The sequence below is a fragment of the Rhipicephalus microplus genome, chromosome X (assembly GCF_043290135.1).
Source record: "Rhipicephalus microplus isolate Deutch F79 chromosome X, USDA_Rmic, whole genome shotgun sequence".
Taxonomy (NCBI): domain Eukaryota; kingdom Metazoa; phylum Arthropoda; class Arachnida; order Ixodida; family Ixodidae; genus Rhipicephalus; species Rhipicephalus microplus.
In genome coordinates, this window is record NC_134710.1 from 295,638,122 (window position 1) to 295,926,479 (window position 288,358).

A 288,358-nucleotide genomic window follows, 5' to 3' on the forward strand; every position below is an offset into this window, starting at 1 on the left:
GTCTGCGTACCTTACCTGCATCTGCGTTTTCCTGGAAATACATCCCTGTCACACCCTTCTAGTGAGGCCCCGCCGATCCAACATCGACGTGCGGCAGACTCGCAGGCTTCCACTTTACGCTTCGGCCTGCGACGCCTGAAAGGCCTCGAAGTGGCACATTTCGAATTTATTTGCGGGTTGGTCGACCCGTGCGGGGTTGCACGTGTGGTGATGTAGATAATGTCACGCACTTCGAGTGAGGCCCCGCCGATCCAACATCGACGTGCGGCAGACTCGCAGGCTTCCACTTTACGCTTCGGCCTGCGACGCCTGAAAGGCCTCGAAGTGGCACATTTCGAATTTATTTGCGGGTTGGTCGACCCGTGCGGGGTTGCACGTGTGGTGATGTGTGGGCCTGACCGACGCACTCATAGAGCAGACACGGAGTTCGATTACACATAAACAAGCATTTAATTGGAACACTGGCAAAGGCAGGAGTTAAGAAAAATAACAGAGAGGAGTAACACTGATACGCAAAGGAAAGAACAGCTATATAACAAAATATGCTAAAAAAAACACTACAAAAGATACAGACTAAAGACAAATATGCGGAACATTAATAAAATAACAACAAGATGGAAATCAAAGGAGAGAGACACTAGAAATTAATTACAGAATGATCATAGTGGCGCTTTAGAATTTAAACGTGCGACGCAGCGCACACTACAAATATTTAAAAAAAAGGCTGGTTAAAACAAGTTTACGGGGTAACAAAAAAGTCACAATAAAAAGTTCCATACGGACCAAACCAGCCCTTGGTGCACGTAGGGGAGTTGACGGGTGCCGCTGAAGGTCTCGCCGGCTTGGTAGACGACGAGGGTGCCCGGAATTGCAGCCGTCTCAATACGTTGCGCGGGTCACTCCGTGCTCGCCGCCTACGCGAGACTCGCGACACCGACGACCGCACTTGTTGCTGTCTGAACGTCAACTGCTCTTCCGATGCAGTTCAAACCGCCTCAGGGGCGTACACGTGTTCCCGTCTCATCTGGGAGTAATTTTGCTTGTTTCAACCGCTGGTGCCCCTTTGGGTACAGGTGCAGGGTAGACGAGCCGGCGCCACGCTGGGTCGTTAGTCGCCGGATGTCGTCCCCCAACACAAAAGCGCCCCTCCTTGAAGGTGGGGCCCGCGGATGCTCCGAAAATTGGAGTCGTTTGTGACATAGCCCCCTTCTTAAGAATATTACTGCGTAATATTCAGGAAAATCACAAACGCTCAATGTTCGAGAGCTTGCAGGGTTCCGGTTGTCCACCAATGCGTTTTCTTTTTCGCGCACCATTTAACTGACGTGGACGACATCGCAGAGAACACCTGACACACTACACTTCACGGTCACCATAAGATGAAAGTCATAACTCGCGCACAACGTCATGGCCGCACACATTCGAAAAGAAAATCACAAAAATACTGCACGATTTAAGGACAAGGCACGTAGGCATTCCTTTATGCCACATATTAAAACAATACACGCTTTAAGTGGTATTGAAAAGTCACTTATTGACACGCAGCTTTCAGAAAAGATGAATGAGTAACAAATCGCCATGATCATTTGTGCACAGTTCTTGAACATGCTCCACACTAAAGCGCTTCCTTTCAAAATAATAATAGAAAGAAAAGTCTTGAATAACATAGCGCCATGTTTGTGCACTCATGCGTACCGTAATTTACTTCAATTGTACGACCAAGCAGTACCTTAAATTAAAAGTCCAACTAAATAAAATAACAACGTCCCTAAAACAAAGCTTTCCAAGCTGAACGGGTAATAGGTTGAAACAACAGAACATCGTCTACACACACACAGACGACACAAGAAAACCAAAAGATTAACTAAGCTATTAGTCCCCCCTTCATGGAATGCTCCTAAATCGAAAAACATAAATGAACATTGTTTCAACCAACAAGTCATTTGCCTTTAGGGTTAGCTTTGAGTTCCTATGTACGTAACCTTTATCCGTGCTCGAGGTGGTCGCGCTCTTGGGGGAGCCGTTCGACGCAAGCAGGGCAGAGAAAAGAGTGTACGGCCGCCACACGGACGCCTGTTTCTCGTTAGTCTGCACCTCGGAGGCATGCCCTCGTCGTCACCGCATTCTACGGAAACGGGTCCCCGAACCACGGCGTGTCGTTCGGCCGAAAGGCGCTGCCTCGCAAGGCACCCCGCGCTTCGAGCAGGACAATGGAGCGAAGGAGGTCGGCTCTTCCGCGCTCCACGAACAAATGCCTGCCTCGCCCCTCTATCTGTCGGGCGGTTTGAAGCATAGGGACCCACTCGACTGGCAAATGCCACAAAACGCAAACGAAGCTTTCGTTGCGTTGATTGCCGTTTGGCAATTCGCGATTTTCCCGGTTGCTTTGCAGCCTTCGTTTTCCTTCTGCTTGTGCGGCGTCTTTTTCTTTTTGGACGTTGCCCAGTGCTCACTTTTGAGAAGTCCGCTTGCAACATTAGCAGAGCAGAACTTGTCCCGCTTGTCTCTTCGGCTATAATGCCTCTACAGTCGGGATTTTTCGTTAACTTGTGGACACCCTGACTTGCGGGAAGCTTGACTGACGGCTGAGCAATGCAAGCGTCTTCCTCGGGGCTGCGCCGCTCGCACCTGGAAGAACTACTTGCCCCAACATTGCCCAGCTCGCAGTGCGCGTCAGCACCCGACTGTGCCCCGCTCTCTGTACAGGGGTCCTCACCTACCGGGCCGGAGGTACTGCGAACTTCACATTTAGCTGCTATGGCGACGCACAAACAGGGTGGCTGTGCCAAGTCCATTACAGATGGCATTTCTGCATTAACAAGACTCTCCAGGCACAGCGCCTCGTCGCCATCACTGAGGCCTTCAGTGGCCTTTGTGGCCACAACGGGACTTTCAGCAGCTAACATTTTAGGTTCAGGAATGAACCTACTGTCCGCCTCCCAAGTACTACCGGCCTGCCCGGCCTTCGCCGGCTCTACACATTCGGGCTCTTTGCATCTTTTATGCATTACATCAAAAGCCTCAAACTCGCGCCGCCTGCTTTGAATCTTCAGGCGCAGTTTTTCAACGTACTCATGGTACGACTGTGCCAACTTGTTCGGGGCATGGACGGTCGCGCTATTAGAAATTTCAGAGCCTGAGCAGGGGTCCGCCTGCGTAGCACACAGTCTCAAGCGCTCTTTTTCCCTCTGAATTCTAAGTCTTGAATTTTCTCGCTCCTGTTCCATCAAAAATTCCAGATGTTGCCTGTACCTAATGCGTTCGGCATCGCGCTCCTCTTTAAGTCTATTTCGTTCTTTTTCAACGAAATTAAATAACTCCTTGCCTACAAAGCCAAAGGCTTTGCCCTGTTCAATAAGTCTGTCAAACACCGTGTCGTCCATTGCTATACACAGTTGTCAACCAACAAAGCAATAACAGACCGGCTACATACTGCACGCTCAGAGATACGTCAGTCTCCCAGACATCACCACGTGGTCGGCCAGTCCTGTCGCGCGGACGCCAGATAATGTCACGCACTTCGAGTGAGGCCCCGCCGATCCAACATCGACGTGCGGCAGACTCGCAGGCTTCCACTTTACGCTTCGGCCTGCGACGCCTGAAAGGCCTCGAAGTGGCACATTTCGAATTTATTTGCGGGTTGGTCGACCCGTGCGGGGTTGCACGTGTGGTGATGTGTGGGCCTGACCGACGCACTCATAGAGCAGACACGGAGTTCGATTACACATAAACAAGCATTTAATTGGAACACTGGCAAAGGCAGGAGTTAAGAAAAATAACAGAGAGGAGTAACACTGATACGCAAAGGAAAGAACAGCTATATAACAAAATATGCTAAAAAAAACACTACAAAAGATACAGACTAAAGACAAATATGCGGAACATTAATAAAATAACAACAAGATGGAAATCAAAGGAGAGAGACACTAGAAATTAATTACAGAATGATCATAGTGGCGCTTTAGAATTTAAACGTGCGACGCAGCGCACACTACAAATATTTAAAAAAAAGGCTGGTTAAAACAAGTTTACGGGGTAACAAAAAAGTCACAATAAAAAGTTCCATACGGACCAAACCAGCCCTTGGTGCACGTAGGGGAGTTGACGGGTGCCGCTGAAGGTCTCGCCGGCTTGGTAGACGACGAGGGTGCCCGGAATTGCAGCCGTCTCAATACGTTGCGCGGGTCACTCCGTGCTCGCCGCCTACGCGAGACTCGCGACACCGACGACCGCACTTGTTGCTGTCTGAACGTCAACTGCTCTCCGATGCAGTTCAAACCGCCTCAGGGGCGTACACGTGTTCCCGTCTCATCTGGGAGTAATTTTGCTTGTTTCAACCGCTGGTGCCCCTTTGGGTACAGGTGCAGGGTAGACGAGCCGGCGCCACGCTGGGTCGTTAGTCGCCGGATGTCGTCCCCCAACACAAAAGCGCCCCTCCTTGAAGGTGGGGCCCGCGGATGCTCCGAAAATTGGAGTCGTTTGTGACAATCCCCCTCCCCAAAAATTAATTATTACATCACTCAGCACATCACACGTGCGCCTACGCAACAGCAGCGAAAAAAAGCCACCCTGGATAGCTTGATCGCGTCAGCAGCTGTACTGAAGCTAACGCTCTCCCATCTGGATGAGCTGCCGTTAGTGCCGCCTTCGGACTCTGTAGCATGTAGTCTACGCATCTATGGAGGTGTGCCTGAATTCGATTTTCTTCTTCTTCATGAACTTGCAGTTCCTGCACGAGTCTGCTTGGTGGGATGCAGATGTTGACTCCGGGGTATTTCGTGGCATGTTACCATGCTTGTGGATTCCTTCATAAATAAGTATTCAAATATATACAATACGCATGGACAATATACGTGGGTAATTACGTATGTGGAATCAACATATGCAGTAACGCATAATAAAGAATACATGCAACAGCCAACAACTTGTAAGCCACAATAGAATCAGACATCTTCGAGGGGATGATTTTATGAAAATGTGTACGAATAAATACCCAATAGGTGAACTAAATGGAGGCAGTACACAAGAATTCGGTAGGGTTTATCTTCGATGACTATACAAGCTGAAAGATTAGCACACTGATCCACAAAACACTGATATCCCAACACTACAGAATCGATCCAAACTAACACAAAACTGATGTCCTAGCTGCTACACAACATAATAAAAGTTGATCGAGAATGATACCTTACTCACACGCAACAGCGAAACGTCAAAAGCACCCACGAACACAAGCTAAGTGCTTCTTCAGTTCCGATTCCTTCAAATAATAATTTTTCTCTAGCAATAAAAGGCCAGATTTCACCGAAACCAACTATAATGAATGAATCTTCGTTAAACAAGTTTGCGACTACGATTGAGAATGAGTGCTTTCTTCACAATCAGCCTCAGTGTCAGGGTAGAATCATTAATTATTTTTCATTGTAGAACTATTAAAGTCATTGTACAGACATCAAGCCTATTTAGCAGTTCGAAATGCACCGTTTTTCATTTTTATTGGTTTAAATGATATCTCCTTAGATGCAGTTACTGTAATTGAAATTAATGCCCTGGTGTATTGTTTTAATGGGAGTGTAAAGTGTCGATTTTTATGAAAGGGAACACGAGGACGCGTGGCTTGCACGCTACACCGGCTGCTGGCATCGCGTTCAAGTGGAAGCGAGAGCAACCACAGCCTCTTTTTACGTCATCTCACGGCAAGCAAAGCTAGCATTCATTGCTGATGAAACCAGCGGCAAGATACCACCCCATCCCCCCTTCAAGGTGATTGCTGGCCTCTTGTGTTATTCACCTTGATAGGGGGGGGCGGTATTTTGCCGCTGGTTTCATATCAACAATGAATGGTTGCTTTGCTCGCCACAAGATGACGCGAAAAGAGGCTTTGGTTGCTCTCGCTTCCACACGAACGCGATGCCAGCAGCCGCCAGAGCACGCAGGCCACGCGTTCGCGTGTCCCCTTTCATAAAAAGTGACACTGTACGTTATGTGTGTACGACTGCGTATAACGAATATGTGGGAACAAAACTTTCATGGGGCTTTTCTGCAGTAATAGGCGAGACACACAGCATTTGTAAAAAAATAACTTGTTAAATAAATAAATAAACAGAAAAGAAAACTTCAAATCTAATTTCCTTACTGAGCTTTTCTGTCAAATAGAAAAGTAGCACATACGGTACTGATTATTCAATTTCAAGGTTAAATATGATTAATACGAGATGAGTATAGCGTATGGCCGGGCTAATAGTGCCATTGGTCATAGAGTCGACACATCCAAGAACTTGGCTGCTTCTCATGTTTCCTCGACGGTGATGAGGTCGTCTCATCTCTTTCGAGGACAGCGTGAGAACTTTTGATGGTATAGTCCAAACAGCAATTTTAAAAAAATAAAAAACGAACAAACCCGGCAGTAGAATGCAAAATAATTTTTTAGCAGAAACAGTTGGGAAAAAATGGTGGCAAACTGAGCTTGTAGTATACACATGGCTAGTTCACACAGCGCAGAGACGGAACAAAGAATAAGGCCGCATAACACGGCTGTGTTGTGTGATTTATTCTGTATCATGTGTGCTGTTTGAAAAAAAATGGCAGCATATCCCCGGAGTGAATGATGTAGAGTGGGGTGAAGCATCCGTCCGTCCATGCGTGCGTCTGTGTGGCCGCTCGTGCGTCCATCCGCCCGTCCGTGTGTGCGTCTGTTCATGCGTCCGCACGTCCATCTGTGCGTCCGTCCCTGCGTTCATTCATGCATCCGCTCCTGCGTCCGTCCATGCGTCCATCCATCCGTGCAGTCATCCGTGCGTCCGTCCATACATCTGTCTGTGTGTCCGTTCATCCATCTATTCAACACTCCAAGTACCACCATCTCACATCTTTTCATCATATATTCCTCATATAGAAACACCGCCATCGAGCGGACATTCCAAGGACTGAACGAGAGGAGGCACACGCACACTTTCTTACGGCTTGCGCTTCGTGTCTACTTCCCACCTTCAACCACCTCGAGTTCATGGTATATGCTAGTTCACTGTATTCATGGCACTGTGGCCCAACGCTCGCTGAACCTTTCTAAAACCAAGGAGGTTACGCCCAGCGAGTATAACGTAGCAACCCTTTCTTGTCAGATAGTGCTCAGTGTACACGCCAGTGGCTGCTAAGGAGAAATGAGAGACAGGAGAATTTGGCTTTTAGTTAACGCGCACGCTGCAAATTTTTTATTGTTCAACAACACAGAGAAGAAATCTCCCACTGGCACCACCTTGGAGGTCAAAAGTTAAGACTGGTTACACACTACTACTACGACTACGAGGGACAAACGGGTGCCGCTATAAGGAGCTTCGTCCCTAAAAATTGGCAGATTCCACATACAGAGGGAATTTATGATATGCCAAGCACGAAAGAAGAAGGTTGATTGATTTATTTATATGTGGGATTTAACGTCCCAAAACCACCATATTATTAGGAGACGCCGTAGTGGAGGGCTCCGCAAATTTCGACCACGTGCACCCAAATCTGAGCACATGGGCCTACAACATTTCGCCTCCATCGGAAATGCAGCCGCCGCAGCCGGGATTCAATCCCACGACCTGCGCGTCACCAGACGAGTACCTTAGCCACTAGACCACCGCGGCGGGCCAATAAATGAGGAAGGTTCATATGTCACTGTAAAATCAGCACAGTTTTAGAGGTGGATGTTTATTGTACCGTACATGACTTTCATGTCATGATTATCATGTTTGGACGAGTAATTTACCTTCGTCGTCTATTCGCGTCACGTGATACCAAATTTGGTATATCTGTAGCAAGCAAACCAGCCGCGATCACCCTATGAGCGTAGCATGTAGTCGTGTTTTACATAGCATGCATGTCACGATTTTCATGTTTGCACGTGTAATTTACAATCGTCGTCCATTCACGCAACGTAATACAAAATTTGGTATATATGGAGCCAGCGAAATGACCTAGAGCACGCTATGAGCGTAGAATGTGGTCATGTTTTACCTGACACGCATATCATAATTATTATGTTTGTACGTGTCATTTACCTTGGTCGTCCATTCACGTAACGTACCGAATTTCGTATATGTGGAGCTAGCGACACGGCCGAGAGCATGCTATGAGCGTAGCATGTAGTCATGTTTTATATGGCACGCATGTCAGGATTATCACGTTTGAACGTGTCATTTGCCTTCGTCGTCTATTCAAGTCACGTGATACAAAATTTTGTATATGTGAAGCTAGCGAAATGACCAACGAGCGCAATATGAGCGTCAGTCTTGTTTTACATGTCCCGCATGTCATGATTATGTTTGGTTGTGTCATATACCTTCGTCATCCATTCACGTCCCATAATACTGAATTTGGTATAGGTGACGCTAGCGAAACGCCCGCGAGGGCATCATGAGCGCGGCATGTAGTCATGTTCTTACATGACACGCATCTCATGATTATCATGTTTGCACCAGTCATATTCGTTCACCATCCACTCATGCCCTGTAACACCAAATTTGGTATATGTGACGCTAGCGAAACGGCCGCGAGCGCATCAAGGGCGTGGCATGTAGTCATGTTCTTACAAGACACGCATCAATAATTATCTTGTTTGGTTGTGTCATATACCTTCGTCATCCATTCACGTCCCATAATACTGAATTTGGTATATGTGACGCTAGCGAAATGGCCGCGAGGGCATCATGAGCGTGGCATGTAGTGATGTTCTTACATGACACGCATCTCATGATTATCATGTTTGCACCAGTCATATAACTTCGTCATCCAATGACGTTACATAACACCCAATTTAGTATATTGTGAGGCTAGCGAAAGGACCGCGAGCGCACCATGAGCGTCGCGTGTAGTCATGACTTACATGACATGCACATTATTATTTCCACGTTAGGGTCTGTCCTTTATGTTCGCCATGAAGTCATGTCATATCATACCAGTTTTTGCAATACGTCATGTGAACGAAACCACATCAAGAGCAGCGAGACCGTGAAATGTAAATCATGACAATCGCGATTTTCATGTTATGACTAGTCACTTATGTTCGTCATACCGTCATGTTATTTCATGTAAATTTTGGTATGGATACCATTATCAAAACGGCCAGGAGATTTAAAAGTCGTAGGCGGCTAAAGATAGATAGATAGATAGATAGATAGATAGATAGATAGATAGATAGATAGATAGATAGATAGATAGATAGATAGATAGATAGATAGATAGATAGATAGATAGACAGACAGATAGATAGATAGATAGATAGATAGATAGATAGATAGATAGATAGATAGATAGATAGATAGATAGATAGATAGATAGATAGATAGATAGATAGATAGATAGATAGATAGATAGATAGATAGATAGATAGATAGATAGATAGATAGATAGATAGATAGATAGATAGATAGATAGATAGATAGATAGATAGATAGATAGATAGATAGATAGATAGATAGATAGATAGATAGATAGATAGATAGATAGATAGATAGATAGATAGATAGATAGATAGATAGATGGATGGATGGATGGATGGATGGATGGATGGATGGATGGATGGATGGATGGATGGATGGATGGATGGATGGATGGATGGATGGATGGATGGATGGATGGATGGATGGATAGATAGATAGATAGATAGATAGATAGATAGATAGATAGATAGATAGATAGATAGATAGATAGATAGATAGATAGATAGATAGATAGATAGATAGATAGATAGATAGATACGCTGAAAGTCTCTGAAGTTCGCTAACAAATGCTTCGCATTAAATTAACTACGCAATGCTCAAGCTAGGATAGTAGAAACGAGAGATAATGGCCGAGACTTTCGGGTTACATCCTCGGGCGGTGACTATCGCGCTCCACCCACTCTGTCACCAACGCGAATATGGAGAGTACTGATGGCCCAGACTCGAATCTTAGTTCACCGAGCTTCTCTCACATAGAAACGTGTTTAGCTCGCGCGCGCGTTTTTGAGCGTGTCCGTGCGCGTGCGCGGTGGATGGGGAGTGGTATATGTTGCTGGGGCCTCGTAGTAATAATAATATATTTGGCGTTTTACGTCCCAAAACTAGTACATGATTGTGACACACGATGTAATGGAGGGTTAGACCACCTGGTGTTCTTTAACGGGCGTGACATCACACAGTACAAGGGCCTCCACCAAAACGCGACCACCAAGGCCGGGATAGAACCCGAAGCCATCGGATCAGCAGCCGAGCACCGTAATTACTGATCCACCGAGGTGGACGCTTAGCGCTTGCGCAGGCCTCTATATGAGCTATATACGTAAATGAGCATGAATGTGTCCATGTTTACGTATGCGCGTATATGTTACTGCGTGTGTCTAAAATTTGAGCAGTGGTTGACGAAATAGACAATTCCTACCTTCGCATGCATTTGGACAGGATCTACAGAATCAGCCTTCCTGTACATAACTTCATCTTGGTAATGTTCACATTTCTTTTGCCACTCCCATAGTACTGAACCTCTTACCTTATCGCTAATTTATCCGAGCAGTTCCTAGCAACGCATCCTCGATTCCTGCGGCGTATCCGTGAATGCCTCGTTGAGTTCTCGCCCGCGATTATTGAAGCATGCGGCTCCGGCTGACAGCGTTTCTCACGCCGTGCGACAAGCGCTTTCGTCCGACCACTTTGACGCGTCTCATGCGAAGACACACGAAGAGGTTAAAAAATCGATATGGCCGTGGTTACGGTCACTGGAGTATATAAGATAGCTTTCAATGCATGCAACTTACTCTATCTCCTGGCACACGTCGTGGATTTAACCCATGGCCGTGTAACTGGAAAAAGTCATCGCTGAAGACAAATGGCCTGTTGTTGTCATGAAAGCTTCGCTTGCGCCGGTACCCACACTTAGTATACGACCCGACGTAATGCTTGATTTCTCGAAAAAAGATTGATCATGTACTTGCGCCGCTGAAATTTCACTATGTCAAGGACCACCATAATTTTGAATTGAGTGACTAAAAGCATGCACTGATTTCTAGGTAAGGTAAAATATGACGTAACGATATACCGTAGTACGTGCCATTGAGAGCCTATGGACCTCTTGTAATGGGCGTGAGCTCCGAGGATTTTAGAACAATATACCTTCGCGAGTTAGCGATGAGCGTTCAGAGAAAAAAAAAACACACAGCATATCGATGGAGTGAATGATGATGAGTGGGGCGAAGCGTTCGTCCGTTCATCCGTCCGTGTGTCCATCTGTTCTTGTATGCGTCCATGCGTCCAATCGCGTTGGAGAATGCAGACGGCGCCCGGGTAACACCGATGAGACGCGAGCCAAGGAAGCCGAGCGCAAGCGTCCTAAACGCGCCCTCCACTCTGCTCCGTTCATGCTCTACCAACGATCCGCCGCATACGACGACTATCCAGAAGACTGAGGGTCTGAGAGAGGCATCCAGAGAACACATACCAGTTTGAGGCACTTGTTAGCAAAGCGCGCGCAGCAGTCAATCGAAGCCAACCTGATTATCTCCGTCTCCCTCCTTTCTCTTTCGGCCTTTCGTTCTCTCTGTTTATCTCTCTCTCTCTCTTTCTATCATGCTATAGTTTACTCTCTTCTTTGCTCCTTACCCTCGCTAACGTTTCCAGTTTTTTTTTTTTTTCAATTAGACGCGAGGGCGACCACTGGAGAGTCGCTGTGACGTAGTAAATGACACCCAAGACAGCTTAATTACTCGCTGCTACAGCATGCTTTACTCCGAAAGGTTGGACGTATTAGAGTGAGCCCAGAATGAATGAGTCACTGCGACGCATCGAGGCTGCGAGATTCTTCACCATGCAGTAAAGCTGAAATCGGTAAAACAACCCAGCGTCCATATCATGCGTGTACACGCACTTCCACGAACAATTTGTGTACGTGTTTGAGGTAACATTTCGATTGAGTACGAAGTGGAACTTGCCGAGTCTGTATGCATGAGAACTTACGACCATTGTTTACGTGCTGCTATGTTACTAGCAGGCAAAGGAGGAGTACCTGTTCCGCCCTCGCCGTCATGGCTATATGAGCGGCGCTGAATAACACTGCCAGGTTTACATGCACTGATTTACGCGGTAAAGTGCAAGGGAAGACGACCACCGCCTTAGCTCAATTGGTAGAGCATCGAAAGCGTTACTTGAAGGTTGCAAGTTTTGTCCCTGCCCCCGGCAAGATGTCTTTTCGTCCAATTTAATTATTCACATTTTTATCATAATTACTAAAGAACCACGTCTCCTATTCTTTTCTTGGTTGAATTACCTAATAATTCTCATCATTATCACATGTAGCAAAGAGAAACGAGCCCTTTCACATGTGCTGGTATATACGTTAAGGTCACCGTCATCAAATACGCGAGAGGTGCGTGACGTCACGTAAATATACAATTGCCATGGCAAAGGGCATTTGTGCGAATTCTCACTGGGTGTAACATCGATGGCGATGGGTGGAGCGTGCGTTTTTTTCTTGGGTTGTGAAACGGCCAAATCCTTTTGAAAAATACTGCATCCGCCCCTATAGGTGCCAATGTATACCAAAGGACAGCCGGATCTCGCCAGACAAGCATTCATCGTGTCAGTGGCAGAAACGGTAGCGTCAGTGCCTCATCTGATTTCGGCTTCCAATGTGGCGGTTCCATCATTGCCTAGCGAGGTGCGACCCAGCTATACCAGCTTTTGGTTGCGCATTTCCGTGACCTCCAAACACCATCCTTCATGCTGCTCGCAAAGAGGAAGACGTGATCGGTGGCTGACGTTTAATAAACGAGAAGATGCTGCGGCGTTCTCTCAGCGCTGCCGACAACAAACCGTTCCAGCGCGAGGCTGGCGAAGCTGCCGCGATTCACCGAAAGAAGTGCCCAGAGTTGGCTCAGCCTGCAGCACGCAAGTGCTACCGTGAACCTTCAATTTCGCAGCACAATTGGACAGACGTGCGGTCGGGCCCGAACTTGAGTATACACATATGCCTGGTTAATCTGGAATCTTGACCTGCTGAAACAAACAAGCGTTTTGAAATGCCGCCAAGAATCAAAGCACCCTGCTCATTCTTTCTCGTAGTAATTGCTGCTATAGCGTCTCTGCGATAAACCTATAACACGCGGCTTTTGGAGAACTCGCTCCACATCGCAAGCGTTCTCGACTGTACATGTTTCGTAAAACACTTTACTTCGACCGTAGTTTAAGGATGGGTTTGTCCATAAGCCACCGTAAAAGTCATGTCACGTTGATCTTTTCTGTATAGTTGGTATACCTATTCGCCGTGCGAAAATTTGCTGAGATCCATTTACTCCTTGAACCTCGAAATACCGAAATAAACTCCCTCCTTCCATCACTCACATCATTCTAACCCCAATGGTTTCAATACAGTCTGCTTATACATATCTGCTTTTGCACTAACTCTCCGTCATGCATTCCGGCAATGGAGAGTGCTAAAAAAAAAGAAATGAAACATATACACCGAACATGTGCAAGGACACAATCAGGGGGAGGCGCTGTAATAGATACGATTGTACTTACGGTGAAGTTAATACTATTTTCGTTAGTCGCCAGCACCCGAACGGGTTTGCGTGTATTGTGTAAAATATCAAGAGGTACTAAAGAAAAAAAAATAAGCGTCGAATCTATAAGTGGTACACACAAAATATATTTGAACAGCATTCCATACTCATACAAACAAGAAATGACAATAAAGTACAACCTGGGCGATAAAGAAAGTAACTGCTTATTGTTACATCATACAAATATTATTTTTTAAATACCGAGAAAACGGAAGAGTCTATAGTAACGAACAAAAATATTTACGCCCTACAACATATCAATGATAACGAAAATTTTGATAGAGTGATGCACTTGTAGCATAAATTTACATGTGAGATACCGAATTCGCCGTAAAGAGGGCACACTATACAAATCTCGCAAACGATAGAAAAGCTTATATAAATAGTTAGAATGCCGTAGAATTAAAGTAAGAGAAAAGAGAGTGTGGTATTTATGAAAACGTAGGATATGAAACGTGAACGAATGGCTCTTCTGGAAGAAACAATAGTGAGGACAACTTCAATAAACGCGTTTCTTTTATTTTCTTTTTCTTTTTTCGTGATGACAGTACGTGTGCTATGACAGCCGATGGGAACTCGTTTTCCTGCACTGGTCCGAGTGAAGGGTCCTGCTATGTAGAGCGTGCAGCAGGGGGGTCGGCATGTGGTAAAAGCGGACCGCATCGGCACAGCATACGCCGGGACGGAACCTCTTTCGGCGATAGAAAGTTCGTCGCTGCGGTTACACTTTTCGTGTTCGTTAACTGCAATGGTGCACGAGGAGAGGTGAATCGGGAGAGGTGGACGCGCTGACCGAAACTGATTTATGGCATTGAGTGAGCGGCGCGTGAGGAACGCGCATTCCTTGTGTGTGTGTGTGTGTGTGTGTGTGTGTGTGTGTGTGTGTGTGTGTGTGTGTGTGTGTGTGTGTGTGTGTGTGCGTGTGTGTGTGCGTGTGCGTGTGCGTGTGCGCGCGTGCGTGCGTGCGTTTGTGTGTGTGTGTGCGCGCGTGTGTGTGTGTGTGTGTGTGTGTGTGTGACGTCATTTAGTAAGCAATTGTGCAAGCCCAAACTGAACAGACTTAGACTGCAAATTCTACTAATCATGCAAACAAGAGAAACCCAACGCTAAGGCGTAAAAAAAGATCGTAGTTTTCCTTAGCGCTCAATGAAATAGTAACAATCTGTAATGTTCTAACTTTTTTTGGATCTAACATCACGTAACAGTGGGTCAAACAGATTAAAGATGACATCAAATCCGTCTCCTCCACCATTACCACAGATTTTCCGGTTGAAAGAATGGATAGCTGGTTCGCTCATCTTCTTCAGGCAAAGCAAGCACTACTGAACCGTTGGAAGGGTCAGCGCCTGAACCGAAGACTGAGGAAGAAGATAGCTGAGGTAAACAGATCAGTCGAGAAACATTGTCGCGCACTATCGAGGCAGCAATGAACGAAATCTGCAACTCCGTCGATGGTCAGATGCGCAGTGGCAAGACATGGAATATGTTAAAGCATCTCCTCAACGAAAACACCACCAAAACAAATCAAAAGCATGTTATCGCTCGAATTTTCCATAAAGAGATAGGGTGCACTACAGAACAGCAAGTTGTGCAGCGGCTCGTGCATAAGTACCTCCCAATCGAAAGAGGATTGGCACCACCAAGTAGACAGTACCAGGACACGCCAAATCCAGGTCTTGAGGGTGACTTTAACATCGAGGAGATCAGAAGAGCCTTGCATGATCTCAACGGCAGGTCGGCCCCTGGCCCGGACGGTATATCAAACAAGGCCCTTCGTAACCTTGATGACGATTCAATTGAAACCCTGAAGGATATGATCAATTCAGCATGGAAAGAAGGCAGGGTGCCAGAGCAGTGGAAGCTGGCCAGCACGATCCTTATTCCTAAGCCAGAAAAGCCCCCTAACTTGGACAACATGAGGCCAATATCCTTGACATCATGTATCGGCAAGGTTGCAGAACATGCCATACTGCACAGAATAAACAAGTACTTGGAAGATAACGACATATATACACACAATATGGTTGGATTCAGGGCAGGGCTATCCACACAAGATGCATTGAAGCTTATCAAACACCAGGTCATCGACAATGAAACCAGAGACGTGAGAGCCATTCTGTGCTTAGATCTAGAAAAAGCGTTTGACAACATCCACCACTCATTCATACTCGAAGCAATTTCCAAGCTTGGTCTAGGGAAAGCCTTCTATGACTACGTATAGTCCTTTCTTACAGATCGGAAAGCCGTGATGAAGATTGCAGATATCGAGACCGCAGCAATCGAACTAGAAGCAAGGGGCACGCCGCAAGGGGCAGCGATTTCATCAATGCTGTTCAACATTGCCACGATTGGACTGTCAAAGAAATTATCGAGCATTGAAGGATTGAAGCACAGCATCTACGCAGATGACATTACCATCTGGTGCACAGGTGGAAGCGAGGGGCAGATTGAGAGCGCTCTGCAAGAGGCGATTGACACCGTAGAAGAGTACCTTCACCCTTCAGGGCTCAAGTGCTCCTCGAGTAAGCCAGAACTTTTGCTTTATCGGACTGCACGCCAGGGACCGAAGCCCAGGGGATGGAAGCCGTTAAACCAGATAGACATCCACCTCCATACAAAGCAAGGGGATGCCATCCAGAGGGTCGACTCCATCAAAGTCCTGGGCATGCTGATAGAGTGTACCGGCGCCAACAGCAAATCTATAGCCAAGTTAACTCGGAAAACAGACAGTGCGGTGCACCTCATACGCAGAGTGGCCAACAAAAGAAATGGGATCAAGGAAGACAACCTCACCAGGTTGATGCATGCGTTCGTTCTAAGCCACTTCACGTACGAGGCAGCAATGCACAACTGGTCAAGAGCAGAGTCCGAGACACTGAATGTGCTCCTCAGGAAAGTTATCAAGAAGGTCCTGGGCCTACCCATACATACCAGCACCGAGCGTCTGCTTGAGCTTGGCATACACAACACGCTCGAAGAAATAGCAGAAGCCCAAGAGAGAGCACAGTTTGCAAGGTTATCTACAACAAGGTCGGGGAGAATGATCCTGCAGGAGCTGGGCCAACACCCAATAGCAATCGGACGCAATTACAATGATATCTCTGACAACCTCAGGGAGACTATCACGGTATCTCCTATACCAAGAAACATGCATCCAGAACACAACGTCGGAAGAAGAGTAGCGAGGGCCAGGACTTTACTTCGTCAAGTCTCAAACGAGGAACGAGGGGTCGTATTTGTTGGTGCGGCTTCCTACGTCAATGGGAAAGCGTTTGTGGCAGTGGTGGTCGATGGGGCTGGCCATGTCGTCAACTCAGCGACGGTCAGGACGAAAGACTCAATCATTGCGGAACAGGTGGCCATCGCCTTAGCACTCAAGATGGATAACATTGAAGTGGTCTACAGTGATTCCATGGCAGCACTACGGGCGTTCGCCAAGGGGACGGTCTCTGAACAAACACTGAGAATACTGCAAGGCAAGAACATAACACATCATCTTCTGAGTTGGTTTCCAGCTCACCTTGGACAAATCAACGATTCCCCTCCCAATCTCAATAAAGCAGCACACGAGGCGGCACGAGAAGCCTCCAACCGCGCCTCCCCGGGGATGCGTTCTACCGGTGAAGGGGATAACTGGGAAATTCTTACAACATATAACGAGCTCACTAAACATTTCTACCTGTCTAGAAGGATTTTCTCTCCACCTCACAAAAATCTATAACCAGGCCCCAAGCACTTACATTAAGGCTTTTGCAAACGCGGATGTACCCTACTTTGAAAATGTTACACATCATGTACCCGGACCTATACCCAAGTAATTTTTGTCCACATTGTGGGGAAATAGCTTCATTAGAACACATGCTCTGGCAGTGCACCAAATTCGCTCATTTATTGAACATCACCTCTGCCAGATGGGAGGCGGCAATCCGCAGCTCGTCTTTGGCTGATCAGCTCTGGGCTGTCCGCCAAGCCCGCGAAGCGGCTGAGGAGCTTGGCATCTCAGTCCCCGCGTGGGAGCTGCCCGCAACACAGTGATCTGTGTTTTGGAGGACCAAATAAAAGTTTATCCAATCCAATCCAATCACGTAACTCTACAAAACCCTGGTGAAAGGGAATTCGGTCACTGCAGGTGGCCGCACCCTAATGATCAAAGTTCGCAGTTGCTTCTCGAGGAACGCAGCCCATCCCCATCCCCCTTTCTTCACGTCCCTTCATGCTCCTTATGAAATACGGGTGGGTTGTTTCTTGTATGCACGATAAGTACTTCACGGCAGGCATTGCAAGCGGGGTGATGTTTATCACTTATCACATGCGCCCTCCGTACGACTAAGGTGGCCTGCTCGTTTCAGCTCTGCTCCAGCCACGTTCGTCGCCATAGCGCTCGTGAACTTTCGCTTTTAGGTAGAACACGCGATGCGCCTGGTGCTGTCATCGATTTGGACTTAGTACGGAATATAACGGGGACGGCGACGAAAAAAAAACCTTCTAAAGTGTCCGTATAATTTTTATTGCATTGAACAAAAAAAATTAATTTTCGCGTCGTATATTGCACGCTTTTTTTTCTTTTTTTACTCATCATCTTAGCAGTCAGTTTTTATTGTTACCGTAAACTATACGATTCAAACTTGTGTAGCATACTGCAACGATGTTTCCAACATATTTATTTATTTATTTGAATAAAAAAGATGGATCTCGAAATACTATAGAAAAAAATAACAGCATATCCATGGAGTGAATGAGGATGGTGAGGCGAAGCTTCGGAGGGTTTATCGGTAAACCATGAATCGTCCGACCGTCCTTCCGTCCGTCTGTGAGCATCCATGCATCCGTCTGTCCATCCGTTCGTTTCGCACCAGCTGAGTGAGTCATGAAACTAGGCGGACATGTACCAAAAAAAGACACAAAGGATGAACAGACCCACGGCTTTATGCTTCGCCCCCCCCCCCCCCCCAAGAAAAAAAATGAAGGATGCTTGAGCTTCGCCTTCAAGAGTAGGTCGCTACAGCGTAATCAGGTCTCGTGCACATCGCCTACAGAACTGCTTCACCTGCTTTGATTTTCGGTGCATGCCTCGACCCCACCGTAGGAAAATTAACGACTGTGTGCGTAAGATTGGCAGCTTCGAAGTATCACAGAATGCCTATTGCAAGCACAGTTGTTAACTGAGTGCTCACAATATGCCACAATTATTTATTTCGCGTAGGGCCCACTAAGCAATTTCAGAGCAACGCACCAACTTACGCAGCTGTTCACTTTGTTGATGATTCTGCTGCTGATGATCAAGTATGGTTCAGCGCTTTGTAATGGGTGGACCTTTAAAACATTCACTCGTTGCTGAATTGGCATCTTTTGACGCCTGGCGCGATTTCACGCTTTTGACACGCAATATATGACGCGCTAAGTAGACTGCTTCCACTGCATGACATTTATATAGTGTTAATTTTTTTTACCAAAGCAGTGTAACCATATCTCGTTGCTCTGTCTGTGGAATAACACCTGCTTGCCATGCCGACGGCATGAATTCAATCCCCACGCGCACCCGAAAATTATTATTATTAATTATTTTATTTGCATAATTCTCGATTTTTCGGCCATGGACAAGACGATAATTTTTCGCTCACAGCCAACGGCACTAACGCCGATAACGACGCCGGAATTCTTGCGAATAGCTATCGAGTTAAAGCTACCAGTGAGGTAACTCAATTACTACAGTAACATGGCCACGAAACACATTTTTTATCACCAAGGGAGTTTATTTGGGAAAAAAAGGAAAGCACTTTAATCGAATTGAGTTAGCCAAACTCGGATAACGTCGCGATGCGGATGCATCTTTGCTGGCCGTACTCAGCGGACGCCCCTTTAAAAAGTCAACGCTTACGCCGTTCGTGACCGGGAAATGCTGGGACCATGGTGATAACGCAAGGAAAGGACGCAAAGGTAGATGACGATTATATTTGTGCGGCAGAATGCTCCCCAAATGCTCTACTTTTTCTTATAGAGTGCAGTTTATCGAGCGACACCAACGGTGCGGCTGCCGCATTTGCCTGCATGTTGTAAAGATGATAAGTACGCATACGTTGCAATATAGATTACAGAATTTGGACATATCGGTTGACTACACACCCGAAACGGGCGTCGATTAAAACTTGTATAGTTTGTCGAGTCGAATAACGCACTGTGCAAACCTTTCGATGGAAAAAAAACGCTTTTCTGTTATACTGTCGACGATGATTATTTTCAATTCAAGAGAATGCCCTAACGTTTTTAGAGGCTTGATTTGATAAATTATATTTACTTTAAAACGTACTTTTTTTCCTGTGGGTGTATATTTAATGTGATAGCGTCAATAGTATTATATGGCCTTTAACTTCTCAAAACAGTGATATGATTATGAAAGACGCCATAGTGGAGGTGTCCAAAAATTTTGACCATCCATTGTGTTAATTACCACGCACTGATATGTCACAGCACAGGGCTTCTACCACGCGCTCTACCTCCACCGAAAGGCGACTGCCGCAACCGGAATCTAACCTGTGACCTTCACCATCAGAAGCCGAGCACCATAGCCACATGCTCCATAGCGACGGACAATGCGATTCAATGAGCCCGTGGGATGGCGTTTTCGGCGTCGTTGTACGTGAGCGAAAAATCGACGTTGTCCTCGAGCACAAAATCGCCATTGATGAACGTAAAAACCATATCTATTACTTAAACTGGAGGTTCGAGCATGAATCGAATCAGGGCTGCTGCGCGGAAGAAAAGGATTCCGTCACAAAACCACGCCTGCGCTTGAAACTGCACTAAAAATAATAAGCAAATAAATGATAACTATACAGGCTACATGTAGTGTCAAGAGCCTATAGGTAAAAATAATAATAATAATGTTGCATGTCAGAAACGTTGAGTCGTACCAGGCGTACACACTATATGCATGTGGACAGCTCGACTAGTTGGTGGTTTAAGGGTAAACCCATCACAAAGCGCTGAAGCATAATTGATCACCGTTCTCAGCAACAGCAACAGTGCGCAGCTGCAGTAGGTGTTGCTTTGTAGACTGGGTACTTCGCCAATCCACAAAATGATCAAATACGACGTATAGGGAGCGCTTCACAACCGTACTTGCTAGAGTTACCGTTTATGCTACATTTAAGTAACATTTACTCCCGTACAAAGGTATGCTACCGTACAAAGTCACTGCATATGCTTCCATTTGGAGAAATCACATTTTGAGAGAAATAAGAGTAAAATAAGTTTTCCAAACATGCCCTTTTTGGTTTGAAGGCAGTTATGAAAAAAAGAAACATAACTATTCTGAAGTCTTGGAAGTCTTGGTTGCGACAGCGTTTAATTGAGGAAAGACCTCGCAAAACGAACGGGCAGAGCCAGTACACAGACGATGACGATGATGATGACCCAGAGTGGCAATGAGGACAAAGAGACAAGCGGATGATGGTGATTGTGATCATGCAGGGAGGAGGACGATGTAAGTAACAAATGCCCACACTAATTCCCCCCACTTGGAAGCGGACACCCTGGCCGCCGTAAGTCAAAGTGACGGGGAACGTCGCGTGAAAGGTTTCATGCGACAAACGTGGACAATCTCTGTGCTGCGGTAGCGGCGGTCTGTTGGGGCGACGAGTGGTGTCACACGATAATTAACCGGCGAAGTCTGTTCTAAAACAATGTATGGCCCGATGAAGCGTGGTTGGAATTTGTCACAGAAACCAGGAGTGCGAATAGGTGTCAAAAGCAGCACCTCGTCACCTAGTTGGAAAGACACAACGCGGTGGCATTCGTCATAGATGATCTTCCGCTCGTGCTGTCTCGCTTCAGTATTGATGCGAGCCTGATGGCGAGACTGGGCTAGGCGGGAAATGTATTCTTCGCTAGAAGACTGACATGAATTCCCATGGCTGCTAAAGAAGGAGACGTCGAGAAAGGTAGTCGGGGTGCGTCCGTACACGAGGTAAAACGGTGAGTAGCAAGTTGTTCGCTGAACGGCGGTGTTGTAAGCGAATGTCAGGAATGATAAAAGAGTATCCCAGTTTTTGTGGTCGGGTTGGTCGTAAACGGCTATCATGTCTGCAAGGGTTCGGTGAAATCTTTCTGTGAGACCATTTGTCTGAGGGTGGTAGCTTGAAGCTGTCTTGTGAGTAGTTCCAGAAGCGCGCAGTACTTCTCTTACCATTTGTGACAGGCACACTTTGCCTCGATCACTAAGCAGTACACGAGGAGCCCCATGGCGCAGGATTATGGCGTGAAGAATAAAGTCTGCAACTTCCACAGCTGAGCCTGTAATAATAGAGGAAGTCTCAGCGTAGCGTGTCAGGTGGTCAACGGCGGTCACTATCCATCGTTTGCCAGCAGATGTGACGGGGAGAGGCCCATAAAGATCAACACCTACAACCTCGAAAGGCATTGAAGGGTACGGAAGTGGCTGTAGAGGTCTGGCAGGTGCAGATGTGGGGAGTTTACGACGCTGGCATGGGTAGCAGGAACCGACGTACCGAGCTACACTAGAAGAAAGGCCAGGTCAGTAATAAGGACATCGAATGCGGTCAAGAGTTTTTTTTCAAAACCAAGATGACCACCAGTCAAGTCGTCGTGGAAGGCTTCGAGCACCTGAAGTCGAAGAAAGCGTGGCAGTACAGGAACCCAGCGCTGACCGTTAGGGTGGTAGACGTGGCGGTAGAGAACCCCATTGTCCAGTTTAGAGTGCAGGAGTTGACGACGGAGTCGCGCGTTTGGTGGATGGGAAACTCCCGCAAGGTGGTCCATCATGCGTCTGCAGTATGAATCAGAGCGCTGGCGGGAAATAAATGTTGGCTCGTCGTCTGAAAAGGGTTGCGTTATTGATACGAGCGTATGAACTTTGGTAGATGTGGCGGTTGAGTTCTCACCAACGCTCATATGGGTAGTTGGAAGCGGGCAACGAGATAAAGCATCGGCGTCTTGATGTTTTCTGCCTGACTTGTAAGTTATGTCAAAGTCGTACTACTGCAAGCGTAGTATCCACCGACCCAAGCGTCCGGACAAGTTCTTCAGTGTAGAAAGCCAGCATAAGGCATGGTGGTCCGTAACGATTGTGAAGTGACGGCCATGGAGATAGGGACGGAACTTCTGGACCGACCAAACCACAGCCAAACACTCTTGCTCAGTTATAGTGTAGTTCTTTTCAGCAGGGGTCAGTACGCGACTGGCATATGCAACAACTTTCTCTAGGGAAGACTTGTCGCGTTGTAGAAGAACGGCTCCTATACCAAGGCCGCTAGCGTCGGTATGAAAAATAGTCGGTGCGGCTTCGTCAAAGTGGCAGAGCAGAGGTTCAGACGTGAGTGCCCGCTTCAACAGCTCGAATGTCATTTGACATTCTTGAGAGCACAGAAAGGGGATGTTCGAAGCGAGTAGTTGGTGTAATGGAGCAGCAATAGAAGCGAAGTTCTGGATAAACCAGCGAGAATAGGAGGCGAGGCCAAGGAAACTGCGAAGCTCCTTTGGTTTTTCGGGACGCGGAAAGTAAAGGGCTGCAGAAATCTTGTCAGGGTCGGGCGGGATGCCATCTTTGCTAACGACATGTCCTAAGACCTTGATAGATTTGCTAGCGAAAGAGCATTTCTTAGTGTTTATTTGAAGCCCAGCGCCGGCAAGGCACGTCAGAACTTGATCCAGTCGTTCTAGGTGCTCAGGAAACGTTGACGAAAAGATAATAATGTCGTCCAGGTAGCAAAGGCAACTTTTCCATTTCAGGCCGCGCAGCACGGTATCTATCATGCGCTCAAAAGTCACAGGTACGTTGCAGAGCCCGAAAGGCATCACGTTGAATTCATATAGCCCGTCGGGGGTTGCAAACGCCGTTTTCTCCTTATCGTCTTCATGCATGGGGATCTGCCAGTACCCAAAACGCAAGTCGATGCTTGCGAAAAATTCCGCGCCTTGTAGGGAATCAAGGGCGTCGTCAATGCGTGGCATAGGGTACACGTCCTTGCGTGTGATCTTATTGAGCGCCCGGTAGTCCACGAAAAACGCACAGAGCCATCCTTTTTGCGGACCAAAACAATGGGAGACGACCAAGGGCTAGATGAGGGACGGATGATTTCCCGTTTAAGCATGTCCGCAACGTTTTCTTCTATAATTTTTCTTTCAGCTAGAGACACGCGGTAGGGTCGGCGGTATACGATAGATGTCCCAACAGTTTGAATTCGATGTGTTGTAGTATTAGTGCGCCCCAGCTTAGACGAGCAAAAACCGAAAGAATTTGCATGTTTCTGTAACAATGCAAGCAGCTGCTGCCTCTGTGAATATGTCAATTCGCTGCTGATAGCGGTGGTAAAGGCGGAGGAAGAAACATGCTCACCGAGCGAAGATTCTTTGGATGCGATGGCCTGAAGTGGCGTGACAAATACAGGCTCGAAGTCGGCAACACGGGCCACAGTAGTGCCCTGTGGCAGTAAGATCTTCTCCGGTGTAGAGTTGACAGCGGTGACAAGTGCAGAGCCATTGCAAAAACGAACGACACTGGACGGAAGGACTATACCTTTACGAACGCAAAGTGGTGACGGTGAGACCAATACATCACCGTGATAGATGTCATTGGACGTAATGCTGACAATTTGCTCTTGTAGTGGAGACAGTTCAATGTCTTTCGCAGCGACCAGACGAAGTGGCTTGTGATTATCGTCGTCAAGCATGTAGTCGGTGTCAGCGAGGTGAACGACGCGTTGTCCACAACAAATCGCCGTGGAAGCGGATGATAGAAAATCCCACCCTAAAATTAGTTGGTGAGAGCAGCGGGACAGGACAGCAAACTGGACATGATGGCGGATGCCGTTGATGAAACCACGCACAGTACAAAACGCGGAAGGGCGAATACCGTTCCCCTGGGCAGCAACTAACGTGGGGCCATAGTAAAGCGTCATTACTTTCCTTAAATGTTCGCACAAATCAGCACGTATCACAGACAATGTCGCACCCGTGTCCACCAAAGCATCGACTCGCACTCCTTCCACTTCCACCGAAAGCGTATTACACGGGCCTGATGGAGGAATTTCAGTTCTAATTCCGAATGCAGTTTTTCCTCCACAAACTGCATCACTTAGTTTCCCGAATGAATATCAGATGAGAATGAGGCGGGCCGAAGTGGAGAGGTGGAACGGCGGAAGGGCGAAGGCGAGCGGCGTCTCGTGTTTCGGCTGTTTCGTGGTGCAGTCGATGCCGGAGGAGATGGTGACCGATGCGGGGGAGACGAATAACGCCGACCTTGATAAGACGCCCCAGTGTACGAATCCCGTTCGCGCACGTCGTTGCGACGCTCATCTTGCTGGCGCTTTCGGCAGAAACGAGATATGTGGCCGCGATAGCCACAGTAGTAGCATACAGGGCGAGACAAGGGCCACTGTGGGGAATAGAAGGAATTCGGGGCACCTGAAGATAGCGCAGTCAGGTGGGCCGGAGGGTCAGGGAGCACAGAATGGTAGTTTACCGGGGGTAGTAGTGGTTAGAATGAAGAGGGAAAAGGCACCTAATTTCTGTCTGCCTACAGGCGACACGGCGCAGTGCCTTATAGGGGTGGGGGGAAGGAGGGATAAAAAGAATAGAAAGAAAATAGACGAAGAAGTAGACAGGCAAGCGACGGAAAAAAGAAGGAGATAGGAAAGTGGGGATCCGGTCGAAGCAGTCCAAGGGCGGGGCGCCACAATGCGATAGCTGCACGGCGTCAGGAGACCGCGGAGGGCGAACCAGTCGGCTGGAGCTACGCTGGCGTCGGAGATCGCGAGGGCACAACCGTGCAGCTTGAAATCCTGCGAGCGAATCCTTTACCGGGGTAGCGGCAGCAACTGATGCGTAGGATGGACGCAGCAATGTCGCGTGGGCGTCGCTGGGAGGCACGGCAGCAACTTCAGGGTACGTGGGTATGGGGCGTGAAGCAGGTGGCTGTACGGGTGCAACGCCGGTCAGCGATGTAAGTTCCTCCCGGACGATGTCACGCAAGGGCAATCCCGAAGACTGTATAGGACGTGGTGTAGGAGGTGTGAAGCCCATAAACCGCAATTCTTCACGTATAATGTCCCGGATGAGGTCACGCAGGTGGCCATGAGACGTAGAGTGGTGGTCTTCACTGTCCGGTTGGAGGCGAACAGAGTCCAGCGTATCAAGGCGCTGGCATGTCGTCACGACATCCGCGATGGTAGCTGGGTTTTGCACAGTAAGTGCATTAAAGGCAACAGGCCCAATGCCTTTCAATATGTGGTGCACTTTGTCCGATTCCGGCATGGATTGATTGACACGCCGGCACAGTGCGAGGACATCCTCGATGTCTACACTATTGACGGAAACCAGAGAGAGATGCAACTTTTTCTTCACCACAACTCCAATGTCTTTACTTTCTCAAATTATTAAAAATTTATATTTAAAAAAATCGTTTATTAAAAAAAGCTTTATATTAAAAAATGTGGCGATATGTTTCAGTTAGGTGCCTATTAAAAATCCAGAGGAGGAAATTTAATATGGGGTCCACTCCTATGGCTCACAACCATTCCGCGGTGTGAACATGTAAAATCCAATGGTTTGGAAGTTCGGTCACCCCTGATCGCCAACAATTCGTAACGCATTGCGCACACACACACACATACACGCACACACGCACACACACACACACACACACACACACACACACACACACACACACACACACACACTTCGCCACCATCTAATTGCGACCGTCGCCGCGGCCGGACCTTAGGCATGACGATAGTTATAGCGCGAGAACAAAACGACAGCGCTCGTGTCCTTCTTGTCTCTGTATCGTCGTTTTGTTCTCGCGCTATAACTATCGTGATTCCATACCAACTAGCCCAAGCTGCCACACGGACCTTAGGGTCAGCAGCCTAACCGCTACACTCCCGTGGCGGATAGCGAACAAATAAAATGGTCGCCGCAAATGTTATTTTCTGCGCAGTCTTTCCGAGCTTTCACTTTCCTTTCTTCAAGCAGGATTCGCGTACCCGTATTCAGAAGTTAGACCAGACTCTAGAAGTTTACAGTAAAAAACTAAATGAATCGGGAGCGTACATCCGAATGTTGTGAAGCATATTCTGTCATCGGCGTAATATTACTGAATATTGTTGGGGTTCATTCTTCTAAAACCGCCACGTGAATATGAGAGACGCCGTAATAGAGGGCTCCGGAAATTTCGACCGCCTGGGGTTCTTCAACATGCACCTAAATCTAAAAGCACACGGGCCTCAAGCATTTTCACCTCCATTGAAAACGCGGCCGGGATGTCAGCGGCGCCCGTCCAACTTCCAATCGCGCTCTGACACTTTCCAGGCCATTCAAACAAAACCGAGAGACACTCTACTGTTGCATGATAAGATAAGTATTTGGGAGAAACAGGGCTTTTGTGAAGGATACTTAAGAGGGCCCCCACAGTTATCAAGTCCAGTTGTCAAAGATACTTACAGATTGTTGCAACGGACATTGGCCAGAACGCTGCTCCACACGTTCAAACGCGTCCCCACTTTGACGGCTTCTAGCCGTTGTAATTATTATGACGGCTGGTAACGTAATGTATCATGATTTGAGCTGTGTTGCACGCGCTTCTTCTGAACCAACGCTGGGCGTTATCGTTCCGTGAGTATATATGTTGTATTTGGCCTTCTCTCTTCCACCTACCGAGTGATACTATACCCAAGCCAGACGCATTGTTCTTGCTAACTTCACTGATACAGCATGACATTGGGCTCTCGTCTTCGTGGCCTATACAAACGTGCTCTTGGCAGTGTGGCGCTGCACTGCTACACAACGTACGCATCTTTCGAAAATCGCGTCCTGGACACCGAAGTATAAAGACACTGTTATGAGCACTCGTTTGTAGAATCTAACAGTTAACACCAATCGTTCTTACGACGCGTCTGTATTCGTAGATGCTTCTTGACGTTAAAGCAATGTAATCGGTGGCCCAACATCAACAATAATTTCCGGGGTTTTATGTAGCAAATCACAACGTGAGGTACGCAGTAGCCACTGAAGTGGCTCCGGGTTGCAAAGAACGATATCAATTGAGGGGATGGTTGTTGATGCACTTCGATCTCATCTAAACGCGGCCGCAGTGGCCTGGGTGAGCAGAATTAGTTATAGAACTCTGATGAACGATACAAAAGACGTCTAGCATCGACGGGATAAAGTAGTTAGCAAGATCCACTTGGACCACGGATATATTCTTTGCTTCGCGCGAGCGGGCAGCACCACTTCATTTTAGCTGGACTGGGAAAAAACTTTTTATTGTTGCTTTGGTGGTGGGTCGGCAAGTAAACTAGTTTCGTAGAGCTCCAACGTGTGAAACCTATAAAACTGCTTGGTGTATAGGCATGCGCGCCTCTTTCACCCGTTCCAGCCGGGGAAAATCTCATGACTGAACTTTCCTTTCCTCACGATACGTACGCTGCAATAAATAGCCGTAAGTGAACTGGACATTCTGTCAGATCTGTACATTATTCTTATAAAAAAATAATTAATAGCACTCAACCACCCTGTCCTTCAGTCTTTCTCCTCCTAATAGTGTTGCTGGATCGACTGAAAAAATTGCGTTGGTAAAATATATTTCGCTCTATACGGAAATACACATATAAAGTGAGAAAAAAAAAAAAAAACCAAGACAGCGAATCGTCTCCCGCGGTGATACAGTGCATTATGGTACCCTTGGCTGCCACCCGAACGTTGCCGATTTGATTACGGCCGCGATGGTATCATCTAGGGAGAGGGAGTCGGCAGGATTTTGTCTTGGTCAATTCAAACTTACGTTACACCGCGCCTGCTGGGCGTGGGGGAGAGAGCTGGTATAGAGTTCTTTTCTGCGTAAAAGAGCGCCAGATGATTAAAATTTCTGGAGCATTCCACCACGACGTGCCTCTTATTATATCATGATTTTATTGTGCAAACCGCAGACATGATCGTTATATTAAAGTGAATATTTTGCTGCGTACAATACTGAACTTATGAATTGAAACAGAAAAATTTAAGATTAAGTAACGGACATATTTTCGTTTCCACCGTCTTCAGTTCGGGTCATATCGGTGTTATTTCGACCCGAACACCTAGATCAGCGCCAACATCTTTAGCGAACAGATTCGTTGCTACATAACGTGGTTACGTCAAGGAATTACACTATATAGCCGTTAAAAAAATTACGTCGCATTAGAATCCGCGACTACGGTAAGGGCCAAGCGAGATTATATCAAATCGAATATTATATCGCTTTGCAATAACTTTCATGATCGGCGATTCTTTTTTGCTGCTGATATTGGGTATCTTGCATATCTCAGCTGCTTAACAAGCAGAAACACGTTTTTAGAAGGCATACAGCAGTTTTATACGCGTTTTGATCTCGCTGAAAAAATGAATACACGTGGACGTGGTACACGTGGCTACATCTGGTGTCACTTTTTGCTCTCACTGACGAACAAATGGCGGCGCGTCCTTTCGCACAACTCATTTTCACAGAATGAATATTTCCAGCAGTACGATTACATCGTCCAGACCACCAATAGTGATAACGGCTGGGCAGTGAAAAGTGCACGCGCCCTGAAAGCATGTTTCTGTTTATCTGGCCCAGCGTGTTTCGGCTACGCTAACTGAACTGGTGTCTTCATACCAAATGTGTGGTGCGCGTAAGGATGCTCTGGCAAGGCGTCATTGGGATAACCGTGCTTTTAATAGCGACACAGGTTCGTGTACATCTTATACATTAATTCAAAGCAATCTGTTGAGCAGTGCCACCGAGATATATTAGTGTTCATTGTGTTTACGATTATTTCGTGCTCTTCTTGCCTAAGATCAGTTTATCTATGAAACGTCTAAGCGTGAATAGCAGAACTTGGGATTTTTAGTTGGGCTCGATGTGGCGTCATAAGGAGCGGTATTTTAATTTTGCACATATTATAGCTCAAACCTGCAAAGCGGCGATCGGTTATCAGACAGCGAGCGCGAGTGCAACCGCGTACGCGCGTCCATATGAAACTTCTGGCAAGTCTGGCCACATTGGCTGGCTAACTCGTCTTTCGTGATTCATCGACAGGTGCCGCTGGCGTGGGAGCCGGCGCTGGAAATGCTGTCACACGTGGGGAAGATCTTTACAACCGGCCTTCTACGAGGTGCGCCACCGAGATTGGGGTACAATTCAGCAACGATGGCTTTCTCAACAGTCGAGAGAGGTTGTCCCAACACCATGAGCTACCAGATGTACTTTCGTAAGTCATTACTCGCATGCGATTGCATCGTTTTATCCTTGGTGGGTATTTTACCTGTTTTGATAAAGCTCGCGTCTGGCAAGGCCGTGGGCGATTACTCCACTGTTGAACGTGGAAGTCCGAACTCCGCGAACTACAGCATGTATTTCCGTAAGTTACTACAATTGCATGCGGTCGCTGTTCTTCTACGTTCGTGGTGTCTGATGCTCGATCTCTGTGGCTGTGGCTGGTGATGTTTCTAGAGCTGCTTCGGCTTGGTTTCTCGTCCGGCATAGTTTGCGGCATGTTGCGTTGCGGCTAAGCAAGAGCGAAGCTAGTGGAGAGGAGGTGTGGTGATTAAGTTTCTGAGTTAATTATCATTGTGTATATGCCACATTTGAACTTGCAGATGGAAGGTTGGCGGAGACTGGATAATTATAAGCGAGTGAGACATTACGACTCGGCCATCGCACATTCACTTGTGACCCGAGTTGCTCTAAATTAGACAACAGGTACCGGCGATACCGGTTTGGTTTAAACCGAATCGCGTTATGCGCAATTTTCGCTCGCATTTGTTTGCCTCGCAATAGCTTTCCTGTTGCCTGCAGCACTGTTTTGATCTCTTGGCTGGTGTAGTTCTTGCATGAATTGCGTTTTGTGGCATGTTCTCGTCTTGTAGACATGTTTTGTCGTTGTCGTTGCGTTATTATTATTATTATTATTATTATTATTATTATTATTATTATTATTATTATCGTCGTCATTATTATCTCTCGAGTTCCGGGAGGCGCTGGAGTTCGAGCTGTGCAAGCAATCTGCAATGTGTAGCTCCTTATCGCATGCATCTTGGCATTATGTCGCGTTATCTGGCACGCCTTGAGTGTCTCGCTTTGTTTAAGATCAACCGATGGGACAGTCATCCTACCCCATAAAAGTGGTTTGACCTAAAGCGTCATCCGGTGAAGCGCGATATTACGTCAATGCTACATGGCACCTCCAAAGCTTTAGTGTAAAGAAAATAAATAAATAAGAACACTGTGCTATTCTTGTGCTAACACCGTTCCACGAAAAATCAATGACGCGGGGTCGAAGGATTTATTTCGGGACCTGTAGCGTAGCAACGGCTTTGCGTTATTGACAGTGATATTAGTCCCAGGGAAGTTGAGTTGTTGAGTATATTTAGCTGTAAAGCAATGCTTTACCAAAATAGAAAATAGCTGTGAAGCCATGCTTCAAAGCTTTGCCCGCTTAAGTGCACCTGATCATACACTGAATCCTGCAAATGTTCCTTTTTTTTATGAATGAGCGGTTAATAAACTTTTTTCTTTATTTGGTGGATCTTACTGATATGTGCCTAGCGTGAATTGTACGTACATTGCATGCATTCTACAGGTGGCAGGTTACTTAGCCCAGCTCAGTTTTTATCGCATCTAGTCCTCTCGTGCTTTTTGTCATTTGTTTTTCCCTATTTTGGTATGTTTGAACATTCTGTATCTCATTCTGTGGTTTCATCAGAACATACAGCTGTTGTCTGTCATGTGTTTCCTCAATGTACAGGTGCTGCCTGATCTGTGTGCCTGTTGCTTCTATATTGAAGGCAGTGAAATGGGCATCCTCTCTTTTGATAAGTATCGGGTGCCTGGTCGTAGTGGGATCAAGAAGTCTATGTTTGCCAAAATCTTCAATTAAGCATTATATATGTACTGAAAACCTGCATCATAGTTAGTTATTAGTAGTGTGGGAAAGCACAAGTGAAGAATTACAATGCAGAAACTCAGAAAAAAAAAAAGTTATTTCCTTTCGCTGAACAGTGGAAAGGATCTTCAAAACATCCAGCATTGAACATGAACTTTGAGACATCACAGGAAAAAGGCATTATCTTTGTATATGACCACACCTGTGGAATAACTGATGGGCCGGAAAGGATTCGTACGCGTGTGGTTAAAGTTGGCCTTACCTTTGTGCATAACTAATTGCCTGACTTATCACACATACCATATATTTAATAAGAGTCTCAAAGAACTCCAAATTATTGGTCTCAGTATATTTGTTCTTCTAACCATCATATAAGATTAGAAATAGTCTCCCCAATCATGTGTCGTGCTTGCCATGTCTGGTTTCTTTTCTGTGTGTGTAACTATAAAAGAATGCTGAATTTGTGTGCGTGTTTACAGTTGCTTGTATTTGTGCTACTCTATTAACTAAATTGAAGTCATATTTTCTATGAACTTTTTAACCCTTTATGACAGACATAATGATTGACTGTATATAGATGCGTGAAATTCACTTAATTTTATGCCAAGACTCTGGCTAAAATGTATTTTACAGTAATCAATATAAATTAGACTAATAAATAATTGCCTATTTATTGTACAATCAATCACGCAGTATTTCTTCATAAATGAAATTTAGTGACCCATTCAAATTGCTTGTGATAGTTGTCGCTTCGTAGTGGCCATTCCCAAAAAGGTAAATAGAAAATTTTAAAATTTCTGCTGAAATGCCCCACGTTCAATATCTCGTTAAAAGCGGTACTGCATTCACCAAAGCAATTGTGTGTTGCAAAATATTTGAAGTGATATAAAGAAACATTTGGTAGCTAAAGGTTTAATTTACCATTAAGTCAGTGTTTGTGCTCTTTCCCTTGCCAAGAGTGCACAGAAATAGCAAAAGTAACTCATGCCACGAAACTAAGATGCCATGTCGTAAAGAGTTATTAAGCAAAGGAGCATAAGGTTGTGCAAACAAAGTTAGGCAAGCGATGGGGCTGAGGAGGGCTTTCAATTTAACAGAGGAAGGTACTCCAAAATATTTTAGAACTAGTTGTTAGCACTGCAAAACATTTTTTCCTTGTTAACTTCAGAATAATTAAGGTGTTCTTATACTGAAATAGTTGAGCACCAAATGATGCAGGTTAGTGGGAGTCCTTTTTAAATAAAAAAATTTATATTTTCTGTAAATATGTCATCTTTCAGCCAACAAAATTCAGTTATGAGGCTGCGCGCATCCTGTGTTCTCATCTTGTGTTTGTCCATTTTTCTAGCTCTGCAAATAACATTTCATTTTAAGGTAACTATAATTTATGCTTGGATGCTTAGACATCTAATGGTGACTAATTATGTTACTGGATAGTTCAAACATTTTTTACTGAATTTTAAGCATACTACGTAGGTATTTTGTACGTGGGAGGCTGTAGCTGTCTTTTTTTTTTCTTTTTACGTTATTTGCTGCTGTTTTTACTCATCAAAGTTGTCATTGTTGCTATATTTGCTGCTTTCTTAAAAAATTTTGAGTAGATTTTACTGTATTAGTGGCTCGTACATGTATAGCGCTGTGTCAACAAATTTGTGTTCGGCCTTCTTTTTAGGAAAGGGCGACAAATACATCTCGCCTTTCCATGATATCCCCATGTTTGCGGATGAGGCCAACAACATTTACAACATGGTTGTCGAAGTGCCTCGCTGGACAAATGCGAAGATGGAGGTGTGTGTTTTAGCTGTAGTCTGAGTGTTCCTCGTTCTGGAAACTTCTGCCCTCAGTCGTAGCATGCTACGTACACTTGTAGTGGTAGCATCTGGACACTCCTCACTACTTGCTTATTTGAAATAACTGCCAAGTTAAATGTGCTCAACATGAGTGGTAGCACAGAAGCCAGTGTATAGGAATGGAACGAAAACCAAAAGTGAAAAGACTAAAAACCTATGCTTTTGACCGGACTGAAAACATAACTGAAACATTGTCTATTATTTTGTTCTGGAGTGAAACGGAAATATTTTTCATCATTTTTTGGCTCACATTAAAACTTGGCAATCTGAAACAATCCAGGTCATGGAACATAAGCAATAATACATATCTCAGAGAGCAGTAATAGCGCGTATTTCAGGCAGGAATTCTAGAGTAAAGATGTGTTGAAATTGTGCCAAAAATGAAAACTGGCAACCAGAGATCTTTGTATAACTCGAGTGGACTTCCGTGTGCCTGTGACACATGCCGTCATGGAGAAAGCATTCTTGGCTCGGCAGTTCGTTTTATATGAACAGCGGTCTGGCATATGAGAGGTACACTCAATGACAGGCAGCTTCTGAGAAAAGGGCTGCTCAGTCCCTTGACACAAGGCACTGAGCTTGCTGAGAAAATTCGTAATTCAGTTTTGGGGAGAATTTCTGCTATAACTTTCGAAGTGCACTGGTTTGTGCTGATTTGTAGGAATTTGTGGTTCCACTAGTAACAACGTGTTTTCCCCGGTCTCGTTTTTTTAAGAGGAGTGTCAGTGGACAGTTATAGTATACGGGAATTACTGTGATATCGGGATCGAAGTGCGCATGTGCAGATATGTAGGTTACTCGTACCGCTTACTGTGCGCGCACTATTTTTCAGGTTTAACGTTACCGTGTTAGCGTAGGTGTATGTAGTGCACGTAAAACATGGCAGCGGTCTCGGACGCCCACTTCAAAGTGATTTTGATGTAGTCATTGAAAGGTTCACTTTGTTCGCAGCAAACGACTGTTTAAAGCGACTTCGCTTGCTTTCAGTTTGCTTCGACGGCCGAGCTTACAGATAAATTGGCGTAGTTTTTGACATAGCTTCCCATTTTGAACGTGTTCTGGCCTAACTACAAGATTGATGTAAACAAATTGGCAGCATAAATTTTTTCGCGTTTGGTGCGTGGTTCATATTTGCTTACTTTCATTCTTACTAAAATAAACTTGTAACAATGCTTCGCACAGTGACACAGGCAGACATTCGCGTTTTCTTTTCCTTTTCACTGTTCTTACTTCTCAATGCTCCGATAGGTGGCGCCATCATCCCAGCTGGGGCACGTAAACGCTATCCCGCTAAGCTATAAGACGCTATCTGCAACGAATGTTTGCTGCATGGTAACGCCATTCCCTTAACCTACGCTATCACGCTATAGGGTAAACTATAACTGTCTATTAACTATATGACAAAACCTGTATTTTTACTGCTACTCTAACTTGAAATGTTTGTATACAATGAACATTTTTTTCTTTCATTTGAGAACAGAAACAGAACAGGAATTTTCGCAGTGGAATGAAACCAAAACTGAAACTAAGATCTGAAACTGAAACTAAGACTGGAGTGATACATCGCTGATGTAGGCTTTCACTGTGTAAGCAAAGCTGTGGAGACATTTGCAGACTACTGCATTGCACCAACTGCTGCAGCACTAAGGTCAATATTGAAATGGCTCGAAAGCATGAATGTGCCTTGTACGTCATGATTAGATTTCGTACCAAACCAGACAAAATTGCACTCATTAATTTAGAACCATTCAGACACCATTCTCTTGGCTTTATGTCATTATTCAAGTGCAAATTTAAATATCTAGCATGATTGGGGCGTTTTGTTGTACAGTGCTGGGAAATTCTAAAACAAGATTCTTCAAGTACTTATTCAGTGCATGATTTCAGTGTAGCTTAATTCAAACTTCAAACATAAACTCAGGAGTGCTTCATCTTTGCAAATGGGTCACTCAGTAGAGTGATTACGTGTTGCACTTCCACACATCATGATCACATCATGAAACTAGCATTCGTTGCTTTTAAGATTTCAGTTTACAATGACAACCTGCACATGCTATGTTTGCCAGTGTGGAAGGTGTGATAGCATTATTTTTATCTACCCTGCTCATGTCTCTGTCTGGAGCAGTTTTGACAAAGTTGTAGCAGTTCAGATGGACATGCACTGCATGAATGGTTATGTGTGACTTGCTTTAATTCCATTTTTCATGGGCCATTTCATTCTTTCAGATGAATACCAAGGAACCTCTGAACCCCATCAAGCAGGACATAAAGAAAGGAAAGCTACGCTATGTCCACAACTGCTTTCCTCATCACGGTTACATCTGGAATTATGGTGCCATCCCACAGGTACAGGGTAGTACAGTAAGCTAGCCTGATATAGAAGTTGCACAGTTCCTTTTTGAAGGAAGTTTCATAAATGAGTCTATGGATCATGAAGGTGACAATTTGGGCATTTTGGTAAGATATGATAAAAGAGCACAAAACTATGACAGAAGAGGACAACACATAGGCCTCAAGCCTCTTGTCTGTCCTCGTCTTGTGCCTTTCTAGTTTCTACTAACAGTCACACTTCTTTGAAACACATCCCACTGCTTTGGATAAGCAAATGTGGTGTGGAGAATATGCAGTCAGATTATTTTTTGCCAGATATTCTGACACTATACATGGCGTAACAGATTGAGCTCTTTACCAAAGGCATTATGTGTTCTTTGTGATACTTAGGTGGCTTCGGCTGCACTTTTGTGATGCACCAATAGTATTTTATATTGCTGAATGTTCATTTATTTCAGCACGAAGGTTGAATTTTCATAACCTAATAATGTATTCATTTCTCACTTTTGTCCTGGCAATGACAGCATTAAGTGTGAAAGTAAGATGCGCATTTGGCAAAGGATTTTGAGAAAGGGTGGTGATTAGACTGTATTGATCGGCCAATTCAAATAGTGTTTGATGCTTGAAATAGAGTTTAGCGGCTTGTTTTTACCTGTCTTGGGTCTTCATTTCTGTGACTCTTGTGTGCACTTTTATGCGCTGTATTCCAACCTAGATAACACTGCACTAAAGCTGAGTGTCTGCTACTTGATTATGGTCATTGTGTAAGAATAAGGTGGCAGCATCAGAAACATCCTGAAGGAAGCTCCTTATAGAAAGGTAAAAATCAACACAGTAAAGGATGAACAGGGCAGTGTTGTCAGCAACTTCATTGGCGATAGTGAAAGTGGCCGAAAACATAATCTGAACTGTACCGTACACTGATAAGTCATTCAACCTTGAGTGAAGTGAAAGTCAAACTGGACAAGAGAATTCCATCTGTCACTATCGATGAGGCATAACTAGAGGCTAGATTTTTAGGCACTGAAAAAGTGTGTTTCAGGCGCCAAAGACAGGCAGGTAAAATACCGTTTTAGGCCCTCAATATCATAATTATAGGCTCAATCAATTTTTACAAAAATATAAATATCCCAAAACAACGACGTCAGTGACTTGTATCTATGGCAAGAAGCAAAAAAAATAATGATACTGTTTAAGATAGCAGAAAGTTACTAACGATTGAACATTGGCATGCATTTCCCGCGTGATTCGCAGTATGTGGTTTTTCGTTTCATTGTCTAGCATTGTGTGTCAAGTGTCCACCATTCAATTACCACTCTCCTGGGTCCCTTTTGTTTCATTGTGGCTGAGAAGGGCAGAGCAGGAGCAAATAACCAGACCAATAATACCCCAGAAGAGAGGGTTGCTAGGTCAAATCGTGTAGGACCAATTTCTCTCCTATCGGTGAACACCTTATAGAGCCCCTCACTGGGTTTGGGCATTTCGAGCTGACAAGCGTAATGGTACACTGGGCACTCCGGACCATTCCTGTTAAGATTTGCAAAATTACATGTCACGGAAAAACGAGTCAATTTCTAATGAATACCACTTTCCCTTTTCGCGGGCATGCGCCCCAAGATCTAGGCAGTGACGTACAGCAAGGAATGGTCTTGCTTTTACGTCGCTCCTTTATGTTGTTGACATTGGTGGGCTGACGTCGCATACCGCACGCTGTTCATCAAAACTTCGTTAAATGCTAGCTATGTCTTGAAAAACAGGTGAGAAATGTCTCGTCTCCTGATTATATCCTGCATTTTAAACGGTACCTCATTAAGAGCATTGCATGTGACAATACTTGGCAGGTGCAATTTGTGTGTTCTGTTGAGTAGCATGAATGAGGAGCACTTTGGTTTGGGCTAGCTGCTTCATATCATTTTGAAATGGAAGCGCAGAGACCGGGGGAAAACAAAGACGGAGCTCTTTGTCTCTAGGTCTTTCTATTCCCTTTGTTTTACTACTGCCCTTTCAAATTTAGTATAATGAATGAAAACTGAGAAAAGTAATAAAACACGGAAGCATATTCTTAGCTTGTCATTATTTTTATTTTGTTTTTGAATAGCCTCGAGCTGCTATTCACTAATCGACCCTCGTTGCGCGTCCGCCTCGGTGGACCAGTCGCTTTAGGGTGCTGCGCTGCTGACCCGAATGCCGTGGGTTCGATTGTGGTTGCGGCAGTCACATCTAGATGGAGGTGAAAAAGTATATGCCCAGGTACTGCCCGATGTCAGTGCACGTTAAAGAACACCAAATGGTCAAAATTTGCGGATACCTCCACTACGGCACCCCTCATATTCATATCATGGTTTTTTTGCGTGAAACCACACATACTGCCACTGCTACTACTGCTATATACTACTACTATTCCGTTGCACCTGCATTCGTCTTCTCATTTATCATGCCTTCGCCAACCCTGACAACGCTTAGCTCCTGTATGGTGCGTGCGTGGTCTCTGAACGCAGTTTCAGCGGAGTGACGTGGTGTATTGCGGTCAGAATACGTGATCTTTGCCAGCCTCTCCTAAAGTACACGTACTTACTGATCCATCCCACAGAAACTGGTAATACACAACAGAGAACGCCGACACGACACAACATCGATGGCGTACGTGCACAAGTAGGCTGGGGCACATCATGTGCGTGTGACCTTGCTTACGCGTGTTGTTCTTGGTGCAAATGTTTCATGTGATTCTCCAGCCCCGATACCAAAGAGAACGGGGAAGGAATGAGGCTCTCGATGGCTACATGGGACGAGAGGCAAGGGATTCAAGCTTGCTATTTCACATCATGCTTTGGTGGCTCGTACCGAACCATTTTGAAAAATCACCGTGTTAGAACGCTTTTCATGGGCACGCAAGAACTTCTAGTGTCTAACCACATTTTATTATGTCACCTATAGAGGGATGTTTAAAAAGTAAATTAGAAACAAAACAAAACCCACGTTCACATTACATTTTTTACCCGAGGGCGCTGCAGCATATGGGTTAAAATGTTAAAGAAAACATGCCTTCATTGACACAACACAGTTTGTTCTCTTTATAAGCCATTTTATTCTGTCATGAAACTAACAAAAAATTGAATAGAAAAATTATATCTGATACGACATTCTAAAATCTACCATGGCGCGAGGAGGACTGTTTAGGTACATTCATTTTGGAATGCCAGTTTTACTATGAAATGCTTGACAGAGGAGCTTTAACTGCAGTTTAATTTGACGCGATGTTGGTAATTCCCATCCTAGTTCTTTCTTCACATCGTTACGGCTGTAATTTTTGAGTAATGGCTTAGGACAAACCTTGAAGCCCCATTTCATATTTTTTCATGTTTGTCACATATGACAAGGGATCTCTTACCGAACAAGCGTATTCAAGCATACGGCGAATGTATGCTAAATACACCATTGATTGTAAACATGCTGGCAGCTGTCTCAGGCTTTGCTGTATAAAGTACAACGATTTGGCGACCTTCGCCACCACTGAATGAACAAGACCATTCCATGAGTGGCCCTCCATGGTTTTTCATTCGTTCTCCAGCTACCTGCTGCTGCCCAGAAAAATCTGCTCTTCATTTCCCTCCGCAACACCCAAGTTTTCAGGGCGGTTCTTCAGTTCCTTCAGGGCACTGGATAGCTGTCTGTAGAAGGTGGTTGCCACTTCCTCGGCCATAAACGTCATTTTTATTTTCCTACCCCATCTTTAATTCTCTTTCCTCCTTCCTGTGCGGACGCTGAGACGTGCTTCCACTCAGGGCTGCAGAAATAGCGTCTTTAGCACTCCTCATGCTCATCCTCCAATCGCTAGCAGCATGTGATATTTGTCTTCATTGCACCTTGTAGTGTTTGAATATATTAATGTTGCCTTTTTACCTGAATAACGGTTTCACACCACCCTCGAAAATAAAATTTGGCCTTGAATAGTGCTCATATATGCGCTAATTTGGAAAATAGGCATTTATAGGCACAAGCATTTAGGCACGACCACACAAGCATTTAGGCATGAAGACCCAAAATAGCCATTTATAGGCACTATAAAAACGTCACAAAAGCCCTTTTTAACCTCTAATTCATGCTCACATATCAAAATGGCATGATAGGAACACAAGGAACAAAATAAGCATTTGCCTATAATCCAATCTCTAGTCATAACAAAAATGCCTCAACAAAAAGCTGTCAGAAGAGATGGTATAACAGTTAATGTGCTTAAAACTGCAGGGGACTTTATATTTGAGAAAGTTGTGTTAGTCTACACACTGTGTCTCAATATCAAGTATATAAGTGAGCTGGATAAATTCCTATGGTAAATTGATACACAAAATGGTAGGCATAAACACTTCAAGGATTATAGACACAACATCTTCATTTAAGTACTATGATACAAAATATTCACAGAGGCAACTCAAAATAAGATGAGTGACACTCTTGACTTCAACCAACCAAGAACGGAAGCTGGCTGCTGGAAAGGACATTCCGAAATTGGTCACAGCCATATGCTCAATAATAAAAAAATGAGAAATCTGCTGAGTACAATCAATTACATAGCTTTCATAGGCCATGTAGAGGCAGGAACAAACCTCCGAGACAACCCAAGAAGTAATACGGATAGATGCCTGTCCATGTCACCTGTATTTCTCTTGTTAACACTTTATTCCTTCCATAACGTGCACCAGCTAACCCAGAAACAAGTTCTGCTATGTAAAAGCATTCGACACATCAGAAATGTCGGAAGGCTTGGAAGCACTTCGTTGCCACGAAATACTTGAGCTTATTTAAATACCATAACCAGCATATATATGAGAACGTTACAGGTTCCTCACTTCTCCACTAGAAAAGCAAAAGAATTGCAATAAAGAAGACAAATCAGGCAAGGAGATACCATCTCTCCAATGTTGTTCACTGCATATGAAGAAGTATTCAGACTACCAGATTGGGAAGAAATATGAATAAAGATTACTGGAGAACGTTTTGGCAGCCTATGATTCGCAGATGACATTGCTCTCTTTTTAGCAATGATGGCAACAAATCGCAAAAAGGTTTAAACACCTAAACCAAAAAAAGTGTTCAAGTAAGGTAAAAATGAATAAGCGAAGGCAAAATTAATGGTCAATAGCTCAGCAAAAGAACCACAGCATGTGATCAGCAGCTATTTTTCATAATTTCGTGAAAAATTGTACAAGGACCCCTGAGCATGCATAAGAATAAGCTATGATAGGTGTAGCATAAACAGATTAGAAGACAGCAAAATTTGTCAGAAAATAAGTAGGGGAAGCCAATACTACTTCAGTTGAAATTTAGCAAAAAGATTAATGAGGTCATTATGCATTTGTCGAAGACGACTCAAAGGCAAAAGCGGTCTTCTTTTTCTTCTCAGTTGGTGTATTGATCCTCCCCCTCCACATCTGAAAGCTTTATGAAGCTAACTTAGTTTTGCCTGGAATGTAGGTGTTACAAGCTTTCTGGACCTAACGCAATTGATTACTGATATTTAATCAGGTGACGTCATCATGGCGTCACGATGACGTAAATATGATGTTGCGGATTCTAGTGATCTGTGACCTTCTGACAACATCACAACCCGACATCATATATAGTGTCATAAATACATTGAGGTCACTGGATCTTGGTGCACCTCTGTACGCACGCATTCATTATAGTAGTATCACGTCACTTTTGTCCGAATTTTATTACGTAGTTGTTTTTTGTATCATTTGTGTTGACACCAACAGTGGTCTTGCAAAATTTCAGCAGGTCTTGTGACGTATTGTCAGCTCTCGCCAAATCTTGAAGACGCTAACGGTTAGTTTTCGTGTCTGGTGAGGCATCTAAGGCTTCCGCAAAATGGACCCGAGCTGGCCATGAAAAGTGCAAGATAGACAACAGGTGGTCAGCGTGAAGGGCGGAAAGGATACTACTGGATAGAAAATACGAACAAGGTCAGCAGAAAGTTGGGTGAGGTGATGAAATCAAGAAGTTTATTGGCATAAAGTGTAATTGGCTTGATCGGGATGGGGTGAACCTTAGGTCATTTAGAGAAGCCTTTTTCCTGCAGTGAAAATAGAACGGGCTGACGATTATCATAGTAATTGTGCTTTCACCAATCAACAAAGTTATTGGTATGTGAGTGCTAAGATGATTTCCTGCCTTTGCACCATGCTTGCCCCACCCATTTTTTAACCCTAACCTTAGCATGATTTTCTGTGTTCCACTTGTATTTTATCATCTGCACATTCATTGCAGACTTGGGAGGACCCAAACCACGTAGATGACAAGACCAACTGCAAGGGAGACAACGACCCTATTGATATCTGTGAGATTGGCTATCGGGTGAGCTTGGGAAGCTTTTGTCTTTTACTCACTGATGGTTATATGTGCATATATGGGTGCTCAGCAACATTCATGGGGTGTTGCACAATTTTCCATTACATTTCAAAGGAATGTGTAGTTTTTATTCACTGCAGAAGATTTATGGAAAACATTCGAGCTAAAACTGAAATAGTATGACATCGAATAGCTGTTAGTACTTCAGCATTATACTTATAAAATTCATTGAAATTCATGCCTTGAAATAAGATATTTGTACAAAGTTAGCTTGAAAACATTTTATAATTATAATGTTTCATACATTATGCATATATTATCTTGATTACTGTATTATGTTGTCATAAGTCAAAAGCAGTAATACAACATAAATGCACCTTTATAACATGCTATACTTGTGCACATGACGGCTCTATATACTGGAGACGTTTGCATTGGGAGATCATTCAGTTACACTGAAACGTCAATATAACGAAGTCAGGTATCATAAAATATTGTTGCTTTAATCAATCATTTATTTTGCACAGAAATGCTAGTTACGATTGGGGATTATACAGATACAGAGAGAGGTACCAAAGTAAACAGACTGTACAGGTAACCTCCCATAAGGAATGAGTTACAAAAGTATGTACAACACAGCTAAGTATGAACACAAACTAATCATTGTAACACTAGAAGCATAACACTAGCATGATTTGGTTACAAAAAAGGGGCTAAAAAAAGTGGTGATGATAAAATGTTAAACTGAGTGCAAGATCGAAGGTTGAACTTGAAAGTGCAGAAATTCGAGACAGTCTTAATTTGGCATAGTAATGACCTCCACAGTTGTGTGGCTGGGAAGTTAGTAGGGAACTTACCATAATTAGTTCTAGGTTTTGGCAATAAATAGCTATTTCGGAAAGCGAAACGGGTAGACAAAGAGTGAGCATACTGGCCTTTGGGTGACTATGGGGAACGGAAGCTTTCCGTTGATGGATTTGTGCATCAGAATTGCGAGTGAGTATTTGGGAAGTTTTTCTACCGACAAAGTGCGTTAGAGATGAGCAATGGAGATGCTTCTGATGTGTAGATGCTATGTGTCACGATGCGAATACAGTCGCCGACCGATTTTTCGGACCTGGCGGGGACCGAAAAAAAGTACGAAAAATCGAACAGTCCGAAAAATTTGTTTTCGCCAAAAATCTGAAGTTTATTGCATCAGGCAGGTTTAAAAAAGTCCTTGATGCTGCCTTGCCTCAAACTACGCTTGGAGGCAATTTGGTTTGCCCGTATTTGCGCCAAGGTGACATCGTCGCCGTAAACGCTCGACAAAATTGTCACCGCGTTGGCGATCTCCGACGGCTGCGGGCGGTCGTCGTTGTCATCCGACAACGACGACCGCCATCCGGCGTCGACCGTCATCCAGCGATATCTAGCTGCGAACGTCCACTCTCTATTAGCTTGATTATGGCAGCTTTCTTCTCCATCGTCAGGGTCGTATACTTCCCACGCTTCTTCACACCACCTGGCTCCCGCGATGGCACAGATAGCGGAGCCATGGCACCGAGAACACAAAATTCGATGCCGCAGATAGCCGCTGCGAAGCACACAACGTCTCGACGCTACGCGACACAACACGTGCAGAATGGCGACTGAAAAAAGCTGCAACGACAATAAAAGAATCCTTCTTTCGCCTCCTCCCCGTGCGATGTGATGACGATAGTGCTGACCGAAGACGAAAAAACGGCGTCCATCACCGCGTCTTTTAAAAAGCAAACACGGCCTCCGAAACTTAAAACATGGCGTGCGCATTCTAATCTCGGAGGCAGGAAAGACATGTGAAGACTAAGCTTAGCCAAGCCGACAGAAAATCCAACATGGCGGCGTTCACAATGGCTTGGAGCGTGGCACAAAACAAGCGATTTAGTCCGAAAAATCAAACTTTCAGGGGCAAATTCGCCCGAAAAATCGGTCAAAACAATGCATTAGCTCTATGGAATCCCTGACGGTGCATTTATGAAGTCCGGAATATCCAACAAGTCCGAATTTTTGGAGTCCGGAAAATCGGTCGGCGACTGTAGCTTGATTTTGAGTGTGTTGCAAAGGCGATAAATAGACCGGATACGTGTTTGTCCATGATTATATGCAAAAATTATTATGCATTTGAATGAATGTGCAGTAAAGAGAGATTAGTGTTTCTATATTGATGGAATTACAATATTTAATTAATATTTCAATGCCATAAGCTGCCTTTTTGATAACGATAAAACGTGCTTATCATATTTCAAGTGTTTCTCTAATGCCTAATGTGACACCAACAAAAATGACATTATCAGTAGGATAGAGTGCGTTTGAAGCAAAGGTTAATGATGGAGATCTTGAAAAATGATTTTGCTTAGAGGAGAAAATGACAAACTTGGATTTAATAGCATTAATGTGTAGTTTCTTTTGTTGGCACTAACCAGATAACTGTTATTCGCATCGGGGTTAAGTTTACACAATAATGGATCAATGTGAGTAGCAACAAAGTAAATGAAAAATAGTCTTTCAATAGATATAGTGTTAAAAATAAACTTTTATAATGAAGTTGTGGGTATAACAAACCTATTTTCATGTAAGATGCACTTTTATTATAACGAGTTTTGAGTGTATAATGAACTATACTTTAATTCATTTTTATTTTTATTTAGTATTTACATCATTTCACTGCAGCGAGGGCACTCAAACTGCATCGGTTCGCCGTGGTGGTCTAGTGGCTAAGGTATTCGGCTGCTGACTCGCAGGTCGCGGGATCGAATCCCGGCTGCAGTGGCTGCATTTCCGATGGAGGTGGAAATTCTGTAAGCCCGTGTGCTCAAATTTGGGTGCACGTTTAAGAACCCCCAGGTGGTCAAAATTGCCAGAGCCCTGCACTACGGCGTCTCTCATAATCATATGGTGGTTTTGGGACGTTAAATCCCACAAATGAATCAATCAACTTAAGCTGCATCTTAGGCTTATCAAAATCACATGCTTCCTTTGGTGTGTTGCTTTCTGTAGCACACATATCTTTACATTTGTCATGGCGATGTATGTTCAGTGAGGTTTTCTTGTGCCCTTTTTTGCACAGGTGTGGCGTGTATTTTGTTGGTTCCATGCTACAACAAGCAATGCTACTTTAAATTCTGTAGGCACTGCACTCCTAAAGCAGTCCCACACATTTATGTGGCAGTGTATGCTGCCATGGCGTGTTTCAATGTTGCCTATATATATGCATGCAATATATATCCCAATGCACTACGCCACACTTCTACTAAGCTGATAAGTTGTATATTCTTATGAAGACAGGGTTCTTGGCAAAACTTGGTTGTTTGTAGGGGACCATCATCACACCTTCATGCATTTTCATTGGCATTGCAGTGAAGTCATGATCACAACATAACGTCATAGCTTGGTGTCAGCCACACTACAAATTGATGAACATAGTTAACTTTTACATATGAAGAAAGTAATAGCATAATGGCGCATTTCATTGCATTAGCTTGATGATCATTTTTGCCATTAGTCAGCTGCGTTTGCAAAGTGGTTTCCTGTGAAAGGTTGATTCTCTCAACCTATGTTGACAATCTTTATTTGTCATGGAGAGGACCATGTGTGTTCAGTAATACCTCGGTAACTCGAAGTTTTAAAGCCCTGGAAAAATTTTGAGTTAAGTTAAATTCGTAAAATTCATGGTCAGATCACTGAAAGAAGAACCAGCGCTACCAAAAAAAAAAAAGCTGCACTGTACTGGGAAGCTTTCGTAATGAAGGAGAACAAATTCTTAAGAAAACTCAATTTTTAATATAGTGAAAAGAACTGTATGATGCTTGCCTGTGACACGGTGGACAGAAAACGGCTGCAGGAATTTCATATTGCCACGTTCCATTTCCCAAGTTTTTGTTATCGTCCCAAAACACAACACGATTCTCAGCGCAAACACCGTGCCTGCAGTTTTCGAGAAGGTTCCGGACTGTAGTAGATCATTTCGATAAGATCAGGCCCACTGTGCGAACGGTACAGATTGTTCTAGAACCTACGCCACCGCCAGCGATAACGCTAGAACATTCGACGGCAAGAGTATAAATGCCGACGCGCTTCGCCGCTTGTCAGTTGTTGATCGAAGGCCGACGCTCCGTTCGCCGCTATCAGTCCGAGACTACTATCTGTGCGAGACTGCTGCTGTAATTGGACTTTCTGTTTACCGGGCACAGGTTCGCCCAAATAAACAGTTAAATCCCAACACGAAGTCTCCTGTCTTCGGCCACGACACGATCCCGTGACATCTGGTGGAGGTGCTGCTTCGTTCATGTACCGGACGCCCCCGTCAAGCCGTGAACCCAGCCCACGTCGCGGAGAAGACACCGATGCCAACCAGGAGCAGCGAATAAGCCGCCGACAGCAAGGGCTACCACCGGAGTACGGGCTTCTACAAAACAAGGCGCGGAAGACCAAGGCCATGACCGCGACTGCAGCGACAATGACAACCGCAGCGTCCCAGCCCACGATGGTCATGCATCAACCCAGGGAACCACCAATTTTTCATGGGTCATCGTTCGAAGACCCGGAGTCCTGGCTAGAAACATACGACCGTGTGGCCGCCCTCAACCACTGGGACCATGACAAAAAGCTGCGTCCTGTGTTCTTCTATTTGGAAGACACCGCAAGGACCTGGCTCGAAAATCGGGAGTCCACGCTCCGAACGTGGGATGTTTTCTGCGGCGCATTCCTGCAAACGTTCGCGAGCGTCGCTTGCAAAGAGAGGGCCGCTGCTTAATTAGAGACCCGGGTTCAGCTACCAAATGAAAATGTCGCCATTTTCACAGAAGAAATGACCCGACTATTCCGTCATGCTGATGCCTGAGGAGACATGCCTGAGGAGAAAAAAGTTCGTTTCCTCATGCGAGGGGTCAAACAGGAGCTCTTCGCGGGACTAATGAGAAACCCACCGAAAACCGTCCAAGAATTTGTAGCCGAAGCGACCACTATCGAAAAGACCCTGGACATGCGCACCAGACAGTATAATCGTCACCTGACTGCAGACTGCGCTGCTGCTCAAGCCAGTAACTCCGGAGACCTGCGTGAAACGATCCGAGTGATCGTGCGAGAAGAGCTGCGCAAGCAGTTGCCTTCGGCGCAGCCTCAAGTGGATTCAATCGCCGACATTGTGCGAGAAGAAGTTCGGCAATCGCTTCAAATTCCCCACGCACCACTGCCCAAGCCGGAAGCTATGAGCTACGCCGCTGCACTGCGCCACAACGCTCCTCCCCGTCCACGCCAAAACGCCGCCCCATCGCACTTCCGTCGACAGATATCACCACCCCCACCGACGTCATACCATTCGCCAGCGGCCCAGCGCAATGCACCGAGGAAGACTGACGTCTGGCGCACCCCTGACCATCGCCTGCTCTGCTACCACTGCGGCGAGGCTGGACACACATACCGCCATTGCCAGTACCGACAGATGGGACTGCGTGGCTTCGCCGTCAATGCACCGCGTCCACAGCCAGGAGAACGACCTCGTGACATCGCCGATTACCTGACAGGAACTCGGTGGACACCTCGAAGCCCTTCGCATTCGCTGTCGCCCAGCCGCCGCACGTCACCGCACCACCGGCAGTACTCTGGCCCAACGCGGGGCCGGTCTCCTAGCCCGTATCCGGGAAACTAAGGGCAGTAACCGGTGGAGGTGCGGTTGCTGTGCGACGAACTACCGAAGATCCTCCGACTACGACGCCGCCGCGACGGAGCTTTCCGAACACAACGCCAACCAGGCAAAGCCCTGACGGCGAAAGCTCGCTTACCGTAAGTGGCCTGACGACGCGACATGGAAGCAGCGAAACAAGCCGACGCAGCCGTGACCCGACGCCACGCCCTAACTGTAATACGAGACAGCGAACTAGCGACCTCGACGTTCTTATCGACGGCCACAGTGTGACCGCTCTCGTCGATACTGGAGCCGACTATTCTGTCATCAGTGGGTTGTTCGCCGGGAAGTTAAAGAAAGTTAGGACAGCTTGGAAAGGCCCTAAAATCTGCACAGCCGGAGGTCATCTCGTAACGCCTGCAGGAATCTGCACAGCGAGAGTCAGCATTAACGGCCGTATTTATCCTACAGACTTCGCAGTCCTACAGCGTTGCTCGAGAGATGTCATCCTTGACATGGACTTCTTATGCCTCCATGGTGCTGTCATCAACCTAAAAACAAAGTCGATAACGTTATCCACAGAAGAAGCACTACCGCCGCGCACGCCGTCAGGACACCATGCCTTGAATGTGCTGGAAGAACAAGTCACCATTCCGCCTCGCTCAAGCGTCATTATTTCAGTCGGCGCTCCTAAATCACCTGACTTGGAAGGCGTCGTTGAAGGTAGTCAGCATCTGTTGGTCACCCAAAATATTTGCGTCGCAAGAGGAATTGCAGAGCTGCGGGGAGGCAAAGCAACGGTTATGCTCACAAATTTCAGCAATGAGTACAAACATGTGAACAAAGGAACAACGGTCGTATACATCGAAGAAATTGTCGAAGCCACCAGTGCTTTCGCCCTCGCCGATTCTGCGGAACCTGCTCAGAGGAACCAAGTCCCTCCCATAGCTTTTGACGTCAATCCCAGACTTCCGAACGATAAGCAAGAACAGCTCAAGGCCCTGCTTCTGCAATACGAAGATTGCTTTTGGTCGTCATCGAAAATTCGGCAGACCCCAATCACGAAACATGGCATCATAACCGAAGAAAATGCCAGACCACTCTGTCAGAGTCCGTACAGGGTTTCAACGCGAGAATGTGAGGCCATGAAGAGACAAGTTGATGAAATGCTGTGGGATGACATTATCCAGCCGTCCAAGAGTCCATGGGCATCCCCCGTGGTGTTAGTGAAGAAAAAGGATGGGACCCTACGTTTCTGCGTCGGTTATCGCCGCCTGAACAAAATCACAAGAAAGGACGTGTATCCTCTCCCACGAATAGACGATGCACTTGATCAGCTCCATAACGCCAAGTACTTTTCGTCAATGGACCTCAAGACTGGCTATTGGCAAATCGAAGTCGACGAAAGAGACCGAGAGAAGATGGCGTTTATAACACCGGACGGCCTCTTCGAGTTTAAGGTGATGCCCTTCGGCCTTTTCTCAGCGCCTGCAACTTTTCAACGCGTTATGGATACAGTACTGGCAGGATTGAAGTGGCAGACTTGCCTTGTGTACATGGACGACGTCGTCATGTTTTCCTCGAGTTTTGATGAGCATCTTCGGCGCCTTGAAGCTGTACTTCAAGCCATCAAGACTTCGGGACTCACACTGAAGCCAGAAAAGTGCAGATTTGCGTATGAGGAGCTCTTGTTTCTGGGGCACGTTATCAGCAAGTCTGGAGTTCGTCCCGATCCACGGAAAACAGCCGCCATCGCCGACTTGCCGCCGCCCACTGACAAGAAAGTTGTACGCCGATTTCTGGGCCTGTGCGCCTATTATAGGCGGTTCGTGAAAAACTTCGCCCGCATCGCCAATCCGTCACTAACCTTACCAAGGCCGACGTGGAGTTCAAGTGGGAAACGCCACAGGAACACGCTTTCCAGGAGCTTAAACATCACCTCCATTACTTACCCATTTCGACGAATTCGCCGAGACAGAAATACATACTGACGCAAGCAGCGTAGGTCTTGGCGCCGTTCTTGTGCAGAGGGCTGACGGACTTGAGAGTTATTAGTCACGCCAGCCGATCGCTATCCAAAGCAGAAGCAAATTATTCCACAACAGAAAAGGAGTGCCTCGCCATCATCTGGGCTACGTCGAAATTTCACCCCTACCTCTACGGCAGGCCCTTCAAAGTTGTCAGCGACCACCACGCCTTGTGTTGGCTAGCCACCTTGAAGGACCCTTCAGGTCGCCTCGCACGATGGAGCCTGAGACTTCAAGAATATGACATTACTGTCATTTACAAGTCCGGCAAAAAACACTCCGATGCCGACTGTCTCTCTCGTGCGCCTGTCGACCAACCGCTACCCGACGACCCGGATGAGGACTACTTCTTGGGAACGATAAATACCGACGACTTCGCTGAACGACAGCGGGCCGACCCGGAACTTAAGGCCCTAATAGAATACCTTGAAGGCAGGACCGCCAAAGTCCCGAAGGTATTCAAGCGTGCACTTGCGTCGTTCTTTCTACGAAACGGTCTTCTACAAAAGAAAAACTTTTCACCGCTTCGAGCTAAGTACCTCCTTGTGGTGCCTTCAGCTCTGCGACCAGAACTCCTGCAGGCCCTGCACGACGATCCGACGGCAGGGCACCTCGGTGTTTCTCGCACGCTCGCGAGGATACAAGAAAGGTACTACTGGCCACGTCTTACCACCGATGTCACTCGTTATGTGAGGACATGCCGGGACTGTCAGTGACGCAAAACACCGCCGACAAGGCCAGCGGGACTTCTGCAGCCAATTGATCCACCTTGCCGACCTTTCCAGCAGATTGGTATGGACCTACTGGAGCCGTTCCCGACGTCGGCTTTTGGAAACAAGTGGATCGTGGTAGCTACCAACTACCTCACCCGCTACGCCGAGACAAAAGCCCTGCCAAAAGGCAGTGCATCCGAGATAGCTAAGTTCTTCGTCGAAAATATCGTCCTACGTCACGGCGCCCCGGAGGTCCTTATCACCGACAGAGGTACGGTATTCACTGCCGACTTAACTCAAGCGATCTTGGCATACAGCCAAACAAACCACCGCCGGACGACAGCGTACCACCCACAGACCAGCGGCCTCACCGAGCGGCTTAACAAGACGATCGCCGACATGCTGTCAATGTACGTCGATGTCGAACACAAGACGTGGGACGCCATTCTTCCGTATGTGACCTTCGCATACAACACGGCGGTGCAGGAGACGACGCAGATATCTCCATACAAATTGGTCTACGGAATCCCGGCAACGGCGTTCGATGCCATGTTACCCAACGTCACCGACGAAGAATACCTCGATGTGAGCGAGTACCTTCAACGTGCCGAAGAAGCCCGACAACTTGCGCGTCTCCGTATCAAGAATGAACAGACGACCGACAGCCACCGTTACAACCTTCGACGACGCTTCGTGGAATACCAGCCCAGTGAACGTGTTTGGGTGTGGACGCCGATACGCCGACGTGGACTAAGTGAAAAGCTTCTGCGACGCTACTTCGGACCGTACAGGGTGGTTCGACCTCTCGGCCCACTTGATTACGAGGTTGTCCCGGACGGCATCACGAACTCTCAACGACGCCGATCGCGACCTGAAGTCGTCCATGTAGCGCGCCTCAAGCCGTTTCATGCGCGTTAACAAACTGAAACAGTGTTTTTTTTTGTATTATTGTTGTACCGTAAGTTATTCATTGTACTTTCTTGCATTATTATTGTACCTTCATTTTTAGTTAAAGCATCGGGACGATGCCTTTTTTCAGAGGGGGGCAATGCCACGTTCCATTTCCCAAGTTTTTGTTATAGTCCCAAAACACCACACGATTCTCAGCGCAAACTGCGCCTGCAGTTTTCAAGAAGGTTCCGGACTGTAGTAGATCATTTCGATAAGATCACGCCCACTGTGCGAATGGTAGAGATTGTTCTAGAAGCTACGCCACCGCCAGCGATAACGCTAGAACATTCGACGGCAAGAGTATAAATGCCGACGCGCTTCGCCGCTTGTCAGTTGTTGATCGAAGGCCGACGCTCCGTTCGCCGCTATCAGTCCGAGACTGCTATCTGTGCGAGACTGTTGCTGTAATTGGACTTTCCGTTTACCGGGCACAGGTTCGCCCAAATAAACAGTTAAATCCCAACACGAAGTCTCCCGTCTTCGGCCACGTCACGACCCCGTGACAATATTCACCCTTCATGATTACGTTTTGCACATAATGAGAGCTAAGCGTTCACAGTGAGCTTATTCTCTACCAGCAGTGGATTTTGTCTGGCTCCCTCTTGGTCATGATTTCGAAGTACTGGTAAAGCTTGTCAATTGGGTATTACAAAACCACTAACTGTCATAATTAAATGAATGCTGAATTATTGCAAATATCAAGAAAATGAACCAATGTATGTAACTTAAACTTTTTTTTCTAGATGAATACCTAAATCCTGTACTTGATTTGCACGAGAACGTTAAAGCCGCAATTTTCATCATCCTGTCACTTTGTTTCCAATGTGACCCTAGCATATACTGCCATGTGTGATTAGCTCGAAACATGCCCTGCACTCCTTTATTACGCACCGCCACCACCACCATGTGTACGTTAAGATACCGTATTTACTCGCGTAATAGATGCACTCACATAATAAACGCAGGCCCAACTTCAGTCAAAATTAGGATTTTTTTCTTCTGCGTAATGAATGCACCCCCAACATTCATCCGCTTCAGTTCGGCCAACTGACACTTAGCACCTCCTTGCCCGTTAAATCTTTTATGTTTTTATTATGCTGACCCCCTTCGGCCTCTCTGCTCAGCTCGGACCGCTGTCTTTTTTTAATTATCCATGCGCCACAGCTGGGTTCACGAACAGTGCGAGTGTAAAGACATCGCAGCTAACAAGCACACACCGAGTGAAGGTAATGAAAGTGCCCACACCAAACAAGGGTCACTCTCTGCAAATACATTTTATGGCACAGCCACATGCATGCTATTTTTGAGCGACAACAGTGGAGCACATCCGAATGATCCAATTTTCTAAATTGACAAGCTTTTACTGTATTTGTAGTTCTCCCCAAAATAACATTTACAGGTGGGGAGAGGGCAGAAACAGTAGTATTAATTGAAGATGAGCGGACGCTGAGAAAATTTTTCACTTAACTGATACTTCGAGATATTCGAGTTTGAGTTAACAAAGGTTTACTGTATATGCAGTATGTGAGGATTTTAATAAATTGAATCGACTGTGGAACAATGGCTAACTTTATTGCCTGAAAAACCCCCATGAAAACATTAGTGAAAACTAGCGAATAAGAAGCCAAGGAAAGAATAATTGTACTGTTTTAAGGGGAGACACTGCTCATAAAAAAATTGTATATTTCTTAATTGATTTGCTTGAAACTTAGTCGCATTACGTGTGTTTGTATGCTGATTTCAAATATGTAATTTTTTATTGCGATAGCAATATATGGACACTTTCGGCTGGATTTTGCTGCCAGGGTCGACGTAGCCGTCATTCACCTTATATGTATACATATCTATATATATGAAAATGCAAGAACAAAAAATAATCCAGAAAAAGACTTTGGCGTGCGGAATCGAACGTCGAACCTCTGAATTGTGAGTGCGAGGCGTTAGCCATTGAGCCACAAAGGAGCACCTCCTTCAACTTTCAAACAGCAAGCTATTTATATTACCCCTGGTGATGGGTATCTCGCGAGGAAGTATCGTGTTTTCAGCATTATTAGTGAGATGGCTGAATGAGCGCGCGTCGCCACATCGTCACGACGCAGCGGCGTGCGCTCTCATCTCCCAAGCATACCTTGCCTTGCAAAAGGAGGCAGGATAGACACTCACACGTGCGCTTGCTTATGGCAGCGGGGACAATTGTACGCATTGGGCATACACCGGAACGATTCTATAGTAGTTACCGGGCGCGCAAAGGTCGCTGCAATCGTTCCATAGTCTCGGTTTGCGAAAAGGGCGCGCTTTTCAGACACAGCGAAGTAACAACTGAGACGCTTATTCGTGTTCATCTGTACCTGTGAGTACGTTTCGTGCGTCATTTGTGTGTGAGAAACACGGGGCATGTTTCGATCTGCTTGCCATTCTGCGCATGATCTTCGAATTTGTTGCTATCGTTTTCATTGCTTCGCCTTTGCTGCAAAGCAGTGAATTTGCTCAGAATAATTTGTTTTTGAAATAAAAAAACTTCTTTTGGTGAGCAAGATTTTTTTATACTGAGAGAGCTACCAAGCAAGTCAGCAGATGATAATAATCTGTAATCAGAACTGTGTGAAGTGCAATAAAAATTGATGTTCTGCACACATTTGAACAAAAGTTATGGTATGCTGAAATTATGTTATACATATTCTGGGTGTGTCAACTTCTATCTAAGATTTCATCACAAATATTCAATATACCAGAACTTTTTTTCTAATGGCTTTAGAACATCAATTTTCGTTGCATTCCATGCACTTCTGATTACAGGTGTATTGTGATATGCTGTTTTACTTTGTGACTCCACTAGTTTAGGGGGAAAAAAACTTGCTCCCCAAAAAGCACATGAAATATTTTGTATTTTAAAAAACTACATATTATACTAAAAAAATAATTGCAGATATGAAATCGGTGTACAAATCAAGGTTGGAACGGAACGAAAAATGAAAAAAAAAAAGATATTTTCGACCGGAATAAAAACGTAACCAGAACCTTATTTCGTTTTTACTCCTCAACGTAATAATAAATATTTTTTATTGTTTTTTAGTTCACGAGAACACTTGAAAAAAATTGAAAAACCAAGGTCATGCAACGTGAGCATCAAGGCATAACTCAAGGTACAGAATCGGTGCACATCTCGGACAGATATTCCAAAGTAAAGATGTTGAAATATTGCGGAGAGCTGAAAAAGTCGCAACCAGAGCTGTTTGTATAATTAAAAGTGCACTTTCGTGTGCCTCTCACACAGGCCGTTGTGGAGAAGGCATTACCGGCGCTGCAGTTTGCTTGATCAGAACACCAGTCGCGCATATCATATGCGGGCTCCTTCTGAGATCATGCTCGCACTCTTGACACAAAGCATTGAGCCTGCTTTACAAATGTTTAATTTGCTCTTGAAAAAATTAACCACTATAACCTGATAAAAAATATCGAGCGAGAATGCACCTGTGCAAAACCTGGAAGCGCATTACAGGTGTTCAGCAGAATCAGTCTAGAAGCTGCATTCCACAGAGCACCGCTGCGCCCACTTCAGAAGAACCAGAAGATGCCGTCGAGACGTTTTTTTCAAAAGGAAGAAAGCTGTAGTTGGCACTCAATCGCATTTGACAAGTGAGCCAGGATCAGCGGACATCGCACGCTGACTGGAAATGCTGGACAAGGAGCGGCGCATTCCAAGAATCCCGAATGTGTTGACATTTTTGGACGTGCGCAAGGAGCGGCAACCGCAGCTATACTTGTTAGTATCGGTGGCCCTTGGTGTGCCAGTCACACAAGTCAGGGTACAGAGGGCATTTTCGGCGTTGAAGTTTGTTTTGTCAGAGCAGCAGTCTCACTTATCGGGTAGTACACTCGATGACCTGCCGCTTCTAAAATTATGTGCACCCCATTCACGAAAATTTGGGATTGAATTTTCAAGAAAAATAAATATCAAGTTTTTTGTTGTAGCCTTGTTTCAAAACTTTTTGCAGCTTCCCTTGTAATCATATAGTGGCTTTCTGATGTAAAACCCAACTCTTATTAATACGTTTTTGTTTACGAACCGGTACGTAACGTTCTTTTTTTTTTTCCTGGAACAGAAACGAAACTTTTGTCTGTCGAACGAAACAAAAACCGGAACGAAAAACATTTCGTTCCGACATCCTGGTACAAATGTACAGAAACTCGCCAAGTTTCATCAAAATTAATAAGGAAATCGAAAAAAATGTGAAGTGCCATGTCCACCCTTAAGTGTATTGTAGTAATTGTGATATAGATGTAAAGAAAATAAAGTGGATGAAAAAACAGCTTGTCAGTGGCAGGGATGAACGTCTAACCCTATGAAAACATGTGGTTCAATGAATGTGAGATTGAGGAATGAGAATAGTTGGTTACACCATGGATTTTGGTAAACGGAGTTTGTTATGCCAAGGTCACTGTACTTCAATTCATTTGCGTCATGATAAGCCCCACTGCTACATGTGCTTAAATTCCAGGTGGCTAAGAGAGGCGAGGTGATACAAGTAAAGATCCTTGGCGTCGTGGCACTGGTTGACGAGGGGGAAACTGACTGGAAGCTGCTTGCTATTGATGTCAATGATCCTCTGGCAAAGGACCTAAACGGTATGTGAAAAGCATTTTGCATTTCTGTGCAGTAGAATAGAGCTGCTTACCTGGCTGTTAGCTGCTGTTACTAAAGTCTCAAGAGAATGATGCTAAATTAACTAGGTGTAAGTAAATGCCTTATGAATTCCTCTTGCTGACAGTTTTCTAATTTTGTACTACTAGCATACAAATATTCAATTCTCTATTATGGATATTGCATCCCAACTTTACGACTTGGTGCTGCACCTTACCAAATTCTTATTGCTGTGGGTCTGTGGCAGGGAAATGCACAGGGGTACACGCACACCTTATTATAACAAAATTGCATCTTACGTGAAATCAAGTTCATTATATAGAAAAATTTGTTATGAAGGTTTATTCCAAACACCACATCTATTGCAAGACTACTGTTAATCTACTTTGTTATAACCAATATTTTGTTATATCCAGCTTCGTTATATTGTGATTTCAGTGTACAGTGGAACCCCCAATATACGACTTTCAAGGGACCACACAAAACCTTCGTATGATCCGGGCATCGTATAATTGAAAGACTAAGAGTATAGCAATCACACTTAGCCTTGCCCAAAAAAATAGGTATAGACCGCTAGAATAAGCCAACGGCCAGACCTTGTGTCTCTGCTAGAAAGGTAGATTAAATTATTCTTGCCAGCGATAGCTAATGGCAGCGTAAGTTAATTGAAAAAGGTGTGAGTAAATCTTTATTTTCAAGCTTAAAAAGAATTGAATTTAACGTGCCTCTTTCTACCTATAAATAGAGTTCAAAAATTGCTTGCGCGTGATAACGAAACCGAAACCGCGTTGCCAATAACCTCCCATCAGAAGAGTCGAACACAGTGTCATTGCTATCACATAATGGCGACCGACCACGAGTGTGCGTAGAATGCCTTCGTGTGCGACTGAGCTATGCACATTGTAATTTGTGGCCTTGTGAAGTGCAACTAGTGATGTCCCGCTATTAGTATGAACGTCGTTGTCAAATGAAAGTAATCTTGCACTGTGAAAACAGCTGCGCCACGCCCTTATGTGTCCGCAAGCCTGTGACTGCGAGTGCGACAAGGGCAGGAGCTTAGCTGTATGTCGACCAAAAATGTTTCCATAGACCGAAAACGAGAAAATAACAGCTTTTTGGCCGGCTGGAGCTACTTTGTGTGAATAGAGCTTGCCTAGGTAACAACCCCAGATACGTATGTACACATGCGATTGCAGCGTGTGTAGAAGCGCATGAACTTCCAGGCGAATAAATTTTCTATTCTAAGAAGATATCTGTCTCGCTCTCTATTTTTCTAATCGTCAACCTAGGGGAACGCAAGTTTATATTTTGCACTCGTGAATATTTGGTCCACGTTTGATTCGAGTAAAGGCATTCTTTTTTCTTTTAGGCAAAATCTGAATGTCATCGTAAGATGCGGAGCCGGCATAAAACTGCATCGTATAACCAAGGTTTTTAATACATTATTCCTATGGGGATTTCGCCAAGACCTAACCAATTCGTTGTAAAATGCGGGTCGTCGTGAAACCGGGAGACGTATCATCGGAAGTTGCACTGTGATCACTGTGCGTTGTACACTCCGTACACTGTGCTGATTAATAACATGCTGTCAATGCCCTGTAGTAATCAGTGTAAACGAAGCTACCGGCTACGTTATTTCCACTGCAGCCTATCATCAAAATTTTGTATATTGCCTAAAGTAGTTTGACACCATTCTCCACTCAGTTTGAATGCACTGTCTTTTCTGTTGGTGTCCACTTTTTTTTTTATCGGTGAAACCATGTGCATGCATATGTCCAAAGAATTAATCAAGACACTGTATGGCATCCCAAATTTCGGTCTCAGCTATACGTTGGTTTAGCACAAATCTTGTAAGTGGGTTTTATTGCGAAACACACTTAACTTTATGTTGTTAGTAGCAGTCGGTTGGTAACTCCCATCATCCAAAAAAAAAAAAAAAACGTCAGGTACTTAGAAACATGGTGCAGAAGTGCAACCTGAGCAAAATATTTTGTTTGTGGTAAAGGTGCCTGTTGTGATTGCTATCATTAAGAATTTATCCTTTTCTTTAGCAAGTAAAGAATAGTCTTTTGGCTTTGAGACGGTGGAGTGCATACTCAATTATCAATAATAATTCTTAAGTTTTGACATCCTTTCTTTCTCTCTGATCAAGATCACTTGCAAGATAAGTGAGAGGTCGTGTTTAGTAGTGCCGTGTTTTACCTGCTCGAGCTTGTGATTTGCCACAGGGCAACAACAAAAGCACCTTATTGGGCACTGACACGAGGTGTGTGGTGTGTGGAATATGGACCTCCTCCTGCATATGGTGTGCTAAGGTACTCAAATACTCTTTTTTCTGGCTCTGGTGGCAAGGAGGAGGGCATTCAGGTGCACCCTTGCTCCCCCTGCTATTCTGAAAAAAAAAAAAAAAAAGATATATATTGCTCTGCTTTGGCGACTACTCTCCATCCAATAAAGCGCGATTTGAAATATATGTGTGCAAAAATAGCATGCAACAATAACTTTACTGGCATCAAGAACAGGCCCCGCCGCGGTGTAGTGGCTACGGTACTCTGATACTGACCCGCAGGTCGCGGGTTCAAATCCCGGCTGTGGCGGCTGCATTTCCGATGGAGGCGGAAATGTTGTAGGCCAGTGTGCTCAGATTTGGGTGCACGTTAAAGAACCCTAAATGGTCGAAATTTCCGGAGCCCTTCACTACGGCGTCTCTCATAACCATATGGTGGTTTTGGGACGTTAAACCCCACAAATCAATCAATCATCAAGAACAGGTATACGTAGTAGTTTCAACATATTGCCCTGGTTTTTCTTCTTGGTAGCAGTGAAATTTCGTTATACTATTTTTTATAGTATGAAGTAAAGTGTGAATTTAAGGGCTTGTTTTCCTTGTTAGGCACAATATTAATGCAAACTAACAGACAATAATGCTAGAAAAAGTATAGGGGTTGTTACTAGAATTAATTGTAATGTAAATGTCATAAAAGTATATATAGTGGACGAAAAGTTACTTGCCGCTGGCAGGATCTAAATTTGCGACCTTCGAGTAATGCGTCTGATGCTCTAATACTGAGCTGCGGTGACGGCTATCCTCCCATCGGCTTTATAAGGTACATATATGTGCATTTAAACGTGGGAGCGTCAGTCAGTGCCACCTGTTGCCATGGCAGCGAGTGTAAAACACTCTTCTTGCTTGTTTGGTTTTCGGTTGGTTTTAAAGTTATAAAAAGTGAAATACTTTCACTGTATAGGAAATTTTAATATGTTAAAACTTACTATATTAATATTTAACTGTATTAGATGTGAGTCTGTATTCAGTGTGCTGCTTCATGCTTTCAAAGCCCTTTAGCTATCGGTCCTCATTAGGCTGTGCATAAGTTCTTGTGTATAACTGTGGTGCATATTTTGTTTGCTTTCTAGATGTTGGAGATATTGAAAAGCACATGCCCGGTCTTCTCAAGGCAAGTAGTTTGCTACAAAGCTAGTGCACTGGTCATGAACATATTGTCTCTGTATTACAGTGTAGCCAGCAGGTTTAAAGTAAGAATGCACATCGTAGTAAAATTGCTTTTCATTCTTGTATAGCTTCCTCCATGTTTGTGACGTACATTCATTGTACCAAGTTGTAAAAAAGGGCTGTTTGTCAGAACAGCTATGGATTAAACTTGGTTCACTTACAAAGTAATCATGGAGGGTGGTCACGTACAGTAGACTTGGGATAATTCAAACTCTGATAATTCGTATTTTCAGTTAATTAGAACAAAATTCAATTTATTGTTTGGCCCTCTATTCTTTCAATGTACTTAAAAGCCTCTTAATTCAAGCTCTATCATTCAGTTAATTCGTATTTTTGCGGTTCCATACCAGAAAATATCTGCTGCTTTCCACCTACCATTTGAATATTTGCGTGCTTATATAATCCTAGCAGTCTAAAAATGAAAAATAAGCTCCTCAGGCCTTCAAGGAAGAAGGCTTTGCTAGTAAACAAATGTTTGAAACAAAGTACATGCATGGTAAACTGTGATGCTTCTGAACTGGTATAGAGAGCTTTGTGCTGAAGGAACATATAGCAAAGAAGCAGTTGGCAATTCACAATTTCTTTAAAAGGTCTGATCGGCAATTAATGGCCAATGAACTTGTGGACCTTAGACCTTTGCTTCCTGTTCATTGCATGCAGTTAAGGTTTAAAAACGCTTGCAAAAATTTTTTAGTGTGATAAAAATCAATGCCCAGTCATAATGTGTGGTGTCACCTCACTCAGGGTTATATATCTGAGAACCTCTAATAATTCAAACTTCTTGTCAATTCAAAGAAAATTAAGAGGTCCCTTAGAAATCGAATGAACAAAAGTTGACTGTAGTTCCAAGGGCACATAACAGAAACGAAACTGTACTGTTTGCTGCAGCTGCTACAGTTGAAGCCACAATCATTACTGACTTTCTTGTTGGGTGATGAAGTTGCACATTACATGCATGTGTGTAAGTGGCTTTAGGGGCCATCTTATCAAACATGATTTATCAGTCTCTGGCCCATGATTGTTTGTAAATGTACTTGTGCATAAATAGAAAATTCTTGCATAGTGCGGAAGCATCACAACTGGATCTTCTAGTGGGCTCTTTGGCCAACACTGACCTCTGCTCTTGAGTGTAGGGTCAAGAGAGAAATACGTATGCGAGTTTTCTGGCTCCTGGCAGAGTTAGATGTGATTAGGGGAAATGTGATTAAAAAAAAGGCTTTTTAATCTGTAGCCTAGAGCAGGGGTTCTCAAATGGGGGTCCACGGATCCCAGGGGGTCCACGGATCCCAGGGGGTCCACAAAGCCATTTCTATGATCCGCGAAACCCTCCCCCATTTTTTACATTTTTGGTAGCAATAAATTGCACCTGTTTCACGTTCTAGTTGCGTTAATTTACCTACATACCTCCCTACCCTCCACTGCAAGGGGTCCCCCATCACTTCCACTAGTCCAAAAGATGTCCCCGACACATCTATGGCTGAGAACCACTGACCTAGGGCAATGAAATTTTTGGTGTATATATAGACAGTTTCGCCAGAGCCCGCCTGTCTCTAGCAACATTGTGCGTTCATCAGAAAATCACCCCTGAAAACTTCCAGTTTAGCTTGTTCTTGCGTGGTTTTAGCATTTGTTGCTGGCCAAGGCTGCTTGTGTTCAAATGTTTTATGCACATAAAATTATTCCGGAATTAATTTTATATGCTAGTCAAAGCATTGTTTTCTGACAGATTACCACAGAAAGAGCGCCTGCATTGCAGCGATCACGTGAAAAAACTGGATTCCCGCTAAGAGCACATAGGTCTGTTCTGCCCACTTCATCAAAGGCAATGTAAAGCTCAGCGCAGACTAATGGCACAGAGGCGATGCTCAGACTAGCCGAAAGACCCTGGTTACCAGGAATGCACCGGTTGCTGTCCTCTTCCACCTGTGGCAAACAAGTGTACTGCTGCCTGAAAAACAAGTGTTTTGCTGCCTGAAATGGGCAGCAAAACGTGAAAGCTAACTCTGAAAAGTCATTGCAAAACTGTTCATTTTATAGTTTGAGCGATATCAATGATGTGTACTGTTCTGCACAACACCGGACACAATGTAGCCGTGCTTAACATGAATCGCCGTACAACATGTACGTCGTGGTTTCCACGTTTCGTTGTCGTTGCATTTAGTTTTTTTTAAGTGATGCTGTCATGTGAGCTCTCATCTGTGCGAGTAAATACTGTAATTACTCGAATCTAACGCGCACCTTTTTTCCGGTTAAGCGAGTTCGTAAATCGCATTCACGTTAGAATGGAGTACGAAAAAAAAAATTCATACGGTCATTCTATTGCCATCGGCATTTCCAAAATGGCCGCATCCTACGTGCGTCGGCATGGCACGTCGGCCATTTCTGCCTATGTGTTTCCCATGTGCGGCACTTGGTACGTGTGCTGAGGAGTTCCTAATCTTGTAGTGCATTAGCATCGACGGCATGGAAGGGCAGACTCCAAAAACTTGACGAGTGCACCACGATGCCGCTTTTAAAAGAAAAGTCATCGCGTGTGCCGAAACGGACGAAAATCGGGCCGCATCGCGGTCGTTCGGAGTTCCCGAAACGTGCGTGCGGGACTGGCGGAAACAAAAGCAGAATATTGTCGACAGCAAAGATTCATGCGAAGGCTTCAGTGGACCACAGCAGGGTCGGTTTCCGCAAATTGAAGAGCTGCTCGGCGAGTATGTGATTGAGCAGCAAGCGGCACATCGGTCCGTGACGACAGAAGTGCTGCAAGTGCAGGCTATTCAGTTAGCCTTAGAAAATGGGCTAATGGGGAGCCAGTTTAAAGCAAGCAGGTGCTGGCTAACTAACTTTATGAAGAGGAAAGGCTTTTTCCTCTGAAGGCGAATGGGCGTATATCAAAAGTTGCCGAAGGAGTACGAAGAAAAGCTTCACAGTTTCAGTGGTTCGTCCTAAACTTGCGGCTCAACAAAGGCTACTTGCTTGGGCAAATCAGGAATGGCGATCCTGATTTACTTCGACATGCCTGGCACCACAACCGTCGAGAAGAAGGGGGCGAAGCAAGTTCGCGTGCAGACATCGGGCCACGGTAAAACTACAGAGTGACGGCAATGCTCCGTTGCACGTCAGATAGGCACAAGCTTCCCCCGTACCTCATATATAAATGGAAGACGCTCCCGAAAGGAGTCGTTTCCCCCAGTGGTGTGATCGTGCGGGCCAACGAGAAAAATGGGTGCGCGTTGCAATCGATGTCTTACTTTTTTCTTTCATCGTGGAAACCAGGTGCGCGTTACAATTGAGAGCGCGGTAGAATCGAGTAAATACGGTATGACTCATTCTGTCTGTCGCTAATGAACATCGCCGCATTCAAGCTAATTTATATTTTGGGTACTAATATAGACTGCATGTTTAGATAGGTTCGACTTGAAAGTTTGATTCATGAATAGCTTACTCGCGAGTAAACCATAATTAATCGTGTGACCCTGCAGCCGCAGTTGACTTATCACATCAGTACAATTTATAATTTTTCAGTCACACGAACACGTCGGATTGCGAACGATTTTGATCGCCGCCGATCTCTTTGAAGGGCCACTCATCAGGTTTGTCAATTTTGAGCTAACAAGGGCAATGCGTAGACAAGGCGTTCATGATCACGTCTGCCAAAATTTGCAACGCTACGCGCCGCGAAAATGGGTCAAGTTTTAAGATGAACGCTGCTCCCCCTTCCCTCTGCTGGCGCAAGCCTAGAGAATGAGGGCATGACGTGCGCGTATGAATGGCCCTACATACACGGCAATGCAGTGACGTTGGTCCTCTACGTAGACGACTCTGCTCTGACGTTGCGGACAGTAGCACGTGATATGGCAAAAATTGTTTAACACGGCATGCGTAGTTTCTGTAATTTGTTGCTTGAAAAGATCAATAATGCTCTAGATAAATAATGAGACGCAATAAAGGAATGGGAGTGTCTTTTTTCTATTTTTTTCCCGCGAATTGCAACGAGATGCGGGGCTAATGTGTCGGCGTTTCGCATGTGTTCGTGTCCCCGCGGTCAGCGCATGGAGCAGGCAACCGCCGTGGAACGCTTCTACGCGTTCGCGCACTCATTGTGCTCATCTATTCTACCGCGTCTAAGCCAGCATTTCCAAACGATACCGCAGAAACAGGCAGAAGACCACAAAATAACGCTGGTCAACAAAGCAACGCCGCTCGCATGCTCGGGGGTTGAACTTGTTTGGGCACGTCACCTCTTGGTCAGGTGCTGGAGAGGGTGGGGAAGAGATTTGGCTTGCGAAAGCTATGCGGAGGAGCGGCAAGGGTTTCAAGCTCGCCTCCTGTCATCCTCGTTTCGTGCCGCTTCGCAAAAACCTGTTTTCTCCACTCGTGATGAAACGATTAAAAAATATTTGTGGCAAAATGTTCCTCATCGGACACTCCACAACTTTCACTGTCTAACTAAAATTTGGTATGGGGCTTGGTAAGTGGCCATTTAAAAAGTGGGGTGTGACACAGACGCAGAAGTAAGCGTTTTACAGATGCAGAAGTAAGCGTTTTTTTTTTCTAAGAAGTAAGCGTGCTCAGAGGAAAACAAAATTGTGTTCGGTGTTCAACAGGGGGAGGTTTAAAGTTCTAGTCGAAAAGCTGAATTTAACAAATTCAGTATGAATCGAGCAACTCTTCTCCTGCATGTCGGCGGTGTGGGTGTGCTTTGAAGACGCGGACAGGGAGAAGACAGGTGTGCGCTGTCAATTTCCGGTCTGCGACTTCGAAGCGCATCCACATCATCGCCATGCATGCAGAACCAACTGGCTCAATTAAGTTCGCTGACAAACATCTCCTACAATTTATTCATTTTCTGTTTGTATAGGCGCGACCACTCTCAGAGCAGGCCACGTGGAGAAGGGGGCCGTGCTCATCGGAACGCCACGACGTGTATTTTGCAAGGCACCCGTTGGCCACGCGAGCTGTGCGCTACGTCGCGCCTCTTAATGTAGCCGCCAGACATTGCTCCAAACACATCCTAAGAAATGCGCGAGAAATAATAGAGCAGAAAACTCGCACACCGCGAAAACACCACCAGGACCTTGAAAAGCATTGCCGGAAGCACCGCACTGGAAGTCTGCTAGGGTAGGCTGTTTGGTGAGAGCCCAGTTTGTTTACAAACACCAAAACCGTCTATAGGCTTTTATGCTGATTTCAAACATGTAATTAGTTTTATAGTAAGTTGCACAGTTTTCATTTGTGTCATGACAATGTGTAAAGTAAAGTTCGTTTTGGACAAACTTTTTATGCCACTAAGCTTTTATGATTCTAAAGTATAAATGTTTAGTGGCATGAACAAACTCAATATGCTCAAAATAACCATTACTCCCAAGCTCTTATGATGCAAGAAATTATTTTGAAAGGTGTGTCTTTGCCACCTAGATAAGGTTTCATTTATACATTTAAAATTCATTTTTCTGAAGATGCAATATTGGGCAACTTCTTGAGTTAGGACATCACGTTTTTGCTACTTCTGATGGCCAGTTTGGGATGAACTTTTTTCCACATATTCCTTAACATGTTACAGTGCAATTATCTCCTTTAAAACCTTATGTCACATGTATATTTATTAAAAGCTTAAAGTAAGCATTTAGTATGAGATGAGCAGCTAAGACATCTAACATTACAATTCTTTTTGGTAATTAAAATGCCTTATACACATTGTCTCATTAGTTGTTTACATTATACTGTTAATATGGAGCAATTTGAGTCAATAATGGCTCATAAGCATCTAAGTTTACGGGCAGAAAAAGTGTGCCCTAATAGAGCCATATATTTTTTTTTACACGTTCTCATGGTACAAAATGAAAACTACTCAACTGGCTATAAAACGGATAACATATTTGAAATTAGTGTAAAAACCTATGTGAACAGCAAAAGTTTCTTTGTTTTGGGCTTCAAAATAAACTGTTCAAATATCATTTCCCCTTAACATGTGTGCCGTTCACCAATACAGTCGAATCTCGATAATTCGAACTCAAAGGGGCCCGCAAATTTGTTTGAATTAAAAGAAGTTCGAATTAATAAAAGCTGAATAAACGGAAGGCTCTCCATGCAGTGGCGCATGTGCATTGAGCTAACACACGAGGGGGAAGTTTCAGAAGGCTTAAATTTATTCACAAATCACAGGACATCCGTTATTAATTGAAGTAATGGGTGATGCGCATCTGCACATGTTTGCCTTGCAGCGAGTCAATCAATTTCGCACACAGCTTGCAAAGCATTTCTACTTCAGCTTCAGCATTTTCCTGGCAAGAGATGTTGCGCGCGGAAATGTCCAGCACCGACACTTTCTAAAGACGATGACGACAACGACTGCGTGGCGGAGGCTACGCAGCCGCAGCATGTGACGAGAAAGGAGGAGCGTCTCCACGCGGAGAGAAGCAGATCGGCATCTGAGAAAAAACCAACCCTCCACGGCAGCTTTTTTTTTTTTTTTTTGCTCTTTTCACGCCCGTCGTTGAAAGGAGAAGGGTTACGTGGCAGGGACGGGAAGTGGGGAAGCGTGGCACCGGCTCGTGAGAAACACCCCTCCCCCCTCAAGGCGCAGAGCCGTGCTCCCGCAAGGGGCAAGGGCTGCATAAGGTAGTGCCTTTTTCCTTTCCTTCAATCACACATTCATTCAACCCAGCGACAGCTTTCTTTTTTTCCCTCTCTCTCTTCACGTGCGGCGTTGGAAGGAGAAGGGTCTTTACGTGGCAGGGACTTAGAAGTGTGGCAGCTTGGGCTAGTTGGTATGACATGACGATAGTTATAGCGTGAGAACAGAACGACGACACAGAGGTCCTTCATGTCCTTCTTGTCTTTGTGTCGTCGTTCTGTTCTCGCGCATTGAACTATCGTCATGGCAGGGACGGAAAAGGGAGAAGCGTGACACGGGCACGTCACAAATCGGCATTTGAGAGAGAGCACATTCCACCGCAGCCTTTTCTTTCCTTTTCATTTCCTTTGCGCGCAGCGTTGAGGTGTCGCAGGTGCCGCCGCGGGATAGGGCGGGGTGCTGAGAGCATTTTCGGAGCGCGGTATGTTCGAATTAACCGTCACAAGTGCTTGCGCATTCGAATTACCGGGCGTTTTCGCCCATTGGAATACACATAGCTATGACTGGACAGCATCGCGAGTTCAAATTAACTGGAAGTTTGGATTAAGCGTGTTCGAATTAATGAGATTTGACTGTATAGTTTGCAGCATTAAGACAAAAGCCATTCAAGTTTATGCATATTTAAAGCGTGGGTGCACTTTGTGATAAGTAGTATTCCTGTGTCTAGAACATGGTTGTGTGTTGCTGTAAAACTGTCTGATAAACTGGGATATTTCCTTTTGACACTGCATTATAGCTAAGGCTTCATGTTTCCCGAGTTTATATTTCTGCAGAAGATTTAGCATTTATCGAAGTTCATTTCTTGAAAATCTACAATTCTCCGAAATTCGATGTATAATGTTGAGTTATAAGTTGTTGCACTGTGTTCTTATTACCTTTATTTTGTGGGAATTGAGGCTAGCCTGCCGCCTTTGTGCGGGCACCGCCTTTTCTGCCTTTCTCACGTCCCAACATGTCTCCCCCCTTCCGCTGTCTGCCGCGCTGGGAGAGCGGAGTGACGTTTAACCCCCTCAACCGGTAGCGGATGTTGACCGTGGTGCCGCGCGCAGAGTCTCCCAAGAGCGCCCGCGGTGAACGCTTACCTTATGTCGCCCCCCTTCCGAACGCTAGGCCGAAGAGTGTGCGGGTTCCTAGTGCGTGGCCAGGCTACGTCGACCCGTATCTCTCCGAAGCCAACGTGAGCGCCTTTGCCCTCGCTCGAGCAACCGGGCCTTGGTCCCGGTGTCTCCGTTAATCACTTTTACCACGGAGACGTGCTCGTGGCACCCTGTGTGGTACTTTGCGCCTGTGACGTGGATAAGCCGATTTGCTTTCCCGCCGGGCCTTTGCAACGGGCTGTACTGCGTTTGATGTTGCCACAGACAATAAAGTGTTGCGACCTTGAGCAGTATCGTGTTCTCGCCATGGTGACGGTTAACGCGTGCCCTGTGGCTGGCATAAGACCGGACCCACGCTAGTGGCCGTGCTCCTTCGGGATACGTGTCACCACAATTTTTAATGAATATATTTTATATTGCTGCTGATAGTCTTATTTCTAAATCCTTTAATTTATTCTCACTTTCTGTTCATTTACGCGGTTGATAAAGCTACTTTTTGCACTGCTGTAAACTTGCCAAAGTGCACTTTTTTTTTGTAGTGGTAGTGGGGGCGGGCAAAAGCTAGTCATGCTGATTCTCAGCTTTTTCTCCCAGCTTGCCTCATCTTCCTGCAGAAAAAAAATAAAGGATTTATTATTATTACTATTTTCAATACCCTGATATCTGAACACCAGAACATGCGAACACACAAAGTGTATATTAGATGTCTGGAAGGTTTGAATGCACACTCATATACATATAAGCACAAATACTTGAATAAAGAACACCTATGATTGTTCGTATTAATAATGTTAAAGGTTATAAAGGACTTTAAAAGAGGAAAGAATACATTGAAGTTGCTGTCACTGATGGAGGTGTGCTCCTTTTCATTGGTGATTCCTTGTTATGAAAACGGACAAAGAACTTTATTGAGGTCCCGAGGAACACTACCTCAAGGAGGTAGAGCAGCGGGCCGCTCCCACGTCTGAACGGGTAGGCCGAGCCTCACCGTCGCGTCGTGGGCCCTCTGGACAGCCCAGAGTTGATGTGCAAGTCCTGAGCGCAAAGCTCCATTTCTCTTCGGTCATGTGCCAAGAATCGCGTGATGAGGGGCACTGCCAAAGCATGTGTTCTAACGTGGATACAGCGCCACAATCTGGGCATGTTGGATTAATGCTTTCAATAAAAATGCTCTTTTAAAATCAAAGTTGTAACAGATAAATCTGAATTGTCAAAATATTTATCGGTGAGTGTCCATAGGATTTTTCATATGAATATCTGAAAACATGGAGCCCTAATTATAGCCCACAAAAAAAAAAATCAAGAACCCGACATTATAGTCAATCTCATTTCAAGCAAACTTGTAACACTAAGATTAATGAATGTGCAAGTTGTTCAGTTACTTGAACGAATTGTGAAGTCTCTCCAGTTTTTCTTTGATCTCAGCATCTTATTGTTTTATTTGCTCTATCAATGCGCATCATGATGTATAGGTAATGAACGCACAAACTTTAATAGAAAAAAATAATTAACAGTGTTTAGCCTGCGAGAAATTCTGGAAACAAAAACACTTTAAAAATCTGACAGATATGTTTGCTGGTAGTTTGAAAAGTCTCTACAGATTTTAACTAACAAGGTAGACATATGTATTTTTAAAAGGCAGTAACCTACCTTACAGGTAACTGTTAAGATTTATATTGTTCTTTGGAAAACCTTGTAGCTGGGCGGAAGTGTCTTAACAGTGTTTGGGTGCTTGCTATACAGTCGTAGATCAACCTAATACCGATTTCATGAAATTTACTATGCAATGAGCTGTTTTCATTTCCCATTTTTATTGCTATTGAAAAACTTTTCTTTTTCCCTGATTGAAGACCTCACACACATCATCATTGTCATCCTATTTTAAATCAACTGCAGAATAATACCTAACAGCAATAATAATAATGATGATGATGATGGTGAGAGTAATAATAATTTTGCCTCGAGAAGTACGGGAGTAACCCCCGAATGCAGAGATTTTACTTGACTTGTACTTGACTCGTGTTTGACTCAAGATAGCCTTGCCGCTCGTCATAAATCATTCTCGAACTTGCGGACGACTTGAAGGCGACTTGGCTCGGTCGAAGTCGGGACAAGTTTCAAGTCAGCTGCGGGGTTGGCTTGAAAGCATGGAGGAAAGAGAAACTCCTTCCTCCATGCTTGAAAGCGACTTCACGCATTATTCCAACATGGCCACCTCTCAAATGGACGTGTCACAGAGGTTGGCTGCTTTTGAGTTCGCTTGCGACGCCATAAGTGTAGCATTTTCTGAGGCCTGCCAAAGATTCCTCGACCCGCTTTACGTGACTGAGGAAATCCGATGGAGTTGTACGACGAGGAACAATTCCACGCTCGATACATTCACGAAGGACGCTGTGAGGCAGCTGCTGGCTATGTTGCCACTCCGTGAAAGTGGGGACGACCAAGGACAGCCTGTGCCTCCCATGTTACAGCTACTGATGGCGCTGAGCTTTTACAGCGCTAGCACAGTCCAAACAGTCATCGGGAATCACGTCCGTATTCCGTTGTCAACAGTTTGCCGTGCAGTCAGAAAAGTTATGCTACTCATCGCTATGCACCTGTACGCGATGCTGGTGCGCTTTCCCTAGCCGGCGGCACTTCCTAAAGTTATGCGGGACTTCATACCTACCAACTCTTTCGATTTTCCTATAAAATATACGAATTTTGATTGCGCTTATGATTTTACGAATCTTACCTGAAATTTTGCTAAAAATATTTAGTTTCCGATGAAAAAAAAATAAAATTAGTATGATAGTGTGGCCTCCGCGATTGGCTACGGTGCATTGCCGTAGCCAAAGAACAATATGTATTATTGTTATCGTCACATATCTGCGAAGTCTCCCGCATTGTCCAGGAGACTCTTGGATTTTAACGGTTTCTTCCTATTGTACGGTTGCCATAAAAATCTCCCGTAAATCAGAATTTGTGCGCTAGATGTGGCCGCACTTTATGATAAACAAATTCGAGAGGCATTCATCTAAACATACAGTAGTCTTAGTGATGCGGAACCGTGGCCGATACGAATTCGTGAAATTCTTCAGCCTAATTCCTGTGTCTATTGGGCCAATAGTATCGAAACCGTCGAACGAAGGCTTATCAAGAGCAGTGTGCTTGAACTTCGGAAGTATGCGTATGACTAGCACATGCACTATCTTCTACAGTGCGTGTGGTTGCCGTTGCCACAACTGCTGTGGATGAACCGCGGTAGTTCGACACGATCATGTATGGCGACGATGTTACTGACAAAACTCTGAAAGTGTGCGCGCAGACAATGCTCGATCAGTCAAAGCAACACTGGTTTTTGCAAACTCTGTTTGACAAAACCACAGCAGTTGTGATCATAGGTAGCATAAAACTTTTTAGTTTTGAAGGCACGTTGATTGAAGGTAAAACTACCGCTTGTCGCAACCGTCGTGGCGATGCGATAGCGATCTATGAGCTCCGAGAACACGTGGCTGACGCAGCGGTAGATTAAAGGCAGTAAAGACGTAAAAAAGGCTAGAAGCGTTTTGGCACTCCTGACCTAAGAATCTAGCAGCAGGCAAAGCCAAAGCTTTGACCTACGCTTTCATGGCAGCCAGCTGCATCGACCCGTCCGTTCATGTGTGAAGACATACGCGACTTATTTTGACGGAATTGATTTTTTGGCTATAGTTATTTTGATTACGCGATATTTTGGAGACATTTGCGCTCCCCTTAGTGGAAAACCCTACCCTCGTGTTTTCGGCTACTGCAAGCCATTATGAGACCGCAACACCGATGTTTGCTCTTGCGCTTAAGACCTCCGCCCCCCCCCCCCCCCCCCCTGTTTTCGCGATGTTTTTTTTTAGTGGCAATAGTGAGGAAAAATAATTCAGCGCCGATATGACTTATGGCAGCAAAACATGATTATGTTTGTTGCTAAAGTCAAATCGATCACACCTACAAATAAAAAAAACGGTAACCCCTTTCCCCCCTTCCCCGCTCAGGGTTTTTACGAATTTCTCTGTTGGCAGGTTGGCAGGTATGGGACTTTTATGAAGTGACTGAGTTTCCTGACGTTACAGGATGTGTCGACTGCACATACACGCTTATTAATAAGCCCGGTGGTAACGCCGCCGTAGTATTCCGTAATCGCACAGGCTAGTCCTGTTTTTTTTAGAACATGACGACATTTTCTGTCATTTCCGTCTTTTTTGGTACAAGATTGACTCAGCGCTGCCTGTGTGCCTTGCCCCGCTGCGGTGGTCTAGTGGCTAAGGTACTCGGCTGCTGACTTGCAGGTCGCGGGATCGAATCGCGGCTGCATTTCCGATGGAGGCGGAAATGTTGTAGGCCCGTGTGCTCAGATTTGGGTGCACGTTTTAGAACCCCAGGTGGTCAAAATTGCCAGAGCCCTCCACTACGGCGTCTCTCATAATCATATGCTGGTTTTGGGACGTTAAACCCCACTTATCAATCAATGTCTGTGTGCCTCGGTCTATCTTTACGTCCCTTCTAGGGTGCTGTTTTTCGCTGAGACAGGTATCGTTTGCAGGACAATGCTACGAAAAATTCCACAAAAAAAGAGGTGCCCCCTGTCACGGGCTTCCTGACCATGTACCTCCCCCTCCCCCTTCACCATCATGCAGCGCTGCACCCCACGAGAAAAAAATTTCGTCGAGGAAAATGTCCTGACCCCCGCTTTTCTTCTTTTCAACAAAGTTCAACAAAAGGCTACGAATCACTTTTGTTCCCAGAACTTATTACTTTTTTATTTTTTCATATATAACTGCGACCTAGCCTGCTACAAGCACGTCCACAGGCGAATAGAAAGGCAAATACTTTGAAAATTGCATTACCTCGCGAGCCAGGTCACAAATACACTCCGTGGCGTTCGATTAAAAAAAAAAAACTATGAGAGAACCCAACGTGATGCTTGTTTCACCTCCAAACAAGCAAGCGTGGAGAAATGCGCTGCACTTGGGTGGTCACTAAAACAAGCTGGCAATGGACACTTTACAGAAGCAACACTGCGCATCGCTGCGGCGGTTGGCACCACGTGCCACTCGTTAGTCGTAAAATGGCAAAAATATGCTTGTCACTTTGTTCTTATAAGTATCTTAAAATGCACAATCTTTTTTTTTTTTTTTTGCTTGTAATACATGCCTTACGCGAACAACTTCATTATTAACTTCGTTACCAGGCAAGCAACGTGTTTTTGAATTGAAGCTCATTCTTGACTTGACTAAGCAAGACAGCCTGAGCATCTATGTAATGTGAAAGCCGACTTACTTAAGTCAAGTCAAAGGGGCGAGTCATGTGATGTGTCTGCATTCGGGAGTAAGGTAGAGAAAAAGCTGTCATAGACAGCTTGACAGAGTTGCAGCCTCTAAATGCAATGCGACATTGGAAGACAGTACTGAAGGAAATCATCACACATGTATGGCTTTGTGTTAAAAAAAAATGACGAAGGCTTTTCTTAGTGATCTTCAATTTACAGTGGTTTGCATAAGCTGATTTCATTGTATATTTTTGAATTTCTTTATGTAATGATCCTACCTTTCAATCAGCCACCCTCGGCTGCATTTCTTATCTCTTCTTATCCGTCCCATCATTATAGCACACCATCACTTATCTTTTCTTCTAAGAACTGCCCAGGTGAATCAATAAAATATCAGCTACTCCTGTACGTTTTCCAAATCATTCTGTTCTTTTTGTTATTCTCCTACTTTGTTCTCCAAAGTTAGAAGTAGTTAAATGCGATGGCTGTGTACTTTCTACTCTAGTGAAAGCAAGAAGTAGTTAAATGTGATGGCTGTGTACTTTCTACTCTAGTGAAAGCAGTAGTATGTCTTCCGTATGTGTTCTAGCCCATCTATATTCTTTGGCGAATTTGCCTTGCATGAGTTGCCAATTAAGTGCTCTCATTCTCTCAAGATGCTACCACCCATTATCCTTGTCTTCTGCATTTTTATCTTCAAACCTACTTTAATGCTTTCTCAGTTGAGGTCTTCAATCATCTTTTGCGACTTGTCAGCATCGTTGCTGAAGAACATAATGCCATCTGCAAATCCTGTCTTGCAGAAGTGCCCTATTTACTCGCATAATGAAATCACTCGCATAATGAACCCACCCCCACTTTGGTCCTAGGGAAAAATAAAGTCTGTTTTTTAATGTATCTGCATTTTATTTCGGTGTGATAGCCCGTTCCGTTGACCATTTGGGCATTAAACCACGCCATTATATAAAAAAATAAAGACTTAATAAAAGTCATGACATAGTTTAACAATCATGCTAAACAGTTGCGAGCAGTGCGAGCGCGGACGAGTTCGATAGAAATTCATAGTCTTGCATTTTGCGGCATAGCGCCATCTGTTGAACGCAGAAGAAACCTCCAGCTTATAGCGCCTCACAAGCTCAGCAGCACGAAAACAAAGCAAAAAACAAACAAACAAACAAAACGCAATTGCTTGCACCGTGCCGTGCACCCGCATTGTGCATGTGCGACATTTGATGCTGTGTTTTTGTTGACAATCGGCCGGTACGCTAGCAACATGGCCAGTTTTGAACTCTAAGTTGGTCGAGCATGTGCTGGAGCGTGGGAACTGAGTGGCTGGACGACCCTTTCAGCGTCGATCTATGCGATTGGCCTATACACGCCCTATCTGCACAGTCGCACCGCATGTGCCGGAACACGTCGGGCACTCGCCGCACGCAAGCGGGGGGGGGGGGGGTGAAATCGCACTCCGCTTGCAAAATGTATGTCGCACATTTTGCAGCCCAAAACGAGGACAGCTTTCTTTGTGGAGAGTGAAGTTCTCGAATAAAGGCTCTATATTTCAGCACTGAATTGAAAGCCAGCAGCAGATTGACAGGGAGTTTTTAATTATTCTCATGCTGTTAAAACTCATTGAAAACTTTGCTATTAAAACTCATTTGACTTTTTTTCCCACGTAATGAACCCTCCCCCTAATTGGCGTCAACTTTTCAGAAAAAGGTGGGTTAATTACGCGAGTAAATATAGTATTCACCATTACCCTTCTTGCCAATCTATGTGTTTCAGTACTTCTAAACATGCAGTGAACAACATTGGAAAGACTATCACCTTGCCCAACCACTTTCTTGATTTAGTTATTTTTTTCTGACAGGACAGATTTGGAATTTTTGTGAATGTTCACTGTGGTATTCACAAATGTCTCGACTTTTAAATACTCTTTGATGATGCAAGATTCCCAAAACGCTGGTATGTCTGAGGAATTTCTACCGAGGGGGGAGTCCTTATTGTGTCGGCCCTCATGGCAAGCAGCTGTGCTACTGTTTTTTCTCTGCTGTTTTTTCTCTTCGGCTTTGGTGTCTCTGTGTGTGTAATAATAAGATGCAGGACTACGTATGTACCTTGGCCTAATTATGTTGAGCTTCGACTGTGCTATGCATTTTTGGTAACTCAAATGAACAAGCACGTACTGCTGCTTTTCACTCGCATCCAGTGTAAAGCGCACTCTTCTTACGGTTCAGTGATGGATGGGTTAATAAGTCATATCAATGCATAACTTGTGTTTTTTTTATTACAGGCAACTACTGAATGGTTTCGCATATATAAGATTCCCGATGGCAAGCCAGAGAACCAGTTTGCATTTAATGGCGAAGCTAAGAACAAGGTATAGAGCTTGCTTCCTTCTGCCGTTTTAAATGGTCATGCTCGACACCTGTACTGTGACCTGTTGCTAGCAATACTTAAATATGGAGCTTTTTATGCAGTAGTGCTAGTTTTTGTATAAATAGCTTTCTCATTTCTCATAGCTCATATCACTTGCCTAATAAATATATCAAGGGCTACCAGCATGGCTTCTCTGAGAACCTCACGACTTTGTGACTAGAAGTGTCATTCTTGCTCTTCTTTCTTTTTTTTAAAACAATGTCCGCTTTCAATAACAGTACAACACTTTTCATTCACCTGCTGTTTTTGCCTTGCCACCTTGGCCCGTCCTTCAAACGTGCCGTGGCGAAGCATCAGGTTTTTCTGTAGTAGAATGCTTGTTGCGTGGGCAGTGTCCAGAGTATTTGGCAATTCTGTTGATGCGCTGCAGCATGACTGATGAACGTGTCATAAATAGGAAGGGCTCAACATCTGGCCAGTCTGCTTCATGAAACATATACATCTTCTTCAGTTATTAGACAAAATATTACCTCCCAGAATGAAATGACTGGCATAAACTTTATATTTAATGAAAAGCCATGTCTATTGTCAAATGTCTAGTACCAACATGAGTTTTGACAAAAATTTAGTTAAGCTGCACTCGTGCATGGTTACCAATGAAGGACAGCAAACAGGGAAGGTCGTGCTTGCATCAGCTGATGGCGCTGCTAACATCAGCATATTTTCTCTGCTGAATTATTGCGAGGAGAGGGTAAAGTTTGAAAAATTCTGTTATAATTGTGCATACCAATGGCTAATTTTCAAGTGCTGGGAGGTACAGCTTCGAAGTATTCTCTAGCAGTTTTTAATGCACAAGTTGTTCCCCAAACAAGTCCGAGCTCCTCCTCTACCAACCCACTAGGCGAGGGCCCAAGCCCAAAAACAGGCAGCCGATCTCGAAGAGTGATATCAAGCTCTACACCGGAGATGGCAACGCAATACCCAGAGTCGACTCCATTCGGGTCCTTGGCATGACTATCGAGTCCAATGGTTCAAACGGCAAGACTAAACTCAAGCTCGCCACCAAGGCGGATAATGCGGTTCGGCTGGTTCGGCGGGTTGCCAACCGCTACTAAGGCCTCAAGGAAGACAACCTAATCCGCCTGGTCAATGCCTTTGTGCTCTGCCACTTTTCATATGTCGCGGCTGTGCACAATTGGCAGCGTGCCGAGCGTGACAAGATCAACGTCTTGCTCAGAAAGATTACCAAGCGGGCCCTCGGTATCCCGATCAGGATGCGCACCGAGCGCCTGCTCCAGCTCGGAGTGCACAATACATTGGAGGGGATTGCCGAAGCGCAGGAGTGGGCCCAGCTCGCGTGCCTTTCGAGCTCTCAGACCGGCAGACATATACTCCAAGAGCTCGGTCACTCTCCGGCTGAAGTGGATGAGAAGATGAGACAGGTGCCTCGTGAGATTCACGACCTCATCACCGTGGTACCGATACCGAGGAATGTCCATCTTGAGCACAATCGTGGTAGGCGACGGGCTAGAGCTGCCACTCTTCTCAGGCAGATTCAAAGTGAGGAGCGCAGCGTCAGCTTTGTCGACGTGGCAGCGTACCGTGGGAGCCGCGCCTTCTCTGCAGTCGTCGACTCCAAACAGCAAATCACCAACTGCGCATCGGTTCACACTGACGATCCGACGATTGCCGAGCAAGTGGCCATCGCCCTGGCCATCCTGGTAGGTGAAAGGGAGGTCATCTATAGTGACTCTAGGTCAGCTATTCACGCTTTCGAGCGTGGTGTAATCTCCAAGAAAGCCCTGCGTGTGCTCCAGAGTGGTGGCGGCGACGGTATTAAGCACCACGTACTGATCTGGTTTCCTGCACATGTTGGACAGGTCCAAGGCGCTCCCCCCAACCCCAACGAGTCTGCCCACGAGGCCGCGTGCGCGCTAACCGATCGCACCGGTTCCGGGCAACGATTCGGGGCCAATGGGGTGGCGGGAAACAGGGACGCGTCTGCCACGTACAACGAAATAAGAAAGCATTTTTACCTCGCGCAAAGACTATATCCACTCCCTCATCCAAATCTTAATAGGCCACAGGACCTTATGCTCAGACTACTGCAGACCGACACGTACCCTAACCTGAGATCCCTTCACGCTATTTATCCTGACGTGTTCCCCAATGACGCTTGCCCCGCATGTGGGGATGTATCCATGCTGGCGCACATGCTCTGGGAGTGCAAGGCAATGTACACTAACCCCAACACTACATCGGTCAGGTGGGAGGCGGGCCTACGCAGCTCCCTCCTGGCCGACCAACTTTGGGCCGTCCAGCAGGCCCGCGGAGCGGCCGATAGGCTTGGCCTAACGGTTCGACGTGGGAGTCGCCCGCTGCGCGCTGACACGCGCCTTGCCGGACCACAATAAAGTTTCGCAACGAACCAAGTTACAAGGAGAGCATTCACACTAAAACAAAACATTACAACTCATCAAAATGCCATGTATATGTCTATCATGGTGCTGCAATAAACAGTTATTTCGGCACATGAATGATTATCAAATATATCTGTTGTCATAGCATAAAATTTGTCAATTGTGCAGGAGTTTGCAGAGAAAGTCATTGCAGAAACTCATGAGTTCTGGAAGGCGCTGGTGCAACGCTCTGATACTTCTCCATTGAACTGGTAAGTATGTGCTTGCTCTGGCCAGTCATGCTTGCAATAGCATTTTAAGATATGCCTGTAAAAAGGCTTTTGGGTAAATACGGGGGAGAAAAAAAAATGTTGTGACAAGTTAATTTCTGATTACGGTCCCTGCATTGGGTTTACTTTCAGACATCTCTCCAACCAGTAGGCCTCATCCTGTTCAAGTTTGCTTTAATAAAACACTAAAATGTTTGTGGGACTCTAACAAAATGCCATATTGGTATTTTGCAATAGTCAACAGGGTGGGCAGTGATTTAATCTAATCAGTGCCAGTATGCTCTGTAATCAAAAATTTTCATATGCCGATAGATGCTATATTTCACTATTATAGTAATTGGGTGAGGTTTATGCTTTGCCATGTGTGTTTTCCATGCGTCTGTGTAATTTATAGCTCCATACCTGTATATAATGCATACATTTAAAAGCTGTTCTGCACAATAAGAATTTGTATAGTAGTAATTTATGCAGCACGCTATTCTCATTTAGAGACATCAATAAACAGCTATAAATGTACATAAAAGTATCCAAATATGCTCACATCTGCTACGAGTTCGTTTCAAAGGGAAAGGAAGCTCGCATCATCATTACTGTGGTGAACTGCTGTCCAAATTCAAACTTTTGATTGGCTCATGCAAATCTCAAATTTTTCGTTGGCCTGTTATGCTCTCAATGTATTTAAAAGCCATTTATTTTGCCCCTGTGCACAAGTTTGGTTACTTCAAAGTTTTTGTTTGGCCATGCCAAGAAATACCTACTGCCTTTGTTGCTTCTAGCCAAACATTTACATTTTTATGCCACTAGTAGTTGCAAATAATACCGATTGGCTTATTGGCCGAACCCCACTTACCTATAATAGGGTGCTGATCAAGGAAGAAAAAACAACATTGTTGGGTCTTGATCTGATAAATGATGAACGCTTCCTAAGCTCACTTTCACTGCAGTGTGCTGGTTTCATGTGGGAAAGCGGTTTAGAAATGGGAAGGGGCTACCGGCTCTGGTGAGATTCAACACATTTCGTTCCCTAATTGCACTTGCATGCCCGTGTTGTATAACGAGTACCAGTGTGATGGGTGACGTCGAAGAGCTTTACTAGCCATCATGCACAGCTGTTTGTGATGCTGCGGCACTGAGAAGCTATAAACATCCCTAAGCCAGTTGGTATGTTACCCTCAGTCATATTCATGAGAGATTCCAATAATAATTCACACTTCTAATTTAAACAAAATTGTGAGATCCCTTCAAGTTTGAAATATTGAGTCTAGTGTAGTGCGATAATGTAGTTTTTTTTTAGATAGCACAACTTCAAGCAACATCCTGATACAGACTGCAGAAAAAAGCGGCTGAGTGACCAGTGTCAGCATAAGTCCACTGAACACTGGGTTTTTCTTTAGTGCCTGCGCCTGCTTTTAAAATTATGTTACGGAGTGTCTGAGTAGGAATTTTGCAGTAACTGGATGAGTACCTGGAAAATGCAGTTGAAGTCCTCAAATTTGCAGCAATATGCATTGCTGTAACGAATAGGACTATAGTTTTTGCACTGTGTAGCGTTTTTTGTGAACCTGTTAGCTAGTTAAAGCAGCAGCACATGTCACAATACATGTTAAAAAATTTCTGTGAACTTGTATGAGCATGAAATTTTTAGCCAAAGGTATGCTGTTAGCACTGGCTTGAATTTTTCAGTTTCAACATTCTATTGCTACTAAAGTTAAATCCTCATATATCCAAGTCACTATAAAATAGAACAAGTTTGATATATCGCATACTTATATGAAAAAAAAAAACCTAAATAATTCACTGTATTTTTAGTGTGCTAACTGTAGGCTTCATGGCCCTGCTTCACGATGATGCAAGAAAGGCGCACTTCAAAAGATTACTTGGGGATTGTATTTTTTTTTTCTAGTTATTATTTTTCTGTGAATTGTAGTTAAGGGTACGAGTTATGCACAAGGATGCATCATGTCTATGTAAACAGTGCTTAAATGCTCTCATATGCAACTCTGCATGCTTGTATCGTGCCAGAAGCCTCTAGAGCTTTTTGCCATGCTGTACGCAGCAGCGACATCAAACTTCTTTTGCCCACATTTGAGCACATTCATTATTGCCAAATTTGATGAAAACAGTAGGTTCTTCCGTTTCACGGCAGCTATTGTGTTAACAGGGGCAACAAAGAGTCATGAAGAAGCAAATGGCCCCTGCGCACCACTCGCCGATGTTCGCAATAAGAAATACTAATGGGAAGCACGTGATGGCAAGTGGTAGTTTTTACTTGCTCCGCACTGCACCTCTCTTAGTCTTACCGCTCACTCTCCCAAATGTGTGCAGAAATTTTTCCTTCCGGGAGGAAAAGCAATGTTCTTGAAGCATTTCGCGCTACCCTATATTTGATGTAATACAGCATTCTGGTTATTTTTGTTCTGTGTAGTTAAGCACTCTCTTCTGCATTGACACTAAAGCCCTGCCATGTTCAAAAGCTGGCAGTGGTGGGAAACATGCGGCACTTGCGCCAGCTGGAAATTACTGTGCCATACTGCTTGAAAAAAGTCTTTTTTGTATAATTTGCACCATTGCCACACCACAAGGTGGTTTTGGAACCGAAAGTAATGTTGACAGTACGCATCATCAATGGATATTATGTGACGGTCGCCATCTTGTACACTTGCGCTGCTGCAAAAGCACTGAATCAGTCGATCAATTTTTCCGACATCCACGCAGTTGTAGCTGTGCCTTTTTTCGTAATTATTGGCAAAGAACGAAGGTGATTTTGCTGAAACTGGGTGTTGAACAAGCAGGAGTTCACTCGGCGGACGAAAGATTTATTTAGTGCAAGGGCTAACTGAATGCAAGCCTGTGATCCCCGTGCGTCTTCTTCTTTCTCCACCCGAGTTCAGTGTCCACTGCTCTCGTTACAATCACCGCCGGGCGACGAGGGAGCCATCCTGGCGACCTAAGGACAGGTGTGCACAGAAGGGTCATGGTATAGCTTGAGCCGAGAGACGTGTACGATTTCTTGTCCCCGACGGTGCTTGTCCAGAGATGCGTCCAGCGGCTCGACAAGGTAGTTGACAGGGGATGTTTGGCGTACAACTCGATAGGGACCATGGTACCTGGACGAAAGCATGTGGGAGAGTCCTGGAGAAGTACAAGGAATCCATAGCCACACCAGTGAGTTAGGAGCAAAGCTCATAGGCATGGTTGACGCGTCATGGCGATGTTTCCGGCGCGTCTGGTCGTGTGACGTGAACGCACGGGCAAGCTTCTGACATTCTTCAGCATGTGCTGTTGCTCGTGAAACGGTTGTTAACTCTGAAGGGTCCAGTCGATAAGGAAGAATAATATCCATTGTTGATTGTCCATAAAAAAGGAAGAAAGGCGAAAATCCAGTGGTGCTTTGCGTTGCAGTGTTGTATGCATATGTCACAAAAGGCAGTATGCTATCCCAATTCGACTGGTCGGATGAAGCTACATGGCCAGCATATCTCCAAGTGTACGATTAAAACGCTTTGTCATCCCATTAGTTTGCGGGTGATAGGCTGTGGTAGTGCGGTGTATGATGCGACACTCGCTCAATAACACTTTGATGGCATTGGAGAGAAAAATGCGGCCACGGTCGCTTAGTAACTCCCGAGGTGCTCCATGCCTTAAAACCAGGTTTTGCAGTATAAAGCATGCAATGTCTTTTGCGGTAGCAGAAAGTAAAGCAGCTGTTTTAGTGTACCGCGTTAGGTGTTCGATAGCGACAATGACCCAGCGGTTGCTACTCAAAGTATAGGGAAGCGGACCGTAAAGGTCGATTCCGACACGATCGAAAGGTCGTTTTAGACATGGCAACGGCTGCAAGGGACCAGTGGTATGTTGAGCGGGCATCTTGCGTCGCTGGCACGTAAGGCAGGACCTTACGTAACGGCGAATGAAACGGTACATACCGCGCCAGTAGTACCGCAGCTGCAAGTGAGTGTATGTTTTTAACACACCGGCGTGGCCACATTGCGGATCATCGTGGAACGTGGCGATGATGTCAGAGCGGAGATGTCGGGGAATGACCAGCAACCACTTACTGCCGATCGAGCTGTAGTTTTGGTGGTAAAGCAGGTTATCCCGAATAGCAAAGTGTTTTGCTTGACGGCGAAGTGCCCTGGAAACTGGAGCGGGCGTCCGGTTTGAAAGAATGTCCAAAAGAGAAGAAATCCAAGTGTCTTTGCGTTGTTCAGAAGGCATGTCCGAAATGCTGATGGCCAAAGCAGCACCGGTGGACATAGGCGAGCAGACATGCTTTGAAGCCAACGGCGAGCGTGACAGGGCATCGGCGTCGGAATGCTTCCGGCCAAAACGGTAGATAACACAGATATCGAATTCCGGTAACTGCAATGCCCAACGAGCTAGCCGACCATTCGGATCTTTTAGTGAAGATAACCAGCTAAGCACATGGTGGTCTGTCACAATATCAAACGGACGTCCATATAACTATGGCCGAACTTTTCCGATTGACCAAATAATGGCGAGGCACTCCTTTACAGTGACACTGTAATTCTCTGCTTTCCTGAGGGTGCGGCTGGCATAGTCGACGACGTACTCGTCAAAGCCATCCTTGCTTTGGGCCAGTATGGCCCCTAGCCCGACACCACTAGCGTCCGTATGAAGCTCCGTTGGAGCAGATGGATCGAAATGTCGAAGTATGGGAGGCGTAGTGAGGTGCCGTCAGAGTTCCTGAAATGCATCATCACACGCCTTCGGCCACGCTGACAAATCAGAACTTCCGGCGAGAAGATTGGTTAAGGGGGCGATAATGAGGCGAAATTGCGGATGTAGCGCCGGAAGTACGAACATAGGCCGATGAAGCTTCGGAGCTCTTTTATAGTGGTTGGTTTTGGGAATGCCGCGACTGCATTAAGTTTTGTAGGGTCCAGAAGAATGCCGTCCTTAGAAACCACATGGCCGAGGATTACAAGCTTGCGAGCGCCGAGGTGGCATTTCTTCAAGTTAAGTTGAAATCCCGCACTGGAAAGGCACGTAAGAATTTGCTAGAGGTGGCTGAAGTGGGTCGCAAAGTCGCTTGAAAATAGCACAATATCGTCCAAATAACAGAGGCACGTTTTCCATTTCAGACCTTGCACGATGGTATCCATCATCCTTTCGAAAGTGGCAGGCGCATTGCAGAGGCCAAAGGGCATCACGATGAATTCATATAGTACATCCGGTGTTACAAAGGCTGTCTTCGGGCGGTCATCCTCTGCCATGGGCACCTGCCAGTAGCCGGAGCGTAAATCTAACGAAGAAAGGAACTCTGCTCCTTGTAGGCAGTCTAAAGCATCGTCGGTGCGAGGCAGGGGGTATACATCTTTGCACGTTATCTTGTTCAGTCGGCGGTAGTCAAATCAAAACCGGATGATCTTTTTTCTTGACGAGAACAACCGGGGAAGCCCAGGGACTGTTGGAGAGCTCGATGATGCCACGTTTCAACATTTCGTCCACTTGTTCGTCGATGGCACGGCGTTCAGCAGATGACACACGGTATGACGCTGTCTTAGCGGGGCTTGTTGACCGGTGTCAATGCGGTGAATGACCGCAGAGGTTCGGCCTAAGCCTGACTGGTCACGATCGAATGAAGAGCGAACACGGAGTAGAAGATTTATAATCTCTTGGCGCTGAGTTGGTGCGAGTTCAGAGTCGATGGCATTCGGGAAGACGTCCAGAACATCATTAGGCGCGTTGGTAGGAGTGACAGCACAAATTGGGAGTGAAACCGTAGAATCGGGTATAGTAGCTGGAAGAATGCACTCGTAAGGTTCGTAGATTCCCAGGCATTCTCCCTGTAGTAGGGATGAAGGGCTGTCCGAGAGATTGCACACAAAAATGGCAGCGTGGCCGTTGCGAAAAACGATGGCGACAAACGGAAGCATGAAATTTTGACGGCACGCAGATGTGACTGATGGCATTAACAACACAGGCGATTTCGGAGGAGAGGCACACGACACCAGGACAACAACTGCTGAGAAAGGCGCAATGTCAGCGTCAGAAGCAGCAAACACCCTACACGAAGCGCCATCGTCGGGGTCATAGCACGGCACAGATAACGCGAGCTCGGAACAAGCACAGTCGACCAAAGCAAAATTTGACGGAAGAAAGTTCTATCCAAGGATAACGTCATGAGAAGAACGGAATAAAACTACGAATGCGACGACGTACATCGCACTTTGAATGACGACTCGTGCAGTGCACAAAGCTGAAGGCTGAACATGGTGGGACGTAGCAGTCTGCAAAGATAGGTCGGTAAGTTTAGTGGTCACTTTCTTCAAGTTTCGGCACAGTTTCTCGCTGATTACAGATACGGAAGCTCCAGTGTCAACAAGTCCGTGCACCTCAATACCATCAATATAAAGTTCGATCTCATTCGGAGGACAGCAGCTAGGTCTTGAAATTTTCGCTGTCAACGCAGTTCTTGCCTCCGGAACTGCGCCCGTCAGTTTTCCCCTCACGATGGGCTGCTGCGACGTAACATTGGAGAAATAGATCTGCGACGAGGAGAAGGCGAACGGCTTGAGCCGGATGGGCGGCGACCGGGGCGTTACGCCTAGAGGTGGATCAGCAAGAACGGGATATCGCGGCTGAGTGGGCATGTAGTGTGAGGCCCCTGCAATGTCATGAGAAGGGAAGCTGCGACAGCGGCAGTGACGAGCTATGTGGCCTGGGATGCCACATGAAAAACATATTGGCTGATTATCCAGAGTTCGCCATTTGCTGAGGGTAGGAGCACTTATCGCTGAATAAGGTACCGGAAACGGTCGTGCAGGCAGCGGCGTCATATAAACGTTCCGAGTTGTTTCGTATATAGCCGGAGACGGGACAGTCAACGGGCGGGCAGGTGGCGTCGACGAATAAACGTGGTGAGTTGCTTCATAGATAGCCGGAGACGATGGAGCACAAGCCGAGCAACAGCGGCTGCATATGTTAGTGGTGCGGTAACAGATGGTGGAGCCTGAGCTGGCGGCAATGCTTCGGCAACTTGCTATTCAATGACCTGGCGAAGCGAAGGCGACAAGGGTGCCATCGGCTCGGTAGTTCTGGTGATTATAAATAGCTGCCGGGCGACCTCCTCGCGTATGAATTGCTTTATAAGTGGCATTAGCGCAGAGTGGCCGGCAGTGTCATGGCAATAGTCGAGGGATGAGAGGTCCGCTGTGTCTTGAGCAGCGCAACGTGTGGAAGCACGTTGCCTACGCTGCTCATCATAGCTTTGGTAGAGCTGAATCACCTCGGCGATTGTTTGGGGACTCTTCGCTGCAAACATTTGGAATGCACCGTCGTCGATTCCTTTCATGATGTTTTTTATCTTGCCTGCCTCATCCAGAGTCAAGTTGACGAGCTGGCAGAGGAAGAGCACATCTTCGATGTAGCTCGTAAAAGTCTCATCTGTTCTCTGTACTCTGCCACGCAAGCGCTGTTCAGCACGAAGGCGGTGGACAGCAGGACGGCCAAAGACTTCCGAGCGGGTTTTTGCGAATTCCGACCAGGTACTGAAATCACTTTGATGATTCCTGTACCATAGTTTCGCCACGTCGGTCAGGTAAAAACTCACATTCGTGAGCTTATCGACTGCGTTCCACTTATTGTACGCGCTCACCAGTTCATACTCGGCAATCCAGTTGTCCACATCTTGGTCTTCTGTGCTACCAAATATGGGGGGTTCGCGCTGCCAGAGAGCGCCAGTGCAGAAGACAGGTATGGGTGCGAGACCTGGAGTGGTGGCCTGAGACGGACCTGGATCACTCATTGCAGAAGGTGGTCGGAGTGTACGGCTGCGAAGTTCCAGGGTGAGGACCAGATGTACCCCGCACCTCCACCACTTGAAACCGGGTGTTGAACAAGCAGGAGTTCACTCGGTGAACAAAACATTTATTTAGCGCAAGGGCTAACTATATGCAAGCCTGTGATCCCCGTGCGTCTTTTTCTTTCTCTACCCGAGCTCTGTGTCCACTGCTCTCGTTACATTGCGACTACCAAAAAACGCACCAGTATGGCTTATCGCCAATAAAAAGTATATGTGTGTGGCGTAGCACGGCTTAAGCCTACTGCATGTTTTTAATAGCCAGTGACTACCTGACCCCGCAGGGGCGTCTGTGGAAGCAGGCATTTGGTGTGTAGCGACACCACGGACCCGAGATAACGGGGGAGTTCCGACTCCCTCCCACGCCTAACCATGCGTGACTCTGCCGTGTCCGGGAAAAATGGGATCCTGGGGGTTGAGCCAACGCCGGGTGATTGGACCTTTGAGGCCCCCTGGCAGAGGCAACACACCCCTTTGGCCCCAGCTTCACGTAGACGGCACCCCTGGGCTGACCCACCCAGGGGAAATCGGCAGTCGCCTTTTCCTATCTCTCTCTCCCTACATCTTCACCTTTATTTCTCACTTTTTATCTGTCCTGTCATCTTTTTTCTTCCGTTTACTTCCAACTTTCCTGGTGGCGAGAGTTAACTTTGTGTAGGTATCCAAGCATGGGTAAATACATTAGGTTATAGCGGCGATGCATGGCTGGCGTCTCCAAGTGTTCGTGAATTAACTTTGCAGCGTCCCCTTATTGGGTTCGGTGGTGGGTGGCCACCATCGCTGCCGAAATAAATACTCTCTGTATGGCAAATGCTTTTCCCCCCTTTCCTGATCGCTCCCTCAAAAGGTGGTGCACCAAAGAAGCAATCACCCTAACCAAACCAAAGCAGAGCTTTCCAAAGTATCATGTCATCCATAGTCAAAACAAAAACAAGGAAGTCCAAGCGATTTCACCGTTCCTAGTGTCCAAAAATCTAGCGGAACAAATTGGCCCAGGGTACAAAATCACAAAGATGGGAAGTGGCGACCTCCTATTGGAGGTTCGAGACAAAACACAATACGACAAACTATCCAGAATTGTATCATTTGGGGACACTCCTGTTTCAGTGGGCCCACACAGGTCTATGAACACTGTCCGTGGAGTAATTTCTGATGATGACCTTGTTGATCTGAGCGAAAGCGAACTGTTAGAAGGATGGCGAAATGAAAACATTGTGAAGGTACAGAGAATAATAATCAGGCGTGACAAGAAACAGACTCCTATAAAACACATAATAATCACCTTTGGAACAAGCGACCTACCAGAATCAATAGAAACCGCCTATTGCAAGTTGCGTGTAAGACCCTACATCCCCAATCCTCGTCGATGTTTCAAGTGTCAACATTTCGGGCATGGATCGCAGAGCTGCAGAGGGCGCGCCACTTGCGCCAAGTGTGCATCCATGCAACACATATCCGACGACTGCACCTCAGAAGCAACTCATTGTTTGAACTGCGAAGGTCACCCTTCCTATTCACGATCATGCCCCACATGGAAAAAGAAAAACAAATAGTTGAACTCAAGGTCAAATTCAATCTGTCATTCCAAGAGGCACGTAAGCGTTTCTCACTTCACAACCCCTCTTATCCCTTCTACGCAGATGTGACGCGCCGGGGTGCCGCGCCACATCTTTCTGCACCCGCACTTGTCACACAGAGTGTGGCCACGGTCATGCCATCAGCGCCTTCGGCTGGAGCAGCCTGTACTACTCCGCCACCTGACAAACAGGGCCGGCAGACCCCCATGTCTGCTGAACCTCGGACCACTGCAAGCGCAGTTAGGTGCGAAAGTTCTGTGAATGTGCCTGCCCAGCAGGCACAATCCACCACCTCACAAGAGGTGATGGATACAAGTCCCACTCCTCCGGTGCCCCAGACGCCGAAGGATAGGCGCAACTCCTCGGAGCGTGCCAAAAGAGAAAAACCTTGACTTACAGGGCCCCCAAAAGGCCCTGTAATCTAACGCAACACTTTGTACACACAGCACCTCACTACATTAAAATGACACAAATATTACAGTGGAACGTCAGAGGACTGTTGAGAAACCTCGACGATATCCAGAAACTTTTACACAAACATACACTTCAGGTGCTGTGCGTACAAGAGACACACGTGAAACCTAAACACCAACTTTTTACGTCATTACATTATTTTTTGGAAGGACCGGATTGAAGCAATTACGCCATCCGGTGGTACCCCGCCGCGGTGGTCTAGTGGCTAAGGTACTCGGCTGCTGACCCGCAGGGCGCGGGTTCGAATCCCGGCTGCGGCGGCTGCATTTCCGATGGAGGCGGAAATGTTGTAGGCCCGTGTGCTCAGATTTGGGTGCACGTTAAAGAACCCCAGGTGGTCTAAATTTCCGGAGTCCTCCACTACGGCGTCTCTCATAATCATATAGTGGTTTTGGGACGTTAAACCCCACATATCAATCAACGCCATCCGGTGGTGTTGCCATTATAGTCAGTCAAGGGATTGCATGCACACACCTACCACGACAAACATCTTTTGAGGCGGTGGCTGTTCGAGCAGTTCTTTTGAATAAGCTCGTCACCATCTGCTCTCTCTACATACCTCCACAACACTATCTTGAAAAGCATGAATTCGAGTCCCTCATAGACGAACTTCCAGAACTTTATATTCTCCTTGGAGATTTCAATGCACATAGCAATCTATGGGGTGACTCTCGCTTCGATGCTCGAGGTCGCCTGACTGAACAGTTTCTTTTTTCTTCCGGTGCGTGCCTGCTGAATCGGAAAGAGCCAACATATTACAACATCGCTAACAATACGTACTCAACAATAGACCTCAGCGTAACATCCCCCTCACTTCTGCCTCTACTTAAATGGGAAGTCATTAATAATTCATATGGTAGTGACCATTTTCTTATCTTTATCAGCACATCAATAATAAATACATGTCTTGCATCATCATCATCATCATCAGCCTGACTACGTCCACTGCAGGACAAAGGCCTCTCCCATGTTCCGCCAGTTAACCCGGTCCTGTGCTTGCTGCTGCCAATTTATACCCGCAAACTTCTTAATCTCATCTGCCCACCTAACCTTCTGTCTCCCCCTAACCCGCTTCCCTTCTCTGGGAATCCAGTCAGTTACCCTTAATGACCAGCGGTTATCCTGTCTACGCGCTACATGCCCTGCCCATGTCCATTTCTTCATCTTGATTTCAGCTATGATATCCTTAACCCCCGTTTGTTCCCTAATCCACTCTGCTCTCTTCTTGTCTCTTAAGGTTACACCTACCAATTTTCTTTCCATTGCTCGCTGCGTCGTCCTCAATTTAAGCTGAACCCTCTTTGTAAGTCTCCAGATTTCTGCTCCGTAGCTAAGTACCGGCAAGATACAGCTGTTATATACCTTCCTCTTGAGGGATAGTGGCAATCTACCTGTCATAATTTGAGAGTGCTTGCCGAATGTGCTCCACCCCATTCTTATTCTTCTAGTTACTTCAATCTCGTGGTTCGGCTCTGCGGCTATTACCTGCCCTAAGTAGACATAGTCTTTTACAACTTCAAGTGCACTATTACCTATCTCGAAGCGCTGCTCCTTGCCGAGGTTGTTGTACATTACTTTCGTTTTCTGCAGATTAATTTTAAGACCCACCTTTCTGCTCTCCTTGTGTAACTCCGTAATCATGAGTTGCAATTCGTCTCCCGAGTTACTCAGCAATGCAATGTCATCGGCGAAGCGCAGGTTACTAAGGTATTCTCCATTGACTCTTATCCCTAACTGCTCCCATTCTAGGCTTCTGAAAACCTCCTGTAAGCACGCGGTAAATAGCATTGGGGAAATTGTGTCCCCCTGCCTTACACCCTTCTTGATTGGTATTCTGTTGCTTTCTTTATGAAGCACTATAGTAGCAGTTGATCCCCTGTAGATTTCTTCCAGAATGTTTATATATACTTCATCTACGCCCTGATTCCGCAGTGTTTGCATGACGGCTGATATTTCTACTGAATCAAACGCCTTCTCGTAATCTATGAAGGCTATGTATAGTGGTTGGTTATACTCTGAGCATTTCTCTATTACCTGATTGATAGTATGAATGTGGTCAATTGTTGAGTAGCCTGTTCGAAATCCTGCTTGTTCCTTTGGTTGATTGAATTCTAATGTTTTCTTTACTCTGTTAGCAATTACCTTTGTAAATAACTTGTATACTACAGAGAGCAAGCTGATCGGCCTGTAATTCTTCAAGTCCTTGTCATCTCCTTTCTTATGTATTAAGATGATGTTAGCGTTCTTCCAAGACTCTGGTACTCTTCCCGTCAGGAGACACCTCGTAAACAGGGTGGCTAGTTTTTCTAACACAATCTGTCCTCCATCTTTTAGCAAATCTGATGTTACCTGATCCTCACCAGCAGCTTTGCCCCTTTGCATGCCCTCCAAAGCTTTCCTGACTTCTTCTATCATTACTGGTGGGGTGTAATCTGGGTTACTGCTAGTTCTTATAGTATTAAGGTCGTGGTTGTCTCGGCTACTGTACAGATCCCTGTAAAACTCCTCCGCTATTTTAACTATCCTATCCATATTGGTAGTTATTTTGCCTTCTTTGTCCCTTAGTGCATACATCCGACTTTTGCCTATCTTGCACAAGTTCCCAAATGGCACACCGACAAAGCTGATTGGGAAATGTTTCAAAAAATGACTGTATTATCTTGGACTGACATGGCGGCGTTGAGCATAGAGGATGCTGTATGCTACTTTACAGCTCTCTTGGTTGATGCAACAGAATGTATTCCCCAAACATGTGGACCGTCAAGCAAACGACGAGTCTCATGGTGGAATAATGAGTGCCGTGATGCTCGAAAAAAACAAAACAAGGCATGGAAGTTGCTTAGAGACTCGCCCACAGCCGAAAATCTTGTAAATTTTAAGAACATCAAGTCGCAAGCAAGGAGGATGCGCCGACAGGTGAGAAGGGAAAGTTGGCACAAATTTTTATCAGGCATTAACTCATACACAGATGAGTCGAGAGTCTGGAGCATGGTTGGTAAGTTGGCAGGACGAAAAGCACATTCACTTCCTCTAGTGAACACACAAGGGGAGAGTTTGGAAGACCAGGCTAACACTCTCGGAGCGCGCTTCGAACAGGTCTCCAGCTCATCACACTATAGTGAAGCGTTCTGACGATACAAAACCAAAATAGAAAAACAGAGATTAGAGCGCAATCCCACAACACATGAGGCATACAATGAACCTTTCTGTTTGGCTGAACTACAAGCCTCACTTTCCTGCTGTAAAAAATCTACCCCAGGTCCGGACCGTGTGGCATATGAAATGTTGAAACACCTGCCCACTGAAACCCAGAAAGCTCTCCTCTCTCTGCATAATGCGATATAGTCTTCCGGCGAGCTACCTTCAGCCTGGAAAGAAGCTATCGTTATCCCTATTCTAAAACAAGGCAAGGACCCGGCCTCAGTTTCCAGCTACAGGCCAATAGCATTAACCAGCTGTCTTTGCAAGGTCTTTGAAAAAATGATTAACAGGCGCCTGATGCACTTCCTTAAAATTAATGGCCTACTTGACCCATACCAGTATGGGTTTCGAGAGGCTCGGTCGACCACTGACCTCCTTGTCCATATCGTGGCACAAATTCGCGACGCTTTTGTTCATAAGCAATTTTTTCTTTCTGTGTTCCTCGATATGGAAAAGGCATATGACACTACATGGCGCTTTGGCATATTGCGAGACCTGTCACATTTAGGTGTGTGGGGTAGAATGCTGACAATTATTGAAAGCTACCTGTCCAACCGTACATTCCGTGTCCGAGTTGGCACTGTCTTATCTCGAGTAGTATTTGTCCAAGAAACAGGAGTGCCACAAGGAGGTGTATTGAGCTGCACACTTTTCATTGTTAAAATAAACTCCTTGCACCTGTCTCTCCCACGAAATATTTTTTACTGCATGTATGTCGATGATTCACATATTGGCTACAAATCATGCAACATCTCAATGTGCCAACGTCAAGTTCAACTAGGGTTGAACAAGGTATCTCAATGGGTAACAAGAATGGTTTTATACTCAACGCGCAAAAGAGCACTTGTGTCTTGTTCAGCCGAAAGAGGGGCCTCCATCCTGACCCCAACATTGACCTGCATGGTCAACCTCTGTCAGTGAAGACTGAGCAAAATTTTCTTGTTCTCATATTAGACACTAAATTAACCTTCATCCCACACATCAAGTATTTAGAGGACAGGTGTTTAAAAACAATGAACATTTTGAAAGTGTTGTCATGCACTACATGGGGTAGTGACACGAAATGTCTAATGAATTTATATAAAAGCCTCGTACGCACACGCCTAGATTACGGTGCTATAATCTATCAGTCGGCAACACCATCAGCCTTGAAAATTCTCGACCCTGTCCACCATCTAGGCATTCGCCTCTCTACGGGTGCTTTCCGAACTAGCCCTGTGGAGAGCCTGTACGTGGATTCGAATGAATGGCCGCTCCCCCTACAAAGATGTTTCCTGTCCTTTTTGTGCTTTTTGAAGGTGAAGGCAGACAAGAAACACCCATCCCATTTCACAATTAATGATTTGTCTTGTTCTGGCTTGTTCGAGAATCGTCCTTCGTTTAGGCAGCCCTACGCGCTCCGTGTAAGGGGCCTGGCCGAAGAAATAGGTGTGCCTCTTCTTGAACACAGTTTGATGGCTCCTGCAACATATCTGCCACCGTGGCAGTGGCAGTTTATAGACTGTGATGTCTCTTTTGTTGAAGTCACAAAGCACGCACCACTTGCACACATACATACATACTTCCTAGAACTAAAACATAAATACACATGCCCCGAGTTCTTTACCGATGTGTCAAAGTCAAACACTTCTGTGTCATATGTAGCGGTAGACCAATCCTTTTCAGAGGCCGGCATTCTTCATCCTGATGCAAGCATTTTCACAGCAGAAGCTTGCACAATATTGGCAGTCGTAAAACACATCAAACAGATAAAATTACAAAAGGCGGTAATATACACAGATTCCCTAAGCGTGGTCAAAGCCCTGAAAACTGCTAAAAAACCCTAGAACCTCGTGCTGGTGTAACTTTACTCACTTCTGTGCACACTGTATACTTCAAAACAGCATGTTGTTGTCTGCTGTATTCCAGGGCACCGTGAGATACAAGGGAACGTTTTGGCCGACAATCTGGCTGCTTCCGCCAACTACACTACTCCCAATGCACCAATACCAATCCCTGCACTTGACTTAAAACCTTTTCTAAAACAAAAGCTCAAGGGGTATTGGCAGAGCACGTGGGATAAACACACAGATAATAAACTTCATGCTATTAAGCCACAACTAGGTTATTGGCACTATCAAAATCACGACACACAGAAGTAATGCTAACAAGGCTTAGAATAACATATACATATTCTACACATTCATTTCTTCTATCTACCAGCAATCTACCATATTGTGAGAGATGTGGAGAACACCTTACGGTTCCCCACATTCTGGTCCAGTGCAACGAGCTAGATGCTCTAAGAAAAAAAAAAGCATTTTTTACTGCCCTACCAACAGCAGCTCCCTATACATCCTGGGATGCTCATCGGTAGGGATCCGCTTTTTAAACTGCAAACACTTGTCACGTTTTTAAAAGATGTGCATAGCTTTCACCCAATATTTCGAGGTCATCCGTAGAACGACCTCTGTACCGTGGTCGTGGCTGCGGTGACTACATCTTCATCATGGTTTTATTATCATGACATTTTGCCACCCACAATCACTACACATAACTTACTCCACTGTCATTATTTTATTACTTCCATGTTTTAATTAGCGCTAGCGCAAGGAATTTTAAGGCCTCTTTACAGCCACGCATCATATCATTGTTCATATCTGTAGTCAATTGAAATGGCGCTCTTTGGCCATCAATTGGCCCTTGCACCATTAAAAACTACTCATCATCATCAGTGACTACCTGAGAGCGCTAAGACACCGATCACTGCCGCCTCTATCATTGTGTGGGATCGTGTTCAGTGTGCACCGCTTTGCAGAAATGAAAACAGCTTGCTGTTGTGGAGTGGAGCGTTGTAGATCACGGGCACCGATACAGGAAGGGTAGCACACGTTTTCATGAGGCAACCGCCCAAACGCTCCTCTGCCCGCTGCCAGGACTGCTAGAGCATCGCTTTCAGAAAGCTCGCATCGTCGAGTTAACGCAATGCTTCTCGTCACAACTGTGCATGGTCCAAAGGGGAGTAGATGCAAGTGGCTCAGCACAGTGTGTACGCGAAGCAGGCCATGCGCTGCACACAAAGCCAGTAGACGATTGGTTCGCGGTGACCGTGCTGCGTCTAAAAAAACTATGTCAATTTTTGCTAAGTATGTACCAGATCGCGGTACACATTTATCATGGACAGCTGATCATGTCCGTTTCGTTGCTATGTCACGCTGCTTTGGCCGCGTATTATGTACTCCTTGAAATCTCCCTTGAAGGCGAACCCTGTGCACGCTGATTTACTTGGTGGTTAATGAATACTACGTTTACAGTGATATTCACCCCCCGGGATTCATCTCTGAATCTAGGGATTTTCCATCTCCATCAGGGATTTGGCGTCTTTTTTATTGAATCTAGAGATTTTTCCAAGGCTCTGGAAATGTTACATAACATGACCTAATGAAAAGCCTTAATGAGAAATCACCCTTTGTCAAGTAGAACGGCTATAAAGAAATGAGTTTTTTTGCTAGTGATTGTTTTTCATTTAAGAGAGCATTATTGGTGCTCCGCTGCGCCGAGTGAAGGCGATCGCAGTTGTGTAGTGTGAGATCATTATGTGCTGAATACTGGGGCTAAATGAAGCTGCCGAAAGTTTTTAGCATGCACGCAAGTATCCACACGAGGGCCCTGAGTGATTGGTGCTTTGTGAGAGAAAGCACAATGTACATGAAAACACATAAAAAACAGTGCAAATGAAAACGTGCATAATCGATGCTTGGCAAGTGCCTTCATCGTGCCGTCTCCATGATTAATAACTTCTGAACCAGGTGAGTTTGAGGAAAAAAGAGCGACAGTGAGATTGACAAGTGGGCAAGTTGATAGGTTTTCATTATTATGAAAACAGGGAGCCGGAAAGGGACGAAAAAGCTGTTCACGTGTTTTCAGTCCGTCTGTCGAATCATTTTCATGAAGACAAAGATAGTGACAGAAATGTTTAGTCGTATGGGAAGCAGACTCAAAGTACTCAATATGGCTATCAGCCAGTAATAAAAGGGCCCCTGTACATATAGATGCCAAGGGTTCCTTTTCACGGGGGAAGGTAGGTTCGTCCCAGCGTCCTCTCTTCTTATTACAGTTAAACCTGGATATAACAAAATTGATAAATTCGCCAAAAAATTCGTTATATTTTGTTATAAAGAGGATTTTGTTATATGCAGGTTTAGTACAAAAATTCGGAAAATAAATGTGCAAATTAAACAAAAAGGGGACTGAAGGCAGAGCTAACCCAATACACTTATTTTACAGTAAAAAACTGCCTTATTATCGCGATAGCAATTAAATAGACACTCTCGGCGAGTTTCCGCCGTCGCCGCCACGTTCCGTAACAAGTTCAAATTGATAACACGCCCCCGCGCACCGTAACTTTCATGAGCGGGTAAAAGCGCGCGAGCGCTGCTGTAGCAGAGCCCAAATGAGCTGGCCCATCTCCATCGTCTGGAAAGTGCAGCATAAGATAACGTTTCCCGCGTGCTAGAACTGCCGTCAAATGTTCAAACTGAAAGTAAACCACCCGTTGAACGAGCATGAAACAACGCCGGGAAGTGGGAGGGGAGTCGCTCGAGTAGTAACAATGAACTTGGATTTTAAGAGTGGTTGCTATCGCTGGCGCGCTTGCTATCTCGGCGAGTATCAGTGCGATTTCAACACGAAGGGACTTTATGAAAAAAGCACTTCTTCCTAGAGCGGCCGTATTTGCTCACACCAGCGTTTTGTAGGAGTTCCACAATATCACATCCAGAAGAGTTGGCTGCCAGCCTTACTTCTTATAACATTACAATTTTTTGCTATCGTGTTTATTGTATTGCATTCAATGCGCCGTAGTGTTTTGCCAGAACCAATCGGCTAATCGCGAAAGCTACCAGCCTGCGAACTCGCGGCGCAAGATGAAAGCACGCGACGAGTCAACCTTCGAATATTTGTCCTCACCGTGGTCTCGGAGAGTTTCCATCAGCGCCTAATCTGACATACCCTCGGAGTTGACGACACAGTTGTCCGAAATTAACAGAAGTGACAGCTTCGCCGCAAGGGCGAAGCGATGCGATAGCAACAACTTGTAATTAACGCTGAGAACGGCAAGCAGATTGAAACGGGCAGCGCGCTTCTCACGCACAAATGAAGCACAAAAATAACATACACAGCACGAGAGCAAACTAACAACATTTACCGCTCGACACTTAACGCGCTGTTCAAACAAGAACGAGGCACGAAACATAATCACAGGTACAGATATGAGTGCGAACCAACAATGTGCCCCAGTTGTTACTTTGCTGTGTTTGAAAAGCGCACTCTTTTCGCAAACAGCGGCTGCAAGCGAAGTGTTCTTTGTGCGCCCGGCAACTAAATGCGATCGTTACGGTCAAAGTCGAAGGCGCAAGATTCTCTTCACTGAAGGATAAGCGCGCTCAGAAGCATCTACCCCCCCCCCCCCCCCCTCCATTCGTAGGGCGAAGTATGCATGGGATATAAGCGCGCATCGGCGCATTGTGACGAACTGGGCGCCGTGTGTGCGTGGCTTTTCTTTTTCTGGAATTTTCATATATATGTGAATGGCAGCGGCAACAGCCAGAAACCAGCCGAGACTGTCCATATAGTTGCTATCCCAATAATAAAGAAGAAAGCAAGACTGAACGTCGTCGGGGGCCGCACCATGCGTGCGCAGTGAAACTATGCTCGCGCGCACAGCGTCGAAAACGAAAAGCAAACAAGGACACCGCAAAAAACTATTCGATAAAGCGCTCTCCGTGTGGATTGCGGCCCCGCATATGTAAATTCATGGCACTGCCAATGCGCAAAAGTAGTTTTATTTTTTTTTTATTTTGGTTTGGAGTGGGGGGGCACACACCCGGGCACGCTGGCTCGTGGGGTGCACGCCCGCCTCACGCTCACCTACCCGCGCCCAATAACTAGCGATCGTTCTCGCCTGGTGCGCCGTGCGCGCCGCCGCCGCCGCTTCGCGCTTCGTCAGCAACGGGGAAGTTGTGGGACATGCATGTTCGTGCTAAAATGCGGAGTAAAATTCTTAGATTGTTCGCGGGGAAAATTTGTTATATCAAGGTTGTCTGCCACAGTTACTTTGTTATATAGATGTCGCATATACATGTGCTTCTATGGAGCAACGGCGAGGAATAGAAAAACTTTGTTATATAGAGGAATTCGTTATACGGAGGTTCGTTATAAGCAGGTTTAACTGTATGTGAATTATGGGGCTGACTGCACCCCCCTGAGTTGCAGTGTTCTCCTCTCTATTGTGTCAATGTATAAGGCCGACTTTGCACGCCCCATTGTGTGACTAAAAGGGTGGCCGCCCCCCCCCCCCCCCCTCCTTCCCGTGCGCATGCCTACGCTCCTGTATATCTACTGGACATAATAAAGCGTGGCTTGTAAATGTGGAAAATGAGAAATTCAACACCTGATTGCAGGTTGCATGTACAAGGAAGGGCTATAAAAACGTGCTATAAGCACAAAACATCACATCTTGATAGATATATCTGTCTTTGAAGCAACTCACTCTATCCGCAAGCTGTTATGTGCAATTACTGTACAGTAAGTAGAAGAAAAGACCATCGTTGGCTGTTAATATACTGCTTTTTACTTCTGATAACATTCTGATAAGTTGGGCCACAGGATGATCATCTTTATATCTCTCGAAGGCAAAATATCCTGTATGAAAACATTAAAAAGCAGCTAGGGATTGTTCGTGCAATCTAGGGTATTTCCAGGTGATAAAATGTCGACTTGGTTTGCATCACTGTACGGTTAGTGTGTAGTTCGCCATGTTTCTGGCATGTTCTCAACATATGTTTGGTTTGTATTAACGAGGTTCCACTGTAACGAGCTTTGTGTGTCTCTGTGTGTGTGTCTGTGTGTGTGCCCGTTGTACAACGTAGTACAGGTAATGAAAAAAAGTCATACAGGATGTGGTGTGTTGCTCCTGATTACTAAATTTATCATGTTGTCTCAACAGCTCTACTACTGTCCACACTGGATCTCCACACCATATTAGTGATGACGAAGCTACTTCCATAGTCAATTCTACACCAGAGCTTGGTTCTGATGCCGGCAGAGATGATATTGGTATGTGGCACTTCTTGTGTAGCAGCATTAAAGCAAGCTTGAATTCAAAGTTTAATTTGTCATATAATGACATGGAAAATTTTAATACATATTGCAAAATCGAAATGCTAGTGGAAACTGTTTCTGTGTGCTCATTTACTGTAGTTGTTTCATGGAGCTGAAAGCTACTGCTGTATAATGAAGCTTGCAGAACAAATAAATTATTTTTTCTAGCGGGAACTTAGTAAGAAATGAGCAAAAAAAAACGCAGAGTGAGCCACAAAACTATTGTCACCCTCCCCCCTTTTTTTCTTGTTGTAGTGATAAAACAGCTCTTTTGCACTTTGTTCATTATAATTCAACTTATGTGTGACAATCTCACTAAAGTCAGCACTTTACCTTGTTATATTGACATTCAACATTTTATGCCAACTATAAGTACTCATTGACCCATTCAAAGGTGGTGCAAAAAATTTTCAAATAATATTACTCTTTGTAAAACTACTTTCACTCTTTAAAAAAATTTATGAGCAAACAGCTGCATTGACCTACTGTTTTTTGCCACTTCGATAAAGCCTTCGTCATAGTTATTGGGAAGTCGTACACACAATAGCTGGACCAACGATATTACGGTTGTTAGGCCAGTTGTAGGGGGCAGCTTCCCTTCTTTGTGCTTTGTATTTTGGCTGGTTACAATTTTGAATAAATTTATACACGCATATCAATTTATATCTTTTTACTCATTTACAGTATAATTAGCAATAGAAAGAAATGTGGCGTAGATGGCTGCACATGCCATGCGAATTGCAGCACTTCAAGATGGCAGTGTTTATGAGTATGCCTGCTGTAGTCAATTTACCAGAGTATTTTAGTTTAAAAATGTGAATAGCCATTTACGCTTTACCAACGTGCCGATTTCTTCTGTCTTTTGACAAAACTTGCGGATGTGCTATGCACTTGGCTCAACACGATTGGAAGCGACTAGGAAATTAAATTTTTAAAAATTTAAAATACAAGTCCTAATGAACCTATGGGCTCAGTAACGTGAGAAGTGTTGCCTAGAGTGTTTCAACTGAAAGCAGTCACTCTTTTGACCCTGGCGGCACCACATGATGCCGCCACATAAAGTTTCCCCTAGTAACTCCAAAACGAAATCAAAATTGGTCATTCTCGGGGAAACACTTTTTCAGTAATCCCCACTGCTTTTGACATCATAATTGCGGCATGTTTGCAGAGCTGGGGGGCCCACAATAAAGCAGCTTGCCCAAAGTTTTGGGTGAAGCTGAGACGCGTTAGCTGAGCCATTTGCAAAACAATGCATCGAATCTGTTGAATAAGTATCGTGCTGATAATAAAGAAGTTGTTTCACATTTTGTGTACTCAAGGGACTGGCAGTGATAAAGAAACCATTTTTCTCATTTTACAGCTACTGAGCCCTGATAAAGCCATGTTCATTAATCCATAAATATGTGCACTACTAGCTCAATTTTTTTTGTTTGTAAGCTTCTGAGGTACTATCAGTGACACATGCACCAAAAATGTTTCCAATTAAAATAAAGAAATATAGGGCTGAAAGGGTCAATCAAGTTAACAGTGCTGTGCAGTGTGTGGAAGATAATTTTTACTGTGCTGGGCTGGTTTGTACACTGGTTCACAAAGTGTTAGACATATTTCACTGAACTTAGTGCAATGAATTCGTACCAGACTTGCACCGCTAAATCTGCATCACACATGCACTATTTAACAGGAAACTGTTGTTTTACTTAACAGAAATGTTGCTGAACTGGAAAACTAATGGTAGTTTATTTTACATAGGCCCGTTGGGACTGTTACTGTTCAAACACTTTTACATGGCAGTTTGAGTTCGAAAGAGACTGGCTATTCATTTCACTCTCCGCAAATCATTTCTTCAGACAGTCACTTTCAGCTAAAGTTGGATCCATTCGTAAGAGAAACTGATGTAACAGGCAAATGGGTATAAGACACACCAGTGTGCCTACATTAAAATGGGGGTCATTGAGAAAATACATAGGTGAGGAAATGCACACCCTACGTATAAGAGAGAACTCGTATGAAAGGCAAGAATTGCTCCCCGGTGCATTGCACTTATAAAGGGGTTCAGCTGTATGTGACGGCGATGTAAAAAGCTCACACCTGTGTATACATGATACAGAAGGCTAAGTTGACGTGATATGTACAATAACGTGAGCAAGTGTATTTAAAATTGTGTTTTTTTATCATGAAGTGTCCTAACTCAATTTTTTTCTTTCATGAATAATGTAGGGGCCACCGTAATTTGGTCACGTAAATGGCTGTTCAAACTCTCAGTTGTTCTTTGGCATTATGAACATGGAGAAATGTTCGCATAACATTTGTTGCCTCCACGCTTTTTTCAGCTCAACATTCTTCACTGGTGGTCAGGGTTCTCGTTGTGATAGTATTTTAACTGCATACTAAAGAAAGAAAGGTGCAGCTGTAATTTTTCTGTGATAGCAAAGCCTTGCAGATTCAGTAATTTTTTTTGCTCATCTTAATATTAGCCAAGTGTTGCTTGGTATTCAACAGTTTAATACCGTAGTTACACAGGCACGCTAACCTGAGCTGTGGCAAACCTCACTTAACTGGAGTAAACTACAGCTTGCAAGAACTTTGCACATAATAGCCGATTTTCATAAGTATACGACACTGGCAAATACAATGCATTTTATTTAAAATAAATTCTTCTTCTTGCACGTGCAGTCCTCGAGCACATTCCATCAAGTGTTTTGACATTAATTGGCATAAGGAAAGGCCAGTCTTGCATCTATGCTCCAAATAACCTTGCGGTCAATGTAAGAGCCTTTAAAGAAAAACTATGGATCGGTGTAAAAAACCAGACCAAATGCCATTCATGGTTTCAACTTCCTCTTTTCTTGCAGTCCTCACCTGGCACGCGTTTATTCCTTCTTATTTTTCTACAAGCCAAAATATCCGTTGCTTTATAGTCATGTTTCGTGCATGATTTGTTTTGACAGACTGTTTCACGTGTCAGAATCTCTGCAATTAAAAAAGGCCAGTTGAGCCGCTTTTGGGAAGACTTTTCAGCCTTTATTGAGGCCACACTGCCTTCGACTGCTGACTTGGGTACATACTGCCATTTTGTTAGCTTCCTTAATTGATGTGGTCAACTTTAGTTCGAAGCAACCAGCTAGTGGGATAACTGCTGTTAGGCTTTCTGTCTAAATGACTGTAACTGCAGTTTGAGGGAACCGAGGCTGAGCTGGTTTGTGAACTGGTGACATATTTCACTGGAGTGAAATAATTCTTTGTGTTTTTTGCAACTGGTTAGCGTGCCCCTCTAACAACAGTATAAGTGTGCCATGATGACCTAGGTTCTCAGATTTGTGTGGCATTTTTTTTATTTGCCTACACTTGCTTTTTAATTACTACCATCTAGCTTTACACATGCACTATGTTCTCTCTCTAAAACCATGTTTCTGATTTTCTTGCAACAGTGGACAAGTGGCACTTCGTGTGCCTCAAGTGAATGCCCTGTGGCCCCGTCAATGTACACTTTGGACACACCTGCATACAATAAATCTGCCTCATGGAAACTTATGGTGAATCATTTTTTGATGTCAAATCTAACAAAATCTTAACTTTTGAAGCACATCAACCCCATTGGTCACGCACAATCAATGAAGCATCCATTGTTTTTTCATTTTAAAAAGTCTGCTCTACAGAGCATACTTAACCACTGTGACATTTTTAGAGACTAAAGCAAGTTTAGTGGCAATACCACTCAACGATTGTTGTGGTAGTGCCAGTACTAAGAAAAATATCTATGCTAAATTATTTCAGCACGTTGCTGGCCGTAATACACAGCATCTGTATATGTATAATTGTGTAGCCTTGCAGAGATTCATTTTCAGTAAATGACAACAAAGGTCACATGTTCCAAATGCAGCACAGTATGTACAAGCAATAAAGCCTGGCACTAAACATAGGTGCCATAAGCGTGTCTACCAATTGGTGGGCACCCCACTTTCGAGCGTGGTCACTTTCGGCTGCACAGTGCTGCACTTCGGCTGCACCTTCAATTGTGGCAAAGCTTAACTTCTACACAGCAATAACTTTTAAAATTTGCCTTGCACCCCTTCTGTGGGGATTGTCTTCCATGTGTAATCACCACGCACAGTAAGTTTTATGCAGTGTAGGCTGCCTATGCGATGCTTTTGTGCTTTGCGCTATAGCATTACAAAAAGGGCTACGCTGAGCAGGTGTCCTATAAATGTTAAAGTACTCTGTTTTGACTTTATTCTGCTCTGCCTGGCCTGAAATTTACATGATTGTCAACGCATATAAGGGCAGGAACCTGTAAACGTTTTATGAACCAATTAAACGCTCTTCATCTTTCAGGAAAGTTTTCTTTCATTCAAATGAAATAGCATTACCGCTGCTCTATATCAAATTTGCTATCAGTCGATGAGTGCACTTTTAGTTTGGCCATGTCAGGGTAGCTAAGGAAAGTTTTCGATAATCTGTTTGCATTGCTTATCACATGGTAGTTTGCAGTGATAGCACCTTCTTGGAATAAGGTGAGGAATAAGGCAGTGGACTCTAGTACATATGGAAGCCCAATTTCCATGCGTGTCCTGCAACTTAACCAGACCAGGGAAATGGTCAAGGTCCGCAGTTTTCTGGACTATGGAGATTTAACTGACAGGTGGATGTTGGTCTTGAGTAATCTCGAATAATTTGGGTACCAGGCAAGTAAACACGACGCACGTGCAGTGCCGTTTATTTCTCTTCTGCTCTGAATCTCTCTCTCAGCAAATGTGAGTTCACAGAGTTGAATACACACATTAACAGTTCAAGATCGTTATACTACAACTGAAAGTATTTATTGCACTCATATGGATCACTCTCACCAGCTGCTACAAGTAAACATTGCCAATGTGATTGGCAGGCAGCCTTCTTGAATGGAATTTCAGAAGGAAGAATTTTCGAGCTACTCCAAAAGTGTCTTTCGTATCTCGTTTTGCATAGCACGCTGTTTTGACTGCACACATAATTATAGCACCACCAGGCTTCACGGGTTTGTGGCAGTGTGTAGCAAGCACACAATTTTACGACACAGAGAAAATTTCTGATGAATTGCAAACAACTAGGGGTGTGCGAATATTAGAAAATTTCTGAAAACAAATTGAATGGTGCATATTTGAAATACCAAATAGTTTTCGAATATACAGCAACTATAAAAAAACGCCTTAAGAAATGAGACGAGGCGAACTGCGAGGTGTAGCTTGTGTTTGTTTTGTCATCAAATTACCCAGACGCATGCAGTTCATATACTTGCAGCACTATCAATGCCATATTGATCGCAGGATGAATCGTTTTTCGTGATTGATTGATATGTGGGGTGTAACGTCCCAAAACCACCATATGATTATGAGATACACCATAGTGAAGGGCTCTGGAAATTTTGACCACCTGCTTATCGTGCACCCAAATCTGAGCACACGGGCCCGCAGCATTGTGGCTCCATCGTAAATGCAGCCGCCGCAGGCAAGATTTGATCCTGTGACTTGTGGGTCAGCAGCCGAGTACTATAGCCACTAGACCACTGCGGCGGGGCAAGGCGTTTTTCTTAGACTATGAAATTTATGATAACTCATAAAAATGGCCGACCATTTAGTTAGACTATGAAATTTATGATAACTCATAAAAATGGCCGACCATTTAGTTACGAATTTTATTGAAAAGCAGTGAACACGAAGTGTCACCTTGAATACTGTTGTCACTGCTATATTTCAGCCTGCAGTTAGAAAATATTTCAAAGGGTCTAGTTGCTGCTCAGTTTAATTGTAGCATTTTTAGTTCATTAAAAATTATTATAATATTCTAGTTCTTGCTCAGAATAGATAATTGTATTTTTTGTCTGTTAAAAGTAGTTTTAATGTTACTTTGTTAAAGCTTGTGCATATTTGTTTAAAATAAACATTGTGGAACTATAGGACTTTTTTTTTTCATTTTCACATTACCAGTCTAGGCTTACTTTGGAAATTATTGCCAAACTATTCATGTTGGTATTCGATTTGGTCTCACCACTAATCAGTTTGTATTCAATTTAGTTCTAAAATTCACTATTTGCACACCCCTACAAACAAAGTGATGACCACAAGTATGCTGTGTTGGAAATAGCGTAGCCTCTTATTTATGAAGTCATGCCTGGGTGGTCATTACACGATGAATCATATTGGGGTCATTGCATCGTACTGCAAAGCAGGTGCTGTATGCATGACCAAAAAAATTTCGATGAATTGAATATTAACGATCTACGCACATGGAGACAATGCCAGGCAAACTTGTTCTTGCACTGTTTGCATAGGCATATATGTACTTAGAGGAGCCAGAGAGCCCTTCAACGTATTAAACCCTAATAACACCAATGCCTATAACAAAAGAAAAACACTTGTGGATGTGAAGCTACAAACTATAGCAATGTGGTCATTGTAATAATGACAATGAGCAAGAAGCACTGTTACTAGGAGCAAATGAGACTAAATATAAAATATGGAAACCTGCATGTATGCAAGTAACTATTACTAATTACAGAAATAAAAAGGTGCAGTCACTGCTACCTACATTAAAAAAAACGTAATTATTAGAAGTTTTTAGGCCGTAATGAAATTTCCTTAATATAAATCTATACTATTGGTGAGGCCACGATCGGCATTGTACTTATAAACTTGTGTGGGTTGGGTAATGTATAAAAAGTTCTGCTTGCAATACTGTTGCATGCGTAACACACATTAATGGTTGTCCCAGTGAATGCTATGTAAAACTATTTTGTGCATAATGTTTAATTATTAAATACTGCTAATCATACTCTCCCTCTGTGCATCAAAGATCACATCAAAAGATTAGTATGAAGGACATTCTTTCTCTCATTATATATATATATATATATATATATATATATATATATACACGTAGATTATGAAGAGTCTGGCTTCAATTGTCGTAAAATTAGGGGAAAATAAGTATACACTTATAAAAAACTGTTTATTGAAGACGTTTCGACCGAAGACCAATCTTCATCACACCCTGATGAAGATCTGTCTGCAGTGTCGAAACGTCACCAATGAACAGTTTTTTAGAAGCGTATACTTGTTTCTCTCTTTATATATATATATATATATATATATATATATATATATATATATATATATATATATATATATATATATATATATATACACAGACACACACACACCAGCCGATGATGTGAGGAAGGCTTAGGCTCCCGCTATCAAACAAGTTCCCGCTAGCAAACAATCCCCACAGTGGAGGTGCCCCATTTAGACTAGACAATTTTTTTACAGCTATGTATTAGAAAATTTTGCATCCTCATGCAAAAAGAGATATTTTGTACAAGCAATAAAGCCTGATTATCAATGGTGTATCATTCCTTGTAGTCAAAGCTAACGCAAAAGAAAACTTCACTCTTAAAGCACACCAACCCCACTGGTATTTATGCAATCAGCAAAACACCAATTATTTGGCTATTTTATTCAAAAAAATTTTCTCTACAGTACATAGTATTTAACCACAGGAGTTGGACAACTGTGACATTTTTAGAGGCTAAGATAAGTTTAGTGGCAGTACCACTCAACAATTGTTGTGGTGGTGCCAGTACTAAAAATATGCATGCTAAATTATTTCAGCACATTGCTGGCTACAATTCAAAGCATCTTTTCATGGATAATTGGGTAGCATTGCAGATCATTTTCAGTAAATGACAACAAAAGCCACATGTTCCAAATGCAGCAGAGTCTGTACATGCAATAAAGCCTGGCACTAAACAACAAAGGTGCCCCGTTCAGATAAAATTTTTTCCTGGCGATGTATGAAAAAAAATTCTGCGTCCTCATGCTTAAAAAAAAAAAAGTGTTCTTGGTTTTTCTGCTACCTGCACTTTCCTTTCTTCACATGTAACAGCAATTAAACTCGAGATCACAGACTTGCACTTATTCTACACCTCTATTACCTTGATATCACATGGGTTTTAATGTTAATGCAATCCAAATGGCTTCTGGTGGGCACTGTGCCTCTATGACAACAAAAATATTTGCACCGCTCTATATTTCTCCTCTGCTGTTTCAATTCAAGCCTTTTATTTATATACCTTCTACCTTTCAAGAAGGTTGGTTATTTTGACGGCTACCCTAGTTCAACAGACAAATCCCAGTATGACTGATACTGCTAAGCGATGCCTTCATCAGGAATGGTCCCAATACGTTCGGTAGCAGCGGCTGTTGGGTATGTAAAAAGTAGTGTTGTCCATCGCTGGAGGTTTCTGGGCTTGTTCTCCTTGGAAAAGCTTCCTCTTAATGTCCTGACTCAATTTCTTTTGCTTGTTTTTTTCTAGTGTCCTCTTCCTTTGTGCTCGCTTGCTCATTGTATTGGGCACTTTCATGCGAGACTTCTTCCTCCGCTTTGCTAACGGTGCAGCGTCTTCTGAAACTTGCTCACCAGTGCAATTACTCTCTGGTGGCACTGCACCTTCAGCAGCTATCACGTCGGTCTGGGGTGTCTGTTGATCATGGAAGCCAGCTTGCTCGCTGTAATGTGCTGCCTGTCCATTGCACTCAGCTGCCTGTAGTGCCTTCATTCGTCCATTCTTACGCTTGCGCTTGTTGTTGGCACGGTACAGTCGTTTTGCATCTGAAACAAAAAAGCACATATTGATTGAAGCATTCCTTCCGTATTGCCTATGCCAGACAATGTGAATTGAAGTAACAAATATTGCCTGATATGGGAAGCCTGCAGTGAGCGTGTTGATTTGTTCAGTAACATGTTGAACTTGCAGGGTTAGCTCCCCCCCCCCCTTAATGCAAGGCTAGCACATACACAGATGTGCCATGTTATCTATTTAAGCTTTAGCTGAAGTTTTTTATTTTTCTTCTTCACAATTAGAAAGCCAATTAGCTGGCACACTTTGGCTCCCAATTGTTTTAAGGCAATTGTTTTAAGCTACTGGCTTTACCATCAGCACTAGTAATGTACTGTAATGGCTACTAGATCATGGAGTGCACGCCATGCAGCAATAAAAATGAGCAAAGCACGATTGCAATGGTAAAACTATATTAAAGAAAAATGTTTCCGATCAGCGTCAACTCGTCGCTCGAGCTCGGCGGGCTGTCCAGGCCAGAGGGTTCCTGGAATAAGGGACCCTCCCACCTTCACTCACAAGCTTAATTCAATAAATGTTTTGTCTCTCTCTCTCCACCTTGGAAAATTGACATGTAAAAATGGAACAGTGCATTTTTAGTACAACTTGTGTCACTCTTTCTCAAAAATTGCGCTAGGTTTCAGAATTGGTTCCAAGTAGATGTGCTTTGTGACCATGATGTAAGATATTCTTTATATTTCGACAAGCATAAGGCATGATCAACCAGGTAAAAGTAGCAACAATGCACAACCATCAGTTCATTGACAGCAGCACCTTTTTTTTTAAAATAGAGATAGGACCAAACTTGAAAGAAAAGATAATCTCGTTTCGCTATAGCAACCGGCATTTCTGGAAAAACTAAATCAATGACAGACTGCGTATCGAACGTAAAGGTAAGGCATGACAACAACAGACAGAGGGAGACACACACACAGGGCAAAACATCCAAAAGTGGCACCTTCCTTGTGTTTCCATTGTCATTACTGTGCCTTACACTTCAAAGTATGTTCAACCAACATGCCCATTCAGTCATTCTTACATCACATGATACAGATATCTTTGTCTGTCCACCACTGACCTACTTTCACCACGCAGCTCAGTCATCTGGATTTCTCACAAAGCAACGATTTAATAACATCTGAGGTTTTACGAGCCAGAAATATGATTGCATTATGAGGCATGCCGTAGTGGACGGCTGCAGAAATTTCTTCCACCTAGTGTTCTTTTGCACGCACTGATATTCGTTGGTACTCAAGCCTCTAGCATTTCGCAAGTTATAATTTCAACCACAGCGGCTGGGACAGAACTTAAAACTTTCAGGTCAGCAGCCAGACAACGTAATCTCCCCCTCCCCCAGCCCTGTAGCTTTCAGCATGCTCACTGGTTCAAAAGCAGTTAAAGTGTTCGAAGCATGCGATGAATCCACGTAACTCTGCCCATATTAGATGGATTCTCAAATTTTTTGCGGCAGTCGATTAGTGAAGCAATTCGATGATCACCAAGAAAAGTATAGTAGGTCTCTTTTAAAGTTTTAAAATACCGCCATTGAATATCCGCTACCATTCCCAGACAGCAGGCGTGCGCCCTTGTTACTAGTATCAAGTCCATTACACTTAATTAGGTGGTGCTTCTCAGCTTGCTAGCAAAGGGTACATGTCTTACACTGTGCTTGTGATGTTGCGGCTTCTCTTCTTGCACTCAAGTGCCAAAAATGATAGTTATAACAAGTTAACTGTAATTAGTTATTTCTTTTATCTGACACTGAGGGCATGTCAATATCTTGAAGTAAGCTAGCTTAGATTTCTGCTATGTAAGTGAACGCTTGCCATTCAGTTCAACTTCACTTAAAAATAGGAAGACTGACATTTGCACAAGTACAGAACAACATAAGCTTACTGAGAGAATAACATAACACATGCATTGTGAGGATATTTTTTTGTGCAATAGTTGGGATACAGTTCTGAAGCTATACCATATCCATTTGAGAAAAATTGGCTGGATAAGCAGTTGATTGTATTGGCTAAGCCGTACATGTTTCTGTCCAACAAAAGAGGGCAGTTGGAAGGCAGAGCATCACTGTATGAGTGTGCCGCCAATAATGAACAGCAGGACTATATTTAACACGGTCATCAGAACGCCATTTCCAAACAATATACGCTGGTGCAGTTAGAAATTCAAAAACACTTCTTTGTATCTACATGGCTACATTAAAAAAATATTCTATACTCTGGGCCCACTAAAGTCTGATTTTGAGGCACATCATAGTGAGGGACTTAGGATTGGCGCCATCTTTGGACCTCGGCTGGACACATAATGGGTACCACAAAATGGGAAACACAGCCGAGGATGGCAGAGAGTTTGAAAGGTAATGAAATTAAGAAGTTCATAAGCATAAAATACAATCTGCTCATTCAAGACATGGGTGAATTGTAGATCACATAAAGAGGTCGTCGTCTCGCAGTGTACAGATTAAATAGAATGATGGTTCAAGTAAGTAGCAAGTGTTTTTGCATTCTGTGCCCATAATAATGTAACCAGTGCAACCGGGATTGACGCTGTGTCATGCTCGCCAGTAAGAAGAAAGCCATGCCCTGGGAACAATTGCAGTAGGTACCCATTTGCCTAGTTTTGCTACGCAACAGGCACTTGCAATGCGAAGTCATACACCAAGCACCACACATACCAAGCATAGTAGAGAGTGAGCATTGCTGATGTCGAGAACATTTCTTAGTAGAAAAGATAGACGATGAAAAGTAATCATGGGCTTTAACTATAATGTTCTGCCAAACACTAGGGCAGCTAAGAAAGGCACCACCAACAAAAGCTTCCAACAAGAAGTGCGCAGTTGCAGAATAAGTACCTCCAGGTCATGTTCCCAGTTTAACCCATCCATGGCAAAAGCCAGTGAATTGCTGGGTAAAACTGCTCGGTGCACCTGGGCAATTCTGTTGAAATTGATGGATGGTACCAGTTGTCAGAGGTTAGATTAAAGTATTTACTCAGTAATAGGTCAACCTACTTTATTTCACCATTTCAGACCTATAAAGAACTCTCTGTAAATGTGTCAATTTGCTACAAGGTTACTTCAAAGCACTCAATATTCTATTGCAACAAGAATAATGCGTGTTATAGTCACTCATCCTAATTAAGTTGTAGTTAAATACATAGTACCTCTTCACCCTGAAGTCATAGATGCTTACTTATGGCATAGACAGAATTGATTTTTGGTTATGTCCATTTTAAGAAAAAATATTCTGCTTTTCACATTGCTTGCAGGAAGCAACACGTCAAACGTAGTAGTGTCTTCAGAAAAGTGATCATGTCTATCCAGTACACTGCAAAATGAAGTTAACTGAAGACCTACTTATTATGCAGAAGGTTCAATCCATTCAAAGTGCAATATGTCTTGCTCTTTCTGAGCTTCTACTACTTTATGCAAATAGCAAAATCTCAAAGGGCTAAATATGAAAATCCGAAGTTGGGGTTTCATTTATAATAGAGACCGTAAAATCTACGGCCAGCAATGACAAGAACTGTAAATCAGGGGTGCTACAGCGTGGTTACAGCTTTGCATTTGCATTCCGGCACAATCCATAGCACATGGCTATTTAATTCTCTTATTTCGAAGGCTTGAAAGAGAGAGACGCAACTTTATTAAAAAAAAAAAAGTCCGGCGAGTTGTTCAGGGTCCTGGGCAGATAGATGTCCCCGCCTAGGTATCGGCCACGAGCCCTTGAGCTCTGGCGGCGGCCTCGGCTCGCTGTATGGCCCACAGTTGGTCTTCGAGGGCATGGCTGAGCAGAGCACTCTCCAAGCGCGTTCGGTTGGAGGCTGCATCCCCGTCTGGAGCCCCACCTCTTCCACACTCCCATAGCATGTGTTCCAGGCTTGCCCTGGCCTCGCAAAACTTGCAGCGCGACGCATAAAGCTCTGGGTAACAGACATTTAAGATCACTGGGTTTGGAAACATCTTGGTCTCCAGCTGTCGCCACATGACCGCCTGCCTTTAGTTCAGTTTTTGGTGTGGTGGCGGAAATTTGCACCTGGCCAATCTGTAATGCTGGGTAATATCTTTAAAACTGGTGAGGTAATCCTCCCACTCCCATTGCTCACCCCACATCGCGGCCGGGGCGGCGGTGGTGATGGTGGCGGCTTGGTCTGTAAGCCCTTAAGTCGCCCCGTGCGCCGCCTCGTCACCGGCGAGCGAGGAAGTGCGGGCGGGTGCCCATAATACGTAAACATCCCTATTTTCAATTTCGCCCGCAAGTGAAATTCGTAACGCCTCAGGAGAGACACGGCCGTTGGCGAAGTTCCGGACTGCCGTCTTAGAGCCGCTGATAACCACTTCGGCCGTGGTGGTGGCCACTGCGAGCCCAATGGCCACTTCCTCTGCTGTCTCCACCTGTTCCGTGCGTACCGTGACGCAAGTCTTGCAAACATTCTGGTGATCTATTACAGCGGCCGCGATGCCGCGCCTGCGCGCATACCTGGCCGCGTCCACAACACCGCCTCTTTACATTTCCCATACTTCTTCTGTATGTCCTGTGCTTCACGTCTACCCCTGTGGTATTCGGGGTGCATATTCTTTGGCAATGGAAGGATGACCAGCTTATCCCTTACGTTGCTTGGTACGTCGAGTTTGACATCGTGCTGAGCGTGATATCTAATTCCTAAACTCTCTAGTATGTGTCTGCCTGTTGTGCTTTTGGAAAGGCGTTCGTACTGCGCTATGGTCTGTGCCTCTATCAATTCTTCCAGCATGTTGTGGTGACCCAGATCGAGTAATTTACTCGTGCTCGTGTTCATCGGTAGCCCTATCGCCTGTTTGTATGTCTTCCTGATTAAGCACCCCATCTTTGTCTTTTCCGCTACCTACCCCTTAAGGTAGGATGCTACGTACGTTATTCGGCTCATTACGAAGGCTTGAACTAACCTTATCACACTGCCCTCTTTCATACCACTGTATCGGTTTCCTATGCACTTTAGTAGTCGAATGGTCTGAGCAACTGCCCCTTCTAGTCTCCTTATGGTCTCCCCATTGTGGCCATTCGCCGCAATGTGTAAGCCGAGAACACGTATAATATCTACCCTAGCCCTTTCAGCCCTGGATTTTTTATTTTGGTCAGATACACTTTTTGTGCGCGTTTTTCTAGTAGTTAGGACTTCAGAAGACCACAAACAAAAAATTGAGCCACTGGTACAAGCATTTACGGATTAAGTAACGTGGCGTCAAATTAGGTAATTAGGGCCCTGTGTTAGGAAAATGAAAAAAAGTGGCTGATTTTTTTCTGCCAATCAATGGTGTACACAAAATGGAAACCAACGTCTTGCTTTTCAGCCTAATACTCACTGAAACAGTTTCGGTACATCGTCCCGAAAATGGCGCTTACCCGCCTTAACTTACACGCCTCGGCTTCACGGATGACCTCGGTGGCACTTCTTCTTCTTTGTGGCTGCTACCTCCACAAACGTGCCGCCATATTGGTGTCAATTGCAGTGGGGATCATTGAAGAACTATGCCCCCAAGAATGAGCAGTATTGGTTACGTTTCCGAGATACTAGGGCAAAATTTGTGCGGTGGTGTCAATTGACACCGCCAGGGCCGAAAGGGCTAGGCACGGGTCGCCCACCGGATGTCATTAGATGTATGTCTCTACCGGGATCATCTTTTACCTCACCGTTTCGGCTTGCGGCCCCTTCGCGTGGGTTTGTATACTAAAGGTTCTGATTTTTCCGCAGAGCAGCTCAAGCCGTTGTTCTGCAAGTATCGCTCAACAGTCTCAATCACACGTTGCAACGTCTGTTCTATGTGCGCATTGCAGCCCTCCGTAACCCACAACGTAATGTCGTCGGCGTAAAGGTTGTGATGGAGCCCTTCGATTTCTTGCAGCTTCACTCGCAACCCCACGAGAGCTATGTTGAAAAGCATGGGTGATATCACTGATCCCTGCGGTGTACCGGCGCTATCCAATGCTATTTCCTCAGAACTAAGCTGCCCGAGAGTAAGCTTCCCTTTTTATTCGTGAGAAAATCTCGAACGTACTAGTACGTTCGTTTGCCGAGATCTAGTTCCTGCATCTTGGCCAGTACGGTTGCATGCATTACGTTATCAAAGGCCTCTTTCAGGTCCAGGCCAAGTATGGCCTTGGTGGACTTCGTAGTGCTATCTAGTACCTGGTGTTTTATCTGTAGCATCGCATCCTGCGTGGAGATGTTTCACCTGAATCCCAACATCGTGTGGAGAAGCAGGTCGCGGATCTCGAGGTAGTTGGTCAGCCTGGTGAGAACCATGTGCTCCATTACCTTTCCCAAGCATGAAGTCAGCGAGACCGGTCTGAGGTTCTCTAACTGCAGTTGCTTACCCGGCTTCGATATCAGAACGATGTGAGCAGTCTTTCATTGTTGGGGCACTTTTCCTTTTTCTCAGCATGCGCTGACAAACACCGTAAGTTTTTTTTATCGATTTATCATCTAAATTTCTGAGCGTTTTGTTCGTAATACTGCTGGGCCCGGGCACCGATGTGGTGTAAAGATTTTGCAATACTGCCCTGATCTCTGACTCCCAGATCGATCTGTCTAGGACTGCGTTGAGTGCATCTCCGTAACCAGGATGCACTTGCGACTGGGTAGAACTGATGTACCGTTCCATAATCTCCCGTAATATGTCCTGCTCGAAGCCTTCATACGCATGTATGATTCTGTTGATGTTCTGTCTGTGAGTGGTTTTCGTCTCATCTGGATCTAGCTGGTACCTAAGTAAGTTCCGCGTCTTTGCGTACCCTAGTTGGTTCTCCATGCTACTGCAGGTATTCTCGCACTGTTTCTTGCACAGCTGCTGCGCGTGACTCTCAATGTCCCTATTGAGCTTTGCGATCGCTTTCCTAAGTGGTCTGTTGTGCCTCTGCCTTTTCCATCTTGCCTGCAAACTGCGTTTGGCCTCCCACATATATAAGAGTCTGCTGTCTAAAATTTCAAGTTCTGCCTTCGGCTGGACTAATTGTGTCGCCGCGGCAATGTCCCGCTTCAGCGAGTCAGTCCATGTACCAATATTGGTAATTGATTCTTCCGATTTTCTCGACTCTCTGATTCTTCTGAATTTGTCCCACTCGACCAATTTAAGCTGTTTGCCTCTAGTCTTGCCCGGTCCTGCTCTGACTTTAATCTATATGATGAAATGATCACTACCAAGATCTTGCTGTATGCTCATCCACTGTGAATCGACAATGCTTTTCGTAAAGGTTATATCCGGTGTGGTGTGTAGGCTTACGCTGTTACCTCTTTGCGTTGGCAAGGAGGGGTCGATAACGAGGGTCAGCCCCTCTTGCTGCGCGTCGACCCACAGGTTCCTACCCTAGACATTTTCGAATTTGTAGCCCCATGCGTTGGCATGCGTTGGTGTGTTGAGCGTTAAAGTCCCCGGCAATTAGGACCGCCGGTTTGTTCACGATTGAGATTTTTCTAATCAGCGTGCCGAATCTTTGTTTGCGTCGCGGACTTCTGTAAACATTCAGGACGAAAAGGCTGCTAGCTATTTTCTGATTCAGTATAATTTCTATTAAAGTGTATTCGATTTCGTTAATTTCTGTATCGTGCTGGACGGCCGTAAGATTTCGTCTGACCAGCGCGGTAACAGCTGATCTCTCTCCCGTGGCGCCACTGTAAGGCCTGTAGCCCAACAATTTTGCCTTCCCGTTAGTTTCTTGTAATAATATAATATCCGAATTTTCTTTGTTGATCAGGTATTGCTGTAAATGATATTGTTTCTTAGTGTAACCCCTGCAATGCCATTGCCAGATTGAATACATGTTGTGAGCAGCCACGGTGGTATTATGGCTTTCCAGTGATCTCGCTCGTCTCCGTTACTGCAGGCCTGCTGTAAGGTTTTCTTTAATAGGCCCACAACTGCTTGCTTGCGAACCTCTGCTGTAGACTGACTGCCACAAATAATTTCGCTTCAAGCTCACCTACGCGCGTTTGCATGAGGCCTAACTGTTGCTGTATCTGCTGTTGCAGATACAGCAGCAGTTAGTAATCTGAACGAACATGTCCTCTATTTTCTTTTTAAGTGCTTTCTTATCTTGCTCCATTCGGAATTCTAACTCTTTCTGCACCAGTTTTGTCTGACTCTCTCGCCTGTATGTTCTTTCACTGCAATCTGAATCTACGTCTATAGCTCTTCGCTTTGTGGGTACAGTCACCTCTGCACCACTATCAATTGTTTCCTCCGGAAGATCGGCTATTTGTGCTACGTCTTTACTGTTCTTGCCTGCGTTTCTCAATCTAGCGTTTTCTTCCTTAAGAATGCTAATCTCGTCTCGAAGTGTAGCATTGTCCTTAGTGAACTGCATAAGCATCTTCTTAATATGTGCCAACTCTTTGTTAGCCTCGGCATTAGCATTGGAGCGAGTAGCCTCAACCTTCGCGCATCTGCCGAGGCGGCATCTGCCCAGCTAACCTCAAACGGTTCAAGGTGTCCACTGCCGGTTTCTGCTCCCTCTTTCTGCGTCGGTGTTGTTTCAGACCTGAGGGTTGGCGTGCTCCAGGCTCTGGAACTGGCCCTCGGCTGATCTCTGTCTCCCTTCTTGCGAGCTCGACCGATTTTGCGTCTGTCGTCCAACGCAGCGGTGTCGTGGACGCGCTCTTCGTTCTCCGTGCGTCCGCGTTCACTCGCGGCGTTTTCTTGTAGCTTTCTTTCCCACTGTCGCTTCTTGACTAAGTACGGGGTCTTAAACCTGGCCTTGCATTTCCTGTCACCAGTCTGACGGTCCTTGCCACAGAGAAGGCACCTAGGCTCGCACCGATGATTGGCGGTGGGCTCAACGCTGCCACATCCACTTGACCTTTTTGCTTGTGGCTGTGGGCAAACGTCTGATTGGTGGCCTAGTCCTCCGCACGCGTAACACGTTTCATATTGCTTCTTGTACAGTACGCAGTAATACTCACAACTCCTGTAGTACGCGTAACGTGGTACGTACGTGCCCTGGAATACAATGATCACGTGATTGGTGCGACCCATCCTCTTGGCGTGTAATATGCTGGGGTTCCTCTCGTTCAATAGGCTTTTCTGGATATCTTCGGAGGTATCCTAGTACGATATCTCTCGGATGATTCCCTTCGACGTCTCTTCTGGCACCATCATGTATGCGGTGACTTCGTATGTTCTGTCTCCTATGTGAAAGGCCTTCATCGCAGTGTATTTTTCTGCTCTTGCAAGCACCGGTGTACTCACTACAATGATGTTCTGCCACTCGACATAAATTGAGTCCTTTACTTCTTCGGGCGTCAACCCAGTTGCTCTCAGCATGCAGTCGCCTATCTGGGCAACGCTGTATACAGCTGTGTTAAAGCCATCCTTCGGTCGGATAATGACCTTGATGTCTTTTTTTGGAAGGTGAGGCTTCTTTGGGGCCGCGTTCATCTTCTGTATGTTCCTAGACGCTAGTCTGTTATGGTCCTCCGCGTCTGTTGACAAGGCGTCCCCTTGCCTGCCTGCGGTAATGTCTGCGCCTGTTGCCCTATTATTCTTCTTACGTGCATGGATTGTGATCTAGCCTTGTTCTTTTGGAGTTTCTTTTCCAGAGATGTCTCCGTCCTTTTGATCGACGTCTATCGCGTTAGGCTGCCAGTTGAGTTAGGGAGCCTGCACTCCCCTCGGTGAAGCTCGGGCCGAGGCCACGGTTGCGGTTGCAGCAAGGATGTCGGCTGGTAGTTGTTAGGGTTAGCGCTGCCGTCGGCGTTGCACGAACAGAAAGTAGGTGTAGTGGTCAAGAATTGGCTCACCTGAATAAACTGTAGCTGTCAGTAAGGATCATTGGCCTTCCCAGATCGTTGCTAATAATGTCACTTTCCAAAGGTTTGTAGTTTTGCTACTATCCTTGAAAGTTGGCGGAGCTCCCAAGTAGTGCTTCTGCTTGCTTCGACCCTCTAGCGGCGGATCCCCTTCCAGTAAGTTTTTTTTTTCCCTATCAATTTCAGTACATGCACAAACCATTCAACTCACATATGGTGCCCATGGCTCCCTTATCTGATGGCTTTTGTGAATAATAGAAAAGCTGCTATTCTAAATCGGTCATAGTACTGCTCTGATTGTGAACAACAATTTGAATTTATGCCGGGGGTGCCCAATAGCTGATAAAAAAGCCCCCCCCCCCCCCTTTTTTTTTGTTGCCACTGTTATGCTTGATCATCAGACTACATTGAGAGCACTCCAGGCCCCAAAAACTGTTGCCGCTCATTCACTGCAGTGCTGAAAAATGCTGCTATTTTCCATGCAAAAAAATATAAGAAGTATGTGGTGGCACGCTGGTTTAGAGTTTATGATCAGCTGGTGCAGCAGTGACAACTTCTACAGGAACTCGTTTTGACGTGTGATGTCAACCACTGAAATTTTCATATGTTGAAGTTGGTATATTTTCTGGGCCTTATGGCATACTTGACTGAACTGCATGATTTATTGTTATGTGGGGTTTAACGTCCAGGAACCACCATATCATTATAAGAGACGCCGTAGTGAAGCGCTCCGGAAATTTCAACCACCTGGGGTTCTTTAACGTGCACCCAAATCTGAGCACACGGGCCTACAACATTTTCGACTGCACCAAAAATGCAGTGGCCACAGCCGGGATTCGATCTCATGACCTGCGGGTCAGCAGCCAAATACCTTAACCACTAGACCACCGCGACGGAGCTGACTGAATTGTATGATAAGTCTCTAGTGACAGTATGCAGAATAGTTGCACAAAAAGCACATGTACTAGGTTTGGAAGCCAGGACAGCAAGGACACGCTTCAAAGCAAAAAGGGCATCGGCATAGAAGTTCATGTAGACGGCTAGTTTGACCATGATTCCTGCAGTGAGGTCAAGTGTAGTAAGTTCAGTGGCTATGTCAATAAGCGTTTGTTGTGAAATGTGCTCAAAGCACACCATCACCAGAGCACCTTGACGCTGCTGAACACACAAGCATTTCGCAAGTTACGATTTCAACCAACGCAGCTGGGATTGAACTTGCAACTTTCAGGTCAGCAGCCAAATAAGAATCCCACCGCCCTGTAGCTTTCAGCATGCTCACTGGTTCGAAAGCAGTTAAGGTGTTCTAAGCATGCGATGAATCCACGTAACTCCGCCCATATTTGATGCATGCTCAAATTTTTTACTGAACTGCATGATAAGTCTCTAGTGAAAGTATGCAGAATAGTTGCACAAGAAGCCTATGTACTAGGTTTGGAAGACAACACACCAAAGATGTGCTTCAAAGCCACAAGGATGTGCTTCAAAGCCACATTTTTCCGGTCCCTTGAGGTTCCGTTTAATGAGAGTCTATTGTAATCTCCAAATATAAACAAATGTATGTCTTGTAATTTCTCCAAAGAAATATTTGACCTAGACATTCATGGCAGAAAGAAAAACAAACGTATAGCATACTATTGCTTTTGATGACAAAAAAAGCTTGCTATATGGAAAGCCCGCAATGACAGTGGGCGACAGCGAACGGACCAATAAAACCTTTCAGGGTAGCTTGTTTATATCAAACAGGCTGCATACTGTGCAGGCACAAATGAAGGAAGCAGAGAGAGAAACTGCACTCTTTCTTGTCCCTTTTCCTGCTACCTTCCTTTGCACTTGCACAGTATGCTACTCATTCAGGATAAATAAAGTATGTGGGCCTCAGTGTTTGAAATGCTTAACATAGGCTATTGTGACAGACAGGGTGATCTTTTGTTTTGCTTGTTCTTTGCATGTTTACTAACTTAGTTACCCTTCACTCTTTATGGAAAATGCAAGCAGTTGACTATTACCACAATGTATTAACAATTATGTCTGTTTCAAAGAAACATCACTACAGATTTCCATCTTTGACATTCTACATTTGTGCCGACAGAAATACGCAGCAACGCATTTCCTGCATCTGCATGAATTATGCAGTACTTATTTTTAAAATGCACATACCAACACCATTAACCCACAAGAAAAAAAAAATGGGTTCAATATGTGCTTACCTCTCAGCACAAGTGGAGGCGGCTCAGGACGATATATATCCTTGTAGGAAACAACGAAAGGTGTTGATGGCCGTCCACGCTTTTTCTGCTGGCATTGCTATAATAAACAAACGAACAAATAGGTGAGCTATAAACTTCTTTAAATGAACACTCCTCAGAAGCATCCATTGCAAACAACATGATAGCACATAACTGCTGGAATTCCCATGTGACATTTTAAATTGGCTAAGTTTGAATGAATGCTCTAGGAGAAGTCAATTATTTAATTTGGCAGGACAACCTTTTATATTATTACAGTGTACATGCTACAAATATCTCTGTCTACACATAACAAACACTTTACAGGGGATGCTTGCATTTCCCTTTAAAGTCTTTCGATCACATAGCACTTGCGTGGTCTTTAAGCCTGCTTTTTCATAAGGCACAAGCCAAGCGGGTTGGCACCAATATTCCAGTGGGCAGGGCCATGTGAAGGTGAAGATAGGTGGGGCCATGAGGAACAGGCCTCTTCCTCTTGGTCCTTTGGAGCGGTTCAAGCACAATCGATTCTTACTGCATGGGATGCGTAGCTCCAATGGGATGATGTCATGGACTCCCTCCCGTGGACTTACTCCGGTTCTCCAAAAAGTGCTTATATGATATATGGTGTTTTTTTTTTTGTTTTTTTTTCGCAAAGGCCATTTGATGGCCAAAGAGCGCCAGTTCATGGGACAAGAAATGTGGATAATGATTGTGATTAGCGGCTGTATAAGGGCCATAAAATTCCTCGCAGTAAGGCAGGTAAAAACATACAAGTAATAAAATCATGACCATGCCGTGAAAGGTGTGTGTGGTGTGAATAGGTGACAAAAGTTGGTGATAATGTAAAACGATGGTGGACATGTATGGCGTTAGCACAAGTACCTCACTCGTTCATACCCTTGCGTCCAAGGGCCGTGAGCCAAGTGCTTTCCTGTGTAGCCACCGCAGCAAAAACCTCTCTGGAGTGGTCGTGCTACGGAATGCCTGGGTATATGATATGAAAATTATGAATTTCTTTTAAAAATGCTAACAATGATTTATGACTAAAAAGCGGCTCCCTACCAACGAACATTGCAGGGTGTAAAGGTATATGTTGTCGGTAGGGTAATGGAAAATGCTGTTTTTTTAGAGTTTCTAAGTGTTTGCACTGAATTAACATGCGAAGGACTGTTAATGCTTCACCACATCTGTCACACAATGGTGGATCGCCACCGGACAAAAGATATGTATGTGTCGTGTATGTGTGTCCTATCCTGAGTCTCATTAGTATTACCTCTGTATGACGAGATTTTGATACTGGCAGCCAATGACCAAGGTGTGGCTTAATAATGTGTAGTTTGTTTTGGTGTATCCCACTTGCTCTGCCAGTAGTCCCTGAGGTTTCGTTTGAGAGACGACTTAAGATCAAGGGCCGGGATTAATATGGGTGTAGGGGCAGTGCTTTTGTGGACGGATGCAGCGAGCTGATCCGCCCTCACGTTGCCTTGAATCTCACGGTGCCCTGGCACCCAGCACACTACAACATGTTGTTTGAGTGTGTAGAGTGTGCACAAAATGGAGTAAAGTGAGACAAGGACCGGGTTTTTTTGTTTTTTAAGACTGTGCAGAGCCGTTATCACACTGAGGGAGTCTGTATAAATTACTGCTTTTTGTATTTGTAATTGTTTGATGTGTTTAGCTGCCACAAGTATCGCGTAAGCTTTTGCTGTGAAGATACTTGTGCCTGGATGTAGAGGGCCAGCATCCGAAAAGGATGGGCCGACAGCAGCGTAGGACACAGAGGAGTTAGACTTGGAGGCATCTGTAAAGAACTCCGGACGTGTGTATTTGTGTTGAAGTTCCAGGAAGTATGTTCGGATATGGGCAATAGGTGTATGTTTTGTAACTTCTAGAAAAGACACATCGCAGTCTATAGTCTGCCACTGCCACGGTGGCGGGTATGCTACAGGAGCCATTAAACTGTGTTCAAGTGACACTCCAGTTTCTTCAGCTAGACCCTTCAGGCGAACTGAGAAGGGCTGCCTCATCGAAGGCCTGTTTTGAAACAGAATGGAACTCGACAGATCATTAATAGTAGAGTATGAGGGGTGCTTCTTGTCTGCTTTCACCTTAAGAAAATATACAAAGGACATGTAAGTTCTCTGTAGATGAAGCGACCATTCATTTGACTCAACGTAAAGGCTTTCTCAAGGCTGGTGCGAAAAGCACCTGTAGAAAGGCGGATGCCCAAATGGTGCACGGGGTCCAGCATCTTCAAAGCACTTTGAGTTGCAGACTGATAAACAACGGCCCCATAATCTAAGCGGGTGCGAATGAGGCTTCGATACAGATTCATGAGGCATTGCCTATCATTACCCCAAGTAGTACGTGACAACACTTTACATTCATGGCTTTTAAACATTTTGTTTTTAAATACTTGATGTGCGGTACGAAGGTCAACTTGTCCAAGATTAAACCTAAGAATTTATGCTCGGCTTTGACAGACAGACGTTGCCCATTCAGTCGAATGTCAGGTTCCGAGTGCATGCCTCTCTTTCGAGAGAACAAGACACACGTGCTTTTTTGTGGGTTAAGTCAAAATCCGTTTTCATCTGCCCATTTGGAGACCTTGTTTAAACCCAGCTGAACCTGCCGCTCACACATATCCAAGTTCTTGAAGCCAAGCTGAATGTCGTCGACATATGTACAATAGAACTTATTGTGGGGGATGGACAAGTGCAAGGAATTCATTTTGATAATAAAATGTGTGCAACTAAGTACACCACCTTGTGGCATGCCTGTTTCCTGGACAAATGTTTGGGAGAGAACACTGCCCACACGGACACGGAATGTCCGGTTTGACAGGTAACTTTCGATTATGTGAAACATTCTTCCGCGCACACCAAGGTGGGACAGGTCTCTTAGTATTCCAAAATGCCCTGTTGTATCATAAGCCTTTTCGATATCGAGGAACACAGAGAGAAAATATTGTTTATGGACAAAGGCGTCTCTGATCTGTGCCTCGATACGAACAAAGTGGTCTGTGGTGGATCTACTTTCTCGAAACCCGCACTGAAATGGGTCAAGCAAATTGTTTGTTTCAAGGATATGTACAAGTCGGCAGTTTATCATTTTTTCGAAGACTTTGCACAAGCAGCTTGTAAGTGCAATAGGCCAGTAACTTGAAGCTAAAGAAGGGTCCTTGCCCTCTTTCAAAATGGGAATAATAATAGCCTCTTTCCAGGAGGTAGGGATAGTGCCAGAAAACCAGATAGCATTGTACAAACAAAGTAAGGTTTTTCGTGTTTCGGCTGGTAGGTTTTTTAACATTTCATACACCACACGGTCAGAACCTGGGGCAGAAGTACTGCAGGAGTTTAGAGATGTTCGGAGCTCAGCTAGACTGAAAGCTTGGTTATATGCCTCGTATCTAGTGGATTTGCGTTCGAGTTTCTGCTTTTCTATTCTTGTTCTGTATTTTTGGAAAGTGTCAGTATAGTGGGACAGGCTGGATACCCGTTCAAAGTGTGCACCGAGGAAGTTTGCCTGATCTTCCAAGGTATCACCCTGAGTGTTTACGAAGGGGAGTGAGTGTACTTGTCTTCCTGCTACCCTACAAACCATGTTCCAGACTTTGGCCTCTTGTGTATATGAATTTATCCCTGATAAAAACTTGTGCCAGCTTTCTCTTCTGGCCTGCCGACGCGTCCTCCTGCCTCGAGATTTTATTTTCTTAAAGCTCTCAAGGTTTTCTGCTGTCGGCGAGTTCCGCAGCAACCTCCATGCCCTGTTCTGTTCCTTTCGCGCATTCTGACACTCAGTGTTCCACCATGGGACGTGTCGTTTGCTGGACAGTCCAGATGTTTGTGGAATGCACTTGGCTGCTGCGTCAGTAAGAAAAGCCGTGAATTACTGCACAGCTTCATCTATGCCTAATCCGCATATGTCAGTCCAATTTGAGTGAGTAAGCTTTTGAAATTGTTCCCAGTCGGCTTTTTTACCAGCCATTTGAGAACATGTGGAGGACATTCATATATTATTGGTGTACTCAAAACTAAAGGAAAATGGTCACTTCCGTATGGATTATTTATGACTTTCCACTGAAGTAATGGTACAAGTGAAGGAGATGCGATACTGAGGTCTATGGAAAAGTAAGTTTTGTTGGCAAGGTTATAGTATGTTGCCTCTTTCCTATTCAACAGACAAGCACCTGATGAAATAAGGAATTGTTCAATGAGACGACCTCGTGCATCACAGCGAGAGTCACCCCACAGACCATTATGTGCGTTCAGGTCCCCAAGGACCAGATAAGGTTCAGGTAGTTCGTCTATTAAAGACTGGAATTGAAGTTTTTCAAGACGGTGGTGCAGAGGTATGTACAAAGAGCAGACAGTGACGAGTTTGTTTAGAACAACTGCTCGGACAGCCACCGCCTCGAGGGAAGTTTGAAGGGGTAATTGTGTACATGCTACACCTTGACTAACTATAACCACTACACCACCGGATGGTGGCATGGCATCATCTCTATCCTTTCAGAAGATTACGTAGTTACGTAAAAAGTTTGTGTTTGTTCGTTTCAAGTGTGTCTCTTGTACACACAGCACTCTAGGATTGTGTTCATGGAGGAGTTCTTGTAAGTCATCGAGGTTTCGAAGAAGGCCTCGGATGTTCCACTGTAATATTTCTGTCTGCATATTTAAACAAGAGAGATGCTGCTGTGTGTACAAAGAGTATCCTGTGTTGGAGTGAGCTCGTTAATTCAGGTGGCAGGACGGTCGTGCGGCCCCGTTATTGGTTTCTTATTTTTCTTGGCGAGCTCCAAGAAGCCGCCCCACACTTTTGGTACCAAGGGTACCGTTGTATCCATTGCCTCCTCAGAGGCACTGGGTGCCCGCACATGCGAGCTGGTGGTTCGGATTTTAGGCCTCACCTGGTGAGGGGAGGCCTTGAGACCAGAGGACCCTGGAGTCTCCGGCTTCAATTTGCTAGGAGGCGGAGTAGACTGAACTACTGCCGCCTTGGGGGCAGGCGCCACAGCCGACGGCTCGCTCTGCGCTGGCCGAAGGGGTGGCGAGGGCTGGTGCGGCAATGCCCCCTGACGCTCCGCATCAGCATATCTAGCGCCGTAAAATGGCGACACTCTTCGTCTTGCTTCTTTGAATGTGATATTTTCTTTAATTTTCAATGTGATAATTTCTTTTTCTTTTTTCCAAAATGAGCAAGACCGTGAGTATGCGGCATGATTTCCGCCACAGTTCACACAGTGTGATGGTTCTTCGCAATAGTGAGAATTGTGGCCTGACACTCCACATTGTGCACAAGTTTGGTGACCACGACAGCTTTGTGAGCCGTGGCCATACTTCTGGCATTTAAAACAACGACGTGGGTTAGGTATGTATGGTCTGATCGACGTCTTCGTGTACGCTGTTTGAATACTTTCTGGCAGATTACTGGAAGCGAACATGAGTATTAGGTGTTTCGTTGGCGTTACTTTGTTGCCTCTTCTAATGATGATTTTTTGTACATTGGTCACATTCTGACTCTTCCATTCCTCCAGAAGTCCCTCTTCGGTCAAGCCGAGCAAATCAACATCAGATACTACTCCACGGGTTGTGTTCATAGATCTGTGTGGCGTTACAGTGATGGGACTGTCACCAAAAGTTGAAAGATTCTGTAGCTTTTCAAACTGTTCTTTTTCTCGAACTTCAAGGAGGAGGTCTCCGCTGGCCATTTTGGTAACTTTGTACCCGGCTCCAAGAGTTTCTGTGAGACATCTGGCTACTACAAAGGGGGATACAGTTCTGGCTTGCTTCCTGCTTATCTCACTATGTATAACATGAAAATGGGGAAGTTTTCATTTGATCGATCGAAAAAGCCAAAGTCTTCGGTGCGTACGCGCTTTAAGGCGGTACGATCACTTAACAAGGGAAACGCTCTATGCATTCCAGTTTAATTTTCTTCAGAAGCATTGGCGGCCACCCACCATGGAGCCCAACAAGGGGACGCTACAAGTTTGCGGATGCTAAAACCTGCAGACGCCAGCCGTACAACGCTACTATAACCCAATGCGCCTAGACGAAGGTAGGCTATTTGCACAGGGTTAACCCTAGCCGCCAGGAAGTTTGGAAGTAGGCAGAAGAGAGTAGAAGACAGGACAGATAAATAGTGAGAGATAAAGACGAAGATGTAGGGAGAGAGAGATAGGAAAAGGCGACTGCCGATTTCCCCTGGGTGGGTCAGCCCAGGGGTGCCGTCTACGTGAAGCCGGGGCCAAAGGGGTGTGTTGCCGCCGCTGGGGGGCCTTAAAGGTTCAATCACCCAGCATTGGCTCAACCCCCAGGATCCCCTTTTCCCCGGACACGGCAAAGCCACGCATGGCTAGGCGTGGGAGGTAGTCGAACCCCCCCCCCCCCCCCCCCCCCCGTTAGCTCGGGTCCGTGGTGTCGCTACACACTAAACGCCTGCTTGCGCAGGCGCCCCTGCAGGGTCCAAAAAGTGCTTCCGTTTGTGAGACATGATTTACAAATGATAAAGACATAAGCGTGGGGTTTCTGGCAGGGCAGACTTGGCTCGCTTGTTATGCTGGCATGGTGAGTCAACCATCATATCATCGCCTCTGCAGCCTGTTACAGAGGCATGCTATTGGTTGCCTAGTTCCATTAAAGGGTTTGCAACATAAAAGGTTAAAATAAATGCGTTTTGGTAGTTTGCACAACAGTATGTTCTGTCATTTGTTCCCTGAGTGCAAGAGGCCTTAAAAGGTTCTCTTTTTTTTTTTCCAAAATTTTTTAACAGCTCATTAGTGAAAAACAGCTTTCAATATAGTTGTGGACATGGCTGCTGTGCGCGTTCAATTGTATACAACTGAATATAAGAATAATATGGCCTTACTTGTTGTGATGTTAACCTCTCCAATAGGAAACCACATACATACCCATTCCATATTGGCACAATGGGTGTGACATGCTTAATGCAGTAATTGCAATTTATATTTTACGGTGATACTCCTACATGGAAAGAGATGCACCACTTGTTCACAGAATCAGTGATGGAAGTGACCTTTCACTTTTTGGAGCATACTTTGGAGCAAGAAAAGTACTGTTTTGTAGCAGCCTTAAAGGGGTCCTGAAACACTTTTTCAAGTAACCATGGAATAGATTCACTAAAAGAGCTTATTGCCTCGCGAATTCAACCCCACAAAAATTTTAGGAATCCGTCCAGTACGTGCGGAGTTACAAAGAATTGTCGCACGCTGCAATTACGTTCTCTCTTCTCTCATCCCGGTGAAAGCGCTGAAGGGTAAGCAGGGAGGAATGGCAGGGGCAAATAATATACGTCACGCGCGCCTCGTAACCTTGAGCACTTTTCCTTTCTTTTTGCTTCGAATACGCAACTTTTTCCATGTGATCACGCGAGAACGCGTGGACAAGTCGCAGCCTCCCGTGGCGATCTTCGCAACAACTGAGCGCGCCATGTTCAAATCAGCCAATGGCTAATAGATGACCTTCTACACATGGTTTTTGAGCATCTTTCGTCATTTCTAGAGAGAAGAAAAAGCAATTTTCAGCTGACTTTGATAATTTATTGTGAATTCCAGACTGCGTGCTGCGCTATAATATTTGGCTCGCGTGTTCTCGGGAGCCTCTACTACCGATCGGCAGCGTTTTCTGACCATGCTCGAAAAGTGTTGCAGGGCCCTTTTTAAGTGTGTTTAGAGTGTGAAAAAAAAAAAAACTACTTTGGAGCCGCTATTGATATTTTAGGAGTTCAAAGCATCGTCAAAACATCTCACAAATATTATTATTTATCATTAAATATATTTCAAAGACAGCTGTCAAGACACAAACAATTAAAAAGATAGCTGGTTGTCAAAAATGGGCTGTAAAATTAGCTATATATCTAAAACACTACTATTTGTGACAAAAATCAAATCAAACTTGTAAAGCTGAGCACCGCACTTCAGAAGTAACCACAGTCTCAAATAAATGTTGGCAAATAAGTAGTAGATAATAGGCATGAGATAAAGTAACCTGCTCATTTCACTACCGTAGCCTGCATGTCTATGAAAAAAAAAAAAAAACTGTCAAACTAGCTATATGCTTAATAAGTCAATTCTTGTCACATAAATAAGATCAGAATTGATAATGCTGTACATTATTAGAATACTGGAAGGCTGGTTAATCGACTTTTTTCAGTTTCTTTAGGAGTAATGAGTAGGTCAAATGAAATAATTTCATCGTTCTCATTCTCTCAGTGTCATTTCAAAGCAGGTTTGGAACAATTACTAACAAAAATTACTGTTTGGAGTAGCATGGGACACCGCTTCCATCACTGATTCTGCTATACAAACCTGAGGAAATGAAAGCTATTCAATGAGTTTGGATTGCAGGAGCAATCATTCAGATAGAAGAAACAAATTCAATCAGAAATAGAAACCCTTCACACAACTCAAGAGCCATAAAAACAGGCAGCAAAAATTATATTTAAAGCACTTCTCAAGTTTGACTTACATGACCATAATGTCCCTGGCGGGCACAATTGTAGCAGTAGCGCTCCTCTGGAGGCCGAGTCTTAGGTTTAGCACGCACAATGGGACCGTCTTCGGTCTATGGCAAGGTAAAAACAACAAACACAGTAATACTGATCATCTCAAATCACAAACAGAAACATATTATTATTCCTTATTGTAGTGTGCTTATTAAGTGCTGCCAGGTTTGGCAACTTTGCAGTTAAGGCTACCGGGTGATTCTATGTAAGATCAAACAAAGCATGGCTGGTTGACCTCTTTCAAAATTTTAAATACTGTTGCCTGATGAGTGCAAAGAAGGGATCTACAATTGGTTTTGCTGGAAAACATTTTGTCAAAGCACAGTAAATAAATAATGAAGAGGTGGAGTTCCACGCTTACCTGCTCTGATGTTTTTTCGACTTTCGCGATGAATAGCACAAAACATATTAAAGCTACGTACCTCAAATTTGTTTAAGAAAATATAGGAGTAATTGTGCTTATGTTCAATTATATTTGGATTCTCTGCATAGTGTAGCTTAATTCATTAAAAATTTTCAAGTTTGACCTAAGAAACATTTTTTTTGCCTAGTTTGAAGGCTTTTATTTCAAAAATGGCCTATGACAGAGCAGTGAAGATTCAGAATTACTTTCTCAGCATGTTTATTCATAAAACTGTGAAACCTTGTATTAACACTTTTCAACAAAAAGATATTGTCACGAAGGCAATGTCTCGTGGAGAGCTTTTTCTTTTTCGACTACAGCTGAAGTCGGTTCTTTGCCAGATGCTCTTATTGGAGGCGCTATTTAACGACTTGTCTCGGGGAGGGTGCCTTGAAAAAGTATGAGAGTCTGAACAGAAAGGGCTGTATCCGGTCAGTCACTGTGTGCTTCGCGGCGAACCAGGCACTGTGCCGTGCCTTTGACCGGGCTGCAGAAATTAGGTGCCTTTCTCCTCTTCTAACCACTACCACCATAACCCCAAACGAGCGAACCGCTGCCCGCGTCCTCCGGGCCGCTCGGAGGCTGACATTTGAGCACTTGTGTGCGCGTCAAGGCCGTTTTAGAGAATGTGCCCGTAAAAAAAAGCTGCTGCAGTTATGTTGCAAGGCAGGCTTCACGCGACCCGGAAAACTTTTGTTGGGATTGGTTATCCTCGGCTTGCTTGACTGGTCCTCACATTCGTGGATGCTGGAAAACCCTATTTAAGCAGCGACTCGGGCCCTTTTTGGTGTGAGCGGACTCGGGGTCAACAGCGCATCTCATCACCGGAGACCAGTCCTGCAAGCCGAGGGGTATGCCATCATTTTCCATGTATTACATTTCTGACTTAGTGCATTGTGTAAATTTAAGTTGTACGACATAAATTAACCCCCCAACGAGTGCTCCCCGAAATCATCGTGTCGACTTGTCATTGCTTGCCTGTGCGAAATTGCTACCCCACTTCTTTGTCTGGATGGTCATCGGATGTGCATAGCTTAAACAACCCCGAAGTTTCGCTACAACATAATCGCGCTGACTTCAAAAAAAGGGCATGCATAAAAAACTTCTAAGAACATTAAAAAAGAAAAAAAAACATTTTTGATGTTGTTTAAACTTTCCCCAATTATTCTCCTGCACATCAGCTTTTACAATCAATAAAAACATGTTGCATTATGTAGTTTGACTTGCAGTTACGACCCGCCAAAAAATGCCCTCGCGCAAGGATTGGCAATTGTAGATCGAACATCCTGCCCGTGAAGTATGAAATGCAGGCCTATACTTCAGTTTTTTAGGGCAAGCAGCACTAAAATAGCTGTCGACTGCACTGAGGACACTGATTTCAGAATGATTTGGTCACGGGAACGGCCATAAATGGGAATTACCGAGCAAACAAGCGCGCACAGCCCGTGTTCTGGTGTGACGAGCGCCCATCGAAAAAGGCCTTTTCGCAAGACTGACCACAATGTGTGGGTTTGAAGATTGTATGAAATTTGCGATTGCGTACTGCTTTTCAATTTGGCATAATATTGAATTAATTCTGTCTTGCCACTGCAAATTAGCAGTGATAAACACAGTAGTGAATGATTAAATGTTGTACGCATCGGGTTCATTGAGGCACTGCAGCATCAAGCTGTGATATTATTACCATCATAAGCGATGCGACGTCCACTGCAGGACCACGGTGTAAGATACAAACACTTTAGGTGAGGACACTCGCGAGACAGGATCGACCGAATAAAGTAACAGCAACGCGCGTCTGTCGGACTGCTGCCGGCAGCGTGCCTATCGGTGAGTAGATGCAGCTTGAAGACAGGAGGCGTTGCTATAACAATTGGTCGTTTGTGGGAAACCTGAATTAAATTGCACAGGAGCATTGTTCATGCCAAAGAGTCAAAATTGATTACGGTTGTCTGCAAGCATGACGGGGGTTTGAGTCACGTGGAGAGCACTGTCTACATGCCTCTCTATGAAACGCATGCCGATATTCGAAGTGGTTCTCGCACGTCCAGTGAACTCAATGCTGCTTGGGGCGTACCAGATACGCACATAACTGACATGCTTTCTAAAATTCTGTATCAAGCGGTTCTTTATTTAAATGCACTAATTTTAGTGTACTCGCTGATGATGGGTGGGGCACTCGTGTCTGCAAGCTGGATTTGCGAAGTGCATGAAAGGCGTGGGGGGACGTGTGTGCTTTTAATGACAAGCAAAGCAGAACTTAAGTAAGACCACATGAGTGCTCGTAAAATATGTAAGCGTGGGCTCTACCGGAAAGCCGGCTGGCGTAGGCGTGCTGGTCAGGAAAGCCTGGTGGATGTCCGCCTGCGTGGTTGATACAGAATGTGGTGGCTGTTTTGCCATAGGCGCACCAAGTAGGTCGTCTTCAGCAGCATGAGTCGTCTTCAGCAGCATGAGTCCAAGGAGACGCACCTTTCGGTGGTGAGGTTAGTTGAAGTGGGAGCGTCTTCTACCTCGTCGTCGTGGTCAGATGCAGGATTAGATGTTCCTGCGACCGGATCGAGGTAGCAAGAGCCTTAGCCAGTGTAGCGAGGTCGCGGTCAATGGAGAGTTGCGGGCCGGTTGCTAGCGCACGCTGCGACGAAGTCGCAGGATCCCAGAAGCAGGCGGTGCAAAAGGTCATAGTAGGCGAGCACCGCAGTGGAGAGGGCCAAACTCGACTGGCAGCGCGTCGAGCAAGATGGCGTGCATAAGCGGCTAGTCCACGACGTCATTTACAGTGAGAATGGCGTCGAGCCACATGAGCCATGCCTAGAGTAAGGTCGGGTGGAACGGTGGCACTGACGGGCAGAGTGATGGAAGCATGGCAGCAGGTAGCTCGTCGAAGGGCGTGTCCTTCAGATCAGCACTGTAGCGGCAAGAGGGAGACGAGAAGTGAGACGACGTCCAAGGCGGCCATTGGGGCTCTGCCGATCTCGCCATTTTCTTCCAGGCCTGAAGTGAAGCTTCGACGGCTGCCAGCGTCTGACACGCCAGGCGAGTAAGCTCATTCTATTCTCGCGCAGCTCGAGCTAGCATCGGCTGCGTGAGAGGCGCGGCGGTCAAGAAATGATGATGATGATGGCACAAGAGATACTTTGACCAATTTGTTGGCGTGCATTACATAGATACCGTCCGATGTTGCGCCAAGTTCTATTTTCACGGCTCTAATGGTAACCATACAGCGAAAAGTTCACGAATGTGTGATTACCCGCTGGCAGCCAAGTTTACGGAGGACCCTGGCATTATCTTCTCGCTGAAAAACCATCCCTTCTTATTGTGCACGGAAAGAGAATTACAGTATTTTTTTTTTTCGCATTGAACAATCAGGAATGCCACTTTTTAGGAATGCCACTTTTTAGGAATGCCACAGGAAACTTGCTCACAAAAAGCAGTGAATGCACAACGTACTACAGTAAAAAAAGCTCACTACATCTGTAATAGAAAAAAACACTATTTATTGCAATGTATCATTGTGTTGCATAAACATAAAACAAATGTTCGTGCACCAAAAATTATTCATTCACATTCACGACAAATCATCTTATCTGTGAAGTGTTTGCTGCAGACTGAATCCTTTGTGCTGAGCGGAGGGTCCTTCCTGGAAACCACTGGAGTGCGTGCTTTGAGGGGTTTGGGATCCGAAGGAACATTGGATATTAAATTTTCTTGGCACGTTGGGTAACGTAACTGGCAACCACTAACGAAGCACTTTTTTTCCATATTCACTCACCGTGTGGATGTCTTCTTTCAACAGTTTTTATTCATAGCTGCTCACCACATCACAAGTTCAATTCACAAACAAGAATGGTAAAACGCCACTTGTTACTTCATGAAGAGCGCCAAATGCATGCTAGCGACTGAAGCAGCAGAATGACTTGTTTTTCGCGAGTGAAAAACGCAACGCTTTCGGAATGCCGGCATTGCCACCAGCCTCACCGGTTGCTATAGCAACGGTGCGTGAAAATGTTTTTTTATTTTTAAGTTGCGCTGCCTTGCCGACAGGTGCGCTGCCGGCAGCAGTCCGACGGACGCGCGTCTCTGTTACTTTATCTGGTCGATCGCGTCCCTTAAGAAAGCCAAAAAGAGTCCCCTAAAGTGTTTGTATCTTGCACCATATGCAGGACAAAGGCCTCTTCTATGTTCCGCCAGTCAACCCGGTCCTGTGCTTGCTGCGGCCACTTTATACCCGCAAACTTTCTAATCTCACCTGCCCACTTAACTTTCTGTCTCCCCCTAACCCGCTTGCCTTCTCTGGGAATCCATTCAGTTACCCTTAATGACCAGCGGTTATCCTGCATATGCGCTACGTGTCTGGCCCATGCCCATTTCTTTTTCTTGATTTCAACTATGATATCCTTAACCACTGTTTGTTCCCTGATCCACTCTGCTCTCTTCTTGTCTCTTAAAGTTACACCTATAATTTTCCTTTCCATCGCTCGCTGCGTCATCCTCGATTTAAGCTGAATCCTCCATGTAAGTCCCCAGGTTTCTGCTCCATAGCTAAGTACCGGCAAGATGCAGCTGTTATATACGTTCCTCTTGAGGGATAGTAGCAATCTACCTGTCATAATTTGGGAGTGCTTGCCGAATGTGCTCCACCCCATTCTTATTCTTCTAGTTACTTCGATCTCGTGGTTCGGCTCTGCGGTTATTACCTGCCCTAAGTAGACATAGTCTTTTACAACTTCAAGTGCACTATTACCTATCTCGAAGCGCTGCTCCTTTCCGAGGTTGTTGTACATTACTTTCGTTTTCTGAAGATTAGTTTTAAGACCCACCTTTCTGCTCTCCTTGTCTAACTCCGTAATCATGAGTTGCAATTCGTCCCCTGAGTTACTCAGCAATGCAATGTCATCGGCAAAGCGCAGGTTACTAAGGAACTCTCCATTAACTCTTATCCCTAACTGTTCCCATTCTAGACCTCTGACAACCTTCTGTGAGCACGTGGTAAATAGCATTGGGGAGAATGTATCTCGTTGTCTTACACCTTTCTTTATTGGTATTATGTCGTTTTCTTTATGAAGCACTATGATTGCAGTTGATCCTCTGTGATTTCTTCCAGGATGTTTATATATGCTTTGTCGCCGCCCTGATTCCGCAGTGTCTGCATGCCTGCTGATATCTCTACTGAATCAAATGCCTTCTCGTAATCTATGTAGGCTATGTATAGTGGTTGCTTGCATTCTGAGCATTTCTCTGTTACCTGATTGATAGTATGAATGTGGTCAATTGTTGAGTAGCCTATTCGAAATCCTGCTCGTTCCTTTGATTGATTGAATTCTAATGTTTTGTTAATTCTTTGAGCAATTGTCTTTGTAGTTAGCTTGTATACGACGGAGAGCAAGCTGATCGGCCTGTAGTTTTTCAAGCCTTTGTTGTCCACTTTGTTATGCATCAAGATGATGTTAGCATTCTTCCAAGATTCTGGTACCCTCTTCGTGAGGAGACACTTCTTAAACAAGGTGGCTAGTGTTTTTAACACAATCTGTCCTCTATCTTTCAGTAGATCTGATGTTATCTAATCCTCACCAGCAGCCTTGCCTCCTTGCATTCCCTCCAAGGCTTTTCCAACTTCTTCTGTCATTACTTTTGTGATGTCATTTGGGTGTACTGCTAGTTCTTACATTAGGGTCGTGGTTGTCCAGGCTACTGTACAGATCTCTGTCAAAATCCTCTGCTACTTTAACTATCTTATCAATATTATTAGTTACTTTGCCTTACTGTCCTTTAGTGCATACATCTGGTTTTCGCCTATCCCAAATTTTCTCTTCACCGCTTTGACGCTTCCTCCATGTTCGATTCTCTCCGCGTTATACCTTCTTAAATTGGATACATTATGCTTATTAATTAACTTCAAAAACTCTGCCAGTTCTATTTTGTCTGTTACATTTGAGACTTTTATGCTTTGACAGTTCTTTGTCTCTTGGGACAGCTTGCCAGTGTCCTAACTACCATACCTCCAACTTCCATTGTGTACACTGTGATGATACTCGTCAGATTATCATTCATTGCGTCAACGCTAAAGCTGGATTCCTCGATAACAGCCGAGTATCTGTTCTGAAGCAAGACTCTGAATTCCTGTACTTTCTCTATCAGTTCTAGCTCATTGATTGGCTTCTTGTGTATCAGTTTCTGTCGTTCCTTATTCAAGTCTAGGCGAATACACGACCTTACCATTCTAGTGTCACTGCATCGTACTTTGCCAAGCACTTCCACATCCTGCACGATACCTGGGTGTGCACTTAGTATAAACTCTATTTCGTTCTTACTTTTGCCATTAGAGTTCCTCCATGCCCACTTATGGTTCATTCATTTTTGGTAGATGGTATTAAAGATCCATAAATTATTACCTTCTGCAAGCTCTACTAATAGCTCCCCTTTGGCATTTCTAGTACCGGTCTCCAGCAGGCTAGAGACCGGGCAGGTAATTCCCTACTGCCCGGTCTCCAGCCTGCTTCTTCCATACCTTGGCATTGAAGTCGCCCATCAGTATGGTATACTCTGTTTTTATCTTACTCATTGCCGATTCCACGTCTTCATAGAAGCTTTCAACAAATACATTATCATGGCTGGATGTAGGCATGTAAGCCTGTATTACCTTAGTCTTGTATATATTGTTGAGTTGAATTGCGATACCTACCACCCTATCATTAATGATATAGTATTCCTCTATGTTACCAGCTATATTTCTGTGGATAAGGAACCCCACGCCCAGTTTTCTTCTGTCAGCCAAGCCACGATAGCAAAGGACGTGCCCATTCTGTAGCACTGTATAAGCCCCATCTGTCCTCCTAACCTCACTGGGCCCATAACATCCCATTTAACACCCTCTAGCTCCTTGAATAGTACAGCTAGACTTGCCTCACTAGATAAGGTTCTAGTGCTAAATGTTGCCATGTTCAGGTTCCTATGTCAGCCTGTCCAAACCCAAAGATTCTTAGCACCCTCTGCTGCGTCGCATATCTGACCGTCGCCGTGGTCAGTTTCTTTGCAGCTGCTGGGGACTGAGAGCCGAGGGTTAATTGGCATATCCATGTGAGAGGCAGTGGCCATATACTGCATGAGGGTAGCCAATCCCTCTCTGGTGAGGGAGTGCATTGCCGGCGGTGGTCACCGATGAGCCCGCACCCTAGTCCTCTTAATGCAATCCTATCATCATGCGGATAATATTTTTTATTGCGGTTGGGAATCGCGCAGCGCCGGAATTCGAACCGCAGACCTCTTGCACGAGAGTCTGATAGTCTAACGACTATGCCATCGCAGCATCTTAAAAACACAAAGGGCACGATGGGATTTGAACCCGGGTTCCTTCATGCCAGCCCAGTGTTCTACCACTGAGCCATGTCGGTGCTTGATGTGTAAACTGTTACGTATAAGTTGAGAACTCTGCGAAAATTTTGTTTCTTTGAAATGAGCTTCTTGCACTTCAAATGGTAGTCTGCACAATAATTTTGCTAGGAGTTATACTTTCCGCCATGAAATGCACAGCAGCAGAGAAAAGCGCGAGCACTATCAGAGTGAAATGAAGTTTGAGCAACGGACTGTGCGCACAGTTAGTACAAGTCGTCTGCTGCCGCCATCCGAGGTCAGCAGGTGCACCCGGTTGCCTATAGTTTGGCTTTTGTTCCCCTTCAATTCAAATCCTGGAACACCACCTTCATGGTTTTCACTGAGATGAATTCGTACGGCACAGTCTCTGCCTGAAGCGGCTGTCACCCGTGTGCGGGAAGCTAGTGCTCGCAGCTAGCTGACAAGAATTTTCATGGTGCTCCCAACCAAGAACACAGTCAAACTTCAACTTCCATGTTGTCGCCTCGAAGTGTTTTTTGTGTGGGTGCCGAATGCGGTTGAGGAACTTGACCTAAAGGCAGCGAATCTGTGACTTTGGCTAATTGCTTCTGTTTACACGCCAAGAATGTGCGTTGGAATCCTGCCGTGCCCACGTTAGATCAGCCACCTCAGGACGTTTTGTTTAAATATACAATTATGTATTGTAGATGCGCTATTGTTTGGTTTACTTTGAACACACAAAAAGCGCAAACAATGTCTGCTACGTCTGCAATATTAAGAGCGCGTAGCTGCTATGCGAGCAAAGGGTAGATGAAATAGCTATGCTCCAATGCCCATGCATGGAAGTTACCCCCGGCTGTATAGCAATTCATCCGTCTGAGGACACGAAAACAAGCCCTATTTGCTCCAGAACACGCCAGACTGTGCGCGCTTGCTTGCTTGTTAATCCAGCAGTCATGGCCGCTCCCATGGCCATATCATTTCGAAGTTGGCGTTCTCAGTGCAGTCGAGAGCTATTTCAGTGCTGCCTTGCTTTTTAAGAAACCAAAGTATAGGCCTTCATTCCATACTTAACGAGCAGGAAGTCCGATCTACAATTGGCTATCCTAGTGCAATGGCATTTTTGACAGGCCGTAACTGTAAGTGAAACCATATTATGCAACATGTTTTTACTGATTGTGAAAGCTGATGTGCAAGAGAATAAGTGGGGGAAGTTTAAGAAATATCAAAAATGTTTTTTTAATCGTTGTTGTAAGTTTTCCTTGCATGCTCTTGAATTGATTGATTTGTGGGATTTAACATCCCAAAACCACTACATGATTATGAGAGACGCTGTAGTGGAGGACTCCGGAAATTTCGACCACCAGGGGTTCTTTAATCTGCACCCAAATCTGAGTACACGGGCCTACAACATTTTCGCCTCCATCGGAAATACAGCCGCCGCAGCCGGGATTTGATCCCGCGACCTGCGGGTCAGCAGCCGAGTACCTGAGCCACTAGACCACCGTGGCGGGGCTTGCATGCTCTTGAAGATAGCATAATTAACTTTTTATTGAAAAGTGGTATTAACATAGGCTTTAGCAGTTATATAAGTATGCTGAGAAAGTAGTGGGAATTTGCACTGCTCTGTCTTAAGTCTTTTCTGAAATAAAGGCCTGTAAATAAGGCATAAAAACGTTTTTTGGGTCAACCTTGAGATTTTTTTTTCTAAAATTATATGAATTACCCTGAGAAACAAAAAATAACTGAACCTAAGCACAAATACACATATATTTAGCTAAATGAATTTGTCGATTTGAAGTACATAGCTTAAAGTTATTTTCTGTAGTTCATCGCCAAAGTCAGAAAAAACAACAGGACAGGTAAGCGTGGCACTCTGCCTCTTCGTCATTATTGATTTACTGTGCTATGAAAAATTTTTTTTTTGTGTGGAAAATCTAATTGCACATCTCACCTTTCCACTCATAAGGTCAATATATAGAATTTTGAAAGAAATTTAAGAGGTCGATTGGCCATGCTTTGTTTGATTTTACGTGGTGGAATCACCCTACTTCAACGGGAAAAAATTTTGGCTTGGCTACTTCTAAAATACGCAGCCTATAATAAATGTTGAATAGAAGCAAGTGTAGCTCATGTAATCTAACTTTAGCAAATATTTGGGGCTATGAACAACCACAGAGCTTCAAATATTTTCAAGCACGTCAATTGACTTCGCCAATTCAATGCAGGAGCTTTCATTTCACCCAAAAAATCTAAAAATTTTTATGTGTGGGGGGCGGGGGCGGTTCCAGCTTGAATGGAAGCTGCTGTGTCTAGAAGTAGAATGAAATCAGCCAGTGTTAACCAGTCGTAGATTTGTGGACGAAAATACACAACTACAAAAATTCAAGCGGCAGAAACCCTACGCACACCTTGAAAAAGAACCAGTAAAGCTACTTGTCCTGCTAAAATCAAATGCAGAAGCCATACGAGTTTCCATGTAAACTTCCCTGAAACTGGTCTTAGATGCGAAATGCGTGGTGGTCTCTCAATCCTAAATATAAAGATGAAGCGAGAACTGTACTTTAAGAACATTACCATGCAGCTTCAGGTTTGATATCCCTCTTGAAATGACTGCTACATTTACACCTGAACTGCAGCAATGATTTGAACTGTGTGATCATTTTATGTGTGGTAAATAGTTATATATAACATGTTATCAAATTACTGTTTTCTTTAAACATATATACAATTTCCATTATATTTTTTCTGTGTATTTAAATTTACTGAAAAAAAAAATTGGCAGATCCCATGTACAGTGGGAATAGATGATATGCGAAGCACGAATGAAAAAGGTTTATATGTCACTTTGAAGTAAGCAGAACGTTATGAGGTGGAGGCAAATGATGCCGTACATGACTTTCGTGTCATGATTATCATGTTTGAATGTGTCATTTACCTTCGTCATCTATTCACGTCACGCGATACCAAATTTAGTGTATGCGGAGCTAGCAAAACGGCCACGAGCACGCTATGAACGTTGTATGTGCTCATGTTCTTACATGACATGCGTCTCAGTATTATCACGTTTGCACCAGTCATATTTTGGTCATCCATTGACGTCACATAACACCAAAGTTGGTAAATGTGGAGCTAGCAAAATGGCCGCGAATGCATCATGAAGGGCCCAATATACCCCAATGTAGCGTTGACGTGCGCGCACACAGGGCACAGTGACGCTACGTTAGCAAAACGGAAGCACTCTATAGTTTGACACCAGGCCCCAACAGCACGACCAGCGTCAGTCGGCGCGGCCTGACGGCAACCGGTGCGAAATGCAACATGCTGCATTTTGTGCCGATGCGTTACCCAGACAACGCTGCGCCTGCATCTTTTCGTGACGAAGGAACGCCGGATGCGCTGAAACGCTTATGGGTCAAAGCAACGCAGAGCGACGAAATGAACGGCGGCGAGCACGCGCACCGCGTCACATCAAAATGTATTAGCGCCTTGACTGTGGCATGTAGTCATGTTCTCATATGACACGAATCTCATTATTATCATGTTTGCATCAGTCCTATACCTTCGTCCTCCATTGACGTCACGTAATACCAGATTTGGCATATGTGAAGCTAGCGAAACGGCCGCAAGCGCATCATGAGTGTGTCATGTAGTCATGTTGTTACATGACACGCATGTCGTCATTATCACGTTTGTATGTGTCATTTACCCATGTCATCCGTTTGCGTCGCATAATAGCGAGTTTGATACATGTGAAGCAAGCGAAACAGCCGCGAGCGCATCATGAGCATAGCATGTAGCCATGTTGTTACATGACACGCATCTCATGTTTATCATGTTTGCACCAATATCATACCTTCATCATCCATTCACATTTCGTAATACCAAATTTGGTATCAGTGAAGCTAGCGAAACGGCCGCCAGCACATCATGAGCATGGCATGTAGTCATGTTGTTACATGACAAGCATCTTATGATTACTATGTTTGCACTAGTCACATACCTTCGTGATCTATTCACGTACCGTAATACTAAATTTGGTAGTGACGCAAGCGAAACAACCGCGAGCGCATCATGAGCATGACATGTCATGTTGTTACATGACACGCATGTCATGCTTTTCATGTTAGGGTCTGTCGCTTGTGTTCGCCATGCAATCATGTCATACCATACCAGTTTGACAACATGCCATCTGAGCGAAACCACCTCAAGAGCTGTAGGACCATGAAATGTAAATCGTAACATTAATGACATACATGTCATGATTTTCATGTTATGACTAGTCAAATTTGTTCTTCATACAGTCATGTTATGCCATACCAAGTTTGGTATCGATGCCATCATCGAAATGGCTAGGAGAGCTAAAAGTTGTTGGCGGTTAGATAGATAGATACGCTCAAAGTCGCCGAAGTTCGCTAAGAAATGCTTCGCATTTAAAAAAAAAAGCTTTGGTTGCGATTATGCCCTTACAGTAATACAACAAAGCATATTCAAAGCTTCCCCATAATGAGACTCCTTTATTACCTACATGTTTCTCTTTGATCAAAAGGTACTTTTCTTGGTTACTTTTCACATTTTTGAACTGAAAACCCTGGACTATGCCGAGTTAAAGAACAACAAATGTAGATTTTTTTAGGAAATAAATATCGCAATATAATAATATCCTGAAACGGAACTTAAGAACTTGTTTCTTCTTTGTTAGGTACAACGATAACATATATATATATATATATAGTCATACTTGTAAATAAAGATACACGCTATTAAAAAACCAATAAAATTAATAATTTACCAACTAATGCTGCCGCCGGTGGAACAACATCTGTCAGGGTAAATTCATCACTGATGAAGGCCATTCCACTGGCCCCAATGTTTGATAATAAATTATGAATTGTTCAGGTTTGTTAATCATGTGAATTTTTATTTGCAAATATATAACCTCTTGACATTCTTTATTTATAATTCCCAATATACAGACAATTTATTCAATATGATCAGCTTCAAATCTATATGTATTCGTAAATATATACACAGCATTTACGGGTCTGGCACAATTTTTGAAAATGCTTTTTCTTAACATAACCCAAGTTTTTTCTCTAGAAAACCCAATAAGCCCAAGTGGACTACATTTGAAATTTCAAACTGTGCACCACATTATTTTTTTTTTTAACAATGTGCTGCACAACTATTATAGCTCAAGAAGGCCACTTGAAAAATGCACGATGAAAAAAAAAACAGAAAATACAAAGCATAGAACCTGGTGGGGAGTTTTCAAGTGAATTAATTCTCAAAAACTTACCGTCATGTGATAACGCCGCCACAGGTCAGGACAAAGCTGCAAAGATTCAAATAAGCGTTTAAATTGAACAAAACTTGCACCACATACACACATGCTTGCAGATGGCACTTAAGAGGACTTTTAAAAAAAATTGAATGAAAAATAATTTCTTTACATAAAATGCTCTGATTTATTTACAGCTTTCTCTATAAATTACCAGTAACATGACAGAAAAACATGGCATATCTCAACTTTTCAGTCATGAATACATGTGTGAATTGTTAGCAGTTTACTGGCCTCTGAAATAAACTACAACAGGAGAAACAGCACGAATGGCTGACAGCTTTTACAAATGTTTAAGGAGCAACTACAAAGCCTGAAGGTCGGGTGCCTTTCCAAGTGTAATCACGAATATTGTATTAAGTTCTTTTTAAAGGGCCCCTAAACAACATCTGAAAATACAAAAAAGGAACACATTATTCTCTTCCAGCGTCTCCCGTCTGCGAAGAAATTCGTGACACCGGCTGCTTGTTCACGTTGCGTCAGGATGAAATAAGTGCTCGATTGGCCAATATATGCGAGATATTTATTGAAATGATGCCTATCCTGTTTTGGCATGCAGTCGCATGCCCGTTCGGCCTTGTCTCACATTACCCTTGTGAGCGATAAAATTTTTTCACTTCGTTCTGTGCATTTAGACTATAGATGTTGTTACACGAGGCATGGTGCTTGAGCCCATCGTGGCAGATGGACAGATAAAGAGAGGGCTGGTGTGCCGCGCGAGAATCTGGCAGCTAGTCAGTGGCACACTTGCTTGTAAATATTGTACATGTATTCGCTTCTGTCTCCCTCGTGTCTTCGTGTTACTCGTGACATTATAAGAGCGTGTAGCCGAAAAGTGCGCAATCCTGACTGACTGAATGCTTCGTGCTGATATTCCAGATATTTTCTTAAGAAATTAGTGGCGAGGAGATGATAGCACTTGTAGGAAGGGTAGCAAAGGTGAGAAAGAAACTATTGTCTTGCATCTGAATTTGGTGTGGTTTAGGGACCCTTCAGCAACTCAAGTTTTCTGAATCCCAAGTAGAGTTTAGAGATGCTATTGCAGAAATGCATGGCCTTCTTATTTTGTGTCCTTAGAGCGCTTAGCTTCAAAGGGCTGTACATATGGCACTTGTTAAGGCTTTGTGCATTTCGCTCCTTTACTCGTTCTTTTTTTCACAAGTTGGCCACTACTTCCGGTTCAGGCATGTACTTTCATAACACAAGGTGAGCCCTAAAACTGCCTCGCATCACCATGAACTTGTATGTTGGCTGCGTTACTCAATCAGTGCACACAGCTGTCAAGGCACTAAATGAGCAGATGAATTAGTCTTAAGAGAGTTCATTGCAGCACATCATGATGGCTGAAGTATGTATGCCACAACAAATATAGGCATGCACAATGCAGCATGTGCTCGCAAATGTGTTCTAAGTCTTGTTGAGCTATTCAAGCACACGGTTCAAATCAGCTATGTCTTTCAGTAACTATGCCAATGAATGCAGAGGGACTTGTTCTTGGGCTAGCTGGTGGCGCTCATAATTATGGTGTAGCACTAAGACACAAAAGAGACCCACAAAAACGTACCACAGCCATGAGTGTTTGTGTGTGTTGCTGTGTGCTCGTTTCTGCGTGCCTGCAACGTGTGTGTTTCTGTGTGTCTGTTTTGTGTCTTGGCACTACACCATGATCATTAAACCAATGAATAGTAGTCAAATCTATATAGCACATTGCACACTACACAGTCAAATTAATTAGCTAAACATTAACTTGCAAGGCATGGCAAGAACAAGAGAGATGGCCTATCCTGGTAAGCATCTGTATGGTTTGGCCGTAACAAAATGATTAATTAGTACTGTCACAGCAGACTATGTCAGAGGGATGTGACTGACTTGGGTTTGAAAGAGCATGCATTAACGATTCAGGAGGAACATGGCTCGGGAGAGAGAAATTTGCTACTATTTGCCATAGGTAAATATTTTTTAGAGGTTATTCAGCTTTGTACAGTTATTTTGAACATGTAATTACACTTTCTTGGTACCATTTTCTTGGAATGTTATTTTGAGCTGATTTCTTGCTGGCGCAAGTGCACGATGATATGAAGAGAATGAAGATCACAAAGTGAAAAATCGATATCTTGAGGCGTTTATTTGTTGCTGAGACCAAAGTCCCTCTTTAAGGGGAGATGCTACTCGAAAATGTTTTTTTTTTATTTCATAGCTCCTTGAAATTTTAGGTGTTAGTAAATCTTGCAGTGCTGATTTCATAACTACAATTATTTTTCTGATAACTATAGTAGTTCCGGAGTTACTACAACTTTGATATAAAAATATAGGGTTTTTTGTGCACATAATAAAGCTTACTAAACATTTTCACACAGAATTGCAAAATGGCTCATTCTGCTGCACTTGAGCAGTACAACACAGAAAAGTACCTCAAGTAGGACATTTATTTGCTACATTAAAGAAAAAATTAAATGTACGAAATGCATATTTTACATCTCTCTATCAGTGTATCAAGTTGTGTCAAAGTTCCCGCAAGCCCCCGTATCCCCGCTGCCTTGATACGGCCTAGTGGCCGGCGGCTCGCATTCTTCTACCGCTGCTTTGAGCTTCGGCTTACGTCGATGCCCTCGGTACTTGTTCTTGCTTGCAAACTTTCGTGCTCGGAAGTCTCGCTTCTTTGAGTGATCCATGGTGAACTCGGAAAAACGTAGAAACGCACGGCAAGTGCCAGTCGTCGCAAGCACTCAGCGAGCGAGGCTGATAAGATGTAGCCAATGGCGGTCTCAGTAGCGTATCATGTGACCAGTAGAGATGCCCGAAGCGGCTGCAATTTGGCTGTAAACCGACTTGGAAATGACTGTTTTGTCAAATTCCTCACTAAAATACGAAACTAGGAGGACGCCTGTACACTAGAAGGAGCCTTGATCTACGTCAGCGAACAAACCCCAACGGCGGATGTCATCGTGTTGCGGAGTGGCAGATTTTAAAAAATAGCCGTCGCATGCGTGAATTCGCGACTTCAGGAGCTACCTTCGCTAGCGCAGATCAACTTTTTACGACTTTGTCGTTTGAATTCAGCTATGACCTTTGGGGAAATGATAGTTGAATGATCAAAAGTGATTTTAGAAACAATGTCTCAAAAGAGAAAATTTTCACAAAAAACGCAATCTTTCGACCGATCTTTCCTTAAAACTCGGTATAACAGGTGAGTAAAATTGAAACATTACTTTATTACACTAAAACATGTTTGTATGATTACTTTATTATTTCCTTGCATACATTATCCAAAAAGAGAATCATGGGCTGTGAAAAATGTTCCAATAATAGGACAGAGCAAAAAACTAAGATAGTATTTGAAAAAAAAAAAAAAGGTTTGTTGCAAACCTGACAGCAGCAAACACATTTTGGTTGCATGACGAGCCAACCAGTCCTCTTTGGCATGGCAAAACAGCGCACAAAAAAGCCAAAATGCTGATCCATAAAAACTTCAATAATCAGTGCAATCAAAACTTTTCTCGTTTTTCCAACGGCTGGACAACACAGCTGCACGTATTGCCCAAAGTACTGCAACACTAAATTCACCGGTAATGAACTCACTGCTCTCAACCTAGTTTGATTAACGAGTATAAAACCCACCCAATGCCACAGAGAGTTTCATTTTAAAATCGTATGAAAGCGAGAAGGCAGTCTGAATTTCAGCAACATCAGTCACAACAGTTGCATTTTTTGCTTTGCAACACTACGCACACATAATTTCTGAATAAGCCAGCAAACTTTGTTATGACATTCTACATGTATCCCTTACAGAGGCATTTTTACAGAGCATCCGCAGGACATTCGCACAACTAAATATGAGAACCAGTGAACTCACTTTCATTAAACACCAAGTGTTTGCCTCAAAAGCATTAGTTTCAAATAGAGAATGGTAAAGATTCAAGTGCTTCAAATATTCAAACGAATATTACAGTATTAAAATTCACATTGAAATTAATCTAAATTATTTCAAAGTATTCGAAATTATTTCAAAGTATTCGAAAAGAACAAATATAAAGATTTTTTTTACATTACAGATTTAAAAAAAATTTTATGACTGACAGGCATTTGTAATATTTGCAAACTAGGTAAGTGTGTGCAAAAGTATATAAACTTTGCCACACCTAAAGTTACACTGAAATAAGCAAAACATAAAAACCATCAATTTTCTAATTATGAACTTAAGGGCACAATTTATATTGAAAAGTTATAGGATGTGACAATTTGTAAGCAGGACAAAACGAACAGAGTGTTTGAGGCCGGCCCCAATAAACGCCCCCACACTACAGCCATTCTTATTTTATTCTTCTATATGGCGACAATCTGAAAAGGCAATACAAACAAAAAGTACTTCACTGATTAGTGTAAATGTGTGCAATTTGGTTGGCAGTAATTATGGTGATGGGACCCGTCAATGCATTACCATTCGTTACAGTGAGGGGGCCCGCCAGCGTAGTGTAATCGTGACTACAGTGACAAGGGCCATCACCGTAGTGAAATCGTAAGGATGAACGATGACGAGGCCCGTCATAATAGCGATGCAGCTATAGCGACGGGCCCCGTCACCGTAATGCAATGACTACAGTGAGGGTAGTGTAATGGTAAAAATGAGGGGGGCCCGTTGCCGGAAATTTGTAGTCGTTTTAGACGCCACCGCCTAGCTGTTCCGTAGGTGCAGTGGGGAAACGCGCAGTTGGAGATGCGGTCGTTCTGCAGGTCGTCAGTTCGAACCCCGCATTAAATTTTAAAAATTTTTTTATATTAATGCGTCACTATTGACATTACTGATTTCAAGGAGTCGTAATTTTGCAAGAAAATCACGTCGCTGTTTGTGCCTGTTGTTAGCCCTACCATGTAAATTTTTTGAGGCGCAGTTGTTGGTGTGCGACATGATGCGTTAATGGTGTGAGACTTCAGTTCGAGTTGCGCTGACCAACTAAAATTTTCTCTTTCTTTTCTGCTTTCAATATTTTCAATATTGTTTCGAGTAATGTTCGCTATTTTAAAGGCAGCATTCTACAGTGGAGTGATGGGAGGAGCCGCTGGCCAGCCAGAACTTGGACAATCAGCTGAGTCGAGGTTCTCACTGACGGACGCGGCTCGCTGAGCGGCAGCTGCCGCAGAGCCGTGATTCGAGCTTGCCCCCACCGCGAAACCTACTATAGTAATGCAAGTGTAGAGAGTTTTCACCACCTCCATTAAAAGCGCAGACACAGACACAACTGCATCGAGGCAATTAATACAGCACTGTAATGATGTAATTATGAGGTGGCTCGTTTTAACAACGCTGCCTATAGTGGCGGCCCTTGACATAGTGTTGCTGTTTGAGCTCTTACAGAAGTGATTGAAGATATTTTCATTTGTTTTTGTTTTTTTTTTTACTGCTGCACAAGGTGACTGCGTTTAGGCTCCCTACGGCTACCTTGCCTCATTGTAGGATACATCGACGCTGATAGATGCACGTTCATTCTTGCGTATTCGTTTCATTGACTTGATCACACCTTGTGGTTTACACAAGCCTGTAGCCGTAACAGCCAGCATTTGCAAATTTAAGCATCCAGACGACCAGTCACGCCTATGACTTCGGCGTGCTCGCATCATAATCACCGAGAACGATACGGAACACGTTTCACTCTTGTAGGACAAGCGTCGTCTCGGGATGGGAAGACAGCTACAGAGAGCACACCATCGTGCGAGTATCTACTGCACCGTAGAGAGCTCAAATGTCTACCTGCGTTTGCATAGCAATAGCACACATTCAAGGGACGAAAGTGATGTCCATATCCCCTTGTTATAAGGAGTCGATTCGATCACATTAATAAGTCTGTGTGCGCGATTTCAGGAGAAGTAGGCCCGACGTCGGAGCTACATGTATTGTAGTCATATATATTATGGTTTTGGGACTTACTGAAACAAACTGTCCAACTACACAGCCCTCAGGATTGGAACACATTATATGTTGACCAGCACAACGTTTGGCATTCGCCCATACGTTGCTTTTATAAAGTGACACGAAAAATAATGATTTGATTTGATTGATTTGTGGGGTTTAACGCCACAAAACCACGATACGATTATGAAAGACGCCGTAGTGGAGGGCTCCAAAAATTTTGACCACCTGGAGTTCTTTAACGTTCACCCAAATCTGAGCACACGGGCCTATCACTTTTCCGCCTCCATCGGAAATACAGCCACCGCAGCCGGGATTCGATCCCGCGACCTGCGGGTCAGCAGCCTAGTACCTTAGCCACTAGACCACCACGGCGGGGCTGACACGGAAAATATGTGGGATGGATTGATTTAGGAACATCACATTATCCAAAACAAATCATTAGTTGGAGCTACGATATCAATGCTAAGGAACGAAAACCTCACTAAGGGTCGTTGTTCAATCTGATAATAAAGTTAATTCGCACACATACAACGAAATCTGCTCACCCAGCGCAGTATCAACTGGAAATCACTGGGAAAGGTGTTCATTCTATATATTGGACATAAAAGAAAGTGGAAAGTTATATCCTTGATGGATGAACATGATTATCATTTAAAAACAAGTTGCAATGCTTGAAAAAAATAATGAAAGAAGAAGATAAAAAAGAGCCCGATTCGCACCAAAGTCGGACACCAACAACACTGCGCCACGAAATCCACATGGTAGGGCTGGCTAACAACCGCCGCAGACAGCGACATGATTTTCTTGCAGCATTACCTTGGGGGGAAAAAGGGGGGAAGGGGAAGTAATACATTTGAAAACGAGAATTCGAACTGATGACTTGCGTCACGACCGCTTCCCCAACGATAGTACTGAGTTGATGGGCCCCATCACCATAGTCACTAATGTGGTCATGTCTTCAGAAGTCAAGTGACAGCCATGGATACGTGCATCTTGGTATTGATTGGATAGCGAGAGTCTCACTCTCACTGCAGCGATGAGCTTAAGCGGCTACACTTGCTAGATGCCTTACAAGCCTCGCATAATGTACCATCTTTACAAGATGCCAATCGCTAGACTTCAGGCACACAATAATACTAGGGCAATTCATGGTATGTGCACTAAATATGACAAGGAAAGAGGGGTGGGTCGAAACAGAACATAAGCACACAACCACTACCAACAAACGTGCATTAATGAGTTAGTACTGACATGCATCATACAGGAAAAAGAGCATAACCATGTACTTACATTGCTGGGGTGGCCCTTGGTGTAACAGGTGGTGCATGAAGGCACATCAGTCTCTTTGCACTCGGCCGCTGTGTGACCTTGTTCATAGCAACGAGAGCACATCCGTTTGCGACATCGTGCACCATCATGACCAATGTCTGAGCAGCAGAAACACACTTTGAACTGCAAAACAAACCGCTGTATTATTTCCCACTACAACTGTGCATATTACATGTCAAAGAAGGATAAAAATTATCAGAAGGGCAACTTAGCACTGTGGCTGAAAGTGGACATGCTGCTATGATTTTTTAGCACCAGCAGAATGAGTGGTGATCCCAGAGAACAAGGCATGTTTAAGCAGTTTACAATGTGTCAGAAAAATAAACCAATCGAAACTGGTGTGTGATGTGAAAAATTTACGATTCCTCGGGCTACATTCAGTACAAAGCCACTAGTTAGAAGTTACATGTACTTACCATAATTACTGATACAATAATTAGTTCACCCCCCCAAAAAAAGCTCAATAATTTCTATCCTGGCCAGTCGTAATGAACAAACATGGAAACTGAGCCAAGGCTTCAGCAATTACTTTTGCTGAAGCATTTGGCTATAGCAACATACACCAAGCACAACTCATGATTATCCTAGTCCAACAACGAAAAATGCCAACAGCTCAATAAACACAGAGGTGCGCATATTATCACTACTTTTGTGATTACCTTTAAAAATGAAGTAACTAGCATTAACGATGAATTTTTGCTATGTATACTATGACGTTTAAGAATACTCTACAAAAAAAAAAAAATCAATCAGTTTGCCAATTTTGGGCTTATATATTTCATACCTGCATAAACACTGTGAACTGTTCTTACATGCGTAAGCACTGTACATCGTATTTTTTTTTCTGAAAAATCGCTGAATGTGAAAACTCCAATTTGCAAGACACTTCTTTTTTTTTTCTTCTTCCATTTAGCACATTCAAAAACTTTCTGGCAAACTTCCCCACATAAATCATAAGGGCCAAAGCTCATAAGTGCGAAATGCACGCGACAGCGACGTAGATCTTCTTCGCGCGATCAGTCGCTAGCGCAGGCAAACCTCATTCACGCGACGGCTGCGGCGAGTGAACTCCACTGTTGCTGGCATGAGGACGTCTATTCGCACGAAGAAAACCGCGTAGTGAGTGGTATGCAATTTAAAAATACGATATATTGTTGTGTAATGGAACGAAAAGTACTTATGAGTGGCTTGCAGCACTTTTTTTTATATGCACATGCGTAAACATTGCGTTATTTCTTGTTGCGCATACGTGACTTGGGCAGGGTGACGTGCACCCACGTAGTCTGTCTTTTCCGGTTTTTCGCTATTGGCTGCTAGGGCCCCGCACTTCCGGGCGACGGTTTTCAAATCTGGAGAACCGAGCGATCGCGCGAAAACGAGCACGCGACACGTCGCGCGAACTCCTGGTTTCGTCGCTCGTAGCGTTGCTCGTCGCTGTCGCGTGCATTTTCGCGCTTATGAGGTTTGCTCTTAACCGCAGGCTTTGCATCAGTTGTCTTTGAAAGAAAGAGCAAGCGTTATTATGGCAGTGGAAATCTGCTTAATAAAGGGGTTTTCATACTGGGTCTGCAGCTAACCACTACAAGCAGGCTACAATTATGTACAACATTATCTGATGACAAATAAATACAATATTATCTTGTGAGAGAAACAACATCTAGTTGAGACATATGCATGCGAGGAGGGAAACTCTTGCATAAAGCCCATTCTGGTTTCAGAAGTTATTGTCCAAAATAAAAGGCAGACAGAGTTGATGGAACTCATGAATTGCATACAGCTTACGATTGCCTGATTGATATGTGAGGTTTAACGTCCCAAAACTATCATATGATTATGACAGACGCCATAGTGAAGGGCTCCGGAAATTTTGACCACCTGGAGTTCTTTAACATGCACCCAAATCTGAGCACACGGGCCTACAGCATTTCCGCCTTCATCGGAAATGCAACCACTGCAGCCGGGATTCGACTCTGCAACCTGCGGGACAGCAGCCGAGTATCTTAGCCACTAGACCGCCACGGCGGGGCATCGTATACAGCTCACATCAAGCAGAATATTCATAAACCTAGATATTTCTTAAGTAAATTATATGCAATTTATTTTATGCAATTTTTGCACACTCAGTATGAATTTCATAGACATTTGTTTTATAGTTCCATGGCAAACTGAGAGCGAGGAAATTAATTTAAATTACCAAATAGCCCACCTATGGACCCCTTTCTGTTTTTTTTTTTGTCATCGTTGTTATTGAGTAGATGTCCAAACGACTAACTTTAGTACACACAAGATTGTTCAGCAATAAATGTTACTAATTAGCAATGCTAGCACTTCTCCTTTTGCTCCTCTGTTGGCATTCTCCTCCCATGATATGTGCTACATAGTGACTAACGCCAAACCACTGCACTGCCACAAAATTGCACTTGGCACCTTTGGATAAAGAAAACTAAGTATACTCAAGCAACCCGAACAGTTGATCGTTTGTTTTGTCCTCTTTCATACCAAAACAAAACCTACCAGAAAATTTTAGTTTAACTAGCTTCTGAGCAGATGGTATAAGCAGTCGGCAGATGTTGCACAATATCAGATTATCCCAGGCATGTCCAGGGGTGGGTGTGACCACCTTTGTGTAGCCCGACAAGTATACAAGTATCAGATAGGTAACTGAGCAAATTGATGTGGTTTCATTTTGAACCAGTAAACAGCGTGAAAGAAAATGTGGATGAGCAGAGAAATTACTGACGACATTGCTGACTCACAAAATTTCATTTCAAAATGAAACAGAATAAATGGCATATGAAAGAGAATTACGCATGTAAAGAGTGGTGCATACAACTATTACTCAAGCGAAGGGTAACAAAAATTAGCCAAAAAAAGCCTAAGTGATTGATCAGACATGAAATATTGCAAATTATTCGAAACTATACTTTGTTTCAAAATAAAATTTTATTTGCGAGTCAGTGCTGTTGTCTGTTGTTCCTGGGCTCGTCAACATTTTCATTCGTAATGTTTATTCATTAAAGAAGTATACAAGCAGCCAGTTAAAGCTTACCTTCTTTTTGCGACAAAACTTAGCTACATGCCCCATTTGATCACACTTTCTGCAGTGGGCTTTCTCTTTGTTGTAGTATCGGAAGGTTCGGCTGTTGCGGTAGAGGTCCTCAGCGTCCACATGCCAGAGGCCAGCTGCAAAAAAAATACATTGTATGAGTGGCACTTTAACTCTTTTGTTACGATGCCTATTCAAATCGATCACAGGTGATCAATGTTTTTGAATCACCGATTTTGGCATGTTAAATTTGTTTCTCGTGAACCCAGCACTTTCTCGTAGTTAGTCCAGCCACTGAATTTTCAGAATCAATTTGAACTTGCCCGTTCTGGTAATATTGTGATTTCTTACAGACCTTTGCGCGAAGCAATGTGCATGTATTGTTGGAAAAGTGCACTAGGCTGATGAATTTCCCAGAAGTGCGTGCCCCTCGTAGTTACAATACAGCAATATCGAAGTTCTGTAAAGAAAAAAAAAACCTTTGCAAGCCAAATATCAAATTAAAGTGTCAGTTTCACAATTTGACTATATTGAGAAGTAATTATTGCCAGAAAAATATGCCAGCTATTCAGTAGAGAGCTGTTCCTACTAGTCAGGGAAAATATGTTCTATAAAAAAATTTACAAAGGTCCACCACGTGTTTAACGAGTTCACGTAGTTTTCAACAGCTTTAATTTTGCTTGCATTGTTATATCAGGCATAGGGTTGCATATAGTGTCACTAGTCTCTTCTACGACGTTGTCGTCACGGGCTTGGGTTCGCACCAGCGCTGCAAAACACATGCGCTGCTCGAAATTGTCTTGTAACACCACCTGAAATGAGTGAGGATGAGCTTAAAGTTAAAAATGACAGCACATCGGCTTCAAGTTTTATGTCGACGATGTTTTGCGTCAGTCTGAGACATCCGCAGCCGTTTATGGGTTTGTTCTGTTTAAATCCTTAAGTTGTCTCCTCCGCCGCAAGTGAGTATAGCTTCTGACTTATGTGCACAATCTTAAAGCTGTCCTAGTTACGTGCGTGGTCCACACTTGCTGGGTCTCAGTGTGCTGGCACTGGCTGCAAAGTTTTTCCTAATGACAAAAAGGCCCCTGGAACATATCTTGGTGCTGACTATGAAGCAGTGCGAAAAGCTATAGAACTTTGTGTGATATTGTCTTTTTATTTCAATATGATACACCCAAAATGCAAAGAAATATGCTTGGATGCATATATTGAAATGCCAACCTATGCAGAGTGGAGTGGCTCATAGAAAGAGATAATGCTAGATGAAATAGCGAAGTCCATTGCACATCTCATTTATAGACGGATCATTCACATCACGGGTATCCATCTATATTGGAACACCTGGAGACTCTTATCACAAGACATAAAAAATTTACTGAGAAAAGAGTACGAGTACACTGTGTCTCGCGAAAAACCATACAATGCTTCACCACACGGCACGACCAATGAAACAGAAGATTTGATTGATTGATTGATATGTGGGGTTTAACGTCCCAAAACCACCACATGATTATGAGAGACGTCGTAGTGGAGGGCTCCAGAAATTTTGACCACCTGGGGTTCTTTAACCTGCACTTAAATCTGAACACACAGGCCTACAGCATTTTTGTCTGCATCAAAAATGCAGCCACCGCAGCCGGGATTCGATCCCGCGACCTGCGGGTCACCAGTCGAGTACCTTAGCCACTAGACCACCACGGCGGGGCGAAGAAGAAGATTTCCTTCGTCTATGTGAAGAGAAACATTTTGTACAACAATCAATATTTTTTACACTGTTCCTGGGTCATTAATCTACAAAATGTATATTCTGAATTTTCTTTGTTTTGAATATTTTTGTATATATAGCGTTTCTTATTGTACTGTTTATCAGCTGGCCACCGAAAATTTCACACTTTTCACATTTTCATTCATTTTAAAATATTTGTGTTGCTCTACAACATGTTTTTCGGAAAGAGCATTTTATTGTGCAAAGCTTCGTATGCCGCCATGCATGCTAGAGTGCTGTTCAAACAGACAAAAATGGCTTTCCCGAGACATATGAAAAACAACCATTTTCGCACAGTAACGAAAGAGTTGAAGACCCTAAACATTTCCTCCATCTCAACAACTGATCATCAACAGCAGCACAACTACCTGGCACTGCTTCGAAATTTCCCAGTATTCTGTGGTAGGTGCTCTCATACCTGCAACACTATTTTGGTAACTTGACCACATGCCTATCAGTGGTTCGCCAGCCAATTCCCATAATGAGTGCCATATAAACCATTACCAACATGACACAAGAAGTAAAGTAAGAGTTGTAAACAGACAATTGGATAGTTAACTGTTTCTTATTATTCATATCACCTCAATGTCAGTCATAATGAACAGGACTACCAAGGATACATTGCAATCCACATTTTTCCATTTTCTTATGCTGAGCTCTGCAGTTTTGATAGAGGAGTGGTGATTCGTGGGGTGATCTGGGAAAACCAGGCCAGTCAGAACAAAAGCCTCGATGATGAAAAGGCATGCGGAGGCCCTACCACAGTGCTTGGCCACTTTCTGGCCAGGGGAAGCATACATGTGCTGTGGCACCATGAGAAAGGTGGATTGTATCATGACACAATACAAGACACCAAGCTGATGATATGTATTTGAGATAGAGATACAAGACCCAAAAGTAAACATATTTGACAGAAATCTGTCTGGCAGTGTGGAATTAGAAGAATAAATGATGAATTCCCCAATACAGTTTTATTGGATAATATTGGTTACTTCTGTATTGTCCTTTCTGGCTGGGAAGGACAATACATGGCGAACATAGGCCACCAGTCGTTCGGCGACTTGTTTGAGGATTAAAAGAACGCTGCTCCCTCGCAAGCTCCGGCGCCGGACGCAACAGTAGCTTCAATGCAGCATGAAACACTCTCGCAGAACGCAGAAAAAAAAGGACCATCGCATCAACTTTAATGCCACCCAGGTAATCGAAACAAAAGGTAGAACAGAAGCCTCGCTTCCCAGCTGGGAAGTGCAATACATGGTGGACATAGGCCGCCAGCCCTTCGGCAACTTGTTTGCGGTTTAAAAGAAGGCCACCCCCTCATAAGCCCAGGCGCCGGACGCAACAGCTCGTCCGCCAGCGGGAGACTCGACCTGAGGGTGACCAGCTGCCCAGGTTGGCCGAAGTGTCATTGTGTGGTGGCGTCTTTCAGGCCACTGCCGATGACGCCCAGCCAAGGACTCTTTCCAGCTCGTTTTTCGTGGCTCTTTTCTGGAAATAAGCATTCATACACACAACCACAGGCACAGGAGAGGGCCCTGCCAAGCCTTCACCTTGCTCACTGCCTCTCCGTAGAGGGCCCTGCCAGCACCGAGACACATCGAGTCCGAAAAATCATCTAAGACAACCTTCCTTAATACGTAGTATTACCAAACACAAAGCAGCAATCGGAATGTTTTTCTGAGCTTTCGCCGAAGCTCCCAATCCCGATTCGAGAATATTGTTCCGATTGAACTGCTTTCGAGAAAATGAACTCCCAAGTGATGTGCTCCTTGTGGCATACTTGTGTGCCAGCATCAGTAATCCACTGTGAGTTAACCAGGCCTCATATTCAAGAAACAGCCTTTTGCTTCACACTATTCCTTGGTCCCCAAAATTTTTTGCCGCCAAAACTGGTCGTCAGTTCCCTCAGAGCTGACGAAGAGATAACGGTCATGCTGCACCAGTGCCAGGAACATCCGCATTACAAGCCTGCAATCGCACGTTATAGTAGTACTGCGTCGATGTACCACTAATAAATTCGCTCCTGCGGTTACTAGTCTCACAGAACACACACATAAACTCATGAACTAGCTTTTTTTACTTCCACACCAGACACACGCGAACAAAACATTAAATTAAGAAAAAAAACAACTTTCGCATGAACCCTGGAAAAACTCGCAAGGATATTCTTTGTGCCTCTGCGCTCCCAGAAAATCCGTTTATAATGTCGCTTTTACTCAACAAATGGTCCTAGGTGTGTCACTATGTAGCCGAAACACGCTTAACTTCAAAGACAAAGCATACAAGGCTTAAGAAATAAACAACTTAAATTATCTGCTGAAACACTTATCCATTAGCTGAGATACTAAGCGAACACATTCTGAAACCCAAACAAAATTATACCGTCAAAACCAAACTTCAAAATAAAACAAATCCACTAGCGACCACCGTCAAAACCTTATGGTTTTCTACTCCTTTTTCAGACGAACGCGCGGTGGCTAAGCCCTGTGGGCCTTTCTTGGCAAACGGGGAATGGAACAATGGCGAAACCCATTCGCTTCTCATCCGAACCCCGCCAAGCTCCTCGCTGGCGATCGGTGTTCTTCCTCTTGCTCAGTTACATTTAAGGAGCTGTGGACTTTGCACTCCCGCGCCCCATCAAACATGTGGACAGAACAACGAAAGGCTTACTGTCCCCTTCCTTCCGTTTGTATTTTCGCCCAGCGCACTTTTCTTTTTGTTCGGCAGCTCATACGCATGCAAACTAACTTCAGCGCGGATGACAAACGCCTCATTCTGTTTACTGTTCTCGAACGTTTACAACCTTTATTCAAGCGAGCTGTGCTCTTTTTTATCGCACTCTCTGCTCTAAGAGGCCACTTCCGTCTACACTTCCTCGCGCGCATGTCTGAGCCTCTCGCTCGCGTCTGTTGCTCACCAGCACGCTAGTTAGTTTCGTTAGCTGTCTTGCCCGCTTCGTCTAAATGATTTGTGCATAAATCATCCTTTCTTTAACTCTCCGGAGTGGCAGACAGCTCAACGCATCCAGTGACAATGCAGCCTTTTCCTTCCAAACTTGGCTCGCATTCCTGGGAGCTGCTCACAACTGCATTGCCCTCACTAATCTCTAGTAGCACTTCATCTCCTGTATTCCCTCTGGTTTTCCTGCCTAGAGAGTCGAAATCCTCTTGGACACCGCATGCAGGATTCACCGTTGCGATACTTTCAGGTGAACCCAGCTCACATGCCTGGGAGCTGTCCACAACTACTCTTCCCTGCACTACTTCCTTACACTCTGCTGGCACGATGCTGTTGTTCCCTCTAAGGGGGTCGAAATCTCTTTTAACCCTGCATGCAAGATCCACCATTGGGACAGCCTCACTGTGTGTCAGTGCTAGATGTTCTAAAACTATCTTAGCTGTTTCGCTAGATTTCACCTCGCACAACACCACATTGCACTTATTCGGGGCTTCGTCGGTCTCTCCTCTTAGCGCAGCAACTTTCGCAGTAGTCAAACTCAGTTCATTCTTGAAACTGCTGTTACCCTCATAGGTGCTAGCTTTTTCTACGGCTCCAATTTCAACGTTGTCATAATTCAACTAGAGGTACACTGACCTAATATTTCTATACGTCTACGGATTACACGCAGCGGAAATGCCAAACACTCTTTTCCATCAGCTGCCGTCACCTTATTTTTAAAGAGCTCATCTCTTAAGCCCCGCAACTCAATCAAATGCGTGTCACTATCTCCTTCCGATATATATATATCGATATATATCGATATACATATATATATATATAAAATAAGGGAAAAAAGCGTATACCAAGGGCTCGTTTTTCCGTGTTTTAACACAATATTAATGAGATCTAACAGACAGTAATGCCAAGGAATGTACAGGGGAAGTTATTAGAACCAATGGAATGTAAATAAGAAAGAAAAGTGGATGAAAAAATGACCAGCTGTGAGCAGGAATCGAACCTACGACCTTCGAATAACGCGTTCGATGCTCCAACCACTGAGCTACCACAGCGGCCTTCCCTCCATCCACTTTTTTGGGTTTATATGTGAATTTAGAAGTAGGAGTGACAGTCAGCACCATCTATAAGCCAAGCGACGAGTGTGAAAACACTCTTTTATGCGCATGTTTGGCGTCACGTAGCACGTGAACTTATTATGAGCGGGCAGATGATTAATATGAGACCCTCGTTTAATGAAATAAGGGAAAAAAATGTATACCTAAGGGCTCGTTTTTCCGTGTTTTAACACAGTATTAATGAGATCTAACAGACAGTAATGCCAAGGAATGTACAGAGAAAGTTATTAGAACCAATAGAATGTAAATAAGAAGAAAGTAAAGTGGATGATATATATATATATATATATATATATATATATATATATATATATACACACACACACACACACACACACACACACAACGCATGTAGGCTACCCAAAACGTTAGAGCGCAAACGTAAAATTCAAACTAGTTATTTAAAAATTAAGTAAAGAAGATTGCAAGAGAAAACAATTTTATTTCTAAAGCAAACAAAATTCCTTTCAACAGTCACGAGTCAACATTTTCTGAGAAGCTAACAGCTGTTTTCAACAACTTTAAGTCGAACTCGCGGTGGTCGCGCCAGGAAGGTTTTTCTAATGAAGCGGTTAATCCCTTCACTACCGAACCTCGCGACGATCCTCAAAGCAGACTTGCCGTAATCTCTTCCTGTCAATTCGCGACAACCACGGACCTTTGTGTTCTGCATCCCATTCAATGCGCCACGAGAACAACGGAAAGGTTTCTTGCCCTCTGATCGCATACGTGGACAAAGCACTGCTCTTTTCTTTGCGCTTTGGCCGCTTGGATGCATACCATATGGCAACTTTCTCGCAATTTTGCTCCACCACTTGAACACATTCCTCAAACGCGTCGCGATTTTCGCCTGTTTGTTTTTAGGAGGCTTTCTTCGTTTTGCATGCTTCTTGGTGCTGTATACGGAGACATTCGCCCTTCCAGACGCTCATCAGCACCCACATGCTCGTTAGCTCTTTTGTTTGCACTATCTTGATGATTGCCTAGTAATTTATCATGCAAACACTGCCACATACGATGCGCTTTTCTTTTCCGGCATCTTGGACGCATACAATATAGACCCGTCAAGGATCACAATGACACTTTTCTCGCCATTTCACTCCGCTGTTTGAAGCCCTTACTCAAACGCGTTATGCTCATCGCGAGCTTTTCCTCACTGTTACCCTTGGGATGCTTTCTCCTTCGTGCACGCTTCTTTGTGTGGACTTGGGAGCCTTTCGTCCTACTTTGACGTTCATCATCATCGATGTGCTCCTCTGCTGCCTCGCGCACAGAGTCCTGATAATTCCCTATCAGTTCATCCTTGGACCGCTGCTGCATAGATTGCGCTTTGTTTTTCTTTACTCTCCGGCTGCTTTGAACCATGCTACACCGGGCCGTCAGAGGTGATAATGACAATTTTCTTGCGATTTCACAACGCCTTTTGAAGCTTTTTGTCAAAAGCGTCGCACTGATCGTGAGCTTTGTCACGCTTTTGTCCTTTGGACGCTTTCTTCACTTGGCACACTGCTGGGTGCCAACTTTGGAGCCTTTCGTCCACCTGTGACGCTCATCAACATCGTCTATAGGACTGCAAGGTTCAATTCTCGTGGAACACTCTGTTAATCTTAACTCTGTTTCCACCACCACGGAACCCTTACACTTTGATTCAACTGCAAGCTCTTTTTCTTTGGAATAGGTCAGCACCTATACCATACCCTTACAGGCACTAGCCTTCTCTTCGGCCTTAAACAGTACTGCCGCAACATCACACCGTTTGTGCGCTACCTCTACAGATTGCCCACTCTGCTGTTTCGTATATAACCTGCGATCTAGTTTTTCAATCTCCTCATTCAACACTTGCATAATCTTCCTGTGTTTTTTCCTTTTTATTCGCCCACTGTGCTTCCTATTCCTGTTTTCTTTTCATTTCTTCTCTTTCTCTCCCTGCTCCTGTTCCATTAAATACATACTGCTGAAGTGCTCGATATCCACTTTGTCACTTTTGCTTTTGAGAATTATCTCACGGAGTTGAGATGCAGGCATATCGTCATCAAACTCTAGGTCGAGATCCCAACACAAGTCCAAAAGACTATTTCTCGTCAATCTCACGAGGTCCCTTACTACTACTTTGCTTTAGCTCAGCTGTGACAAAACACAAACCCACCAGAATTTCAATTCTGGGTCAGGAGAAATTGAAGCCTGGCAAATCCCACAGCGGAGACCACAAGCTTAAGCACACAAGTAGCACTACGTGGCCAACCTCCCTCTCTACCTTTTTACTGTTTATTCCTCACTCTACTGCTTTCTCCAACATCCCAAGTTTTCCCGCAATGTATCCTTGAAAGTTCCACAAAACTAACACTTGTTTCTACTGAATTATCTAAGCTTTCCTTCTGAACCTTGTTGCTCAGATAATTATCCAGTGCTGCTCTGTGCTGAGATAACCACAGAGGCTAGACAGTTGTTCGTTACATCTATCTTTTAACAGGTCTAGGCTAAAAGACTCGATATATCTCAAGCACAAAGCCAGGCACTCACCCGATTACATGCGGTCGTGGTACGCTGCGACGATCCCGCCAAATTCCAGCGCTAGGGCTTTTGGTTGACCTCCGGTCCATGTCTCTCTATTCGCTGAGCCTTATCTCAACGCTGCGATTCAGTAGTTGAGACCACCAGCCTTTGCAGGCACTGGAGATCTGGGATTAAGATGCTGTGGCTGGAGGAAGGTGGACTAATGATGATGATGATATATGTTGTTTAATGGCGCAAGGGCCATTGATGGCCAAAGAGCGCCAGGAAATGATATCGGATGAGAGCAATGGTTATGGTAAATGGCTGTAAAAGGGCCTAAAATTCTGCGCTCTAAAGATGCGTAAGACCCGTAAAATCATGAAAGTGAAGTGAAGCATGCTTGGTGAGAATGAGTCTTTTGTTATCATGACATCATAAAATAGGAGCGTTATATTAGCACCGATTTCTCGCCAGCCCCCTTGGTCCCAAGGGCCGAGAGACAGGTGCTCTTTTGGATGTAGCATCCGCAGCAGCAGCCTCCTTTCGGAGGCCGTGCTACCGATCACTTGAGTAGATAACATGGAAGGTATTTACTTCCTTTAAGAATGCATTCAATGCATTATATTTAAAAAGAGGTTCGCGACCAATAAACATAGCTGGGTGAAGAAGTATGTGTTCCTTGTACGCTAGTGGAAAATGTTTTTTCCTGTAAGCCTCTAGCTCAGAGCATTCAAGGAGTATGTGAAGTACGGTAAGTGGACGGCCACATCTTTGGCAGCTGGGTGGGTCACCACCGGACAAAAGGTGTGTGTGCGTGCTGTGTGTGTGTCCTATTCTAAGCCGACAGAGACTGACCTCTGTACGGCGTGTTTTCGACGTGGGTGGCCAGTTATTGAGGTATGGTTTAATCAAGTGTAACTTGTTATGAGTTTGTTGATCCCATAACTTCTGCCAGTAAGCCCTGAGCTTTTTCCGTATGCTTGGTTTTAGGTCCATTATAGGGACAGCAACTGAAGAGTTGGCGGAGCTTCCGTTAATTGACTTGGCGAGCTGGTTGGCCAACACATTTCCTTCGATCTCGCGATGTCCTGGCACCCAGCACACGACGATATGTTGCTTGGAAGTATAGGCCGCGCAGAGTATTGAATAGAGGGATATAATTATAGGGTTTCTGTGTTTTTTAAGATTTTTCAACGCTTTTACGACACTCAGGGAGTCTGTGTATATAACTACCCTTGGCGTATTCAATTCTTTTATGTGTTTAACGGCAACGAATAACTCGTAAGCCTCGGCTGTAAAAATGCTTGAGCTGGTGGACAGAACGCCGGCATCTGAGAAGGATGGGCCGACCGCCGCATAGGACACGCCAGTATGAGACTTGGATGCATCAGTATAATATTCTGGACAGTCATATTTATGTTGCAGCTCTAAGAAATACATCCGAATGTGTATGGGGGAGGCATGCTTTGTGACAGCTACGAAAGATGTGTCACTGTCTACAACCTGCCACTGCCATGGCGGGAGCCGCAGAGCGGGGGGGCTGAGGTGGTATTCAAGCAGTGGGACATCTGTTTCTTCAGCTAGGTGTCTAACACGCAGCGAAAAAGGACGTACCATTGCGGGTCGATTGTAAAAAAGTTGAGAGCTGGGCAGGTCGTTGATGGTGAAATATGCAGGTTGCTCACTGTTCGCATTTACTTTAAGAAAATATATGAAGGAAGAATATGTTCTCTGCAGATGGAGTGACCACTCGTCCGATTCTACATAAAGGCTTTCAACTGGGCTTGTTCTAAAGGCGCCTGTGGACAGGCGGATGCCTTGATGATGAACAGGGTCCAACATTTTCAGAGCGCTTGGCGTGGCAGAGTAATAGACTATTGACCCATGCTCAAGACGTGAGCGTATAAGGCTTCTATACAGATTCATGAGGCACCTTCTGTCACTGCCCCACGTTGTTCGTGACAGCACCTTTAGGATATTCATTGTTTTCAAGCATTTATTTTTAAGATGTTTTATGTGCGGTACAAAGCTTAACTTCGCATCTAAAATTATACCTAGGAACTTATGTTCTGTGTTTACGGGTAGACGCTCACCCTTAAGGACCAGTTCAGGTTCAGGGAGCAAGCCTCTTTTTCGTGAAAACAAGACACAGGTGCTTTTCTGTGGGTTCAGTTTGAACCCGTTTTCATCAGCCCATTTGGATACCTTGTTAAGGGCGAGCTGAACCTGTCGCTCACAGATCCCAAGAGAACACGATTGAAAACCTATCTGCACATCGTCGACATATGTTGAATAAAAGATATTACGTGGGATGTACAGACGGAGAGAATTCATTTTTATAATAAAGAGCGAACAGCTGAGCACCCCACCCTGTGGCACTCCGGTTTCCTGTACAAATGTTCGGGACAGAGCATTGCTCACTCTAACGCGGAATGTGCGATCAGACAGATAGCTTTCAATGACACTGAACATATTACCGCGTATACCTATGTGTGAGAGGTCTCTCAATATTCCAAACCTCCACATAGTATCGTAGGCCTCCTCCATGTCGAGGAACACCGATAAGAAAAACTGATTATGAACAAAAGCCTCACGTATGTGTGCCTCGATACGTATAAGATGGTCGGTGGTAGATCGGCCCTCTCTAAACCCGCACTGGTATGGGTCGAGCAATTTGTTTGTTTCTAAGTAGTGGAGTAAGCGGCAATTAATCATTTTTTCAAAGAGTTTGCACAGGCAGCTTGTTAACACTATAGGTCTGTAACTTGATACAGTAGAGGGATCCTTTCCCTGCTTCAAAATTGGAATTATAACAGCCTCCTTCCAGGAGGAGGGAATCACACCTGAAAACCATATGGGATTATAAAGAGTGAGGAGGGTTTCTTTAGTTTCGGAGGGTAGTTCCTTCAGCATCGCGTACATTACGTTGTCAGAACCTGGGGTAGATGTATTACAGCAGCTGAGTGCTGTTCGCAGTTCTGCTAAGCAGAATGGTGCATTATATGCCTCATTTCTTGCGGATTTTCTTTCTAACTTTAGTTTTTCTATTCGTGCCTTGTAATTCTGGAAGGATTGGGAGTAGTGTGAGGAGCTCGATATGTGTTCGAAATGTGTGCCAAGAAAGTTGGCTTGATCCTCCAAGCTTTGCCCGAGGCTATTTACTAGTGGAAGAGAATACGTTTGCTGGCCCTTAATTTTCTTTACCTTATTCCACACTTTTCCCTCATCTGTGTACGAGTTGATACTCAATATAAACTTTGTCCAGCTCTCTCGTCTAGCTTGTCGACGCGTTCTCCTTGCCTGCGATTTGACCCGCTTGAAATTTTCCAGATTTTCTGCTGTAGGGGAATCGCGAAGCAACACCCATGCTTTGTTCTGAGTGGTCTGTGCTTTCCTGCATGCGTCGTTCCACCATGGGACTCGCCGTTTAGAAGACATGCCGCTCGTTTTGGCAATACATTTAGATGCGGCATCAAGTATAAAAGCTGTAAAATAGGTGACAGCGTCATCTATGGTCAGGGCAGACAGCTCAGTCAATGTCATATGTGTAAGAGTTCTATACCCTTCCCAATCAGCTGAGTCAATCTTCCATCGAGGAACCTGCGGGGGTAGTTGATCTTTGTTCGGCGCACTCAGGATGATTGGGAGGTGGTCACTCCCATAAGGGTTTTTAAGAACGTTCCACTTAAAAACAGGTAAAAGGGACGGTGATGAAATGCTAAGATCTATGGAGGAGTACGTGTTGTTTGCAAGGCTAAAATACTTAGGCTCCTTTATATTTAAAAGACATAAACTAGAAGAGAAAAGCAGCTGTTCAATGAGACGTCCTCGCGCATCACAGTGAGCATCGCCCCACAGGACATTGTGTGCATTAAAATCACCTAGAACCAGAAACGGCTCTGGGAGTTCATCTATTAATGATTCTAGATCACGTCTGTGTAGCTGTTGATGCAGTGGTATGTACACAGAACATATGGTAATGAGTTTGTTAAAAAGTACAGCTCGAATGGCCACTGCCTCCAGGGCCGTTTGGAGCTTCAAATGCTGGCATGCTATACTAGGATCGACTATAATGGCTACACCGCCAGATGGTACGACAGGAACCTCCCGGTCTTTTCGGAAAATAATATATTGTCGTAGGAAGTCCTTGTGCTTAGGAGTTAAGTGCGTTTCCTGCACACATAGCACTTTCGCGTTAAACTTACACAGGAGTTCTTGGACGTCATCTAGATTTCTAAGTATTCCCCTAACGTTCCACTGTATGATTTTGTCCATAGTGGAAAAAAAAGGGAAAAAGTGCTGTGTGCAAAGAAGACGGGGATTAACTCATTTTACAGGGCCTTTGTCAGGCCCTGTAATCGGCGTTCTGTCCTTTTTGGGGCGGTCGAGTGAAGCTCGCCGCTCCTTCGGCACTTCCTGCGCCATTTGGCTTGAACTGGTGTCCATAGCCTCTTGCGAGGCACTGGACACCCGCTCTAAAGAGCGATCTGTGCGTCACTTAGACTTCGCCTCGATCGACGAAGTCTTTGTCCCCACCGAGCTGGGGGTTGATGGAGCCCCCTTGGCCTCGTGATTGCCCTGGCTGCTGCCAGAGCTTGTAGAGGTCACTGGTGTGGACAGGCTGAAGTTGGGCAGGGCAGCGCTGGCTGCTCCCGCCGCAGGGGCTTGTGGCATTGGCCTCGGCACGCTAGGCGCCGTCCGGGCAACTGCCAAGGGCCTTCGTGGTGCCGCCCCTCGTTGCACCACTTCGGCAAAAGGTGTTTTTAGTGCTAATGATAACGAGACTCGTTGTCTTGCTTCCCTGAATGTGATATTTTCCTTAACTTTTATAGTTATTATTTCTTTTTCTCTTTTCCAGGCTGGGCACGCTCTGGAGTATGCGGGGTGACTACCTTCGCAGTTTGCACAGAGGACCTCTTCATGACTACAGTCATCAGCACTGTGGCCAGTTGTGCCACACTTAGCACACATCAGCTGTCCTCGGCAGCTCTGGGATGCATGACCAAATCGCTGGCATTTGAAACAACGCCTCGGGTTTGGAATGAAGGGTCGGACATGGAGTTTTACATAGCCAGTTTCGAGAGTCTCAGGTAAAGTGGTTGAGTTGAAGGTGAGTATCAAGTGCTTTGTTGCTATTTCATTGTTGTTACGTCTGATTTTGATGCGCTGGACTTGTATTACACCTTGATCCTTCCATCCATCAAAGAGCTCTTCTTCACTCAGTGGCATCAAATCTTCGTCCGATACCACGCCCTTCACTGTATTCATGGTACGGTGTGCGCTCACAGAGACAGGGATGTTACCAAAGGCTACGAGGTGCGAGAGTTTATTGTACTGTTCCTTGTCTTTTAACTCGAGAAGCAGATCTCCACTTGCCATCTTCGTGGCCTTATAACCGGTTCCAATGGTCTCTCTCAAGCACTTGGCCACAAGGAAGGGTGAGATGATGATGATGTTTGATGTTTTATAGCGCAAGGGCCATTTCACGGCCAAAGAGCGCCAGTTCATCTTACTAAAAACATGGACAATGATTGTGATAAGCGGCTGTATAAGGGCCATAAAATTCCTCGCGGTAAGGCGGGTAAAAACATACAAGTAATAAAATCATGACCATGTCGTGAAAGGTGTGTGCGGTGTGAATAGATGACAAAAGTTGGTGATAATAAAAGACGATGGTGGATATGTATGGCATTAGCACAAGTGCCTCACTCGTTCATACCCTTGCATCCAAGGGCCGTGAGGCAAGTGCTTTCTTGTGTAACCACCGCAGCAAAAACCTCTCTGGAGTGGTCATGCTACGGGATGCCCGGGTATATGATGTGAAAACTATGAATTTCTTTAAAAAACGCTAACAATGATTTGTGACTAAAAAGCGGTTCCCTACCGACGAACATTGCAGGGTGCAAAGGTATATGTTGTCGGTAGGGTAATGGAAAGTGTTGTTTTCTTACAGTGTCCAATTGTTTGCACTCAATTAAAATGTGAAGGACTGTCAATACTTCACCACATCTGTCACACAATGGTGGATCGCCACCGGACAAAAGGTGTGTGTGTGTCGTGTATGTGTGTCCTATCCTGAGTCTCGTTAGTATTACCTCTGTATGACGCGATTTCGATACAGGCAGCCAATGACCAAGGTGTGGCTTAATAACGTGTAGTTTGTTTTGTGTGTGTGTATCCCACTTGCTCTGCCAGTATACTCTGAGGTTTCGTTTGAGAGACGGCTTAAGATCAACGGCCGGGATTGATATGGGTGTAGGGGCAGTGCTTTTGTGGACGGATGCAGCGAGCTGATCCACCCTCACGTTGCCTTGAATCTCACGGTGCCCTGGCACCCAGCACACTACAACATGTTGTTTGAGTGTGTATAGTGTGCATAAAATGGAGTAAAGTGAGACAAGGACTGGGTTTTTGTGTTTTTTAAGAGTGTGCAGAGCCGTTACTACACTGAGGGAGTCTGTATAAATTACTGCTTTTTGTATTTGTAATTGCTTGATGTGTTTAGCCGCCACAAGTATCGCGTAGGCTTCCGCTGTGAAGATACTTGTGCCTGGATGTAGAGGGCCAGCATCCGAAAAGGATGGGCCGACAGCAGCGTAGGACACAGAGGAGTTAGACTTGGAGGCATCTGTAAAGAACTCAGGACGTGTGTATTTGTGTTGAAGTTCCAGGAAGTATGTTCGGATATGGGCAATAGGCGCATGTTTTGTAACTTCAAGAAAGGACACATCACAGTCTATAGTCTGCCATTGCCACGGTGGCAGATATGCTACAGGAGCCATTAAACTATGTTCAAGTGAGACTCCAGTTTCCTCAGCTAGACTTTTCAGGCGAACTGAGAAGGGCTGCCTCATCGAAGGCCTGTTTTGAAACAGAATGGAGCTCGACAAATCAATAATAGTGGAGTATGAGGGGTGCTTCTTATCTGCTTTCACCTTAAGGAAATAAACAAAGGACATGTAAGTTCTCTGCAGATGAAGCGACCACTCATTCGACTCAACATAAAGGCTTTCTACGGGGCTGGTGCGAAAAGCACCCGTAGAAAGGCGGATGCCCAAATGGTGCACAGGGTCCAGCATCTTCAAAGCACTTTGTGTTGCAGACTGATAAACAATGGCCCCATAATCTAAGCGGGTGCGAATGAGGCTTCGATACAGATTCATGAGACATTGCCTGTCACTACCCCACGTAGTACGTGACAACACTTTTAAAACATTCATGGCTTTTAAACATTTTGTTTTTAGATACTTGATGTGCGGTACGAAGGTCAACTTGTTGTCCAAGATTAATCCTAAGAATTTATGCTCCACATTGACAGACAGACGTTGACCGTTCAATTCAATGTCAAGTTCTGAGTGCATGCCTCTCTTTCGGGAGAACAAGACACACGTGCTCTTTAGTGGGTTCAGTCGGAATCCGTTTTCCTCTGCCCATTTGGAGACCTTGTTTAAACCTAACTGAACCTGTCGCTCACACATTACCAGGTTGCAAGATCTAAAGCCAAGCTGGACGTCGTCGACATATGTACAATAAAATATATTTCGAGGGATGGACAAGTGCAAGGAATTCATCTTGATGAAAAAAAGTGTGCAGCTAAGTACACCACCTTGTGGCACGCCTGTTTCCTGGACGAATGTTTGGGAAAGAGCCGTGCCCACTCGGACACGGAATGTCCGGTTTGACAGGTAACTTTCGATTATGTGGAACATTCTTCCGCGCACGCCAAGGTGGGACAGGTCTCTTAGAATTCCGAAACGCCATGTAGTATCATAAGCCTTTTCGATATCGAGGAATACAGAGAGAAAATATTGTTTATGGACGAAGGCGTCCCTGATCTGTGCCTCGATACGAACAAGGTGGTCTGTGGTGGATCTACTTTCTCGAAACCCGCACTGAAATGGGTCGAGCAAATTGTTTGTTTCAAGGAAATGTACAAGTCTGCAGTTTATCATTTTTTCGAAGATTTTGCACAAGCAGCTTGTGAGTGCAATAGGCCTATAACTCTAAGGTAAAGAAGGGTCCTTGCCCTCTTTCAAAATGGGAATTATAATAGCCTCTTTCCAGGAGTTAGGGATAGTGCCAGAAAACCAGATAGCATTGTACAAACAAAGTAAGGTTTTTCGTGTTTCGATCGGTAGGTTTTTTAACATTTCATAAACGACACGGTCAGAACCTGGGGCAGAAGTACTGCAGGAGTTTAGAGACATTCGCAGCTCAGCTAGACTGAACGCTTGATTATATGCCTCGTATCTAGTGCATTTGTGTTCGAGTTTCTGCTTTTCTATTCTTGTTCTGTATTTTTGGAAAGTGTCAGTATAGTGGGATGAGCTGGACACCTGTTCGAAGTGTGCACCGAGGAAGTTTGCCTGATCTTCCAAGGTTTCACCCTGAGTGTTTACGAGTGGAAGTGTGTGTACTTGTTTTCCTGCTATCCTACCGACCATGTTCCAGATTTTAGCTTCCTGTGTGTATGAATTGATCCCTGACAAAAACTTCTGCCAGCTTTCTCTTCTGGCCTGCCGACGCGTTCTCCTGCCTTGAGACTTTATTTTTTTGAAGGTGTCAAGATTTTCGGCTGTCGGTGAGTTCCGAAGCAGCCTCCAAGCTCTGTTTTGCTGTTTGCGCGCGTTTCGGCATTCAGAGTTCCACCATGGCACACGCCGTTTTCCAGGGTGTCCATTTGTTTGTGGGATGCATTTTGTTGCAGCATCAATCAAAAATGCTGTGAAGTAGTTGACAGCAACATCAATGTTCAAAGTACTTATGTCATTCCAACCTAGACGAGCGATGGTATAAAAGTGTTCCCAGTCGGCCCTGTTTATGAGCCACTTGGGAACACGTGATGGACACTCAGTTACTGTATTTGTGCTCAAAACTATGGGGAAGTGGTCACTTCCGTACAGATTACTGACGACTTTCCACTGGAGTAGAGGCACAAGAGATGGAGATACTATGCTTAGGTCTATGGAGGAGTAGGTGTTATTGGCGAGATTATAATAGGTTGGTTCTTTTCGATTTAGGAGACACGCGCTCGAGGAGAGAAGGAACTGTTCAATCAGTCGACCTCGCGTGTCATACCGAGAGTCACCCCATAGCCTGCTATGCGCATTAAAGTCTCCAAGGAGAACATAGGGCTCCGGAAGTTCATCAATTAAAGAGTGTAAATCACGTTTTTGCAGCTGATAGCTAGGAGGGATGTAGATAGTGCAGATTGTGATCAGTTTGTGAAAAAGAACTGCTCGAACAGCCACTGCCTCAAGGGATGTTTGGAGTTGTAAGTGTGTGCATGCAATTCCTTGATTCACTATGATGGCAACACCTCCGGATGATGTCATAGCATCAACACGGTCCTTTCGGAAAATAACGTATTTACGAAGAAAGTTTGTGTGTTTTGAGTTAAGGTGTGTTTCTTGTACACACAGCACTTTTGGAGAGTGTTCGTGTAAGAGCTCTTGGATGTCGTCAAGGTTTCTGAGAAGGCCCCTGATGTTCCATTGTATAATTTGAGTGTTCATGGTGAATGTAAAATAGTGCTGTGTGTACGAAAAGCGAGTGGCTGTTTAGACAGGTAGTTTGAGTTCACTTAACAGGGCCGTCACCAGGCCCTGTTATCGGCTTTTTCGTTTTCTTGGCGCGCTCCAAGGAGCCACGCCGCTCTTTCGGCACCACGGGTACCGACGTATCCATTGCCTCCTCGGAGGCACTGGATGCCCGCACGTGCGAGCTGCTAGTTCGAATTTCGGGCCTCGCCTGGTGAGGTGAGGCCTTGAGACCCGAGGACTCTGGAGTCTCCGGTCTCTGTTTGGGAGTAGGCGGTGTAGCCTGGGCTACAACCGCCTTGGGGGCAGGTGCCCCAACCTCCGGCTCGGTATGTGCGGGCCGAAGGAGTGGTGAGGGCTGGTGCGGCGGTGCCCCCTGACACGCCACATCAGCGTATGTAGCTCCATAGAATGGAGCGACTCTTCGCCGTGCTTCCTTAAATGTAATGTTCTCCTTCACCTTCAACGTAATTATTTCTTTTTCTTTTTTTCCAGTATGTGCAGGAGCGTGAATATGCGGCATGGTTTCCTTCGCAGTTTACACAGTGTGGCGGTTGTTTGCAGTTCTCAGACACGTGGCCTAGGACTCCATATTGCGCACAAGTCTGGCGACCACGACAGGTTTTGGAGCCATGGCCATACCTCTGGCATTGGAAGCAACGACGAGGGTTTGGTATGTACGGCCTGATAGATGTCTTTGTGTACCCTGTTTGAATAGATTCCGGTAGTTTACTGGATGCAAATGTGAGTATTAGGTGTTTCGTCGGTGTTTCCTTATTATCTCTTCTAATAATGATTCTCTGCACATTAGTGACATTTTGGCTCTTCCATCTCTCCAAAAGTTCAGTCTCAGTCAAGTCAAGTCCATGTCAGATACCACTCCGCGAGTTGTGTTCATCGATCTATGTGGTGTTATGGTTATTGGTATGCCACCGAAATCTGAAAGACGGTCTAGCTTTTCAAATTGTTCTTTGTCACGGATTTCGAGGAGAAGGTCTCCACTAGCCATTTTGGTTACCTTGTATCCTGTGCCAAGAGTTTCGGTAAGACACCTAGAAACCAGGAAAGGAGAGACGGTTCTGGCTTGCTTTTCAGTTTTTTCACAGTGGATAACATGATAGTGAGGATATGTTTCTTTGGGCTGGTTAAAAAAGTTTATATCATCGGTGCGTACCCGCTTTAAGCCGGTACGATAAGATAGTAAGGGGAATGCTCTGTGCATGCCTGTCTTATTTTTGTTCAGCAGCGTTGGCGGCCACCCACCACGGAGCCCAACGAGGGGACGCTACAAGTTTGCGGATGCTGAAACCTGCAGACGCCAGCCGTACAACGCCACTATAACCCAATGCGCCTAGACCAAGGTAGGCTATTTGCACAGGGTTAACCCTAGCCGCCAGGAAGTTTGGAAGTAAACAGAAGAGAGGAGAAGACAGGACAGATAAAAAGTGAGAGATAAAGACGAAGATGTAGGGAGAGAGAGATAGGAAAAGGCGACTGCCGATTTCCCCTGGGTGGGTCAGCCCAGGGGTGCCGTCTAAGTGAAGCCGGGGCCAAAGGGGTGTGTTGCCTCTGCCGGGGGGCCTTAAAGGTCCAATCACCCAGCATTGGCTCAACCCCCAGGATCCCCTTTTCCCCGGACACGGCAAAGCCACGCACGGCTAGGCGTGGGAGGGAGTAGAAACTCCCCCGTCAGCTCAGGTCCGTGGTGTCGCTACACACCAAACGCCTACTTCCGCAGGCGCCCCTGCGGGGGAAAAGTGGTTCCCTAAAGGAAGGGTGAGATTGCTCTAGCTTTTGTAGATGATTGTTCGCAGTGGAGGACATGGTATTTTGGGAAAGTTTCTCTGTTTTTGGGCCAAAGTAGGAAAGTTGCGTCGGTGCGTACCCTTTTCGAAGCACGATCAGTTAAAGAGGGGGTCGGGGATCCCATGAGAAAATGTGTATTTTTCGGTAACGGCGCCTACCACCCACCACGGAGTCCAACGAGGGGACGTGGCAGAGCATGTGGGCATGTCTGCGCAACGCCAGCAGTACGCAGTTACTATAACCCAATATGATTTACCCTAGTTTGGATATCCACACAAGGTTAACTTTTGCCGCCAGGAAAAATTGGAAGTAAAATGAAGAGAGGAGAAGACAGGAAAGATGTAAAGTGAGAACAAAAGACGAAGATATAGGGAGAGAGAGATAGGAAAAGGCGACTGCCGAATTCCCCTGGGTGGGTCAGCCCAGAGGTGCCGTCTACGTGAAGCCGGGGCCAAAGGGGTGTGTTGCCTCTGCCGGGGGGCTTAAAGGTCCAATCACCCAGTGTCGGCTCAACCCCCAGGATCCCCTTTTCCCCGGACACGGCAAAGCCACGCATGGCTAGGCGTGGGAGGGAGTAGAAACTCCCCCGTTAGCTCGGGTCCGTGGTGTCGCTACACACCAAACGCCTGCTTGCAGAGGCGCCCCTGCGGGGGAAGGTGGACTAAAAGAGAGGGTTTATTTACACTATGTACATAATGAGCTTATTCGTACATGGCAAGCTCTTGAACGTGGTGCGCTCTACGAATAAGCTGGGTGGCTCATTATAAAGGGTACGTCCTCCCCAGATCGGGGAACGCATGCAGATGGCACTGTCCAATCACGTGTCACACACAACCTGTGAGGGTGACTTCCATACATGGTCAAGAACACGTTCATTATTGAGGTATGGTCATTGCACTGCAATATGGCACGAACATGGCTCTTCTTTGTCGTAGTATGCCGCTGGGCGAGGGGTCCCCAGCTCACGACAGCATGCATCAAAAGGGCCACTGCACAAAAGTACGAAAGGGTCCGCCGAACTGCTCACTCAATTAGCGGAGCGATTTGCGGCTGCCGCCGCTGTCTCTTCCAAGGAAGATGTTGCTACCACGTAAAGACTTGTCGTCGTCTCGTGAAATGGCTAACCACCACTCAAGGCACAACGCCCCACTTCCCGGCTGGGAAGGACAATACATGGCAGACATAGGCCGCCAGCCATTCGGCGACTCGTTTCAGGATCAAAAGAACGATGCTCCCTTGTAGGCTCAGGCATTGGACGCAATAGTAGCTTCAATGCAGCATGAAATGCTCTCGCAGAACGCAGGAAGAAAATGGACCATCGCATCAACTTCAACGCCGCCCAGGTAATCAAAACAGAATGTAGACGCACCGAAAGGCAATACTTGGAATCTTGGCATATTCAAATGACACCTGAAAACATAAACCACTCAACAGGGACCCTGCCGAGTGTGTACTTACCCGGTCTCCAGAGCCAAAGGAGCTGACAACTCATTGACAAGAGCAGAGAATGATAATGAAGAGAGAGACAACCACTAAGAGGTGCTAGCTTCAGAGCCAGCCAGACAATTACCCCCTGAAGAAGAGACCGAATGAGTCTCAAAACATAGCGCCAGTTTTTTTTTATTTTAAAACTAAAAACCAAGCTTGGCTGGAGAGTCTTTTCTAGTCTTACAGATACAAGATACCAACAAAATAAATATATTCAATCAAATACTTGGCATTCATATATTAAGATACTTCAATGCATTAGCAAATTCCTCAACACAGTTTCATTGGATAACAATGATAGCAGAAAGAAACAAAACACAAGAAGGCAGTAAAAATACACACACAGTGCTACTGTGCACATTTTTGCTGCCTTGTGTCTCATTTGTTTGTGATACCATTGTTATCGAGATATGCTTTACCAACAAGCCTGCCCTGAGACATTATGATTTTGTTGAAGTTTCGTTGTTAAGGCTAAGTTTGCAGTTGCTTGCTAGCAAACTTCTCTCTGACATTCATAGTTTTTTTTGTACTACACACAAAAATAAGAAATGAGAGAAGATGTTAACAGATTTCCCTTCTAGCACTCATCTCCACCTCTACATCTCCGCTGTACAATAAAGAACAATCAACATCTAGCCTAATTTATCACTCTGTCAAAGGTGGCGTACTTAATTTCCAATATCCTCTACTAACGGTATTGCCGCAACGGCAAAAAAAAAAAATGAATAGAATGTGATACGAAGTAAGGCTAGCAGCTAGCTCTTTGGGACATGATTTTGCATAAAAATCCACTAAATTTTTGTCACGAATTTTGAAATAAAATGCACATCGTTCTCGCCACCTTCTTACGTTTCATCTTGCATCGACCACAACTTCGAAGTTCATGAGCCATTATGACATACCAACATGTACTTCCACTCCTACATGCCCAAGACTTCATCTCAATGCAACCACTTTCCTACTTCCATTGCCAGTGGCTCTGATCATGTATCATTCAAGACTGCGATTTCTGACTTGTAACACCACTCCTCTCTCTAATGCCGCAAATGGCATTGAGGGTATTTAAATAAATAAATAAACTGCTACTTATGTGTGGTTTTAATTGACTGAACATCGTAAAGGCCAATGTGGAGTGCTATAATATGCTGTACCCTTCCCCTCACATCAATCTCACCCTCACCTTCCTTTCCCACCGCCTTGCTATACATAGTGTGCACAAGCGTCACTTCCGTCACTTCCGAAATGCGCCGCCGACATGCCCGGGTACCTACCGACTCCGTCGCCTACCGCTGCCGTGTTGTCTCCTCGTGCTCGCGCCCATTTAGTTTTGCCTCACGATGCAAGTTTGAGGGCTGCTAGTGGGGCAAGTTGATTTAGTAGACCCCAAAGAGGGAGCAGAGCTTCGGGGTGTTTCTTTGCCCAAAGTTATTACCCAAAATTGAGAACACACATTGCGATTTTCCGAAAAGTACCGGCGATTTGTGGTGTTTGTAGTGAAAGCGAGATAATGAGCCCTTGTAGGTCGTGGCGGGTAGCCGGTGGCTGGTATAGGTGTCGCACATTTTCATTTTCCGGTCTTGCATCGAGTGAACAAACAAGGCCTTTCTGATCCGAAGAGCTCGTTAAAGTACGACAGCAAAAAACCACAATGCTGTCCTTTCAACATCGTACACAGCAACAGATGACGAGCCCCCAACAAACGGTGCTGCAGCCCGCGAACTGCCGTAGGCACCCAGGAAGGTACCCAGGCATGGCGGGAGAGGGCGACAACAACGGAAGTGACATCACATGAACACTATGTATAGCACACTTACATGACTATGCTATGCTTTACTCCCTTCCCTCCTTTATAAGGCTGCAAATGGTACTTCAGCATGTTAGTCTAGATGGTTCATAGATTCAGCGAAATTCAGTGTGACTGTGTGATCTTTTGCATTAAACTTGAGCATCCCAAATTACCATAAAGCTTCACTATGATATTCTCAAACATGCCTCAACTCTAATTTCATCCTTCCCTTGACGAAGAAGAAAAGAACACAGTTGCTCGATTTAAAGGTCCCTGAAGCACTTTCTATGCATGGGCAAAAAACACTGCTGATTGGTAATTGAGGCTCCCGAGAACATGCAAGCAAAACAATACAGCACAGCATACGGCCTGAAACTTACAATTATTTCTCAAAGTATGCTAAAAATTCTTTCCTCATCTTTCTACGAATAATGCCATATACCCGAATTTCAGGCCATTGGCTGATAGTTACTGCGAAAGGCATGAGAGACCACTGCATGCCGGTACTCGGACTGAAAGTAATCTGCACATTCAAAGCAAAAAAAAAAAAAACGATGCTTAAGGTCACGCCATGCTCTTGACGTGTTTTAGATCTCTGTGCTATCCCTCCTTGGTTAGCTTTCAGTGTGCTTGTCAGGACAAGAGAAAGGAGAAAGCAATGACAGCGTGTGACAAATCTATAACTTAGCATATGCTTGAATGATTCTAACAATTTTTGTGTTGGTCAATTTGTGAGGCAATAAACTCCTCTAATGAAGTCATTTAATGATTTCTCGAAAAAATGTTGCAGGGCCCCTTTAAAACGATGCAGCACTCCTAGAAAATAGCTGTAAATAATCAACTAACACGCAGTGATCACTTTTGCTAAAGATTGGCGCTGTTATTGACATTCTCAAGTCATCAAGCATCAAGAGGGAGTGACGTTCTAAAATATGGGGGTCAATCACTCGCGTCAAAGGTGTATTTTACATTCCAAAATGCATGATACTATAAATACGATATATCACAAATACAGACGCTCATATATCATCTGCTGAAAGTACCACGATACAGACACAAGGTACCCGAAGAGTATCTAAAATGCATGTTTCTACAATACTATGCAGCCTTTGTTATGATGTTTTCAAAGAACACTGACTTAAGCAAATGATTAGGCTGACAGGATATGAGAGCAAAGCATGTAAAACTTGAATGGCTGGGGTAACACATATCTGTTGTGCTGGCTGAGAAACAAGCAAACAAAAATTTTGAATGCCATGAAATAAATGTGCTTTCTGGCTATCAATGCATAGGCCAGTTTTCATCAAGTGCCAGAATATTGAAAAAAAAATCACTAAGGAGACTAAGTGCCCCATGGCACTACTGTGAAGGCAGGAAGTGTTTACATCTACAATTAAGTCTTTTTGATTTCCCGAGAATGTCCCAAGCAGCATTCGCAATAATGCCACGTGCAACACATAGTGTGTTTTGACATCACTGTGGCCTTTATGTCCGGGTACCAGCCAGCTGAGACGCCAAGTGCACTCTTGCTCTAACGTGCCAATCAAGAAATTGTGACAACAGATTAGTGCCGATGCTCCATGCGTTCCTTTGCGCTCACTCTTGGCGCAGCTGGCAAACAGAAAAAATGTGGGGGGGGGGGGGGGGGGGAGCGCAAAAGATAGGGGGACCGGACTGTGTGTCCTCCCCTGCAGTGACCTTCTCTAATGAAATAAAAAGCCACGGTGACTACCCTGTCTGGTTACCGAGTGCCGAGAACCTGTCTGTGGCATCGCGTGCACACTATGTATATGTAGCAAATAATACAATAACAATGCCGTGTCCCTTGCAGCATTTCTCCTTGCTTTATAATGCGATTAGTACATGCTCTATATCAGATAGTTGCAATGCCTCATCAAAGATTCTTTCCATTCTATATTGGTCATAGCTTATACTGTGACTGATACTTCACCTGCTTCAGTCTTTGTCACTTTCCCTGATAAAGTCGCAGGATAGGAATTTCAAGTAAAGAAAAATGCAAAACCACTGATGCTCTAAATAATTTTAAAAAGGGGAAGAAATGCTACACATTTGAAGTAATATAGCATATGTTATCGAAGCAATATGAGACATCACTCACAAGTGCAACTAGACAGTGCAAGATGACGCAGTCGATGTGTAGATTTCAGCGATGCAAGGGCCATGCTTGGCTAAAGAGCGCCATGAAAGATGATGTAACAATAACAATGATCAGTTATTTATAATGACATTCAAGGAATGTGAAGTTGTGAACAATGATGATGTTAAGAGGCTGTATTGGTCTTGAATTCTTTGCCCGAAAGGTGGGTAAATCATATAAGTATTATGGTTTATGGAAACTATATAATCATATGGTATTATAGAAACTATGTACGTACATCGATTAAAAAAAGAGACCGTGACTGATATGTAGAAAGTGGCTCCGAACCGATAAACATAACAGGATTCAGTGGAAATTGCTGTCGGTAGGGTAATGTAAAGTGATTTTTTCTGATATCCTCCAATTCATCGCACTTCATCAGGATGTGAAGTACAGTGAATGGTTCTCCCAATCTCTCACACCTAGGTGGATCATAACCGGACAGAAGGTACGCATGTGTGGTATGTGAGTGTCCTATTCATAGCCTTGTTAGTGTTACTTGTGTGCAGCGCGATTTTGATACTGGCGGCAAATTACAAAGGTATGGCTTGATAGCGTGAAGTTCATTTTGGGTGAGCCTATTTCATGTGCCCTTCCAATAAGCTCCGAGGTTTCGTTTAAGAAACAGTTTTAGGTCAAGCAAAGGGATAGCTATGGATGAATTGGCAGTGTACACGTGAACAGATGCAGCTAGCCAGTTGGCCAACACGTTGCCTTGAATATTGCAGAGTCCTGGCACCCTGCACACTATGATATGCTCTTTGATTGTGTATAATGTTCATTGAAGTGAGTGGAGTGAGACTAGGACAAGGTTTTTATATTTTTCAGGAGTTTTCAGAGCTTTAAGAACGTTGGGAGATGGTATATATTATAGCATTTTGTCGTTTTGATTGCTTAATGTGTTTAATAGCCACAAGTATTGAATAGGCTTCTCTGAAAATGCCTGCATAAAGATGCAGAGTGCCAGCATCCAAAAAGGTTGGACCAACGGCTGCACATAATAGAGACCTTTGAGGTATCTGTAAAGAATTTTGTGCAAGTGTACTAATGTTGGAGTTCGAGGAAGTGATTGCAAATATGGCAGTAGGCACATGATTAGAGACTTCACAATCTATACATCACAATCTATAAGCTGCCACTTCCACAGTGGAAGATGTGCAGCGGGAGCCATTAAGCAGTTTTCAAGAAGCGGCACACCGGTTTCTGCAGCTAGACCCCTCACACTAAGTGAGTAGGGTCACCTCACCGAGGGACAGTCGTCAAAAATGATAAATCTGGACATTCATTGATTGTGGAGTTCGTGGGGTGTCCCTTATGGGCATTTACTTTCATATGTTACAGAAAGGACATATAATATCTCTGAAGATGGAGTGACCACACGTTCGACTCTTCGTAGGGGGCTTTATACATGGCTTGTGCAAAATGCACCCGTAGAGTGGGGAATGCCCAGATGATAAACAGGATCCAGAATCCTCAATGTGCTTGGTGCGACAGACTGGTAAACTGTGGCTCTACAGTCTAGGTGTGTGCGTATGAGACCAGTGGCGTACCAACTCTCGAGCTGAGTAGGAAGCTCACCTGAGCTGAGTAGGAAGCTCACCTTAAAAGCTGAGCTTCCTACTTAGCTCGAGTCCACTGCTTTATTCATGGCCACTTAGTAAGCTGCCACTACGGCTCTAAGTTACTGTAAGCAAGGCTGATCAGGTTTATCAGAGACTGAAACGGGGACAGTTCTTGGCGTTTTACTACAAAAAAACTTGAACATCAAAAACGATTCATCACACTGATCGGCTCGCAACAGCTTCGAAAGAGCAGCAGTGATGATATATCCTTTTCGAAGAAAATTATTTTCCGGAAGCAGGAAATTCTTTGACCGGTATTTAAAAAGTTCGCTCATTTTTATCCGTTATTGTACGAACAAGTTGCAGCTGTATAACAACATGAACAAATGATGTAGCACAATAGGGCCCCGATTCGGCACTTGTCTGCTTTTCAATACTACTTCACAAGACGCCAAAGCGTCGAATTGGCAACCCGCACCACAAAGAGGCTACAAGCAAAATCATCACAGCGGAAATCTTGGCAAAATTTCACTATGCTGTAACATAGCCTCGTAACATTTTCATTCTCCTGTAAGACATAATTCAGTGATTACTGTTATGAAGAAAAACTTTGCCTACTTGTTGGTTCTCCAGTGTGCAACCAAGAGTGACCACTGTCGAAAGTGGGGGGCTCGCACCCCCTTTACCCCCCCCCCCCCCCCCGGCTGATACACTTATGTATGGGACTTCTGTAGAGGTTTAGGATACATTTTCTGTCATTGCCCCATGATGTACATGACAAGAACTTCAAGACATTGTTTTCATAAACTTGTTTCTGAGACATTTGATACGTGACATAAATTTTAGCTTTATGTTTGAGGTTTAGCCTAAAAATTTATGCCTCGTTTTTAGAGATAGATATTGACACTGTAGCTCTATGTGGGGATCGGGATGCAAGTTCCTTTTGCTAAAAAAATAACATGCTTATTTGAGGATTAAGTCAGAAACCATTTTCGTCTGCCCATTTCACTACCTTGCTTGTTTCCGCTGACACGTCGCCAAGTTGCACAGTCTAAATCCTACGTACACATCCACTTGTTTGGCAGTTTTGTCTTTTTTTGGAGCAAAAGCACACTGCCACGCTTCACAAAAGCTTATGTTCAGCAGAGTTTTGTTGTGACAATGTCTTTTTCCCTCTTTCAGGCCATGCAGGACCTGGAATATACCATATGGTCACCATCAAAGTTGGTGCAGTGGAAATCGGATTTCAATTCTTCATCAGAGGAGAGTCCTGTGGTGTTACATTTTGCACTGGTAAGCTGTCCTTGGCCGTTCTGCAAGCCATGGCCAAACCACAGCACTTAAAGGGGTGGTGCCACCATATTTGTGGCTTGCGCGTTCTTTGTTGCAAGCGTTTCTAATAGCTACAGGGATCATGACACATGCACCAAGATAAATTTATTCTTGCTAAATAAGATAACATTGCCTTTCTTACGTGTGTGATTTTCGGTTTCTGGGCACCGAATCGGGCTGTGACGTGGCAGTGTGGGTGACTTGGTCATGTAACCACACAAGAATGTGGCGTCAACACGCTGATTATCGTCTGCTCTCGTACAGACATAGGCACCTACGAAACAAACGATGCTTTGACGGTATGTACGTAGCAGTGGAGGTCTCCAGAGGTCCCTCACCTCACTACAATAGGCATGCACATGGGAGGGTGGTAAGAGGGGGTGCAAACACAGCCCCACGCATTGACAAAATAGGGAGGGGGTGCACGGGGACAAACCTTTGTCCCCCCTGAAGGGCAAACCAGCTCCCGCTTGCACTTAATACAGATTTGGTGTGATGTCACTGCAACTTTTGTTTCCCTTCCTACAGAGCTATGACAGTTCTGGAGGTGCTTGTGATAGGCTTCGGTTGGGAGAACGAGCAGTCAGGTACGCTTTGGAGGCGAGTTTAAATATATTCTAAACTTTTCCTGTGTCCGCCAATTCGTGTAGTACCCTAGCAGACAGAGGAAATCCGCAACAAGCTTCTTTTAGCCTCGAAATTCGGTGGCACCACCCCTTTAAAGAAGCGCCGCGGGTTTGGAACATACAGTCTCGCTGGCAGTTTATGATAGCCCATTGCTATATCGGTGGGGAGTGTTGTAGATGTAAAGGTAAAGATGAGGTGTTTTGTGGGAATTTCTTTTTGTCTCATCTTATTGTTATGCACTGCACCTCGACAAAATTCTTGTCTTTCTAGCCTGTCAAGAGTTCTTTATTGGAGAGACCCTTCAAGTCGCCACCTCACACGACTTACTTCACGGTGTTCATTGTTCGGTGTAGTGAAACTTTCTGGGGAGTTTCATGACCAGTAAAAAGTATGGAAGGACTCTGGTGATATCTTAGTGGCTATGGTGCTGCACTGGAAAGTACATAGGCATTATTAGTGGTGCCTCATTTCGATGGGGGTGAAAGTGCAAAAACACTTCCACACTCAGACTTAGGTGCAGGCAGTCAAAATTAATTAGAGGTCCCAACTATGGTCTGCCTCATAACCTAATTAAACTTCCAAGATTTTTTTTAAACGTCATATGAGTCTTCTAAGCTAAGAATATGCCATTACACACCCACACACACATTATATATATATTTCTTTATACATATGTGTGTGTGTGATTTGTTACAACCACTAATATTTCTGAGCCTATACCTATGATGTTTGTGATGTGTAGTCAGTCATGTTTTTAGCTATCGTGCACAAGTGGCAGTTTTTTCTTTGTATCTTTGCCATATGACTGAATTAAGTTTCAAAAAAGGTGATTTTTTCTCACTTCGTTTCATAATATTGTCACGTGTGATGAATATGACGACGACTACTAATACCAATGAAGTTGTACGTGCTGATCTTGGCGTTCTCATTGACGGACATCACGTTACAGCACTGGTCAACACTGGCGCTGACTTCTCAATCATGCGACAAGAGCTCGCCGACCGCCTTAGAAAGGTCAAGACACCGTGGACAGGGCCGCACATAAGGAGTGCTAGTGGTGAGCTGATGACTCCCACAGGTAAATGCACCACTCGACTTCGCATTGGGAATTCTAGCTTCGTGGCCACTTTCGTCCTATTGCTAGACTGCTGTAAAAAGTTAATTTTGGGCATGAATTTTCTTCAACATCATGGCGCTGTTATCAACATCCCTCAACGTATGGTGACGTTTTGCGCACACCCATTTGTCGACAACAGCAGCGACGAACTATGCGGCCGTTTGCAAATAGCCGACAATCTGACACTCCCACCGAGATCCTGCTGCCTTGTGTCAGTGTGCCACAAAAGAATGTGTTGGACATTCTTTTGTGGGGTGCGGGTTGTCACCTGCACCGGCTGTATTTGTCTCGGCTGTGCTGTGCCCTTCTCCTGCGGGGCCGTGGCTACGGGCGGGCCCCTCTGGAATGTGCGGAAGGCGGGTTGTGTGCTACAGGAGCGACTGCCGTGAATTTCTCCAGCGTGGTCGCCTCCGGGTCCCCGCGCCTGTGCCACGGGTCCCCGCGCCTGTGCCACGTGCGTCTGCCACGTGCGTGAAAAGATACTTGTCTTGTGTTGTGCTCTCCATGAGTGGTTGGTTCCCCGAAGTGACATTCCACTCCTATCTTCGGAACGTTACGGCAAGGCAGCGCGAGCAGCCCGCCAGAAGGAAAAAGGAGAGTGTCACGAGAAGAGTCGTCATTCGGACGTTACTGTCCAACATGTTGCAAATAAACGTCTTGTTAAGTTTTCCTTTACGCCTGTCCCTCTGCCTCAGCTCTCGAGAGTTCTGAACGTCCCCGTGGCCTGCGGAATGACGACCACCACCCAGCTTCATGCTACCTACGGGGTCCGCTGCGGCCACCGACGCGGCTCGTAACAACTGGCCTTGCTATAAAGATGTGATAGCAGAGCACATAGTCGCTCACGCAAGGCATTTCCACCGCGAGGGGCGTCCTGGCGCTTACTGGTGGACAGGCAGAGGTGATCCTCACGAACTTCAGCAACGAGCACCATCAAATCCAGTAGGGTACCACAATTGCCTACTACGACGATATAGACAAAGCTGGGGATTGCTTTGCAACCAGAAGACGCGACTGTCCCTGCCTCGACAACTTTGCCGGTGGACATCTGCTCCACGCTACCGCTCTCTGATAGGAAGCCCCTGCTTGAACTTGTACATCGATTCGAAGACTGCTTTTCGCGTACGTCAAAGGTCCAGCAAACACCATTGACCAAGCACCGCATCATTACTGAAGACAACACGCAACCGATTCAGCAGAACCCCTACTGCGTGGCTCCGAAAGAACGCGGGGAGATTCAGAAGCAAGTACAGAAGATGTTCGCGCATGACGTCATACAACCTTCGAAAAGTCCGTGTGCGTCCCCCGTAATTTTAGTTAAGAAAAAAGATGGCAGCTTGCGCTTCTGTATTGATTATCACAAGTTGAACGAAGTCACGAAGAAAGACGTCTATCCACTGCCTCGCATAGACAATTCACTCGATCGGCTTCGTCATGCACGCTATTTCTCTTCAATGGACCTCCGAAGCGGCTACTGGCAGATAGAAGTCGACGAGAGAGATCGTGAAAAAACGGCCTTTGTGACGCCTGATGGCCTTTACGAATTTAAGGTGCTTCCTTTTGGGTTGTGCTCGGCGCCGGCCACTTTTCAGCATCTCATGCACACCGCACTATCAGGCCTGAAGTGGCTAACATGCTTGGTCTATCTGGACGATGTTATTGTATTCTCAGCATCATTCGAGGAGCATCTCAGCAGCCTATTCACCGTCCTCCAAGCTATACGCTCAGCCGGCCTTACTTTAAAACCGTAAAAATGTCATTTTGGTTTCAACGAACTCAGCTTCCTAGGCCACGTCATTAGTCACGAGGGTGTTCGACCTGACCCGGCCAAAATAGACGCCATAGCGCAAATCCCTGCACCACGTGACAAAAAGGCTGTGAGACGCTTCTTAGGGTTGTGCGCTTATTACCGGAGATTTATCGAGGACTTTTCGTCTATTGCGGCACCATTGACACGACTCACACGTGAGGACGTCCCATTTTTTTGGGGTGAACAGGAGCAAATGGCATTCAATCAACTACGACAACGCCTGCAAACACCTCCAGTCCTTGCGCACTTCGACCAGGACGCCCCTACAGTACTTCACACTGACGCCAGCATTGTAGGTCTGGGTGCCGTTCAGGTGCAGTGGCAATACGGCTGTGAAAGAGTAATAGCTTACGCCAGCAGAACTCTCTCTCGCACGGAGGAGAACTACTCGACTACCGAGAAGGAATGTGTCGCCGTGGTGTGGGCAGTCATCAAATTTCGTCCGTATTTGTACGGCTGCTAATTCAAGGTTGTTAGCGACCATCACTTCTTGTGCTGGCTGACCAACCTTAAAGATCCATCAGGCGGTTTGGCGCGCTGGAGCCTAAGGCTTCAAGAGTTCGAGATGAACATCGTCTATAAATCTAGGAAGAGGCACACCGACACCAACTGTCTCTCATGGTCGCCATTGGAAACAGTCGATTCCGATGACGAAAACATCAACGCGGCATTCTTGGGAATTGTCAACACGGCCACTATTGCACAAGAACAGCACAGTGACCCTGAGCTCTTACCACTCATTTAGAAGGACGACGTAAAAATGTGCTGCGGTTATTTGCTTGAGGACTACCATCTTTTTGCTTGCAAAACGATGTTCTCTATAAAAAAAATTCTCACCAACCGGTAACCCACACTTGCTCGTCGTGCCTGCTTCTCTTCAAAGATAAATTATGGAAGCGTGCCATGATGAAGCAACTTCTGGTCATCTAGGCTACACCCGAACATTGTGCAGACTACGATGCAAGTACTATTTGCCAAAGTTACCTGCTGCTGTTAACCATCACGTGCGAACTTGCACCGACTGCCAAAGACGCAAAGCGCCTCCCAGCAAGCCAGCCGGTCTTTTACATCCAGTCGAAGCACCAGAAAATCCGTTCACCCAGATTGGAATGGATTTCCTGGGTCCCTTTCAATTTCCACAACAGAGAACAGATGGATTATTGTGGCCACTGATTACCTCTCCCGTTATGCAGAGACTAAAGCTATGCAGTGCGGCACAGCAGCAGAAGCCGCTTAGTTCTTCATCGAAAACATCGTCCTTCGGCATGGCGCTCCGCCAGCAGCGATCACAGACAGAGGACCTGCCTTCACCGAAGAGCTTTTTGAGTCGGTTCCCAGACTCAGCGGTACAGCTCACAGGAGAACAACTGCATACCATCTGCAGACAAACGAATTGACGGAGCGCCTCAATAGGACTTTCACAGACATGATCAGCATGCACGTTGACATGGAACATAAAAACTGGGATCAGATATTGCCGTACGTGACCTTTGCCAAAAACACCGCTAGACAAGAAACCACTGGAATGACACCGTTCAGTCTGATCTATGGTCGCGAAGTCATGACAACGTTGGGCGCCATGTTGCTGCATGAGTGTGACGACATCCATGTAGATGCCGAAGATTTCACTCAGCGTGTCGAAGAAGCCAGACAGCTCGCATGCGTGCGCATCTGTCATCAGCAGTAGCAAGATGCACAATGCTACGACACCCGACACAAGTTTATTAGCTACACCTCAGGCGACAAAGTCTGGGTGTGGGTTCCGATACGTCTACGTGGACTGTCTGAAAAACGGCAAAGACGGTACTTTGGCCCATACAGCGTCACGTGACGCTTGAAAGATGTGAACTACGAAGTTGTTCCTGACACCGATTGTAGTTTTAAGCACCAAAAGCATTTACCCGAAGTCGTGCATATGAAACCCTATTTATCGAGTTAATTAGCTCCCGGTTACCGTTTTGGTACGACCACTTCATACGCCTGGTAGAGCACCTAAGGTGCGCATCGGGACGATGCCTCTTTCGGGGGGAGGCAAATGTCACGTGCTTGCTCAAGAAAGACGATGGCAGTTGTGCATGTGCCGCGAAGGTTTACGAGATGGACGAAAAAAGAAGAACTCGCTTGCGCGTTCTAATTAAAAGATCGACCTGCTTGTGGTGTCTCAATCTCTGCGGCAAGACCTCTGTTTTGACGTCGTGACAATATGACGCTGAAAGACAAAAAAAGTGGCCGCTGTGCAAGATAGTTGAAGCTTTGGCCAACTGTTTGCGTTTCTGTAGCTGTGATATGTATCCGTGATGCAAAATGGTAGAAGTTATCAATTTTATACGTCTTGTGCTTTGCCTTGTTTTGTGATCTACTCTTTCAGTATTTGCAAGCAATTTTGCATAATTCTCCTCGCACTCTTTATTGACAAGGTTTATTATTAAAATTTGTTAGTATTTTTATAAGCCTAAATGCATGTATGATATTATCTGTACTCTTTGAGCACCCTCCGATTGCAATCCCTGACAGTATTACTAACAAAAAGAGAACCTCGGGGCATCGTTATGTAATTTAGTCTATTTTGCTCATTGAAGGGGCACACAACAGCAACACGAACGTATGTGTGCGTATGTGTGAGGAAGGGTGGTAGCCAAAAGCGCACTTCGTCATATCGCAGCTGAAGTAGCATGACTGCAAACACTAAAGAAAAAAAAAGCTTTGTGTTCAAAGCTTGACAGGACATGTGAAACAATGTACGTTTTAAAACGATGCAACCACAACGATGAGTCGGTCTGGTTGCATCGAAGCCCATACATTCAACGCGTCACGGTTAGGTGGCACTTTATTTTAATACGCCACAACAAAAAATTAAGACAGGATTGTGTATGAAATAGTGCTCACTTGCATCTCCTCGGGCTCTTTCGTCGAACAAGTTCAGAATGAGGTTCTGACCCTCTTCACAACCAATCACCTCGTCATCACTGCTCAGCACTATCACCTTACAGTCCTCGGGCCTTCCACTGGGTCCAGGTCCAGTCGCCGTTACTCGCATTCTCTTCATCCTAGCCTTCGTCGAGACGCTTGATATTTGGACGCTTGCTGCACGTTTCCGTTTTTTCGCAGGGATAACAGCCAACACTTCCAAGTCGTCCCCGTCGCTTACCTCAGCGGCTGGAGGTAGCTCCGGCGCCGGGCACTCGTCTTCATCCAGAGGTGCCGCCTCCAGCCCTGCGCCCTCGTCTTCGTTCAGGGGAGCTGGATCTGGCACTGCGAATTCTTTTATTCTCTTGTAGTGCACCTCTGAGTACAGATGCGATTCGGCCTCGCTGTCTGCAGCATCGCAGTCCTCGGCGCCGGCGTCAGAGCCCGGGCCTGAACAGTACTGCTCGTCGCTCCACATACTGCTTGCCATCAGTAAAAACAGCGCGGAACAGGCGACTTGGCTCCTGATCCTTTAGAAGGACAATGACTTGGCCAGATGTCAGAGAGAACCGACAGGGAGCACTATCGAGAACGAAGATGGGACATAGCAGCGCGTGCGAAACGTGTCTGACGTTTGCCAATGGAACCACGTGCTTGCAAGAGCAGCCGAAGATCAACGCCGCACATTACACATGTTTTCCCGGTAGTCATTTGCGATACGATCAAAAACTGGAAGTACTTTGAAACCCCAAGCTTATTTTAAAGTCGAAAAAGAGCAAGACATTGCGAAAGTACACGACGAACGGCTTGCAACGTTGGTGCATGAAATTTGACTTCCGCAACCACCTGGCAACCACAGAACACCTACTGGCAACTGTTGACTCGTGCTCAATCAAAGTAGCCAAGATTTATTTTTTGTATAAAGCAGCAGTTGCAAATTTTCACTAAAAGCAATTCATAAGTTTTATATTTGCGGTGTTTTGTCGTATTACAGGCATTTGTGTCTTAAAAAGCAGCAGTGTATGCGAGATAAAAAAATAAAAAACGTCTGTTTTGGAATGACGCACTTGCTCCTCCCACGCGAGCAAGTCAAGCAAGCTGAGCTGTTTGAGCAACGCCTCCTGTATAGAGGTGTGAGCCGACTGGTCGGCGCGCCGCCGCCAATAATTTTCACCGCGCCGCCGCCGTCGATGATTTTCATCGGCGCAATCGGCGCGCCATTTATGCGCCAATACTGACTTTTCACAGATTTGTCTTTTTCTTTTTGATCATAATTTATAGCTTGGTTTCACATTTTATGTAGCCAGTAAAAACCAGGCTTCTTAGTTATCTTCATCCAGCTTCAGAGACCGAGAGTACCACTATGAACAGCGGCACAAGTTCTGCGGCCGCTGCATGAAATGATATATTGGACAAATTGACAAAAAAAATAAATGTAACAGTTACAGTAAAGCATAGACGCTGCCATCTTAGGCTTAAAAGCAATTTTTGCTGGTTTTATATGTCGTAATTAGCAATGATTATGGTCATACGACGTTGAATGTACTGGCCCAGCGTGTTGATGCATGCGAGTTCACCGTAGCACTATTCGAATATTCATATGGATGCAAAACGGCGTCATTATCAGTCCAAGATGGCAGCCTATGATCGTGCCCGAAACAGGGCATATATACAGAGGAAATGAAGTAGTAGCAGTGCAGCACGAACGCAGTTCGTTAGGTGAAGAACTACACAAAGCTCCGAAGAATGAAATCGAAAGGGAGAAGTTTAATGGAGATTAAAAGCGTCGAGGCATAATACATCTTCGAACCTACTCAGGGTATATCATCACCTGTCCCTGGTGTTAAAGTTGATGATTTTCGAGGATGACCACTCATATGCAGCGTCTCAACATGCCGCAGAAAATATTCCCCATCTGTTATATTCTTTAACCTCCGTTGGTACCGGCCTTTTCAGGCATCAGATATCCGGGATGAAGATGCCAAGGCAGTAAGATGGCGAGAGAGAGAAAGGAAGGCTGGGGGGATCAACCAGATCTTGGTATCCGGTTTGCTGCCCAGCACTGGGGGTGGAGAAATAGGGGCAAGAAAGGGGGTGTAGAGAGACACAAAAGAGAACGCACGTGCACTCATGAGTAAGATGGCAAACTTAACAGAGGATTCATTACATTCTGTACAGATATGGTGAGAGATCTCTCGCGAATGAGCTGGGCGGCTCATTATAAAGTGTGCGTTTTGACTAAATCAGGGAATGGGTCCAGAATGAGCTGTTGAATCACGGGGGACACACACCATTTCTGACGGTGCCGCTCACACTCGCTCAAGTCAACGTCTTTGATTGGGGCGTGGCCACCACACTGCACCTGTGACGCCAAGAAACCATTGTGGTCGTCTCGTCGAACGTCTTATGGTGTCGGAATGCCACCTCACTTCCCGGCTAAGACGGACAAAACACGGCGGACAGCAGGCTGGCAGCCCTTTGGTGACTTGTTTGATGAACAAAGAATGCCTCTCTCCCCCGTCGGCCCAGGCGCCGCGCGTAACAACGCTATCCAGTGGTGAGAAGAGGCGTATTAAGCTTGTCTGAGGCCACCAGTTTTAAAAAGAACAAAATAAAATTTTAAAAACTTGCCAGCAGAAAGTTTACAAGAGACGGCTGGATTCGTCAATAATGCGAATACAGACACTTAAGCGGCATGTCATACGTAGTCCAGCAAACATATTTTCATCACGTAACTTGAACGGACCTACTGGCACTGGGAAAGATGAATAATAAATGTTGCGGGCAGTGTTGATGTACTTCTGTTGCGAAGGTAATGCTCAGAATCAACCAAATAAATCTTAACTATTATATTTAGGTCTTGATAAACAGTAAGTAAATTTAGAAAGCTCCTCAGGTGGCCAAGTAATAATTTACTTCACCATACTTTATGGTGAAGTAATTTGCAAATAAATCATGCAACCGCTGTTTAATTGATATTCAATGACGTTACCGCAATCAACGGTGTGTCTTCGCTATAAAAACTGGAACGTTATCTGTGGACACGAGCGGGCGAATGCAGCGGAGAACGAATATGTCACGTAATAAAAGCGATGTGATTTTGCACATTTTCGCCTGTACAACTCCGTGCCCTTTTGCTTGCTCGTGATGTATTCGAAGGAGCTAGCCAAGTCTCGGGTAGAAGTCGAGCAGAGTAGCCGGGGCTGATAGGAGGAACGTTTATATACACTATTTACACACTAAAGGTAGCGTAATACTATATGTTGATTGTAGCATCATGAAAGCTTGATGAGAGCTCCCGAGAGCTGGTTCAGAGCGTCTCGGTGCTCGCGTTTTAAGCCCTGGTCTTCCCAAAATTCTCTGCAGGAGAAAACAGTGGACAGTTTGCAATAATCTGCAAGGCATCTTTTCTGTAAGGTTGGTTTTTCAAAACTCTCGTTCACAGACTACTTTTCTCGCTCATTTCATTTTTGCCATTCCCCTTTTTGAGATCTTGTACTCGCGTGCCTTCGCTAGAATTTGGAGAGGTGACATTTTGTTGTACTCGCGGGCTCCAAATGAGAAAGAAAAGCAGTCTGTGAACGAGAGTTTTTGGTTGGAAAACAAACCTTACAGGAAAGCCACCGTGCAGACCACACTGTAAACTGACAGACTGCACGTTGTTGTTAGTGGTTCATGAGGAAAAGGAAGAAGGCACCTAATTTCTGTCTGCCTACAGGCGACACGGTGCGCCATTCAGTTCAGGGCAGTCCAAAGGAATAGACCTCTCCCTCTTTGTAAAGAGTGTGACGTCACTGTGGGCACCCCGCCCCCTACACCCTCTCTCGAAACAGGTGCTGGTTGGCAAGAAAGTTCCTCCGGCGGCATCTTTATGCATAGCAGAGCTGCTTGTCTGCATTCTTTCGACAGAAATTTCTACATTGCTATGTTGTAAAGTCACAGCTTTTGAAAGAAGGGGGTCACTGAAGGGTTACTGCCCAAAGTGTGGAAATTTGCTCATCGCAGTTGGATGGACGGAGAAACTGTTTAGAGTACTGAGAGGCGCGACTAACATGCAGTGGGCTTCACCCACGTTGCTGATAGCCATAAAAAAAAAAATCTGATCTTTTTTGAAAGCGAACCTTTTCAATGTACACGATTACTGGCACTTTGAGAAATATTTGCATGGCATGGCTGTAAACTTACTCAATTTCCATCGTGGCATGTGCAATATGAGGTACAGCATTGGCGGCAGCATGGTTTTGAGTTGCTATGCGCAAAGTCACGGATAAGATTCTCACTCATTGCCCAAAAGTCTCATCGGAGATGAATGAAAAAAAAAAAACACCACTTCTTTCCGTTGGTTAGGCTGAGGTTAACATATCCTCGTGAAAATCAAAGTGAAGTTCTGCCGCTGCGTTTCTCAATAACCTAGTAAAAATTCATGTTATGTAAAACCCGACATCTTGATGTTATATATAGTATTATCTGGCACAGTTATCTTGCTGCATTTGGCACCTATAACGTGTTTTCGTACCTATCGCTCCTTTGGGCCTGATACACATGTGCACACTTCTAACGCGCATTTTCACTTCATAAGGATCGAGTCGTAAAAGTACAAAGTAGATGAGACACCAAAATCTCCGCTGTTTTCATTAACACGTATCAGGTATCCGATATTACGAGTTATAGCCATGGTGAAGCATATATGCAGATTCGACAACGCTACAACATGCTTATAGCTCATGCTTAGTCGTATATATCACCAGGAGATCATGCACCTTTATTCTTCTGCAAGCCGCGCATACGTTGAGATGTACCCACTCGCGGATAATGGCGTCAAATGCATTTTTACCTTGACTAAAATGTCAGATAGTAAAGTTATAGCGTCAATCTGATACTGAAACCGGCCCACAATGAATACCAGTGTTTTCGCAAACAGGACGCATCGCATTATTCACATTGCACACACCATGCACAATATTCCCAATTTTACCGTCTGTAAAGATGAACCAATATTGTCGATGCCTTTTAACGCACACTAACGCCACCGTCAACACTGCACATTTACAAAGAAGATGCCACTGTTCCTCGCACAGACCGCCACGTGTGGAAAATATTTCATCACGCACTTCACCAGACACCTAGATGTTCTCTGACACATGCCACAGCTAATGTTGCCACTGTGAGATGAAGATTACGCTTTCAAAAAGAAGAAAAAAATTGCCCCAAGCACCGAGCGACTGCACCCACACAGGCACCGGCAGGAGTGTTTTGCCAACCACCGCGTTGCACGTGCACCGGTGACGTCACGTGGTGACGTACCCCGGTAGAGGTCTATTGTCGTCTTCATCTCCGTCCGCTGAACTGGGGGGGGGGGGGGTAGTGGTTAGAAGAAGGCGCCTAATTTCTGCAGCCCAGCAGGGAGCGCAGGGCGCAGCGAACAAGGATAAAAGAACGAGAGAGGGAGAAAGCGAGAAAAAGTCAAATACTGCCTTCTTTTCAACCCAGGAAAGAGAGAGAATGCACTTTCAGTTCGCCACACGGCGAGAGAGAAACACAACGTAAGTCACAGTGCAATAATACGCACAACACAGCATCGCACGTGCAGAATAGGGCCTGCAGTGCTAGGCAGGCTAGGGCTTGAGGGAATGGAAGACTTGCAAGCACCATAAAGTGTGGGAAACATACCTGACGACGGATGCCAAGCGTGTCTCGTGGCAGGTCGAACAAATCAAGCAGCCTCGATATCAAACAGCTCTTCCTAAGCCGTCGTCGGTCAGGCGTGTCCAAAGACTCAAAGAGTTTTTGACGAGGGGAGCCAACAGCCCTAAAGAATTCGAAGTATGACTTTCGTGTTGTCCCTACTTTGGGCGCACCTCGAGAGCGTTGACCCGGAACAAATCAGGGTAGGCTTAGCTGCAATGGTCCCCCGCGACCAAGCGGCGCCCAGCCAGGGAGGCCAATCTTAACATCTACAGACGCACGCACGCAAGCACGCACAGTTTCACTCCGAGAGGAAATTGGTAGTAATCGCAATGACGTACGTAACGTGCATCTGCTATAAAAAGGCGTGCAGTGTATGCGATAGCTTCTTTTCTTTGAAAGTCTTGTGATTCTAGTATATTTTCATTATATAGCCGAGGTATGAGGTGGTTGTTAGTCGCATTTATTTGGGTTAAAGTAATACAAATATTTACTCACCGCGCATGACTTCTAGAAATGATACTCCAAGAAAAAGGAAATCGCTCCAACATTTTTTAAACTAAGTTCGCGTGTGGGAGTACTTGTTCTCTGTCGTGCTTTTCCATGGTTAATGAGTATTAAGCCCCGCTACCACTCTCTATAGAATGGTGTACAATAAGCCATATCAACGCAGTGACAGGAATTTCTACTGACTACCAAGCATTCGATCACCAGGCATTTTCAATCCGGCATATTTTGATTAAAAGAAGCGACATATTTTTGCTGAAAACCCGGTTTATGCACTGGTGCCCGGTGCACAGATGTTGCATGTTGCAACTCTTGATCATCGCGAGCGCGAAGACGGCAAGTCTATGCTATTGTCTGTACGTACAGTGTAATGAAACCCTCTAGTCTTGAGGGTGTTGGGTTAAACCATGCACTTTGCCCATTGCTATTTTTCATCATGGCGTTTGTCTATTAACTGAGTAGGGCTATGTGGAGCATGCGGCAGTATAGCGCCGATCTGCTATTTGGTACTGGTACAAAAAGAAAACTAGCTTGTATCTCTTCTTCAATGAGTCCTTCAATTAACCCTATTCTAGGGGGCTGCATAGAAGACTATACGCCTGACACACTTGGAAAAGTAAGGCACATTGTAAGAGACCACTTCTGCTAATTGAAGGACTTGTAGACCATCACCATCTAGACTGTGGTGTTCTGCAGAAAGATGTTGAGCGAATGACGCGCCACATTAGGTTCTAAATTTAACATTGATGTGTCCAGACATAAATACACTAACAGCGCATTTGCTAGCAGCCTGCCCTGTGTACCGACTGTAAGTTTTTTGGAAAAAGCTTTTTTGTTTTTAGTGAGTGAAATAATTTTGAATTGGCGTTCTACTGATTCCAGTCCTCGCATGTGTTTATATGAAGGTGGTTGATTTATACTTTAAGCAATGCATCCTAGCATTAAGTGCAAGCTGAGCAGACGCGAGAAACATCTAGACAGCATATCCAGCTCTTTAAGTACTTATTCAAACTGTTTCCATGCAAGTGTTAGCTTTAGTCAACGGGGAATTCGAATACTTTTAGAGTGCACCTCGTGGATATCTTGTGACACTGTGAAATGTTGCCGACGTGTCAAGCACCTCGTTAATTACACCCGAAGATTTATAAATTGATACAGCACAACAATCATGCAAAGAATCCGCGAAAATAAAAAAGTATGCTTCGCGGCAGATAAGTTTCAATTATAAACCAACACATTATTAATGGTTAATTAAACATGGTCCCTCAAATACTATTCAGTTAGTTCATAACTGTGACTTTTCTGCCATGGAACGTTTTTTTAGGATTCTTTGCTTTTATCGTACAGGTTGGTATCACTTCCCGGTAAGCGGAGAGCTGCATCTGGGTAGGGTTCGCATTTATTGTTGACTAAAGCTATAATAATGTGGCACTCGAAATTCCGAAAATCAAAATGACGAACTTCTGTAATGCCGAAATTTAGAACACCGAAAAATCAAAAAGTCGATTATACAAGATACCGAAAGTGTAAGATGTCAAAAAATCAAAACACCTAACTATATAAACGCCAAAATATCAAAAAGTCTGCATCACCTAGCTATACTGGAAGATGAAGCAGCTAGCTAAATTGGAGGTTACGCCAGCACACTCGTTCACACTCATTTCCAGTTGCCCCTTTACATTTATCTCAAGCCTTCATAGAAATAGCAAACTATAAACTTTTCCAATTCCAATCGCACATCAGAGTGATTTCTTGCTTATCGCAAACAGCTTGTGTGCAATTCATTGTCGAAAACTTGAAACGTCGTCATTGTACGGGTTGCCCAGAGCAGCATCAATCGATTTTGCGTAACCCTTGTTTCTTGCTCTGAAAGCGGCGGGGTTTTCGCTTCCTTGACGATGTCTTCGAGTCTGGCTTGCTTCCTCTTCATGGTAGCATTAAGTCGAAAGTGCATGGCTGTCGTAGATCACTTTCTTCGAGATTGCCATGCGAGTACCTTCTACAGGAAAATCGGTAGTCACTCTGGCGTTGCAGTCTCCTCACTTCTCGCACCTCCAATAGTGCCTAGAATACACCTTCTTGTCAAACACATGAACATAACCACAACTGCAACAAAGTATTGGTTTTCCTTTTTGGGAACACACCCCGCCACATCTTCGTCCATTTCCCTCCGAATCGGGGGTATTCGCGTGCATTGTTCAAGGGATTTTCTTCAATACGTCTTTTCAGCATTTTGATTTTCCAGCATTTGCTGTTTTAGGTGTTTCGATTTTATGCCATTTAAAATTTTCAGCTTTTTGACATTCGACCTTTTAATAAATCGGCGTCTTGATTTCCGGCATTTTGATAGGAACCGAAGCTAATACTCTCTAATAAATCACTTCAATTAGCCTGAACAAAGCTTAATATGTTCTCTAAATGCTCCTCGCTTCCACGCAGCGTGTACTTCATGCTAGGATCAATTGTTACAAGGTATGAACACGTGCAAGCACACAGATAACTTAGCTAAGCCGAATATAACTAGTGAATAACTTCCTCCCCTAAAACAAAAAGTAAACAAAAACTTCCAGTCAGTAGGCAATGAAAATCACTACTGAATCGACAGTTCAGTATATTTTTACCTGAAACACGTCAATGTTAAACTTACGATTACTCATGAGCAAAAAAAAAAAAAAAGCTTTTTTAGCACATTTTGACGCCAGTTGTCCACACTATTTTGCATTACGTGCGTTTAAAATTATTTTTCGCCTACAGGAAAACTACTTGACCATTCGTTAATACAATCTATTTCATTTCACTATTATCTCTCTATGGAAAAAATCTCCAATATGAGCCCTATTTCTCTTCCTGAAGGCAGCATTAAAACCCATGAAAGGGTTCGTAAAATTTTTTTCAAGTTAAAAGGACACCCCTGTTCAATTGAACAAACTTTTCTCTATTTTAATATAGGAGTTAGTAAAAATTTTATTGAGAATGTAGAACGGATTTTTGGCAATACATTTCACGAGTCAAGCTTCAAGCTTTCCGAAAACGATTCGCATGCGTCTTAAGGTACTAAAAAATGTATGTCAAGATTCCAAGAAACATTTCAGGGGAAAATCCCCTGCTCTATAAATAGATGATCCTCAGTTTTTTAAAGGTAATTTCGAATGGTCAAGCGCCAAGGTTTGGAGAGATGGCGTGGAATAGCCCAGTGATAACACTTGCCACATAAAGCTGTTTGTTTGCTCTAGATTGAGGTATAAAGTTAATTTTCACTTGGAGCCCCACGTGGTGTAAATTTCGTCTCATGTGGACTCAAATTACGATTTTCTTAAGCACGTGTTTTTCTAAAAAAATAAAAAAAAATTAATACTCTAAAATAACATGCATAATATAATACCCTCCCCAGAGCAAGCATTTTCTTACTCAGGTATTTATGCATAGTGCAACAACAAAAAAATAAATCCGGGGCAGCGTCAGGATTATTTTACTAGTGGGGCACTCATTATAAGTGAGTTCCTGAAGGGTGGGCAGGGAGGCAGGGAACTTAGCCATTGTGTTGTGACTATGTTCTCTCTTGTGGGGGGTGCAGTGGGGGGCGAGTAAATATTGAGGGAAGGGGGGCTCCAGCTCCCCCGTGACGACCCCTTGCGCCGCTTCGAAGAAGAAATGCAAATAGAACATTTCGGCAAGCTTTCTGGACGCATGTATGACAGAAAAGTAACAGCAATATTGTTCAGCTTTTAACACCTGGAACAAACGATTTTGCTTAACATGAAAACTAAATTCGCCGTTCAAATGAGCAAGGTTATAATAAATTTCGCAAACAACACTCAGACTACACTCTGCGAAATACAAAAAAGAGTGCACGTATGGCATAGGTTGGCAAAATAAATGGAACTCATTCAGATTAACTCAATAACCATATAATAAAATATTTTTCTTTGGACTCACTCGGACTGAGACTAACTTGGGAGATGTCGTGGGGAGGAGGAGGGACAATTGCAAGTTTGTGGCACCAGATGTGCCTTGCAGATGCGCAAGTCTAGAAAAATCACGAAGGGGGACACACATCTTGCAATAGCAGCCATTTTGTTTTTTTATGTTGCAGGTTTTTTTGTTTATATAAGAATTAGAATCATGCCTAGAAATCAAATTGACAAACGAACGTAGGTTCCCAGCACTCGTAATTTCATTCTTCTATTGAGTCTTTTCCGGAACCAGTAAAGAGTGGCAGTTGCGATTTCAATTGTCTCACACAGCTGACGGGTATTGAGCACGTGTACACGCTACAAAAAAGCATTAAAAAGTTGAATGTTTTTTACATAATTATCAAGCATAATTATTTGTGACGTTTTTAAGAGAAATTTTAATGGGGTCCACTTGCAAGGGGTGTCCCCCTCCCCTGACCAAGCACAAAGGGGTCGGGGAGTCAAGGTTCTCTGCAGGCGTGGTCAACGGGCGTCCAGGTCGTGACCAGTATGGACTGTGTATCTGAGCAAATGTTGCATTTGCTCTCATATGCACATGTGACCATCGACAGGTTTTTGTCTTGGCGGGTGGGGGAGGCAAACCCTTTTTTCAACTTGCAATACGGCAGAGGGAGGGGGTCGTGTTGGTGTCGCTAGAGTGGGTAGCAAGTGCTGGTGCGGCTTGAAGGGGTCAAGTGCCCCTTTTGCACCACCCGCCTCGCCTACGCCCATGTCTACACTTCATTCATTGAACACTGCGGTGAGGACTAGTTGACTAAATGCGCAGATTTGTTTTCTTCCGCATCTTATACCGCTGCATGAAACATTCTCACATTGTGAAAAGTAGGTATTTTGATTTGTTTGATGGAAATAACATTCAAGGCATTACAGATACTCAAAAGAGTGGTTTCCTGCAATCGAAGTAAGAAAACTGGTAGCATAGGTGCTTCTTTTTTTGTGCAGCGTACAAGTGAGATCCGATTCCAAAAAATCGAATTGAGTGACGTGCGTCGGTGCTTGCTCAATGTTCAATAAAAGAAGGTTTCATGAAGTTTGACGTAGCCAACAACAGAAACAAACTGCTACATCGTAAATTAAAAAAAAAGCAAAGTGCTGCACATTTGTGGTAGAACATGGGCATAGATTGCAATACGCATATTTTATTATGAAAGCGAAATAAAAACTATTTTACAAAACGCTTTGCATTTAGCGTAATGCTGACACATCTGTAAGTGTCATTTACGCTATTTGGATGAAATTCCATGAATTTTAACTAATTCAGTAACCTGTGGCAGAAGAGCCTTTTGAATTTTCAGTTTCGGTTTCTGCGCCGCCGGCACCGCCGCCGCCGCCGACGAAAATTGGCCGCGCGCCGCCGCCGATTAAAAAACCGGCGTGCGCCGACAACGCCGCCGACTCTCTCCACGCCAACGTTTATAGATATATATATATATATATTTATAAACGTTGCTCCACGCCGCCGCCGGTCGAAATCGCCTCGGCGCACACCTCTACTCCTGTACTCGTTTTTTACCATTCTGTGACAACAAAGTCATTTTCTGCTTTACACTTTCTTTTACTACCAATATTTTGCATTTTTTTCTTTCACAGCCGAGGCTGCTGCTATTTTGTATAGCTGTGATACTTACTCTATGATAAAATATACACATGTTCCCTTTTTTTTTGTTTACAATTTTCTGGCCATCATGTGTATGAACCTGCAGTTGATCTTGCTTCACATCGATGTTATTTCTTGTTTTATGTTGAAGCAATATCTATTCGTATTATTACCGCACTGTGATATTGCGTTATCTGCAGCACACCCCAGCTCTTGGCAGAGAATGCTTAGCTGGCCTTTTGCTGCAGTGAATAAATATTGTGCTATTGTAGTTCCACTTAATTTTTTACTTTTTATTTTCGTTCTTGACTTTATTTTCACTCTGCTAAGCCCTACAAACCTTGAAGGACAAAATTTTCACAAAGATGAGCGCTGCGAAGCTCCACAGAGCGACTAGCGTAGTGACTTTCTGTGGCAAAGCGTAGTGTCAGAAGCTAACGCCGTCTCGCGGCAGTCCGGTAAAACACGGTGGCCGCGGGTGAACAATAAGATGGCGGCCGACGTGCCAGGCATCTCAAAGTATAGGAGGCGTTGGTTTGAGGCACGGAGGAAGGAAAAGGAACCTTTTTCCTTCCTCCGTGGTTTGAGGCAACCGCCGTCGCAGCTGGTCGAGCTGTACAGCAACGAGGCACGTCCTGGGCAGCTTGATTGCCTGCAGTGTCGAGCCTTTTGTGTCCCGCATATCGCCGGCATAGCGCAATCACGATGGGAAACATCTTACTAACGTCGCCACTGAGCACAGCGGCAACGTCTTTTGCAAAACGAAAGCGGAAATCCTTGGACGATGATTCCTCCGAACAAGACTCGGTGTGGGGCTTGGCGCCGAAAAGGTACACTTCATGCAAAGCGACGTTCAAGTAACGTTATACTTGAAGAGTGATTTCGTGTTTGACATCCAGATGCATTGTGGCCCATTTTCAACGTGCTAAAAGTTATAAAGCATTAAAAATGAGTGCACTTCCGCACAGGTGGCATGCAAGCAAACTCTTTCTAGTAAGGCCAGCGTTTTTTGTGTGGCACGGCGCCTGTCAAGACGTGTTTCGCCGGCGGGTGCCGGATGGCACCAAATAGGCGCAGATAAACAAGAAGCAGTTGTTGGCGATCTTCGGATTATCCTCGTATCGTTGCTTAAAGGGATGACCTGGTTGGCAGCTTCAGTTGGCGATCAGCGTCTCATGGGCGTTGCAGCTAGGAAGTGGTTCACTGTCCCCAATATCGAGAGAGGACGAGTTTTCTTGCATGCGTGCGCCGCGTTTTTAAGTTGCTTTCGCAAGGCGTGACTGACACGGTTGGGTCGATTCTCTGCTTTGTGCTACCGCGCTTTGTTTTTTGTTGTTGCTGTCCCTTTCGAAGCCCCGCACACGCAGCTATATGCCGATTCGTGGCCAGAGACGCTTGTGCGAGTGTCAGCGACGCTGCCGCTTGAAACCAATCGTAATGATGGGTTCGGTGCAGCGTCCTACAGGCCCCGTCAATGGAATCTTAACACTCATCAGGCATGTGGCGCGTCCTCGCAGAAAGAAGCTCATGACCACGTCCCAGTACATCTACCGCACGCTGTTCCTGGAAGGCCAAAACAGCGACATCACCATCGTGGCCTTGGGAATAGATTGGTACCTCCACAAGGTCTACCTCTGTCAGGTACTACAGCGAGCTCTACGTATGTTAAAAATCTCTTGTTGGAAGCAGTAATCAGGCACTTAATTCCTCGTGCTCCCTAGTTTCCTTCCGCAGAGTGTGGTAAACAAGGCACTAAAGCTAAATTAAACTCCTCCACCTTAGCTGCTACTGAAGCAAATTATATGGTTTAGGTTGTTATTTACGTCTGGTAGCTACCATTTTAAGGTACTATAACTTTGAAAAGCAGTGAAATCAAGGAACGTGACAATAAGGTGGGTGCATCTTACACCGAGATCACAATTGAGTAGTGAGGTAACACCCATCATCTGCTGAAGAAACTGCTACCCTAATTCGCTCGGCGATGCAAGCTTGATGGCAGGCACTTTGGATGCCATGATGTCGCGCGACGTTCGTTCCATCTTTAAGGCCAGTACGTAGTTGCAAAGCTTGGTAGAAAATACCGGCCAGCATTTTGTAAAAGTCTGTTGCATGGCACTGATGTGTCTCCCAATGAGTGCTTTTGCCTCACCCTTTTTTAATAATGTCTTGTGAGAGAACCTAGCTTCAACAGTGCGGTTTATTTATTAAAATTATTTGTTGTACTGTAATACGTAAACATTTTTGGGCTTCAGAGGGAGACTGTTTTCAATTGTTGTATGGCAATTCTTTTATCCTGGTTCATTGTGGTGACACTTTGGTGAATGTTGGGATGGTTGGTTCGGTATACTGTGATGAACCAACTTGGTGCAACTTCCATTTGCATTTAGGTAAGGCACTTGACTTATTTGGCTTACGTTATGTTTTTGCTATTTGTATTTCTCAGACTTTCAATACAAAGGTCTTTCTTAAGAATCTATATCAGGAACGAACGGGGCAAGAGAACGTTGTCGGGCAAGTTGGCATACATTCATAATTGATTCACAAGGAGGGCTGTGCCTTAAAATTAATTATGAATGTATGCTAACTCACCTGACAAAAGGTTCATTGGTGCACTGTCCCGTGTGTCTTCTGGTGATTGTGATTTTCGTGCCTTAATATCAATTGTGAACAGTGTAAAAATGGGAAGATAATGCTGACTGGACAGACCAGTGATTTTTTCAAAGGCCTTGCTTACATTGTTTTCAGCTGTTTTGCTACCATATATAGAGTCACTCACATGTGGGCTTTATAATGTCAAGTTATACTACTCATGTTTATGTAAATAAAGATTGAAAAGCTGAGCAAGTTGTACATGTTTACGGTAATTGTCTGTCAAGCTGTTATGCTAAACGTAAAGATAAAAGTAATTGCGAGGAAGATCTTTTCTGGGAGCAGTGCTCAGGCTGTTATAAATGGTTGAATATCTGTGTGATAATATTGATCAAGGCTTTTGCTATGCCAGTACCTTCAGCCTACAACCTCCTTAGAAGGCCTTATTAGCAGACATTATTGGCTTGTATGATGCATGCAAGCATCATATTGGCTATATCCCCGTAAGTTTGAGCAGTGAGCCATGAAATAAAAATTACCTCAGTTTAATTTTGTGTGAAATCTGCAGTTTTCTTTTGCGACCATCTCTGATGCTTTGGGATTTCGTATGGGCATGTGTGATTGCATTGTTTATAGAGAGCATGGGAAAGGACGTGTGGCAGCCCCTGATACAGTCAGTTTAGGGCCTTATTCCAACTTGAGCCACCCCTTCACTGTTTCACTGTGCGACTACCAGGAACCAAGGCGCTTATGCAATCCACGTGTGTATCTGGGAACTGGAGCATGACATGTGATGCGAACACTCATCTGTTATTAGGTGCAGCCCTAGAACAGATGTGATGTTGAAGATAGGGTGTAACAGTGCAGCCTACCTCTTAGCTTCGCCACATGAGAGGACCCAGTTGTCCTATAGACTATTTTACGGATGGGTCCGAGTGCCATCATATTGGGCTTTATTGAGCTTACATTTGTTTTGTATGTTTAACAACTAAACGAATGTGTTATACTAGACACTAACACATGGAAATGGTTGGATTAGTGATGTTTCAGGGGCTAATTAATTCACATCGTGATGCTCAAGAACAAGAAAACACAGGCTTAACGGCCCAAGATGGTGGCCCCTGTATGTCCTATGGAAAATAGTCGATTAATGAGAACTTTCAGGCAACACTGCCAGGAAAAGTGTAGAGGGGTATTAATAATACTAAGTGTAATATAATGGGAAGAAAGACAAGTGAATAAAAACAGTCTATAGTGCATACAGGCTGAACTGGACAACTAAGCAAATGTGTTATGGTAGGCACGGATGCATAAAAATGGTTGGGTAGGTAATGTATCACATCGCGATACACAAAAACAAGAAAACACCGACTTAACAGCCCAAGGTAGCGGCGCCCATATGTTTCACAGAAATTAGTGTAATAATGAGAGCTAACTGACAACACTGCCAAGGAAAATGAAGGGGGTATTATTAATAGTAAATATTATGTTATGTGAGGCAGGAAAAGTGGACAAAAATACTCTATAGTACATACAAGTTGGACTGCGACATGATAGAGGAAAAGTTTTTTTGTGTGCAAATTTCGTTGGGACCATTTCTCGTGTTTGTTGAAAAGGAGACTAGGGAACACTTGAAAGAAGAGATTGGCAACATATTTCTTGTTAAAACAGAAGGAATTGGGAAAAAGTCATCATCAAATAGTATATTGCCAAACTAACCATCTACTGGGTAAAGTTGACTGTTACACTGATTAGTAACCTTGAAAGAACAGGCAGTGAATTTTTGAAAAGTGCCTTCACTGGGGATGAAACTTGTATCTGTGAACCAGAGTGTAAAAAGGGGAATAAATGAGCCATGTTAAAAAATAAAAATATTAAGCAGAGTAGAACAAAGCACCAGTGTAAGTCAAGCTGATAGTGTTCTTTGATTACCATTAAATTGTGAACCACAAATTTGCATATGAAGATCAAACTGTCTGTGCAGTTCTCTATGATGAGGTCCTGAAACATCCAGGAGGTTATGTGCAGCCACATTAGTCAAAGAAGGTGTACTTTATGCATTGGTTTCTGTGATGCAGTTATACCAGTGGCGAAACACCATTCCCCTATACTCTTTGGGTTCAGCCCCCTTTGACTATTTTGTTGTTCGCCAAATGTATGATCGTGTTCTGAGGAGGAACATTGTGAATGTCATGACTAGAGGCCGGAATATAGGCAAAAGCCTACTTTGTTTCTTGTGTTCCTATCATGCCACTCTGATATATGAGCATGAATTAAAGGTTGAGAAAAGGTTTTGTGATGTTTTTAATATGCCTATTTTTGTAGTTTGTGCCTAAATTCCTATAGCCGCCCATAAATGCCTATTTTCAAAATCAGTGCCTATAATAAAGCTGTTTAACCTGAAATTTTGCTTTCGAGTACTGTCGGAGACCGTTATTCACGTTACCAGGCAAAATTGAGCTTTTGTAGCTCTATCGCGTGCAACCTATACTATAAGTTCCTTTCAGCAATGTCCAAGTTACAATGTCTCTTAGCCAATAAGAAGGCTGATTAGCTTCTACACATGTATTCATTCGCGTCATCCGTTCCGCATCTCCCCGGTGTCTGCTTGCATGGGTAGGGAACAGGAGTTGCTTCTGTGCAACCGTACCATGATAGAGAACGAATGCGAAATCGGTGAGTGTCATGCAGGGAAATTAGAGTATAGATAAAAAGATGTCTAAATGGTTTTTGTTTTGTTTGTCATTTACTTTCTAAATGGCGCTTCACTATAGGTTACATGAGGAATTTTACTTAGATACTGGATGTTGTTGCATGCGCAATGAAAAGCTTTGCACCACTAGAATTTTTCAATTTATTCATTACAAGCCACGAATGCTTGATGCAATGATGTGAGTTTGAAACCTTTGCCACTCGCACGGTGTAGACTTCTCAAGCCAAGTTTCTTCAGAAGAATGGTAAGTTGGGCGAGTCGATAATGATCCATAATGTAACAGCAATTTATTGCAAAAGATAATATAAAGGACAGGATAAAAAGCAAGAGAGGGCAAAGAGGCAGGGAAAAAAACGGGCATGATCAACCAAACCAACAAAAACCTAGGCCACATCAAGCATAGCTTGCCCAACATACACAACCAAGATAACATGTATCATGTATGGCCACTGAGGGAGCACTGACGCAAGACTCGGGTTTCTTGTGATTATGCGCAGCCTCGATAAGTTCACTCACTGTTTGGTTCTTATGCTGGAACAACACGGAAGTGTCACCAAAGAGCGGAGCGCAGCCGCATTTCTTACAGTGGGCTGCTAGATAAAGGCTGGAGTGCTCATCCCCATTCCTGGTCAAAGCTTTGAGCGCTGTTGAGCTTTGATTGCTATCCGTTTTTGCACAGTTGCATTATGGGCCAAATCGCTTCTCTGCCTTCTTCAGTATCGAAGCAATGTGGAGCCGGAAGATCACATGACACAGGCACATCAACACGTCATGTGCACGCTTGGCCACTTTCGCATGACATGGCCATTCCAGGTCGTGCACGCAAGCGGCGTTGTGTTGTCTCGAGGTTCTCTATGTTGTATTGCCTGTTTCTGTGGGAGGCATTTCGCTATGCTCGGAAGTTTGGGGAGGCTGCATGAATCATGTTTCCTTACCATGATACAGAGCGTCGCACTACTGGTACTGCTCTAAGGGACAATGCACCAAAAACACGCCAAGCGTTGTGAATTCTAGCACCAGCACGATGCGAGAATGTTGACAACATCAATGTAAACGAAATGGAAGCAGCTTAGTCCCGCATCTCACTTGATACCAAGTTTAAAAAATATTACACCATAGATTCCGATTGTATGTTTTAATATTTATGTTAATCTTTATACTTCTACTCAGGCAACAGATAACGCAAATTACACATGTCACCTCGAATAATTCTGGTAGTGTCCTGTACTACTTTGACGTACGTGGGGCAATTCTTCGTTGTATACGTCACCTCAGTCACCTCCGTCATGTCGAGGCATGCGCCCATGAGGTGAAGGTCAAGCGGCGTTCAGTCTGACATTTCACCTCTTTACAGACCGTGCAGCATTGCAAATCTTCGCAGATGAAAATGTGAGCGTCCAGAGCGAAGAGAAATTGACCCTGTGCAGTTAGACCAAGTTAATACAAGGCAAAAAGACCCTTCTGGCCTATTAGCGCTTTGGCTGTTTGCTTCCCTGTTGCCCTTCTCAGCCACGCCGAAAAGAAAGACTCAGGAGCGTGTTTATTTGATGATAGACACTTGACTCACAGTATGCATGCTAGACTAGAAAGGGAGAGACCATATTTTGCAAACCCTGCGGGCAAAAAAATTGCACGGCTGTGCTAAACCATTGGCGCCTTTGTATCATCATAAACTAAAACATTTGTTTGCTTTTTTTGTCGTATACACAAATCACACATGTATTTCTTTTGAAAATTTAAATTTTGTCAAATTTATTGTGCGTATATTTACGATTTTTGGGACCTAAAATGGTTTTTTGCCTTGCTATTTTCGGCACCTAAAACCAGGTTTTGTAGTGCCTATAAATCTGGCTTCTAGTCACTACAATTTAAAAAAAAAAAAGGTAGTGCTGAAGTATTTAGCAGAAGAGGGCTTCTGGGGGTGTCTCTGGAAGAACAGGTGAAACCAGTTTATTGTGTAGTAGGGTGTATTTTTACGATGGCAATGACATTGGTGTATTGCAAAGATTATGAAATGAAATTATTCTTTTAAATACTGAAGGAAATTTTAGAGCAGTCTTCATGTAGTATCTTCATGCTCAGGAGTTGAACACTGAAAGCCATGGCAGTGTCCGAGAAACTGCTGCTACGAGGTACCCGTAATCATAGAAAGCCTTTCGAGCTAGGTCGCATGCATATTCATGCATTAGCATGGGCCTTGGCAGGGGGTTGGTGCAAAAAGGGCACTTTCCCTCACCCAAGCTACAGGAGTGCTTTCCTCCTCCCCCATTTGCTAAGCAACACTGGTTTGCAGCCCCCAAGAGAAAATCCTGCCAATGACCATGGGCATTAGTATGTTACTATATAACAGTTTCAAAACGTGGCCTCTTCATAAAGTTACCTCACTCGCTCATGTAATATTTATTGTCCTATCTTTTGTGGAAGTATCCATAATGTAATATTTTAGTCATTGTATGTGTATATCCACATTTCTGTTCTAGAAAGCTAGAATTTTTACTTGAAAGAAGCGCAAATAGAGCTCAGCCATGTGAGAACTATATCAAACCATAGCCTGTTTTTCTGCATTTTGTCATTACTGTTCAGCTCATGCAGGTTGTCACTCATTCTGTTGAGTGATGCTAGTTGGGTTTCATTTATTGTAATAAAAGTGGTATAATAACATGAGGGCTAAGGGCTAAGTAAAAAGATTAAAAATGCTAGTGTGGACTTGTATTTTAGCCAAAAATTATGGACATGCACAGAAAACGCGGCCTTGTAAATTGTTACCAGTTAGCCTACAACGAAATATGTGAAGGTTAGTATTTGTAAACTAATCTCTCTCTTTAAAAAAGGTAATTTTTAAAGTAATAATGATGGCATTCTACCATTTTGCATGAAATAAGGGAATATAATTGCTGCATCTCTTGGGTACATGAGTGTATATATAGTCAACTCCAACACTTGTGAGACACGACTTTAATCGAGTCGAGCTCAGGCACACACACCTTGATGATATCTACAGATAAGGAAGTTGTACAAATGATGATATGCCCAGATGGCAAAGAGTCAGCAATTGTGCTCACAATAAATATAATAACTTTGTAGCTGTCTGAGGCCCCGCCGCGGTGGTATAGTGGCTAAGGTACTCGTCTGCAGAGTTACAATCAAGCAGAGTTACAGTCAGAACAAGCAGAGTTACAATCAGAACCAAGACCACTTTGGAAGCTTCTGTAAGAGTTGACCTTTTTTTATGTAGTTCCTCCTTCAGCCATATTTTCCAATGGGGGTGCCTCAGAGTAATGGCGTCATACATGCGGAAACGCATGCGCACGATGTGGTCAAGAATACACAACTACTTAGGAGCTATTTTCACACAATTCAAATAATTTGAATCATGCGAACTGTCTTATTCTTAAAATATTGTTGTAAAAAGGTAGCTTTCGTAATTAGACGTTTGCTGGCAATGTGAGATTGTATTTATGTCCAGTATGCTAGACACCAACATTCTATTGGAGCCCAGTGTGCTAAACATACTGAGAGCAAAAGTAAACAACAGGCAGCATCACATGACAATCTTGAAGCCCAGCCATCAAAATGAAACTGGGGCATGCTGAGACTCTGAAAAGACTGAAAAGAGCATGCAGCACAAGGAGGGAGTGGTGTCTGGTGAGGTTGACTTGTGGACTCTCGGCACACTCCCTCCTATACTCCGTTTCACCACTTCGCTTCAGCAGTACCAAAGCTACGGGGTGTAACAAAGCCACTCGCTTGCGCAACGAAACATAGTGTCAGGTACAAGTGCCTTGAAATTGACAGCGTTGGACAAAATTGGCATTTCTTTGGTGTGTTTTATGCCACATTGATACATCATATGTTTATTCTTCTTCAAATTTACTTCGTACGTATTTGATTATTTATGCCAATTATTGTCGATAACTGTGTTTATAAATCAACATGGCAGCGCCCTGTTATGCCAGAGACATGGTCCTCGTTAGGGAATGCTTCTTCTCACGACATCGAGCGCTGTTCCGGCGGACTGTCTCCCCCCTCCCAGCGTTACCTTCCACGCGGAAGGCGGCACCGTGCAGTTCCGGGAAAAATGTCGCCTCCTCCCCCTGAGCCCCTGGAACTGGTCTGAGAGAAGGGACCAATGATGTCATTTAAGGCTGTGCCCGCCCTATGTTTAGAGGGATTTTGCCCCAGCCGACTTCGTCGAGCTGGCCGGCTTTGTAGGAACTATAACGTGCTATAGTAAACGTTTCTACCTGTTGCTATTTTCAAAACGATTGCCTCCGTATTCCACCTCTGGGCGAAGGCTTCAGCAAAGTCCGTTCGACTGCTCACCACTTTCGGCCATTGCTACCATCGCGCCACACCGAATTCCTAACAGTAGTGGCAGCGGTGGGATACGATACCCTACGTTTGGTGAGTCTGATCGGATCAGCACGAAGATGATTGCCATGATAGAGTTTGGCTACGATACGCTACCCTACGTTTGGCAAGTCTGATCGGATCTCTGAGCATGAGGACGACCGGCGTGATAGCGTTTGGCTATGCTGGAATACACTACCCTACGTTTGGCACGCCGGATTGGACCCCTGGAAGCTCGAGCACAACCGACCTGATATCAGCGTTTGGATACGCTGGGATACGCTACCCTGATATCGTTTGGCAAGCTGGAACAAGCTACCCTGGATCTCAACATTGGCAAGTTGGACCGGATTCCTGAAGGCCACAGGACACCTACGACACTGTTTGTAGGCAGCCACGAGTTGTACCATCGTCGGCTGCTTTGGTTGGGTGAGTGCCCGTTTACTGTTCATTTCGTCAGACCTCTGTAGCACAGGCAGATGTTAGGAGAGTGTTTTGTGTTTTTTGTAGGTTATAATTTAATATTCACGTACTTTAAACCATGATATTAGTTTTAGAGTACGGTGAATGCCAGTAGTAGAGCATCACAAGGGATGAGATTGCGATAGAGCAGTACCTTGTGGAGGACCTCCTCGAAATTTGTGAAGCCATGGGGATTTCCGTCGGGTCGGCTAAAACAAGGGAAGCGTTTCTCGAGGTGATGCGGGCAGAGAATGTGACTGCCGATGAGGCTGAGGAGTTTTGGGAGCTCATTTGTGAGCAATAGCAGAAGGCCAAGAAAAATCACGAATAGCTCGAAGCTCAAAGACGCGAGTAGTGGGAGGCTGAGGAGAGTCGCAAAAAGAGGGAGCATGCTCTCAAAATGAGAGAGTTTGATTGTAAAACTCAAGCGATTAAATGGCTGCAAATGAAACACGAGCTACACAACTTTGAGGTAAGCGAGAGTATAGCATTTTTTCTTGTTGATTTTGAAGATGTCTGCGGTATGGTTGGTGTTAGCTGCGACCTTTGGGTGAAGAGCCTCGCGACGTTGTTGCCACGCAAGATTGCACACATTTTGCATTGCTTAGCCTTCGAGGAAGCAGGCAGCTTTAGTCATGCTAGATATGCTTTCATAAGATATTTTTTTCTTTCAAGTTCTGCTGACTGGGAAAGTCGGAGTGATAGAGATAGCGCTGAAGCGCGTCATAAGGCGCTAGAGGTAGACGCCCGCCGAAAAGAGCGAGTGGACGGGGTGCATCATAAAGCGCTGGAGGACGACGCGCACTGTAAAGCGATGGAGCCCCGTCGCCTAGCGTTTTAGGATGAGACTCGCCGAAAAGCATTAGAGGAAAATGAGAGGGGAAAAGTGCAAGACGTTGAAACACGTCATAGTGAGCATGAGGCCGACTACGAAGGCCTGGGAAACAAGGGCTATCTTGGAAAGGGAGAGACCTTTACAAACTGAAGAGAAACCTTCGGGCGTGATGGTTACACTGAAAGGCATCAGGACTCCCGTTGTGTCACAGGCAGAGAGAGCTATCAACGGGCCCGAGGAAAAGCTATGTAACCAATCTGGAGCTTTGTCTCCACAAAGTGAACACAGCGTACTTGAGAGTATAAATGCCAGTGCTATGAGCACGGCGATCAGTTCCGTTGGGAAGAGTCGCCATCGAACATATAAGGCGAAGTCAAATAACGCAAAGTGTGCGAAAGTGGCTAAAGGCCATGGCTCTCGAGATGCCATACTCAATGTCAGTGTTGAGGTCGAGACATAGCTCAATAAGATAAGGTTGAAGTTCTGGCCGCTGCTGAGATTTAGATCAAACGCGAAGCGCATCACGAAGAAAGGAACTTTAAGGAAATTCCGACGCCGAAATCTTCGCTTGATCTCATCTCCTTCAGAGCAGATAATTAACAATGAGCACAAATATAAGTTGGTTCAGCCGCATGGAGTTTTGGCAGAGCCTGTCAAAGGCAGCGCACTTGTGAGTAAGTGTGTCGAAGCTTCCAGCATTTCTAGTCATTCCAAGAGAAAAAAGTGTCGGCGTAAGTGCGCAGTGGTAAAGACAACAGGCGCCAAGCGCGCTAAAGCCGCTGTTAAGTGTCCTGACGTCTTTATTCGAGACGCCAGGTTCAAGGCTAGGCGTACGAATGGGCCCCCTATGAAATGTTTGAAGCGCAGATTGTTGCGGAGTTCGAGATTGGGTGGAAAGCATGTAGAGAAAAGCCGACTTTCAGGAAAATTCGGACGCCGAGATCTTCGCCTGGTCTCATCAATTTTGGTGCCGCGTAGAACAAGCACGAGGGGAAGCATAGCTTACGCCTGATCCGTAACACAAGCTGTTGTTCCCCATTGTGGCGAGAGCGTCACTGGTTGAACGAGAGGGGTAAACAATGCAGTGCAGATGCCCCTTTCTTCGAGTTCAGCAGCTGCGGGTCAAAAGTCGCTGCTACTGAGTTCGGCGAACAGATTGGTTCGTCGTGCCTTTGTCCAGATCGCAACCCTCAAAAGCTGTAGAGTGCGCGACTTCCTAGAGTTTGTCTGAGAGGGTGCCGTCTTGCCATTACCGAGAGTGTATTTTGTGTTTAGTTCTGAAAATTATTTTTCTAGTTTTGTCGTAAGCCGTTGAGCGAGGAATTCGTCTGAATTTTTTGCAAGTTTTCTTTTCTTTTCATCGAAGAAGCTGACATTGATATCTTTGTTTGATTAATTTTGTTTTCATAATATTTCGAAAGGTAACAGTTAATGTGTTTTATTTCAACAGAGAAGGCATAGTAAAAGCCCATGTTTAAAATACCTTTTGTGTTTTGCATTACATGTTATTATGCGTATCAGTGTAGGTTAACTTCTCACTTTGTTTTGATAACGCACGCAAGTTTGATTTTCAGTCTTAATTTCTTGGTTTTTTTTCAAGCGCACTTTCTTCTGTTGTGATGGTTGTTGGCGGTGCGCATTGAATGAGAGCTTGTTGGAGGACGAACTTTGTTATGTTTAACAATTTGACGCTTGCAAGCGACGCCAATGTGCGTGATTCAGAAGTGCATGGTATTCTAAAATGTAGTTTCGGGGCCAAATTGAGTTAACCTCAGCAGCTTCGATTGTTCACAATCTGCCTAAATCACAATATGAGAATCGCTCGAAAAAAATTCTGTTTAATTTAACAGTGTCATGCACTGACACTTGGCTAAAGGTGTGTTCACATTATGTAATCCTCCTGAGATACGTTGCTCGTGATGCTATTTTTTAGCTCAGCTTAATCTCGAGGAAATATTTTCGTTTCTGCCGGTCTGGCGATTTGATCAGCATTTGGAGGGTGCTTGCTTTGGCCAGAGTGCTTTGAAAGTCTCCACAGGCGGAGAGAGCGGAACGACTACATTCTCGACGGTCAACCAGCATCCCTCCTTTGAGCCACGCTAGACGGCTCAAAACTGTATGCATTGTCTGGCGGCAGAGGTGCTGTTATGCCACAGACATGGTCCTCGTCCAGGAGTGCTTCCAACAAGATCGAGCGCTGTTCCAGCGAACTGTCTCTCCCCTCCCAGTGGCACCTACCACGCAGAAGGCTGATGCGTCCAGTTTTGGGGAAAACTTCGCCTCCTCCGCCGAGCTACCTTGCAGTTCCAGGTATGGCTGCGTCTCCTCCACTGAGCCCCGGGAACTGATCTGAGAGAAGGGAGCAAAGACGTTATTTAAGGCCGTACTGGTTCCACGTTTAGAGGGATTTTGCCCCAGCGGACTTCGTCGAGCTGGCCGGCTTTGTACGAATTGTAACCTGCTATATTGAACGTTCCTTCCTGTTGCTGTTTTCAAAACGATTGCCTCCATATTCCGCCTCTGGGCAAAGGCTTCAGCAAAGTCCATTCGACTGCTCACAGCTTTCGGCTATCGCTACCATCGTGCGACACGGAATTCCTAACAGTGGTGGCAGCAGGGGGATGCCAACAAACCCACATTTATAACAGCCCATGCAGATGTGACTGCCCGTTTGTATCCGGACTTGCTCTTGCTACACGCCCGCTGCGTTGACAGCAGTAAACAAATATTGGAATCAGCCATCGACTTGTTTCATCTCACTTTGAAACAGAAGCACCAGGTATGTTTTGTCGATATTAGCAAGATATGCTGCTTGCTTAGCCACACCTGCTAAGTCTAATGCGTTGAGGCAGTGTTTGGACTGCGTTGTCAGACGAAGAACGCTGCATCTTCAAATATCAGACATGCAACCTCACACAGCATTCCATGTGCGACGGATCCTTCTTTGGTGGAAAAAAAAGAAGAAAAAAACAGCGGGAGACGTGTAGAAACACGTCGTCAGAGAAACACACATATGAGAGCCACTAAGAGCGTCGGAGAGGAACAGCCACAAAGTGAAGTTATACACCGGCATGAAATTCCATCAGAGCAACAAATTCACGCTTCTCCAAGTTCCCGGTGTAGTTGTTTAATAGGTTTAATGCATCTTTAAGGTAATAAAATAGCCATAATAACTACAATTTGGCGAGCAGACGCTGTGAATATGTTGAGCAGAGGACACGGCGCAAATGAATACATGTGGAGGGGATAAGCACTCTTGCTATTGGCTGAGGAGCCTGTAACCTACACAGTGTTGAAGTTAACTTCTGGAACAGAGTATAGGTCTTTTTTTTTCTTCGTGGTGCTGAATGCTATGTGTGACAGCTAACCTTGAGAAACATTTTCTTTGGTAAAAACGAACTGTTCCTGTATTTTACAAGACTATTAACCTTCTCACAGAAACATAACCAACACTCTTTCGAGGAAGATTGCCGAACGTGTGTACCCATATGTGAAACAAATGAATCCTGGTGTCCAGTTTATTGGAAATTGTTCTCCTGTGAAAAACAGTTGTACTTACTGTCTCTTTTATTTTTTGCATGCTTGTCAATGGCTTCTTATCAAGAAAAGAACTTCAAAAATTTTGTTCTACCCTAAAAGAAATCGAAATTAGGAAGGGATATGCTAAACTAATACATTTAATTACAGCATTTGCCTTTATAGCAGGACTGCTAGGCTTTAGGTTTGTTATGTGTCGTAGATAGGAAATTATCACCACTAACTGGCATGCAGTCTTTTTATCCTTTTCTTCATTTCTTGCCTCTTCTGGTTCGCTTCTAGAATGTGTGCTCTAATTTCTCTTGCATGGGATGCAATAACTCTGATGAGCGAGAGAATGACTCTTTATGAAAAAAGTTTTTTGGTGAGGCGAAATTCGAACCTGTGAACCATTATTTGAAAATGACTGCCGCAACCACTGGGCTATCCACAGCATAGAAAATGAGTACAGAGAAAAAAGAAAAAAAGAATGATGTAAGAACAAAAATAGAAAGAAAGGAAGGGAACAAGGCCAGAAACTGAACGATATAGAGATGGAAAGAAATGTACACAAAAAAAAATAAGGTAGAAAAAGAAAGAACAATTAGCCATGTATTGTATAGTATAAGAAGGCGTGGGAAAGAAAGAGGCGAAAGGCTAAAAGCCTTGTCTAGCGAGAACCAACCAGGGGCCATCAGCTGTGCTGTCACCCAGCCTTGCACGACTTAGTACACTCTGCACTCTTTTATTTACACATCATTTCAGAGTGTGTGCCTTCTTTTGTAAATTGATCATTGGGCAAACTTTTCAGAGCAAGCACTTTGTGACTGGTCTACGATAGAGAGCAGAGTCGGAGGGAGAGATATTATAACATGGGGAGATTGAAGGCGGATTGATGAATGGTATTTTGTACAGGTATCCCTCTATGAGCGTTGCCTTTTTTTTTTTCCTCACAGTCTCCATATTTTGCAAGCATGTTTTGTGGGGATTGGAAAGAGAAAGAAGAAGGTGTTGTGGAGGTGGGAATTGAAGATCCACGGATTACAAGTGATGGTGAGTAGAACACATTGCTATCTTTTTCACAATATCACACTAGTGTTGATGCCTATTAAGTACTTTATAATAACAGAGGGATGATCAGGTGTATTTGATAATCTGGCAAGGTGGTGTTTTTTTACGAAAGCATAATGCATATGTGTGAAATGTCAGTTGTGGTCCCAGAAGTCACTTTCGTGGAATGAAAATTGCATTAGGTCACATGTATTTGGTTGCTCGTTTGTGTGCCAGGGAAGAGCTGCAATTCTGGCACTCTCGTGAGACTTTTTGGTGCTGATGCAATATTGGCTAGAGCAAGAAAGGTGGACACATTTGCTACTCTCAAATGAATTATATTTTGGAAAGTGGCACATATGCAAGGGCAGGCAAATGCAATTTAGAATTTATTTTAAGGATTTGTATACAATAGAATATTCCAAGAGGTATAGAGAAAAGGGGCTCTTATCAATTGCAAAATTATGCTTTTGCCAAGCCTGATTTTGATGTGTCACTGTGTGTCCCAAGGTCACCTTGCAGTGCATCATTCATGAAATTATGAAAATCACCCTTTTATGAAAATCACCCAGAAGACAAACCTATCCTAATAGTTCTTCAATAACTGCTAGACACACTTCAAGTGTTCGTCGGCAGGCTGAAATCGCCACACACTGAGGCCGTACAACAGGTACTGGACGTTCTACGTCCAGTGCTTGCAAGCTTTCAATATGCACCATGAACCGACGACCTACAGTGGAACGTGATACGCCTTAAGTCCTGCGTCCACTACTATCGAACTATGCAGCAGTTTAGTTTAAGCTCACCTGATTTTTTTTTATGTTCTCTTCTTTTTATCCCTCACTTTTCATTCCTCAATCCTCTTCCCACAGTGTAGGTTAACAAACCGGATGCTTACCTTGTTGATCTTCCTGCCTTTCCTTCTTGTACCTCCTCTTTTGTTGATGTAACAAAACACGCTCCGATTGCACTTATAAGTGCACACTTTGTCAAATTGCAGCTCAAGTACTCCTGTCCTGAATTCTTTGCGATTGCTTCAAAGTCTTGCACTGGTGTGTCCTATGTTGCCGTTTGTCCATCCTTTTGTGATTCTGGTATTCTGCACCCTAATTCAAGCATCTTCACTGCAAAAGCTTACGTAATGTTTATGGTTGTTAAACAGATTAAGAAATCAAAAGTGAAACGTACAGACATATATACACAGACTCATTGAGTGCTGTAACAGCTTTAAACACTCTGCATAAACATGAAAATCGTGTGCTTGTGTCACTTTACACTGGTTTATCCACAATCTACACACTCAAACAATCTGTAGTATTGTGCTGGGTGCCAGGGCACTGTGAGATTGGGGGAAATGGGCTGGCAGATCAACTAGCCGCATCCGCCCAAGACAAGGCAGTCGCCAATACATCTATAGCTGTCCCTATACTTGACCTGTAACACCTCCTCAAACAAAAGCTTTGGGTGTATCGGCATTGCCTATGAAATAGGCAAACACAAAATAAACTATACACGTTATTAAGGGGGGACGTGGTTCCTGCAATGGTGAAAAATGGCCAAAAAGTCGATTTTTTGAAAATCCTATTTTTAGAATTCTTATTCCTATACGCACGTGTTCACAAACTGTGAACGCGAAATTCGATCAGAAAATGGGTTAAAATTGATTATAAAGTCGCCAAGATAGTGGCAAAACGCCCCTCGAAACGTAAAATTTCTTCGAACTTCCTGCGAACACCCTCGGCGAAGGAGCCGGCCGATCCCCGCCATCTTGAGCTTGTTTTGAAGCTGATTTCTTTGTGCGCATTTTGCTGCCCTTCAAAATGGCGTCTCTTCAACGGCATGGCTTTCTTCGCCCTTTTCCAAAGCTCCCTTCTAAACCGCTTATTGGATAGAGCACGCGCGCGCCAGCCGAGCCCCCCGTATCTTGCTTTCCATTGGTTGATGCGGCCAAGGTTGCTCGCACTTTTTTTTCTCTGTATTTTGCTTGTCGGCCGCCGGCTCCCGTTCCGCGCGCGTTGTTCGTCTGCTTCTTGCTCGTGCTACGCAACCGACGCACCAACTTTCCGTCTTTTGTCAGCATGACTGGAGACGCTCGTCTAAAGAAGAAGACGCACCAAGCGTACAGCAAGAAACGAAGACGTCCGTGGAACGTGCACACAGAAGAAAGCCGACAACGTGCGGCCGAGTTCGCCCGTGCGGCCGAAGCGGTGCATTCCGACGATGGCGCGCAGCCGCGGGCACCTGTTGTGTTCGAAACAATGCACTCTCCAGGGCTTAGCCGCAGCACCTCCTTGGATTGTTACGTCGTCGGATCATGTGACACTTCCAGCAACATCCAAGACCGCATTGACACAGCATTTTATTTCGTGGACGAGTCTGCTCAGTGCGCCAGGAATGCCACGAGCTTGAAGGCATTCCTCGCATCGCAGTGCACGACGGAACGCAAGTTCAAGCTGCTAGATGTTAATCTGGTGGATGACGGAAAAGAAAACGGGATAGAATTTGCAATTGTTGAACTGGAGGTGATAGACTCGTTATTTCAGCTTGTCGTCTGCCTTGAATGCAGGGAAAAAAGCATGACATTTTCGAAGGGCAAGAAAGAGTACGGGCTGTGTTCGAAGCTTGTTGTCACGTGCAGCAGTTGCGAAATTCACGAAGAGCGGTTTTTGTCTCCACGTGTAGCCGGTGAGACCGACGCCAAAATAAGGCCATTCGAAGTGAAGTCGCGTGCCATGAAGGCTATCAATAGCATCGACAAGGGGGCAACGGCTATGTCGAACTTCTTCACCCTAATGAACATTTCACATCTAGGGCTCCACCACAAGACTTATCAAAGCCACATGACATTAATGAAGGAAGCCTGCAGTGCGACAGCTGCCGTGTGCGAAATAGCAAGCGTTGCTCGCGTCAGAGCTCTATGCGGAGTTCGACAACGCGCCCGGCAACGTCGATGTTATATATAATGACACTTGACTCACACGCGGACATAGGTCACATGTATGCATTGGCTGCATTATTGAAATGTACAGTTCTCTCGTTATAGACCATATCGTACTGTCAAACTGCTGCGCTTGCACCAAAGGACCGAAGGAAGGAGAGGCAGGACGTTCTGCCTGGCTCATCCAGCACGCCCCACTGTGCCAGAAGAATGTTGACTGCAACACTGGCCAGATGGAAGTGGAGGCAGCGCTACGCTTGTTTGGGCGGTCATATGAAAAGCGCAAGCTTCGGTATACGACCATGCTGTCAGACAGTGACAGCAAAACATTTCATGCTCTTATTGAAAATGAAGTGTATGGTTATATCAAGGTAGCCAAAAAAGACTGCATCAATCATGTGCACAAGCGTATGGGAACTGCCTTACGTACACTTGTGGAAAAAAAAAGCTCGAGTTGGCTCGTTAGGCGGTAAGGGCAGGCTCACGCAACACAAAATCAAGAGGATCACCTCTTACTGTGGCTGTGCCTTGAGAAGTCATAGGAATGACGTTCCAGGCATGCAGAAAGCTGTGCTTGCAACCCTGCAGCACATGTCGTCTACAGACAAAGCACCAAAGCATGACCTCTGCCCTGAAGGCCCAGACTCGTGGTGCAAGTACCAGAGAGCTGTGGCGAAGAATGAGAAGCCCCCACCACACAAAGACAGCTTGCCTGATTTTGTGAGCGAGGCACTAGAGCCCGTGTTCAGGTGGCTGAGCGACAAAGCGCTCCTGAAAAGGTGCAGTATTGGGATCACTCAGAACTCAAGTGAAAGCCTGCGCTCTGTGATTTGGCAGCAGGCCCCTAAAACCCAGCATGCATCCTTGCGGAGCATTGAGAGGGCTGTTGCTGAAGCAATAAGCCGCTTCAACCAACGCGTAACGAAGAGCTACGTAGAAATTGCTGAGAAGCTAGACTACAGTGCGGGCTACAACCTGGTTTGTCGCAGCCTCGAAAAAGACAAAAACAGGCTGCAAAAATCGCAGAGAAAGCATCTTGGCAGCAACACAACCAAGACGAGGCTTGCACAGCGTCACAAGCCAGCAGGGGACCCTGCTTATAGCCCCGGTATGCTGTAGCACTGTACTCATGCAAACGGTGACAATTTCTTGTAAAATAAATATTGTGTGTTTTCAGCCCGAGCATTGTGTAGGTATTGTTCAATTTTTGGGCATTCCTTTCACTTGCAACTTCCTGTACTGACCAAAAAGTTAAAAAAAAATTCTTGTCCTGTTGCATCAATGATCATGTCATAGTTTTGGAACAAGCTGTGACAAATATTTTGGGAGGCTACAGTCATAAATTTAGCATGGTCATTATCGTATAATATAGAGCTACAAAGCGATGGCATTTATATTGCCGTAGCTTGACTTAAGCAAAAGTTACAGTTGCTGGAAACTTCAAATGCATTTTTCTCAGTTTGTTGTTTTTGCACATTTCACTCAACCTTACGGGGTTTTTTCCCATGTTATATTTTAGTGAAAGTGATAGAATGTTGCTATCATATTATTCATCTTTAAGTGATCCAGGGGGTGATGCTATTTCCATTTCTCTAGAGCCACTTTATGAATTACAATTAAAGATAATTATGAGAGGAATATAGAGTAAAATATTCATCATAATTGTTTGTCCATTTTTATGCCTATAAAATGTCTTCAAATGGAAAGAAATAGCATCACTCTCTACAGCAAGTCTTCAGCATTGGAGTTATGCATTTACTTGTTCATTTTTCTAAGGGGAAATTGCCTAAAAGTCCCGTAAGAGATAGGCAAATATTTAAAATTCATACCTTAATATTTCCTGAACCAATTGAGCTATTATGAAACAAATTACAGATTTGAAATGTGCATGAAAAACTACCTTAGATAGTGAAGTTTTGTGTGCATGAAAAACTACCTTAGATAGTGAAGTTCAATTGAGATTGAGCTGAAAGTAAAAAAAGAAAAAGTTTATAGGACCCACATTCCCCCTTAAGCCGGAACTTGAAAACTGGTCCTCAGTGTCCAGATCATGCTACACACAAGTAAAATTTACCAGATTACAAATAGCACACACACACAGCACACATGCATATCTTCTGTCCGAAGGTGACTAACCCACCTGTGAAAAATGTGGACAACCAATCAGTTCTGCACATTCTTGTGCAGTGCAGCGAGTTGGATGCTACCAGAAAAAAAACACTTTACTACCATATCGACAGCAGTTTCCTCTACATTCTTCCATGTTCATTGGTAAAGATACACTTTTTATGCGGGATTCATTATTTGCATTTTTAAAAAATGTACGTCATGTTCACAAGTTTTGAAATGATCTGTAGCCTGACCTTTGGACTGGGTCTTTGCTGCAGTGGCTACATTAAACAAAGCACTTGCCTCGCGGACCTTGGGCCCAAGGGAGTTGCGGAGGCAGTCGTGCTATTGCCATAGATCCCCATCGTAGTTTTATTACCACGACCACCGCCATTCATTCTCGCTACAGGCATTTCACGTCACTGTCATGATTTTAATATTTCTATATCTTAACCTGCCTTAGGGCACGGAATTTTCCACCCCTTTACAGCCACATAGCAGTGCCATAGTTCATAGTTGACGTAATTTACATACCATCGTTATATCATACATCATAGCCACTCTTTTATCTTTCTCATGGTGCTCTTTGGCCAAGTATGGTCCTTGCGTTATTAAAACCAACGTATCGTCATCGTCTCTTACAACTGAGCAATACTCTGCATGTTATGTTGCAAGACGAAATGACATAGTCGAACATGCAACAGGGGTGCAACAGTTGCGCCAATTGCGCCAACTTAATACAATTTTCTATTGTTTTGCCGAGCTGCGCCAAAACTGCGAAATTCACTGAAATTGCTCCACGCTGCGCCAAAATGCCCAGCCAGCCTCAAAGTTTTTTCTGGTGGGCTAATTTCCAGCAGTTTTCAGGTGTGCTAATAACCAGCAGTTTGCACCATGTGTCAAAGCGCGCATACCCCAACTGTAAATGCATATTATGCACTTCAAATATAACCAGATAAAGTAACAATGCTGCGTGCTTGTCGGTTCGTTGACCGCAGTAGGTACCTATCCGTGGGATGACGGAACTTCAAGACAAAAATGGATTGCGGTAGCCACCAGCTCTTCGTGGGAAATGTAAATTTTCTAGCTTAGAAACGTGGCTATGGCTTGTTTGAACTGAAGCTGGAAACGTAAGGCGCATTTTTCTAGCATGAACAAGCTCGAAGTGATGCGAACGCTAGCATTGCCAGTGACCTCGATCGCCTTAGCAGTGGCACATAAAACTTTTTCTTTTTGTTTGTTTTGAAATTGTGTGTCGTCCCTCGGCCACGAGGGGGGGGGGGGGTCCTGTCGATAGATACGAGGTGCCGTCGTGGGGCCAACAGGCACGCCCCGTTTTTACTTTACTTAGTCGAACGTGCTTTGCAAGGGAGCCGAAGCGGCGCCCAACTCCTCTATGAAAGAAGAAATGCTGGGAAGTGGTGCGAGGTGTAGCGGTTAGAAAATTTTTGGCTGTGTTTGTAGCCTGTGCAAAGAATCTTGGTTAAGCGACCTTTGCCGCAGTACACCGATGCCCAGCGGAAAAGCGTAGTGAGATTTGGAAGGGGCTGTTCGCGCTATTAACGGGACACTGCACATTTTGCTAGGTTGCTCATGTGTTTGCACGCCGCTTAATTATAAGTACCTGTATGATAACTGATGTCTAAATAAGCTACTGGTAAATATTTGGAGCAGTGTTTGACATTACTGATTCTATAAAAAAAACTTACCAAATTGTTGCCAGTTTTTTTTCACCACCCCTACTTCACAATTTTGAGTCTCCCGAATTTCAAGGTAGTGAGCTTGGCAGATCCATATTTAAATTTGCAGAGTCTGTCAAATGATTTGACAGGCGCAGCAAATGCTAATATGGACTTCATCTCTGATGGCTCAGTGGGATGGTTCAAAATACTACTTTCATTGACATAGCAGTGCTCATGTTCACCCTGCATGATTTAAATGATGCTGAATGGTTTATACATGTACATATATTTTCAAAATATAAGCCTTCTTATTTATATTGTTCTAAATTTGGTATTTCATGATAAAAAAAAAATGTCTTGATTTTTTTTTTTCCTGTAACCTGCTCCAAATTTGGATTTTAGGGCTCCAAAAGTAACATTTTGCTGCTTCAAAAATTGCTCCAAATTGTATTTCGGCTGATTCACTCATGATGCGCACAACAAGCACACTCGAAGGCTGGGTGCGCTTAGTTCCCTCAATGGATACTGCAGCCACATTAACCATCATTCATGGCTCGTGGGCACCCAGTGAAGTGCCTGTAGTGTTGTGGATGGTTGTGCAGCCAGCAACTGTGAATCGATAGTGCACCATAGTCCATGACTACGTGGTAATTTCAGTAGAATAATGTGCAGCGAGATGCCACGCAAGAGAATACATCGAATTTACGACTACAACCAAGACCAAAAGAAAATGCACGTAAGCTGTATCTTGTGATCATCAAGAAGACATATGATCAATGAGTGTGCAAACTGGTGCACAATGCAGGTAGTTTTGTGCTAAAATTGTTTTCAGTGTAAGTATGGTATTCAAAAGCAGAAAGTCTTTTATGTCTCATCAAGGGTAAATAATGTTCGTACTAGCAAACAGAAGCGTGACTTAGCTGGGGCATACGAATGTTACATGCGTCTTAACGTGTCAAGGCACTCGGAACCCACAACAGCTTGCATCACTGTCACTAATCACTCATACCAACAATCGCCTTGGCTGCCAGTTATTGTCATTGTATATTACTATGGTTGGAGCAGAAGGCAGTTACTCTAGTCAAATAAAATTACAACTATACATTGCTTTCATTCTTTGGAGTAGTTTTGCTACATGTAATATGCTTCTTGCTGTTATATTGAAATGTCAATCGAACGATAATGTTATGCTCATTTTTCTTTGTCATTGCAGCCCTGAAGATATATTGAAATGTTAATCAAACGATAATGTTATGCTTATTTTTCTTTGTCATTGCAGCCCTGAAGATTGTTTTTGGCTCACTGTACTTGGATGAAATTGTCATTGAACCCGGCGATGTCATCCCAGTGCTGGCAACGGCAACATTGTTTCAGCTGGTATGCATCGTTTGGCTTAGCATGTGCTCTATCTTTTAATAGTTTTCTCTGCCCTTACATTGTATAATTATTTATTTATAATGTCAATTAAGGGATGACATTGATGTATATTTTTTTTTCTGCTTTAGGATGAGCTCATTCAGTTGTGTTCTGAAATAATGGAAGAAACAATCAAGTAAGTCCTGTCATCTACTAAAAAAATGTTTTTTGAGAGGCTCTGAGCACTGGCAAACTAGACAATGCATGAGGGGCAGCTGTTCATATAAATTCTGTGCAAAATAAAGTTTCAGCATTGTATGTGATAGAGCAAACCTGGCGTGTTCAGATGAACAAGTTGAATACATAGATATCGCTGGAGTGGTAAATCATGCAATTCATAAAGTTCCACCAACCAAATTTAGAAATTATAGTGCTGTGGCACATGTAAAAAATTGGATTTATGTATAAATAATTGTAGTTGCCTGCACTAATTTGCATTAGCACTCCAGTTAGCATGCTCTCAAAAGATCTCCTGTCATGTAATGTACAAAAAAAGCATATAAACCACAAAAATAGCTAATGGGAAGCCAAGCAATGTATCTCGTCCATTTTGTAACATTTGAATGTAGAAAAAATAAGGAAAAGACGATGCAGTCTGCGTAATGCCTGCAGAATGGTGCATAATTTACCTGTAAATAAAGTCGGCAAATTACATTCACTATAGTATTTAAAGTAAGAGATTTGTGCCTATGCTTTCCAAAACTAATTTAAGGATTCGCCATACTTGATTCTAATGTGGATTTGGTTTTTATAGCTGTAAATTAACTACAATTACTTCAGTTGTAACATTCACCATGATTTTCAAGCTTTAGAATAGTATCGCTTATTAGTATTTATTACTCATCAGTAACAGAATAAGCAACTTAGTAATGTTTATGTGTTTTCACTTGCAAAAAGATATGATAAGATTGGACAATGATTAGGGCATTCCTAGACATAAATTTAAGATAGTATTTCATCAATTCCAAGAGCCGAGGGCATCTGGTCATTGGTGCTGTTTATTGAATGAATGAATAACCAGCCCATTATCAGTGTTCAGTCACTTTTAGAGGCGTTAGCGTTGAAATTCCTTTTCTTTTTTTTTCCTGTGAGCCCTTAACATACTATGTATAATGCTAAACATTATAGAGCCTGTGTACTGTTAGAGATGGGAAGGAAGAAGTTGCAGGTGATGCAACCGGATGGAGGAACTGAACGCAGACAAGAGGATACGGAAAACAAAACGGGGGTTTATGTCACTATTTACACATATTTACAGAAAAGACGGGATAGGGGTTTCACAACCCACGAGCGTGGTGGTTGAACGTTACATAGTTCAGAGCGACGTCCAGCACCCTGCGGCGTCGTTTTATGCACTGTTGGGCTCCTCCTCTTCGAGTGGACCACCAATCACACACACACAGGTGAGGGAGACGAGCATGCAAGGTCCACGTGAACACTGCACTGTGGTGGCGCCAGCAGGGCTCTTCCTCGTCGTGTGTGTGCCGTTAGTCGAGAGTTCCCACGATCCTGGCCGCATACTTCAAAGGGTCCACCGCACAGCTCGCCCAACCAGCGGGGCGATCTGCGGTGTCCGTCGCGGTCTCCCCCAGGAAGACTTCGTCCCTGTTGTCCTCTCTGTGGCGTCGCGGCAACACGACGTCTCATCCTCCGGCCAGCAGGGACAATGCCTGGCGGGCATAGGCAGTCGGCCGGTCGGCTACTTGACTGAGGATTAAAGAAGCGCCGCTCCGCCGTCAGCTCTGGCGCTGGTCACGCCAGCTTCTCCATTGCCCGATGAGTCGCCGAGTCCATTAGTCACCGCTTCTGCTTGAAGGGACGACAAATGGGTCCGCTTTTGAAGGACGGGAACTCGCCTTTGCTTGCTGCTTGGTCTGGACAATTGCTCAAATCTTCAACCGCGTCTGTCAGACTGGGCGCCGAAGAGATTGAGAGCCTTTCCATAGGACCGGCTTACTCACAATGTCGTCTGCCCAGACGACTTTCCAGGCCAAACTTAACAGTACCTGTATGTTAGTGAAGTATCGGTGATGCGCATCTGGCTGATGTGAATTATAGTCTAACATTAATTTGTTAACTTCCCCAGTCAAATTTTCTTGTGCATGGTGGATTGAAATGCAGATGTTCTGAATACCTTTCTGCATTTTAACAGGTGATAAAAACTTTGGTACAGAACCATTGAGCAAAACACCAAAAGAAGCGTGCTTTGGATGCTTAGAAAGAATGCACATGGCCTGTGTACACGCAGTCAGCACTGTGGTTATCATTTGCCCCGACAACTTAAGGTGAAACTGTCGCTATTGATGCAGTAATGTATGGCGAAAACGAAACTCCAAAAACGCAAACATATCCAATGCTGAGTGAGTCAAAGCAATCCTGCCAGTTGCAATTTCTGTGGACGTAACCGTGGTAGACGTGATCATAGATAGAAACAGTGTTCTTAAGGCACATGCGGGGCCAGTGTACATAGAATGAAAATGGAACTACTATCGTGTTTGCCACAACTGCCACGTATGAAACCGTAGTTGATATTGGTATTGACATCTATAGCAACTACGCAGCTCCAAAGGTTAACTCAATGTTAGATTGAAGGGGTCATACATTACTTTTCCATATAATCGTTGAATGACATCATTAAGAGAACTTATTGCCTCACAAATTGACTGTCTCAAAGATTTTTAGAATTCGTCAAGTGCCAATAGAGTTGCAGCAATTTACCACATGCTTTAAGTGCTTTCTCTCTCCTTTTGTACCAGTGAGCGTGCGGAAAGCTATGCAGAGGGGGTATGAGACGAGGGCAAGAAGCTATGTCCTTTTGTCAGCGCACATCATTACCTTGAGCGCATTTATTTTATATTTTTTTCTTTCGAATGTACATTTTACTTTCAGTGTGATTGCTAGTGCTTGCAAGGGCACGTGGCGGTATCCTGCGACAGCTGTCGTGACTATGCAGCTCAATATGCTGAAGTCAGCCAATGGTCATGCACTTTGGGTTTATGGTGGCGTCATTGAGGTTTATGGCATCGTTTGTCGAGAAAAAGGAAGCGGTTTTTATCAGACTTTGAGGAATAATTGCTAATTCCAGGCCGGGGAATGGTCTATAATGTTTGGCTCGCATGTTCTCAGGATTTTCGAATGCCAATAGACACCTTTTTCTGACCGTACTCAAAAAGTGTTGCAAGCTCTGTTTAAGAGCAATAACATCATAATAAAAAGCCATGAAGCTGTTTGGTGTATCTGTCGTTCGCTTATGATTAAGGTGAAGCAAGCTTCGGAGCTCTTCATTTTCAGTAGGACTCGAGCAAAGTAGCGAAGCTTTGATTTGCACATTAGAGGCAGCCAGCTGCACTGTGTAGCCCAGAAACATAAAAAATTTTTCGACGGCAATAAATGTTTTTTTTGCATATACCGTGGTTGGTGATAGGAACTTTCGAGTGATACAAAACTTTTGCGCCTCTTTGAGATTTGTATCACTTTGATTCTACTGTATACCACTCTGAGTATTCTCCTAAAAATGAATTATCTTCTCTTGCTACAGGTTGGATACTGTTATTTCATATTACGAAGTCGCTGAACAGTATGCACTGACACGTCTCAAGCAGAAGTGCTTTGAATGGCTAGAACGCAACCTCACTTTCCTTGTCTGCGAGGATGCCAATACTCTCCGGCAGATTCCGTAAGTCTTACACATGTAAAAGCAGCATATTTAATAAATTATTGCCATTAAAAGTAATTTGTGAAGAAAATCATCAATGGTTGTTAGTGTAATCAAGCAGCCTAACTCTTTTTGTGGCCTGCTTGTTTATTTTTAGAAATAATGATACTCTGAAGCTGTATATTTGCTACAGTGGGAACGTTTAAGTAGCTTTTTTTATCATTTGAAGAAGAAGAAGAAGAATAACTTTATTTATGAAGTCCAGCGAAGTTGATTTGGGGCGGGCCTAGGCGTCGGCCACGAGCCCTTGGGCTCGGGCGGCTTCCTCGGCTCGCTGGACGGCCCACAGTTGTTGTTCGAATGAGGAGCTGAGCAGAGCCCCCTCCCAGCGTGTCCTGCGGTCCGAAACTGCCTCTTCGTGGTTTTCATCGTTGCTTTCATCTAAACTCGAGCATTCCCATAGTATATGTGAAAGTGTCGCCCTTTCATCGCAAACCTTGCATTTTTCTGTTAAATACAGATCAGGGTAACAGAGACTAAAGAGAACTGGATTCGGATAAGTATATGTTTGCAGTTGTCGCCACGCAACTGCCTGTTTTTTATTTAACCTGTTGTGTGGCGGAGGGTACTTTCGCCTTTCTAGCTTATAGTGCTGCGTTATTTCGTGGTAACTAGTCATGCGGTCCCCCCACTCCCACTCCCCCCCGCGTGGAACTTCGTCCGAGGCGGCGTCGGCGTTCGCAACGGCTCGGTTCGTGAGTGCTCGAGCCGCCGCGTGCGCCGCCTCGTTGCCGGCCAGCGGGGTTTGTGTGTGTGCGGGGGTCCATATGACGAAAGTGTCATTTTTTTCCCGAATTTTGTCTTCGTTAGTCATCAGGATTCGCAGCGCCTCTCGGGAGACACGACCGTTCGCATAGTTGCGTATCGCTGCTTGCGAGTCACTAATTACTACTTCGGCCTCAGTGGTCGCCACCGCGAGTGCTATGGCCACCTCCTCGGCCGTCTCGGTCAGTGGCGTTTGCACCGTAACGCTCGTCATGCATGTCCCTTTACCGTCGACCACCGCGGCCACGTAACCACACCTTCGCGCGTATCTGGCCGCGTCCACGAATACCGCTTCCTTGCAATTTCCGAATTTTCTCTGCAAGTCCTGCGCTCTCTGGTTTCTTCGGCCGGTGTGATGTTCCGGGTGCATATTTTTGGGCAACGGCGGAATCACTATCTTTTCCCTTACCATCATGGTTATGTCGGCTTTTTCGCCTTGCTGCGTGTGATAGTGGATTCCCAGTTTTTCGAGGATGTACCTGCCCGTTTTAGTCTTAGAAAGTCGTTCATACTGTGCTACGTTGTGCGCTTCTATTAATTCGTCAAGCGTGTTGTGCAAGCCTAGTTCTAATAATTTCACTGTGCTTGTGTTCATGGGTAAGCATAAAGCTTGCTTATACACTTTCCTGATTAAGCAATCTAATTTTATCTTCTCGGCGACGTGCCAATTCAAGTAAGAGGCAACGTACGTGATTCTACTGAGGACAAAGGCTTGCACAAGTCTAATAGTGTTCCCTTCTTTCATACCACTATGTCGGTTCGTAATTCGTTTTAGAAGTCGGATTGTCTGATTTACCGCGTGTTCCAACCTGCGAACAGTTTCGCCATTGTGGCCATTGGCTGCAATATACAAGCCTAACACGCGTATAACGTCTACTTTGGGAATGACGTGGCCTTCCGAGGTCGTTAGCTGTATCGCTTCCTCTGCGTGATTTGCGCTTTGTTCGCTGTATTTGGGCTTTCGACCTCTGCGCGTAGGTCTGTAAACCAGTAGCTCCGATTTCTCAGCCGAGCAGGTGAGGCCCGTGTCCTCTAGGAATCTTTGAACCGTATCGATGGCTCGCTGTAGCGTCTGTTCTATTTGGCCGTCACATCCCCGAGTTACCCACAGAGTAATGTCGTCTGCGTACAGACTGTGGGAGAGCCCGTCAATCTCTTCTAATTTAGCTGGTAACCCTATGAGTGCGAGGTTAAAGAGCAAGGGCGAAATCACCGAACCCTGAGGAGTGCCGGCGCTGCCCATCTCTATCTCTCCTGACTCTAATTCTCCCAATGTGATCCTCGCTGTCCTGTCCGTTAGAAAATCACGGACGTAGTCGTACGTCCTTTTACCGAGTCCTAGTTCTATTATTCGGGTAAGTATAGTCGAGTGCTTGACATTATCAAACGCCTTCTTTAAATCTAGGCCTAAGATTGCTTTGGTAGAAGTGGTCATGCTGTCTATTACCTGGTGCTTGAGTTGTAGCATGGCGTCCTGCGTGGAGAGGCTCTTCCTGAAGCCCAGCATGGTGTGAGGAATCAGATCGTGGTCCTCGAGAAAGTTTGTTAGTCTCGCGAGGACCACGTGCTCCATGACCTTACCAACGCAGGACGTCAGCGATATCGGCCTTAGATTTTCCAGCTGTATGCGCTTTCCTGGTTTGGGTATCATAACGATGCGGGCGGTTTTCCACTGTCGGGGAATACGTCCCTTTTCCCAGCATTCGTTAAGGAAAACCGTGAGGTGCTCTATCGATGTGTCATCTAGATTCCGAAGCGTTTTGTTCGTAACCCCGTCTGGTCCGGGCGATGATTTCGTGTTGAGCCTGTGCAGCACCGCGCGTACTTCAGCAATGCTGAAAGGTCTGTCCAAGCACTCGTTCGCAGTGCCTTTGTATTCAGAGTGGAGCACGGGTCTAGTCGGATTAGTGTATCTCATCCTGAGTTCATGCAAGAGTTCTGCATTTGAGTCAATTTTTAATTCTATAGAGAGCAGGATCATTAAGCAGTCGTAGTGGTCCATTAGGAGTCTGGTGGTTAAGGTATACTCTTGCGGAGAGGGGATGGTGTGATGAAATAAATGCTCACTTTCCCAACTGTTTTACTGTAACACCTAAGCATCGTACATCGTGATGCGCACACATGACAACAGGTACCATAAGGAACTCCAGTTCGGGTGCACAACAACCACGCCGCCATGGCGTTCGCTTGGCCAAGCTGTGTGCTTTTGGGGTCATATGCTGCCGGTGAAGGCAGTTTCTGTGCGGGTTTGGTAGCGGTGGCAGCCCAGATAGGTGTGCACATGCACTCTTCATTTGGCCCGGAGCACCGTGGCTTTGCGGCCCTTGAAGTGGTCAAACAAAGTGAAAGATGGATTAATAATTAAAAACTAGATGCTTTATTAGATGCATATGATCACAATAAGTTAATTTGTTTCCATTGAATACAATTCTGAAAAGCAAAAGCTTGGCAACGTCATGTAAGCACCAAAGTCACTTGACAACTATGTATTATCATGATCAGCCTGAAAATCATGAAACCCAGTGTTCCTTTCATTTCTAGCTCAAGCAGCGCTCGGCTGGGTACATAGTTCTTGGTAAAAAGATTATTATTTAAGTTATCAACAATCCCCTACATTCCGACAAAGGCACATTTCTTGTATAAGCGAAGACGAAAAACCATCCTTGGGCCCTGTGCCTGTAATATACACTACTCTTATGGCTCGGCGGTCGGTCAACATTTTAAAGGTGTTATAACATTGACTCCGTAGCATCTGGCTAGTCAGTATAGCTAAAAGGGATGCATCACAGATGCAATTGGAGAGCTCTGCACAGGCACAGAAGCAGCATTGTTGTGGGAAAAAGAGATGTGTAGTGAATATTCCCAGTTATGATGTTCAAAAACAGTGGTGCCACTCAACGTTGTTATGGAAGCTCATAAGGCCTTGCTACAGTCGATGTCCGGTTTATCCCGAAATTCCGGACATACCTGGTTTCCCGTACTCATCTGTGGCACCGTCAAGTTCCCTATAAAGTGAATGCATTAAAAGGTCCGAAATTCCTGATGATGGCTTTCGCCATCTGATTTTCCAGACTTTTTGCCGCTAACCGCAGACTCGAAGTCACTATCGACGCAACCATTTTGGTTGTTTTTGTACCCTCAAACCCACCACATCGCGGCTGCTGTACCCTCAAAATTGCGAATGTCACCATCCAGTGCACTCCGATCCGTTGCCAGCCATAGCTTAGTCAAAACTGTGGCCACAGCTGCATTGTGCTGTTGCTCCAACAGTGTGAAAAGCTACGCTGTTGACCCATAGCCTGTAGTTGGCATGCGTGCAGACTCATAGAAAGCGAATACACAACAGACCTTCCAAAACTGTTCTTGCCACGCGAGCTTCATACTGAATGCCGAGACGGCCGCTTGCCCGCAGTGGGCAGCATGTGTGACGAACTTCCACCTGCGGACGTTGCCTTCGATGATCTGCATTCTGCCAGTGTTTGGATTCCAGCCGGGATAATCTTTGAGAGCTTTGCCAACACTGACAAACTCAAGCTGTGTGCGTGATGACGAAATCATTCATCAAGTTACGGAGGATTCCGACGACACCTAAATCGAAGGGGCAGCACGTACACATTCAACGAGCTTGAAGTTGACGCGAGCACTGACACTCATTGGTGTACAACGAGAGCATGATGTTAGCTGAAATTAAAGGAGCACTGACATCAAATTTCAAGATCAAGATGTGCCCATCATTCGATCACTTGGTATGCATAGGTCTTCTTGGCCAAATTTGAATGGCGTCCATCGCGTAGGAGTTATTTCATTTCGATGTCAAACAGCATAGAAAAGCTAAGGGGAAAAAAACGAAAAATAGACTGCCCTGTGACATCGACACTAGTGCTATGTGTTCAGTGTGATACATTCCACAAATACCATCCTGAGGGACGATACGCTTGTAACAATGACGTCAACGATCTGAGTGTGTTTGAAGCAGACTCTCAGCCATGCTCTCACTAATGGCTCTTGCTGTGTTGAAGCGTGCATGCGAGTTATCGTGTCGCATCGACTGATTTGGCATGTGCTCCAGAGCGTGAGTACAATCATTCAGAATGACAGTGCGTGCCAAAATGTCGGGGAACCGCTCTGAAATGAGAACCTGCACATCGAGGCGCAAAAAAAGCTGCAATTGCATGGCGTTTCATGCCTTTCCGAGCCACCAACCTCAACGCAGCCAGTGGGTTGACTTCGTACGTGCCGATTGACAGAGGGACTGGACGCCTGTGAAGAACAGCCGCATTTGTTCGCTTCACTTTACGCCGAGATGCTAAAGGGTAAATATTATGTTGGCAAACCAGTAAAGGCTTCACTGGCAATACGAGGCCCTTTCTCAAGGCCGGGGCTATAGGGAGAGGGGAAGAACCAGTTGGCGCTACTTAACCTGGCGGAAAACGCATGGAGGGGCTTTAGTCTACATCATCAGAGACACAGCGGGACTGACTGCATGTGCGCTCCTAGCAAAGGAAATGCCAGCGTGCGTGACGTCACCATTTTTTGTGGAAGCAGCATCAGCTGTGCAGCGGCCTTGACGTGGCCGCGAGGTAGCCCTGACAGCTCTACAATTCGGGGGGCTTTCAGCCCATTTGGAACCACGTTCGATAACGGATATAATAGTCAATATTACAGATATAAATTCATACCTCAGATGCGTTTTAGGTTGCTAATTGCTACTGGGAAGTCGATAGCTACTCAGTCACGCAAAAATCTTGACAGGAGTAAATTTGATGTCAGTGCTCCTTTAAGGCAGACATCGTGGGCAAGTGGAACGTCGTGCAAACAAAAATAAGCAACTTTTTTTTTTGCACTTAAGTGTTTACAAAGCGGTAGCGCAGGCCACAGTGGCTTTTTCTTTTTTTCTTCTTTTTTTCTTTTTAAAAATATAAACGGCTATTTTCAGAGACCCTAAATGATGCATTTGTTGAATTGCAATAAGAATCCCGTACACCAGCCATGACCCTCTCCATCAGCGACAAATCCCTATTAAAAAGTGTGTTTTCGCTTCTTGCATTCGTTTTTCCAGACTGCCCAATTTTTCGGACGTTTCTGCGGTCTTTTGAGGGTCCAGGAAATAGGACATCGACTGTATTTGCTTATTCACATAGTAATGTAGGCTTGTCTTCAACACAGACTAGTTTGACCACCACATTCAACCCACCTTTATCTTTATAAGAAAAAACAAAAAGGATTCACCTGTTTGTATCACAAAGCTACAGGAAAATATATATTGAATTCTCAGTATGGATGTTATAAACTGAACGTTCTTGGTTGATTAAAAAATTTGTCCTGGTTCATGCATGCGTACGCTCTTTACTTCTGTGATAGAGTTCCGACTACTGTCAACAAAGAGAGGGGAAAAAGCCAAGTAAAAGCTGTCTGCCTTTATAAGGAAGATTTGTCGAACTCGCACAATAAAACTGCCACACACATTTTGATAAGTTCTGGTTTCAACCACAAAAACTGTTAGACATGCTCAGTACAGACTGTGCCACAGTGTTTTGGAAGCTTTGCGATTTTTTTGTTAAGGTCATGTGCAGGACATGAATACTAGTCAACTTTATTCAAAAGCTTACCCAAACACCAGCAATAGTACTGGAAGGATCAATGACAGGTATAAAAGGCACATTTCATCGATGATCACAATAATTGGACAGCCGACAACTGCTCTGTGTACCGCGTGAAATCGCTTGTACCATGGCTTATTATTTCCGAGGGCATGTTCACCTAAATCAAGAGTACTGTATTTCCCTGTCCTGCTGCAGCTTTCATCGTCACAACCACATGATAATATAAGGATTTTACCATGTAAAGTTTAAATTGCTTGTAATTGTCAAGTAGCATAGTAAATCACCACATTAATGGGTTTAAATGTTTTTGAAGTTTACATTTTAGGCTACGCTCTTAGAAAAAAAAATGATTGATTGATTGATATGTGAGGTTTAACATCCCAAAACCACCATATGATTATGAGAGACTCCATAGTGGAGGGCTCCGAAAATTTTGACCTCCTGGGGTTTTTAACGTGCACCCAAATCTGAGCACACAAGCCTATAGCATTTTCGCTTTCATCGATAATGCAGCTGCCGCAGCCAGGATTCGATCCTGTGACCTGCGGATCAACCGCTGAGTATTTTTGCCACTAGACCACAGCGCTGTGAGCACTCTTAGAGAAAACTGGTTCTTTGTTGGTTTTTTTTTTGTTGTTATTGTTGACAAATTAAATTTTTTTCTTTTCCTTTTGTGATCTTCCACAAACCAATAATGGTATAGTGCAGACCACTTATAACATAACGGCTTTTAGAGCGGGACCGTTTATTACGTTGGTTTTTCTGACCACCGATATGTCGCCCATAAAACTCAATGTATAGGCCGACCGTTTATTGCGTAGGTGCGCGGACGAGAGTGCCGGTCATGATGTGGACTTTCTATACACACTACCATAAAATTGGACAATGAAACCCACTTTCCCGCCGCGCCGGCGCGTGCGGAGTGGGAGCAGACGAAAATGTATGCGTGGAGGCTAGCCCCCAGCCACAAAAAGGCAAACATAGCGGAGGAGGAGAGAGGGTACAGCAGCTACAGTAGGGAAGGAGGGAGACCTTGAAACGATAATGGAGCATGTTTTTGGAGTGCAAGACAGAAGCGGCAGTGGCGACAGCGTACTTTTTTTTTTGTGTCCGTCTTTTGCCTTGTTGCATTTGTCGTGTGCGCTTGTCTGTTCGCCGTGTCGTAGTGGCCGTGTGACAGCCCAGAGCACCTGCTTTGTCGAGCTTCTGTCGTCATGGCATCGGCAGCGTCTTCAAGTGGTGTGAAAAAATGCCATGCCTTTTCGCTGGAGACCAAGGATGCGTTATAAAGGACATTGAAAGTGGGCTGAAGAAGGTTTCAGTGGCGGCAAATTACAATGTTTCCGACCCAATAGTGTCGACAGTCTACAAGAGAAAAGATAAACTGCGACAGCAAGTGTGGCAAAATTCGTCCTCCCTTTCACGGAAGCAAATATGTACGTCGAAGTACGAAGACGTGGACGCAGCGCTGTTCAGATAGTTCTGGGAAGTTAGAACTCGGAGCATCCCAGTAAGTGGCCCCATGCTCCAGCAAAAGGCCAAGTCTCTCTGAGCTCTTCTAGGCCACGCTGACTTCAACCCACTTAACGGGTGGATCCAGTGTTTCAAAGATCGCCATGGCATCAGCTGCAAAGTGATGGGCGGAGAAAGCGCTGATGCCGACGACGAGTCTATCAAAGCCTGGCTTTGCTTAAACTTAAGGAATATGCAGACAGAGACATATACAATGCCGTTGAAGCTGGTTTATTTTATAACCTTTTGCCGAACTGCACGTTCGCACTGAAAGGTGAAGCCTGCTTTGGCTGCAAGACCTCACAGGAGCGCATCACTGTATTGTTTTGTGCTAATATGGATGGAAGTGACAAGCGCAGCCTGTTTATCATTGGTAAATCAGCAAGGCCATGTTGCTTCAAAAAGCGAAAGTGCCAGCCAGTAACTTACAAAGCCAATAAGAAGGCGTGGATGACGCAGGATTTGTTCACCAGCTGGCTCTGCAAGTTCGACGAGGATATAGTAGCAGAGAAGCGGCGGGTCGTGCTTATCTTTGATCTTTGACAACTGCACGGCCCACAACGCCGAGCCGAAGTTTACTGCAGTGAATCTAAAATTTTTGCCTGCCAACACGACAGCAAAATGTCAGCCTCTCGACCAGGGTGTCATCGCCACCGTAAAGGCACTATACAAAAAGCGCCTTTGAAGAGAGTTTTGCTGAGCCTTCAGCAGCAGCAGCCTCTTAAATAAAATATAAGGGGCACAATCGGCATGGTGGTCGCTTCGTGGTTGCAAGTAAAGGCAGACACCATAAGCAAGTGTTTCGAAAAAGCAGGTTTCGGGCGCAATGCAGAGGTCCTGAAAGATGATGAGCAGAGCGACAATGTCGCCAATGAGACTGTCAACACTAACGACGTGTGGTCCGGCCTTGTTGACAGCAAGTTCGTAACCGCTACCGGCATTTTTCAAGAATTTGTCAATGCCGAGCAGTCGGAGCTACCTTTCTGCAAGGAAGCGAGCTCAGATGACGCGATCGTTGCAGCGGTGCGTAGTAATGCGGAGGTTGCAGCCGACGACGACTTGGACGCCGAGGATGGTGTTGACCTAATGCCTGAACCCAATTTGCCATGCAAAGACTCATTTGAATACCTCATAAAAGTGAAAGGATACTGTGCAAAGAACAATTTGAGTTGGAGATCGCTTTAGTACTTGAGCTTTATCGAGGATGAAATGGTGGGAAGCGCTGTTCTCAAGCATCGCCAGACAAAAATAACGCAGTTCTTCTGTTGATGCTGGACTTGGGAACGTGTTGCCATGTTATAATTGTGTCGAATGTGTCTGCGAGTAAGAAGTATAATAAATTACTTTTCAAAGCAAAAGCCGAAAAAAGCATGTTTTTGGTTATAACGCGGTACCACTTATAGTGCGGCTTTTTACAACTCCCCTGACTTACGTTATAAGCAGTCTACACTGTATTTGTTCCTATAATATTATGTTGGTTTTTGCAATACTTACAGGCTATATTCACTAATTTTATTAATTGGGCAATAATGTTGTTGTAAGGGCATTAAGTTTTCAGAGTGAATTTTATTTGAATGTACTAACCTCTTAAATGCTCTGGACAAGCAGAGTTCATCCTTCTAAAACTGTGCTTAAGCTGATTTGGACGAGCAGAGCTTGCTTTAGTGAAATATGTACTCCTGTCTAATGTTCAGGAAAAGAAGCACTCATCTGCCCTGCCGCGGTGGTCTAGTGGCTAAGGTACTCCGCTGCTGACCCGCAGGTCGCGGGATTGGGAGGCTGCGGCGGCTGCATTTCCGATGGAGGCGGAAATGTTGTAGGCCCGTGTGCCCAAATTTCGGTGCCTGTTAAAGAACTCCAGGTGGTCGAAATTTCCGCAGCCCTCCACTACGGTGTCTGTCATAATCGTATGGTGGTTTTGGGACGTTAAACCCAACATATCAATCAAACAAGTGCTCATTACGGCTTAGATTGCATGTGATTCACTGGATGGCAGTTTTCCCCTGCGGCAAGGGTGCGTTTTTTGTACGGAAAGATGGCATGTGGTGGTAGTGGCCCATGAATAGCTGGCCCATCAACAACAGTTTTTTTTATTCTTACTAGGACCAGGTAGGTGGTTTCTGATGTATTGCCCAGAAAGAAACTTTGTTGCATTGACTTGATCAGGTATGTGGTACGAATGTTTTTTAAACAAAAAGTGTAATCAGGTTTTAAATGAGCAATAAAAAAAATAGACACCCTTGGTTGGGAAGTTTAAAAAAAATAATAATAAAGACAAAGCAGTTATGGGGTTCAGGGGTGGAAGTGCTGCATCAATTGTGCCATTCTGCGCCACTCTGACCTGCTGTGCCTCAACGGCAATTCGCTTGTGCAACACCAAATTTAGTCGAGTTTTATCATTGACCGAGACGGGCCTGGGCTACACAAAGGATGCAACCGCATTCGTATTAGGTTAGTTTGTTCGGTTACATCGGGAACAGAATGCATGAATCTTGGTAAGGTGGTGTTTGTGTGCATACATCAACTACATATGTTTTAACAGCAAAGCTGTTAGTCATACTATAAAGACGGCAGTGGTGTTGCAAAAACTTGTTGCGCCGTTGCCGAGCAACCACCGAGCACAGCACATGCACGCGATGGAGACCGTCAAATTATATAAACTAAAAAAATTAAAATAAGCTTCACTGGCAAAGCAATGATTGCAATAGCAACAGTTCGTAATTTTCAAGTGGTAATAACGCATTTCTTTCTTCCTATTTTTGTAACCGCACCATTACGCGTGTAATGCTGCCTTGCGCAAACTGCGTCCGAATGACCAGGAACTATCTACATAACCATAGAATCATTCGATGAGATTACGCGCACAAGCCGTACATTAGAGTTTGCTCTGGAACTTACATGGCCGCTAGCGATAACGCTGCAATCTTTGATGGCACTTGTATCAATGCCGATGCACTTTGCTGCGTGGCAGATTATCGTTGGCTGACGCTCTCTGTCCGCTGCTATTAGTCTACAGCGTGTATTGCTTGTAGAGTGGTGTTTCGTTTTCCAGGCACAGGTTAGCCCAAATAAAATGTTCGCTCATGAAAACAGCGGCTGCTGGTTTCATCGATATCACGACCCCGTGACAATATGAATGCTGGGAGCTAACTATTCTGGATCCGACATGGCGACGCTCACAAGAACAAACGCTGGTGTAAGAGAATAAGTACGGCCGCTCCAGGGAGAAATTTTCTGATCGCACAATCTTTTCCGTTAAGAGCACACCACGTAGAACGGTTTACGAAACGTGCGCTGATGCTTGCCGATATCGCATGCGCTAGCTATCGCAACCACACCCTTAAAATCAAAGTTCACAGCTGCTGCTTGAGCGACCTCCCCTTTTTCCCACATCTTTTCATGCTCGTTCAAGACGGACAGCGTGTTTTCTCTCTGCTCGAGCATTGGATGGCAGGTCTAACAGGCCGTGGGATGCTATCGCGTTTGCTCTCCGAGCGATGAAATTGGCCGCTTCGTTTAATCTCTGCTTGATCTGCTCTCATCACCTCGGCTCGTGCAATTTTACGAGCTGGTAAAACGTACTATGCGTGGGCAACGTTACCAACTTGTAGTTTACGCAAAACATGGTGGCGACGGCGGAAACCCATTGAGTGTCTATGTAATTTCTATCGTAATAATAAAATTTTCACTTCATAGCCCAGCAATGGCACGGTGAGCGCATCTTAATGTTCTCGCGGTTCTCATGCTGGCTGTGGTGCTTCAATGACATGATTCTTTTTTTACATTTATTTTTATAGATCCCTATTGGTTTAGTAAGAAGAGTTGCTTTTCATGTTGGATGTGGTGTTTCAATCACATTTTGAACATTGTAACATCTCAACATATAAATTTTATCATTCGTCTGAGGTTTAGTAGCAGTCCAGAATGCCGCTTATGTTTTTTCTTTGAGTTGCTGCGCTTTCATTGAAACCACAAAACTTTTTGTGTTTACTAGAAAGCAAAAACTATAATTAACAGGGATGTTTAATCCAAGAAATCTGCCCCAAAACTAAATTTTCATGCTACAAAGTGCACATTTCGTGCTCCAGAGCTGCCCCGAACTGCCTTTTTTACTGCACCAAAGCTGCTCTGAAACTGCATTATTCTTGCTCGCAAAGCTGCTCCAAAAGGTAGAAGCCCGCTTCCATCCCTGGGGGTTAAAAACATACTTTGCTCACAATTGAATACGATATATTCTCTCATTTCTTAAGAGCATGGAATATACACGTGTGTTGTCTGCATTGCAAAAAAAAAAATAATAAATGGAAGCTTATTTTCAACATGTACAGAAAATAACTTTTAAGGTGTATGGTCAAGTGATGAATTTCTGTTAAAGAAGAAAACTGAAAGGCAGTTTTATAGGGGGCACATTATTGCAGTTTTATTTAGTGCAAATGCTTTATTTAGTGCGAATGCTGTTCTTGTGCAAACACAAGAACAACGTGTCACCAATTGCTAATAGGTTGCACTGTTTATTTGTTTTCATTTGTTGAAAGACCTGCAATGAAGTGGTTTTACATGCAGAATGGGCAGAGTTATTTGAAGAAAATATGTTCCATGGCTTGTTTGAAATCGATCGGACATAGAATTGTGTACAGCTTCACTGGAGGGATCATTCAAATCTATTGAGTTCCTTGTGAAGAAAATGATCATCGGTGTAGAGAAGTTACTATAATCAGGTGTAATGTTGTTGAGATAATCAGAAGAATTGTGGGCTGGTGTATGTCAAGTAAACATATGAAAAAGATGACTCGATATAAGTTATGATTAAACTGCATGGTGTAACTTATGAAGGAGATGGAGGCGAGCTGCTGTGCAGTGCCATCACATTGCAGGTGCGTAGTGTAATGTACTACAGCACCCAACATTTTTATAGGATGAAAAAGAAGATATGTGTTGCAATACAATTATTTGTGAGGACTAAATTAAAAATTTTTAAACTGCCTAGACCTAAAGATGTGCTTATTGAACTGTGGGAAAGTATTAAACAGAAAGCTACTTCATGAGCTTGCTTGAATACTGGTGCTTCTGTGGGGTAATAATGGCTTTTTCACAGCAGAATCGATCTCGGGGTAGTAGTCACTTCCATTTTTTTATAGCAAAATCTGTTATGAGATCCCAACACAGACCATGAGCGGCGCCATAGTATTTCGCTGCTCATTTTAAAAAAACTTGAATAAAAACATCAAGGACATAGTAGGATTTAAACCCGGGTCCACTGAGTGCCAGCCCTGTATTGTACTGCTGAGCCACTATGGTGCTTGGGACTCTTTTTCAAACTTGCCTTAGGCAGCCTTAATGTCGGGAAAGGAATCGTGTTAATGTGAGTACATACTAAAGTGTTTTAGAATATGAGAATAAAGCATTTTCAGGCATCACACAATGGAATTGGGTATCAAGTGGGTCGTCTGATGCTCCAGCTCATTACAAAAGCTTGTTCTTTATCGTCTGTTAACTCTGGCACATACCCACTTCAGGCTTAATTCATGAATGTCTGCCACTGCTTGAAAAATAAAATTCCCACGAAATTCGTTGCAAGTGTTTAGCGGATACCATGCTTCTCCGAAGAATGACGAAGGATGGCATAGCGAATGCCTGCCTATTACACAATCAGGGGTGCAACAGCTGTGCCAATTGCGCCAATTTGATACAATTTCCAATTATCGTGCCGAGCTGCGGCAAAACCGTGAAATTTGCTGAAATAGTGCCACGCTGTGCCGAAATTCCCAGCCAGCCTCAACATTTTCTCTGGTATGCTAATTTCAGCGAGAAATGCAGGCCACATCGGCCACCTGCAGTTTGCGTCTTGTGTAAAAGCGCGCAGACCCCAAGTGCCTAGTATGTATTTCAAATATGGCCGTGTAAAGTAACAATATTGCGTGCCCATCGGTCCGTTGATCGCAGCGGATACCTGTCAATGGGACGACGGAACATCAAAACAAAAATGCATTGCTGTAGTCACCAATGCTTCCCGGGAACTGTAAATTTCCTAGCCTCAAAACGTGGCTATGGCTTGTTAAGAACTAAAGCTAGAAGTGTATGGCGCATTTTCCTAGCGCATACAAGCTCGATGTGATGCGAACACCGGTGTTGCCAGCAACCACGTTGATTGCCTTTGCCGTGGCACATTTTTTTTTTTATTCAAGTTGCATCATCTCGGTCATAGTCTTGGCAATCTATATGCAGTACTGTCGCTGAGCCAACGAGTACGCGCTGTTGTTACTTTAGCTGGTCGAACGTGCTTTGCCAGAGAGCTGAAGCGGCACCTAACCACCCGGTGAAAGAAGAAAAAAGGTGGGAGAGGGGGGGAGAAAATTTTGTTTGCTTAGGTGTTAACCCGTGAAGTAAATGCTGCTTAATCTACCTTCGCTGCAAGTACATCGGTGTTCAGTGTGAAAGCCTAATGAGATTTGGAAGGGGCTGTTGGCACTATTCACGGGGCACTGCATATTTTGCTAGGTTACTCATGTGTTTGTATGTCACATAATTCTGAGTGCCAGTATGATAACTGATGTTTAAATCAGCTATTGGCAATCATGTGAAGCAGTGTATAACATCTCTGCTTCCTTAAAAACAAACTAAACTGTGTGCCAGTTTTTTTTTTTTTTTCACTAACCCTACTTCTCGGTTTTTGCGAATCTACAAATTTTAAGGTCGCGAGCTTGGCAGATCCATATTTCAATTCACAAAGTCTGTCAAAGGATTTGACAGGCACAGCAAATGCTAATATGGACTTTATAGTTATATGCCTACTTCGTTTGTACAGTGTGTCGTACCTTTCCTGTGATGACCCTCAAACGAAGGTTGGCAGTATTTCTAAATAAAAAATTGGCCCCATATCTGCATGTTTCACTCCAAATGTCATAGAAAGACGATAGTCTTGCGTCTGGAGAGTGAACAAAACGTTTATTTGCTGGTTCGGCGCGAGAAAATCGGTGAATGGTATTCTGGAGGCGCTGGGTTAGAGTGCCTCGATGCGTGCAATAGAGGCGATAGAGCACATCGAGACACGTGAGACATTAGCCCTATCTGGCAGTTATCTTGGAAAATAAAGGATGGCCTCTGATGTAGCAAGCGTGTGGATTGCGTGGCCGTTTCAGCGGTGATAAGGTGTAGAACGCAAAGCGACAGGTAGGTGCCATCACCGTGTCGTCTTAGCAAAGCGTTGGAAACACTTGCCTTATCATTGTCAGCGCAGTGTAATAAACGCTACGGTCCTTGGAATTACTTATGTATGTGATCTCTAGTATAAAATACACGCCACAGAATATTGACGTGTTGTTATTGTGCCTCATATATGTGCAATAATTGCTTTATAATTGACAATCGTATAAGTATGAACTCTGAAACTTGAGCATATTGGTGGGCGCTGCGAATGGGGTTGGATTTTGGGCATTACGGGTATCATTTCGGCGGACAGACAAATGGACGAACAGACAGACAGACCAAAATTTTCGCATCGAAGTACCCCAAGAAAGACTATCGTTTATTATAAATAAATAAATCGCTGTTTGCGCAGTGAGGTGGTTTAAAATACTACTTTCATTGAAGTAACAGTGCTCATGTTCACACGGCACGATTTAGGGGATGTTGAATGGTTTATATGTGTCAGAATGTAAGCCTTCTTATTGAGACTGCTCCAAAATTCATATTGCTGATAAAAAGATGTCGGATTTTTTTCTCCATAACCAGCTCCAAATTTGGATTATAGTGCTCCAAAGGTAACATTTTCCAGCTCCAAAAATTGCTCCGAATTGTATTTCGGCTGCTGCACGTGCACCCTGCACAATGATTTAAGGCATAGTGGGTACCCAGCAAGTGTGCTTGCAGCAGCTACCCAAAGAGTTTTAAAAAAAGGCTCCTAAAGGCCGCTCTTCTAGCTTTAACTGTGACAGTGCTGTCCGTTCAGGGCAGGCCTGGCGGTTTTATTTCTGTAGGCGTGAGTGTATGTTTTCGTCACTGCAATGGAAGCAGAAACACACACTTGAAGTCATGTAATGGACCTTTAGGTTCAGTACTACAAATCAAATACCTATCAATACTACAGTGAAATCTTGGTAGAATGAACCCCAAATTAACAAACTTTTCGGATTAACGAACTTTTGAAAAATCCGGCACCAACCGCTAATACTTTCAATTTAAAATTATCTCACTACTTCGTACTTCAGAATACCGAACTTTTTAGAATAACGAGCACTAATTTAGTTCCCTGTTATAGTAACAACGTCTCAGTACAGCAAACTCGTGTTCTGAAATCCGTAGCGACCACCGGAGCAGTACGCAAGCAGACAACACAGCAAATGGACGCCTTGCTTCTCAATACACTTTCGACGATCCGGAGGGGGGAAAAAACGAAAGGACGATTTTCTTTTCTTTTTGCTGAAACGCCGACGCTGCAGGTCTACAAGCGCCGAGGCGAGGGGCGAGGGCAACACGAGAGGGCAAAGTCTGCGAGGCAGAGGGGACGCGGAAAACTTGAGACAAGCGAGAGAGCAGGAAACAAAACACGAGGAATTTTCTATTTTAGCTTTTTCTTTTATTCGGAAGAAGTTATGGGAGCTATACGCTTCAGTTTTTTTTTTTTTTTTTTCATCTCTTTTCGGTGGTTACTTATCGTGTCCGCAAAGCAAGTCGGCGTTCGCACTGCAGTGCTATAATGAGTTCATCCCTGCTTGCGACGAAAAAGCGGCAGCAGTTTTCGCGAAGCGAGAAAGTGGATTGCAGCACCGAATCGCACCACAGGAATGTGGACGAGCTGGAATAAAAAAAAGAGAAACATCGCAGGCTTTTTTAAGTAAACGTGCATTTTTTAGTGTTCACTTGTGCATTTCTTTTTTCTCATGAAAAACGAGTTATAGGACCCACTGTTTTAAAGCTAAGTGGTTTTGGTTGGTGGAAAGTAAGTATTTATGTTTAATTTTTGGGCTTTCACTATAACAACCTTTCAAAATAATGAACAAATCGCCGTGGCCCCCTGAAGTTCATTATTCCAAGATTTCACTGTATTAGAATTCTGAAATATTTATGCTACCTAACTTTTACTTGTGGCCACAGCTCACTTCATAGCATTATATGCAGTGCACATGGGACAAGGCCAAATGTTTTAGAAGCACAAGACAGGCACCGACTCACAACTAAAATTTGTTAGAAAAACAAACATAAATGTATGTATGTGATGTACATCATCAAAGAAAGCCCAAAGATAGAAAAAAAGACAGAAAAACTCTGATATATCTTGCAGGGATACTTAAATATATAATTTCTGTGATACTAAAAAAAAATTGATGGCAGGTTGGTACAGTTATCACCATTTTTTCAATTATGGAAGACCTCAACGATTTCTCTTGCTATCTGTTGTTATGGTGGGACAGTATCAGTGTGTCACTAGTGAAGGACACGCATTTCTGATAATGTGTGACGAGGGAAAACAGCTTTGGTCTCTGACAGTGAGCATTCGTATGCCCTAAAAAAAAAACGTTTATGCATCATCTGCTGACATGCAACTACGTAGCTTATACAAGTCATAGCGGAAGATGCAGGAACGTTTGTCTTGGAGAACACATATATTTATTGTCAGGCACAAAGCTGTTTTCCGTTACAAGACATTGTCAGGAATGACTGCATATCTTTCCTTTAACGATTTGATGATACTGTTCCGCCGTAAACTACATATAGCAAGCAAAATCAACCAAACTTTCCTCATTCAAAAGAAAGACTGTTAGTGTGTCAGCCTTACATCAATTCCTCTTACTAACAAGAATTCATGTATTTTATGCAGAGCAAAATATGATAAAAGATGATGTGTTTTTCCTATTCAGTAGCTTTTTTATGACATCATACCTCATCTACATAATGTTTTTTTAAAAATAAAATTGAGTTGTGAGTCAGCGTTTGTCCTGTGCTTCTCAATTCTTCGTCTTCATCCCGTGTGCAATGCACAAACCAAAGATGAATGCATGCTAACTTGCTCGAGTTTTCATTTTTAAGCATTGCACACATTGAATTGTAAACTCCAGAAGAGCTGTGGAGGTCTTATTGGCTGCATTGTATTTATTCACTATCATTATGCATAATTTATGGTGCTAGCATCAATACTATGCCAGTTGAGTGAAATTCATTTCTTATATGCCTCACTATCTGTCATCAACTTTGATGCCTTAGTATGTTACTGCTGATGCTTATAGCAAGAGTGACTTTTTCTGGCATTCGAGCAGTAAACAGTGTTCTATTGCAGACCTGGTCTTATGGAGCAGCTGGTCAAATCACCTATGCTGGTTGCTGTGCAGACAGAGTTTTCACTCTACCTTATGGTTACAGTTGTAAGTCTCACTTCACTTTCTTGATCATGCAAGTGTGTAGTTCTTTCTCCTCTATTTTTTTTTACTTGCTGTATTGTGGTACTTAGCAGAAGTATTTAAAATCAATATCATGAGTTTTGTTGGCAAACCTCAAAGCTTTCCACGAAGTCCTTTCTAGTTTCCTTTTAAAGTACTACCCTAGCTTTTAGGTGTCATTTTATGCTGTTTTTTCAGGGCAGCGCGGGACATTTCATTCCAGACTGAAGTGGTTTTTGAAAGCAGTGCAGCAAAATACTCATTTTTTCGGGCTCTGAAAATATCGCATTACTCTGTTTTCCATATGTTGAATCACATGAAGTGAAAGTGCATAACTATGCCCTGAAGTGCAAGTCTGCAGTTTAGCATGCCAGTTTGAGCTGAGGTTACGTACTTCTATAGTTTTGATGAGCATTTTATTTGATAAAAAATTGTCTTATTCAGTGAAAGAGAATAGGACAGTGCAGCTCTACATTCAGCGGCTCACGCTGCTCTCGCTTTCTTTCTATATGTGTGCACGTGCACGTGTTTTTGTGTGGAGAAAGTGCTTAAAAATACCGTTTTTGATGACTTTGCTTAAATTTTAATGTTGCACTGAATGTTGAATACACTGTTACTTGGCAACATCAAGATCAGCAGAACTCATTAGGTTTATGTCATTTGAGCTCCGTCTATGCATTTTATTGCAGTGGACATTTTTGAGGGAGCACCCTTCTTGGGAAGGTGACCTGAAGGAATGTGCACTAGAAGCACACAAATACTTTAAAGAGAGATCAGGTGAGTGCCTTTCTTTGCTTTTCTCTGTGTGTATATTTGTGTGTGTATGTCTTTAAACCATGTAAAAGACCACTTTCCGATAGTGTGCATACTCTAGAACAGTCTCTGAGCAATATTATACATTCAAAACATGAGCACGTGCATTGTAAATATAGTGCGCAAAAACAAGCAGTTTAGATACAAAGAAACACTGAAACTCACAATGGTAAATACAAATGCTTATGCCCTTGATGCCCATGGTGCACAAGGAATCTCAAAGGCCATGGTGTGGGATTTCCATTACATCTGCTAACCACGTCACCAAAATCTTGTTTATATGATCTACACAGGATGTGGGCAGTTGTACAGTGGAACTACGATTATACGACTTTGAAGGGGCCTCACAAAACCGACGTACAATCGTAAAAACTAATACCAGCAATGACACTTAGCCTTGCACAAAAAACAGGTACAGACTGGCTGAGTAAGCCCATGACACCACCTTGTGCTTCTCCAAAGAAGGTGTACTAAATTATTCTTGCCAATGGCAGCATTACTTAGTTGAAGCAGGTGCGAGCAAATCTTTATTCTCAACTTTAAAAAATTGAATTCAACAAGCATCTTTCCCCCGATAAATTGAGTCAGAAAATTGCCTGCACTTGAAAACGAAACCAAATCCGCGTCGCCAATAGCCTTCTGTCAGAAGAGTTAGAACAGCGTCATCGTCATCACATTATGGCGACGGACCACGAGGTTACGTAGAATCCCTTCGCACACGTGTGAGCTGTGCACATTGTAATTTGTTGCCTTGTGAAGTGCAACTAGTGATGTCCCGCTATTATAAGGAATGTTGACGTCAAGTGAAAGTTATTTTGCATGGTGAAAATAGCTGCGCTGCGCCCTTTTGGGTGCTCAAGCTTCTGACTGTGAGTGCCACAAACATAGGCAGGAGATGAGCTGGAGAAGGTTCTGTTTGGTGTTGCATAAGTCAGTTGCCAGATTTGGGGGCCATTGTTGCCAGGCTGCCATCCAATCTAGCCGCTATATTTGCTTATACAGTCCCAGCTTTCCTGTAATGTTTTCCCATCAGCTCTCGCTGTTCTTCAAGTGTACGTGGTGTGCCCATGTCACTAGGGTGCCAGTAACCTACATGCCGCTTCGGGGTTCTCGGTATTTTGCCAGCCAGATTTGGGTGCACGTTAAAGAACCCCAGGTGGTCGAAATTTCCGGAGCCCTCCACTACGGCGTCTCTCATAATCATATAGTGATTTTGGGACGTTAAACCCCAGATATCATCATCGTATTTTGCCAGCGTCGGTGATGACCTTGAGTTTCCTGGGTCACCGGGGAGCCAAAGCAGCACGCATGAGGTATTCTATACTTTTGTGACAACGATGTAGCGCAACGCTGCCCATGCTGTGTGCGGGCTTTTGCCACACCATTCAGTTCGCCCGGTAAATCCGTCGTTATGTGTGGGTTTCCTACTTTTGAGACATCATCAAGTCCAAGCGTGTAAATTTTTTACTTCCGAGGTACGATCATGTCTAATCTGTGAATTGGAAAACGGAACGCACAGTGCAAAAAGGGGTCTCAGACTTCTGCAACACACTTGGGCATCAGACTGCACAAGCACAACGGATTGCACAGGAACCATACAGGAAAGCTGGAACTGCAGGGCGAATACCCCTAGTGTGGCAACCGACTTATACAACACTAAACAGAACCTTGCCATAAATCAGCTTTATGTTGACCAGGAAAAGTTTCTGCAGATTGAAAATATTACAATATCAGAATCTCAAAAATGAGCTTTTAGGCTAGTTGAAGTTACTCTTGAAGGAGCTTCTCTAGTTAACGACCCGGCCTATGCACGCGTTTGAGGCATATGTAGAAGTGCATGAACTGCCAGGAGAATGAATTTGCAATACTAAGAAGGTATCCTGTCTCAATCTCTGCTTTCATAATCATCAACCTAGCGGAATGTCATCTGGTCATTGGTAGTCATAATGGTCTATGAAGAAATGCCAGAACTTTAGTTCCCCCGGTCTGTGATGTCAAGTATAGTTTCAGGATTCCTTAGGTGGCTGGACTTAGTAACTGAATGGTAGTTGCTGAGCTGATTGCTGAACTAGTAATCACTTCCAGAGAAAGTAATAGGTGACGAAGTCTTCTTTGAAGATTGTGGGTTAGGATCTCAGTGACGTGAAGGGTGCCTTGTCAATTTAAGTCGTAATCATTACTCTACGCTTCAAAACAGCAAATAATGTCCCTTATGGTTTCCCGGTCTTATTAGTTGTCTGTCTGTTTCGTTGGTTGTGTCTTACAAAGAAACGAGCCCCTCAAATAATTTCCACTTCTTTTGTGCATATCTTGTGTTGGTAGATCTGACTCAGGTATAATCACACTGGTGTCGCTGCACAGAACATTCACCTTGGGGTAATGCAAGATACACTTGAAAAACTGATGATACTGACAATACTGGGAAAGTTATCTAGGCAGACAATAAGCAATTAGATAAAGGATGTTCATTGTCCGTCTAGCTAATGACCCTCAGGATGAAAAGAAAAACACCTTACCACTTACCATACTGTCTGTCCAGTTTGTAATAATAGCAGTGGTCTCTCTTTTTTTCCATGAACATTGATAAGCATCAGTGAAATTGCCACAAAAAGGCCATTTCACAGTTACTATACCTGCTATGACTGTCTTCATTTGAATGCGACGTAAGGAGCATCGTTTAAAGGCTAACTCTGGCGATTTTTCGACCATGTCAGGGTAATCGTGCTTTCATGCTCCTGAGAAACTCTTGTCACGTGCTCAATAACTGAAATGCTCAGCCACTTCGAAAATAATTTTAATAAGCAAGAAGACGTAATACCGAACCCAAAGCCCAACCGAGTGTACTGTCTACGTATTACATACTACTTGATAAGAACAGGAAATCCTACAAGGCATGCTGGTCCTGCCAGTGCAGTGGTGCACAAAAACTACGAAAGCCAGGAAGAGCAGACGCTTCACAAATAGGTGATCGCATTGCACCATATCTGTGACTGATCATTCTACCTGCACAAGGTCCTCAGAGCAGTCAGACATTGACAGCTACGATTTGGATGCATTTGGAGGTCAACGAGCATCGTCGTTCCTCTTCGATGAAACAGAACAAATTTTCGTATCTGCCTGCCTGGTTGTGCGTAATGCCAATAGGTGGTGCCACTTGACTAGACCATCCAAGTTTGTGGCTGCGATGATGGTCTAAAATGCTCACACCAGAAACTTTGTCATCGAATTATGATTCTTCGATATTGTCAAGGAAAGGGGTCATAAGTTTGTGGAGTGCGGTATGACTTTGACTAGAAAGATTAATAATATCAACCAAGTAAATACGTTTTCAAGATGCACAGCTTAACATAACCGATAGATGCAGTCACAGTGGATCTGGCATTCGTTATAGAAAGTGTTTCAGTACGTTGAACCTTGCGCATGTGCACGCTGCACGATATTAGCCGTACTTTCAGTGCGGTAAGCCGGCAGCACTAGCTGAAACACTCTTCATTTGAGGCGTAGTGTAGCCATCAGCTGCGAGTGTTCAGTGGCTGTTATCGTGTGCAGCCTCCAACAAAATACCACTTGCAACCCATCGCACACCTGCTCAGATGAAAAAGAAAATCACACTCTCAAACAAGGATGCGCCGGCCAAACACACAATCCACAGAAGACAAGCAGATGCTGTAGTGGCACCTAGTTTCTGTCACTTCTGTCACCTTGCCGAGCTTGAGGTCACATACAGTGTTGCCAATAATTCTGGAAAGCCAAGTGAGCATTTCGAGGTGATCTATGAAACTAATTTGGAAACAATCTGCGAAACTCTCAAACCTCTAATTTTACATAAACAGCAGAAACATCCAATGAATGCATCCACTAAATTTCTTTGAGATATATTGACCGTAAAAAATTGCCGGAGTTGGCCTTTAAGTCTTACAAAAGTTTCAAAATAAAACCATTAATGTAATGCAAGGTGAACTAAAGAGAAATGGTACCTTTATTCAGAGAATCCTAATACAGAAAATAATTGTTTACTTGGGGAGATTTGTGAATCGGCACCACATGTGTCCACCACAGTGTTTCTGATACTCATTCAGTGCCGCATGTACGTTGCGGTATTCTTGGCCCTCAGATGCAGGCAAACCAAGTCACGAACAAGAAACCCATTTATCGACACGTTACACATACAGTGAGTCGCCTAACAATACAAATATCCATTAAGTCCTATGGCATCCGGGAGAGGCTCGGCACGTCCTGACGTGTAGCTCCGTCGAGCCTCACTTATGGTACCGCAGAGAGGTAGCGACAATGCCAGCATGAAGCAGACAGTTGCGATGATGAAGTCGTGCGCAGGTGCATGAGTAGACAAAGACCTGCTAGTCGCTGAACGTACAGGCCCACGCTGGCGACGGCCCACTCGAATGCGGCACCATGGCCACGGTCTTGGCTCGGGTTGTGCCCGAAACCCTAAGGCACGGCACTGAGGCCATGATCTCGGCTCCTGGCCTGCACGCTCGAGCCCCACAGGAAGAGCTGCTAGGCCTGGCTCATAACGCTCACTCATTCCCGGAACACACCAAGCTCGTCCCGGCTGGTCTGGTCACACCAGCTCGGTCCCTGTGGTCTCTCAAACCGAATGTCCAGCGCTCTGGCTGATTTTTTATTTTTTTTTGCTTCGTCGCGGTGGTCTAGTGGCTAAGGTACTCGGCTGCTGACCCGCAGGGCGCGGGTTCGAATCCCGGCTGCGGCGACTGCATTTCCGATGGAGGCGGAAATGTTGTAGGCCCGTATGCTCAGATTTGGGTGCACGTTAAAGAACCCGAGGCGGTCTAAATTTTCGAAGCCCTCCACTACGGCGTCTCTCATAATTATATATTGGTTTTGGGACGTTAAACCCCACATATTAATCAGCGCTCTGGCTGATTGGCCGCATTCTTTCAGCCCAGATACGTTCGCCAGCTCATGAGATTCACGAGCGTCTCCCTCGCGCACACTGTCGTCTTCTTCCGATCGACCGTTTCGGTGGGGGAAATAGTCGCTTACCACATACATAGAGAATTCAATGTTGACATAGGCTCATTCTTGGAAAAGCAGCGCTATATGCAATAGTTATTACCCATGAATATTTCATCTTCCACGATGTAGTGTTTCACTTGAGGTTGAGCACTTTAGAACTGTGCAAGCATTTTATTTAGAAGGCTGTAGCTGGCCCTGACAAATTTCAGGTAGCTTTTCTGAGTGGCCAAGCATTTAAGAAGGCCTCTCACGGGCATCACAATACTCTTATTGTCTACTCAATGTTGAGCTGCTGAGCTGTTACAGAGTCGCAGCTTCTATTTTCTTTGAGCAGGCACTCTACTGAATGCAGTGCATTGCCATATCATGTCACAAATGAATTGAGTCATTGGATGCGAGGTTGCAGGGTACCGCTGGTATGTAATTTTGACAAGAGACAAATTGTGATATTGTTGATATTGGCCAATGCGCCCTTTGAAAGTTGTTGCCTTTAGTTTGTATGTGGTATTTTAACAGATGCATAAGCCTATGCTTGCAGTTTTGTACCTACTTGCCTGTCATGCTTGCATTCACATTTTTTGAAAGTTTCCTTCATTGGTATAGTTTTGCTGATATATTTGAACTAGGGGACTGCTTCACACAGTCTGAAGAAGGCCAGGAGTATGCAGAGGTGTACAAGGGGCTGCGCATTGAGCATCTCATCAACCACCCTTTGGATGTGGTGATGATAGAGCAGAACAACATCTACCCTAAAGGTGTGTGTGTCTGATAAGAAGGTAGTTTGCCTTTGAAATATGGCCTCTCATAGTAAACCCGCAAATCTATCGGTTTCTAGCTGTGGTAGCAGCGTTCCATTTGGGTCAGAATACAAAAATGCGTAAACATTAAAGCGCTCCAGTTGGCAGAAAATAATATAGAGCTCCCCAAACGTGGCTTCTATGATAGCTTCATGCATGGCTTTGGATGTTTGTCAAGACATAAGTTAAATATCCACTGTCGGTTATAACTATGAATTCTAATTTATTTTCAGTAATGTAAGTGTGAACTATCTGTAAGTAAGTACTATGTATATCTTAAGTAAGCAAACGTTTCTTGTATCTCTTGGTGAGAAACATTTTCAGGTGTAACTTGAATCAGCTTTTTAAGAATTGTGCTGTTAAAAATTGTACAGCTGTCAACTGTTCCGCTTTTTACTTTGTAGTGAGAGCACTGTGGCATTGAGTATGGTCATTGATTCTTCATTCCAGAGGAAATCTTAGGAGCACATATATCTGGAGAAACTGCAGTTTCATTAATGTATATACAGAATGAGAATTTGGTAAAGTTAACATATTCAGAGATAAAGAACTGGAGCTGTATATAGAACACCTCCTTAACTTCTTAAGTGTCACTGTCAATATGCAAAAACCCTCAGTGCCTTCAAGAGAGCACTGGGAGAACTACTGTACTTTTATGCATTAGTTCTTCCATTGCTCCTTAGAGGGCTCTAGGGGTTTTATCACTCTACAGCAGTGGTTCTCAGCCATGGACGTGTCCGGGATTCCTTGTGAACTTGTGGAAGGAATGGGGGACCCCTTGCAGCGGAAGGAAGGAAGGGGGTACGTAGGTAAATTAACACAACTTGAGCATGAAATAGGTGCCTTTTGTTGCTGCCAAAAACATACCTGCCAAGTCTTCTGGATTGTCCGAGAGACTCCCGGATTTCGACCGTTTCTTCCGTTTGTACGGTTGTCATAAAAATCTCCCGGAAATCGAAATTTATGTGCGTGATGTGGCCCCATTGGCAAAAAAAAGCCGCTCAATTCACTCCAGGCTTCTCAAACCTACCCCATTTTACTATAAATGAATTTGAGGCATTCATCTAAACGTACAGTAGAATCTTAGTGATGCGAAACCGAGGCAGATACGAATTCGAGAAATTCCCCAGCCAGATTTCACTATGTTCATTGGGTCTAAATTCGAATGTTCCAAACACAATTTCTAATCTCGGCGGGTGATACGAACTTCAGTACACAAACCGTCGAACGAAGACCGAGAGCAGCGTACTCGAAGCTTCGGAAGTACCAGTGCGATGGGAACACGCGCAGTTTTTTACAGTGAGTGTGATTGTCGGTACCACAACCGCTGTTCATGAAGCGGCGATCATTCTTGACACGATCATGTATGGTGACGACATAACTGACAGAATCTTGAAAGTCTCCGTGTATCCAACCCTCAACGAGTCGAAGCAACGCTGCTTTTCGCAAACTCTGCGAACAAAACCATGGCAGATGCGATTGTAGATGGCATAAAATGACGGCACGGTGCATGTGCACCAAGCCCACAGGGATTGCAAAAGGAACTACCGTTTGCCGCAACCGCTGCGAACAAAACTGCGGTCGCGGCGACGCGATGGCGATCTACAAGTCCCAAGGGCGCGCTGCTAACGCAGCGGCAGTAAGGCACTAAATTGTTGAAAAAAAGGCCAGACGCATTTTGGCATTCCTGTCAAAAAAATCTAGTAGTGAGCAAGGCTTTGACCCGCGCTTTTGCGGCAGCCAGCTGTGCCACTTGTCCATTAACGTGTGTCCGAGAAAGACATACCCGAGTTGTTTTGATGAAAATAGATTATGCTTGTTGTACTCTAACCTTGGTAGGAAACCCTGCCCTCAACTCTCACCTTAGTGGGAAACCCTACCCTCGCGTGTGTGGCGACTCCAAGCCACTATAAGACCGCGACGCTTATGTTGGCGCTTGCGATTGAGACCCCCCCACTCTTTTTTGCTTTTTGCGATGTCTTTCTTGTTTGTTTGTTTGTCCTTGGTTTTTTTTATCCGAAAACAATAGGAGCAAATAATTCAGCACACCCCCTCCCCATCCCTGTCGCGGAAATCTCCCAGATTCAGAATTCTCGAGCTTGGCAGGTATGCAAAAACATCAAACAAACGTGCCACATCACTTCATTTTCATCATTTTTTCATCAACATGTGGCACAGTCGCGCTTAAACAGTTCCATATGTACAAAAAGTAATAAACATGCAAAAAAGAGCAGGTGAGCGTTTCGCGGATCATAGAAATGGCTTGGCTGTCTGCGGGCCCCCATTTGAGAACCACTGCTCTACAGCTTCAAATCTGTATTTGAAGCATTAAACTGTTAGTTTGTCCACTCCAGCTGGTTAATTTTGTTGCAGACACTCTATATCCTGTCTTCCGTAATCAGTGGTACCAAATGCTGAGAATTGATCAAGGTCTTGACAAGGGGTAAGCTTTACTATGTCCCTCCGGGCAAATATCTTACTTTATCATTCTTCTGCAGCCTCAAGTTCTTTGTTTTGTTTTTTCATGCAGTTTAACTAGAAGGCAGAACAATTTAAATAAATATACTAGTGTTAAGCTGATGTTATGTACATAGGATTCAATGGAGCCAACAAAATCTTCATGGCCTTTTGGCTTTAATATAATTCAAATTGTGTATAACAAAAACAGGTTCTTTGATAAGTTGGCCTTCCTTCGTTCATATTTTTAACATTTCTCTTGAAAACTGAAAGACTAAAGCAAAATTATGACTTTGCTAGAAATGCAAAGGGGTTTCACTTTAAAAATGGTCTTTGCAAGCTGTGATTACAATTTTTCTGTACATCTTTTACCTGTCTACTGCTCTGTTAGAACAATTCGGTTCAGCTTTCTTTAGAGCTTGTGTTTTCCAAACAACATTGCACGTTTTACATTACAGTGGACTCCTCTTAAACAAAACTCGAAGGGGTAAGAAAATTTGTTCCATTTATGAGAAGTTTCATTTAAGCAAAGCCCACAAAATTAATGAAATATGACTTTATTTTAAAACACCAGCTGTGGCTGTCTGAACAAAAACATTTTAAAGTATACAATACTTATATTGTTGATTAGAAAGAAAAACGTTACTGATATTGCTTACAGATATCTCTTGTTTACAGCCCTACGTTCTCCAGAAGCTATCCTAAAGACAAGACCATGCTGCTTTTTAAAACGGCTCAGACAGCCATCGCTCACCCGCAAGTGCTTGATCCCAATGCGAGTAGCAATCTTTTTGGCCTTCTCTTCGAAAATGGGGCCACTGATCAGGAAGGAAGTTCGCACTGCGCGCACGCTTGAATCAGAGAAGAGCATCTTCGATTTCTTTGTACGCCGCCGTTCTCATCCGCATTCTGTCCGTGGCCAAGTTCACAAGCTTTGCAGCTTCTTCAATCTTCCCTTTGTTCTTGAGTATCCTCAACAGTGTGGACTTGGGAATATTGAACTTTTTCATAATTTCTGTCTTCAGTAGGTTTTTGCGGTCAAGTTCTTGAATGATTTTTACTTTCGTTGCGAGCAAAAGTGCATTCTGCTGTCATTTATTTTTGTTTCCATCTCAAGTTCACGATGAGATGGAAACAAAAAAAAAAAGATGGAAACTAGATGGGTTGTTTGCTGCTTGGCGTGGGCGGACATGTGCAATCGCTGGATTTGTTTGGCTAGGCTTGCTTCGGCATTTGTTTCATGGCTGCTAGAATGCCGTGCCCCTTCCGCCGTTCATGGATTTTGCCCCTTTTTGTTTCATTTTACTGATGTAAGTGAAAAAAAAAATTTCCAATTACCTGAAACTTTTTATCATTAAATATATAGGAGACCGACCATATGTGCTTAGATAGTTTCGTTTATGCGGCTTTTCCGTTTAAGCAAGTTTCGTTTAATGGGAGTACACTGTAATTTTTTATTTTCTGATGGTGTAAAAGTGGGCACACTGCTCAAAGTTCATGCCTTATTTACTTCTGGGTCTCACCTCTATCTGTTTCTTTTTTTTTTTTTTTCAGTCCACAGAACATAGCAGAGGAAGAGTTCAACAAATGCTGCCTGCGTTGTGGCCGCATCCTCACGACAGATGTCCAGGTATGCAGGGAAGGCAGTGGCAGCCAAACTTCTGTGCAGCTTAGGAGCTTCTCTTCTTGAGCTCACTTGCAATAGTGCAGACAAGTGAAACAGGGTAGTAGCTTTTTACTTAACTGAATTCTGAAAGCAGAACAAGGTTTCTGAACAAGAAAACCAAGCATTTAAAAGGCAGCATTAGCATTATAGTTTGAAATGTCTGCATTTGGTTGTTACGTTCTTAAAAACAAGGGCAAACCCTTTTGTGGCTCCTGAATAGTATATCTGCTTTGCCTTTGCTGACCTAGTGTCGGGATGTATGCAGAGCAGCATGCCACTTCTTAATAAAACCTGTTTTGTAAAAGAAAGCTTATCACTGAAAATGTCTATACGTGCTGCAGTTATTTATATTTTTTAGCAATGTTCTAATATTGAGCTTCACAGAAAACAGTTTGGGAGGCACTTAGATACTTGCCTCTGCTGTTTTGTTTTTGGTTTTTCTTTATACATTGTGGCAAAAACTCAGTGCATATTATAAGTTTTGCTTGACAGGCAATCATGCCATATTATACATTAGTTTTGTGCATTCAGATGATGGGCTGAATCCGGATTTGGAGGGGCAGGCAGCACATCGTGTGTTGTCAGATCATCTGTGCCTCATCTCATCTGTGATCATCTGTGCCTCATTCTTGCTGTTCACAGACTGATCATGCCAACTTGTTTTTCACGTTCAGACTCTGGCAGTGAAACGCTGCAGATTTCGCAGACTAACCAGAAGTGTCTGCGAACTAATACACTTTGGATTGAGCTCTACAGTTGTCCTCGTCGTTGGCATCAGCTCTTGGCTTGCTAGTGCGTGGTTCAGTTTTTTGGGGGGTGAGGGGGGGTATTTTAACACGATTCCCTTGAGATGTTTATTACTTTTAACAATCTGATTAGTGGTAGGAGAATAGTGGATACGTGGTCGCTTTAATCATTGCTCTTGTTGGATCGTATGGCAGGCAAAGTGGTGCTATCACCGAGAATGGTTGTCTCAGAATACAACCAGTGTTTCAACAATGAAAGGTGGGAACCAAGAGGTGCAAACACAATGTGTCGCGGGGCAGTATGCAAGGTTTGTGCCTGTTATTCACAAAACAAAGATATTGCCAATATAGATTGGTGCATCACTGTTTTTTCACTTAGTAAAGAGGATCCCGCATGTGACAGCAACAAGGTTAGTTTTCAGAAGCCCTCTGTACAGCATGTTTTTCTTCCCACTCAGCCTGTCTGCTAGCAACCACTAATTACTCTCCTCTTCTATGCACAACTCATCTAAGTGAGTGTCATTTGCTGTCTGCCTTCATGTTGGTGATTACTCTCAAACCAGTCTTTTCATAGCCAGCGCAGAAGCTGTGGTTGGGGGTAATTCACCTTTCCGGTGCCGTCTTCTACCTGGCAGATAGTCCGTAGAATTGTCATTTGTCTCCATGACTGATTCGTATTATTGCAATAGCAATTATATGGACACTCTCGGCTGGATTTTACCACCAGCGTCGCCTTCACTCATTGTATATGTATATTTATCTATATATATGAAAACGCAAGAAAAAAACATAATCCAGAAAAAGACTCTAGCGCGCGGAATCGAACGTGGGACTTCTGAATAGTGAGTGTAAGGCATTAGCCAATGAGCCACGAAGAAGCACCTCCTCCAATTCAAATGGCAAGCTATTTATATCTGCCACTTACCGCTGGTGATGGGCATCTCGGGGGGGAACTATCATGTTTTCAGCATTACCAGCAAGATGGTGCAATGAGCCCATGTCGCCACATTGTCACGGCACGGCGGTGCGCGCTCTCATTTCCCACGTGTATTTTGCCCCACGAAGAGGGGGTAGAGTGAACACTCACGCATGCGCTTATCTCGCGGTGGGGACAATCGTACGTCTTGGCTGGCCTTGGGCTTCCACTGGAGCAATTCTTTTGTAGTTACTACGTGCACAAAAGTCACTGCAATCGTCGCACAGGTTCCATTTGCGAAAAGGGCGTGCTTTTCAGACACAGTGAAGTAACAACTGAGACGCTTATTCGCATCCATCTGTACCTGTCAGTACATTTCGTGCGTCGTTTGTGTGTGAGAAAGACGGGGCACATTTCGATCTGCTTGCCATTCTGTGCATGAGGTTCCAATTTGTTGCTATCGCGTGCGTTGCTTCGTTTTTCTGGAAAAGCTGTGACTTTTTTTAGTATGCCATCTAAATGCACCATTAGTGACTGTATACATTTTGCAAGCTAAACGTTGAGCATTGAATTTGATGCACTGCAACTTTTGAATTTCATTTTCATTGAAAATTTTAGCATGAGCGTTTGTTTTTATGTACACTGTACTTTTTTTTTCTTATTACGGGAGCAGATTTCAGGTTTGGCCTAAACAGGTAAAACTGATAAATTTGCACCTGCTTCGAAAATGGGGGTGCTCTTCATTGTACGTAATGGCCTCTCACTTGGTTTATTACAAACCCTTATTATCATGCACTGGTATGTATACCAGTGTTACTGGACATGCATGCCAGTGTACGCTGGTGTGTATGTACACAACTCTCTGATGGGTAAGCCTCACTGGCATTGCAGGTGCTTTCTTCTTTTGCGTTGGTTAGCACCTGCAATGGGCGCCCTTTTTCTGCTTTCTCCCATGTACTGAAACTGAGGAACTACATAATTTTTACTAGTGTGACAATCCCTGCCTTCTTTTTTTTTTCTTTTTTTTGTGAGTTTGATGCATTCTGCACCACCTTTTGTCTGTTTGAGGCTTCCACTAAATAGCCTAAATGGTCTGAACTCATCAAGAGTGCATTCAAGTATTGCCAAGTATGTTTTTCTAGTACTGCTGACATTCTTCAAAGGTACACTCTGTTAACATGGCTGTAAGCCTCGAAGTAATGATTTCACATTCTTGCCCCTGCACTTTTTTTTTTTTGCTTTATTGATGGGGTCTTCTTCACTGTCACTCCTTTTTTATTATTCCCCTTTCCTTGCTTAGCTTTGAGGTATTGTCAAATGTGAGTCAGTTACAACTGTGCACATATTTTTTTCTATACTCACAAAACATGCTCTAGGGTATGAGGGGTCTCCTCAAAAGCAATGTTGCCCCCCTTCCACCTTGCCCAGATACCCAGGGAGAGCATGAAGAATAAATTAGGTCCTGATTGATGCAAACGCCAGTCAGACTGACAACACGACTTTCTAAAGTTCAGAATTTGATGCCTGAAAGCACTAAAAGTTTTACATGTGGGCAAGTGTTCCTTTTTTATTATTTTTTTATTTACTCATACTGTTGGCCTGTGGGCCGTTACGGGGTGGGTCAAAGCGGGACATTTGCATGGTCAACATCGTGTGACTTGAGAATAGGAAAAATAAGAATCCATATTACATAAAAAAAAAACACAAGCGTACATAAAGAAGAAAGAAACCATACTACATAAGAAAGCGTACATAAGATACCACACACAAGAAAACATAAGCTAACATAAGCGAAATAGTTCCTGTATACATGATCAAATTATACATCATAAATGCACAGTTAACAAGCGATGTTAGAAATATAACCGACCATTACCATACAAAAACACACAGCAGTACATGCGAAATAATTTGTACATACACCGATCAAACAATACAAAGCTAACAACACAATGCAACAACTGAACTCGGACAACCACTAAATAGACAGCATGTGTAAAGGCGTGCGTCTTTAATGACCTACTAGGTTATTTTCAAACTGTTCTACACTATTACTTTCTCGCGTTTGTACTGTAAATTGATTCCATTCTCTAATGGTTCTTGGGAAGAAAGAAAACGTGTAACTGTTAATGTGCATCTGAGGTATTTCGAAAGCACCATCTTCGATTCTTCGCAATTCTCTACCTTGTCGTGCTATCAAGTACTGACTGCTATTGATGTTGAATTTGTTTTTAAAGAGAAGGTAAAAAAACTTTAGTCTTGCTATGCGCCTGCGTTCATCAAGCGTGGGCAAGTTTAGCAAACCGAGCATTTCGGTGACGGAATCTGTACGAGAGTATCGCGCTAGAATAAACCTTGCTGCTCGTCGTTGAACTCTTTCCCGTCTTTGAATTAACCCTGACTGATGAGGGTCCCAGATTATACTGGCATACTCTAGCGTGGGCCAAACGTAGGTCAAATAAGCTGTTAGTTTTACTGACTGTGAGGCTAATTGCAGTTTCCGTCGCAAGAACCAGAGCTTCTTTTCCGCAGTTTCGCATATTTTGCCAACATGGTAAGACCAGCTTAAATTCGGGGATATATTTATGCCTAAGTATTTCAGCACATCAACCGTAGAAAGCACCTAGGAATTCACTGTGTAAATAAAGTAGAAGATGGTATTTACTTTATTTGTTACGCGCAATAAAACAGTTTTATTCTCATTTATTTTTATTTTCTATTTGTCGCACCATTGTTCTACTGTCCTAAGAGCGTCACTAACTCCTGATCAACCGGGCTATCAATTGCTTTGTATAATAGACAATCATCAGCGAAAAGCTGGACAGTGATCCTTTCGTCAATTTTAGAGGCGATATCATTAATAGAGACTAGGAATAGCACTGGGCCTAACACAGACCCCTGGGGAACTCCTGACGTCACGTTCAACAGTTTTGATTTAATGTGTTCTACTTCTGCGTACTGCGTTCTGCCCCGAAGGTACGCTGTTATCCATTTTACTATTTGTTCGTTTATTCCCATAACTGCCAGTTTCAGATGCAGTTCTGCATGTAGCACTCTGTTAAATGCTTTCGACAGATCAAGACAGATGGCATCTATCTGTTTATTTTTGTTTAACGTCATGGCAAAGTCATTAATTGTTTCATGAAGCTGTGTTGCTGTGGAAAGGCGCTGTCGGAATCCATGTTGGTTGGGAAAAAGTTTGTTGTCGTTTTCAATATACGTGTAAATTGACTTGGCTACAATGTGTTCTAGGAGCTTGCAGCAAACGCAGGTCAGCGATATTGGACAATAGTTTTCAATGAATTGCTTATCACCAGATTTGTGCACAGGTATAACCTTTGCCGTAAGCCAATCAGGGATTCGGCAATCTAATCCGTTAGCCGAGTGAATGTTAAGCGCAGAATTTTGTTAAGGTCAGTGCTGATATCTCTGGGGAAGGAGCTGGGCATATTGACAATTGCAGATTATACACTTTGAAAGTGTTATTTCCTAAGATGATTATCTTTGATGAGCCTTAGTCCTATATTTATCTATGTTGAGAATTTGGCCGAGACTGGTATTCCAATATTCTGAAAATGTACACATGTAACTTGCATCAAAGTGCCTCAAATTACCAAATTAACCACTCCTACACGATCCAAATTGAAAATTCTGCTGCTTTCCCAATAATTGTGTCAAGGGGGGACGCGGGTCTTAGAATCGTGAAAAATGGCCAAAAAGTCGATTTTTTTAAATCCTATTTTTGGAATTCTCATATCTATACGCACGTGTTCTCAAAGTGTGAAGGGGAAATTCGATCAGTAAACGGGTTAAAATCTGTTATAAAGCCGCCAATGGAGTGGTGAAACGCCTCTCGAAAGGTAAAATTTTTTCGAACTTCCCGCGTGCGCTGCCGGCAAAGGAGTTGGCCGATTGCCGCCGTTTTGAGCTTGTTTTGAAGCTGACTTCTTTGTGCGCAATTTGCCGCCCTTCAAAATGGCGTCTCTTTAACGGCATGGCTTCCCTCGCCCCTTTTCCGAAGCTCCCTTCCCAACCGCTTATTGGCCGAAGCGCGCGCGCGCGCCAGGCGAGCCCCCCCCCCCATCTCTCGCTTCCCATTGGTTCATGCGGCCAAGGTTGCTCGTGCCTTTTTTTCAGTATTTCGCTTGTATGCCGCCGGCTCCCGTTTTGCACGCGTTGTTCGTCTGCTTCCTGCTCGTGCTACCCGACGGACGCACCGACTTTCCGTCTTTTGCCGGCATGACTGGAGCCGCTCGTCTAAAGAAGAAGACGCGCCAAGCGTACGGCAAGAAACAAAGGCGTCCGTGGAACACACCGCAGAAGAAAGCCGAAAATGTGGGGCCGAGTTCACCCGATGCGTCCGAATCGGTGCATTCCGAGAATGGCGCGCAGCCGCGGGCACCTGTTGTCTTCGTAACGGTGCACTCTCCAGGGGTCAGCTGCAGCACCTCCTCGGATTGTTACATCGTCGGATCATCTGGCAGTTCCAGCAACATCCAAGACCGTACTGACACAGCATTTTATTCCGTGGACTCTGCTCAGTGCGCCAGGAATGCAGCAAGCGTGAAGGCATCCCTCACATCGCAGTGAGCGACGGAACACAAGTTGAAGCTGCTAGATGTTGATCTGGCCGATGACGAAAAAGAAAATGGAACAGAATTTGGCATAGTTGATCTGGCGGTGATAGACTCATTATTTCGGCTTGTCGTCTGCCCCGAGTGCAGTGAAAAAAGCATGACGTTTTCGAAGAGCAAGAAAGAGTACGGGCTGTGTTCGAAGCTCGTTGTCACGTGCAGCAGTTGTCACTTTCGCGAAGAGCGGTTTTCGTCCCCACATGTAGCCGACGAGACCGACGCCAAAATAAGGCCATTTGAAGTGAATTTGCGTGCCATGAAGGCCATCAAAGGCATTGGCTAGGGGGCAATGGCTCTATCGTACTTCTTCGCCGTGATGAACATTTTGCATCGAGGGCTCCACCACAAGACCTATCAAAGTCACATGACGTTAATGAAGGAACCTTGCAGTGCGACAGCTGCCGAGTGCGAAGTAGCAAGCACTGCTCGCGTCAAAGTGCTCTATGCGGAGTTCGGCAACGCGCTTGGCAACGTCGACGTTATACATGATGGCACTTGGCAAACACACGGACATAGGTCACATATATTCATTGGCTGCATTATTTCTCGTTATAGACCATATTGTACTGTCGAACTTTTGCCTCGCTTGCACCAAAGAACCTAAGGAAGGAGAGGCAGGATGTTCTGCCTGGCTCATCCAGCACGCCCCACTGTGCCAGAAGGATGTTGACTGCAACACTGGCCGAATGGTAGTGGAGGCAGCGCTACGCTTGTTTGTCATTTGAAAAGTGCAAGCTTCGGTATACGACCATGCTGTCAGACAGTGACAGCAAAACATTTCATGCTCTTACCGAAAATGAAGTGTACGGTTATATCAAAGTAGCCAAAAAAGACTGCATCAATCATGTGCACTAGCGTATGGGAGCTGCCTTACGTACACTTGTGGAAAAAAAAAAGTTCGAGGTGGCTCGGTATGCGGTAAGGGCAGGCTCATGCAACACAAAATCAAGAGGATCACCTCTTACTATGGCTATGCCTTGAGAGGTCACAGGAACCACGTTCCAGGCATGCAGAAAGCTGTGCGTGCAACTCTGCAGCACATGTCGTCTACAGACAAAGCACCAAAGCATGACCTCTCCTCTGAAGGCCCAGACTCATGGTGCAAGTCAGGCAAGCACTAAACCTGCCGTTAGACGGCCTCTAAAAGGTTCATTTAGCACCAGAGAGCTGTGGCGAAGAATGAGAAGCCCCCACCACACAAAGACACCTTGCCTGATTTTGTGAGCAAGGCACTACAGCCCATGTTCAGGCGGCTGAGCGACAAAGCGCTCCTGGAAAGGTGCAGTAATGGGATCACTCGGAACTCAAGTGAAAGCCTGCACTCTGTGATTTTGCAGCAGTCCCCTAAAACCCGGCATGCATCCTTGCGGAGCATTGAGAGGGCTGTTGCAGAAGCCATAAGCCACTTCAACCAAGGCGTAATGAAGAGCTATGTAGAAGTTGCCAAGAAGCTAAGCTACAGCGCGGGCTACAACCTGGTTCGTCGCAGCCTCGAAAAAGACAAAAACAGGTTGCAAAAATCGCAGAGAGACTATCTTGGCAGTAACACAACCAAGACGAGGCTTGCACAGCGTCACAAGCCAGCAGGGGACCCTGCTTATAGCCCTGGTATGCTGTAGCACTGTCCTCATGCTAACGGTGACAATTTCTTGTAAAACAAATATTGTGTGTTTTCAGCCTGAACATTGTGTAGGTATTGTTCAATTTTTGGGCATTCCTTTCACTTGCAACCTACTGTACTGACCAAAAAGAAAAAAAATTCTTGTCCTGCTGCATTAATGACAATGTCATAGTTTTGGAACAAGCTGTGACAAATATTTTGGGAGGCTACAGTCATAAATTTAGCATGGACATTACTGTATAATATAGAGCTACAAAACGGTGTCATTTATATTGCCGTAGCTTCACTTTAGCAAAAGTTACAGTTGCTGGAAATTTCAAATGCATTTTCCTCAGTTCTTTGTTTTTGCACATTTCACTCAGCCTTACGGGGGTTTTTCCCATGTTATATTTTAGGGAAAGTGACAAAGCTGGTATCATTTTATTTGTCATGAAATTATCCAGGGGGTGATGCTGTTTTCATTTCTCTAGAGCCACTTTATGAATTATAATTAAAGATAACTATAAGAGGAAATTAGAGTAAAATATTCATCATAAGTGTTTATTCATTTTCATGCCTATAAAATGCCTTCATATGGAAAAAAGTAGCATCACCCCTTAGAGCAAGTCTTCAGCATTAGAGTTATGCATTTACTTGTTCATTTTTCTAAGGGGAAATTGCCAAAAAATTCCGTAAGAGATAGGCAAATAATTAAAATTCAAACCTTAATATTTTCTAAACCAATCAAGCTATTATGAAACGAATTACAGATTTGAAATGAGCATAAAAAACTACCTTCCATGGTGAAGTTTAGTTGAGATTGAGCCAAAAGTAAAAAAAAAAGAAGTTTTTAGGGCCCACATCCCCCTTTAAAATAATAATCCTCACCAGCATCATTGATATATCAATGGATTCAAGAACACCCATCTTAGTTTATAGAAGTTGTATACATGTTTTAATGAACTTGTGCTTTTACAATTGTTACAAAATGTTTCTATTTACTTTGCACAGCACATTTGGCGGTGGACGGGCTACAACTTCGGGGTGGACCTCATTGTGACTTACCAGAGCAGGTTCGTTGTGTGGCACTGCTTTTTTCTTCACCCAAACTATTGCCACTATTGAAGGGGTCTTGAGTGAAATAGAGAGGCATATGGACCAAGTGATTTTAATTATGTCTGCCAAATAGCTTAGTGATGACTGTCTCATGTGCAAAAGTTGAAATTTAAATGTGAACATTTAAGAAAATCACATTTGAAGAAATAGGTTGGTAACCCTTTTATATATTTAAAACTTAAATAGCATGCTTTAAACATAGTTGATATCATTTTTCTTTACTGGTTCAGGTGGCAGTATCTTATGACAAGCAGTATCTTATGACATTCATAACCTCCAAGCTTTATTTTTAAAAATCGACCTTGGCATGTAGCATAAATGTACTTGTTGAGCTGTATTGCCTGGAGACGCAGGTACACTGAAAATCAAAATAATCTAGTATTTATGAAAATTTTTCAAATTTAAGAAACTAGTCATTTCACGTGGAACCTACAGATCAAATGAATTTTTAAACTAGTTTCAATTTGGGATAAGTCCTGTTGAAATTAAGAGTAAAGTGCATAATTGTTTCTGGTTAATTTCTTAACAAAAAGACTGTTTGCATTAAATAAAGTTAGTTACCGGAGCATCAATGGATTGTGCTGAAACTGGTGCCATTCTTTAAATTCATTCCTAAAAAAATATGGTTTTAAAGCTGCTAAATGCAATTGGTTACCAGCAACACCTGCTGTAAAGTGATTAGTTTAATGGTTAATTGGCAAAATCTCAAGAATTCATAAAATATTCACTATATTCACTCTAATTTGTTGTTACAATAATGTCTACCTCAAGTAATCTAGATTAGGAAATAAAAGTTAGCATCATGAATGGAGATTAAGTCTTCGTTGTCCAAACCTCTTTCCCATTTCCCATTCATTCTGGTTTAAAAAGACTCAACGCTGAAGCAGAAGTTTACTTACTTTTTCACAGGTGGCAAATAATGTGGTGAGAAAATGCCCATGTGAATCAACAGTGAAAGAACATGTCCATCAGCGCACGATCACTGACCACTGTGGCCGTGTTGTGTTATCAGGCTAGTAGGATTAGCAACAGACCACAAAGAACGAAAAAACAAGCCTTATAAATTAAGGCTTTCATTTTTATATACTAACATCTTGGCTACATTCTTACTTTAAAAGAACCCTGAAACATTTTTTAAAGTTTTGTAAGTGCTTCAAGTCACTCGCACCACCAATTTAGCAGCACGCCGTGTACGAAGGCCGCTATGGGTAATTATAATGTACCCTCCTTCTCACCCCTGTTGCAACCGGGGTTTGCAGGCGCCAGAGATCCAGGATGGAGATGTTGAGGTGAGAGGAAGTTGAACTTAGTAGAGGGGGTTTAATTTATGTGCATGGCAAGAGCTCTATGGCCCGAAGCTCTACATTGAAAAGCTCTACATTAAAAGGCTCTCCATTGAACAAGCACATCAAGTAGCCCTTGAGGGCTGATTAAATACAGTTTCATTTTTCCAGATCTCTAGATCGGGGAATAGGTCCATACTGCACTGTCCAATAAAAGGTCGCACTTCACACACGAGGGTCATTGCGCCGGCACCGCCCCCAACATACACACATACACAAACCAAACACGTGTATGGTCCCGGCGATGCTGTCTTTTCCGGCGAATCTTGCTTCCAGCGAGTGGGGTGTAATGAGTCTGTCATCTCGCCGCTCGGGTCGAGCACCCATGCTTTGTCGAATGGTGGTCACGGGCTAGGCGCCTCCAAGACCAGTGCCTGGACATCTGGCGCTAATTTGAGTGTCGGCGGTCCATTAGTCAGAGACGCACAGTGTGGTGGTCCAACGTCTGTCTTCAGCGGAAACTCGGAATTGTGGCTTCTCTTGGGGCACGAAGACGCCACATGTCGAATCTCCGCACCGACCCCAAGGACAGCAGTGCTCCGTCAAGTAATTGTAACCACGCGCCGCTCCAGTACATCAAAACAGCAGGGCGTCTTCGCACTGATCCTCATCTTCACAAAGTGAGGCGGCAGCCTTTCTTCCATTCCGGCAGCCACGGCAAAAGGGTGGCTCGCGAAACGCAACAGCTCGTCCACCGGCAAGAAAATTAACCTGAGGGTTACCAGTACATACCTGCCAAGACTCCCGGATTGGCAGGTATGTACTGTATGGATTTCCGGGAGAATCCTGGATTTCGACCGTTTTTTCCGGTTGCACGGTTGTCATGAAAATCTCCTGGAAATTGAAATTTCTGTGTCTCATTTGGCTGCATTGACAAAAAAAGCAGCTCAATCCGCTCCAGGCTTTTTGAACCTACCCCATTTTTTATTTGGATAGCAATCATATGAACACTCTCAGCTGGATTTTGCCGTCGGTGTCGATGTCGTGCACGGTATATGTGTATGTATCTATATATATGAAAATGCAAAAAAGAAAAAAAAATCAGAAAAAAAGCACTCGGGCGTGCGGAATCGAACGTGGGATGTCTGCGTCGTAAAAGCGAGGTGTTAGACACTGAGCCATCCCGGAGAACGTTCTTAACCATTTAAACGGCAAATTATTTATATACTTACTGCTGCTGTGTTTTCGGAATTACCAGAAAGATAGCGCAATGAGTGCATGTCGCCACGTCGCGCAGCAACGTCCGCTCTAATCTCCTACGCGTACTTTGCCCGGCTTAGAGAAGGGGAGCGACGCTCCATCGTGCGCACTTATCTCGCGGTGGCGAGGAGGGGAGGATCGTACGCCTTGGCTGGCGTCATGCTTTACGTGGAACCATTCTGCTGTAGTTACCGGGCACACAAAGGTCACTGCAATAATTGCAGTCTCCGTTCGCAAAAAGCGCGCTTTCCAGACTCAGCGACGTAACAAATTAGACGCTTATTGGCGTGCATCCGTATCTGTGAGTAGGTTTCGTGCGTAATTTGTGCGCGAGAAACGCAGGGCATGTTACGATCTGCTTTCCATTTCGTGCGTGACCTTTCAAATTGTTGCTATCGCGTTCATTGCTTTGCCTGTGCGGCAAAACTGTGACTTTTTATTATAAATAAGTTTAAGAGGTGTTCATGTGAACATACAGTATAATCTCAGTGATGCGAAACCGTGGCAGATACGAATTCTTAAATTTCCCAGCCAAACTTTACTATGTTCACTGGGCCTCAATTCGAATGTTCTGAACACATTTTCTAATCGCCGTGGGTGATACGAACTTTAGTACGGGAACCGTCAAACGAAGGCCAAGAGCAGCGTACTCGAAGCTTCAGAAGTACGCGTGCGATGCGACCAGGGCTCTAGAGTGCGTGCGGTTGTCTTTGCCAGAACCGCTGAGGACGAAACCGCGGTCTCTCTTGACACCATCATGTATGGCGACGACGTAACTGACAGAACCCCGTAAGTGTGCGCTCAACCAGTCAAAGCAATGCTACTTTCCGCAAAACTGCGGCAGATGCTATCGTAGATGGAATAAAACGACTTAGTTTTGAAAGCGCGTGCGCAGCCAAGGACATAGGGATTGTGAAATGAACTACCGTTTGCCGCGACTACAGCGCACAAAACAGCGGTCGGGGTGACGCAATAGTGATAGCTATCTATAAGCTCTGAGGGTACGCAGCGGTAGGTTAAATGCAGTAAATGCGTCAAAAATAAAAAAGTCTAGTATCGCCGTAAGGGCGAAGCAATAAATGCGACAACTTGGAATGTAACGCTGAGAACGGCAAGCAGATTGAAACATGCAGCGCACTGCTCATGCACAAATGACGCATGAAAATGATACTCGCAGGACGAGAGTGAACTAACAACGTTTACCGCTCGACATGTAACGCGATGTTTAAAGAAAAACGATGCAAGATACGTAATCACAGGTACAGATGAGTACAAACTAACAATTGTCCCAGTTGTTATACCTCGCTGTGTATGAAAAGCGTGCTGTTTTCGCAAAACGGGCCTGTGCAGAGACCAAAGTGACCTTTGTGGGCCCGGCAACTAACGCTTTCGTTTCAGGGAAAACCGAGGGCACACGATTCCCCCACCAAAGGATAAACGTGCCCGCACAGGTATCCATCCATGGGGCAAAGTACTCATGAGAGATAAGCACGCGTCGGCACATTGCGACGAGCTAGGTGCCGAGCACGGGCGGCTTTTTTTCTTTGAGTGCTCATATATATAGATACGTATACATATACGGTAGAAGACGGCGGCAGTGGTGACGGAAAAAAAAAACAGCCTGGGCTGTCCATATAATTGCCATCGCAATAAAAAGGGCCGAGACGCGTTTTGGCAATCCTGTCAAAAGAATCTAGCAGTGAGCAAAGCTTTGACCCGCGCTTTTGCGGCAGCCAGTTGCGCCATCTCGTATGTGTCCCAGGAAGACACAAGCGAGTTGTTTTGACTAAAATAGATTTTTCTAGTTGTGCTGATCTTTTGAGACTCTCACCTTAGTGAAAAACCTACCCTCGTGTGTTTGGCCACTCCTAACCACTATAAGACCACAACGCTGATGTTGGCGTTTGCGATTGAGACCCCCCTCTCACCCCTTTTGTTTTTCGCGATGTTTTAACGCGATAGCGTTAAAAAAGCTCGGGTCGCAGAAAACCTGCCGCCGACATTGGCTCCGTTGGTTGTGAGCAAAAAATCGTCTGTGCGTCTGTGACTGAAAAACCAAGTTATCAAAATAGCCGCGGGAGGCCACTACTTGTCCATGCGTGTGCACGCAATCACACTGAAAAAGCCGCGCATTCAAAGAAAAAAGTGCTCAAGGTCACAAGGCGCGGTAGTTTTTTTGCCCTGCCACACCTCCCTGCTTAGCTTCCAACACTTTCGTCTGGACATAATGCTATTGCAGCATGCTACAAACCTTTGTAACTCCACTCGCACTGGACGGATTCTTAAAATTTTTGGTTTGTTTATTTTGGTTTATTTTTTGGTGAACTTGGCAGGTATGCCAACGACGCTTCGGGCAGGTTGCCCGAAGCGTCGTTGTTTAGTGGCTTCCTCCAGGCTACTGCCGATGACGCAATACGACATTCTTCAATCATCCATGGGCCTTTCCTCCCAGGCATTACACAGAAATACACACAACCACAAGCACAGGTGAGTGTCTTGCCCATACTGAGACACATTGAGTCTGAAAATCAGCTAAAACCAGCCTTTAAGTATTATAATCAAACACACAGCAGCCATTGGATCGTTTCTCTGAGCTTTCGCTGAAGCTCGCAGTCCCGATTTGAGAATAATCTTCCCCTTAAACTGCTTTTAAGAAAATAAACTCCCAATTGCTGCCCTCTCCGTGGCATGCTTGTGTACCAGCGTTGGAAATCCGGTGTAACTTACCAGGCCTCATACTCATAAAATAAAGCATTTTGCTTCACTCCATCTTTTAGTCCCCAAAATTTTGTGCCGCCAAAGCTAGTCGTCAATTTCCCCTGAGTAGATGAACAGATTACTGTTGTGCTGCACCTGCATCAGGAACATCTACATTACACATCCCAGTGCTCCTGCATAGATGAACTACTAATTAACTCTCCCTTGCAGTTACCACTCTCCTAAAACATACATGTAAACTAACAAACTCACTTTGCTTATATCTACACTTGGCACATGCAAACCAAACAAAAAAAATAACAAAAAGAAACTTTTGTGTGAACCTCGAAAAAACTTGCAAGTAGTATCTTTGCGCCTCTTCGCTCACTCAAAATCTGTTTCTAACATCGCTCTGACTCAACAAATGCTCCAAGGCGTGTCAATATGCAAAGGCACAATGCTTACTTTTAAAACTAAAACATACAAAGCTTAAAAAACAAACAAAACCTACCACTTGTTACTTTAACTCTATCTAGCAGCCGAAATATTTACGAGACCATGTTACAAAACCAAAAATAAAATAAACAGTCAAAACAAAAGTTAGAAGAACAAACAAAGAAATCTGCTTACGAGCTTTCCTAAATGCCTACCGCTGTCACTCCATTTTGAGATGAATATGTGGTGGTCGCCCCTGCGGGTCTTTCTTGGCGAACGGAGAATGGAACAACTGCAAAACCCATTTCCTTCGTCTCCGAGCCCTGCTAAGCTCCTCGCTCCCCACCTGCATAATTCCCCTCGCTCGGCTGCTTTTTGCGAGCCAGCGACCTTCCGCTCTCGTGTCCCATCAAACATGCCATGGATAGGATGACAGTAGGCCGACCGTCCCGTTCCTTTTGTCTGCATTTTCGCCTGACATGTATTTCTTTTTCTTTTTGTTCGGTGGCTCGAACGCATGCAACACCACTTCAGCGCGGATGACAAACTCCTCGTTAAGCTTACTATGTTTGAACGCTTATTGCCTTCATTCAAGCGTGTTGTGCTCTTTGTCGCACTCCTACCTTTACGACGCCATTTCTGCCTACGCCTATTCTTTGGGTGCATTTCTGAGCCTGAAGCTCGCCCCTTTTACTCTCCAGCACTCTTACTGGTTTTGTTAACTGTCTTGCTCGTACAGTCTGAATAATTTGCTCACAAATCTTTATTCTCCCTCACTCTCCCGTCTGGCGGACAGCTTAACGCGTATCGTAATACTACAGTCGTTTTCTTCCGAAGAAGCTAGCTCACATTCCAGGGAGCTGCTCATGACTGCGTCATGTTGACTAATTTCTACTTTCACTTCATCTCCTGAATTCACCCTGGTGTTCCTGCCTAGCGGACCGTATGCAGGATCCACCATAGCGATACTCTCACGTGTACCAAGCTCACGTGCTTGGGACTTGTCCACAACTACTCTGAGCTATTTTCGTACACGCTGCTCACCCAATTCTGGTGTTCTTGCCTAGTGGGTCGAAATCTCCTTGGACTCCACAAGAAAGATCCGACATCGGGACACCCTCCCTTTGTGTCTGTGCCAGGTGGTCTACAACTATCTTAGCTGTGTTACTGGAATTTCTCTGGCATAGCACCTTGCCACATTTACTCTGGCCTTCGTTGGCCTCTCCTCTTAGCGCAGCTTCTTTCGCAGCTGCCAACCTCGGTTTACTCGTGAACCTGGTGCTACCTACACATGTGCTAGCCTTTTCTGCGGCTCCGATTTGCACCGCACTCCATTGTTCCTCGCACTTCCTGTGCGCTACCTGAACAGATTGGCCATATGCTGTTTCATATCTAACCTGGGATTTAGTGTTTCAATCTCCTTATTTAACGCTTGCATTGCCTTCCTGTGTTCTTCCTTTCTGTGTGTCCTCTGTACTTCCTCTTCCTGTTTTCTCTTCATCTTCTCTCTCTCTCTTCCTCTCTGTCTCTATCTGTTCCTCTTCAATTAAGTACATATTCCCTAAGTACTCGATATCTTCCCTGTTAACATTGCTTTCGAGAATTACTTCACGAAGTTTAGATGCAGGCATACTATCGTGAAATTCTAAATCAAGGTCCCAACACAAGTTTGGCAGGTTATCTCTCGACAATCTCATGAGGTCCATGGCGACTACTCAACTTTGGCTCAGCTGTGATAAAACACAAACCCACCAGTTTTAATTCTTGGTCTGGAGAAATTCAAGCCTGGCAATCCCACAGCAGAGACCAAAAGCTCAGCACACAAGTAACAGTACGTGGCCAACCTTCCTCTTTACCTTTTTCTTATTTCTTTTTACTCCTTTGCTCTCTCCAACATCCCAAAACTTTCCTGCAATGCACCCTGAATAAAACTACCACAAAACTCACGTTCATACTGAATTACCTAAGCTTTCCTGCTTAATCTTCATCTTCAGATAAAAATGAGTGCTGCTTTGTGCTCAGATAACAACCACTGTAGCTAGGCAGTTGTAGGTTATATATATATATCTTTTAACGGGGTACTTCTAAAGTACAAAGCCATGCACTCACCCTATTACGTGCGATCGTGGTACGCTGCATCAATCCCGCCGAATTCCAGGGCTAGGGCTTTCAGCTGACTTCCGGTTCATGTCGCTCTTCGTCGCTGAGTCTCATCCCAACGCTGCCGTCCAGTTGTTGTGACTGGGGTTTGCAGGCACCATGAGATTCGGGATGAAGATGTCAAGGTGAGAAGAAGTTGAACTTAGTAGAGGCGGTTTATTTACTTTGTATGCATGGCAAGAGCTCTATGGCCCGAAGCTCTACATTGAAAAGCTTTACATTAAAAGGCTCTCCATCGAACAAGCACACCAAGCAGCCCACGAGGGCTTATTAAATAGTTTAATTTCTACAGATCTTCAGATCCGGGAATAGGTCCATACTGCACAACCTAATGAAAGGTCCCACAGCACACACGAGGGTCATTATGCCGGCACCACCCCCAAAATACACACATTTAAACTAAACACGTGTATGGTCCCAGCGATGCTGTCTCTTCCGGCGAATATTGCTTCCAGCAAGCGGGGTGTAATGAGTCTGTCATCTCGCCACTCGGGCCGACCAACCATGCTTTGTCGAACGGTGATCGCGAGCTAGGCGCCTCTGAGTGCCAATGCCTGGACATCTGGTGCTGATTTGAGCGTCGGCGGCCCATTAGAGACGCACAGTGTGGTGGTCCGACGTCTGCCTTCAGCGAAAACTCGACATTGTGGCTTCTCCTGGGGCACAAAGACGCCACGTGTCGCATCTCCGCGCACCGAACCCAAAGACAGCAGTGCTTCGTCAAGTACCGTGTAAACCGGACTATAGGTCGAGTGGGAATATAGGTCGACCCCCCCCCCCCCCCAAGTTCAGGTTACCGAAAAAGAAAAAGAAAGAAAACAACCCAAAATTGCGGAACAACATTTATTTGCGAATTGGGCCCACCGCACCACGATCGTCGGAGCTCCCCTCAACCACCACCGCATGTATCCATTCGAGCATCATGGCCTCGTCCACGTATCCCTTTTTGTTGACGCGAATGACAACACCGGGCGGGAACACTTCCTTCGGCATTGTCTTACATTTGAAAATGGTGAAGGGCAGAAGCTTTCTACCATCTGCCATGCATGTCAGCATGACGGTGAAGCGCGAGTGCTCGTTGCCAGTGGACAACAGCTTCATATCCTTGGTGCCACGCTGCATGATCATGGTCGATGAAGGCATGTCAAACCACACGAGGGTCTCATCGGCATTGTCAATCTGCCCCATCATGTAGTTGTTCTGTTCCCGAAGCCAGTTCACGAAGCCCTGAAAGTTTATAAGCTTGTCCTCGAACTCGTCTTGAAACGTCTGACAGATGGATGTGCGCCCCGGAAAGAACATCCTTTGCGTCTCATGAATCGACGCAACCAAGAGTTTGGTGCACGAAACTCTTCTCTCATGAGCCCAGCTTCTCGAGCGAGTTCTACAGCTTTCTTGCGAAATGTATCCAGGGTCACTGGCAGCGAGCACGCATGAACTTCCCACACAAAGTTCCCTAGCGTATTCTCCAGCTGTGGATGAATCGCACTTCGCCCACGAAATGACATTTTCCGAGGATCGCACATCTGCAGCTTGCCTTTCTGCACCCTCCAATAGCGCACGCTTTTTTCTGGTACACCAAAGCGGCGGTGAGCAGCCATATTGCCATTCGCTTTTGTGAACTCAACAACCTCTAGTTTAAACGCAGTTGAGTACTGCCTTCTCATACCGCTACTCATATTCAGTGAACGGAAAAAAAGACCACTAAAAATGAAACACAATATCAAGCGGAGCGAGAGCTTAGAACAGATCGGAGGCAAATCATGAACACACACACACACAAAAAAAAAACAGACAAGAGAGAGAAAAAGCAACAACCTGCTATTGGATTTGAATGCAAATATGGCCGTGTCCAGCTTCTCATGCACATGCAAGCCACATGGTGCCAGACAGCGGCGCACTGTCGGCTAGACACCGCTATATAAGACGAGAAGCGACCTTAGCTCGTTTTATTGAAAATATCTCGACTTATATTTCGGTTTATACGGTAATTGTAACCACGCGCCGCCCCACTACATCAAAACAGCAGAGCATCTTCGCACTGATCCTTATCTCCCTAAAGTGAGGATGCAGCCTTTCTTGGCCACAAGAGCCACAGTGGCATCGGCACTGTTGTGTCCCTCAACACTGGACTTGGTTTAAATTTCAGTCCTGTTGAACTTCTTCCTAGCTTGCAGCCGGCACAAGGCTCAGCCAAATGGAGCGGAAGAAGTTTGGCAAGAGTTTCATGGCCCTATCTGTGAGCAAAATGTCTGCGAGGAGTCAGCTCAAAGGAGCCGTGAGGGATAAACTTACGGTGTTGGCCCATTTTAGTGGCAGTGGCCACTACAAGAAGGATTCTTCTTTTTAGTGTGCAAATTTCATTGCATTTAATGACATCTTTCATAAATAAAAATTCAATTTTATCCTTAAAACTCGTTTTTCTCGAAACACAGATTTTATCATTTTTCTTCAATGTGCCCCTCATTTTTCGGGTACATGTGGTGCTCGGACCTGCATGAAATTTCGCCCAAAGTTTTTCTAAGGTATGACAAATGCAATTATGAAGTTTAAATTTCAATATTTTTATTATGTAATGAAAAGTTCTATGTAAATCTTTTTTTTAGGTAGGAGAAGTATGGACTTTTCAAGTCTAACACATGTTTTTATGCACTTCCTAATTAGTTATTTGCATTCTACACTTTATTTGGAACATTATGAACTATAGACAGTAAAAAATTATGGAAGTATAGTGATGAAAAGAGTGCAAGAGGCCTAAGCTTTTCACTTTGTCATGTTGCAGAGCTAAAAATATGCAACTTGCATGAAAACTAATTGTATATTTGAAATCAGCATAAAACGTTTTATGAACAGCTCAAGTTGTATCTCTCCACAGTCAATAATAAAAAAAAACTATCTTCAAGTTGCATATTTCCCCTTAAAGTGCTGTAATAAATTAAACAGTTTGTCCAGAGAACTTAAATAGGTCTGTAAATGACCCTTAGGACTTAGTGTACCGGCCCAATGTGCTTGAAAGAAATTGTCAAAACCAATCTCAATGTGCTGCATTGTGTTCTTTGGTCACCACGGACTACTCTCTTTGCGACCAGTTCATAGAAAGAATCTCGTCAGGAAATCGTCATGAACCTCTGCTTTTAAAAGGTCTCTTTTTTTTGCGCCGTATTCCTGGCACAGCAACTCAAGCAGGCTGCTCAGCAAGTTTGTGAGCTTGTTTCTAAGTGCGTTCAGCAGGGGACTTCTGGGCGAGGTGTTTGTTTTTCAAGAGGTTTAATGCGGCTGCACTCGTCTTCCCATCGATTACCATTGTCGTAGTCAAGCCCCTGTCGACAGTTGCTCGATGACTTGGCTTCGCCTGAGCGCTTCAGTGGCTCGACCAATGCGTCTCTGTACTGTGATCATTGTTGTTCCTGCCAATACTGTGCTTCGTCATCCTCCTGGCTCGTTCAAGGTCAGCGCTGTTTTCACTACAGTTCCATTGGGCAATTCCGCTCAGTTTGCAGCAGGTGAAAAAGTCATTTCACTGCTTCTGTTCTAGAAGGCGACTGCCAGGACTTGTCCAGTGATGCTGAAAGGTTAAAAGTCCTTACCGTGGCCGGTTCTGCATGAGCCGGCATATTCGTCGACGTTTTCATCACCAGCAAGTCTTTGAAGCTTCTTGTTGGCTTGGGATTGTCTGTTTTTATCCTGGAAAGAACCATTTTCAAGCAAAATTTTAATAAGGAGTCTCTTCTCGCTCCACAATTGTAATCGCTCTGCTTGATTACTCCAAGCGCTGCATTCTCATACACGGTTGTTTTTTCATGGAAGTCACGTTGAAAGGACGCTCAGCTTATCTCCTGTTCTATGTTGTGGCGCAAGATACCTCCATCCTCAGAATGGATGCCATCAGAGTTTTAGACCTGCACATTGAAGGTTCATACCTGCGTGAGGATGCTACCTTGGAACAAGTAAAGGTTTATGTCTCATCATCTTGGCCACCTCAAAAGTCCGTCTCAGGTGAACTACAGCCATTTTTTGCTGCTCACAAAGAACTGTCTGTAGTTGATGACTTGCTTTTGCGTTGAGAACGCCTCATAGTCCTTCCACTCCATACCCCACAGGTTATTACGCTGCACACGAAGCATACTCTGGGATAGTTCTCACCAAGGCATGGCTGCGTGAGCGATTTTGGTGGCCTGGAATTAGACAAGTGGAGCTTACTAGCCACAATTGTGTAGTTTGCCCGAATGCAGACAAGAGTGCCAATACTGCAGTAACTCCACTGCATGCTGTTCTCCTTCTAGAGTGGCTATGGCAGCAGGTCTGCATTGATATCGTCGGTCTCATGGAAAGAGCGCCACTTGATCGCCGGTTTGCCGTCACCCTCATAGACTACTTTTCTTAGTGGCTGGAAGTACAGTTCTGCAGCCAAGTGTAGATGCACTGTAGGTGTCAACGAACACAGTGACAAGCTTTCTGCTGTCAATTTTTTCTCGTGAGGGCTACACTGACGAAGTTGTCTGTGACAACGGCCCTCAGTTTTGCATTCAAGAATTCAACCCATTCCTGAAAGATCGTGCCATTCGCCTCTGTCACTTTTCGTTCTACTACCCCCAGTCAAATAGACTTGTAGATTAAGTACCGTAATTACTCGAATCTAACGCGCACCTTTTTTCCGGTTAAGCGAGTTCATAAATCGCATGCGCATTAAAATCGAGTACGGAAAAAAAAAAAAAATGAAGACGGTCATTCCCTTGCCATTGGCATTTTCAAAATGGCCGCCCCCTACGTGCGTCGGCATGGCGCGGTGGCCATTTCTGCCTATGTGTTTCCCATGTGCGGCACTTCGTATGTGTACTGTGGAGTTCGTCATCTTGTAGTGCATTAGCATCGACGGCATGGAAGGGCTGACTCCAAAAACTCGAGTGCACCACGATGCCGCTTTTAAAAGAAAAGTCATCGCGTGTGCAGAAACGGACGGAAATCGGGCCACATCGCAGTCGTTCGGAGTTCCGGAAACGTGCGTGCGGGACTCGCGGAAACAAAAGCAGAAGATTGTGTAGGTGTTCTGTGAGATTGTCGACAGAAAAGCTTCACGCAAAGGCTTCAGTAGACCACAGCAGGGTCGGTTTCCGCAAATTGAAGAGCTGCTCGGCGAGTATGTGTTTGAGCAGCGAGCGGCCCGTGACGACAGAACTGCTCCAAGTGCGGGCTATGCAGTTAGCCTTACAAAAAGGGCTAATGCGGAGCCAGTTGAAAGCGAGCAGGTGCTGGCTAACTAACTTTATGAAGAGGAAAGGCTTTTCCCTCCGAAAGCGAACCGGCATATGCGAAAAGTTTCTGGAGGAGTACGATGAAAAGCTTCACAGTTTTCAGAGGTTCGTCCTAAACTTGCAGCACAACAACGGCTACCTGCTTGGGCAAATCGGGAATGCCAATCAGACGCCTCTTTACTTCGACATGCCTGGCACCACAACCATCGAGAAGGGGGCGAAGCAAGTTCTGACATCGATCCACGGTAAAACTACAGTGACGCAAAGCTCTGTTACACGTCAGATGGGCACAAGCTTCCGCCGTACCTCATATTTAAATGGAAGACGCTCCCGAAAGGAGTCGTTTTTTCAAGTGGTGTGATCGTGTGGGCCAACGAGAAAAATGGGCCACGAGAAAAATGGGTGCGCGTTGCAATCTATGTCTTGTTTTTCTTTTTTTTTGTCGTGGAAACCGGGTGCGCGTTACAATTGAGGGCGCGGTAGAATCGAGTAAATACGGTAGTCAACTTCGCGCTGAATTCACAACCACAAAGAGGGAGAAAAACACATAGACACATGGTGCCTATGTGTTTTTTTTTCCCCCGTCTGTGTGGTTGTGAATTCGACACGAAGTTGACTGTTTAATCCAGACATGCACCAACTAGCCCAACAGCGAGTTCTACTGGACTTGTAGAACACTTCAACCATGTGTTCAAAAATTTCATAGAGACAGCTTTGCTGAAACATTGGCCACTCCACCCAGTGATCATCGAGTACCTTCGCATCTACCGATGCACACTGCACGCGACAAAGGGGGTGGCCCCAGCTCTGTTGCTGCATAGGAGGCTGCCAAGAACACATCTGGACGTTGTCCGATACCCATCCTCTTTTTTCTTCAAAGACCCAGCCACCGAGCTCAGTTTGCTGCGTCGCAGGCGGAAGCAAAAGCAAGGCAGCAGCAAGAAGCGAACATATCTTTGTCAAGCTGCAGAGGCAACGAACATCATTATTGGAGACTTTGGTTCGGGTGAATAAACCCTCAGTCACCTTCAAAGGAGACCTTTCGTTTGGCAGTCTCCATAATGTGGTCGAACAATGCGGACCTTCTTCTTTCCGCCTCGATGATGGCAAGACATGTAATGCATCTAAGCTTGCCAAAGTTGCTTCGGCTTTCTATACCTTACGTTCACTAGAGACCTGGAATGTGCCAGAGGCTAGCACACCTATGTCACCATCACTGGGAAATCCGGAGATACCAGCTGCTCGTGAGGCATCTCGAGTGGCAGTTGCAGCTATGCCTGTTCCTGCGACCACCTATGTGGCTCACGATGTCGGCACGCCTGAACCACAAGTAGGTGCGCCTTTTCTTGCTGGCGTAACCAACCAAGCTGTTTCAGACCTGGGCTTCCCTGAACCACAACTATGTCCTGCACGTGTTCAACCAGCAAGATCAAAACTTTCTTCAAAATAATACGACGACTACCGTAATTACTCGAATCTAACGCGGACATTTTTTATGGTTAAGCGAGTTCATAAATCGCATGCACGTTAGAATCGAGTACGAAAATAAAATGAATACGGTCATTCTATTGCCATCGGCATTTCTGAAATGACCGCCCCCTACGTGCGTCGGCATGGCACGTCAGCCATTTCCGCCTATGTGTTTCCCATGTGCGGCACTTCGTACGTGTGCTAAAAAGTTCGTCATCTTTTAGTGTATTAGCATCGAGGGCATGGAAGGGCCGACTCGAAAAACTCGACGAGTGCACCACGATGCCGCTTTTAAAAGAAAAGTCATCGCGTGTGCCAAAACGGACAGAAATCGGGGCCGCATCGCGGTCGTTCGGAGTTCCCGAAACGTGCATGCGGGATTGGTGGAAACAAAAGCAGAAGATTGTCGACAGCAAAGATTCACGCAAAGGCTTCATTGGACCACAGCAGGGTCGGTTTCCGCAAACTGAAGAGCTGCTCGGCGAGTATGTGATTGAGCAGTGAGCGGCACAGCGGCCCGTGACGACAGAACTGCTCCAAGTGCAGGCTATGCAGTTAGCCTTAGATAAAGGGCTAATGCGGAGCCAGTTTAAAGCGAGCAGGTGTAGGCTAACTAACTTTATGAAGAGGAAAGAAAGGCTTGTCCCTCCGAAGGCGAGGGGCATATGCGAAAAGTTTCCGAAGGAGTAGGATGAAAAGCTTCACAGTTTTCAGAGGTTCGTCCTAAACTTGCGCCACAACGGCTGCCTGCTCGGGCAAAGGGCAAATCGGGAATGCCGATCAGACGCCTCTTTACTTCGACATGCCTGGCACCACAACCGTCGAGAAGAAGGGGGCAAAGCAATTTCGCGTGCTCACATCGGGCCACGGTAAAACTATAGAGTGACGGCAATGCTCCGTTGCACGTCAGATAGGCACAAGCTTCCCCCGTACCTCATATTTAAACGGAAGACGCTCTCGATAGGAGTCGTTTTCCCGAGTGGGGTGATTGTGCGGGCCAACGAGAAAAATGGGTGCGCGTTGCAATCGGTGTTATACTTTTTTTTTTTTTCGTCGTGGAAACCGGGTGCACGTTACAATTGAGAGCGCGGTAGAATCGAGTAAATACGGTATGTGCGGTAGAAAGTGTTTTTTTTGTTTTCTTCTGCAGTTTGTTTCCTTTTCTTCATTAGTAGTTAGTGTTGTATATTAAGTATTCCTTGAAGTTGTGGCAACTGTTTCTTTTCCCACTAACAGGATATTAAAACTGAAGTTTTCAAGGGAGGGGAATGTGTGTGTTGCTAGTTTCGGTTTCAATGTGTAGTCTATCAACATTAGATGTGGTGTTGTTCTGTTATATATATATGGGTGTTCTAAAATAAAGCGTCATTCTCTATGTTGTGTTATGGAAGCGTGTTCGCTTTCTTTTTCGTGGCCCCAGGCCGCAACATCATGAGGGTCCTTTTAATGGGGTCCCTTTAATGTCTGATAAAACCCATGCAACCATGTGGACAAAACGTAATCTCTCCTTTGCTTGTGCATATTAAAGATTTAACAAATTTTTGTGAATGGTGTTGTAAAACTCACCTTATTATTTGCAGAGGACGTTCGCATTGCCTTGTAGCATCTGTGCAAGGATGTCTGTCTGGCTTGCTGGTTCTAAGTCTTTTTTTTTTACAATTTACATAATAAAAAAATACCCTGTACATGTAGACAGAGATATAAGGAGTGCAGTGACTACCTGCATCTTTTTTTTTTCAACTTGTTGGTTTCACTCAGCTGCCATGGTACCGTTTGCACTGCTTTGCTTACCGCTCTTTTCTTTTTTGAAACACTTCAAAGCTGGCATGTGACAAAAGCATTTGAAGGCTACAAAAAAAAAACAGTTACAAGACATGCAGAATTAACTCTTTGTTACCGCATGAAAATGGTTGTTTTTCATATGTCTCAGGAAGATCCTTTTTGCCTGTTTGAAAAGTACTCTAACATGCATCACAGCATACCAAACTTTGCAAAATGAAATGCTACTTTCAAAAAATATATGTTGTAGAGCAACAAAAATATTTTAGAATGAATAAATATGTGAAACTTGTGAAAATTTTGGTTGCCAGATGGTAAACAGAGCAATAAAAAGCACTATATATGCAAAAGTATTCAAAAGAAAGAAAATTTCTAATTAATATTTTATAGATAAATGACCCAGTAACAGTGTAAAAAAATGAATGTTGCACAAAATGTTCCTCTTCACATAAAGAAAATCAGAACCTAGGTGCTGCTCCATTGCTCATGCCATGCAGTTAAGCATTGCACAGTTTTTTGTGAGACACAAGTGTACTCACACTCTTTTCTCAGTAAATTTGCGTTGTCTGGTGATACGAGTCTCCAGGTGTTCCCAATATAGATGGCTACCCATGGTGTAACATATCCTCTATAAATGAAGTGTCCAATGAACTTCATCATTTCATCTAGTGTCACCTCTTTTAATGAGCCACCTCACTCCGAATAGGCTGGCGTTCCCATATATGCATCCAAGCATTTTTTTTTGTATTTGCACATATAGTTTAAAGAAAGGATAATATTGCGTGCAGTTTTAAAAGGTTTCGCATTCCTCCATAGTCAGGACCAAGATGCACTCCGGGAGCTTTCTTGTAGTTAGGAGAAGCTCTGCAGCCAGCATCAGCACCCCGCGCTTTAGCGAAGTGTGAACCACGCACATAACCAGAGTAGCTATAAGATTGTGCACAAAGGTCAGAAGCTATATGCAGTTTTGGCGGAGGAGACAACTTGAGGATGTATATAAAAGAAACCCATGAACAGCTGCGGATGTCTCAGGCAAGACATCATCGCCTGAAAACATCATCCCCAGAAAGCTGATTTGCTGTCATCTTCAAACTCTAAGCTCGTCCTCACTCAATTCAGGTGGGGTAACAAAAGAGTTTTGACAAGCGCATGAGTATTGCAACACTGGTGCACGGGTGACGACGGCATCATAGGAGCGACTAGTGACACTAGATCCAACCCTGCAGTGTGTCTGATATAACAATGAAAGCGTAACGAAAGTTGTGGAAACAATCATAGAAGGCCACTTCGGCATTTAAACACGCGGCGGACTTTCACAAATATTTTTTGTAGAACAAATTTTCCCTGACTCTTGGGAACAGCTCTCTATTGAATATCTGGCATATTATTGTGGCAATAATCACTGTTTAACATTGTCAAATTGCGAAGCTGACACTTTATTTTATATCCGACACTTCCAAAGGTTCTTTTCATTAAAGAACTTCGATCTTACTGTGCCATAATTACGAGGGGCATGAGCTTCTGTCAATTTTGCCAGCGTAGTGCACTTTTCGAATGACATATGCACATTGGTTCGTGCAGAGGTCTGTCAAAAATCACTTTGTTGCCGAAATGGGCAAATTCAAATTGATTATGAAAGTTGAGTGCCTGAACTAACTACTAGAAAGTGCTGGGTGCACGAGAAACAAATTTAACATGCCAAAATGGACAATCCAAAAGCGTCGATCACCGCTGATCGATTTGAGTAGGCGTGGTAACAAAGTAGTTAAACCACTGTTTCTTCATTTCTTTGAAGACTTGGGAAGGCAAATATGTATGAGCCCATGGCTGTTATTTATGGACCATCATACTTCATGTAAAATCATTGTTCATGAAAGCAACAGGCAAGTCGTCTAGACTAGGAAAATTGTGGATTTCCTGTTGGATGCTACAGGTTATAGCATTTTGACTACATGGTAATCGTAATGGGAGCATTGTCTTGTAGTCTGGGATATTTTCTTTCTGTATTGAAGAAGTGTTTCTGTGGCTCGTTAAGCATTGCTACTTCATGAGGGAGAGACGGGAGTAACATACATCTACATTGTGTACCTGTCCTGGGAAGTTGTGTTTTGATTGCAAAAGAAAAATGCTAGTGTGCGCAGCATTGGGTGCTTTTTAATAAACACAAGATAGTGAGAAACAATAAGGTGCCATTCACAGCATTTTTCAAAGTCCCTCATAGTTTCAGTACAGTAACCTGGACAAGTCATGATTTGTGGTATAATTAGGTGACACACAATATGCTGGGCAGTTCGTGTGTTCAGAGCACACTCACTGTTCTCTTCTTTTTCAGTGCACAGTCACATTGTCATGAAATTGATGGAGGAGTTAAGACACTCATCAGGTTCATGTTGCTGCCTACAACGTTCATTCTCTGCAGGACCATCAAATTTCGGCGCAATGATCGGTCGGAGCCAGAAGTGTTCCGTTCGAATGTGGCTTATGGCCGGAGGCATCTACTGTATCGGCTTTCAGTCTACACAGTGGGACCTCTGGGGGATGCTGTGTTGCTGGAGTCCACTGGTCTTCGGTCAATCACCCTTAGCAGAAATGCTGTGAGCTTTCTTTCATGTCTCACTTCAACCTGCAAAGGTGCCAGATAAGAAAATTCAGGTTTATTTGTGTTGTAACTTTAGAATTCATACCCGATACTCAAATTGTTTGCTTTGAATTTGAGACATGGTTATTACTCTCAGCTCTTTGAGAACAGCAAGCCCCACGCGGTTTATTGTGACCACATGTGCAATTTTTATTTTCTTAAATACATGTAAGAAGCTGTGTAACTTGCAAAGAAGACCGAATTTCGCTACCAGATTTGTTCCCCCATTACAAAACATATTTGTCACTCTTGTTCACAAAAAAGCTCGCGTATCGAATGTTACTTAACCACTAATGCTTGTCTCACAGAGGCACTTGAATGTCTTCCTTGTTTTAAGTTCTACAACAATCTAATGAAGAGTAAACAGACACATTGGTAGTTTGTACTCTTTATTCAGATGCAGAACCATGAACATGGACAGTTCGCTTAAAAATTTTTTTTCATGTTGAGGCACGAACTTTCACCATATATATATTAAGAAAGAAATCCTCCAGTAATTATTGTCACACTTACAGCTGCCTTGCACTTTAGTGCCGGATGTGACACAGACTACTGGCAAATTTGTGAGATTTTTCTATTCGATTTAGCTAGATTTTCTTTGTCACTTGGAGTGCGTTTAACTTAATGCAGGTCAAGGAAATTTTGAGAAGGGCCTGCAAGATTTTAAAATGGAACATTGTTTTTATAAGTATTTGCCTTGTGTAGACTGGGAAATTATTCTGCTGCTATCTATTGGCCAGTGAGTAAAGATTAGCTAATCATATGCATGAATATATAGTGCTGTTATAATTGTACAGACTTAAATGCTAAATTATGCAGTGCCTCCAAAAATGCATCATTACACAATTTTGGCTCGCTACTTCTATCTTAGCTGATATTGCTCCCAATTTTTCAAAGTTGTGTTAAAAACGCAAGCAAGGGTTCAAATGAACATGCTTATGGGTCTAACATGCATGTCAGTGTCACCCCAGGTTAGGTTTCAAACAAATTCTTACTATTCAGTGGCCAACTTGGTGACAACAAAAACGTAATAGAGCTAAGGGCATGAAGTCCCATGAATAGAGCAGGAGACTTCATTGGGAGTTTGCTTCATACTTCATAATCCTGATGTCACTCTTTATCATTCTCTTTCCACTTGGGTGTGGAAGATTTTTTTTTCTCAGCAACCTTGGCAGCTCAACCGGGGCCACTAGTGGAAGTTCTTACAAGAACTCTTTTTGAGCGTTTGAGAGGGCCTCTGTTCACCCAACAAATTCACCATTGATTTTTTTAGTTCCACATTGTTTAAGCAGTTACGACAACCAGGACAGACAGCTTGCAGTGACGAACTGTCATTTCTGTTTGCACTGAGCCTCTTGGTGGTTTCTTAGTTAATAAAAATGCTTAGCTAGTTTATATACTAATGATATGTACAGTCAAACCCTTTTATAAGAGACACTGATATAAGAGACAAATGGGTATAAGAGACATCAGTGTGCCTACAGTAAAATACAGGTTGATAGGAAAATGCATACATGACACCCTGCTTATAAGAGACATCTCATATAAAAGACAAGAATTGTTGCCCTGAGAATGCTTCTTACAAAGGGGCTCAACTGCAAAAATAACCGCTTTTTCATAGATTTTTTAGCTGCTGTGATGGTTTATTTTTTTTAACAGGAGACCAAAGTACTCACCATCGAGAGGGAGTTCAAGCTTCCTATCATCATCAGCGCCAACTTTCTTGTGACCACGCCACTGTCTCTTCAGACCACTGAGGCCAGGCAAAGCTAACTAATCGTGTGCAGTTTGAATGCTTGCAAACATCGAAATTCATGGAAAGTCACTGCTATTGGATCATTTGGCTATGTATGTTAGCTCTATGAAGGTTCCTGCGTAAAATAAAAATCAAAATATTGGCTCGGGGCGTGTGAACAGTACAAATGACCACCGCCACAGCAGTGCAGTGCATGGGGTGGACAGTAGTTGTCCTTACCCAAAAACTAGGTATATGTAAGGTTTTATAAGCTGATTTTTGTGCTCGCCTGAGTCTCTCTAAACCAATTAGACCGAGTTGAAACTTGCCGCACTGCCAGAGCCTTTGCCAGCACTGCCAAAGTCAAGTGGCACATACCGAATGCTTGGGACTGAGCGAAGAGTGGCACCTGTCTTGTGGCCATATTGCCAATTCTAGTCTATTATGCACTATCTCGGTTGAGTCGGCAAACAAAAGTGCGTGGGAAAGCTCACTTGTCGAAATTATTTGCGCATTTTCTATTCATAAACAGCTTTATGTCTACAATACGTTCAGCTCGATTCTGCGTTTAATGCTGCAATTACATATCAAAGCCTGTAATAGGAGGTACTGCATTACACGTCTTTCCCACCATAGGTGCTTCACTGAGTGTGGCTGCACGAGCTGTGCGTTTTCATTGTTGTGTTATTTCTTGTGCAAATGTGATAGGTTGTATCTGTGTGCACAGTGTTTTATCTTCCTTCGGTGCTCTACGCCAGAGATTAGTTGCAAGTGAGCCCCCTTCTTTAAGGTATGCAGTGTCGTGTGTCACAACTCAACTTCACAATCACCTCATGACTTGTCTCAAATGGAGTGTCGTGCACAGACGTGTTAAATACTATGAAAAACTAGTAAAAAAAAATATGTGCCATTCACAGGAATTATAATTTGGGTGCATTATAAAAACCTTCCCAAATATGCTCATGATATGAACTACTCTGAATTATATGACAGTTTTATTAATCATGGTAGCAAGTTTTGCCTGGTGTGTTCCCAATCATTTGCTGTTTAACCAGAGAGTGCCTGATTTCTACTTGATTCAGCAGTCTTAGCCACACATCCTGTCAATCTATTGGCACTTTCAAAGCAAATGTATTTTGCAGTGGGAACTATTTAATAGAAATTGTTGTGCACAAAACAAAAAAGAAATAAGTTTTTAGGTATCAAAGTATCAAAATAGCAGGAATGAAGAGGTTCCATAGGATGCATTTTTACACTGCTCATGCTGACCTATGTGCTTGTTTTCGGATGTGCTTGTTAGCATTTGCATAGCAATTTGCACCCAACATCCTGGAGAGGTAAATATTTAGCAGTTAGCCTGTGCTTTGTGATCTGCTAAGGAACTGCAGCAAGCTGTGACGCATGTTAGCTTTAAACGTAATACAGCTCTTCACCCAAAACATTCTCAATATGTGCATCACTAAAAAAAACTATTTATTTTGCACCCAAAATACTGTCATGCTAGCCACCAGCAGAATGCATACTTTAAGTTTCGTTCACTTGCACTGTAGAGATATAACCAAATACAAATTTATATTCTGCATTTAACTTCATCATTTTAACACTTTCGTCATTGGTATCAATCAGATTACCACAAATGGCTTCATTTTACTCGCATTTTTATTTGCTAGAAGCCAGAGCCACAATTTAAATATTATTTGCAAACATGAGTATCTGTGATGCATAGTGTTTCTGTTGAATTTTTTTAGTGTATGTATGTTTCCTGGTGTTATATTAATGTAAAAAAAAAAATCTCGATCATGCAAAGCATGCATGGTATATTTTAGGTAATTTTTTAGTTTTGTGACAGGTGTGTTACTTCAGGTTGTATGTGTATGTGTGCTTGTTTTTCTCTGAACAAGTTGTTGTTCTGGGTTAGATTGTCCATGCAGGTAGCTACTGAAAAATATGCAAGATGTTAGTTTTTGTGTTAAGAGCTTGACAATCCCTGAATGCAAGAAAATTATTGCTTGTACAGTGTTACCAACCGGTTGTAGGGGAAAGGTTTCTTGAATTTTAATTTATAAACAATAGATTCACGAAAGTTTCAATTTAATCATTTGCCACTGCTAAACTTTAAAACACTGGGATGGGCTAATGTACTGATTCAGTTGCACTGCCATTACTTGATGCACCTTCTCACTGGGCAGAGAGCCCTGAAGCTTACGCACGCTGTGTAATTGGGGGACTCTGTAGACCTGATGGACAGTCAGAGTGATGTAGTTTTGCCACATTATGGCGGCACCAGTCCTTTTAGTTACCACAGCGTTGTTTCATTACTTTTCACAAGTGCAGTAGTTATAGTACTGGTAGTACAGAATTTCAGGGGGCAGCTTCCTTACTGAGGATTTTTTTTTCTTTGCTTGTATTAGAAAGGCTGTTTGTTACTGTGCATCTTTATTGTAGATGTTGTCATCTTTAATGAAAGAACTCACTTGGAATGACCTTATGTACCTGTTTTTTTTTTTTTTACTTTGGTCTACTTAGTTGTCTGTCAAGGTTTTTTTTTTTTTTTTTGCAGAAAAATGTTCAGATTTCTTACTTGGTTGTGCGACTCAAGTTGAATGAGCAGTGTGTATGAGCCCAAGTGCCTTGTAAGTAGCTAAATATTTGAGGTTGTGAAGACGAGGACTTGCTTTTTCCTGGCATTCACACCTTGTTTTTTTTTTATCGTCTGTTATCCTGTGGGTTTGTGGATGTGTTTGCTTTGTTGTATGTGCCAGTGTAACGAAAACATTGGGTTTGTTTTTTATTGCTTGTGTGCATTTGAGTACAATATTGTTTGCTGTTGTGTCTATGGTTGTGCAGTCTCATACTTTTCCATGACTCTGTAGGTGCACACATTTCCATATCTTGTTGCAAGCTGTAAGGCCTATAATTTTATATTTACATGGTAAGCATTTAGGCTAGGGACGGGCAGAAAAAAGGCATGAAGTGAAAGCATTTGGGCTAGTATTTAGCAACTGAAATTTACTTGTAGGTTCCTATTTTTAGCATAACAAGTATCCATTTCACAATTCACTGTCTCAGTACCCACATTAAACAATGTTTTGTGTTTACATATAGTGTTATTGCACCATTACAGCTCATAGCAGACTTAGACAAATGAAAAGAAGTTATGCATCCTAGTGCCATAAACAGAAACACCCCCCCCTTTTTTTCCGTAGCTTAGTCACATCTTTAATTTATGTAAGAAGAACTAACTGGATCAAATTCAAACTTTTCATTAACATTAAGCAGTTAAGTGTGCATATGAAACACTGTCTAAAAGTAAAAAAAAAGAAAGGAAGTGAAATGTGTTTTTTTACCAGCAGCAGTAGATATCATAGGATGAGTGTGCAAGATGAATATGCAGAAGGCAAGCAAAGCCAATGTTCAACATCCAAGCTAAACAACAAGAGGTCACAATTATTAATCAGTACCCTAGTGCAAGACTATGTATACAATGACAAGGTCCATTACTGACAGGAGAGTCTACTTACAAGGCAATACACTAAAGAATAAATATGGCTCGCAATGCATACAGCAGATGTTCCCAAATCATGACTGGCAATTTACTGTTATTCATGAAGTGGAAAGTACACAATCATTTTGTACTGCTTAGCAATATATGGGGCTGAAACTTGGACGATAACATAAAAACTTTAGAAAAAGTTGAAAGACCACGCCACATATAATAAAAAGGAATACTACAGGTGCAACATTATTATTTTATTAAAGAGCCCTTAAACCACCTAGAAGTCAAAATTCACTCGGGGTGTTGCAGTAGTGAACAAGTCTGTTAAAAAACACTTAGCTGCAAGAATTTTTCTAAAGTGTGCCATAATAGTAGAGTTCTGCACATCTGATAATACGAAATCGGCCCTCGTTTACTTCTTTTTTCTATGCAACACTGTTCGTCAGTTCGTCTCTTCTCCTCTCCGAGTGCACCTCCTTACTGTGCAAGGAGGAAGAAGAGGGAGGGGCACGTACTTGTGAGTAGGCAAACAAGAATGCTGGCATGACCAGATGTGCATAGTAGTGTCACAACCAGCACTGGAGATATAGAAGGACCTTCAGAGCAAAACACGAGTGTCTTTTTTTTTTTTTTTTGAAAATTCTGTGGCTTGCCTACGACTTGTAGTGCTGCCATGTTTGGCGTTGTGTATCTTGGCATCATCCTGAACTCAATTCACATATTTACTTGGAATGTTCATGTACAAAAAAAATATGTATCTTTAGCATAGGGCGGCAAACTCGCTCATGAGTCTACTCGCTCGGACTCACTCAGATTCTTATCGATCTGTGAGTGAGTTCGGGCAAGTTTTATTTTGGCGAGTTTAAGTCTGAGCGAGTCCGGCTCAGAAAAATTTTGGTGAGTTTGAGTCGAACCAAAGAACAAGATTTATTTATTTAGCGAGTCTGAGTGAGGTTCACTTTTGTTTGCCGACCTATGATCGGTGGTGGTTTAAGGGCTCTTTTAAGAGATGGGAAAAGATCAAGATGGATTGCAGAACAAACATGGGTAGCTAATGTTTTAGTTAATAGTGAGTAAAAAGTACCTGGGCTAGTCACTTAATGTATAAAAAACGCAACCGGTGGTCGGTTACAGTAGCGAAATAGATACCAACTGATGGGAAATGCAGGTGATCACGGCAGAGAGTTAGGTGTTTGTGATCAAATTAAGAAGTTCCCAGACATAATATTGAATCAGTTTGCACAGCATATGGTGAATTAGAGATAATTTAAAGGGGCCTTTGTCTTGCAGAGGACATTAAACTGATAACAATGATGGCTCTTATTTATAAGTGCCTAAAATTAGTACTTTGGTGACGAGAAAACTGCACAAGCGAAAAGCTTCTCCTTGTATTGTAGATAATAGCAATAGCTTGGAACTTAAGGAACTTGTACCCTGATAATATTAAGTTTAGTATTAAAAAAAAAGGCCTGTCTGTCTGTACACAATAGTTGTACTTACCAATGATACAAATGAGCATAGGTAATTTAGCTGAAATGGAAGGTTTGCTATTTCAAGAAATTTCTTGCCTAAGGAGACAAATTTTTATCACAGGTTTAGAAATATAGAAATGTACAATTTCTGCTTGGGGGTCTTTAGAGATGCCAGTGTCTATGTGAAGAGTGAAATTCTGACCTAGCAAGATGCGCCATTTTCTGATCTGGAAAAATTGTGCACATACGCCATCCACTTTTTCAGACTAATGGGGTGGCTTACAAGTCTTGTACGAAATGTGTGCATGATAAAGAGAAAAAACAAACTCATTTTTAATCAGCCAAACTATGATTAAAAGGTAAAAAGTAGCTCTGTACCTAGCCAAAATATTTTGCATCAAGTTTTTATTCATTGACATTGCATTTGTAATGAAACAAGAAGTGAGTAACATTATGGATTTTTATTTTGTAATAACCATAAATGTAAGCATTGAAAACAGTTACAAGCTGCGTGCATGAACAAAATAAAATAAACTTTCCCAGTGCTTAGATTAGTCTTGCAAAGCTTTATAATCAAAATTACATGCATGTTTTTACATTTTCTCACTTCTCTGTTTTGATACTATGCCCTCCTTCCTTTTGAGAAGATTATCCCTGGCATAATTCAAGTACCCGTACTGATCTGCAATGGTGGAAGTGGCCTTTTGCTTGCAATATTTTGTGTTTACAG

General features: G+C 44.3%; 4 protein-coding genes across 7 annotated transcripts; 3 read left to right on the forward strand and 1 right to left on the reverse strand.

Annotated features, from left to right (window-relative positions):
- The first annotated feature begins 27,083 nt into the window (after positions 1-27,083).
- Nurf-38 (Inorganic pyrophosphatase Nurf-38) lies at positions 27,084-101,333 on the forward strand. 3 transcript variants are annotated; one of them, XM_075879399.1, is made up of 11 exons: positions 27,084-27,202; positions 29,646-29,967; positions 33,164-33,279; positions 35,568-35,687; positions 41,940-42,026; positions 55,855-55,981; positions 59,415-59,455; positions 74,811-74,897; positions 77,485-77,567; positions 97,648-97,757; positions 101,231-101,333. In XM_075879399.1, the coding sequence occupies exons 2-11, from the start codon at positions 29,676-29,678 to the stop codon at positions 101,260-101,262; spliced, it is 1,095 nt and encodes a 364-aa protein (XP_075735514.1). In that variant the 5' UTR covers positions 27,084-27,202; positions 29,646-29,675; the 3' UTR covers positions 101,263-101,333. The 3 variants fall into 3 exon arrangements, with proteins under 3 accessions (XP_075735514.1, XP_075735515.1, XP_075735513.1); XM_075879400.1 differs by lacking the exon at positions 27,084-27,202 and adding an exon at positions 29,032-29,295 and having other exon boundaries at positions 29,646-29,817; XM_075879398.1 differs by lacking the exon at positions 27,084-27,202 and adding an exon at positions 29,036-29,295.
- A 3,918-nt stretch (positions 101,334-105,251) lies between these two features.
- On the reverse strand, positions 105,252-185,685 carry LOC142776191 (uncharacterized). 2 transcript variants are annotated; one of them, XM_075879403.1, is made up of 8 exons: positions 184,797-185,685; positions 150,707-150,811; positions 150,355-150,488; positions 147,267-147,428; positions 140,027-140,062; positions 126,959-127,054; positions 118,449-118,545; positions 105,252-106,445 (listed from the first exon to the last, which is right to left on the reverse strand). In XM_075879403.1, the coding sequence occupies exons 1-8, from the start codon at positions 185,305-185,307 to the stop codon at positions 106,000-106,002; spliced, it is 1,587 nt and encodes a 528-aa protein (XP_075735518.1). In that variant the 5' UTR covers positions 185,308-185,685; the 3' UTR covers positions 105,252-105,999. The 2 variants fall into 2 exon arrangements, with proteins under 2 accessions (XP_075735518.1, XP_075735519.1); XM_075879404.1 differs by lacking the exon at positions 150,707-150,811 and having other exon boundaries at positions 184,797-185,684.
- Positions 166,085-169,622, forward strand: LOC142776190 (uncharacterized). Its single transcript, XM_075879402.1, has 3 exons — positions 166,085-166,370; positions 168,789-168,897; positions 169,468-169,622. The coding sequence occupies exons 1-3, from the start codon at positions 166,234-166,236 to the stop codon at positions 169,528-169,530; spliced, it is 309 nt and encodes a 102-aa protein (XP_075735517.1). The 5' UTR covers positions 166,085-166,233; the 3' UTR covers positions 169,531-169,622.
- Positions 185,686-197,155: 11,470 nt separating the features above from the next.
- On the forward strand, positions 197,156-282,825 carry gcl (germ cell-less). Its single transcript, XM_075879405.1, has 14 exons — positions 197,156-197,410; positions 198,098-198,221; positions 212,002-212,098; positions 220,104-220,201; positions 220,330-220,376; positions 223,779-223,916; positions 242,109-242,193; positions 242,898-242,985; positions 248,646-248,774; positions 251,190-251,259; positions 252,828-252,903; positions 261,847-261,908; positions 280,707-280,881; positions 282,585-282,825. The coding sequence occupies exons 1-14, from the start codon at positions 197,286-197,288 to the stop codon at positions 282,696-282,698; spliced, it is 1,428 nt and encodes a 475-aa protein (XP_075735520.1). The 5' UTR covers positions 197,156-197,285; the 3' UTR covers positions 282,699-282,825.
- The last annotated feature ends 5,533 nt before the right edge of the window (positions 282,826-288,358 follow it).

Excerpts from the sequence above, each read along its gene's own strand:
- gcl (XM_075879405.1), top strand. The coding sequence starts at position 197,286 with ATGGGAAACATCTTACTAACGTCGCCACTGAGCACAGCGGCAACGTCT. Across the intron at positions 223,917-242,108 it reads AATACTCTCCGGCAGATTCC|ACCTGGTCTTATGGAGCAGC; the intron begins GTAAGTCTTACA and ends GTTCTATTGCAG. Across the intron at positions 248,775-251,189 it reads GAACAACATCTACCCTAAAG|ACACTCTATATCCTGTCTTC; the intron begins GTGTGTGTGTCT and ends ATTTTGTTGCAG.
- LOC142776190 (XM_075879402.1), top strand. The coding sequence starts at position 166,234 with ATGGACAAGTGCAAGGAATTCATCTTGATGAAAAAAAGTGTGCAGCTA. Across the intron at positions 166,371-168,788 it reads CGGAATGTCCGGTTTGACAG|TTCTCAGACACGTGGCCTAG; the intron begins GTAACTTTCGAT and ends GGTTGTTTGCAG. Across the intron at positions 168,898-169,467 it reads GAAGCAACGACGAGGGTTTG|CAGCGTTGGCGGCCACCCAC; the intron begins GTATGTACGGCC and ends ATTTTTGTTCAG.
- LOC142776191 (XM_075879403.1), bottom strand. The coding sequence starts at position 185,307 with ATGGCAAGCAGTATGTGGAGCGACGAGCAGTACTGTTCAGGCCCGGGC. Across the intron at positions 150,812-184,796 it reads AAGAGCCCGAGGAGATGCAA|AACTTCGATATTGCTGTATT; the intron begins GTGAGCACTATT and ends TTTTCTTTACAG. Across the intron at positions 118,546-126,958 it reads GCCAGGGACATTATGGTCAT|CAATGCCAGCAGAAAAAGCG; the intron begins GTAAGTCAAACT and ends TGTTTATTATAG.
- Nurf-38 (XM_075879398.1), top strand. The coding sequence starts at position 29,245 with ATGCTCTGGCAAGGCGTCATTGGGATAACCGTGCTTTTAATAGCGACA. Across the intron at positions 29,968-33,163 it reads GAACTACAGCATGTATTTCC|GAAAGGGCGACAAATACATC; the intron begins GTAAGTTACTAC and ends CCTTCTTTTTAG. Across the intron at positions 77,568-97,647 it reads GATACTTCTCCATTGAACTG|CTCTACTACTGTCCACACTG; the intron begins GTAAGTATGTGC and ends TTGTCTCAACAG.